Genomic DNA, 248,905 nt, shown 5'->3' on the forward strand with positions numbered 1-248,905 from the left:
TTATTTTTTGCTCTAAGGCCAAGCTTATTAGTGCACCAACCGGCTATTTGGTAGGTAACCCGTGCCACTGGACCCCAAAACTCCCCTTATGATCTGTGCCCTAGCTGAATGCCTAATTCATCTTAACTCTTTCAGAGCTGATGTCGACTTTTGTCAAAATTCAGGGGTAGAAGACGGTGATCACTGGTAAACTGCAAAAAACTCACCCTTATGTTTTAGTTCGACTCTCGTTGCTAGAAGGAAAGTTACATAGCTTTGTTAATTTTACCTCGATTCCCTACACATGCACGAGTAGCGAAGAGCAAACAACTTCTAAAACGGCACCCACATCTGGCGAGAGAGACCAGATGCAAATTTCTGCAAAGCAAAATACTCCATGGACGTTTTACGTGATTTCGTTGAATAGAACTCTGACTTGTCGGACTCAGAGTTTGATGCAAGTGATCAGGAGATGGATATTGAAAACGAAAGTGAGGTACCAGCATCATCAGATGATCGTGGGGCTGAACGCTTTCATATAGCTGATGCACCTACAGCAGCGTTCGCCTGGGAGGGCCACCACATATTACGTTACACTGCAAACACCACCACAACCCACCCGCTGTGTGAAGACAGCCATGGAGCAGGCCCACTGTGCATTCCTGCTGTCCATTGAGGTGCCCTCTTGCAGCCACTGTCACCAGACATGTAACAGACTTTTTATGTTGATTTATGTGTGAAATTTGGAAAAAATATTCAGCCCTCAAAGAGCTAATGGTGGCACTGGCCATCGGAGTGGTGGCTCCGAGGCGAGGGATCTGCACTGGCAATCGGAAGGTTGCCGGTTCGAATCCCGTAAATGCCAATAGGGACTCTGCTCTGTTGGGCCCTTCAGCAAGGTCCTTAACCTGCAATTGCTGAGCGCTTTGAGTAGTGAGAAAAGCGCTATATAAATGCAAAGAATTATTATTATTATTATTAATAACATCGATAATAATGATTTACAAGGACCTGGGCACTGAGTATATACTGTATATCCTCCCTACTGTTTTAATTCCTATTAAAGAGCGAGATGACACATATGCACACACATGGGTCTCGTGCCGACCTCACAGTGCAGAAGAGGCAGTTCATCGAAATGAATTCAACAGAGTGGATCTGCCGTCCACAATGCCTACGACGCCATTCACCACGGCCATCTGGGGCCGGCGAGTCCATGAAACCGGAGGCACGACGCGATTCCCTCTTGTTACCTTGCCGACCATTTTCTTACCTGTCATTTGTAAAAGTTGATTTTCAGGGTCACCATGCAGTCCATTAATCCTGACCATCAGAGCATGTCATTAGAACATAAGAAAGACTTCGATGAGAACAAGTCACTAATCCCAACAAGCTCGCCAGTCCTTTCCACTGATTCCTCCAAAGTAATGTCAAGTTGAAGTCCCTCAAGTCCTGCTTGTCCAGCTTATTCCATGTGTCTGTGGTTCTCTTCCTCATGTTTGTGTGAAATTTCCCCTTCACAAGTTTCCAGCTGTGTCCTTGATGAACTCATTTTAACTCTTTGAGGGCTGAATATTTCTTCCAAAAAACAGTTTCTGAAAAGCAATGGTTTCACACAGAAATCAACATAAAACGTCTGTTGCTGCATGCTGAGGCTGCCAGTTTGACAAGAATGTGCGGCAGGTTTGCTGCCAAGCTGTCTTCACGTGGCTGAGGCATTGCTATCTAGTTTCTACCTCTTTAGATAGATAGATAGATAAATACTTTATTAATCCCAAGGGGAAATCCACATACTCCAGTAGCAGCATACTGATAATAACAATATTAAATTAAATAACAATGTAGGTATACAGACAGACAGTAACTTTGTATAATGTTAACGTTTACCCCCCCCACCCCCGGTGGAATTGAAGAGTCGCATAGTGTGGTGGAGGAACGATCTCCTCAGTCTGTCAGTGGAGCAGGACGGTGACAGCAGTCTGTCGCTGAAGCTGCTCCTCTGTCTGGACATGATCCTGTTCAGTGGATTCTCAATAATTGACAGGAGTCTGCTCAGCGCCCGTCTCTCTGCCACAGATGTCAGACTGTCCAGCTCTGTGCCTACAATAGAGCCTGCCTTCCTCACCAGTTTGTCCAGGCGTGAGGCGTCCTTCTTCTTTATGCTGCCTCCCCAGCACACCACCGTGTAGAAGAGGGCGCTCGCCACGACCATCTGATAGAACATCTGCAGCATCTTATTACAGATGTTGAAGGACGCCAGTCTTCTAAGGAAGTATAGTCTCTTATTAAACTAAACTTCATCTGAAAGTGAATATTTAATTTACTAGATTTTCTCAAACCCCGTCATAAGTTAAATGCTTCATATTATGTGTTCCCCGACCCAGTTGTTAATCGCTACTCGCTTCTTAACAACAACAACATTTTATTTCTATAGCACATTTTCATACAAATAATGGAGCTCAAAGTGCTTTAGATGACTAAGAATGAGAAAAAAAGACAAAATAAGAATTAAAATAAGAGAACACTAATTAACATATAATACAAGTAAGGTCTGATAGTCAGGGTGGACATTAAAAACAAAAACTCCAGACGGCTGGAGAGAAAATAAAATCTGCAGGGGGTCCGAGGCCACGAGGATTAAAATGACTTCCTCCGCACTAAGAGGAGCCGCAGGCAGCGCTCGCCGCACAGAACACATTCACTTCATGATACAGTAATCCCTCCTCCATCGCGGGGGTTGCATTCCAGAGCCACCCGCAAAATAAGAAAATCTGCGAAGTAGAAACCAGATGTTTATATGGTTATTTTTATATTGTCATGCTGGGGTCACAGATTTGCGCAGAAACACAGGAGGTTGTAGAGAGACAGGAACGTTATTCAAACACTGCAAACAAACATTTGTCTCTTTTTCAAAAGTTTAAACTGTGCTCCAAGACAAGACAGAGATGACAGTTCAGTCTCACATTTAAAAGAATGCAAACATATCTTCCTCTTCAAAGGAGTGCGTGTCAGGAGCAGATCATGTCACAGAGATAGAGAAAAGCAAACAAATCAATAGGGCTGTTTGCACCGCGGCACAAAGCTGTTGAAGGCGGCAGCTCACACCCCCTCCGTCAGGAGCAGAGAGAGAGAGAGAGAGAGAGAGACAAATCAATACGTGCCCTTCGAGCTTTTAAGTATGTGAAGCACCGTGCAGCATGTCTCTTCAGGAAGCAGCTGCACAGAAGGTAACCAACGTCAATTTAATCTTTCAGCATTTTTAGACGAGCGTCCGTATAGTCTAGGTGTGCGAACAGCCCCCCTGCTCAATCCCCCTACGTCAGGATCAGAAAAAGTCAGCGCAAGAGAGACAGAGAAAGAGAGAAAAGTAAGTTGGGTAGCTTCTCAGCCATCTGCCAATAGCGTCAATAGTGCCAATCAACTGGGCAACCCAACTGAGGAAGCATGCACCAGAAATTAAAAGACCCATTGTCCGCAGAAACCCGCGAACCAGCAAAAAATCCGCGATATATATTTAAATATGCTTACATATAAAATCCGCGATAGAGTGAAGCCGCGAAAGGTGAAGCGCGATATAGCAAGGGATCACTGTATTCCTGCTTTCTGAACATTTAGAATGCGAAGATAAATACTTTATCATTTTCAGGATGAAATGCATTAAAGCAGGTATTACACATGCACAGTAGTGCTGTTAATTGAATTTCCCCTTGGGATTAATAAAGTATCTCTATCTATCTATCTATCTATCTATCTCTCTGCTCCCTCGCAGTAAGCGGTCCCCAGGTGTATGTTCAGTGTAGAGAACTTTATGGCAGATGTGACGAGGCTTCAGAAGACAGGATGTATAAATGGGTATCGCACAGGTTTAACTGAAATATTGTGTAAATGTTGGTTTTGTGATCTGGTGGTCAGAGACACAAACACAGAATTCAATGGATATTCTTCTCAGTAGGCTTTCTTTATCTGACGTACCAAACCCCCAGTTCCTATCCTTCCTTTTTCTTTCTCCACATAACCAATCACCACACAATAAACGTCTTTGTGAAATTAAAACTAGTTATAAACTTAGACCACAGACTGTTCAGAACTTTAAAAAATCTTCGTTATACATGTTTAATTATGCCATCCATTCAGGATTGTATCCGTCCCAGCAAGCATTGTGTGCGAGGCAGGAGGAAATCCTGAACGCCAGCACTTCCCAGGTTTGACTTTGCATGTTTCTCTGGTGGGTTTACTCGGCGTGCTTCAGTTTCCTTTCTCAGTCACGTAGGATGTGGGGTTTTGTTCTGCTCTATTGACTCTACTAGTGTGTGTGTTGCTCGTATTCATCCTGCGATGCGCTGGCACCTCATTCAGGATTTGGTAGGTGGTACGTGTCACAGAAACATCCACACGAATGCCAGGGCCCAAGTCTTCCCAGCAGAACTTTGGCCGGAGCATCACACAGCCTCTTCCAGCTTGCCTTCTTCCCATAATGCATCCTGCTGCCATCACTCCCTCAGGTAAATGACACACATGCTTCTGGCCGTCCACCTTCTTCTTTAATTGCTCCATGTTCACATGCACCCTGTAGCTGGTGGTCAGTAGGGGGCTCCACGATAGCAGGCTGTGGTCCACTGCGTGTTTTGATGCCTTTCTCTCATCGCCATACTTCACCATTTTGTGGGATCAGACCAGATGGGCATCAATGAATCTTGGGCGCCCAAGACCCTGTCACCAGTCCACCAGTTGTTCTTCATTGGCCCACTGCACAAGACCTGCCATTTTGGAGATGCTCTGGCCCAGTCGTCCGGCCATCACAGTTTGGTGCTTGTCAAAGACGCTCCGATCCTTAGGCCTGGCCAGCACATCACCTTCAAGAACTGTCAGTCCACTTGCTGCCCAGTATATGCCACCCCATGACAGGCGCCACTGTCATGAGATGATTGGCGTTAGTCACGTCATCTGGAAGTGGTTTGAATGTTGGTGCATGAAAATACTGAATGAACAGCCGACCCGCCGCCACCGTAACACAGCGGTGCCACCGCAGTCCCCAACTCATCCAGGTCTTGTTTTTGGAGTCCTTCTCCTTCTCCTCCATTTTTTCTGTTTCTTTTCACTCTTTCTAATGTTGGCCCCCCGTCTCTGTGCTCTTAATCGGACCTCCCTGACTGAACTCTCTGATCTTTGGCAGGTTAATTGAGAATAAAATTACAGTGAAAGGCGCCAAGCTGCTTGCCGAAGCTCTGAATGAGAACAGCTGCCTCAAGGAGGTCTGGTAAGATGAATTCTTTTCTTTTAAAAATGCCGCAGAGCAGGGAGGTGTAAAGAGAATGAAAACGGACAATTAAACGACACTGAAGGGGGCTTTCAATCCTGCCGATTGCACTAAACTCACACTTAGTGAGATTTCGTTTCATGATGTTTTCTGTACGTTGTTTTTGAGGCAGATACAGTAAGAGCCATCTTAGACGATAAACGCAGTGGGGAGCGAAGGCGTCCTGTGAATGGTGCATCTTGGTGAATAACAGACCACCCAAAGGAGGACGCATCCTGAAGGGCCTCGTTATCCTCACCCGTCCTGCTGACCCATCGACACACTAAACGTCAAGCTTACTTTTCATGATTACACCCAAAAACGACAGATACGTCGTGGTCAGCGGACGGAGGAAGCCTGAGAATTGTTGTGAGGCGAATAAAATACAAACGACAAGACAAGCAAAGACTAAACCCGCACGGCAAATCTCAAAGGGTCGAGTGGGGTTGGATTTAGGGGCTTCAGCGGGACACGACGGTCTCCGAACAGCACGGAGGTCAAAACCGCAGCACAGACCTAATTCTGCTGAGATTCTGGACGCTGCCTGGCACTAAGCACACCTCTGACCCGATTGTGCCACGTGCTGCCACTTTATACCAGAAAGTCTGTGATGGACCCACGACAAGTGAGTGGTCACAGCAGTCGGAACATAAGAAATGTGACCAACTAGAGGAGACCCTTCAGTCCACTTGTCACTCGCCTGTCACATCTCTCATCCAGAGACTTCTTAGAGGGCATCAGGGTTTCTGCCTCAGCTCCAGGTCTCAACACGGTGACCTCCGGCACAAAACAAAATGGCAGCTAAACAAGACGATACATGATTACAAAATCAAAAAGAAGCCAAAATATCTTCTCGTTGGCAGTGAAATGACGATTGAAATCTTTTAAGCGAGGATTAGGAAACCATCAATGAAAAAAAACACATTCATTGTTAGGGCAGTTGACAGGATAGTCACTGATCTGACAATTCAAAGCGGGCAAGGGAAGTAACAAACACCACCCACAGTCGTCCATTCGTGCATCCCAGTCCACCCTGGTAACTCAAAAGCCACAGGGAAGGCCAATGCCAGCTTACAGTGTCATGGTGTGTGGCGTCGCACCTTCAACAGCAGCAGCGTGGCAGCATTGAGGAGTTTAACATCACCAACTCAAACATAAGCGAGAGGAGCCATGAAACCTCCGTCTGTCCCCCAGTAACCAGAACAGTGGTCTTCAATAGTTACAGTTTAGTAACCTCCTTGGCATCAAAACTGAGTGTCACCCGTACTTGTATAGAAGTCCAAGTCCGAGTCACACCCTGGGTGACGTGAAATGACCCGCTTTACAATACAATGCAATACAATTTATTTTTGTATAGTAGCCCAAAATCACATAAGAAGTGCCACAATGGGCTCTAACAGACCCTGCCTGCCTCTAGACAGCCCCCCAGCCTCGACTCTCTAAGAAGACGAAGAAAAACTCACAAATAAAACCTTGTAGGGAAAAAATGGAAGAAACCTCCGGAAAGGCAGTTCAGAGAGAGACCCCTTAACAGGTAGGGTGGGTGTCAAAAGAAGGGGGGCAACACAATACAATACAATACACAGAACAGAACAGAACACATCCTCAATACAGTATAAAGATAAAAATTTTAGATGTATGGAGCAGAATTTAACAGTAGATGATATCCCATAATAAGATTCAGATTTGTGTAGAGTCCTGGAGACCTCAGCCATCAAGCTGCCTCCCCCTATTGGCCATTCCACAGCTGAGACAGTGCTGGGCCAGCCAATCCGATGAAAGGACCCCTCTACCCCATGAGTCCTGCGATCCTCCATCAGAGATGACTTTTCCTTAGGCAGGCAGAACAACTTGGCAGGTGGGCCGTGGCACCAAGTGGGACATTTGAGTACCGAGAAGACAAACAGAATAGGTGAGGGTTAGTAACAAATTAGAACGATCATGTTACTTGTGTTTTAGTGCTAATGACTGACAACAGAGATATGCAGTCTGCTCAGTTAATCAGCAGCTCTAGTCAGGGTGTGCTAAACTGAAGTTGTGAGATTTAAAAGCTGAGACTGAAGGGGCATCTCTTATAGTAGCAGACAGACCACTCCACAGTTTAGGGGTCCTGTGACTATAAGCTCGACCTCCCATTGTTATTTTATTAATCCTTGGAATCATAAGCAGACCAGCATCTTGAGATCTTAATGTGCGCTCTGGTTTGTAAGTCATAAGTTCAGGCCAGTAAGCCGGACCTCGGCCATTTAATGCTTTATATGTTAAAAGAAGGATTTTGAAATCTGCCCTAAACTTAACCGGGAGCCAGTGTAAGGACTTGAGGACTGGGGTTATGTGTTCGTATTTTCTTGTTCTTGTAATAATTCTTGCAGCAGCATTTTGGATTAACTGGAGGCTGTATAAAGAACAGTTTGAACATCCAGTGAACACCGCATTGCAGTAGTCAATCCTACTAGAGATAAATGCAGGAATTCATTTCTCAGATTTGAAATTTCTCTTTATAGCATCAAACACGAATAACTCAGGACAGCCATCTGCTTGCAGTTAGTCAGGCTGGAGACGAAACAAAAAGAGGACAATAGAGTAGGGACTCATCAATATTCATGAGTGGGGCGGAGCTTCCAATCACAGGCGAACAAAAAGCCGTAAAGGGAGCTGAACTGGGACTCGGACAGAGTGACAGTGGTGACGATGTGAAAGTAAACCTGATGCCCGATACGGCGCCAAACTGCCGTGATATGCCCAGTGAAGTTTCAGTGGGGTGTGACGGTAACTGCGTGACAAAATCAGTGCGATGGAGGAGTACAATGACAAACGAGACATGGCAAGTGTCAGTCCTCATGTTGGGGGAAATGTGGAAGTCAGTAAGCCCACAATAACACAAGGGGTGGCACAGACAGAAGAAAAATATAAGAAAAGAAACACACATCTGCTGGCTCAGTTTTCACATCGGCCTAAACGTGCCTCAGTACAGCGGTGGGCACTCGACAGACCTTGTCTGCTTTGTTCATCCTGGTGTTTCTCTTCTGTGTAAGAACCTTTTCTTCTTCCTGGCGTAGCGCTGAGGAGTTTGGACACAGTGATTCACCCCCAGGAGTCGCAACATAAAAACATCCAATTAAAAAAGGCCCATAAACCAAAGAACAATCCCTTGAAACAAGAACGACGAGTCCATAAATCTGGAAGAAGAGCAGAAACCCAGGAGCTGAGCGATCCCAAAGCGACCCTCTGATGGACTCCGTAATAGCACTGGAGGCGCCACCCCCCTCGGCTCAACCTGCCATGTCATGCATTTAAAATCAAGTCCCCCTAATTCAGGGTGTTCACAATAAATGTAAGGATGTACTTCCTAAGGTAGAACAACACACTAAACAAGAGGAGTCGTGTCGAATGTCTCTCTGTTGTAATAAAAACATCTCGGGTCGAGACGCGATCTTCTCAGAAGACACTTTAACGTCCCGCGAGACAAAAGGACAGCGGCTGTGCAGGCTTTTAAATGACAAGCAGGACCCGCATCTCCTCAGCGTGCGTCCAGTTGTCCAGACCACCTTCACAATGCCAGCGGCCGAGACGTGAAGTGGGGGGGAGGGGGAGTTTGAAATTGCCAATTGAAACGTTTAATCAGTTCTCGATTATAATAGAAAGTTGTCATTTGTCACCCTAGAGGGTCGATCCAAAGTAACATCAGAATTGTTAGAAACCACGTTGGACCTTCTGAGAGGGGCTGGGACCACCAGTGAAGAATCAAATGTCACAAAGACCCTTCATGCCAACGCCGTTTCACCAAAAGGTGTGAGTTTGACCCCCTGGGCTCAGCTGATGTGATGATTTCTGCTGGAGACCCCCGCTGGTTTACTTTTCATCTTACGGGGGTTCATTTCCTGCACAAAATCAGGAGGAACCCCAAAAAGCTGGACATGAAGACGAGCCCAACGGCGGGGCCTTGAAAGCATCATAAGTAGCAGTAGGTGTTGTGCCGTGTCAGTCAGCCGTCCGCTAAAGGTGTCACATGACGTGACGTGACGTGACGTGTCCAAAGCTGGCGTAACAAATTCTTAAGAACACAATAAACAAAACACAAAGCCACACTTACAAAAGACAACACAAAACCAAAGTACAAGTGGAGACCAGCTGAGCCGAGGAGGAGCGGAGCGGCTGGCTGGCTGGCTCTTTTATTTAAATGCCATCAAACTCGTGGCCTTCACCGTTTGCCGTTTTTCTGCTTATCGCACTTCCGCTCCGTTTGGTTTCTGGACTTTTCGACAGGGTGGCCCTGGGCTGCTGACTTGGATGGAGAAAATGTCAAATACTGTCATGTGCTCCGTTTGGGACGGGCCATTATGGCCATACGTCTGTCACCAAGTGTCCAGGTCACTGCAGTCGAGGCGCTGCGGTTGTCACCGGTACGCGTACCTCAACTGCGTTTGACGCTCGGGGTCAGCACCTCCGTCTTTGCAGCAGTTGAAGGGCCACACAGGAGACCCGCTTGTCATCGAGGTGTCAGGGCGTCGCGGCCATTGACTGATGGGGACCCCCAGAGTCGTCGGTGCCTCGCTGTGACTGATTGATACTTGGCTCACGTAGTGTAGTGGGACTGAAGGAAAAGGTGAGCAGCAGCTCATCGACTGAAGACAAGTTAGAGGGAGCCACGACTGGCAGTGGCCTCAGCTCGGTGGGCAGTCGATGCGTTCAGATGTGAATTCCGCTTTTCATTCTCTTGAGCGGCAGGTGAAGCCGCGCAGACCCCTTAACTTCAGTGGTGTCTTCTGTTCTCTTTCAGTTTGAAAGGAAATCTTCTGTCCAGTGAAGACGAGAAGGCGTTTGAAACCCAGAAAAGACTGCTCTTCAACTGATGTCACCAGCAGGTTTAGTGACCAGCAGACGCTGCTGGCACAGCTCGGGTACACAGCCCACCACAAACTCGCCAAGAGCGTCAGGGCTGTGCAAGGAGACAAAATGAGACGACAGCAACGGCCGGCTGGGCCAAGAAGCGAATCTTGTGGTGCGAGTGACGGACCTACAGGCTCGCAGGACGCTTTCTGTGTTTGTCGACGAGTGAACTTCAACGTGTGAGACCACCAAAGGAGGTCCGGCAGGCGGGCACGGCAGAGCCTCTGAACGTGGAGGGCTGGGAAAAGCAACTTTCATTTTGCGTGGCGCAAATCCAATCAGAGGGCACAGAAGGGAATATTGGTGGCACTTGACGCTGAGGGCCAGTCGTGCTGATCGACTCTTGTCATCGTCGTCATTCGTGAGTGTTGGTATTCACCGTTTACGTGTCACAGAGCGGGTCGTTACTTCATCTTGGGGCACTGCGCCTTGGTTCAGACACTTTGATTACCACGACAAAGCTGCTGTCTGCACTGGCCTGCCACACTTGTGCTGTGCCACTCTACTGGGTGACAAGAGGGGGGGACAGCGGCCCTCACTCGATGGCGCCATTCTCGACATTTCCGTACTAACAAACAGCATGTGTCGTTCCCACGGTGACACGACAAGAGGGGCAGACAGAGGAAGGACCCCCATCTTTATAGCTCTTAGTGGCACTGATTACTTGTTCCTGTTCTCATTAATCAGAGCAGATCAGCAGGATCTTCAAAGAGTTCACGAGTCGCTTTGTCCTCCGTTTGTGTTCCCCAGTTTAAATTCTTTATTACATTGAAGTGTCCATTGGTCTGTTGTCTCAGTTATGTGGCATTTGCTAAACGATTTTCAACAGCACTGCTAGTCCTTGGGATGCACCGTCTGTTGGAATGAAAAGTGTAACTTGTTTAATTACAGCATGTTACAAAATACATTCCAACAGATGGCGCACCGCAAGTGTTAACGCTGGACAGACGTCACCTAGAGGGTCTCGGACCTCCTATCAGCGTATTGCTTATTTATTTCTGATAAGTCGGAGGGATGACGACGCTTCGGTTTCCATGTAAAAATGGCCACTCTGCACTATTCAATGATGGGTGACACTTCTGTGTCTGTCATGTCACAGGTGAAAGGGGGCGCTCGATTAATGTCACGGTCCCTTTTTGCCTGGCGCCGATTGCAGGATGCTGATTTATCAGAGATTGGCTTGAACTATAAAATCAGAGCTTTTAGTGACACGTGCGTTCATCAGGCCCGTGTGAGGGCGGCCTTCACGGGTTGATTGACGTCGTTATCGGCCATTCGAAAGGCTGCTTTTATCTTGTGGACTTTTCTGTTGTGTCAATCAAAGACATTTGAAAGGGAGTCTGAGGCAGTGCCAGCCAGTGTGCCCGTGTCAGTGCCATCTTTGAGTTTGTTCAGGGTGATTTATTGGTCACGATTTCTGTTTGTTGTGCTACAAAGCGTCACAAGGTGACTTTCACAACAGCAGCTGATCGAGATGCGCCCTTGTCAGGCAATGAAGGGCAGAAAGAGTTGTCTATGCCAACGTCGCTTCCTTGGCACCGACTGCACATGATACGTGGGTTATTTGTATGTTCGCTCTTTACTGATTTACTTGCACTTTGCATTTGATTTCTGTACATGAAGAATTTCTAGGGCCGGTCCTGTGTGGTGAGATGGCAGTGCCAGAGCCGGGGCTGGCGCAGTTTTCTGCCTGCTGCTGAGTTGTGCCCTTTGGCAAATGGAATGAGCGCCTGCTGTGATGGAGAAAGACGGCAGACGTGCGTACGCCGCGTCACGGGAGGCGCTTTACGTGTTCTCGTCTGCGTGTTTGTTTTATGCTGAAGCCTTCATTTCGGGTTTTCTGATGTGCAGAATTGAAACCTGCGCCCGTTTGCTGCTTTGAGGGTTTTGTTTTAATGGTCTTCTCTGTTGCTGAATGTCATTTTGGATGTTTGTTGTAGCAGCAATTGCTGGATAGACGGGAAATGCGCTATAAAACAGGCTTTTATTGTGCCACCTCTCTGCGGTGCCAGATAAGACAGATGGCCAGAGGTTCAAGTGGCCTTATTGTCACCTGCACGGAGGACACGCCGCCACTCCTCGGCCACATCATTTAGGAGTAGAGCTGCTTTACCGTGAAATGCCCGTCTTCCTTACCCCCGTTTAGAAACCCAGGGGCAGCACTCATACTGGAAAACGGGCGCCACGGACCTGCTGAGACTTTTATTGCTTTCTTGTTGTGTTTTTTTTTTTGTGATAAGGTCCCGTCATTTTGTGTTTTTGGTCTTTGCTGTCCCTTAGCTTTGTGACGTCTCTCTGTAATGGCAGCCCAGGCTGATGTCGTACTGCAGAGCACCTGACGTGAACAGAAAGCTCAACTTGTGTCGAGTCAGAGGACGGTAAAGCACAAGGATAGGGGGCTACAAGGAGCGGGCACACGTCAGACTTCACAAGACGTCTGGCCTCCAGCTCCTGATTTAACGTCACCATAAATATCTTACAAATGCGTTTGCTTGGCTGTGGTTTTTTTGTTCTCCACTTTATTTATCTTACACAGCGCCCTTCATAACTGGCACACAACGGAAAGCCCAAACAGAAGAGCACAGGACAACCAAATGGAGTGATGCCCGTCGCTCAGACTTGGAGTGACGGTGACCCATCAGGAGGAGCAGAGCTGGGGGTCTCCCACATGGCACACAAGGAGCAGCAATGACTGACGGTCCTGGTGTGGATCAGCCATCATGGCACCTTGGCAGCGCACCTCAAGAGTGACACCACAAGGATGATGAACTGAAAGGGTAGGGGACACGAGCAAATCGGCTCACAGACTCGCAAGACCCCCAGCTAAGACCCCTCTAACTTTATTTTTTGGTGTAAGTTGACATTCTGGGGTCAAACTGACAAGGCCTAGAAAAGTATAAAAAAAAAATATATATATATTTCAATTGAGAAAAAAAAATAAAATGGTGTTTTTGTTCAGAGACGCACTTTGTACCAATTTGTGGATATAAAATTAACAAAAAGTGACAAACGTATAATGAGGTGGGGGGGGGGGGGGGGGTGACTTCCCAGCATGCTCAGGGGTCCAGAGCGGTCTGCTGCCTTCGTTTCAGAGTTCACTCCTGGTGCCCCCCTGTGGCTGAAGGTTGTTTTCACCACAACAAATAAAATCGTATTAACATAACAATCGGTGTGCGAATTACGAGAACTCGGCCCTTGACTCACCTGATGACCTCCACTTCCATCATCCGAGAACGTGTGGGCACGTCCATGTCCTGCTGGAGGCCCAAGTTTCATACATCACTGCCATCTGTGCCCAGATCCTCTACAATAACACGGGGGGGGGGGGGATGGGGTCCAGCTCTGGTCCTGTTGGGCCCCCACATCTGTTGCAGTTTCGTCCCCCAATGCAAATTGCATGCCGGTTAAGTGGACTGGTGCCGTGACATGTGTGCCCTGTGATGGACTGGCACCTGCTCTCGATAAAGTGGGTTAGAAGATGACGTGACATTTCGAGAAGAATATAAATGTGTATAAACAACAAGTTGATACCAAAGTGGATGGAATGGCAGACAAAGCGTTTGAGGGGTCCTTATCGAGACATGAAGAGGGTCCAGTCAAATTCTTACACACACGTGCCAATCAACATGCACCGGGTCACTGCTCTCTGATTAGGGGTGGACACTTCTGCAAGTCGCTGTATAATGGGGTCGTTCTCGTCACGTGTGTCATCAACATGCACCACGCCGGACCTCAACACTTCTGTCTTATAACAGAGAGACATGAAAGGCGCTCTATAAAGGACACACGGATTTCTGGGGTCCCGTGTACAGACTCCTGTGAAGTTCTTGCTAACCAACGTGCACCGCATCTCCACGCCCGGCGCCACCATCAGTTTCTGTACCTTAGACGGCCGCCACTCCTCGATACGAATGTAAGCGTCACACCGCAAGGAAAAGAAAAAGCTGAGCTGATTAAAGCAGGAGACCCACTGAAGACCACTGGACTGTCGACTTCGTCCTCCCGCTTTGACCGCCTTCTTCTCCTTCAGGTCTTCCTCCCCGGTGGACTGCACTACTGAGCGGCTCCTTATCGTCAGTCACTCTTGTGCCTTTTAATGTCACTATGATGAGTTACTGCAGAACTGGTGGGTACAAAGAATTCCTGCGCCAACAGCGAGGGGAGTCAGACTGTTGTTTTATTGCAAACACTTAGTGTATTAAAACAACACCCTGAATGGCGTTGGGAACACACAGAGCCATCGTCACTGTCGCCGTCAGCCTGCTCATAGCCTTCATCGAACAGAACGGACTTCACGGCCAGCGCTAAATGTCACTGGGAGACGGACCACCCAGACCCCCAACTGGCCCCACTCGTGACTGGGAATGGAAGCCAAGAGTGTCACGATGTGTCACAGGCCACAGCTTTGAGGTGTGCAGCCGAGGGGGAAAACCGACAAAGAGCCCCAGCTGGGATTTCTAACTCGAGACAATCGACTATGGAAGGGCAGCCTGCTGGTCCTCATCTTTTCATCCTGGGGACAAACTAAAGTTCAGCCTTTCACATCTGTCTTATGTAGCGCCCTTCACATACCCATCTACCTACGGTGCCCACCACATTCCATCATCCTCACAAAAACAAAGAGATAGAAAGTGAAGCTGCTGCCCCAAGTGTGCACCCCGGCTTCTTACCTCCATTGGCCTTTCGTGGACGGCGTCGCCGGATTGCCTGTGCAGACAGGAAGTGATGTCACGTGATGTCCTTCCACCAAAGTGGCTCCGCCCAGGTGGCCTTCAGTAATCGACGACTTTGCTTTCAGGGGCCTCCTGGTGTATTAAGGGGTCCCAGAACTTTAGAAACTCCAGCTGTGCATTTTGAAAGTTGCTTTTTTTTTCCATTCCCGGTCAAGGGGGGCTTAAACGAATCCCAGAAGGCAGCAACAGACCCCCCCAACCCCCCCTAATCAGGACAGCACTCCATCACAGTGTGTATAAGCTGGAACAGTCGTCATTAGACCATGAAAATGGAGTTTTGGCCAAACTTCCTTCACACCCCCAACCCAAGGACCCCCTCACCCCCCAAGGAGAAGCTTTGTGATGAAATCAAACTGAAATGAAGGGGAAGTGCATGTAGGACTGCAGCCAGGAGGCAGAGGGGACGTGGAGATGAAGCAGAAGCCTGGACCCCCTTCAAGGAGGATCTGGACGGCTCAACAAGTGGCCTCGATGGACTGGATGCTCTCGTCTAATGTGCCCATGAATAGCGCCTCTCACAACGTGGACTGCACTAATGTGCCACCCTTGGGTAGGTGAGGTCAGCAGCACACTCGAGGTGCCCGTTCCCAAGGTCCCCACCTTCACACAAACTGTCCAGTCCGACACGTCTTGTGTCACATGTGGCGTCATTCAGACAGGCCAGCACATCTTGTGACAGTTTGAGATCACCTGAGCGTTGCAATGGGCCAAACAAATGACCTTTGTGACTTTGAACATGGCACAACGGTCGGCCCTGGCATCTCCCAGATGGCTTTTTATGCCCAACTACTTCAAGAATTCACCAAGAATGGTGTGAAAAGCACAAAATGGCCATCGGTAAGCGAGAGCCATATGAGCAGACAGTGTGGCCACAACCAAGCAGGACAGATTTGATGTCACCCTTTACTGACGTCTGCCTCGCAAGGCCATCAACAGAAGGGCACATTGGGTTCAGACATTGTCCACGATGAAGAACGCACATCTCGAGTGGGCACAGAGACAACAAACCCGGACCACTGAGAACTGGTTGTTCAGACAAATCCATAGGAAGGATCAGAATTTGGTGCAAGTCACCCGAGTCCATTCAGCTGTTTTGCTTGGTGCCAGAGGTGGCACAGCACCCATCAGAGCCCCGCTACCCACTGAAGAACGTCTGAATTGTAAGGTGTGCCTGAACGTCTCTGCTGACCACAGCTCCTCCATTCATAGTTGGTTTATCCACACACTTCCACCACGATGACATGCCAGGTCTCATGGCACATTTTGTCAATGAATGGTACCAAGAACATGAGCCCGCAGTGCCCACAGTGCCCAGATCTCAACTCTGTTGATAAGATGGAAAGGGCAGCAAACAGTCAAGTCATCCAGTTTGGAGCAGCGGCACAAAGACGTCCTTCCAGTGCCAGGTACGACATTCCTGAGCGGCACACCCAGCGTCTTGTAGAATCCATGAAGAGACAAATTCAAGCCAAGGGAGGAACACAACACACTACGAGAGCGGTGGTCCCAAGAAAATGGCACCTCGAGTGTATTTTAAAGCCCCCTGTTAGGCTGGGTGAGTGCGTTGGCACTTTGATTGGTTGGGAAAGAGAAAACAAAATTCAAACACCCTAAAAGATGGAAACCTCACCAGATGAACGCGGACACATTTTCTTGATGGCAGGACGTCAGAACGTCCCACCAGCCTCCTCGGTATCCAGTGTGGTCTTTCCTGATGGACACGCAGACCTGAGGCCCTCACATTCTTAATGGCAGGGTCCCCAAATGGCCCTTGAGGGGTCTACGAGTCACCCAGAAACACAGATCAAGTGCCACCGCTCGACTTTCAACAGCCGCCACTCCACTCGTAGTCAACCTGCATACAGAAGGCCAGTTTTCATTTTTTTTAGGGTTTTATTTTATTATAAAGCTTTCATTTTATTTCCCAAGAAAAAATACAAATGATTCAAAATTATTTACACACCTCTTTGTGGTGAATTTCAAACCAAGCAATCAGTGAAGCACAGACAGCAGACCAAGAGACGACGAACTGACAAGTGGGCTTTCAGCGTCCACAGAAACACAAACAAGGCCACCGAGACCCAAAGAGCAAGCGCAACAAGATGGCAGCTGGCGTCCCTACACGGAGCCGTCCCACACACGGCCCCCTTTTTAACGTCACCTCACAGCCAACAGCGGAACCCGATGGGCACTCACAGGCGGGCGAGCCAACAGGCTGCTCTTTTCAACTTCTGCTAAGGGGCAGGGTGGCCGGACGGCGGGCAGCATCTTTTGTTTTGCTGCCAGGTTGGCGTTCATTTTATGTGATCTGTGAACTGAGTAAGCTGACAGTCCTCAAGACTGGGGAAAAATGGAAAAAAGAAAAAGACGCAAACATGAGAAGGAGCTGCGCTCGGGTCAAAGGTAAAGGCGCTTAGGCGGCCGTGTACCCCGATGTGATGACGCCCCTTCGTGTTCATGTGTGGGTTTATTTAGGGTCTTCAAGATCTTCCAGGCCAGCGGTTCTCAATGTCGGTGCTGGCATCCCAGTGGCTGCAGGTTTTTGGTTTGACGCTCGGCCAGTCACCTCCCTCGAGCTGAGCTCATTGGCTAATTAGCTGGCCTTTCTTTTCTTTTCATATTCCGATTTAAAATGAGCTGCGGTATGAGATTTACATTTACACGAAACGTAGAAAGAGCTTAGAAAACACTCGCTGCTGCTTGGCATTTCTGTCATTTATGTGTTATATAAAATAGAGCATTACAGTAACTGCAAACCGTTACTAGCCCCCCTGCTCTGCCCAGGTGGTGCCACCACTGCTCTACTTGGCAGCTGTTCTCCGGCCCCAGCAAAAGACACCCAAGACACTGGGATTCTTGGAGTCCAAGTACGACGATTTTACTAGACGGCCTAAAATGGCCTAAAATGACCAGGAAGGCCTCCATGACTGGGATTGTGTCCGACTTTGTTAGTTATAACCGACTGCCGGACCCCCCCAACAGCCATAGTGTAATGATAATATTAACAGGCAGACATTGTTGGGGTTCCGAATTGCTTTGTTGTCCGAGTGCCTCTGCACATGCGCCCACATTACGTAATCAGCCACAATTAAACACATTCATGTTAGGCGGGGTGCCCAGCTGGGAAATTTGAACCCCTGCAGATTTTGTTTTTTCCTCCTGCATCTCAGTGCACTCCCTGGCCATTAAACCACAACATCAGACTTGAAAACAGCCCATAAACACCGGACGCCACTTCATCCGTGGTAGGAAGGTGCGTACTGATTGGACTGTTTTTGGTATCTTTGTTATTCATTTACGTTCTTATCTTTTCAGTTGTTTTTTTATTGCAACATTTTCTTTGCCACTTGGAGACGACACTCTTTGTACAAAGACGTTCTACAGAAATACGAGGGGGAGTCACGCTAAAGTTAGGAGATGGGATTGATCAGAAACCTTCACAAAACTGGTCACGTCATTCACTTCTCAATGCCCTTGCACCACCTGCCTGGCAGTGCCAGCAGAATAAAAGGTTTTGTCTTGTCCTAGCTGCCACTTGGGCACCGCTGTCTTCACATCATCTTCTGACTTGAATCGAATGACCGCCCAGATGATTTTTTTTATTAGCGGCCCAAAAAGGTGGAAATCAGACGGTGCCAAATCTGGCGAAGGAGGAGGATGTGGTAATAACTTCAACTTCAGTTTCTCCAGACAAGCCTTAGCAGTGTGTCATTGTCTTGCAGCCCACAAAATGAGACAGAAGTCCCCGCCGCTTGGCTTCCAGCGTGTCTAGTGACTGGAGTGCCCCTCAGCATGAAGAGTTCGACAATAACTCGGGTGCACAAGTGGCGGCGAGGACGAGACAAAACCTTTTATTCTGCTGGCACTTCCAGGCAGGGGGCGCAAGGGCATTGAGAAGTGAATGACATGACCAGTTTTGTGAAGGTTCATTCCTTCAACACCATCCAGCCTCTGCTCCTTAGGGACAAGCTGACAGAGATGGGATTAGATTCATACCTGGTGGCGTGGATCGTGCACTATCTTACAGACAGACCTCAGTATGTGCGTCTCGGGAACTGCAGGTCTGACATTGTGGTCAGCAGCACAGGAGCGCCACAGGGGACTGTACTTTCTCTGGTCCTGTTCAGCCAACATACATCAGACTTCCAATACAACTCAGAGTCCTGCCACGTGCAAAAGTTTGCTGACGACACTGCTATTGTGGGCTGTATCAGGAGTGGGCAGGAGGAGGAGTATAGGGACCTAATCAAGGACTTTGTTAAATGGTGCGACTCAAACCACCTACACCTGAACACCAGCAAAACCAAGGAGCTGGTGGTGGATTTTAGGAGGACCAGGCCCCTCATGGACCCCGTGCTCATCAGAGGTGACTGAGTGCAGAGGGTGCAGACCTATAAATACCTGGGAGTGCAGCTGGATGATAAACTGGACTGGACTGCCAATACTGATGCTCTGTGCAAGAAAGGACAGAGCCGGTTATACTTCCTTAGAAGACTGGCGTCCTTCAACATCTGCAATAAGATGCTGCAGATGTTCTATCAGACAGTTGTGGCGAGCGCCCTCTTCCACGCGGTGGTGTGCTGGGGAGGCAGCATAAAGAAGAAGGACACCTCACGCCTGGACAAACTGGTGAGGAAGGCAGGCTCTATTGTAGGCACGGAGCTGGACAGTTTGACATCCGTGGCAGAGCGATGGGCGCTGAGCAGACTCCTATCAATTATGGAGAATCCACTGCATCCACTAAATAGTATCATCTCCAGACAGAGGAGCAGCTTCAGCGACAGACTGCTGTCACCGTCCTGCTCCACTGACAGACTGAGGAGATCGTTCCTCCACCACACTATGCGACTCTTCAATTCCACCCGGGGGGGTAAACGTTAACATTATACAAAGTTATTGTCTGTCTGTATACCTGCATTATTATTACTCTTTAATTTAATATCGTTTTTTTTGTATCAGTAAGCTGCTGCTGGAGAATGGGAATTTCCCCTTGGGATTAATAAAGTATCTATCTATCTATCTATCTATCTATCTATCTATTATATAGTGCCTTTCATTTCTATCTATCTATCTATTATATAGTGCCTTTCTATCTATCTATCTATCTATCTATTATATAGTGCCTTTCATTTCTATCTATCTATCTATCTATTATATAGTGCCTTTCATTTCTATCTATCTATCTATTATATAGTGCCTTTCATTTCTATCTATCTATCTATTATATAGTGCCTTTCATTTCTATCTATCTATCTATCTATCTATCTATCTATCTATCTATCTATCTATCTATTTTCTGATCAATCCCATTTTCTAACTTTAGCGCGACTCCCCCTCATATAAATGTTGTAAGGTTTGTAAATCTAATTAACTGTTACAGCAGCACAAAGTCTGCACAACACAAAAATATACTGAACAGAAACAAAAAAAAGTCAAATTCACCTTTTCTGCTGCTTTGAATCCTAATAGTGACAGCGAGTGACAAGTGGAGCAGACCTGGCACTGAATGCCAACATGGTGCTGCTACTCCAGCGGGGGGCCCATTTATGTGCTCGTTAGCGAAAAGTAGTTGGAATAACCAGAAGACCTAGAAAAGGAGTGGAAATTCATGATGATGACGACAATCTTAAAAACACTATCCTTATGTGACAAACAAAAATGCTTGTTATTCTACATAAAAATACAAAGTAAGCAAATCCAGTTTTGTAATTTCTAGGGCGACAGCAAAACATACAAGCTGGCAAGTAACAACAAGTAAGCTTGCTGAACGAGTGGCGGAGTTTGTTAAAATTAGAAGCCGGTCGAGTTGAAAACTTGCAGCCACAGGAATGAGCTTGAGAACCAATACACCAAAGTGCGTGGAGACAAACTAGCAGGCACTTCTGCACACAAAGCATCATGGGAATCTGGAAGAAGCTACTGATGTGTGGAGATCATGGCTGCATATCACAGTAAATGGTGCCCTCTTAATGTTTTAATCACCGCTGATTTGTATGAAATCAGGACCATATTGCCTTTTTGTGGGTGTTTTCATTGGCGGGGGACATGTCAGCAGAAGATGATAAAGAGATTCAGCTTCGGTTTACTCGCCCGTAGAGCTGCTTCATTCAGCTAGGATGAATTTAACATTCTGGCCTTCCCAGCCACAGAACAAGGGAGGATGAACAAGATGCATTACACTGACTGAGCTGCAGGGCTTGACCATCACACAAAAACAGTCAAAGGACCACCAGAGGTGGGAGGTCAACATTACTGTTATTACATGACCATCAGAACTGCTGCCAGCACGGCTCTCGTGGTAGGAATTTCATTTGCTGTTTAACGAGTCAATGTGAAAATTTGTTAAAAAAACAAAAACACAATATAAGAAACAAAAAGAAGTTCATAAGCAGCAGCAGCAACAGCAGCATGATCAAACAACAATGGCGGAGGCTCGACGACTATGTACACTTTTCCCTGTTATTTTTTTGGTTAGAGTCTGGGATCAGCACTGCTTCATGTCCCAAACAGATATTGCTACAACCCAACAAGGACCTTGAAGGCTCTCAAAATAAATGAGGAAAGTCCGCAGCCTTCACCGTTGCAGACAACATGAACAACTCGAGTGCCCGTTGTTGCGTTTTGAACTCCGTCAAAGCGTTGAAAAGGCCAGGAGCCCAGACGGTATGAAGAACGACTCGCCGACGCAACTCCGCTGGCACGATTCACATCCTACAGTCGAGGAGTTTGGCTCATGTAGCTCATTGAAGATATGTGCACCATCACATTCAGCACTGAAGTGCACCCATGGCCGACATCTGTTCACTAGCGTTGGCGCCTCTTGTGTGAGTATGCCCTTTATTAATGCAGTAAAGGCACTGAGGACGGTTCAACGGCAAATGAAGAATCGGCTGAAAGGTTTTGAGGTGTAGCTTTCATTTGTGGAAGTCTGGTTTACAAAATGCAAATCATTCTGAGGAGATGGTCGCTGGTAGTAAAGTATTTGCTGGAGTGCATCATGCATGTACGATACACATACAGAGATGCAAGTGCAAGTTTGTGTGCAGAGAGAATCAAAATGGCAGTTCAAAAAAAAAAATTCATAACTTTGAACAAAAGTGAATAAACAACAAAGGAAACGTGGCAACGCAAAATTACACAAATGGAGGGAAATGCGTTTTGAAATTTTCTTTTGTAATTTTATACTAGAGAAGCAGCCATCCTCACACAGGTAACCGCGCTCTGAGCCCGTACCCTGTGAGGAGAGCAGCACAACGACAAACTGAAGTTTGGTCACCAGACTGCAAAATGTACTTCATTAGAATTGACAGGTCTGCTGGCAAAACTAGACGGAGTTCTACCGACGTGTGGAGGTCTGACATCAGCCTCTCTTAGGTGTTTGGCAGCAACATCACTTTGATTTATCCACCGTTGAGTTGCTACGGATCTATCTGTGCCACCCACCCCCCACCCTCGCCCGAATTTGGAAGACACAAACTTTCTGGAGATTTTTATCACTGTGGCTCAGGTTTGGAATGATTCTCTTTTTCACCATCTTTAAAGACAATGATGTCAAGAGGTTTCAATCAAAAATGCATTGTCTGGTTGGAAGTACAGGAAAAATAAATAAATGATTGATTTCAGAATCTGATGTGCATGAATAACTTATGAATCATATGCGTGCATTTGGAAAGTTCCGTGTATATAATGGATGTGTCGGCTGAACGCACTCTCACGCACACACTTGCACGCAGATACCTAAATGCATATATAGATTTAATCCCTGAAAGCTGATTCAACAAATTTTGGCACATAAAAGAGATGTGGCAATTTATTTGAAGAGCAAAGAGATTGTTTCCCTTCCAAAATAAGTGGAGTTTCAATGCGGTGTGTCTAAGAAAAGCAATTCAGTCACTCAGTGTGGGGAAAGACAGCAAAAAAAGTTTCTGTGATGGCATTGGCTTCATCTCCTGCAGTCTTGAGTGGTGTGGGCAGATCACTTTCTTGATACAGGAAAGACCAAAACCTACAATAGAAAATATAACAAAGAAAACCGTTATTATGCTAAGAGAACAGTACAAAGCATAGTTAGAGCACACATATGCATATGGCTCATAATAAATAACAGCAGGTCACTCCAGTGCCAAAGACCACAGGGGTGTAAACTTCCATCTACCCAATGAGATTGTGTCCTGCGTCTTAGCCCTGAATGCAATTGTTCCTCATCATCATCGTATGGTGATAACAATAATGAGATCAATGAGAAAAGGGGAGTTGAGCTGCTCTGAAAATTAAGGAGACACAAAGACAACGACCTGCTTGTTTACCAGCAACTTCAATCTACTGGATAATGAGACAACAAAGACTGGAGGAGGCAACAAAAAAAACCTGGAGACTCCTCAAAACTAGAGAGGTACTTAAAAAAATCAATCGTAATGGTTGTGTGAAGAGTACAAATCACAATTTGTAAAAATTAGTTATGGGGTTTCTACTGATTCAACATTCTAATCCTCCGTGAAATACTCAAAAGCAAACTAACAAAGCAAAAAAAAACAAAAAAAACATCAAACTGTAATAATTGCTCTTTTGGCCTGCTGATCACAAAATCCCACTTTAAATTGTTCTGTCATGTCCTGTTTTATTGCAGTTGCCTATTCATTGATTTCCTCTCATTTATAGTATAACTGGAACATGTGTGTTAATCTAAAAGCCGTGGCACTGCAGCTCGGATATGGTGGATTCAGAAAGTCCTGAGACCTTCACTTTCTGTACACTTTTAATGTCAGCAGGCCTGCTCATGAACTGGGAGGCTCCCTGGATTTTATGTTCCTATTTTAAGTGAATGAGAACCACTGATATAGGGTAAGTAAAACCAAACTGTGGGGTGGGCCGGTGGGGGGCGCAAAGTAACAAAAAGGGGGGGCGCAAAGATGTGAAAAAAACAAAACAAGAATAGAAAATATGAAAAATCCATCTATTGAAACCAAAACAAATGAACTTAAACTACATTCTGATACTAGAAAAATAAATCTAGAGTTAGATAAATGTCGATAAAAGTTAAGTAGGTATAATAAAATATGCATCTATGATATTTCATTAATTAAAAAAGAACAAAATGGTATTAGTGGGCTCCTTTCAAAAAAACCTTAGGGGGGGTGCGATTAAAACTGTTATGAAAACTTGGGGTGCAAATACTTAAAGGTTGAGAAACACTGCCCTATATAATCACATTTAAGTTCTCCCATGGATAAGTCAGGGCTTCATTTTACTGTATAATTTCCGGTATTTTATAATGTCAGTCATATAAATCGAATGCGGAAAAGTCACGCTATTGGTGCAAGAGATTCTGATATGCTAACGCCCACCTGAGAGAATCACCACGGAGCACACGGCCTTTTGTTTTCTATGTATTGTGCCTACGTGACCACACGGTAATACCTGAACTATTCCGAAGCAACATCTGCACTGTTTTGCGTTTTTTGTATCTCACACCCTCATACACCTTTACCATAACAGCATCCCTTATCTACAATAGAGCATTCGATCAGAAGAAAATATGAAACTGGTTTTAAGTTAAAAGTCATTGAAGTGGCGAAAGAAATTGGGAACTGTGCTGCTGCAACAAAATCTGATGCATCTGTGTAATCAGAATATAAGTTTAATGTCACTGTGCTCTGTACAAAAAGTATTTTATAAATACACTCACATGTACAGGTCAGGCCAAAGTTAGCACACAGGGGCTCTCAGCATTTAGAACTGCTAGGCAAGCATTTGAAGAGAGAAGGTACAACTACGAAAATGGGCATTGGACTATTTCTGTACATTAGAGATGAAATGGAATCCTCTCCTTGCTTTGTTTGGAACCTAAGTAAGGGCCTACACGTGGAAAAAACTTGGAGAAGCAGCCAAATACTTTGAAGCCGACGGACGGATGGGTGACATCATCATCCGTCTTGAAAATCCTTCCATCACAGCGACGAAAAATGGCAGACTGTATACATCAAGATCCCACCTTGGTAATTGTCTTTCTATGGCTTCCTTCATCAGTAATGCTGCGTAAATCATCATTAAAGAAAGCCAAGTTATTTTCTCTTATGTGATTTCTTACCGCCAAATCACTATGGGAGGGGTATCACCTTTTAATATTATATCTATATAGTTTCAGGTTACTTAAAATGCCACAATTAAAAAGAACTTATTTCAACTAGGGAACTATCGCCTCCTACAGGAAATAGTCTGAGAAACTGATGACAGATTGGAGGAGGCAAGAAGATGTAAAGAAAAAAAAAATGTAAGGGTCGCATTTTTAAACATCACATTGTGACATGCACATCCCTCTCAGAGCAGGTTGGGTATTTTAGTCTTAAGTTGTGCAGTAGTTTCATATATGGACTGTCTGTATAAAATATTATAAGAATGACATTTTAGAGAACCAATCAAGTCTTGAATTGACTTCCAAGACCAATCAGATGCTATATGAGCGAAGGTAAAAGGGTATTCGTGAAGTCATCAAATAAAATTAGCACATACACAGCCCGGCCTCATCCTCTGATTAATCTGCACGTTTTAGAGATCAGGAATAGTTCTTGAATTACCAGAGCAAACGAATCATCAAGAAATGGATGTGAATTATTGTGGAGTAAACAGATTGTAGCTCATTTACAAAGAGACTGATAAGGTGTGCAGTGTGACTAAAATAGTGCGTCCAAAGGCATTTAGCACAGAACAAGAAGTGCCGTTTCATAGTGATGATGATATAGACAGACAGTGTGTCCCAACTACATAGTTTAGCAATGAATAAATAACTGCCTTTGGATCTATTTGAAGATAAGTGAATGCCTAAAATGTTTTGTTTGCACTTACTCACACATATACAGTACACCTGCATTTTTATAAACACTACACATGCGTGCCATTCAGGGGACTGAAGGGTGATGACGGACAGTGAGCTCTGAAAGGCATTGCATGTCACAAACCAGTAATTCAGTACTACATAGAGTCATCTTTCTGACAAACTTGCATCAGCCACCAATAATTCTAATTCACTGCACTTTGAGCTACATCAATTGTATAAAAACGTGCTATATAAATAAATGTTGTTGTTGTAATATAGGGTTGCACATTATATGTACATTTTATTGACATTTGTAACACAAATCATTAAATTCTTCACAATAAGATCTGCAAAGCAAAGGACACAAAGTCAGTGAAACATAACAGCATTGTGGTGCGTCTCTGCAGATTCCTCCCATTCTGCTCAAGTATTCGTGCTGGGACCAGCGATGGCTGAAACTCCAACAAAGGCCACAACTAGGAGAATGAAACGCAGGCAGGAAAATGTAATGTGCCACTTTGCCTCCCTCCATTAAGAAAAGTTGGACATGTAAATCATTTTCTGATATAATGTATGTATTTGCAATTTTATTTTTCCAAAACTATTGGATCTGTCAATGATTTGTATTTTTATTTTAATGGAGAACTGAACATATGAAAGGCTTTTGTCCAGTTTCTGGCTATTTATGAGTTTTTCGTTGGCTCTGGTAATTCTAGTGCTAAACTATTTTTTTTTTTAGAAAAACTACAATGTAACATGGCTGTACTAACCATTTTCTGAAAAGTACCATCTTCTTCCAAAATAAAATATACATAACACTTAGAGTAAAATTACATTTTCATGCAATAAACCAGCAGACATTAAAACACTAAAATATGGCTTAGACCTTAGGGTGTTATTTTTAAATGGAGAAATTTGCCATTTTTGCCCATCAATCTATACTCAATAACTCAGGCTGACAAAGTGAGAACACATTTTCAGAAAGATCTGCAAATTAATTAAAAATCTAAAACTGAAATCTCTCATTTATTAAGTATTCAGGCTCTTTGCTGTGTGCTCAGGTGCATCCGATTTGCTTTAATTCTCCTTTAGAATTTTCCAGAACTTGATTGGAGTCTACCTGTAGCCAAATGAATTGATTGGACATCATTTAGAAAGGCACACCTGGACCTGTGTATAGAACAGGGGTGTCGAACTCCAGGCCTGGAGGGCCGCAGTGGCTGCAGGTTTTAATTCTAACCATCTTCTTCATTAGTGACCAGTTTTTGCTGCTAATTAACTTCTTTTGATTTAGTTTTAATTAACTTGACTCAGGTCCCTTAGTTGTCTCTTTTTTAATTAGCAGCCAAACAATAATGAGACACAAAACGAGCTGCCACATGTCCAGCTCACCTGTACCCGTCACACAATATCTGAAAATAAAGAAAAGTGAAGGTCTCGGTAAGGTTGATCTCTCAGGTCACCAAAACATTTTGATGAACAGAAATTCAACAGTTTTGGAAATGTCGGCTGTGGCAGAATAAGAGCAGCAACAGGCCGCAAAATTAAATAATGGGCTTAATTAACAGCAAGAATCAGCTTCTCATTAATAGATTGGTTGGAGTTTGAAATTCCAGTTTAGCTGCTCATCTGTTGGCTTGTTTAATGTCTCATTTCTGTTTGGCTGCCATTTCATGAAGAAACAAATCAATTCAGAGGACTGAATCCTTAAAAACAGGGCTATTAAAATGAAGGGAAAAGGAGTTAATTAGCAGTGAAAACTGCTCACTGATTAGGAAAAGGGTGAGAATGAAAACCTGCAGCCACTGCGGCCCTCCAGGTCTGGAGTTTGACACCCCTGGTATAGAAGGTCTCACAATTCACACTGCATGTCAGGAAGAAAATCAAAACATGAAGAAACTCTCTGTAGACGTCTGTGATCAAACTGTGGAAGGACAACCATATAAGCAGCACTCCAGCAATCAGGTGTTTATGATGAAGTGGACAGACAGAAGCATGAGGAAAAATATTCTCTGTCCGAAGAGATAAAAATGAAAGTCTTTGAGCAGAACTCCAAACACAATGTCTGTCGAAGACCAAGTGTGGCTCATCAGCTGCCTAATACCATCATCCCCTACAGTGAAGCATGGTGGTGGAGGCATCATGCCATGGTAGTGCTTCTCAGTGGCAGGGAGACAAGTCAAAATTAAGGGAACGACAAATGCAGCCAAATACAGAGAGATCACTGAAGAAAACCTGCTCCAGACTGCACATCACCTCAGACGGGGTTGTTGGTTCACCTTTCACCAAAGCATAAAGCCAAGACAACAATGGAGTGGCTTCAGGGCAAGTCTCTGTTCTTGAGTTGTGAAGCCAAAGCCCGGACTTAAGTGCCACAGAATATGTGAGGAGAGACTTGAAGATGGCACTTTACAGACACTCCCCATCCAATCTAACAAAGCCTGAGAGGATCTGCTAGGAAGAACGGGAAAAGCTGATCACATTCATGTGTGTAGAGTTTGTAGAGACTTACTGAAGAAGACCTGACGCTGGAATTGCTGCTAAAGAGGCTACTGCATAGTACTGAATTAAGAGTCTGAATACTTCAAATTCATTCAAACTCAAAAAATGAAAAATCTAGGAGACCTTTCTGAAAACATGGTCTTTCTTTGTCATTATGAGTTATTTAGTGTTAACTGATGGGCAAAAACGGCAAATTTGTCTGTTTAAAATGAAATCTACACCCCAATAAAGTATGCAGAAAGCAAAGGTGACCAGGTTACATTCTGAATCCACCGTACATTATGAGAGTGTCCTGGATTTTCTTGCTTTCAGGATTCAGCTTTTGAGCCTGGTCATTGCCTGTGTGGACTTTTCTCCTACATCTCTAAAAACGTGTGTAAAGAATTATTATAAAACAAATAAACCAATCACGTACATTCAATCACACTATTTTGCTATAAGGCCTCTTGAAATTTTAATAAATATTGAACTGCTGAGAAAAGGGAACTCCTACATTAAATCTCACATTATTTTCACTGCTTTTCTTAGGTAGGGGTTAAACTTTGCTTTTTTTCCTTGGTATTTAAATTTTTTTTTGTTATCTTTAAATAAAAAATGACACTATTTTCACTGACAGTAAGCCAAACGGGTGCTGTTAAATACAATGCTTGTTTTCTTTTTAAGCAGCCTCCTCTTAGAACATTTCTGAAAGGTTGAAATGGAACATGGCTAGTATAGGGATTTGCTCAATGCTCCTTTCTGTAATCATCTACATGAGCACCTAGTTTATTCTTTGAGAGTGACGCTCACTCAACAATTGAAGACATTTTTGAACACAGCAGTCCAGTGGAAAAACACTCCCCGTGTACTGTGATGCCATTTGGTTGATTCTGCACTTCTCTCTTCAGCACACAAAAATCGGCTACTCTTTTTTATTTGCTGTATAGGGCCACCGCAGGAGTCATGTCAAGTATGTGTAGTTATGTGTAATTGACACCTAGAAAGATGAGGTGAAATACTGTATGTGCAACTAGGGTGAATGGTAAAAAGACAAAATTAACATTCATATTATTTAATCACAACCTTCAATTGTTGATTTTCAGCATTCCAAAAGGATGAATTAGAACTATCATTCCAATCATGACGATCTCTCACACTCGTCCATTAACATGCATTCTTTGTGTATTTTACTTATTAGACAAAAGTCTTCATGTTGGAAGAAAGCGTTAGACAGGTCAGTAGCGAATCCTTGTACCACAGACGCACAATACTGCAGCAGTAATTACAAAAATAAATTCCATGTTATCTGTAAGTAGCCGTCTTGCGTGTCATAATGGACTAAACACTCAAATTTTCACCTGCACACCGAGTTAAAAATGACTTTACCTGTGCAAAAAGCATTTAAGAGCTTTAGTCTGACGGATGTTCTGGGCAGGACCTATTCACTTCAAACCATTCATCTATACAGCTGTTGGAAGAAAAAAAGAAAAATACATAAATGATTTAACTGTAAATAAAATACATATTTGTGAGGCTCTGATTAAGACAAACACAGACTGAAAAGGCTGTCATGTATTTGATTTCTAGCCACACATATGGTAACCCTATCTCAGTTTAATGCTACTCAAGTCCAGTAACTTCACTGCAGGTTTGAGGTTGCTTATCTGCCATCATTGAGCAAAATATTTACATTTCATTCCTAGTGCTACCTCTTTTTCATCCTAATACCAGAACACCAAAAAAGAGAAAATTGACTGGGCTGGGATAAACGAAGGCAGAGGTGCACCTCAGTGTTCTAATCACCCTGACAATACGAGGACATTTTTAAACAAATTACTAACTTCAAGTTCTGTCCAATATGGCACAAAGATATCAGAAAAAAATAATAAAATACTGAGGAAACTCCAAGTTGTGTGACAGAAGCATCATGGCCTCAGAGCAGCACGGGTACCTGTGACAAACATTTCCTCCGGTGCAGAAAGCCTTCTCAGAAGGGCTGCTTGAGGCAGGGATGCACAGGCACTTCTTTTTGCAAGTTTCCCCAATCTGGGGGAATGTGTTTGTTGTGTTTTCCACCTCTCAAGTGGATTTAAATCACTGAACGCCTCATTTATCATCATCTATCTATCTATCTATCTAGCTCTTGATTTCCTTTCTAATGGCAGTGTGCAGAGACTCGCCTTCTCTGAATTCCTGTTTTTAATAAAAAGACGTTTTTTTCTTTTTTGTTCCTTCCCTTCTGTCATCATCTGCTGCAACTTCTGCAGCCATAGGAGCGTACGGAGCAGGGGAAGGAGGCAGGGATCTGTGGGAGTTTATTATACAGTATAGGACATCACTACTGAAGACAGCACTTCTGACCAATGATCACAAGGGAGAGGGCGATCTTTAATTCAAAAAGACAATCCCTTGAGGTTTTCATTTCCTGCCAATTATGTGAGCTGATTATTCTGTTTTTTTTTAGTATATATCTAACATTACTTTATCAAAAAAGCATGCACTTTGCATGTTTTCAACAAATGATTGGATAACTGACATGTAGAACATGTGACATGAGTAACAGATTTTTTTTCCCCCCATGTACTTGGCTGTTGTACATCATTGGCAACTCGTGGATTCTATTATATAGTAATTTTTTTTTTATTTCATCATTCTGGATCAAATCAAGAGATTAAAAATTGTTTTCAGCCATTACTACAAACTAACTACTTGAGGTAACATAAAAATATTTCCAAGTGGCGTATTCCTTTAAGTGAAGAAACAAATCATCTTGGCTGAGAATGTTCAAAAGTGGACATCTTCACTAGGGCCCAACTCAGAAGACACTGACTGATTGTCTGATTGCTTACAAATTGCTGGATAAAGAAAAGTAGATAGATAGATAGATAGATAGATGGATAGGATAGATAGGATAGTTAGGATAGATAGATAGGAACTGTATTTATCCCGAGGGAAATTCTTTTGTCATATACATGCTCAGTGCAACAAGAGGAATAAAGATAAGGTAGTAAAGAGTTAAAAAGATCAGTAGTAATAGTGCAAACAGAATAACAAAATAACTCTAAACAAAGTAACAAATAACTATAACTAATAGTTTGTATTATAACTATATAACTAATTTGTGCAAAGCAACAAACAACTATAACTAAAACTATAACAGATATAATAAAACAACAGATTATTAGTGCAAGTGGTTATGAAAAGTGACTTAGTGTTTGTGCCATGAATAAATGAGATAGCAGCATGTGATGATGGGATGAAACAAACATTCAGTAACATACAGATGAGTAAATAAAAAACCGAATGAGACCTAATGACAAAAATTCTGAAAAAGATCACCTACAGAATGAGGAAGAGTTATACAGTCTTATTGCACAGGTAGAAAGGATTTCCTGTGGCGTTCGGTTCTGCATTTAAGTAAGGTTTGTAAGGAGAAAAAAAAACACTCTGCATGTGGAGGTCTGCATTCCGGTTGTAGCGGGGCCACATAGTTAGTGTTGTAAATGTCAGTTCTGAGTGCGTCTCGTTTCATTGTCCCGTTTGCTGTTTGTTTGTGTATCAGTTAATGCCGTCCCCATAAAGGGGGATGGATGATGGAAGGAGACCACAGCCGCAAACCTGGAAAACACCTGTTCACGATTAATCAATTACTGCCGTCACAGGACTATTTAAACCAGCAGGAGGAGAAGGAAAAGAGAGGAGAGAAGGAGATTTTTCACATTCACGACCACGAGCCATCTGTACCTGTTATATTCCACATCGCACATTTCCATCCAGTTTGTTTTTCTATCTGCTGGACTTGCTTCAAGGACCTCATCACGAGAGACCCCGGGGTCGGAGTTAATCATCCACCACGCACCGAGGATTCACGGTGAGGCTGATCCATTTTGTCCGGGGAAAATCAAATGACTCATTTTTCGCTAATTCAGTCAACCGCATTCAGGACAGTTTCTTTATTACCGGACTCACGTTCACATTCAGTTCCATATATCATTCAATTTTTGTTATTCGTGTTGTGTGTTTATATGTTACAGGGGCAAGGGAGGGTTTTTGTTGTATTTATATTTGGTGGTGTCTTGTTGTTGCTGGGGTGGAGGGATATTTATATTTATATCTGTTTTCTATTTTTTGCATGTCTTGTTTCATTTAATACATTTAATCCGTTTAATTTTTCATCCTGCTTTTGTGTATTTATCTTTTCACCGTCGATTGTGGGGAAAAGTTTAATTGGTTAGAAGTACGGCTTGATAGTTTAGATTCAGTCTCAGTAAATCATCCAGGCCACAGGTCTTGGAGGTGTAGCTGCCGGCTGGGTAAAGGGGTCGGCCGTTACACGGTGGAAACTCAACCTGCAGGACCCATCTCTTTAATTATGTGGCCTGTAGATAAGTCTCGGGGGACACTGCTACTTGAAAAGTAAATACTGTAAACTGGCATCAATATTACAACCAATGCTGGTTCAACTGTAAAAAGTGCACACAGTTAGAAAAGGAGAAAAAGACTGCAAGCATGCATCTGTGATGTGGTTTTATTTTTCGTAAACTGAGTTGACAAATGGGTTTTTGCAGCCATTGTGGTTTATATGCATGTTTTAAAAATCCACATTGGCTAGAGGTCCGCAATTCACATGCCCTTTAAAGTGAAAAACAGGGATGTGGGTGATAGAACATTTGAGGACAATGGGAGAAAGCAGACAGAAGAAGAATTGCAAAATCAGTCTTGTGAAGGCCTCTAAGTTTGTAGCATCCACCCGGTTCTATATTTAACTGTCAGAAGACACCCCACTGCATTAAAAATGTAATGCCTGGAACTATTCATATATTAAATAAAGTTCATGTGAATTTGTTACTCGTGTCAAACAAGACTGCACGCTTACTGAATAACTACACCAACATAAGGGTACATATACAGGACATTTGTGACAGGCAAACTACAAATGCTGCTGGCACAAGACCTCTCACCAAATATTCTGTATTTAAAAAGGTCACGTCTTGAAAGCAGTAGTCGGCTTGAAGACCAAAGACCAGGAAGAAGCTCCATTGCACTGGAGGTGGCCTAGGATGCATATACTTTTCTGATAATGCTCTTTATATTTACTTGTGGTGGCGCAGTGGGTATTGCTGCTACCTCGCAGTTAGGAGACCTGGGTTTGCTTCCCGGGTCCTCCCTGTGTGGAGTTTGCATGTTCTCCCCGTGTCTGCATGGGTTTCCTCTCACAGTCCAAAGACATGCAGGTTAGGTGCATTGGTGATTCTAAATTGTCCCTGGTGTTTGCTTGGTGTGTGGGTGTGTGTGCGCGCCCTGCGGTGGGTTGGCGCCCTGCCTGGGGTTTGTTTCCTGCCTTGCGCCCTGTGTTTGACTGGGATTGGCTGCAGCAGACCCCCATGACCCTGTAGTTAGCATATAGTGGGTTGGATAATGGATGGATAGATGGATTTTCTTTCATAAGTTTTGGGGGAGTACAGATCTACAGTCACTCAAGGAGACTTGGAAAAGAACAGGGACTGTGACTGAAGAGAAAGCTTAAATTAATCTTTTTGTAATTTGTGCTTGTGTTAGCATTTAGCTCCGGTTTCCTCCCACAGTCCAAAGACATGCAGGTCAGGTGGATTGGCGATTCTAAATTGGCCCTAGTGTGTGCTTGGTGTATGGGTGTGTTTGTGTGTGTCCTGCGGTGGGTTGGCACCCTGCCCGGGATTGGTTCCTGCCTTGTGCCGTGTTGGCTGGGATTGGCTCCAGCAGACCCCCGTGACCCTGTGTTCGGATTCAGCGAGTTGGATAATGGATGGATGGATGGGTTAGCATTTAAGCTATTTAAACATGGATTACTGCTTAGATACGTTGTTCTATCAGAATTTCAGAATGTTTTTTCCTGTGGATTATTAAGACCCTTTGTTATTTTTTGTTTAGATACGTGTTTATCAAAGTCAGTTTTTATTTTTGTTTCATCTGTGTTTACCATGCTGCCATTTTGTGAGGTCATCGTCATTACATGATGATCCGTCGTTAGTGGCTTGGCTTTGGCAGGTGAGTGACGAGTGAGAATAAAAGCTGGCATCAAAGAAACTCTCTTTACAAGAGACTGTGGACAGTAGCAAGTGTCTGGTGCATTACTTTATGATCTTCTGGTATTGAAAATGTTAGAAATTCCTCTTAAACTTCATTTCTGGCTAACGTTTGGTGTCTGTTAACTTATTTGGAGTTCCAGGTTTCGACTCCTGTTAGCGCATTTAGGCTTAGAACTTATTTGTATGTCCATTTCCAGTTCTAAACCTGCTCAGTTTTCTATTGGCAGAACACATTTTAACAAGTGACAAACTGAATCTTTGTCCCAGTGCTACTATGGTGATGTACCGTGTTAGCCACTATGGATGTAGTGAGAAGTCAAGCAAAATGACACTTTTTGTTGGCTAACTAAAAAGATTACAATATGCAAACTTTCGAAGCAACTCAGGCCCCTTCTTCAGGCAAGATGGAGGCAGAACCTCTGTGTTTTTCCCAGTTGATTCTGGGGTATGTTTACATCTCGCCTGAAGAAGGGGCCTGAGTTATCTTGAAAGCTTGCATACTATAATCTTTTTAGTTAGCCAATAAAAGGTGTCATTTTGCTTAACTTCTCACTAATTTGTCACATACAGTTAGGTTCATAAATATTTGGACAGAGACAACTTTTTTCTAATTTTGGTTCTGTACATTACCACAATGAATTTTAAATGAAACAACTCAGATGCAGTTGAAGTGCAGACTTTCAGCTTTAATTCAGTGGGGTGAACAAAACGATTACATAAAAATGTGAGGCAACTAAAGCATTTTGTGAACACAATCCCTTCATTTCAGGGGCTCAAAAGTAATTGGACAGTTGACTCAAAGGCTATTTCATGGGCAGGTGTGGTCAAGTCCGTCGTTATGTCATTATCAATTAAGCAGATAAAAGGCCTGGAGTTGATTTGAGGTGTGGTGCTTGCATGTGGAAGATTTTGCTGTGAACAGACAACATGCAGTCAAAGGAGCTCTCCATGCAGGTGACAGAAGCCATCCTTAAACTGCGAAAACAGAAAAAACCCATCCGAGAAATTGCTACAATATTATGAGAGGCAAAATCTACAGTTTGGTCCATCCTGAGAAAGAAAGCAAGCAGTGGTGAACTCAGCAATGGAAAAAGACCTGGACGTCCACAGAAGACAACAGTGGTGGATGATCGCAGAATCATTTCCATGGTGAAGAGAAACCCCTTCACAACAGCCAACCAAGTGAACAACACTCTCCAGGGGGTAGGCGGGCATATCGATATCCAAGTCTACCATAAAGAGAAGACTGCATGACAGTAAATCCAGAGGGTGCACTGCAAGGTGCAAGCCACTCATAAGCCTCAAGAATAGAAAGGCTAGATTGGACTTTGCTAAAGAACATCTAAAAAAGCCAGCACAGTTCTGGAAAAACATTCTTTGGACAGATGAAACCAAGATCAACCTCTACTAGAATGATGGCAAGAAAAAATTATGGGGAAGGCGTGGAACAGCTCATTATCCAAAGCATAGCACATCATCTGTAAAACACAGAGGGAGGGAGGCAGTGTGATGGCTGCCAGTGGCACTGGGACACTCGTGTTTATTGATGATGTGACACAGGACAGAAGCAGCTGAATGAATTCTGAGGTGTTCAGAGACATACTGTCTGCTCAAATCCAGCTAAATACAGCAGTCAAATTGATTCATGATACAGATGGACAATGACCCAAAACATACAGCCAAAGCAACTCAGGAGTTTATTAAAGCAAAGAAGTGGACAATTCTTGAATGGCCAAGTCAGTCACCTGATCTTAACCCAACTGAGCAGGCATTTCACTTGTTGAAGACTAAACTTTGCACAGAAAGGCCCACAAACAAACAGCAACTGAAAGTTGCTGCAGTAAAGGCCTGGCAGAGCATTCAAAAGGAGGAAACCCAACATCTGGTGATGTCCAGGAGTTCAAGACTTCAGGCTGTCATTGCCAGCAAAGGGTTTTCAACCAAGTATTAGAAATGAACATTTGATGATTGATTACATCTTGCCTGAAGAAGGGGCCTGAGTTGCCTCGAAAGCTTGCATATTGTAATCTTTTTAGTTAGCCAATAAAAGGTGTCATTTTGCTTGGCTTTTCTCTACATTCACAATGGCTAACACGGTACAACACCCTAGTACTATGGACCTAACTGTAAATCTAATACGACTCTTTACAGTTTACTAAATTCTTGTGTGTGTAATGTAAACATCTGATGGAGCGATTTAGCCAGATTCCTCCTCTGAGAGGACTTGACGGTGAAACCCTAGTGCCTCAGGAGCAGAGCTATTAATATAAGAGGTTGAAAAACCAAGGTCGGATATCAAAAACTGAACTGAGAGTCCCCATTTAGCTGGGCCTTAATAGCTAATTTGAAGAAGTTGTACTCTGTGACCGCTGATCAGCGTCAGTAGCACAGAGAAGGAGAAGGTGCGTCTCTCTCAGCCTTTTTGCTGGTTTGTCTTTCTCTGCTGTAGAGTACCAGAGACCTGTGTGTTGCGGAGAGCACTGACTGAGGTTTTCTAAGGGTCTTTATCGGTTATGTTTCCATGACCTCTGCACTAGTGAGGTGTGTGTTTTGCTGTCCGTTTATGTACTCACTGGGGACTCTTTAACCCTATTTGTTTCTAGTCTTGCTCTTGGCAGGAAATGAGCCACAGCTCATCTCCCACAGCCTTCCTCCCTCAATATGTGAAGCTCAGAGGTCTCAATGATGCCCAGGCACTGAAGATATTAACACAGTTACTTGTAATATATAAAACTGTGCATTAAATATTAAGCTGCAAATCACCACTCTCTGACAATATCATTAAAGTGGATTGTGAAAGACCCCTCCACTTTGACATTTCATTATATTGTAGCCTTAAACTAAAACACACACATCAAGCAACAACGCTAACTACAGGGGGAATCACTGGGCTCGGTGCCAGGTTAAGGTCCTTGCTAGAGTCATCCACAATAGGACCCGTGATCACTTGCTCACCTCCAATGACTGGACCAGTCTGGTTTTACACCTAAGAAGTGTACCACTGACCGCATTCTGGCCCTGAGCGTTCTCATGAACTGCAAACAAGAGTATTGGCAGAGTTTCTTTGCAGCCTTTGTCGATTTTTGTAAAGTGTTCAACTCAGTTGATTGAGCTGCCCTGTGGGACAACCTGAGACTTCATGCGATCCCCCTCAAAGTCACTGGATATCATGGCTGGCCTGTATCTCGGTACTGCAAGCGCTGTGCAGAATGGAGGCAGAACCTCTGCGTTTTTCCCAGTTGATTCTGGGGTTCATCAGGGGTGTGTTCTGCTCCTACTCTGTTCAAAGCTTGCATGGACTGGGTGTTGGGCAACAGTGGCTGTGGGGCATCTCACTGATCTTGACTTTGCTGATGATGCTGTGATCTTCACAGAGTCAATGAAGGCTCTGATCAGGGCTCTTGAGAGACTGAGCGAGGAGTCCGAGTGTCTGGGCTTGCAAGCGCTTCCTGTTTTTCTATATGGTTGCAAGACATGGACCCCTGAAATGAAGACTGGACTCCTTCAGCTCTGTGTCTCTTTGGAGAATCATTGGGTATCGCTGGTTTGACTTTGTGTTGCTCACGGAGTCCTGAATGAGGCACATTACCTACATTGTGAGGGAGTGTCAGTTATGGCACTATGGCCATGTGGTTCACAGGATTCTCATTGTTGAGGACCCCAGTGGCAGGACCAGGCCAAGGGGACGACCATGTAACACCTGGCTGCGGCAGATAGAGGGTCATTTCCGGAGGATGGGACTGGACCTCGTGTCTGCCTGGGGGGCTGCCAACCAGAATCCCAAGCTCTTTCGTCGTGTGGTGGGTGCAGCAACGTGCTGTACAAGTGCATGCTCCCCAAACTGACTTGACCTGATCAAGCAACACTCAAAACCCAGAATGACGAAGCAAAAAAAAAAAAAACAGTATTTAAGATTTTTTGCAAATTTATTAAAAATAAAAAAATTGAAAACCAAGTATTCAAACCCAGCTGTTTTACTCTCTAAACTATACACAGTGGATTCAGAAAGCACTTGGCATAGCAAAATGTGAGAAAAGTGAAGAGGCCTTAATACTTTCTGAATCCACTGTGTATATATTTTACAGAGTAAAACAGTGTGTTTTTTTTTTGTTCTTTTATTAAATAACACAAGTTAATTATTTATACTTTGTTTTAATGGTGGAGTGGTGGCGCTAAGGCTAGGGATCTGCACTGGCAATTGGAAGGTTGCCAGTTCGAATCCCATAAATGCCAATAGGGACTCTGCTCTGTTGGGCCCTTAACCTACAATTGCTGAGCGCTTTGGAGTAGTGAGAAAAGCGCTATATAAATGCAAAGAATTATTATTATTATTATACTGAACAATTATATACCAATATTTGAAAGTGTATTTTCAGACATCCTGCTCTCCAGTCTTAGCTGTTGTTTGCTAAGAACAGAATGCCACCAAAGTCGCACATATTTCTAACAAAGGCAGTAGCCAGTGTAAAGAGCCCCTCAAAAATACAAAACAAGGAGAAGGCAAAGCTGAAATTAATAGTACAAGATTCTGCTGTAGTAACAGGGAGGTTAAATAAATAAATAAATAAAACGCCAAGGTCAGCAGGCCAGGCATTTCAGCAGCATTATGGGCCAATGTGGAAAACAGCAAAATATTACATTGAGTGCCTGGAATGAGAGGGGAAGCAGAAGTTGTCAAAAATGCAAAACTAGCCTTGGGTGGAAATGAAAGACAGCTATTTTAAGAAGTTCACTTTGTTTGTTTCATTGTTACTAGCATTTTCCGTTATAGATGTGACTGCTGCAGTTTCACTGGCAATGTGCTCAAAACAGTGGTTAAAAATGTACAAGGTGAAGTATCTGGTTGTGTTTTTCTTAGGCGTTAAAACTCTGGGGAGAATGTTGTCCAGTTCTGTTTTATGACAGCCATCTGGTGGGATCTTTATTATTCTATCACTGAAGGGTATGGCATCAAGCCAGAAATAGGGTGTCAAGTGCGCACACATTGTAAGATATTGTACCATAAGGACAAGACAAGCATACATTCTGAATGACTCTGAATGATTAATAAGAAGTGTACCTGAGAAAAAGAAAATCACAACAATAACAAACAAGGAAAGCACTGAGATTTAGCTATTATATAATGATCTGCTCTTACCCCTTATGGTAAATGCATAGACATGGCAGACGTGCGATTGTGTCCCCTTGTACAAGCTCTTCCAGACATATTGCACATTCACCAGCATCTTTAGTCAGCACGTCCTCTAAGGGCCAAGAAAAAAAAAACCAAAGTTGTTAGTATGCTTTGGACTGAGAGGAGAAAAACCCACAACACCGTGGACCAGTGAAGACTGAACGTCAGGAAACCAGGCAGAGCGTTCAGGAAGGATATCTAAAACAGCTCAATGTTACCGCACTTCTAATGGAGCCCCATAATCACACCTGCTGTAATTGTAACAGTACTGGAGGTGTTATCACTGAAACCTGAAAAACGTACTGCTTCAGGTGAAATAATCCTTCATGAACCCACCCATTCCTTTTTATAGATTTAGAAGGTCATTACTGACCTGCGAGTCCAGTGACATTCTTACTTGCACATGCTAGTCACACACTCTCCAATGTCATAGATACTGCACTGCATAAAAGAGAGATGGATGTGAGAGCACGACACACAGATCGACATGCTTGTTAAGCTACATTAACGTCATAAGCAAACAAAGCCACATTTCTCCATCAATGTCATTATAACAAACCATTTATTTTACAGAATTGTTTATAACATGTTGGAGGCTTTCACTTTACGTATCTTCATATCAAACAATAAAAAGCAAATGTCAAGTTGAATGCTCGACTCTCCTGTTTTCTGCTTTCTGGCTGAATTGACATGTCAAGCATTCCGACACTCTGCTTGACGTGACTGTGGCCTGTCATCATACTAATAACACGGGCCTGCTGGGCATGCTGAACTAAAACATGGTTTTCATTGAATGGGTTTGAAATCTGTTTTGCTGGATCATTTTTAATGTTTTACTTTCAAGTAAAATATCAAAACACACCACACATGAAACACATTATTAATGTGGAAGCAAAGCACAGCTGTTATGATAATCTGGACACAAGGAAGGACTGATCTTTAAAATCCCTGCTAGTTTTAGAAATAATCAAAGGAACAACACAAGAATGAGTTCATTATACCCAAATATGTTTAGAATTGAAAACCAAAGTGAACCATGATAATGACTAGGAAGAATATCATTTTAGTCAAAAGTAAAGACACCCACACAAAGCTGTGTCTTTTAATGTTTTTGAGCAGTTCAGCATCAACATCATCAATTACCGAAAGAATTGAAAATGTCCTGTTTATATGCCACATCCTCTTAAATCATTACAATGCCATCAGAGAGAAATTACAGATTCTAATCAAACACACAGCAAGTGGTCAGAGGTGAAGAAAGAGTGATGGCCAAGTGGTCTTTCTGTGAACACAACAGAAGCATGGGTAGCATTCTGAACAGGATTAACTAGGTCTGACAATGTTGTTACATATATGCTGGACTAATACAAATAAAAACATATATTAATATTCAGGCTACTATAGGAATAGTAGATTAGGCATGGGTGCCTGTACAATACGTTTGTATTCTTTTTCTGAGGTCACCATGATAGATTGGCCATCAAGCTTCGTGAAGAGGATTACTTGGTGTTCTGTTTTTTGTGTTGTGTTTAAACCATTTTTTGACACCCACTGCACTGAACTAGAAGTGGGTCTCTCTCTTCGAAATGCCTTTCCCAAGATTTCTTCCATTTTTTTTTTGTCTTTGGTGGGCTGGCGCCCTGCCCGGGGTTTGTTCCCTGCCTTGCGTCCTGTGTTAGCTGGGATTGGCTCCAGCAGACCCCCGTGACCCTGTAGTTAGGATATAGCGGGTTGGATAATTAATGGATGGATGGATGGATTTTTTTGTGAGTTTTTTCACGTCTTCTTAGAGAGTTAAGACAGAGGGGCTGTTACAGCCGATTAAGTCTTTCCCTGTGTGATCTTTGGGCTATACAAGAAATAAATTGTTTCGGCTAAATAAAGAAACCCCTACCAACATAACTAAAAGAAAATGTATCAGATTGTGTTTTTTTTATTTTGAAACATTATTTATTATATATCTGTGGTACTTTTATCACAAAGTCTATGTGGTTAAGGGGATACTTTTTATTATGTAGTTTTTTCTTTTAAATGGGGTTATCATAGGCACTGTTTAATTATCGGGACATCTGGATACCAAACTTTGTTTCTACACATGGATGTTGGAATGACGATAAAAAGATCCTTGAAACAAAACCTATAAATTATCTTGATGTAGCATTACAATTAGTTTACTATCCACTGTCATGTTATACATCAAAAGAGAAAGTAAAACAGACTAAAGAAGAACTCCTCAACTTCTTCAAGAAAGTAGCCGAATGTCGCAGAAGAATTTAAGAGACTCATCAGACCAGACAACATTTTTCCAATCTTCTATTGTCAAATTCTGGTGAGCCTGTGTGAATTGTGGCCTCAGTTGCCTGTTCTTAGCTGGCAGGACTGGCACCCGGTGTGGTGTCTTGCTGCTGTAGCCCACCTGCTTCAAGGTCTGAAGTTTTGTGTGTTCATAGATGCTCTTCTGCATACCTGGGTTGTGCATATATATATATATATATATATATATATATATATATATATATATATATATACACACACACACACACACACGTGGGCGCTGCTGCCTCGCAATAAGAAGACCTGGGTTCACTTCCCGGGTCCTCCCTGCGTGGAGTTTGCATGTTCTCCTTGTGTCTGCGTGGGTTTCCACCAGGTGCTCTGGTTTCTTCCCACAGTCCAAAGACATGCAGGTTGGGTGCAGTGGTGATCCTAAATTGTCCCCAGTGTGTGCTTGGTGTGTGGGTGTGTGTGTGTGTGTGTGCCCTGCAGTGGGCTGGCGCCCTGCCCAGGATATATTCCTGCCTTGCGCCCTGTGCTGGCTGGGATTGGCTCCAGCAGAACCCCCGTGACCCTGTAGTTAGGATATAGCGGGTTGGAAACTGACTGACTATACACACACACATATATACACATACACACAGAATCTATGTCCAATGCACATACACATATGTACAGATGGCATGTATGTATACACAAACAGACGTAAATATTCATTTTTTATATAAGGAAAAAACCGCTTCCACTAACAGAGCAGTCTTATGGCCCTGAAGGCCAACAAAATCCAAACATACCGAAAAATTAATTTATTGGAATTGAGAGAGAGAAACAAAAGAAATTTTATGTCCAGAGCACAAGCCTTAATTACTACTAGCCACAATCCAGGCGATCACCCTTCCCTTTTCAGATGGAGCGACAAGTCCCATTTTCCAATCAGTTGTGATGACATCCATTTCCCAAATGGAATAAAGATTGCTTGCAATGCCAGGAGGACAGCCTTACCACCAGCCTAGAGAAGTTCTCCCTGGATACCGCGGATCCCTGCAGCCTTCCCTACCCTCAGCTGGTTCACCACCTGTGCAATCCCAGTGAGACTGGGTGGTTCACAGCTAATTGGAGGATCAGCCTCAAGAACCATGAGCACTCTGATTTTATGCCTAAGAAGTCTACCATCGACCACATCCTGGCACTAAGAGTTCTCATGGAGCGCAAACGCGAATATTGTCAGAGTTTTTCTGCAGACTTTGTCTATTTTTGTAAAGTGTTCGACTCAGTTGGTCAAACTGCCCTGTGGGGACCATCCTGAGACTTTGCAGAATCCCCTCGAAGTTGCTGAGTATCATGGACGGCCTGTACACTGGTTTTGTGAGTGCTGTGCAGAGTCTAGGCAGAACCTCTGTGTTTTCCCAGTTGATTCTGGGGTTCGTCAGGGGAGAGACTGAGTGAGGAGTCGGAGTGTCTGGGCTTGCGAGGGCCATGATAAAAACCAACATCCAGGTCTTTAATGACCTCTTGGGCACGGCCATCAGCAGTGTGTCTGTCTGCAGAGAGAGTGTCGACCTCATCGAGAGATTTACTTACCTTGGCAGTGACATCCATGTCTGTGGTGACTCTTCCTATGAAGTCAGTAGATGGATTGGGAGAGCACGGGGGGTCATGAGACCATTGGAAAAGGGTAGGTGCGCTCCCGATATTTCTGCAAAAGCACCAAGGTCCAAGTCTTTAGAGTCCTGGTGCTTCTTGTTTTGCTATATGGCTGCGACACATTGACGCTATCCAGTGACCTGATAGTGACCCAGTCACCTGCATGGTGTGAGGGGGCGTCAATTATGGCACTAAAGCCATGTGGCGTGATTCCCCAAGGGTGATCTGGCTCACAGGATCCTCATTGTTGAGGACCCGAGAGGTTCTGGACCAGGCCAAGGGGACACCCACGTAACACATGGCTGCAGCAGATAGATGGGTGGGACTGGACTGCATGTCTGCCTCGGGGGGTTGCCAACCAGGATCCTAAGCTGTTTCGTCATATGGTTGGTGTGGCAACGCGCTGTACCAATGCATGCTCCCCAGCCTGACCTGACCTGAATAATGGAAGCTACACTCTAAAGTAATACAACATATGTCAATTTTTCCCATATTTCTTATATTCAAGTGAAAACAATGCCCAGAAATCAATGTGGTCATTCTATACTTTAGTCTCATATTCATCTTTACATCTAGAATACAAATTTTATGAACATATAACAAAAATAACCCATATTACCTCATCCTCCCAGTATTTTGCTTTTCACCATATGTGTTCTCTTTTATAGATGCAATTCTAATGTTAACCAACAGATGGCACTCCTACCTCAGGTTTAATCTCTACATCCACACATGCTTCATATAATAAAGTTCTTAATATGTTAAAATATATGATGGCTAAAACTAATAAAGGCTGGTTGTTATTTTTAGATAATACATTAAATAAACGGAATGTAAAAGATCATAACTGTTATACGGTGATATGAGAAATTGGAACACATACAATTAATATAATTAGACTAAGGCAAGTCGATTTTATCACTATTTCAGGACCATGTAAGACAAGCCTGGGATCACACTTTAGATAACAGAGGACAAATGAGATACACAGTTTGGAATTTCAGTCCTGAGGTTAGCACCCACTGCAGCTCAAAGAAACGTGACTTTATTTTACATGCACTTATTTAAGTATTACAAATCATGTTTGTAAAATATGAGCACTGGCAATGGAATCGTCTTTCCTATCGTCACACAGGGAGTTGGTAACGAGACTGAAATGGCAGCCTTAGGTTTTCAAGGACAGTGTGATTCATGCACTGCTTGCCTCAGACCTGTGGCTTACATGTCGCACTGCTAATCAAGTCTCATCTGTGTTTGACACATCACTTGCCTGTAGACGCTGGAGCTTTCAGACACCGAACGCCTTGGTCCCTGGAGACATAATCATCTATAAACTACTGACCCATTTTAAGCAGTTTTATTGCTAATGATTTACAACGTCTTGATTGAATCTACCTTTTCATGCTGATGAACTGTCCCCAAGCACTTTGACACAAGACCCCATCCCAGGAGTACCAGTAGATAACCACAGTGTGACATTTGTAAAGAAGAATGTTGATCTAATCACAAATCAGCTTCATGCCACACCTAAGGCCTGCTCTAGCAAAGGTGTAATGGATTCCATTTCAGAATAAGATCTGACAATTTGGTTTACACAGTTCTAAAAAGAATCCTATTGCTCAGGCCATTTTAATTGTCAGGCCTGATTCCTCCACTATGGGCTTTTATAGTTTTCAGCTTCAGTGTTTCCAGTCCTGTAGCACAGTTCATTTTCCCCATCCCTGGCACCTTTCTCTCTAGTGTGGAGCTGTCCTTCACCTTCACTCTACTAAATGGACGATGTTTTCAGTAACTGATGATTCATTTACAAAATGATATACAGTACCTGCCAGCTTGAATGGAAGCTCCATGTTGACATTTTGACCCAAGAAATGCACATGGCTGCTAGAGATTAAGGGTTAATGCTGGGCAGATATGGCACCGAGGCTGCACGATCTCAACTGTTACCCTGACACCAAATCTAGCAGCACTTGAGGTGAAGTTTCTTGTAACTTCGGACCTTTTTCACTTCTTTTGTGGTGTCACTTGATGACTAAAGCTTAAGTAATACTTCTGGCACCTGAACTGAAATGTAATGTCACTGTATCTCCTTGCCTTTGCGCTTTGTAATTAGATATCAGATTTAAACCATTTACACGTATACTGCAGTACAAGATACATACCATATATACAGTTTGATCTCTAGAGAGCACAGTAAGATCATAATCACCAGTTTAATACATATTTTGTGGGTGTAGCTGCGTTTTTCCAAAGTTACCAAAGTTCAGCAGCTCTAACTCAAAAAATGGAATTCAACAAAAGCCTGACGTGTAAAAATGATTCCACAGACAAAATATCTTCGTTTTTAAAAGTTTAGTTAAAATTCAAAGTAAAACAGTTCACAAAAAAAGAAAATTAAAATAGCAAGAAAAAAGGAAAATTCTTATTAAGAAAAGTTCTGTTCAAAGCTTAAATCTTGTTACATCTCAAATCGTTACTATTTGCTTAACATTTCTGAACCATTTCAAAATGGTCAGAAAACTATATGCTTATCCCATTTCTAAGTTGAAAATGGGTCTTTCAAGTCCCTGCTTACTGGGACCTGTTCTAAACACAACTGAATCTATTATCACACTGTTTCTCAGTTATAGTAAGAAGGTTCTATTTCTTACTAACCCATTGTCTATGACTATGGAAGAAATCCATATTACTAACCGAGAATGGTAAACCGATTGGCATGGACGCAGGTACACGGCGATGGGACCATGAGACGTACTGCGCAGGCGCGTACAGCTCAACTAACGGAAATAGCAAATAAAACAACCGCCATATTGTGAGTGGCACTACTGCGGAGTGAAGTTAGGAATAATGTGCTGCTTGGGATTGTACAAATCCGCTGAACACTTTACACCAAATTCAAACACAATACAGCTCAATGATACACACACGAGCCCACCTGGATAAGATCAATGAACGCAGGCGCCTACAACGCGCGTCTGAAACTGCAGAAGCAAAGCAGGCACAGTTAAGACACTACGGGGTCTGCAAAGGTCCACAAAGATAGTACGGAATACATAAGAGCACACCGATCAAAAAAAAATCAATCGTGTAAAAGCACATAGTACACACAAATCATGTACTGTCAGCGCATAGAAAGCGTATAAAGACAATACGGAGAATAGAGACCCAAAGGCATTGGAGAGAAAAAAAGGCAGATAAGAGATTATGAAAACAGTGGAATTCGAAAGGCTCAAACAAACGATGGCGCGATACACATGCAGACAAAGGTACAGAATATGGAAGCAGTAAAATTCAAAAGTATTGTAGCGTCCCACCCAAGTTGAGGGCTTTTTGGTTTTAAGTGACTGTTAGGTCTGATTGAGGGAAGGCGGAGTACAGCACGGAGGACTGATAGCGGGGGGCGTTGGAGAGGGTGCTAGAAAGTTGTGTTTGGGGTTTGGAAGTCAGCGATTGTTCAGGTAAAACTTTTGTGACACTTTATCATGTCAGTCACTACAGTATCAAAGAAAAGATAGAAACGATTGCATTACCGCAAACAAAAGGTGATTAATCATCAGAACCAGGTGTAATTGAAAAAATACCAGGCCAAATTGAGGTCTGAAAAAAAGAGTAGACAACAAAGTCTTTTCTCATTCGCATCATTCAATGAACAAAACGTGGATTTACACAATAATGGACCATATGCTATGAGAATCTGTGGTCCCACAACAGTTAAAGGAACGACAAGTTAAATTTCAAAGAGTACACAATTCGGTCGGGTGTATATTGATGATCTCGGAGAAGCGATGCAAATTTTAACAGGCAAAAAGAAAGGTGATGTATATATTCCGCGAGTAACATTACACACCAAAGGAGATCGTGATATGCCATTCGTAGTAAAATGTTTACAGTTTACCGTGAGAATAGCTTTTGCTCTGACAATCAATAAATCACATGGACAAACAGAAAAACTCGGATTATTTATTACAGAAACAGAAACAATATTCACTCATGGGCAGTTATACGTTGCGTTGTCACAATGTGTCTCCAAAAAACATTGTTTTTAATAAAGCTTTAAAGTAAAAGTGAAAATAATGAAATTGAAACAATTCCAAAAAAAACATGTAAAAATTAATCGTGTAAAAGCACATAGTACACACAAATCATGTGCTCTCAGCGCATAGAAAGCGTATAAGGACAATACGGAGAATAGAGACCCAAAGCCATTGGAGAGAAAAAAAGGCAGATAAGAGATCATGAAAACAGTGGAATTCCAAAGGCTCAAACAAACGATGGCACGATACACATGCAGACAAAGGTATGGAATATGAAAGCAGTAAAATTCGAAAGTATTGTAGCGTCCCACCCAGGTTGAGGGATTTTTGGTTTTAAGTGACTGTTAGGTCCGATTGGGGGAAGGCGGAGTACAGCATGGAGGACTGATAGCGGGGTATTGATTTCATGCAGTAAGGGGGGGGGGCGTTGGAGAGGGTGCTAGAAAGTTGTGTTTGGGGTTAGGAAGTCAGTGATTGTTCAGGTAAAACTTTTGTGACACTTTATCATGTCAGTCACTACAGTATCAAAGAAAAGACAGAAACGATTGCATTACTGCAAACAAAAGGTGATTAAAACAGAAACAATATTCACTCACGGGCACTTATACGTTGCGTTGTCACAATGTGTCTCCAAAAAATATTGTTTTTAATGAAGCTTTAAAGTAAAAGTCAAAATAATGAAATTGAAACAATTCCAAAAAAAAACGTAAAATTGTATATCCAATTAACCAAACACGGGGGTTGGCGAGTGAAGCCCCCTAGTTATATTCTATTCAAATTAAGCAAACATTAATATGAGTTTAACTCGAACCTTTAACTTTCTAAAATTGGCTCTTACAGTGGGTTTAACCAGGTCAGCTGGTGTCCCTCAAGCTGTTTTCCTCCACTCTCTGTGACTCCATCACCACCTCCACCTATGCCTTCTTCTGTCTCCCTCTGGGCTTCACTCCCTTCATCTCTTCACCCAGTCATCCACAACCTGTACTACACATGCCCATTACACCAAAAACACCTTAGTCTGCTTCTGCTATCACCTGCACACCAAAACCTTTTCATAACTCAACATTCAACTTACTCTGCTGTTTTATAGGGTACCATAATTTGTCATCATAACTACCTTACCTCCAAACATCTTTGCCTGAGACACATCCTCTTTAATAAAACCCCTGTGTGCGTCCAGTGTCCGTGTGTGTGTCTGTCTTCTGGTGAAGTGCGCATGCGCAGGGCACTGCTTCAAAGGCCGCCTGACGCGTCACACAAGACAGAGAGGGCGGGACCTATAAAATATCGTTTGGCAGATCCAATCGGATTTCGGTAAATGAGGTAAGACGTAAAACATAAGGCACGAAAAATACAATCGAGTACTGAGACGCGGAGACCAGCTTCCCCAAAGAGATGGGATTAGTGTTTGGTGTTGTGCAAGTGTTCACTCTGAGGATGTCAGATTTGCGATTAAGAAGCTTGGCCCGGTAAAGTGTCAGTTGTTGAAGGGGTTTTCCTAAATATATGAATTTTCATGATATTACAATAGGATGACTTTTAAAAGTAGATTTATTTTCGCGCACATAAAATCCGTTGCTGGGGAGACGTAACACATACAATAATCAGCTGCACGCCAGCACAGATTAAAATACTTGCTAGGGAACTGCACAGTACTTGCTGAAGAGACGACACAGGCACAATTATCAGCTGCACGCCACACTTTATGCACTACTGTTCTAGATAGATACGAAAGGCACGATAGATAGATAGATAGATAGATAGATAGATAGATAGATAGATAGATAGATAGATAGATAGATAGATAGATAGATAGATAGATAGATAGATAGATAGATAGATAGATAGATAGATAGATAGATAGATAGATAGATAGATAGATAGATAGATAGATAGATAGATAGATAGATAGATAGATAGATAGATAGATAGATAGATAGATAGATAGATAGATAGATAGATAGATAGATAGGATAGAAATTCACATTGTTATTGTAATGGGCTTAATGTCTAGTTAAAGTATATTTGTTATTAACAGACATGTTTAAAGAACAAAATCATCCATTATTATAAAACTCACATGTTCTAAAAAAAATAGGAGGTGATGCTCAAAAAAATCTGTTAAAGTTATAAAAATCTCAAAAAAGACAAAAGACACACTGAAGAACCACGGCTGCTGATGTGCTCAACCCTGGGACTTCTGAATTGCAGCCCTCCATAACCTTCCAACCTCCAAACCTCTGCAGGCCTCTGACACCACGGGCAGAAGACCGTGGCCAGGCCACCAAGAGCACATGAGCTATCTGCTGCCTTCACCTGTCGACTTTAAGCTTGGGTCTCCTAACAGACACTGACTGTGGATTTGGATGCTGAATGTTTTTTCATTATAAGCTAAGTATACAATTAACATTATTTGACTCATAATTAATGTGTTGCTGTGGTAGCTTTGAGGTGGCACCGAAAGTGGACCAAACTTCCATAGTCATAGTCCCAGCATTAAACTCCTATGATCGGATTTCTTTTTCATTTTTCTCAGCTTTCCCTGAAGCTACAAAAATCACCTTGGTGTTATTTTGGGGGTTTTAACTCACCCATGTAATCTAATCCTGCACTCAGAATTGTATTTGAAGCTTTGTTTAAGAAGCTGATACAGTTTTTACTGTCTTTCCCAAACTCATTTTGTTTAGGAATTGCCGTCTTTTGTGTTGTCCATTTCCATGGGGATTTTCAAATGATACACTGGGGCTGTGCTGCTTGTGACATCATCAGCGGATCCGATTAAAGTTTACCCCAAAAACAGTCAACGGTATCTGAAATTGAACGAGCCCTGTCCAATTACTTATTGTGAAAGTCTGACTTCTTTTTATTATTTGAATCTGTTCCAGCCCTGCTATTGCATGGCTTGTAAAGCTTGACAGTTGGCTAAATAAGATGACAAATGAAGAGTCAAGCGCTGAAGCAAAATGAACAAACTTTACTTGAATGTCTTGCACCATATGCTGCTGCTTTGCAGTAAGGAGACTGTGGACGATTGTGGGTTCGCTTCCCGGTTCCTCCCTGTGTGGATAGCGCTTTGAGTACTGAGAAAAGCGCTATATAAATGTAATGAATTATTATTATTATTATTATTATATTAAAATCACCAATATTGTGAAACTGTGAAAACATACATAAAATCAAATGAGCCTGAATTAATACTACTAAAGAACTACAATCAATGTAGATGAATTAAAATGAATAAAGAGGAATCAGTCACATATCTACTTCTTTAACTAGCTGCATCATGTACAACAGGGGTCTACAACTCCAGTCCTGGGGCCTCATGTATAAACGGTGCGTACGCACAAAAATGTTGCTTAAGAACGTTTCCAGGTTCAAATCGCGATGTAGAAAACCTAAACTTGCCATAAAGCCACGCACATTTCCATGGTAGCTCATACCCTGTCATACGCAAGTTCTCTGCTCGGTTTTGCAGACTGGCAGCACCCAGTGTCAAAGCAGTGCTACTGTTCCTGTGTGGTTATCCGCATCCCTGATGCGGCTTTATAAATACACTGAAATTAACTGCATATTGTTTATTAGTTTAATGCATCTGATTGTAATTAACCTGTAACAATATAATGGTCCACAGAATGGTCAAACTATTCCAAATACCATAACTGCTTTAGCGTTGTTACTCTCACTGCACCTCGGATCCCACAGCGGATCATCTTTTTCCATATTACTCTCACTGCACCACTCAGAGTATTTATATCACTGTATTTGAGTGTGAATCACAGCTGTACTGTAGCTGATCGGAAAGAGAATTATCGGTATACAGCATCAAGCACACGCTGCCTCAGCCATGCTGTCTATTGAACTACTCTCATACGACAAACGCTTCAGAGCCTTTCCTGTACAGACCTCGCGGTTCACAAACAGTTTCATCCCAAAAACTCTAAACGCACTCAGTCAGTCCATCAAGTGCTCCTTGTAGAACTGTTTGTATGTATAAGTACAATCACCTCACTGTAAACTTGCACTTCAGTTATAATATTACACAACCTGAGCCACTTTATAAAGCCCATATTTACATATGATGACAATATCATTTTTAAGATGAAATGCAGCAAAAATATGTTTATTATATTATACAGACTAGCAAAATATCCGCGCTTCGCAGCGGAGAAGTAGTGTGTTAAAGAGGTTATGTAAACATATATATACATAAACATATATACTTATATATACATATCTACATATACACATATCTACATATATACATATATATATATATACATATACACATCCGCATATATATACATATATCAACATATATATACACATACATATACACACATACATACATACATACACACACACACACACATATATATATATATATATATATATATACACACACATACAGACACATATATATACATTTACATATTTACATATCTACATACATACACATATATCTATCTATCTATCTATCTACATAGATAGATAGATAGATAGATAGATAGATAGATATCTATCTATCTATCTCTATCTTCTCTATCTATTTATATATATATATATATATATATATATATATATATATATATATATACATATATATCTCTATTTATCTATCTATATATATATACATCCCCGTGCTTTGCAGCGGCGAAGTACTGCTTTTAAATTTTTATTAAGAAGAAAACCTTTTTAAATTGAGTGAAAATATACCAATAAAAATTAGTTAAGGATCTGTTTTTTTGTGAAGCTGACTTCACACAGCCTCTCCGCTGTTTTATAAACGAACGTCATATAAGGTGTTCCTTTTTAGTTGCTTTGCCAACGGAAGCAGCCTTTTTATTTAATCCTGTTTTTACGATTGTTCTGTTTGTATATGACATTGTCAGTTCAGCACTCCGGTTGTAATATGAGCAAGCCGTGCAAGCTTACTGTTGAGAATGCAACGTATAGTTGTACAGGAGAAAAGCAATCTTGCCTCAAATCAATGGCAACCTTTTGTAGGTCTATGAACTTAATTTAAACTTTAGGTTTACACGGTTCTTTGTTTCCGAAGTACCTGCACTCATGAATATGTCTGTATGCGTCAGTCGCTTCATATGTTCACGTGAGCCGCTCTCTTGTGTGATGTTGCGATGTCCACGGCTTTATTTAATGTTAGCTAAGACCCGGCACTTAAACGTTTCTTGCTACAGCAATTTTAACTTCGTTACAAAGTGAACCAAAGTCTCGTTTATACCTCGTGTCTTCTCATTAAACTTGTAAGTCGCGAATATGGTATTGCAAACGGCAGCGGGAGCATTTCTATAAACTTAATTTAAACTTACGGTTTACACCGTGCTTTGTTTCCGCAGTAGCTGCACTTATGAATATGCTTGTATGCGTCACTCGCTCGCTTCTTATTGTTTCGCTGCCTTCTCAATTGTGTAATGAATGTTTTCTTCAGCGCTCTTTGGGGCTCTTCCTTGTTTTGTACGTACTGCGTTCATAGTCAGTTCACGTGATTACGTGGGGATGTGTTTTTTTGTGAAGCTGACTTCACACAGCCTCTCCGCTGTTTTATAAACGAACGTCATATAAGGTCTTCCTTTTTCGTTGCTTTGCCAACGGAAGCAGCCTTTTTATTTAATCCTGTTTTTACGATTGTTCTGTTTGTATATCACATTGTCAGTTCAGCACTGCGGTTGTAATATGAGGAAGCCGTGCAAGCTTACTGTTGAGAATGCAACGTAATTTGAACAACATATAAGAAGCGTATAAATTATTAAACAGTAAAACATGAACATTTAAGAAGTAAAGTTACATTAAGTACTACTGCAGTGCCTTCGGGTATACCTCATTTTTTGTTTGCCCATTACATGCTTAAATGTATACATTTTTTGGTGCACCTACCCGAGAACACGCGACATATAACCGAGCGTGGGAGAAGCATGGATTTTAAACACGCGTTGAGTTCATCTGCTGGTCTCCCTCGTGGAATAACTGGTAATGTTTGACTCAAATCTACAGCGAGTAAAACGACATTACGTCCTATTTTTTTTTTTACGATCTCTGAGATCTTGCTTTTTTCGGTTCAAGGCTTCATAAGCTCTTTTATGTTGTATGGTGTACTTATCCCAAACCATCATCTTTGAATGTTGCAAGACTTTCGCCTTGTATGTAGATCGGGGTAATTACATTCATTGCATTCCTATTCTTAAGAATCGCCTTAGTCAATGGGTGGGCCTCTCTGGCAGTGTCTTAAATTGGTTTGAATCCTACCTGGCAGGGAGAAAATTCTTTGTTAGTTGTGGTAATTATAACTCAAAGACACATGATATTCTATATGGTGTTCCACAAGGCTCTATCCTGGGTCCGCTGCTCTTCTCAATCTACATGCTTCCATTAGGTCAGATTATCTCGGGACATAACGTGAGCTACCACAGCTATGCTGATGACACACAGCTGTATTTATCAATAGCACCTGATGACCCCAAATCTCTTGATTCCCTAACACAATGTCTAACCTGTATCTCAGAATGGATGAATAGTAACTTTCTCAAATTAAATAAAGAAAAAAACGAAATCTTAGTGATTGGCAATAATGGATACAATGAGGCTATTAGAAATAAACTGGATGCATTAGGATTAAAAGTCAAATCGGAGGTAAAAAGCTTAGGGGTAACCGTTGATTGTAATCTGAATTTTAAATCGCATATTAATAAGATCACTAGGACAGCATTTTTTCACCTAAGGAACATAGCAAAAGTTAGACCTCTTATATCATCGAAAGATGCAGAGAAATTAGTTCATGCGTTTGTCTTTAGTCGGCTAGATTACTGTAATGCACTCCTCTCAGGACTACCCAAAAAAGACATCAATCGTTTGCAATTAGTGCAGAATGCAGCTGCTAGAATCCTTACCAGGAAAAGAAAATCCAAACACATTTCTCCAGTTTTGATGTCACTACACTGGTTACCTGTGTCATTCAGAATTGACTTTAAAATTCTGCTTATGGTTTATAAAGCTTTAAATAATCTCGCCCCGTCTTATATATCGGAATGTCTGACACCTTATATTCCAAATCGCAACCTCAGATCCTCAACTGAGTGTCTCCTTAGAATTCCAAGAGTAAAACTTAAAAGAAGTGGTGAGGCGGCCTTCTGCTGTTATGCACCTAAAATCTGGAATAGCCTGCCAGTAGGAATTCGCCAGGCTAATACAGTGGAGCACTTTAAAAAACTACTGAAAACACATTACTTTAACATGGCCTTCTCATAACTTCACTGTAATTTAATCCTGACACTCTGTATATCCAATTCATTATAATAACTATTCATTCAAAATTTGTACTAACCCCTACTCTCTCTTCTGTTTCCTTTTCCGGTGTCCTATTGGTGGTGGCTTGTGCCACCACTATCTACCCAAAGCACCATGATGTTCCAACAATGATGGATGGATTAAAAGCCAGAAGTCTGTATGACCATCAGCATCAAGTGACTCCGTGAAAAACCCAAACTACAAAGAGGACTAGTTCATTTATGTTAGGTAGAATGCCCAAAGGGGACTGGGCGGTCTCGTGGCCTGGAACCCCTACAGATTTTATTTTTTTTCTCCAGCCTTCTGGAGTTTTTTTTTTGTTTTGTTTTTTCTGTCCACCCTGGCCATCGGACCTTACTCCTTTTTATGTTAACTAAGGTTGTCTTATTTTAATTTCTTATTTGTCTTTTATTCTTCTTTTCTTCATTATGTAAAGCACTTTGAGCTACTTTTTGTATGAAAATGTGCTATATAAATAAATGTTGTTGTTGTTGTTGTTGTAGTCTGAATCACAATCTGATTGTATGGGTGGTTACCTGGCACTGTAGGGTTGCCACCCGTCCTTTAAAATACGGAATCGTGCCGCGTTTGAGAATGAAATTGCGCGTCCCATTTTGAATCAATACTGGACGGGATTTATCCCGTATTTTTTTTATCATTTTTTTTTTAAAGCAGCGTCTCATGCAAATCATCCCACACGCATTTTATGAAGATGCCTCCTTTCCTACTTTTGATTGGGTAATACTTGATGTCATCGTTAGTTTGATTGGTCTTTTTAACTGTCCAGTGAGGAGGGCGTGTCTTTTAAGTAGAGTCTGCAAAGTGTTGGCACTGAGATGTGGTGTCAGCGCCATAGTTGAAGCCCCTAACGTTGCGGTCAGCAAGTCGGCTAACATCCGCCATGTGCCGTCTTTCAGTTGCGAGAAGCAGATCATAGAATGGTTGAAACTGTTGCCCCTAACGTTGCGCCACGGCGTGTGGTTCGTTTATACCTCGTGCCTTCTCATTAAACTTTTATGTCGCGAATATGTTATTGCAATCCGCAGCGGGAGCGTTTCTATAAACTTAATTTAAACTTACGTTTTACACCGTGCTTTGTTTCCCTTATGAACATGCTTGTATGCTTAACTCGCTCCGTTCTCAATTGTTTAATTAATTTTTTGCTCTTCGCTGTTTGCGGCTCTTCCTCCATTTCCCCCTACTTCGTTCTTTTATCTCGCGAATATGTTATTGCAATCCTTAATGGGAGCGTTTCAATAAACTGATTGAAAATAGTTTTGCATTTACCTTTTTAGTAAAAGGCGAGCTTTTAAGCCTGAGAAATCACCCTGTAAATGCACACGTTTAATTGCACATGTGTTAATATGTATGGTTACACAGTATTAAAAGACAGTGAACAACGTCAGTTACCTTTGTTCCCGCGTTTGATAAAAGGTGAGCTTTTAAGCCTGAGAAATCACCCCGTAAATGCACACGTTTAATTGCACATGTGTTAATATGTATGCTTACACAGTATTAAAAGACAGTCAAAAATTAACGTCATTTACCTTCGTTCCCGCGTGTGACTCGTGCTGTAAATGTCTTCCTTGTTTTTAGTTCACGTGATTACGTAGGAGGCGTGATGACGCGATACGTGACTCCGCCTCCTCCATTACAGTGTATGGACAAAAAATATGTTCCAGTTATGACCATTACGCTTTGAATTTCGAAATGAAACCTGCCTAACTTTTGTAAGTAAGCTGTAAGGAATGAGCCTGCCAAATTTCAGCCTTCCACCTACACGGGAAGTTGGAGAATTAGTGATGAGTGAGTCAGTCAGTCAGTGAGTGAGTGAGTCAGTGAGGGCTTTGCCTTTTATTAGTATAGATAAAACTACATGGTGCCACAGCGCTAGCGACCCGCTGGCACTCCATGCATAGATTGTTCCTGCCTCACACTGTATTCTTGCTGGTGGTGACGCGACACTGGAAGGATAGATGGATAGATTAATTAAACACGTACTATGAAGATATTTCAATATTCCTTACAAGTTTTGAAGAATCTGCGTTCTAAGCTTACAGATGGCTTAACATCTATTACAGAGCTGATTGTGTGGCGATTGGATATTTTGAGAAAGAAAAGTAAGGACAGGAATTGGAGGTTAGTATGTCTGAAAGAGACAGTACTGCTACAATAAAGTATTTCATCGAAGGTCGCGCATGGCGCAGCAAGCATCTTGCATGAGACATGAACAATCACTGCGCCACCGTGTTCCCATGTTTAATAACATGCTTTAACTCCTATCATCGTGAAAATTATATCACGTATACATCTCAGTATTTTAATTATTCAGAGAGCTGTAATATCATGAATGTAATGGATTCTGTGTCCCGTCAGAGGAAGAGAAAGCCTGGAAGCACGTAATGATTCACACACAGAGCACATAAAAGATCAAATACAAAACAAAGCATTTAACGTGCTACTTTAGTTACGGTGGAATTGAGAAACAAGTAAATTAAACGATTTTAAGATGAAGTGTATAATGTTCTACTTTAATGACAAAATAAACTATGTGTTTAAAGTGGAAATTTAGAGATTAAAGTTGACATTTAGTGCTTTTTCCCCACCGTGTGCCTTATTTTTTCTCTGTACCCTAATAAGCTTTCATATGACACTCAGTCGGTGGGCTACGACTCTCCTTTTCAACACAACTTTGATATCTGACAACTTTTTTATTTCGGGCACTGTGCGACTTTGTGAACATGAGCTTTCGAGTTTCTCCGACACTCTATGTCACTTGATCAACTTCCTTTTGTTGTTTATACCACTGTTTAAACCGACAAATAGTACGTTTTTCTTTGCCTCCACTTGGTATTTGCTGAAATTTTCCCTCTTGCTTTTGCCATTGTCTTTTCACAGAAGGCTGATCTTAAGGACTATTTATATTCATTTGCATATTCAAAGAGGCATAATTCTGGGAGGGGTTGGGGCGGGACAGAAGGCGCGTGCACGTGTTTTACTTTTCACACTGGCCGGGATTTATGGAGCGTAAGAACGTGGAAGTTGGCGTACGCACAGATTTATGCATCTGGATTTTTTTGTGCGTAAGCACATTTCCACTTTTGCGCTTACATCATGTTATAGTGCGAATTCTACGCACGGCGTTATGCATGAGGCCCTGGAGAGCAGTTACTGCGTCTGCAGGTTTTCATTCTAACCTTTTCTTAATTAGTGACCAGATTTTGCTGCTAATTATCTCTTTGCCTTCATTTTAATTGATGCACAACTTAAGACTCAGGCCCCTTAATTATTTCTTTTTTCCTTAATTAGCAACCAAACAATATTAAGACACAAAATGTACCAACACATAAACAACAACCTGCGTCCATCACACAATAACTGAAAATAAACAAAGGTGAAGGCCTCAGTAGTGTTGATCTGCTCAGGTCCACAAAACATTTTGATAGCGCTCTTAAAAAAGAAAATCAACAGTTTTGGAAATGTCTGCCATGGCAGAATGAGCACCATGGAATTAAATAATGGGTTTAATTAGCAACGAGAATTGGCTTCAAATTAAGAAACTGAATGAAGTAAAGTTGGTTGGAGTTTGAGGCCCCAACTTAGTCAACTATTGGCTCACTTCAAATTAAATTTATGTTTAGGTGACGTTTAAGTAAAAAAGAATCAATTCAGCGGTCAGAGTCTCAAGAAAAGTCAATTAAAATAAAGAGAAATAGTTAATTAGCAACAAAAACTGGTCACTAATTAAGAAAAAAGTTAGAATAAAAACTTGCAGCCACAGTATCTCTCCAGGACTGGAGTTGGAGACCCCTGATGTAGAACCACCTAACTTGTGTTAAAGTAGCACAGCCAAATCAAAACTCAAGATAAGAACAAATATGCAAAGGCATAAATATACACATTATAAGAAGATTCAAACATTAATGAAAACAATGCCGTCATACTACTTACAAGCAATGCCTACTGAAGGTTCGGTAAAGACAATTTGAAAGAAAACTACATGATGTTAGCAAAGGCTGATGCTTTTAAATGCTCAGTGTGAGAGGATGGAATGAGATTGTACTGCTGGAGACAGGATGGAAGTGCATTGTGACAGCAGAGGCTACAAAGCCATGACAGAATCTTAGTGCTGCCTTTTGACTCCGACTTTCAGTTTACAACACGACTATGACGTCTCTCTTTTTTTGACTTTCTGTTTAGACCCTTTCTGGGCTCTTTGACTCTTTACTTTGTCTCAAGTTCCACTGTGTTTTTTGCAGTCAGTAGATAAAACTGGTCCATGTGTGGCGCCAACACTTACCACTGGACACAATTTTCCTCACTCTCCCCTTTATTATTAGTGGCAATGTCTCCTTCAGTATATTTCAGATGACTGACATCTACTGCATCCTGCATTTCTTTGTGACCCTGAACACATTTCTCTTTCCTTCCTCCTTCTCACTTGCAAAGTCTTATTTCTGAGCTTCTTGTGCCCTCCCAACCGCCCTGCGAGTATTGTGTTCGTAAGAATTAATTCTGAACGCTTGGAAATCACGTCAGTTTATTTGTATTGGTCTGGTGTCTCCTGACTCACCGGTACAAGAAAATACCTCCACATCAGATATATCATTTAAATCGCCCCGATCTCTACTTATGCAAAAAATGGAGCTGTTTGGGGTTCCCTCGTATTTGTGGCTATTTAGACCCAAAAAAGTTTTTTTTGTCCAATTTTGGACCTTATTTTGTGTACAAAATTCTATCATTCTGATAAAGGGTAAACGAATAGGTGTCTTCAGCAAAAATCAAAATAAGGATTAGAAGTTGTGCAAGCTTCATCAACCGGCCACAAGGGTTTACCCCTTAATAGAATACAAGGGGTCAAAGGTATTCCTTTTAAAAAAACTTCAGAAATAAATAGGTATTCCAAATATAGGCATGCAGAGTATTGGTTTATGCTATTTTGAGGTGGCTCCTCATGCACATGAGCATATTTTTTGATATTGAAGTCATTACTGGTGGTCTTAGCCCTCTAAGAGTCACTCCTAGAAGGTTAAAAATGACAAAACTCAAGCATAAGCAATGTGTGGTATATTTTTAGAATATTTCAAGGTCAGTAATTACGAATAGGACGTTTACGAGGGATGTGGCCCTCTATGGACCTCCATCAGAGGGAGACAAATGATTAATTTTTATTACAAATCAAGAACAGTTAGACTTTAAGCATTTAAATTGAAGCATACATTTTAATATTTGAAATATCTGATGCAGCTATTCTTGTTTACAAAGTAACTTCTACTTCATGAAGTTAATCAGTATATTTCTTATGAACACCATGAATTAGGTCAGCTTATTTTATTTCAGACATTTTCGATTTGCTTCCTTATAAATTGCCCTTTTCACCTCCTCGTTTGTTTATTACCATTCCTTATTGCATGTCCTCCTCTCCTCAGAGGCCTTTACCTCAGTATTCTAACTCCATGTTCTCCTTGTGTCCTGGTGGTCTCATTGTCCAACTGCAGTCTTCTTCTGTTGTTATAAACCAGACGTTCTTCATTGCTCCCCACTCGCACCTGAATTCTGAAACTCCATATGCTTTTGTATCAAGTTTATTTCTCACGCTCTCCTCATTTACTTTCCAGACCTTCAGGGTCAGTACATGCTTCCTCTTACATTTCTGTATAACTCTAACTAAAAGATCTTCTACATCTACGTGATGCTGTTAAAACACAGCCTTCTCCAGAGGTTCAGCACAGTAAGAAAAAGGGGACATTTAAAACTGAAGCCTTGAAAGTTCTCCCTTACTATAGTCTCAACATAACTTTCATTCTTGCCTTGATGGCCCTAAAATAAATTTTATATTAATGGATACATTTTCTATGCAAAAAACAAAAAAACCTCAAACCTGAAAATGAGTACTTATTAAAAGCTCAGGTCCACCATTTCCATTTGGGAACAATGACACCGAGCATAAACATCTATTTTGTCAGGCTCATGGGAATGTAAAAGGATTGATTGTTCAATGATGTTCATATAGTAGCTGCAAAACACAGACACATAAAGCTGTCTGCTATAGGACTGTAATGTCTAAAGGAATGACTCAACCCTGTGATTTATGTTCAATTTCAATTACACTCTTATCTTCCTTGTTATCTTGTGTTGCACTGTGTGGCTTTTTATTTTGCCATCTTACACACAATGTGACATGGCTGGTTGATAACAGTGCTACACAAAATAAAAGGTGAGTGAATGGATGAACAGAGTGCAGCATTACAAGAAAGAGCACACACTCGCAGAGTCCATTATTGTTAACACAACAGACTTCACACTTTCATCCTGTCTCCCCGGTTCCACAATGGGGATACGCAACATTATTACAGTAGAAGCACAGAGATGGCAGCATCACGTCACGTCACTAGAGATGATTAAAAAAAGGAAAAGGAATAGGGCAGCTAAAGAGGCCCTCAGCAGCTCTGGTTAAACTGCATTACTTCGGCTCTACTGTCGTGTAAACACTGGCTTTAGATTATTTTCTTATCCAGTAAACCCAAACACAGTTTGAAGCCAGCAGCTTTGCTGTTTATAAGTCCACGATTCCAGCATCTGAAAAGCATGACACCCAAGATGTCACAGGGAAGGCAGTGTTTTGAGACCTGCCACAACAAATCTGAAATATGGGTATAAACTTCAAAAAATCACTAAATAAAAGCCAGCGCTGCCCTATATCCACTGGATTAGCCCTATCCCATACTCAAAGGGCAAGCTTTGGGCATGCACAGGTCCAAAAATGGGGCTAATGCTATTTAAAATTTATGTTTCAAAAATGTCCAGAAAGGAAGAGAGGGAAATTGTCCTGCAACAACACAGGAAAAGTTCCTTTATACTTGATTACTTGATTTATTACAACAAACAAGACAAGCCATAAGTAAGAGCAAAAACAGTTCTGTGAAAAGACAAACCTAAAAGCAAATAAAGCCAAAATCTGGAATACAAGATAAGAAGTACAAAAATCACAAAAACACGAATCAAAGGCAGCTTCTCCATTTATACTGCTGGGAGCTGAGTAACTGGGTGGCCCTGCCCCTTTAGGCTCAACATAAAGGGGAAAGGGTAGCAAAAAAACAATAATAGAGATAATAGTATAATAATAGAAAACATCAAAATAATAAATACTACAATATTAAACAGAAAAAAAACACAGAAAGAACCAAATCAAAACTTAACAACACAAAATAATATTCTAGAGACAACAATAAGGTTAAATAAAGAAAGAATCTAATTGAACCAAAGATAAAAAAAATCTACCTGAAACCGAACAGCTTGGGCACGGACATCAGGAGGAGCACCAGTTCTTTAAATCTTCAGTTTGTTAAGGGTTCTGTAGTTAATATTAATCTCTATCTCCATATCCACTGCATATCACAAGCCAACAGTACCCAGTCTGTAATGCAAAAACTCTCAAACAACTGGGCCACAAACTTTAATCTTGGTCTCAATCAAGAGCTTATGCTGTGATACACATACAGGTGCATCTCAATAAATTAAATTAGAGTATCATCGAAAAGTTAATTTATTTCAGAAATTCAATTCAAAAAGTGAGACTCCTATATTATATAGATTCATTACACACAGAGTGATATATTTCAAGCGTTTATTTCTTTTCATTTTGCTGATTATGGCTTATAGCGAATGAAAACCCAAAATTCAATATCTCAGAAAAATTAGAATATTGTGAAAAAGTTCAATATTGTAGCCTCCTGGTGTCCCACTCCACTCAGCTAATTAACCCAAAACACCTGCAAAGGGGCCTGAGCCTTGAAATGGTCTCTCAGTAGTCTGGTCCAGTAGGCCACACAATCATGGGGAAGACTGCTGACCTGACAGTTGTCCAGAAGACAGTCATTGAGACCCTCCACAAGATTGGTAAAGAAGCTGGCTGTTCACAGAGTGCTGTATCCAATAATATTAATAGAAAGTTGAGTGGAAGGAAAAAATGTGGCAGAAAAAGGTATAACCGCAGCATTGAGAGGATTGTGAAGCACAGCCTATTCAAGAAATTGGGGGAGATTCCCAAAGATTGGACAGTGGCTGGAGTCAGTGCTTCAACAGCCACCACACACAGACAGACCTATGCAGGACGTGGGCTACAACTGTCGCATTCCTTGTGTCAAGCCATTCTTGAACCAGAGACAATATCAGAAGCGTCTTACCTGGGCTAAGGAGAAAACGGAGTGGACTGTTCACAGCTCAGTGGTCCAAAGTCCTCTTTTCAGATGAAAGTCAATTTTGCATTTCACGTGGAAATCAAGAGTCTGGAGGAAGAGTGGAGAGGCACAGAATCCAAGTTGCTTGAGGTGCAGTGTGAAGTTTCTATATATAGTCAGTGATGATTTGGGGAGCCATGTCATCTGCTGGTGTTGGTCCACTGTGTTTTATCAAGTTCAAAGTCAGCGCAGCCAGACATCTACCAGGACATTTTAGAGCACTTCATGCTTCCCTCTGCTGACAAGCTGCCAAAAAGTTCCAATACCTAGTTTAATGACCTTGGTATGTACCACTGTGCTCGATTGGCAGCAAATTCGCCTGACCTAAACCCCATAGAGAATCTATGGGGTATTGTCAGGAGGAAGATGAGAGACACCAGACCCAACAATGCAGATGAGCTGAAGGCCGCGATCAAAGCATCCTGGGCTTGCATAACACCTCCGCAGTGCCACAGGCTGATCGGCTCCATGCATTGATGCAGTAATTCATGTAAAAGGAGCCCAAACCAAGCATTGACTGCGGACATGGACAGACTTTTCAGTAGGCCAACATTTCTGAATTAAAAATCATTTTTTTATTGGTCTAATGTAATATTCTAATTTTCTCTGATACTGAATTTTGAGTTTTCATTACTTGTAGGCCATAATCAACAAAATGAAAAGAAACAAATGCTTGAAGTATATCACTCTGTCTAATGAATCTATATGAGTTTCACTTTTTGAATTGAATTACTGAAATAAATTCACTTTTCAATGATATTCTAATTTATTGAGATGCACCTGTAAGTTTCCTCATGAATTGGACGTGTAGCCAATGGAATTGGGATTTGCATTCTCAGGGCAGACGGTGACCCAGCCATGACTAATAGGTAAAGCACAGTGGCATGGGCATGCGGAACCACTGCCTTGAAAAGAACTGCGGTGAGGTCTGCTGACAGTGATTATACTGGCCGACTGATCATTTTAATTGTAATCGCCAGTTATACACTCTGAGCACAACCTAAAGTCTTACACGATGAAAGGACTGGAGGTGGGGTCTTCCTTCACCACTATATTGAGATCTGGCCCCTTTGCACAGTGAGCAGCAGCACGGCCTGCACGACACTGTGGATTAATAAACAAGGTACCATTGAGCAAGAGGTACGTATTTCAGGAAAAGAGCTGCAGCATCCTCGGTGGAGTGACCTGGAGTGCTGTGTTTCATGAGAGGTACTTGAACCACTCTTCTTCAAGGACCACAGACCAAGTGCTATTATTAGTAATGGTAATAAAACTGAAAAAATGACTGCCATTAAGGAAAATATTTTTAAAATATACATAGTAGTACGTTTCTCAGTTGGCAGAACTGCAAGACACTTCAAAAATAAACAAGAACAGAAAATAAAAGCAAACTTAAGTAGGACCCAAGCAACTTAAAACAAAACATAAAAAAATGATTAGCATTACAACATGCCCACGAGACGCAGGATGTACAACAGAGCTGTATGAAGAAATCTGATCACCTGGCTCCGAAATACAGAGGCCTTGTGGAAACAATGAATATAATAAACTGGCAAAAGTTCAAGTTAATGCTGCCTGTCAGTTTATTTTACATTAGACAACTGCTTTTTTTCCCTCTCATGCTTCTTTCAATGGCAAGTACTTGGATTGAGAGCTATGGCCACTAAAGTGCCAATGCCATTCTTCAAAGTCTAGGATGTCAGTTGCTCTCAACAAAAGGATTTTTCCAAACAGGTTCTTGGTATGAAGTGTTTGCCCCTTCCTACTAGCCTCTATTGTTGCATATTTACGCAGTGAACGGCCTCAGCCCTTTAAACAAAATGCAATATTAGAGGAAGGAAACCTGAGTGAACACACAATACAGTTTTTAAATCAGGATTTTCTTTACTCAAGGAAAAAAGTTATCCAACATCTCTACTGCCCATGTGAAAAATTAATTGTCCCCAAGGTTTCAATAATTGGTTGCAAACATTTAATAGCAATAAATTGCAACTACACACTTGTTGTCTCTGTTGGGGAACTGAAGCCCACTCTTCTTTGCTTTACCTCAAGTTCATTGGTAGGTTTCCATGTGTGAACTGTTCGCTTCAGCATCTCTACTGGGTTCAGGGCAGGGCTTTGACGGGCCACTACAAAGAACCTGTGCCATTCAGTTCTAAACTTGCTTTCGCGTTTTGGCTCTTTGTCCTACTTCATAAACCAATGATGCTTTAGCTTCTCCTCAAGATTATTTTGGTCAAATTCACACTTCATGCTTCCTTCAATAATGACAAGTCTTCAAAGCAACACCACCCCATCTCACTAGCTCCTCCACATTTTATTGGAGGTCTCATGTTCTTACTGTCCAACACAAGACATAATGGAATCGGCGTTGTACAAAGAGTTCTACTTTTGACTTGTCTGTCATTAGTCCAAAAGACTTGGGGATCATCCTAATGTTTCTCTTGAATAGCAGAGGTCTCCCCTTTACCACTCTCCTATGAATCCCATTTTTCCTCAGTCACTTTCTTCTCTTGGAGTTATGAATGCTAACTTGAGTGGAGTCTGGAGAGGCCTGAAGTTCTTTGGATATTTTTCTGGAATCCTCTGTGACTTCTGGAATAAGTTGTCACTGTGCCCTTGGGGTCATTTTGGCAGGATAACCTTTCCAGGGGAGATTCTAAAATGTTTTAAAAGTTCTTCATTTAATGATAATGGTGTACTGCAGTTCCAGATCCTTAGAAATGACTTTGACAAATTTTCCTGACTGGGAATGTTCAACAACTTCTTTCAACATCTCTTCAGGGATTTCTTTTGACCTAACATTGTCTTCTTCTAGAAGCCTTGTGGTGATGACTTCACTCTCATGGAGAGGGTCAAGAAGCAGTGAGCTTCAGATTCAACAGAGCTAGCCTAATTACCAGTAAACTTTGATTTGGAGTGAGAAACTAAGGTTATGTCCACGCTACATTTAAAAACACTCATTAGATTGTCTTCTCCTTTTGTGAAAACTACCCCAGAAATTTTAACCCCTGAAAATTAAGACTTTTGAAAGCGCTCTCCAGAGTCGTTTAGTTACTGAAAATGCCAGCTCATCATTGTTGCAATGAGAAGAACAGAAAATGCAGACTTGAATCACACTCTGATTTGTTTGTGCTCATTATGTCTCATTTCCTACTTGGTCATCTATCATTGATAAAAGTCATATTCCCACATAGTGGACAATGTAGAGTTACATTCTATGGCTTACTGACCTCATGTATCTGAACTGCTTTTTGTACAGTCTGAATGCTGCATACATGCACAAAAGGCAAATCATTTATTGGTTGCTGCAGTTTTGTGATAAATCCTGTGTTGTCACCAGCCCTTCAAGGACTTTTCTGCAGATGTGCACATGGCCTGTGTAGATGAACGTCTACTTCATTTGTATTTTCGGTTGTTTTAAGTGTGGACGGAGATACTTTTGCAAATGCTGTGAAAATGGATGGAAATTGTTTTATTTAAATATGCCATTTTAAATGAAAACATTGTAGTGGGGATGTAGACTAAGGCAGCAATTACCTTTTCACATGGGCAATATAGATGTTGGATAATTAATTAATAATATTTAAGTAGCCATTGAGAAATGATATTATACATTCACTCAGCTTCCCATTATCTAATATTGTCCTTATATATAATTTGATAGTATCCGTATGTATGGTGTTCGTGTCAATACCTCGACTCAATACAAGTTAGAAGCATGAGTAATGACGGCTGGGTATTAACAACGGTCATTGTTTAAATTTTAGCTGATCTAAAATGAGTGACGATCGCAACGCAGCCACATCAGCAGCGGCCGCGGAAAGGATGCGTAGGAAACAAAGTCACATGACTGACGAGGAACGTAGACTTGCTAATGTGACCAGGCGTACACAATGTGCACAACAAAAAGATGAGCAGCGTGTGACTACAAATGCTACTAATGCTGAAAGAAATCGTGCACATTGGACACAAAGGACAGATGAAGAATGTGCGCTACAGAATGCTACTAACACTGAAAGAAAATGTGTCACCTGTGCACAAGCGACTGAAGAAGCTCGAGCAGCCGCAAATGCAGCACGGGTTGAAAGACATCGAGCCGCCCATGCCTTGCGGCGTGAAAATGCTCAGCGGCTCGGCATTGTCATGTGCAATCACACAGATATTATTGAGGACGAAGTTCCGGAGATCCACTCTGGCGCATTTGAAAACCTGTGCAAACATTGCAACTCATTCAACTTCACCTGTGAGAACAAGCACGGTGGAGAATACAATTGCTGCCACAAAGGTCGAGTTCGAATTAACCCTTTACAGATACCCTGACAGGCTTAAGAACCTGTTGACATATTTAGACCCAAACTCCAAGCACTTCTTGGAAAATATCAGAAAGAACAACAGTGCATTAGCCTGTGCATCCATGGCCGCACAAATAGCCCTGCCTCTAGGCCATGGTCCATAATGTTACAGAATACATGGCCAAATATACCATCAATCTGGACCCTTGCACCCCGGAGAGAGTGAAACACCAAAATTTACTCAAATCTATATATTAGACCCAGACGAAGCAGCTGATCAAAGAATGTCAAAATTGACAAACAGCGGTTGCGAATATCAACTCACGAGAGAGTTGAGTGCTTTCATGAGTCAAAATAACCCGTATGCTCAAGCATACAAAATGATGTTTGAAGTTGAACAGTAAGAGCAGCAAAGGGCGTTAGCCGAAGGACGTCAACCGAAGCAAATCAGCATGGCATTAATAAACGATTGCAAGGACGATCAAAGAAGATACAATGCTCCCCGCTATAACGAGGTAGCAACTGTCTTTCAAAGTGGAGATGGTGCACCACCTTTCGAAAGGGATTTCAGAGTGCAGTCCAGATCAACACATTATAACAAAATCATTTCAGAGACTTAAAAAAACAAATAATTCTTTGCAGAGAAAGTATTGATTTCACAAACGTAGAATTTGTAGCCCAATTCGATCGGGCTCCCAGTCGCTAGTATTCTGTCTAAAGATGTGAAGGCATTCCTTGCGACAAAATGCACCAAAATCAAGGGGATCAGGAGGGGGCACATACTTCTTCACAGCAACATAACTAATCCCAGTTATTTTCTCGCTGCAGCCTCTAGAATTGTTTCTGTCTCTGAAAGTGTCTTCCCTAATGCATCCCCGATGAGGCATGTTTACTGCTCTTCCATTTATGAATTATTGCCCTAATAATTTTTCAATTTTTTTTTTTTTTTTTTTATAAGCTAATTTTATGCTTACTGCTTGGTACACAGGCTGAGGCTTACGCAGAGTCATATAGGGAAAAGAGAAATGAGGGGAAAAAAACGTTTTCTCCATTTAATTATTTTGAAAAGCAGCAATAACTTTTACATAAAAGTGTGATTTACAGCGTGACAGTTATTTTACATCACCGTAATGCTTTTTCTCTGGAGACCGCTTACAGAATTAAAGGTAAAGCTTTCTTTTTAAGTCTTGTGATGTACACGTCTCAGGTATGAACAAACATCTGGCTTATTTTAGCTTTCATTTGGATGTGCCATTAATGCCCTGTATGTTGCCATGGGGAATTTACACGTCAGATTGCTGCTGGGTTCAAATTATCATACTGGCACCAAAATACCAACCCACAAGAAGGCTTGCAGTGGCCATTGACGTGAGTAGGTAAACTAATCCCTGCCATTTCCTGCTATTTTGTAATCTTGATGGCCCACTGCCTGATGTATGAAGGTCAAAACACATTTGTTTCAGTTCATCTGCTACATCATTGCCATTCCTCATTGTAATGCACAACAAATGGATTTGCCAGGTCAGTCGGCTTCTTTTAAGACCCTTGTAAAACCAGAATCTACGAAGGACAAAATGTAACGTCAGTGGTGTTGATTTTATTCATAACAGTTTTAAGGTGTGGCACTTACTTGGCATACCCCATTTTCAAAGAGACTTGCTTGTTACCCTCTGGAGAACTGCATTGCTCAGGGTTCTCATCGCTCCTCCTGCTGCAGGCCGATCCCAATCCATGACCTTGCAATTTGCCTTCCTCACAAACAGTTGAGAAATGATTTCTTTTTGAGTACACACTATAACTCCATTCCTGTGCAATGTTTTTTATATCTACTCTTCAGCACACCACACTTCATGCTCTTTGGCGTTTCATTCATGGAAACTCCTGTCATGTTTTACCAAACGAATAACACATGGACTGAATGATCTCCTCTAGTTACAATTCTAATGTTTGCATGGTTTTAGTTCTGAGCTTTCTAAACACACAACGGGCAACAACATTTAAACCAAAAGTTTTTAATTACAAAACAAACTAAATAATGGCACCCAGCTGTCCTTAATCATTCTTGACGCATCTGGCAGTCGCAAAACAAATTTTACAATGATCCAATGTTCAAACAGGCCACTATCCCCGAGGAGTTTCAAAGCACACAGCACAACAATAAAACGCTGTAATGCAGCGGCGCAGCTAAACTTGCTGCATTTGAAAGCTGAATCCAAAGGACACTCGGTTACCAGGAGTATCTGGCCTACAGCAGGATCATTGACAGTCACAAGACTGCAGCAATTACAGATGCGATTTATGTCATCCAGTGTTCGACCTTCCTGAGTGCAAGAAATGCTGTGCAGGCATATGGGGATATGGGGGGGGGGGGGCTAGGGGGGGCAGTGCTGGACTAGATTACGCTCGTCTTTGCAAAATAATACAGTGAAACAAAAGGATCCATACTTGAGTACAGTATGATGTACACTGGCACAGTCAATCCCTGTGACGGGAAAGAATAGCAAACACAATGCATACCAAATGAGGTGGAAACAGCAGTAAAAATAAAATACTGACTTGTGTGGCAGCACATTAATTGCAGATTACCAAAAAAATAGACAGTTTGGTAAAATTAAAACTAGAAAGGATATCTCAGCACATTCAACCACAAGTTGAACTGGAGCAGCTATGGACGGGACACTGCATGTAGTTACTGAGACAACTTGCTTGTCATTACTGTAAGGCAAAAATGCTCTCCGGTGTCTGCAGTTTAATAATAAATAGCCATACTACCTCTGTGTCTGAGACATCTCTGTATCACTTCAGGAATAAATCCAAACTCAAGTCATCTCTTGTCAATGCCAGCTCCATTCTTTTATACGAGAACAGTAGAAAAACTCTGATGAGAACAAGCCATTCAGTACAACAAAGCTCACCGATCCTATGCACTTAACGTTGACTTTTGAAAGTCCCTGAAGTCCTACTGTCTACTACACTATTTGGTCACTTATTCCATGTGTCTGTGGATATCTGTGTAAAAGAAAAATGTCCTAATGTTTGAATTAAATCCACCCTTCACAAATTTCCAAACAATGTCCCAAGTGTTCTTGATGAACTCATTTTAAAGTCGCCATCTTAATCCACTGGACTGATTCCCTTCAAAAGTTTAAACACTTCCATCAGGTCTCCTCCTTAACTCCAGTTGCTTAAACTGAAAAGGCTCCAGTCCTTTAACCTTTCCTCAAAACGTAGCCCTGGAATCGGCCTAGTTGTTCTCTGGACTTTTTCTTGCACTGCTATGTGCTTTCTTTCTGTAGCCCACAGAGCAAAACAAAACACAGTAGTCCATGTAAAGCCTCACTAGTGTGTTATACAGCTTAAGCATAACCTCCTCGGACTTGTACTCCACACATCAAGGCGCTATATAACCTACCTTCTTAATGGCTTCTGAACACTGCCTGGAAGTTGATAGTGAAGCGTTCACTGTGACTTCTAAATCCTTCAAACCTTCCACTGTATACTCAAAATAACATTTTTACTTTCCAAATGTAATATCTTATATGTACTTCTATTAAATTTCATCTACCACATCCCACTTGGACTACTGTAACTCTGTGTTGGGTTCCCACCCAAAAGACCATCCAGAAGTTACAGTACATCCAGAATGCCATGGTACTGTATGTGTACTTATTAATACAGAAAAGTATTCCAATATAACTCCATGCTTTGTTCTTTACATTTATTGTCTGTTAAGTAGCATATCTAACATACCATCATGAGAAAATGTTAGTGCACTCCATGAAATGAGTTATTCTTTTTTAACAAATGTGGCATATCAGGAGTTGCTCTTCATTTAAATAGTACTTATAGAGAAAGGTGATGCAAAACAACAAACATCGGGCCACCTTTACATTTTGGAGTCCATTGTAATTCAAACAAACACAAATATGCAAATTACACATGTGGAAAAGGTAAGAGCAGCCCTACATTTATCACTACTTTAAACCAGAATCGGGTGCAAATGATAAGAGCATTACTAAAGAGGATCTTGCATGAACCTGTCTTATTTAAACTTCAGGACTTCTTCTGGAGGCAAACATCACACCACCTGTAAAGAAAAGTTGAAGTTAAAAGAAGACGGGTCCTACAACAAGATAATGACCCAAAACACACACCTCCAAATCTACAATGGAATACCTGAAGAGGCATAAGCGGATGATTTTGCCATGGTCCCCGACCTAAACATTATTGAAAATGTGTAAAGAGATCTCAGAAGACGGCCCATGGATCTTGCAGAATTAGAAGCCTTTTGCAAAGATGAATGGACAAAAAGACACCCAGGTAAGAACTGAAAGACTCTTAGCCGACTTCAAAAAACAGTTACAAGCTGTGACACTCGCCAAACGCAGTCTTACTAAGGACTAACCTTGTTGGGGGCCTAATCTTTTGCTTCAGGCCCTTTTCATTTTTTTTTTTTTAGTATTTCTATACCTGTGAATAATGGAAGTAAAAATATAACCTTGCTTAAAATATTAAAGAAATGCGTCATCTTTAACTTGATGCCTTTTGGCAATCGATCAATCTTCTGCATACTTAACTATTCACAGTAACAAGACATTTTATGCAAGGATGCCAGATATTTTACATACCAATGTATTTAGATAATAAAATGTAACATTCTCAGATCCACTGAATCCAGTTGTCAATCCTGGCAGTACCGTGGACAAGACAGCAAACAACCCTGGTCAAGGTGCCAGGGTACACTCATGCACAGACACAGGGCACATGAGACTGGCCAGTTAAATTAACACATATGTCTTTAGGGTGTAGGAGAAAAAGAAAAGCACAACCCCATCTTTTTTCATATAGTGCCTTTGTGTATAATGAGAAATACAGTTGTGCTTGAAAGTTTGTGAACCCTTTAGAATTTTCTATATTTCTGCATAAATATGACCTAAAACATCATCAGATTTTCACTCAAGTCCCAAAAGTAGATAAAGAGAAACCAGTTAAACAAATGAGACAAAAATATTATACTTGTTCTTTATTTCGCCTTATACAATTTCTTGTATTAGGAATTTGTTAGTTTTCGCATACCCCTTGGGGTCGGAGCGCAGGGTCAGCCATTGTACAGCGCCCCTGGAGCAATTACAGGTTAAGGGTCTTGCTCAAGGGCCCAGCAGAGTAGGATCTTTGACTTTGTCATTTATTTATTAAGGAAAATGATCGAATATTACATATTTGTGAGTGGTAAAAGTATGTGAACCTTTGCTTTCAGTATGTGGTGTGAGCCCCCTTTGCAGCAATAACTGCAACTAAACGTTTCCGGTGACTGTTGATCAGTCCTGCACACCGGCCCATTCCTCCATACAGAACTGCTTCAAGTCTGAGATGTTGGTGGGTTTCCTCACATTAACTGCTGGCTTCAGGTCCTTCCACTACATTTCAATTGGATTAAGGTCAGGACTTTGACTTGGCCATTCCGAAACATTAACTTTATTCTTCTTTAACCATTCTTTGGTAGAACGACTTGTGTGCTTAGGGTCATTGTCTTGCTGCATGACCCACCTTCTCTTGAGATTCAGTTCATGGACAGATGTCCTGACATTTTCCTTTAGAATTCTCTGATATAATTCAGAATTCATTGCTCCATCAATGAAGGCAAGCCGTCCTGGCCCAGATGCAGCAAAACAGGCCCAAACCATGATACCACCACCACCATGTTTCACAGATGAGATAAGGTTCTTATGCTGGAATGCAGTGTTTTCCTTTCTCCAAACATAACGCTTTTCATTTAAACCAAAAAGTTCTATTTTGGTCTCATCCGTCCACAAAACATTCTTACAATAGCCTTCTGGTTTGTCCACGTGATCTTTAGCAAACTGCAGACGAGCAGCAATGTTTTTTTTGGAGAGCAGTGGCTTTCTCCTTGCAACCCCATTGTTCTTCAGTGTTCTCCTGATGGTGGACTCATGAACATGAACATTAGCCAATGTGAGAGAGGCCTTCAGTTGCTTAGAAGTTACCCTGGGGTCCTTTGTGACCTCGCCGACTATTACATGCCTTGCTCTTGGAGTGATCTTTGTTGGTCGACCACTCCTGGGGAGGGTAACAATGGTTACCCATTTGTACACAATCTGTCTGACTGTGGATTGGTGGAGTCCAAACTCTTTAGAGATGGTTTTGTAACCTTTTCCAGCCTGATGAGCATCAAAAACTCTTTTTGTGAGGTCCTCAGAAATCTCCTTTGTTCGTGCCATGATACACTTCCACAAACGTGTTGTGAAGAGCAGACTTTGATAGATCCCTGTTCTTGAAATAACACAGGGTGCCCATTCACACCAGATTGTCATCCAATTCATTGAAAACACCGGACTCGAATTTCACCTTCAAACTAACTGCTAATCCTAAAGGTTCACATACTTTTGCCACTCACAAATATGTAATATTCGATAATTTTCCTCAATAAATAAATGACCAAGTATAATATTTTTGTCTCATTTGTTTAACTGGTTTCTCTTTATCTACTTTTAGGACTTGAGTGAAAATCTGATGATGTTTTAGGTCATATTTATGCAGAAATATAGAAAATTCTAAAGGGTTCACAAACTTTCAAGTATAACTGTATACCAAATCAGTTTACAACTAACTGTAAAGTAATTTTCTTGACATGCATTACAAGCAGGCAAAGGTGCTCTCTGATGGCTGAAAAACCACTCAGCAATGGGGATTGAACCAGAAAGTCCCATTTGCGTCATATGTGAGGAGACACGTGCTCAGTTTTGTTCACTTTTCAAACACCTTCAAGCAATCTCAAACAAGCCCCACCAGTCTGACTGCCTGACTATCCAACTCTTTATTCAGTCTTGAGACTTTAGGCCATGGATTTGGGAAAACAAGAAGGACTGCATGCATTTGTTTTTCTCTTAATGTCATTTTGATTATTTAGCAGACCCTCAAAAAAAACTTGCAATTGTCTTGTCTACAAGCTATTGCTGATAAAGCCAGTTTTCATTTTTGTTCAGTTACTATCTCTGTTTATCTGACACTTAAAACACAAAGTGCCTTTCAAATCACAACAGCACATCTGTTTTCATATTTTTACACATGGAAGGATAGGTGCATTCTGCTGCTATCGCCAATCAAGAATGATGGTGGTTGGTTATGGTGCAGGCATGCTATGCTGAGTCAGCATACGGAGCTCGGAATTCTGCTCGGCCTCAACGTATTTGTACTTTGTAAATGTAAACACAGACAGCCATCAATCCATGAGGTGCAACTCTAGCACACCTGGGACAGGCAGTAACACAAAGGTTTTAAAACACAATAGCAAGTGTCCATTAAAACGGGCAAAGAAAACCAAGTACTGGAATGGCCTAAGCCAAGGCTCAGACTTAAACACAATCAAATGTGTTTGAAAACCAAGAAATATGATCAAGTTTGAACAGTTGTACAAGAAGGTATGGGCTAAGACATCTCCAAACCGCTGTGAGAAACTATCTGGCTGTGGCATAAACAGCTGTGCCCAAGGGGGCAATTATGGAAAGTTACATGCAGAATGTGTCAGTCTGCACGTTCACCCTGTGTCCATATGGGGTTTTCTCTGCAGAAGTCATTGACATCCCCAGCAGCTTCAGGAGTGAGGCACGAACCAACCCAGGATGGGCAGGTGAACCACTGCAGGGTCCACAAAAGCACACTCTCACAGGGCCAATTTAGTAAGGCTAATTAGTCCAACAATGAGTTCAGGATTCAAACACAAAACATCAGACTCAAGAAGCAGGAGTGCTAAAAACTGTACCAGTTGTGGCACAATAAATAAAAGGTGAATTTTGGAATGCCCAGCTTGGGAGTTAAATAAAACGTAATTGAGTTAACTGCTTTTAATTGGATGTCAAATATGATAGCAAGACACGTAAACCACTACTGAAATGCACAATACTTATAAAATGACTGTGACAAAGTGCTTGAAATACAACAGTGATGCCGCTAGCTAGTGCAGAGCAAGCTGGCGCTCCACATGGCTGCATGTTTCAAACTATGAAAAAAATGAAAAAAACATTAATTTTAAAAGGCTGAGAACCATAAATGAAATTACTGTGCGGATCAAAGTATTGAAGAGCAGCTTGAAACCTGCACTGTAATCATGACTTCAGTGCTCCTCCCTGTATAATACTGCAGCTCTGCTCTTTGTTTATAAGCCAAACGTTAATCAGACTCAAAGGAATATGAACTCATTTAATAAAGGAGTCTGACAAGGAATGGAAAAAGAACATGAATAACAACAACACACGGTATATAAAGAAAAGAGCTCGCCTGCTGTAAGAATTCTATTTCAACAGTTCAATTTTAAAAGGATGGACAGACTTGGCTGGAATGGGATATCAAGGTTTCAATCCCTACAGACCAATGTACAGTGCATCCGGAAAGTATTCACAGCGCTTCATCACTTTTTCCACATTTTGTTATGTTACAGCCTTATTCCAAAATGGATTAAATTCTTTTTTTTCCTCAGAATTCTACACACAACACCCCATAATGACAACGTGAAAAAAGTTTACTTGAGATTTTTGCAAATGTATTAAAAATAAAAAAACTGAGAAATCCCATGTCCATAAGTATTCACAGCCTTTGCTCAATACTTTGTCGATGCACCTTTGGCAGCAATTCCAGCCTCAAGTCTTTTTGAATATGATGCCACAAGCTTGGCACACCTATCCTTGGCCAGTTTCACCCATTCCTCTTTGCAGCACCTCTCAAGCTCCATCAGGTTGGATAGGAAGCGTCGGTGTACAGCCATTTTAAGATCTCTCCAGAGATGTTCAATCGGATTCAAGTCTGGGCTCTGGCTGGGCCACTCAAGGACATTCAAAGAGTTGTCCTGAAGCCACTCCTTTGATATCTTGGCTGTGTGCTTAGGGTCATTGTCCTGCTGAAAGATGAACCGTCGCCCCAGTCTGAGGTCAAGAGCGCTCTGGATCAGGTTTTCATCCAGGATGTCTCTGTACATTGCTGCAGTCATCTTTCCCTTTATCCTGACTAGTCTCCCAGTTCCCCACAGCATGATGCTGCCACCACCATGCTTCACTGTTGGGATGGTATTGGCCTGGTGATGAGAGGTGCCTGGTTTCCTCCAAACGTGACGCCTGGCATTTACACCACAGAGTTCAATCTGTGTCTCATCAGACCAGAGAATTTTCTTTCTCATGGTCTGAGAGTCCTTCAGGTGCCTTTTGGCAAACTCCACGCGGGCTGCCATGTGCCTTTTACTAAGGAGTGGCTTCCGTCTGGTCACTCTACCATACAGGCCTGATTAGTGGATTGCTGCAGAGATGGTTGTCCTTCTGGAAGGTTCTCCTCTCTCCACAGAGGACCTCTGAAGCTCTGACAGAGTGACCATCGGGTTCTTGGTCACCTTCCTGACTAAGGCCCTTCTCCCCCGATCGCTCAGTTTAGATGGCCGGCCAGCTCTAGGAGTCCTGGTGGTTTTCGAACTTCTTCCACTTACGGATGATGGAGGCCACTGTGCTCATTTGGGACCTTCTAAGCAGCAGAAATTTTTCTGTAACCTTCCCCGGATTTGTGCCTCGAGACAATCCTGTCTCAGAGGTCTACAGACAATTCTTTTGACTTCATGCTTGGTTTGTGCTCTGACATGAACTGTCAACTGTGGGACCTTCTATAGACAGGTGTGTGCCTTTCCAAATCATGTCCAATCAACTGAATTTACCACAGGTGGACTCCAGTTAAGCTGCAGAAACATCTCAAGGATGATGAGGGGAAACAGAAGGCACCTCAGCTCAATTTTGAGTTTCATGGCAAAGGCTGTGAATACTTATGTACATGTGCTTTCTCAATTTTTTTATTTTTAATAAATTTGCAAAAACCTCAAGTAAACTTTTTTCACGTTGTCATTATGGGGTGTTGTGTGTAGAATTCTGAGGAAAAAAAAGAATTTAATCCATTTTGGAATAAGGCTGTAACATAACAAAATGTGGAAAAAGTGATGCGCTGTGAATACTTTCTGGATGCACTGTATGTCATATTTGTACACAGACAAATCAAAATCCTACAGTTGATCTTATAAGGAGAGAAATGCTAATCAAGTATGTCTGACATCCATTTTCTATGCCAATTTTGCTTTACATGGACTGCTAAAAAGTCAGGAGTGATTGATTTGCCATGGGTGGCACAAGTTTATTTCAGTGTGCACTTTGATCTTTATCGTCCCTGTTACTATTCGTTTCCTAGAGTAAAGCTGCCTTGATGCGTCTCCTCCTCTCCCTGTCTACTGCTGTCACTGGACAGCAACAGTTTTAAATGAAAAAGGAATTTTGAGAAGTCATAAATCAAAATAGCAAACTAAAAGCTGAAACCATGCAGACGTGAAATAAGTAAACAAAGCTGCTGATATCAATCAAAGATCAAATTTGGGATGCGGCATGGGATATTGTAGACAAAAAAGGAGACATGTGCCCAGAGGCAAATCGAACAGTCATTAAATGAAGTCAAAGAACAGAAGAAGTATTCATAACTGGAACAAACTTTTTTAAGAGGAATCTGAAATCTCAAGATGATCAGGGAAATGAACAAGCCAACTTTTATACAATCGTGTTGATGATGTGACACAGTAACTAGGTGGCAACTGCACAGAATATGTCCACCAGGAGAACATAATTCGTTTTCAACATCATTAACACTGAAATAAAAAAAAAGACGTAACCACTGGATTCCTTGGTCTTCGAGACTCTGAAAACAACTTTCAAAAAAATGTAAAAGACCAAGGAACAGTGGGGAAAAATTAAAGTTGCCAGCCAAATCAAGACACCCTCGTACAGTATGTGTCCTCCTACAGTCTGTGAACAAACTTTCAATCCCTAAGCCCTGATTTTTTTTCTCTGTGATAGGCCTTCTCCAAAGTTCCCATTGTTTGTCCTTACCATATGCCCATTCGATTTTCCATCCATCCATCCATTGTCTCCCGCTTATCCGAGGTCGGGTCGCGGGGGCAGCAGCTTGAGCAGAGATGCCCAGACTTCCCTCTCCCCGGCCACTTCTTCTAGCTCTTCCGGGAGAATCCCAAGGCGTTCCCAGGCCAGTCGAGAGACATAGTCCCTCCAGCGTGTCCTGGGTCTTCCCCGGGGCCTCCTCCCGGTTGGACGTGCCCGGAACACCTCACCAGGGAGGCGTCCAGGAGGCATCCTGATCAGATGCCCGAGCCACCTCATCTGACTCCTCTTGATGCGGAGGAGCAGCGGCTCTACTCTGAGCCCCTCCCGGATGACTGAGCTTCTCACCCTATCTTTAAGGGAAAGCCCAGACACCCTGCGGAGGAAACTCATTTCAGCCGCTTGTATTCGCGATCTCGTTCTTTCGGTCACTACCCATAGTTCATGACCATAGGTGAGGGTAGGAACATAGATTGACTGGTAAATTGAGAGCTTCGCCTTGCGGCTCAGCTCCTTTTTCACCACGACAGACCGATGCAGCGCCCGCATTACTGCGGATGCCGCACCGATCCGCCTGTCGATCTCACGCTCCATTCTTCCCTCACTCGTGAACAAGATCCCGAGATACTTGAACTCCTCCACTTGAAGCAGGATCTCGCTACCAACCCTGAGAGGGCACTCCACCCTTTTCCGGCTGAGGACCATGGTCTCGGATTTGGAGGTGCTGATTCTCATTCCAGCCGCTTCACACTCGGCTGCGAACCGATCCAGAGAGAGCTGAAGATCACGGCCTGATGAAGCAAACAGGACAACATCATCTGCAAAAAGCAGTGACCCAATCCTGAGCCCACCAAACCGGACCCCCTCAACGCCCTGGCTGCGCCTAGAAATTCTGTCCATAAAAGTTATGAACAGAATCGGTGACAAAGGGCAGCCCTGGCGGAGTCCAACTCTCACTGGAAACGGGTTCGACTTACTGCCGGCAATGCGGACCAAGCTCTGGCACCGATCGTACAGGGACCGAACAGCCCTTATCAGGGGGGCCGGTACCCCATACTCTCGGAGTACCCCCCACAGGATTCCCCGAGGGACACGGTCGAATGCCTTTTCCAAGTCCACAAAACACATGTAGACTGGTTGGGCAAACTCCCATGCACCCTCCAGGACCTTGCTAAGGGTATAGAGCTGGTCCACTGTTCCGCGACCAGGACGAAAACCACACTGTTCCTCCTGAATCCGAGGCTCGACTATCCGACGGACCCTCCTCTCCAGGACCCCTGAATAAACTTTTCCAGGGAGGCTGAGGAGTGTGATCCCTCTGTAGTTGGAACACACCCTCCGGTCCCCCTTCTTAAAGAGGGGGACCACCACCCCAGTCTGCCAATCCAGAGGCACTGTCCCTGATGTCCATGCGATGTTGCAGAGGCGTGTCAACCAAGACAGTCCTACAACATCCAGAGCCTTGAGGAACTCCGGGCGTATCTCATCCACCCCCGGGGCCCTGCCACCAAGGAGTTTTTTGACCACCTCGGTGACCTCAGTCCCAGAGATGGGGGAGCCCACCTCTGAGTCCCCAGGCTCTGCTTCCTCATTGGAAGGCATGTTAATGGGATTGAGGAGGTCTTCGAAGTACTCCCCCCACCGACCCACAACGTCCCGAGTCGAGGTCAGCAGCGCACCATCCCCACCATATACAGTGTTGACACTGCACTGCTTCCCCTTCCTGAGACGCCGGATGGTGGACCAGAATCTCCTTGAAGCCGTCCGAAAGTCGTTCTCCATGGCCTCCCCAAACTCCTCCCACGCCCGAGTTTTTGCCTCAGCAACCACCAAAGCCGCATTCCGCTTGGCCTGCCGGTACCTATCAGCTGCCTCCAGGGTCCCACAGGACAAAAGGGTCCTGTAGGACTCCTTCTTCAGCTTGACGGCATCCTTCACCACTGGTGTCCACCAACGGGTTCGGGGATTGCCGCCACGACAGGCACCGACCACCTTACGGCCACAGCTCCGGTCAGCCGCCTCAACAATAGAGGCACGGAACATGGCCCATTCGGACTCGATGTCCCCCACCTCCCTCGGGACATGGTCGAAGTTCTGCCGGAGGTGGGAGTTGAAGCTACTTCTGACAGGGGGCTCTGCCAGACGTTCCCAGCAGACCCTCACAACACGTTTGGGCCTACCACGCCTGACTGGCATCCTCCCCCACCATCGAAGCCAACTCACCACCAGGTGGTGATCAGTTGACAGCTCCGCCCCTCTCTTCACCCGAGTGTCCAAAGACATGTGGCCGCAAGTCAGACGACACGACACAAAGTCGATCATCGAACTCAGGCCTAGGGTGTCCTGGTGCCAAGTGCACATATGAACACCCCTATGCTTGAACATGGTGTTCGTTATGGACAATCCGTGACGAGCACAGAAGTCCAATAACAAAACACCGCTCGGGTTTAGATCGGGGGGGGCCATTCCTCCCAATCACGCCCTTCCAGGTCTCACTGTCATTGCCCACGTGAGCATCTGAAGTCTCCCAGCAGAATGAGGGAGTCCCCAGAAGGTATGCCCTCTAGCACCCCCTCAGGGACTCCAAAAAGGGTGGGTACTCCGAACTGCTGTTCGGTGCATACGCACAAACAACAGTTAGGACCCGTCCCCCCACCCGAAGGCGAAGGGAGGCTACCCTCTCGTCCACCGGGGTAAACCCCAATGTACAGGCTCCAAGTCGGGGGGCAATAAGTATACCCACACCCGCTCGGCGCCTCTCACCGGGGGCAACTCCAGAGTGGTACAGAGTCCAAACCCCTCTCAAGGAGATTGGTTCCAGAGTCCAAGCTGTGCGTCGAGGTGAGTCCGACTATATCTAGCCGGAACCTCTCAACTTCGCGCACTAGCTCAGGCTCCTTCCCCTTCAGAGAGGTGACATTCCACGTCCCCAAGAGCCAGCTTCTGTAGCCGAGGATCGGACCGCCAAGGTCCCCGCCTTCGGCCACCACCCAACTCACACTGCACCCGACCTCCTTGGCCCCTCCCATAGGTGGTGATGATGAATGAAAACTTTGGATGCCGTTTTCCCTTGCCCGGACGCGGGTCACCGGGGCCCCACTCTGGAGCCAGGCCTGGAGGTGGGGCTCGATGGCGAACGCCTGGTGGCCGGGCCTGCACCCATGGGGCTCGGCCGGGCACAGCCCGAAGAGGCAACGTGGGTCCCCCTTCCCATTCGATTTTCATATAGCTTTTTTTACATCTTCTCAGTGATCCTTACCACCGGCACTTCTCCTAACCTCCTCATTCCTCAATCTGTTATGAAGTGAGACCCCATCAGTAGTCTCCTTTTAGTTCTTTTAAACTTTTCTTCCTTTTATTGCCTGCATGTCTTCATCATTCATTAACATTGATTTTATTACAGTAAAACAGATCTTTACATTTAATTGGCATGACGTTCATTTATCACACACCATCATTTGTTCCAGGGGTAGGCAACGTCGGTCCTGGAGTGCCACAGTATGTGCAGGTTTTTGTTCCAACCCAGTTCCTTAACGAGAACTCAATTATTGCTGATGAAGCACATATTGCTTAAGTGACATTTTTAATGCTTCATTTTAGTGGTCTCGCTTGTTAAGGTTCTCCAACCTTAATTGCTTATTTCAATCTTAAACTGCTGCATTCAGTGTTTTAATTGCTCCTTATTAGCAATAAGATGTAAAACAGGAGTAGGCAATGTCGGTCCTGGTGAGCCGCAGTGGCTACAGGTTTTCATTTCAACCCAATTGCTTAATTAGAAACCAATCATTGCCAATCTCAGACCTTATTTAATTTTATGGCTTGTTAGTCTGTGCAATGTAAGGCTTTTATATCGTAGATTTTTTTCCTTTCCAAGGATATCATCCAAATGATTTGAAGCCTAAAACAGATCATTTTCAGTCTGTCACATTTTTCTATTAAGTGTTTTATTAAATCAAACCGTGCATGATGAAACACACACAGATGTAATTGGAAAAAAGCTAGCTGGAGAACTGCTGGCTGCTTTGTCTTTTACATCTTATTGCTAATAAGGAGCAATTAAAACACTGAATGCAGCAGTTTAAGATTGAAATAAGCAATTAAGGATGGAGAACCTTAACAAGCGAGACCACTAAAATGAAGCATTAAAATGTCACTTAAGCAATATGTGCTTCATCAGCAATAATTGAGTTCTCGTTAAGGAACTGGGTTGGAACAAAAACCTGCACATACTGTGGCACTCCAGGACCGACGTTGCCTACCCCTGATTTGTTCCATGATGTCTTATTGTCACACCTATTACACATCACTGTGCACCATCCTGACTTCTGTCCTGAAGATGCTCCTTCCACCTCACACAGATACATCCTTACATATCCTAACTGAAATGATCATTTTTAGGTGCGTTCGCCTGTAATGGATGAGGCACCTATTGCAATAGTCCATGTCTGTCTGTACTTCCATCCATCCACATGAAACAACTCTGCCCTGTGGACCAATTTTGTTTAAACGTGGCACACTTATTCTTCAAGGAAATTTGTCAAGGCAATTTAATTTTCTTTGAGACATCTTTAACAGAACGCACTGTACACAGTTATAAAATTTCAAAATCTCCAATTGAAAATCATTGGGGAATTTGCAAGCTTGTCTATCTTAAAACAGAAGCTACCCATGCGACAAGAACTACAAATTAGTTTATTATTTCAATTTTACTTTGAAAGTGGTTAACCCATCTTGAATACTTTGTATATTCTCCTGTTTTTCTCTCCTGATAGTCGTGGACTGCAGGTGTAGGTAGAAAGTCACTGTCACTGGCAGCTTTCACACATCTGCGAGATGGCAACCTTCCCTCCGCAAGTCGAGATGGATACGCGTGGGAAAACTTCTACATTAGCAAGTTGTTTCTGGTTTATGAAGTCTTCCCAGCAGCTTGAGCATAAACAGATGGGAATCCGTGAACCAGCATCTCACTCCTCTGGATGTTTTAAGCCATAACAGGTAAATTAAATTATTTTATGAACTGTAACAGCATAAAATGTAAGCACAGAAAACAAAAGGTTACGTCGGTATGAATGAAGTATTTGGTGGCATGTAAGCCACAGTGCACAGAGCAAATAAACATTTACGTAGTATTTACCTTACACTAAGCCAAACCTCACAGCTCCATTTTCTGTAGTTTACAAGGGGGCTCTGCCCCCTTCTCGCGTCGCTCGCCTACCCCCGGTGTTGGGTAACCCGAAATACATTGATGAATGTATGAGGTATATTGGAGTGTAAAGGTGTAGATGACGAACAAAGGAAGTATATTCATTAATCCTAATGAATGTTCACTAATAGTGGACTCATTACAGAATGTGCTGTCAGCTAATTGGCGGAATTGTTTAGTGGCCGTCTTTCGTTCCTTGCTTTGCCGTTTATCTATTGACTCTGCTGTTTGAGAGGCTCGTTGTAGGCGCCTATGTTCATTAATTGTATTCAGGTGGGCTCGCTTCTGTATGTCCGTTAGTTGAGATGTTTCATTTTGGAGCCAGGACTCCTTAGGTTGCGTTGTTTGAGAAGCGCGTTGTAGGCGCCTGCGTTCATTTGTTCTATCCAGGTGGGCTCGTTTTTGTAGCCCCGTTAGTCGAGCTCTTTCTTTTTGGAGCCGTGTCTGCTTTGCTTGCGGCATTTCAGATGCGCGCTGTAGGCGCCTGCGTTCATTGATTTTTATCCAGGCGGGCTCGTTTTTGTATCTCCGTCAGTTGTGGTCTTTCGTTTTGAACCCGTGCCTGCTTTGCTTCCGCAGTTTCAGACACGCATTGTAGGTGTCTATGTACATTGTATTTGTCCATGCGGGCTCGTTTTTGTAGCTCCGTTAGTCGAGCTGTTTGGTTTTGGAGCTGAGACAGTTTTGCTTCCGCGGTTTCAGACGCGCGTTGTAGGCGCCTACGTCTATTGTTTTTACCCATGCGGGCTCGCTTTTGTAGCTCCATTAGTTGAGCTGGATCGTTTTGGAGCCGTGACCGTGACTCCATTAGTTATCCGTTGTCTACCGTTAGTAATATGGATAATTGCACTTACTGTTAATACGGAGCGTTTTCTGTGGTTGTACTGTTAATAATGCATCACTGTAATGTGATTTACATATGTTATATGGTTTGGACGTGTGAGGATGCCGTACGTTTAATACGGAGAGTTCGTTTATTCTTATTACCCGGACCATGCTGTGTAGTGTGGACGTTTAGTTCAGAAGCACGTTGTAGGCGCCTGCGCCTTTCATACTTTCTCGCGCCTTCCATACTATCTTTGTGGACCTTTGCGAACCCCGTAGTGTCTTCCGTTTGACTCTGTGGTGCAGTGCAGAATCCTCTTTTCTGTGTGGCTGTGTCGTTAGTCATTAGCTATGGGCGCGTTGTTGCTTCATGTCCTATTTACGTTAGTTGAGCTCTTTCGTTTCTGAGCCGTAACTCCTTCGTTCGCGGTGAATCAGACTTCGCTTGCGGTTCATGAGACGCGCGCTGTAGGCACCTGCGCACTATGTCTCCTAGGTCCATCGCCGTGTACCTGCGTCTGTGCCTTCCGGTTTACCGAGACCTGCATCTGTGCCTTCCGGTTTACCATTCTCGGTTAGTAATATGGATCATGACTGGCTACTTCATTGACACTGTAATTTACTAGGGTGACCAGACGTCCCGTTGACAGTGACAGTCCCGATTTCAGGCGATGCATCCCAATGAATAGCTAACGAATATCAAAATAATATAATAATATCTAATAAAACATTCCTCTGCTGACAAGCATCCTCACAATACATTTAGAATAAATTTACAAAACTCCAAGGGGTACAAAACTCCATAACATCTCACCAATGTAATACATGAATAATAATACAGTCAAAACTGGAAAACCTAATTAAGACCTTATGTTAAATATGAGAAGCATCATAAGGACATCTAAAAAGCAGACAAAAACAGACCACAGCTCCATTTATTTATTTGCACTTCAGGCACTGTGTGGGCTCCTAGGTGTTCATTTATGAAAGGGTTTGTTTTTTTTTTTTGTTTTTTTTTTAACGCCTTGATCCCTCTCTGATGCCAATGAGATAAAGCAGCCATTAAACAAACAAGGATGGGCTTTTTGCGTAGGCATACATGCTAAACAAGTGTCCCGGGTTGGGACTTTGAAAATCTGGTCACCCTATAATTTACCACCAAACTGCAACGGTCACTCTCTGTAATAAAGTTTCACTTCTATTATTCCCCAACATTTGTCATAACTGAAAAGCTTTGCAAGCCATTTCATGAAAATTACAATGCCCAGACATGCACAAGCACAGATGGAATTACAAAAGGGTTTTACTTATGTTATCTTATGTTACGTTAACTGGCACTGGCAAATTGTCACTGTGTGTGAATATGGGGCGTGTGTGTGTGTGTGTGTGTGTGTGTGTGTGTGTGTGTGTGTGTGTGTGTGCGTGCGAGAGTGCTCTCTGTGACAAACCAGAGTACTGCCCAGTGACCTTTGCCCAGCCCCAGTGGGATGGCCTCTGACCTCCACATCCCAGAAATGGACTGCAAAAACTTAGAACTGACTTACTGAACTCGGTCCACTACAGGGCCGGCACAGTCCTTGAACACAATTGAATGTTACACCATTGTAGCAGTGCTACTGTGGCTTGAAAACTGTAACTCCCAGCAGTACCTGCAGTGGCTCTGATTGGTCTTCTTCTGAATTTGCAGGGGCTGTTGGGTTCAAGGAGGCCAGCGTGGTGTTTAAAAGGAGGCTAGTGAGACCAAGGTGGGGGAAAAAAAAGTATTTTGTGGTTCGTGTCAGAAGTTCTCATCTGATTCCTGTCGATGTCAATTTATTTATATAGCACATTTAAAATAACATAGGAATGCTGTGGCCAAAGTGCTTTACAATAAAAGAAGAAATAAACATTCAATTAACATAAATAACAAATAGAAATAAAATAAATTAAACATAAATAAAATAAATAATAAATAGAAGTAATGTTACATAATCACAATGAGGAAACCATCAGTATTACTGAAGGTCACGGAAAGCAAGTGAATAGAAATGAGTCTTTAATCTCATTTTGAATTGTAGATGACTCCTTTATGTAATGAGATAAAGAGTTCCACAGGCGAGGAGGAGCAGCAGCTGCCAAAGCCCAGTCTGTCCCTCTTAGTTTTACACTTGGTACGATGGACAATAAGAGACAACTGCTGACCAGAAGATCTAAGCACTCTAGATGGCTGGTGTAAAACACACAATTCAGAATAATAGGCAGGCGCAAGCCCATGTAAAGATTTAAAAACTAGCAACAAGATTTTAAAATCAATTCGAAAACTGACAGGCCGCCAGTGTAAAGAAGCTAATATTGGAGAAACAGAATCAGACTTTCTTGCCTCAACCAGAAAGCGAGTGGCAGCATTCTGGACCAACTGTAACCTGTGTATCAGTTTTTTGCTTATACCAGAATACAGCGAGTTGCAGTAATCAAGGCGAGAAAAGATAAAAGCAGGAGTAGCTTTCTCAAGATCCCTAGGAGATAAAACAAAGCTTGATCTTACCTAAAAGATGAAGCTGGAAAAAGCAACTCTTGACTACAGAATTAATCTGTTTCTCAAAAGAGAGGTTACTGTCAAAAATAACACCAAGATTGCGGACTTGAAATTTACAAAAGACAGAGAAAGAGCCAAAAGTCCAAGACCAATTTGGGTTTTAGCTGATGGACCCACTATAAGCACCTCTGTTTTATTTTGTGTGGCACCCGGACAGGGCTCATGCCCAGCCGGGACGCCCAGGAAGACAGGAGGAGGGTCATTCCTCCTGCAGACCGCTAGGGGGCGTCCGCCCTGGTTGTATTGTGGGCTTGGAAGCCCAACCCTGTAGGGGCCCGTGGTCAACGCCAGGGGGCGTCCCCTTGCATGAAGGACCCTGGACCCTAGTACTTCCGCCACACCAGGAAGTGCTGGAGGGAAGAAGAGAGGGAACACCCAGAGTGCTTCCGGGAGGACAGCCGGCATTTCCGCCACACTTGGGCATGTCCGCGGGGATTGCCGGTGCACACCTGGAACACATCTGGGTACAGATAAAAGGGGCCGCCTTCCTTCATTCGAGGCTGGAGTTGGGTGGAAGCAGGACAAGGTGCAAGAAAGAGAGAAGGAGGCGGTCCGAAGAGGCAGAGTGGTTGGCCTGGACTTTGGGGAAGATTGGGGTTTGTGGCACTAGGACTTTGTAAATAGTAGTATAAATAAACGTGTGTTGGGTGACATGAGCGTGTCTGCCTGACTGTGTCCGAGCCAGTCTCCACATTTGATTCAGATTAAGAAAATTATTAGCCATCCAGGATCTTAGTTCAGAAAGACAGTTGTGCAGTTGACTCATTGCAGAGTTGCAGACGGGAATATAAACCTGTGTATCATCAGCATAGCAGTGAAAAGAAATGTTACATTTCCTAAAAATAGCTCCAATAGGGTGAAGGTATACAGAGAATTAAACAGGACCCAAAATGGATCTCTGAGGAACACCACATTTAAGACGAAAAAGAGGACTTTAAAGTCAATGAAAAGTGTCTACCAAATAAATATGACCAGAACCAGTTAAGAGTGGACCCTTTAAGCCCAACAAGATGTTCAAGCCACAACAGCAATGTCTCATGGTCAATAGTGTCAAAGGCAGCGGACAGGTCAAGGAGGACAAGGACTGCAACGCCACCCGAGTCAGTAATAATAGAGATGTCATTGAATACTTTCAGGAGGGCCGTCTCAACACCGTGATTACGCCTAAAGCCAGATTGGTAGATCTCAAATTATTGGAGTTAAGGTGATCAACCAATTGATTATAAATAATTCTTTCTAATATTTTAGCCAGAAATGGCAATTGGGAAATCGGGCGAAAATTGGCTAAAACTCCAGGATCTAATTCTGCCTTTTTTTAGATAGGGACGCACCGCAGCATGTTTAAAAAATGAGGGCACAACCCCCTCACTAATAGAACCATTGATAATGGCAAGTAAAGGTGGACACAAAACATCAAAGGCTTCCACTAAGAGGTGGTACAATATCAAGAGGACTGACAGCTGGTTTAAGGGTGTCAATAGTATTTTTTAACTGTGAAAGTGAGACAAGATCAAAAGATTCCAAGACAATGCCATGATTAACAGTAGGAAGTTCATAGCCAGTTGGAACAATACCACAGTGGATTGTATCAATTTTACTGACAAAGAATGAAAGAAACTGCTCACCTGAAAGAACAGTGCTATTTAATCCCGTCACAAAATGAGGGTGAATGGCCGCATTAATTGAATTAAATAAGACCCTAGGATTCTTAGAATGACGGGATACTAAATCAGTGAAGAAATCATGTTTAGCTTTCTTAACTGCAACCTGGAAGTTGAATAGAGAAGTCCTAAAAATCTGTTTAGAAACAATCAGTCCGACAGGTGTGACGTAGCGGTCGTGTAGTTTCATTTAGCCAGGGAGCAGGTCTTCCCTTATTACAGAGTATCTTGAGCGGAGCAATGGAGTCTAAAACCGTTTTACAAGAATTAAATTCTAAAACAGAATCATCGATGCCATCATATTGAACATGTACATCAAGACTAGAGAATATGGTTTTAAAATCGGATAGAAGAATTTAAAAAGCGAGAACAGCGTGGAGCACAACTAGTAGTAGGAACATCAACAGTAATATTCAAATCCATCATTATAGAAAAGTGATCAGTAAAAGAAAAATCACATAAATCAATATTATTAACTGAAATATCACGTGTAAGAATGAGATCAAGGGTGTGACCGAGAGAGTGAGTTGGTGTATTAATATGCTGGATAAAATCAAATAAGTCCAATAGTGATAAAAAGTCATTAACCAAAGGTTTCAATTGACAACAAATGTGAATGTTAAAATCACCAACAATAAATACTTTGTCATGGGAGAGGGTGATATCAGCCAGAAAATCAGAATTCAGAAATGAAGATATCATTAATTACAGGAGGTCTATAAACCACAGCAAACAACAAAGAAGGGGAGCTGCACACTTCGAACAGTTGCAGTTTGAAGCTACTAAACGGACCCCTTGTAAGGCTCCGACACAAGAACATGTGCTTTCTCATTTTTGTCCGGGATCATTTCTTGGTTGGGGTCTGGATTATCTGCTATCTGCCTGTTATGTGAGGACTGTATGTGGATTTATGGCCATCTTGTGAAGAAAGGAGCGCTTCTGAACCCGTCCACCCGTCTTCACTAATTCAGGAACTACCGGTAGGACTATCTTTACATTCCCCTTCAACGTGCGGATCTCTGGACTATTTACCTTCATCTTTACATTACAACTGCTGCCGTTTTTTCTTGGACTTTACTGTGTGTGGTTTTTGTTTGTGATTTGTTGTATTTAATGTATAATCTCCAGGGGAACTGGGGTGAGATTGTTGTTTTCATGTATTATTGTTAATAAATTCTTTATTAGTGGTTGTATTTCTGGTGGCTTTTTGTCTCTGTTTGTGAGTGCGTGAGGGTCGGGCCAAGGCTGGGTGAGTCCCTAGAATCTCCACTAAAAAAAATAAATAAATCACCGTCTCTTCGACAGTGTGAATCTCAGCGACACAGGACCGCTACACCCTGAGTACATTTTCCAGCTTGTTTTATTTGATCAGTCTGAAGCTTTCTGACTTTGAGACAAGGATGTTTTTATCAGAGATTTAAACACAGATTTTCTATTATTCGTTTATTTTTACTACTCTTTCATGTCTTAATAAATAAGGCTTTGCATTAAACTCCTATAATTTGTCATGCCATCTTGGGTGACTGACGTAATAAAATAAATAAAGGGCACCTTCCACAGAGTTAGATGGGTGAGAAGGGACACATCCAACAGTGAGAAGCACGGGCAGGAGGAGTAACACTCTGTTGGTAAGTGACAGTAAGGCAAATGACACTTGGCTCCATTTTCTTGGGGTCACCTGTCTGGTCTGCCCCAGTCTATGTGAACGAGTCCTAATCTCTAAGCACTGGAGTGGCAGGTTGTGTAGGTATACTGCTGGCAAGAAAAAGAACCAGGAAAAGGACAAAGAGAGCACATAGTCCGGAAAACAGGCACAAGTCAGTAACCAAAAAGAGAAACAGCAAAGCCAAAACAAGAATAATATTTATTATAAGTCAAAGGAGTACAAGGTCGTAAACAGACATTCAAGTAACAAAGCAAAATATAGAAAGATCTTTGAGTTAGAAATTTGGGTGATCTTCTGAACCAGAAGGTTTAAATACTAACAGGGATATCAGAACAGTGCGGCTTCCGGGAAATGTCCTCTACCAACGCACGATTGTGTGTAGATGACAACAGTCCAAAATGCCACCATAGCAAAACAAAAGAACACATTTGCAATTCTAATTAATTAATTATAGAACCAAACAAAGATATGAGAAAAATTTCTTGGAAGGAGCAAGTTTTAGTTCTCATTATGACAGACGTGGAAGTAAGTCAACTAATAACAGATCTAGTGAGCTCCAGTTACCACACAATAGAGCAATACCCCTGGTACCCTCACTAAGAACATCTACCACAGCGTCAGAAAGGAAAAGGCCAAGAGCCAAACCCCACCCTACTGGCACATGAAATATTTGGGCCTCTATATGCAGTACTCATTGTTGTTACTGATCACACACATATATGCCAGTTCTACTAGTTTTTCTGGAATTTTCCTCTTCTTCAGATAGCAAAACATTACATCATTTGAAGCTATTATAGGCCTTGCGCAGATCTATAAATGTATCACACAGCTTTTCAGTTCCCTTTAAGCTCTTTCCTGAAGTCGATGCACAATATATTGCACCATGTCTTTACATTTAGTAAACCCATATTGTTGACCATCTGCACTCACAAGTTCTCTTTATGTATCATTTAGTATTCCATTATTCTATGACTTTCTGAATATGTTCCATTAACCACACAATCTAGAACATCTAAAAACAGTTTCCTGTTTCTCTAGTCATCTTTTCACTTCATTTCCCTCAAATCTCATAGCAATTTAATCAATTCCAGCAGTCAGTCCTTCTTCTCGTCAAAGCATGTATATTGAGGGTCCTATTGCTTAACTTGTCTTCATTTTACAAAGATTAAAAATACACATCACATTATTAAAAATACACATGGGCATTAGGTATCTGCATCACTGGTCCTTCTACCTTCCAAATGATTTCAGCTTGTCCCCTATTCTCTTTAGTTGCCAGAAGTACGTCCTCCACCTCCACTGTTAACACCCCATCTTTAACTACACAGATCTTGTTTCTGTTGTTTTCTGGTGTTAGTTATGCAATACAAATACCTCTTTAGAACATTAGAACAATCTAGACAAGAACAGGCCATTCAGCCCAACAAAGCTTGCCAGTTCTATCCACCTAATTCTTCCAAAATAATATCAAGTCAAGCTTTGAAGGTCCCTAAAGTCCTCTTGTCCACCATACTACTTGGTCACTTATCATCCCATGTGCCTGTGGTTTTCTGTGTGAAGACAAACCTAATGTTTGTTTTAAATTTACCCTTAACAGGTTTCCAACTGGGACCCTGTGTTCTTGATGAACTAATTTTACAGTCACAGTCTCGATCCACTGGACTAATTCCCTTGATAATTTTAAACATTTCAATCATGTCTCCTCTTAACATCCTTTTGCTTAAAATGAAAAGGCTCAGCTTTGTTCATCTTTCCTTATAACTTATCCTCTGTAGCCCTGGAATCAAACTAGTCACTCTTTTCCCTTCTCTTCTCCCTTTTCATGTTTCCAGCTTTCCAAATTCTCCACTGGCTTTGCTCTCGCTGGTCTCTTTGCCTTACTTCTGAAGATAGGACAGGGAATAATCATGTTTGTTACCCTTGCTAATGTCCCCCAGGCCACTAGAGGACACTGGTGGGTTATTAATCATGCAGTAATAGTGGAGGGGACAAACTCTCTGGTATGGGGATTCTACAGGAAAGTCTGGTGCTGCTAGAGGGAGTTCCTCAGGTATACCAACAGATCCTTGAGTGCTGGCTGGGTAACCTGGAAAACGCTTGCAAAAGCTAACCCAGAAGGGCTACTGGGTGCAGGCTTAAAAAAACACCAGCATTCAGTATACTGGCAACTAATGTCAATGGCTTGATGGGCAAAGAGATAAAGACAAAAGGCTAAGCAAGGGGTAAACAAGAAGGCCAGGAGGTTTAAGAGTTGAATATAACAAAACCTGTGCGTTTCTTTCCTACTCATGTTCAGACAACTGAATTGACCACGGGTGAACTCCAAACATCTCAATGCTGAGCAAAACAATAGGATGCACCCGAGTAAAATTTCAAGCATCACACCAAAAGGTCTGAAGACTTGCATTAACGGGATATTTCAATTTTTAATTCTAATAAAATCCTGTTTTTGCTTTGTCATCCTGGGGGTATTCAGTGTTGCTTGATGAGGTAAAACATTAAAAGAATCTTTGCATAAAGATGCAGCATATTAAAATGTGATAAAGGTCTTCCTGAACAGTCTGAATACTTTCTGAATTCACTATATCTATTCTTCAAAGGCCTCTTTACAGGTATAGATGAATGGCCAAAAATCTCCAACTCCACAAAACATGCAGGCAGGAATGTCAAACTCACACAAACCCAAAATATTCAAACAAGGGTAAAGGGTTGTTTCATATTCCACCTTCTTCATTGAACAGAACTGTGTTAAATGATTTTGATTCACTGGCCAGAACCTTCTCAGCATTTTACCTTAATGATAATGAACACCAGGCACACACCATTAAACAGCAAACAAGCCTGAAAAAAAAGCCCACCCCTGTAATGTATTAAAATCTCTTCACTCTGCTCACTTCAGTTTCACTTAAAACACTGAATTATTTCTAGCAGCACAGGAAGTAGTGTGCTTGGGTTAAATAAAGCTAATTTTACCAGACACATACACCTTTGCATTAGCTAGATGTTACCACCATACCATCAGAAAAGCTAAGACCGGCTCTTAAAAGGCCCTTTGACATGAAGAGTCATTAAGGTATTTATTCTAGGTGAATGATAAATATTTGCTTGTATATTATTATAGCACATGTAGTATAGCTGTACAATAATCAATTCTGGTATCTCAGGTCTTGGGAAGATAATAATAAAGCCTTAATAGCATTGAGATAATGAATTTTAAATATATTTAGCTGTTAATATGAAAAAGTGACCCATCTGACGGTGCTATGGAAGTACTGTGCAAAGTTGCCTAAAACACATACGGTCTGATGCATACGGAATGTCTGTATCTGATATTTGTTAATCGGTGATCGAGCTTTTCAGTCTGTTGAACCAAGAATACAGTTTTCCTCCTGCTTTGCATGCAGAGATTTCTATCAGACTTTTTAAAAAGCAGTTAAGAACTCATCTCTTTAGGCAAGCATTTAATTTGGTGGAGTAATTTAAGTTGAGTTGTTATGTCTATTGGTGGCTTACTGTTGGTTTGTTTTTAGTGGTGCAGTCAGTTTTTAAATAGTTTTATTATGATATTATGTTTATGTAAAATGTCAATACTTTGTACAATGCTCTGTGACTGATATCTGAGATAGATAGATAAGCACTATGTAACAGATAGATGGATAGATGAAAGGCACTATATAACAGATAGATAGATAGATAGATAGATAGATAGATAGATAGATAGATAGATAGATAGATAGATAGATAGATAGATAGATAGATAGATAGATAGATAGATAGATAGATAGACAGTACTGTGCAAAAGTCTTAAGACACTTGTGAAAAAAATGCTGTAAAGTGGGAATGCTATTTAATGAAAATTTTTCATGGCATAATTTAATCAATAAACTTCCTAGAAAGTGCAGTAAACAGCAGGAATTCTCATAAGATCCACTTGTGCAGATTCGTAAGGTCTTCATATGGTTGGCTCTTCCAAACCTCTTGTAGAACTTGCCCCAGGTCTGCTGCAGACTTTGTCTGTTTTACTGGTAATCCCAAACTGGCTTGATGATGTTGAGATCAGCTCTCGGTGGGATCACACCATCGGTTGCAGGATTCCCTGCTCCTCATTTTGTGACTTTTGGCCATGTGTTTGTGCTCATTGTTATACTTAAAAATGAAGTTGGGACTGATCAGACAGCACCCTGATTTTTATTACATGATGATTAAGAGAATGCCTCAGCAGTGGGGTGGTCATCGGTTTTCATCAAATCACCAACTCACTTTGTGGAAATGCAGCCCAAAACCTGCGGGGATCCTCCAACATGCTTCACTGTTGCCTGCAGACATTCATCCATCTATCATTCTCTAGCCCTTTGATGGACAAACTTCTTTCTGTTATAGCCACAACTTTCCAGATTTTGACGTAACAGTTTAGTGCGCCTGCTGCCATTTTTCTGATCCCCAGTTCTTGTATTTTCTTGTATAGTTGAGTCATTTGGCTTGATTTCCACCTACATGGAGTAATTGTTCGGTTGAAGCACTTCTGATAAGACTTCTCCAGACTGTACATGGGTGTACCACAAGATCCCAGTTTCCCTTTCCATTTCTGCATTGACAGTGGTGCTGGGCACATGTTGGTTTTGAAGGGATGTAACCTTGATGTATTTCTCATTTGCTGCACTCAGTTTCCATGACCAGCCATAGTGTTTCTGGTCCTCAACCTTGCCCGTTTGTACTTCAAGAGAAAAGCTTGGATGACACATCTAAAAAACACCCGTCTGCTTGGGTGAGATGTTGATGATGCAAGATGGGCACCTTGTGTCATAGATAGATAGATAGATAGATAGATAGATAGATAGATAGATAGATAGATAGATAGATAGATAGATAGATAGATAGATAGATAGATAGATAGATAGATAGATAGATAGATAGATAGATAGATAGATAGATAGATAGATAGAGTAATAAAAAATGCAGATAAAAAAACAGATAATAACTTGAATAATGTTCAACGTTTACCCCCTCTGGTGGAATTGAAGAGTCGCATAGTTTGGGGGAGGAATGATCTTCTCAGTCTGTCAGTGGAGCAGGACAGTGACAGCAGTCTGTCACTGAAACTGCTCCTCTGTCTGGAGATGACACTGTTTAATGGATGTAGTGGATTCTCCATAATTGATAGGAGCCTGCTGAGTGCCCGTTGCTCTGCTACGGATGTCAGACCGTCCAGCTCTATGCCAACAATAGAGCCTGCCTTCCTCACCAGTTTGTCCAGGCGTGAGGCATCCTTCTTCTTAATGCTGCCTCCCCAGCACACCACTGCGTAGAAGAGGGCACTCGCCACAACCATCTGATAGAACATCTGCAGCATCTTACTGCAGATGTTGAAGGATGCCAGTCTTCTAAGGAAGTACAGGCGGCTCTGTCCTTTCTTACACAGAGAATCAGTATTGGCAGTCCAGTCTAATTTATCGTCCAGCTGCACTCCTAGGTATTTATAGGTCTGCACCCTCTGCACACAGTCACCTCTGATGATCACGGGGTCCATGAGGGGCCTGGGTCTCCTAAAATCCACCACCAGTTCCTTGGTTTTGCTGGTGTTCAGGTGTAGGTGGTTTAAGTCGCACCATTTAACAAAGTCCTTGATGAGGTTTCTATACTCCTCCTCCTGCCCACTCCTGATGCAGCCCACGATAGCAGTGTCGTCAGCAAACTTTTGCACGTGGCAGATATCTTGTCGATATGCTCACTTTTGCTGTGGTGTAAGTTATGCAGGTTAAACTGCCACATCTACCCAAACCTCACTTATTTAGTATGGTGGTCTCTTGTCTAGTTTTATTCCCTCTATACAGCTGCTTCTGTTTCAGTTCATCAACTTGGTTCAACCTACACATGAACACCTTCATCAAGCATTGTGGTTGGTTTTTAAATTGCATTGGATCCTATGCAAGCCTCTTTCTTTAAGGAAATTCATACATCTTACTGTATTGATTCACTTTTAGCAAAAGTAATATTTGGAACTCAAATAAAAAAAGCTCTTTTCTGTTGACACACTTCTCCAAAAAATATCAAATGATCATCTATGACAATTTTTGTAAAACTACCTAAGACATTTGCTCAGTGTACTGTATTTTTGTTTTGTAACAGTTACATATTTATTTATGTAGTTATGAATTTGTACTTTATTGATGCTGCATGGTTCTGCACTAGAGAGACAAGTAACAAATGCTTTTCATTGTACCGCAAGGAATAATGGCATAATCTGTAATTTCACCTGTTATATAACGCCTTTGTGTTTGCACATTGCTTAGAGCCTGGTAGACATGCAATACAGTAATAAATATACTGAACTGAACATTTTCTGATTTATTACCTTAATAATGTCTTTAAAATGAGTTGTGTTATCTCTAATGTGTTAGATCTCATATTTTCCAGTCTAGCATGTCTACATGCACTACTATTGGAAAAGTGACACACTGATTTATCACTTAAAGCAAACAGGCAGCGAGGCTAAATAGAGTCTGGGGTTGTGAAAATGCAGCGTCCCAGAAGGAGCCATGGTATGTTTCTTGTATTGTATGCTGATTGTAGCAGACAGACTTGTATACTTCGGCAAAAGCTCAAAATGGGCTCGCACAAATCATCTACTTGACTCTTAAAGTAAGTTCTTTGCCTTTCTAGCATATTGGTGAAATGAATTTTGCAATGAAATCCTTTTTTTTTTTTTTTTGAGTATCATTACTAAAACAAAATTATAATAAAACTTTCTATAGAAGAATGTCGTGGGACATCATGTGGGATATGAGAGCACAAGTACCTCACCTTGGGCAGAATTGTGACTGAGGAAATTTAATGTAAGCAAATGTAAAGTATTGAAATGTTAGATTTGAATACACAAAAGGTCTATTTTCGAGTTTCAGACCCTGTAATGAGAAAGACCAATGTTATTTTTGACAATCTTAGCGAATATGATGGACAAGCTGGCTGGACTGAATGGCTTGTTCTTGTCACAATTTGTTCTTAAATAATACAAAAGGAAATGCAAGTGATAAACTAGTAAGAATAAAATCTCACCATTGTATGTTATTCTTGGCTTTGTCAAGCACATTACGAGGTGTAAGTCCACTTCATCAGAAGAGACGAACTTGGAACAGACTGGGCACTTGAATCCTGCAGGGGAAGAAAAAAAAAAATATAAGCAGCTCAAATGGGTGGCACTTGTACTTGTGACTCCACCACCAGACCACCAGAAGCAGTGCAGCCAACCTATGCAATGTAAAACTGCACAGAGTTTTGGCTAAATCAGTGCCTCATGCCCTGCAGAAGATCAAAAAATGACTTACAAAAAAACCCAAAAGCACACAGAGTGACAGTCCCCGATTAACCCTTATCTAACTAACTCAGATTAAGTATTGTGGCTGCTCTGCTTCTAGAATGCACAGAGGTTAATGTCCAGTTGTTGCTGCCTGGGTTCAGATGATGGCATGGCCTCCATCTCTGAGGAATTTTCATGTGCTTCAAATACAATTTACAAGAAACTTTACATTTTCACCCACGGTCAAAGGATACACATATTGAGTTTGACTGCAAATTCTTAATTAGTTTGGTGACAGTGAATGTAACCCTGAGATTGAATTTCACTCCATGTTGAATGGTTGGTGTCCCTGTTTTCAGACGTCGAGTGCAGATGGATTAGCTCTGGCAGATATCGCCAAGCATTTTCATACGCTATGTGCACCTTAAGTGTATAAGGTGGGTGTAAGAGCAAATCACGGCCTTTGATTATGATGAACAAAATAACTGCATAAGTGACATACATAAGAAAACTATAAGCCTTTATTCTAACAGTTATTTCAATGATTAATACAGTTTTTTTTTAATTTAAAAGTATCAAAATTGTTTGGTCAATCATAATTATGATCAATCACCACAACAGCACAACTAAAGGCGCAGCTGAAAACGGTAGCTAACCAACAAGCACTAAGAAAGGTTATTTATCACCTCACCTAAAAAACTGCACCGTTGGTCAGATGCACTTTTTTAAGAGTTTATATACAGTAGTCTCTTTTAAGATGAAAGAAAAAAAAAAATCACAGATGTGTAAATTTCTAATTCTTGTAACATTTAATAAATCAACATTCAAAAACAGATTATACTGTTTACTAGGGATGCACCGATACCACTTTTTTGGAAAACGAGTACGAGTACGAGTACTGAAATGCAAGTACTCGCCGATACAGAGTACTTGCCGATACCGAGTACTTAATAAAAACATGATTTAAATTTACAGGTAACAGCTTTAGTCATATAATTTAACAAAAAAAAACAAGAAACTCTCGTCTATCCACTGGGAGGTTAGGCTAATTAGCGACACGGGGCTAACACTGCTTGTCCAAATATCCGTGGTGAAACTAAACGCAGAGGAGGCTTGCAGTAGGCTGTGGATATGTTTTTTCACGGAGTCGTGTAGTTTAGGCAGCTCTGTGTCAGTCATGTAGCGGCGGCTTGGGATATCATATCTGGGCTCCAGAACATGGAGGAGACGCAGGAATCCCACATTTTCTACCTCCGAGAGTGGCTGGTCACTCAATGCAATGTACTCGATAATTGCCTGTGTTATTTTCACAGCACATGGATTGTCTCTGGACATTTTCTCTCGTCTTGCAAGAGTTTGCTGCAGCGTGGGTTGTGTTGGTTTAGAAGCGTGGGTAAACTCTTTGTACTCGTTGTCGTGTTGGGATTTTAGGTGCTTGATTAAATTACTTGTGTTAAATGCGCTACCTTTTGAGCCTCCTCTGGACAATTTCGCTGAGCACAATTTGCAGTCTGCCTTTGTTTTGTCGTCTTCATTCACTTTGAAATAGTTCCACAGGGCTGACATGTCTCACCTTGCCTTCTCCCCGCTCTGAGCTGCAGCCGGGGCCTGGGGGCGGGCACTCGGCGCCTGTGATTAACCCCTTACACGCCGCTCAAACATAGACATTTCTCAGACCGTGGTATCGGTCCCCGGTATCGGGGGACTTTTAACGAGTACGAGTACTTTAGAAAATGTGGTATCGAGGCCGATACCAGATACCCGTTTCGGTATCGGTGCATCCCTACTGTTTACGGTATGGTATTTAAATAAACTGAATTATGGCATTGTGAATTAACGTATTGGAAAAAACAGAAAAATGACCTTTTACCCAAAATAATCATCTTTCACACTTCATAGCTTTTCTATTAAGACCCTTTATTGCAGTGACCAAGAAAAAAGTCCTTAAACCCAAAGGTGGCTGGTTCAAGTCCTGCCAATGTGAGCTCACCGTGCAACAGAAATATATAGTAGACCCCCGTGAAGTTGCGGTTCAGGGTTCGCGGACTCAGTCATTCACGGATTTTTTCTTAGAACTATTAATTGTTACCGGAAAGCGCAAATTATCCTCCGCAATTTTTTATGCCTTTTTTTCGTGGCAATACTGTGCTGTAGAGAGAACAGGAAACAACTGCTGAGGGAAACGCGGTTTGGGATGGTGAAAATAGCCAATCCGAGAGCGTTATTTGTTTCTCCTTGCTGATGATTGACTGCTGCTTTGTGACGCGTCTCCAGCTGAGTGTCCTCATGTTTTCCATTTTGTTATTGTTTTGTTATTTTTAAACACACACGATGTGATCGAATTGCTCTGTACCTTCTAAGGCTTCTGGAACTGAGCCTAAGCACCAGAAGAAGTTTAAAACACTCCAGGAGAAGGTTGAACTACTGGATTTGCTCCGGGAACTAAAAAGTTATGCTGCAGTAGCGTGCCACTATGGCATTAATGAAAGCACCACACGCTACATAAAGAAGAACAAAGCAGTGATCTGGAGTAACATATCTGTACGTTTCTGTGATAGTGCCAAAAAGGTAATGACCGTAAGGAATAAAAATATCGTCAGGATGGAATCTGCTTTGGCACTGTGGATCACCGACTGCTGGAAGAACATCCCCTTGGATGGTAACATCATCCGTGAGAAAGCACGGAAATTGTACCAGCAGTTTGCTACAGGAGACAATGTAGCAACTTCCTATCACAATGTTCCTGAAACCTATAAAGAAAAGCCAGCACAAAACCCCACTAAAAGAAGACCCGTCCAAAGATACAGTATGACTCCTCCTGAAGCGCCTGAAGAAGAGGTGCCACCCGAGGAGTTGTAAATCATCTGCATCGTACTGCACAGCTACTTCATCATCAATTTCATTCATCATGGGTGAGTACCCGCACATTTTACTATATTTTAATTAAATGAAATTATTATGTATGTATTTACTCTACTTATAACAAAAAAAACGACAGCACATACCAAAGAAAACGCACTTGCATGAATTATAGTACGTATAGTGGTAACGTCGATATTTTACGTTCTAGCACCGCGGGAGACATAGCAGTGCAGTAGTAGGCAGGTTTACCTTTACACTGTTTTTAGGTAATGTATTAAGGTAATTTTTTAGGTAATGTATTAAGCTGAGTTTGCAATGAAATTAAAGTGCTTTGGGGGCATAATGTATTTAGGTTTGAAACTATAAAAATAGGCATTTAAAAGGCATTTTTTAACCACATCCAAAAGTTGTGGTTTTTCACAATTCGCGGGTGCTCTAGGAACGTAACCCCCATGAATTTTGGGGGTGTACTGTACATTAAACATACCACACAATAATATGACTAAAGAAAAGTACACTGAGACTGTGGAAGATTGTGGGTTCGCTTCCTGGTTAGCTCGCTCTTTGAGTAGATAGATAGATAGATAGATAGATAGATAGATAGATAGATAGATAGATAGATAGATAGATAGATAGATAGATAGATAGATAGATAGATAGATAGGCACTATATAATAGATAGATAGATAGATAGATAGATAGATAGATAGATAGATAGATAGATAGATAGATAGATAGATAGATAGATAGATAGATAGGAAAGATAGATAAGATAGATAAGATAGATACTTTATTAATCCCAAGGGGAAATTCACATACTCCAGCAGCACCTTACTGATACAAAAAACAACATTAAAGATTGATAATAATGCAGGTATAACAGACAATATCTTTGTATAATGTTAACGTTTACCCCCCCAGGTGGAATTGAAGAGTCGCATAGTTTGGGGGAGGAACGATCTCCTCAGTCTGTCAGTGGAGCAGGACACTGACAGCAGTCTGTCGCTGAAGCTGCTCCTCTGTCTGGAGATGACACTGTTTAGTGGATGCAGTGGACTCTCCATGATTGACAGGAGTCTGCTCAGCGCCCATCGCTCTGCCACAGATGTTAAACTGTCCAGCTCCATGCCAACAATAGAGCCTGCCTTCCTCACCAGTTTGTCCAGGCGTGAGGCATCTTTCTTCTTAATACTGCCTCCCCAGCACACTGATGAATAATGAATTATTATTATTATTACATGTCCAAAAGTATGCGGACTCCCCTTCAAATGACTGAGTTCAGGTGTTTCAGCTGCACACATTGTTAACAAGTGCCAAAAATCAGCAGAGCGCCTTGTACTGTATTCTCCACTGACAAACACTGAAGAGCTCAGCGACTTTAAAAGCAGAACCGTCACAGGAGACCACTAGTGCAATATGTCAGCATGTAAAACTTCTGTTCTGCTAGATCTACCCCAGTCAACATTAAGTGTTGCTGCTCAACAGCAGCCCAGCTACACAAACTCACAGGGCAGGGCCACCAAGATTTAAAGTGCATTGAAATCATCTAAGGTCTGTGGCATCACTCACAACAGACCCCTACAACTACGGTAGAGTGGAGGCTCTGTGGCTATGGACCTGCTCTGCTATCTGGAAGGTTACCGGTTCAAATCTTGATACACTGCCAGAAGCGATCATACTCCGTTTGACCCTTAACCTGAAAATTGCTCCAGGGGTGTTGAGCAACGGCTGACCCTGTGCTCTGACCCCCAAAGTTCATGTGAATAGATAATTTCCCCTTGGGAATTAATAAAGAATTAATAAAGTATATCAAGTCTGGGAGACTGAACAGACTAGTAACCACTAGGCCCCCTTCTGGAACATTCCAGCATAATAGAATTTTAAGTATCCTTTGATGAACGTCCTTAGCTATGATATACAGAGTACAAGCCATTAAAATGCCAATGCCAATTGCTCCGCTTCATACAAATAACACAGAGAGGAAAGAAAGGATTTAACTTCGGCTTAAAATACAAAAACCTGAGAATCTGTGCCAACTCAAAGTGCATCCTGAGACAGTACAAAGAAGGGCAGTGCAGTTATATTAATACATTCAACAGCCAGCCCTATTCATTTGGGAGAGGTTTTTTTCTGAATAATATATTCATTGCTTTTAGATTACTTTACGCTTCAGAAAATTTAAATGACCTAAAAACTTTTTTTGCATGCAGCCTGTTTTAAGCAGACTCGAGTGATGCAAAGAGGCCACGCAGTGCAGACGTGACTCAGACTTCACCATTTTACCTCATGCATTGCATAGGTGTTGAAAGTCTTCGTTCCTTAACGCTGGGTTTCTGCAGTGAACGGTTCTGGTGCTCCTCAAATGAGGTGAATGGCATTTTTTTAGTTTAGATCACGGGTGTCAAACTCCAGTCCTGGAGGGCCGCAGCGGCTGCAGGTTTTCATTCTAACCATCTTCTTCATTAGTGACCAGTTTTTGCTGCTAATTAACTTCTTTTGCCTTAGTTTTAATTAACATGAATCAGGCCCCTTAGTTGTCTCTTTTTCTTTAATTAGCAGCCAAACAATAATGAGACATAAAACAAGCTGCCACATGCCCAGCTGTGCCAATCACACAATTTCTGAAAATAAAGGTGAAGGTCTCGGTAAGGTCGAACTCTCAGGTCACCAAAACATTTTAACGATGTTCTTAGAAAAAACAGAAAAATCAACAGTTTTGGAAATGTCTGCTGTGTCAGAATGAGAGCAGCAACAAGCCATGGAATTAAATAACGAGTTTAATTAACAGCAAGAATCCGCTCCTCATTAAGAGATTGGTTGGAGTGAAATTGGTTGGAGTTTGAAATCTCAGTTTAGCTGGTCATCTGTTGGCTCGTTTCACATCTCATTTCTGTTTGGCTGCCATTTAACGAAGAAATGAATAAATTCAGAAGACTGAGTCCTTAAAAACAGGGCTATTAAAATGAAGGGAAAAGAAGTTAATTAGCAGTGAAAACTGGTCACTGATTAGGAAAAGGGTCAGAATGAAAACCTGCAGCCACTGTGGCCCTCCAGGCCTGGAGTTTGACACACCACCAATCTACCTGGTAACCCTTACCCTATGTGGCAGCATTTCTAACCCTCCTGCCCCAACCATGGGCACTGGCATCTCCCAGTATGACACATAACACATTCTTCAAGGCATTGATGGGTCAAACACAAAGGCCGCAAAATTCAAATATCAAGGCACTGACAACGTGCTTCTTCTGGGAAAAAGCAGATATTAACAGAATGAAAAACTGCACTCATGTGTCTTTAATATAAAAAAAGTAATTTTTTTAAATCATTGCTTATAAAATCAAGGTGCTTAACTTGATTTTATATGACAATATAATTCAAGTCAAATTCTTTTGTTTTGCCAAAACATGGGACCAGTTTACCTTTCAATTGCATGTATGGCGCAACACACTAGCAGTTTGTGAAGCCCAAGGACCATAGGGGCACCACAAGGAACAGTTCGGTCTCCTTTTATGTCCTCTCTGTACACCTTGGGCTAGAACTTGGACGAGGGGGTGACATGGAGTATGTTAGTCAGGGTGAGAACTTTGAGAACTGTCTACAACTCAACATCAGTAAATCCAAGGAACTGCCCTTTGACTTTAGTTGTACCAAAGAGCCTTGCCACCCAGATACTATTCAGGGAGTGGATATGGAGGTGGTGCACTATTACAAATACTTGAGGGTCCGACATAAATGACAGGTCGGACTGGTCTGGTAACACAGTAGATCAATATAAGAAACAGCAGAGAAGACTCTTTTGTTAAGAGACAGAATTCCTTTAATGTGTGTAGTGACACCCTTGACACCTTCTGTAAGATGTAATATGACTTCAGGAGTGGCCCAGTGAATCAACAAGCTGATCAAGAAGGCTACCTTAGTTATGGTATGTTCACTGGACCTGCTGGAGGTAGTGATGGAAGAGAGAATGAGGGTAAAACCATAATGAACAATACACTACATCTTCTCGGTGACACACTGGTATGGAGGACTTTCAGCCAACGAATTACTCAGCATAATTGTGTCAAGAAACATGGCTGGGGCTCCTTCATACCAACGGCAACACACCCTTATAATACCTTAATGGGTCTTAAAGTTTTCTTTTTTGCAATTCTTGTGTACGTTTCAGGGGGATTGTTGTCGGTCGTACAATAGGTCGAGGGCAAAAGTTTTGAGAATGACACAAGTGTTGGTTTTCACAAAGTTTGCTGCTTCAGTGTTTTTAGATCTTTTTTGTCAGATGTTTCTATGGTATACTGAAGTAGAATTACAAGTATTTCATAAGTTTCAAAGGCTTTTATTGGCAATTACAATAAGTTTATGCAAAGAGTTAACATTTGCAGTGTTGGCCCTTCTTTCTTTTTCAAGACCTCTGCTATTCACCCTGGCATGCTGTCAATCAACTTATGGACCAAATCCTGAGTGATGGCAGCCCATTCTTGCATAATCAATGCTTAGAATTTGTGGGGTTTTGTTTGTCCATCCGCCTCTTGAACATCCTCCCAGAGCAACTTCTCCCAACTTCTTCCAGCATGATGGAGCACCAGGCCATAAGGCAAAAGTGACAACTAACTGGCTCGGGGAACAAAACATTGAAATTTAGGGTCCAAAATGACAGTGTACAAGAGAAAATTGCAGAGGTATTAAAAAAAAAGGTCCAACACTGCAAGTATTGACTCTTTGCATAAACTTAATGTAATTGTCAATAAAAGCCTTTGAAACTTATGAACTGCTTGTAATTAGGGTTCAGTATACCATAGAAACATCTGACAAAAAGATCAGAAAACACTGAAGCAGCAAACTTTGTGAAAACCAACACTTGTGCCATTCACAAAAAGTTTGGCCACAACTGTATTATAATATGTCTTGAGCTTCTGTAAAAGCTATGTTTCCTTCTAATATGAAGACTGGTTAGAGAAAAAAGCTGCAACCACCATGGCTTTCCTGAGCTTGCGCTGAAGCTAATACTTAAATATTTAGTAGTTAATATTTACATATCAGGGTAGGCATTACAATCTAAATGCAGTGGTCTTACAGAAGTCCCAAGCATAACTAAATCTACCGTGGGTGGGCAGGCTCATTAACTGTGGACTGACCTGGGTGTGTGCGTAAAGGACACTCCATTGGTCTTAGACTGAAGTGTCACTTCTTTATTCTGGCTCCCAAGTAGCTGTTCATATTGCACTGCTGTTTGTCATTTTCTCCAAAGTGAAGGCTTGACAATCATTCTGACCGGTTACTGAGCCTCCTCTCTTCTGTCTTTCTTCTCAATTCCTTTACCAAGTCAGACATTTTTGTCTTTTTTTGTAATTTTTGTGTGTGTTTGATGGCTGCTGTTGCTTGTATAATATTTCTTGAGTTTCTATGGGACACATTAAGTATCATCTATTTCTCTATCTGTGACAAAATGCACACGCACGCTTGAATTCAGTCTGTTATGCCACTGCAGCATTGCTGATAATCAACCATAAAAATGCAATAAAAGCAAGCAAATGTGTATCCACATTCAAACAATGAATTCAGGGTAGCGGTGTCTTGATCTGGCCACAAGCCATGACACTTGCACAAGCTTTAGCCAGCTTGAAGGCCTCTCTGGCAGAACTACAAATGACAACATGTTGGAGTTCCCTCAAGCAGTCTGACTTGTTTCTGCTTTTCATAAACACTGCATGTGTAGAACTCCTGCAGCATTGTTCTCTCCTGAGTGTTCTAGCCTTCTCTTTACTATTTTACACGTCTGCTTTGTTTATCTCACTCTGTAAATGTAATCAAGTGACAAAAAAATTCTGCACTTTACAAGCAGTGGAATAATACTATGAGCTTAAATCTATAAAAAGCAAAAAATTAAGGTTAACACCTAGTAATTCCAACAAAATTGATACTGACAAAATGTACTTTTTTTCATTTTGATGTTTTGTGCTTTTTAACAAGGACATTACAACAATTTATTCACACGATACAATTAAAAATTCTTAATGATATACAGGAAAATAAACAACAAATATATTTTGTCATACATGTGCACATGGGAGACAAGGGCTTGTTAAACTGTAATTGTCAGCCTGAGCAGGGGTTGGCGCTGCCTTCTAATGCTTCCACTCTGGGTAACCCTGCAGGCCAGACGAAAGAATTCTCCCATGATGACGTCACTTCCAGTTCTGGTTCCCTTGGACCCTCCCCATTGCTGCCTTCTGTTCAATGTGAAAGTGTACAGCAGACAGTATTAAAAGAAAATTAAGATGGGTCAACGTGTTAAAAGACGTAACTTTGTAGCGGTGCTACTGGGGCCTGAAACTTCAACTCCCAGCAGTCCCTGCAGTGGCTGTTATTGGTCATCTTCTGAGGGAACAGGGGCTGTTGGGGGTACAAGGAGGCCAGCGCAACATTTAAAAGTGGGCCACTGATACCAAAAAGAGAAAAATCTTTTGTGTTTCATGTCTGGAGTTGCCAGTCTGTCTGCCTTCCATTTTGATACCTGTTGATTCTTGTTTTGTCCTGGATCATCTCTTGTTTTTGGCTATGTTCTGTCTGGTGTCTTCCTGCTCATGAGGAATATCCAAGGATTTGTTGTCATCCTGTGAAAAAAGGAGCGCTCCTGATCCCATTATTCATCCATCTTCATTTGATCAGGAAATACTGGTAGGTCTATCTTTACATTCCCATTCAATGTGATGATCTCTGGACTATCTACCTCCATCTTTGCATTTCATCCATTGCCGTTTTCCATGGACTTTATAGTGAGTGTAGATTGTTATGGTTTGTTTTCGTGTTTATTATTGCACATTGCCATAAAGGGACTGGGGTGGGATTATTTAGTGTATAATTCTTATTCATTTGTTAGTGTTTAATACATTCTTTAATTGTTTAATCACCTGTTGTTTTTTGTCTCTGCTTGTGAGTGTGTGTGGGTCGGTCCACGGCTGGGAGCGTCCCTGGAATCTCCACCAAAAAAATAAATAAATCTCTTTGACGGTGTGAATTGTAGCGGCACCGGACCGCTGCAACTTGTCTCAATAAGTGGAGAATCAAAAATATTGTTAATTGGTGGGGATGACACAGAAAAGGTCCTCTTACTTTTTACCTGGCAGGCCTAAATGGTAGCTTTACTCAATCAGCAGGCAACTTACACCCACGTTAAAGATGACGTCTTACCTTTTTATCTCACACACGATACTACCTGTTTTTTTCAGTTTCAAATACAGGAAAATTGAAAACTTTCTTAGTACGCATGACACAGAGAAAATAATTCATGCATTTATTGCTAGTAGAACTGTGTCCTGTAATGAGTTTTTAAACAGGCTTCTCAAGTCATTTTATTAGCTGCTTAAAGTTAATAAAAATGCCACTCATTACTAGAATTAGGAAGTATGATTGTGTAATTCCAGTTCTTAATCTACATCCTTACACTGGCATCACAGTGGTTCTCAACCTGTGGGGCGCACCCCGAATTATGCATATGTGGTGTAATTTCACTATTCGTAGGGAAATTTTAAACTTGTAGTGGTGTATGGGCAGCAAAAAATATAGGAATAAATTTTATTAGGGTTTCAAAAAAAATTTAGGGGGGCACGATTAAAACTGTTATGAAAACTTGAGTTGCAAATACTTAAAGCTTTTAAAACCCTCCTATAAAACCAGGATCATTCACTGGCACCCCAAGTCACCCTCAAACACATTTATTTTTTTCAGTTACATTAGATCCGTTGTGGCAACCCTTAACGAGAGCAGCCGAAATAAGAAGAAGATTATAATTATGTAGAATATACAAATATCAGGCATCTATACAATAAAGGTACATGCAGGGGGATGATATCACTGGGTTTCTATTGCTCCTTCAACAGCTTTAGCCAATCAGCTTTCAAGCTAGCCTCTGACATCATTCATGAGGGGTTAGTGCACAACTTTAAAAGTGGACTAAAAAAAACAATTATTATAACAGTTTACAAAATGAAAGGGTATTTTTTTAATCATTCAAGCACAGAGAATTTTCCGGGTGTTTGTGTTTCTAAATTTTTTCATGTACTGCCTACTTTCTGATGTCAGGCCCTGATTGGCTATGGGTGAATGATGTTTCCAGGAGTCACAGCTTCAATATTGTTACAGGAACACCAGAAAATGATGCAAAAGATTCACTCATGTGGAAAGCATGAAAGGGGAAGAAGCTCGATTCATCTTAACAAGGCATGCAAGTCTTGGGAGGGAATTCATAATAAAATTAAATAATTCACTTCACGTCCAACGCATCCATTTCAGAGCACACAAGAAGATAATTAAATAGTCACTCCGTGTTTGCCACTTTGATTATAAAAAAATCAAAGCACAACTTATAGCAAAATGGGCCATCAGTACTTGCAACTGCATATACCTGCCCTCTCTCTCTCTGAATACCACACATAAACACCCAGCTGTGCCATATCTGTGTTGTTTGTGGATCAGTCAATGGAGATACTGTATACGATAAGCCTGACTGAGACAGTCTATCACCTGACTGTAGCATGTGCAGCTGACACGGGTTCCCGTTTCACATATTTAATAACCTTATCTATTAATTTATCAAGAGCAAATCCAATAAAATGCTGATAATGCATGTTTTTCATGATGGCTTTATTGTGCTTAGCCCATACCCATGGAGCTTGGAGGAAAGCACTTGTAATAAATGACAGAGTTTGTTCCTATTATGATCACGTTTGCTTTCAAGACCTTGATTTTCCTGTGCCAGGTGTCAGACTACAGCAGTAAGACTCATTGAAAATGCCATGCTTCTGAAATAGTGGTGCCTCACATTGGACTCTTTTGCTATATCAACTATTTCATTGCATATCAGACAGATTAGCATTATAAAGACAGAATTATCAGCCCATTTGTCACTGAAATGTCGATTCTCAGTATCACTTGTATTCTTAAGACATGTTGACACAGCGGCTGTTGCTTCACCACCTGAGGCCACAGGTCCGCCATGCCCTTGACCCTCTGCAGTTCGCATACCAGGAGAAGGTGGGAGCAGAGGATGCCATCATCTACATGTTACACCGATCACTCTCCCACTTGGTCAGAGGTAGTGGTGCAGTAAGAATTATGCTTCTAGACTTCTCTAGCGCCTTCAACACCATCCAGCCTCTGCTCCTTACGGACAAGCTGACAGAGATGGGAGTAGATTCATACCTGGTGGCATGGATCGTGGACTATCTTACAGACAGACCTCAATATGTGCGTCTTGGGAACTGCAGGTCTGACATTGTGGTCAGCAACACAGGAGCGCCACTGGGACTGTACTTTCTCTGGTCCTGTTCCTCCTATATACATCGGACTTCCAATACAGCTCGGAGTCCTGACACGTGCAAAAGTTCACTGACGACACTGCTATCGTGGGCTGCATCAGGAGTGGGCAGGAGGAGTATAGGAACCTAATCAAGGACTTTGTTAAATGGTGTGACTCAAACCACCTACACATGAACACCAGCAAAACCAAGGAGCTGGTGGTGGATTTTAGGAGGACCAGGCCCCTCATGGACCCCGTGATCATCAGAGGTGACTGAGTGCAGAGGGTGCAGACCTATAAATACCTGGGAGTGCAGCTGGATGATAAATTGGACTGGACTGCCAATACTGATGCTCTGTGCAAGAGAGGACAGAGACGACTATACTTCCTTAGAAGGCTGGCGTCCTTCAACATCTGCAATAAGATGCTGCAGGTGTTCTATTAGACGGTTGTGGTGAGCGCCCTCTTCTATGCGGTGGTGTGCTGGGGAGGCAGCATAAAGAAGAGGGACGCCTCACGCCTGGACAAACTGGTGAGGAAGGCAGGCTCTATTGTAGGCACGGAGCTGGACAGTTTGACATACGTGGCAGAGCGACAGGCGCTGAGCAGACTCCTGTCAATCATGGAGAATCCACTGCATCCACTAAACAGGATCATCTCCAGACAGAGGAGCAGCTTCAGCGACAGACTGCTGTCACCGTCCTGCTCCACTAACAGACTAAGGAGATCGTTCCTCCACTACACTATGAGACTCTTCAATTCCACCCGGGGGGGGTAAACGTTAACATTATACAAAGTTATTGTCTGTTATACCTGCATTGTTATCACTCTTTAATTTAATATTGTTCTTTATCAGTATGCTGCTGCTGGAGTATGTGAATTTTCCCTTGGGATTAATAAAGTATTTATCTATCTATCTATCTGAGACATTTTTGCTAAATAACTTGTTTGACAGAAAACATGCAATGTGAATGATGGCTAATCAGGTGCAATCAGCGAACATTGCTAAGTTCGCTTCGCCATGAGGTCCATGAAATCATAGAAATGTTTGCGATATTTGCCAAACTTGGCGAACTGCATTAAAGTCAATGGGGAAGGACTACATGAACTAGATTTGACAGGATTATAATGGTGCAGTCGACTTTAAAGTGTCTCTAAGGACTAGGGAAACATCTGCCAACTATACTGGACTGATTATTGTGGCCAAAAAGGTGACCTAGGCTATGTGGCAGCAGTTCCAACCACCGTGCCTCAGTGAGTTCAAAGAAGAAAGAATGCAGCCAGAAGTGTGCAATGATAAACTTCATCAAAACAAAGCAGAAATGCCGAAATCGTAGTCAAAAGTCAGAAAATATGTAGGTCTTTTAAAAGGCAGAAAATTCAAAGTGGCGTGTCATGATTGAAACCGCTGGCTCGTTCTACTTTTCTGAAGTCGTGCTGATGGCTCTCTAAACTGTCTGTGCTGATGCTTTGCACTTTTTATCCTATCAAAAAGATAGAAACGTCTATCTATGTAGTAATAAATCTTTCTTTGTAATTATTTCATAGAGTCTCCTCTCTTTGGGGAGTCACGTCAGGCTCCTTCAAGGTTTGTTTTCACTCTCAATCTTGACGGTTTCATATCCGGGAGATGTCGCACTGGCCTCGCAAAGCATTATGGGGTGCAATTCCTAAGCCAGCTGAATTATCAGTATATAATTTGATGAACAAGAGTGAATGCAAATGCAGCAAATTTGCTGCAAATAATATTTTGGTGAAATTCGCTGATCAACAGTACTAATCAGTAAAAGTAATATGTTTGGATGCAACCACTGTGGACCTTTGTGAGAAAAAAGATACATAAATAATTGAGCTTACCCATTTGGAATGAAAAGAATACCAGAAGTAATTCAGTGGAACATGTCCTTGATGATTGCTGATCTTTGACAGATTAGTATTGCCTTAACGTGTGTGTATATGAGGGCGTGAATGGATGAGAGTGTCTTGGAGTGACAGAGTGGGTCTGTTAAAGTGTGGGGGCTCCATTTCCTTTTTGTTTGTTTGTTTGTTTGTTTGTTTATTTCAGGGTATTCAGCCTCTGGTTATATCTATTACTTGATCTTTAATATAAAGCTAAAGATAAATAAAAATAAAAGTGGGAGAACAGGCCCTAAAACTGTGCTCGCTTGTGTTATGGGATTTCCCATTGGTCTCAACATTTAAATCCATGCTGAAGACCATCTCCTGACTCTCAGATTATTGCCAATTTCTATTCAGTTTCTCTTCTCAGTATCTTGCTGTGGCCAGGGTCAGTGCAAGCCATTTTGCCGCTACAGACAAAATACATTTGTCTTGCCATTTTGAATTTCTGATCTAAAACCAAATAGGTAATAACACAAAAGTCAATATGTTACTGTGGCAATATGGCACTTCCACTCTCAAAGCTCATTAAATGCACTGTAGGTTCACACTCGCTGGCCATCTTGAGCCAGTTTGATATACACATATTGATGATGCAAATCTACTGCACTGTCTCTCTCAAGTCAACAGGTACAAACTGAACATCTACACAGAAAGAAACTGCACACATCAGACTAGCAGCTTACTAAAACAACTAACTAAAATGCATTATTGCATATTATTTGATTTATTAAGCATAGCTTTCAGAAGTATACATGCCAAACTTTCATGGATGGAAAGGTCTTAATTGCTACTTCTCTTTCAACATTCAGTGCCAGTTAATGTTCTGTGCACTATGGATATTATTTCCAGTCCATTAAGCCAGTTCTGCGTCATTATAATGCCGGGATTATTCAAAATTGCTCACTTTGTAAAGTTAGCTGCTGGTCAGGCTCTGTCGTGGACAAGATGTTGTCGTTACTGCTGTGCTCTGGAGCAAAACCCTCTATACTACTGCTGCTTGTAAACACTGCAAAGTTTCCAGTGGAATCAGTGACTTGATGACTGGACGGTGGCAGATTATCATCCTTAGTATTAGAGTCTGAGAGTGTAGACTTTAAGAACTAGCCTTTATGCTTTTGGAGTGTCCATTCTTTCAACAATTACCTCTTTTTGTATTCAGAATCGTTAATTTTACCTGCATGTCCTTTTCCCTTTCACAGTCTTTCACCCCATTGATCAGAAATGGTACCAGAGCCAGAGATTTAGGGGCGGGTTCCTTAAACAGGGACTGACAAATTCCTAATCCATTGGACAGGATTTGAAAGAGTCTGACAGAATGTTGTGTTCTGCTATCAACTTGGGTTGCCTAATAGTCTAAATAAATAAAGCGATACATTTGGAAGGGGTCCATGCTGCAGAAAGAAGGATCGGCTTCCCATAGGAATCTGTAAATAGAACATGTGGCAGCCTTTCTTAATGTCCCACTCTGGGAAATTGTCTAGCCTATACAGATTGTCTACCTATACAGATGAGTCAGCCCTGGCTGTGACAATTTGTGCCACAGACATCATAATTAGGATTTGTTGTGCTAATTTTATTTGCCTGTTTTGGGGTTTTTATACATGAACTTTTCATTTCCAAAAAGTCAGTTTTACAAATGGCACAAAAAAATGTGACATTCAGTTATATAGATAGAACTTTATTTATCCTCAGGGGGAAATTTGTCTTTTTACAGAAGCTCATTAAATAAATTAATAAACAAGTATACCGTGTGTATATACATACAGTGTATCTCTCTCTCTCTCTCTCTCTATTATATGTACAGTACTGTGCAAACATTTTAGGCAGGTGTGAAAAAATGATGTAAACAAAGAATGCTTTTAGAAATGGAAGTGTTAATCATTTATTTTCATCAATCAACAAAATGCAGTGAATGAACAAAAGAGAAATCTAAATCAAATCAATATTTGGTGTGACCACCCTTTGCCTTCAAAACAGCATCAATTCTTCTAGGTACACTTGCACACAGTTTTTGAAGGAACTCGGCTGGTAGGTTGTTCCAAACATCTTGGAGAACTAACCCCAGATCTTCTGTGGATGTAGGCTTCCTCACATCCTTCTGTCTCTTCATGTAATCCCAGACACACTCGATGATGTTGAGATCAGGGCTCTGTGGGGGCCATACCATCACTTCCAGGACTTCTTTTTCTTCTTTACACTGAAGATAGTTCGTAATGACTTTGGCTGTATGTTTGGGGTCGTTGTCCTGCTGCAGAATAAATTTGGGGCCAATCATACGCCTCCCTGATGGTATTGCATGATGGATAAGTATCTGCCTGTATTTCTCAGCATTGAGAACACCATTAATCCTGAACAAATCTCCAACTCCATTTGCAGAAATGCAGCCCCAAACGTTCAAGGAACCTCCACCATGCCTCACTGTTGCCTGCAGACACTCATTATTGGACCGCTCTCCAGCCCTTTCATGAACAAACTGCCTTCTGCTACAGCCAAATATTTCAAATTTTGACTCATCAGTCCAGAGCACCTGCTGCCATTTTTCTGAACCCGCGTTCCTATGTTTTCGTGCATACTTGAGTTGCTTGGCCTTGTTTCCACGTCGGAGGTATGGCTTTTTGGCTGCAACTCTTCCATGAAGGCCACTTCTGGCCAGACTTCTCTGGACAGTAGATGGGTGTACCTGGGTCCCACTGGTTTCTGCCAGTTCTGAGCTGATGGCACCGCTGGACATCTTTCGATTTCGAAGGGTAATAAGCTTGATGTGTCTTTTATCTGCTGCACTAAGTTTCCTTGGCCGACTACTGCGTCTACGATCCTCAATGTTGCCCGTTTCTTTGTGCTTCTTCAAAAGAGCTTGAGCAGCACATCTTGAAACCCCAGTCTGCTTTGAGATCTTTGTCTGGGAGAGACCTTGCCGATGCAGTAGAACTACCTTGTGTCTTGTTGCTGTGCTCAATCTCGCCATGACATGAAACTGTCTTCCACAACCTCACCTTGGTAGCAGAGTTTGGCTGTTCCTCACCCAGTTTGAAGCTGTTTCTGTTTCAGTTAATGACTGTGTTTCAACCTACGTGTGACATTGATGATCATTAGCACCTGTTTGGTAGAATTGGTTGATCAGACACCTGACTAGAATCCTACAAAATCCCTGACTTTGTGCAAGTGGACCTCTAAGAATTGATGCTGGTTTGAAGGCAAAAGGTAGGAACACCAAATATTGATTTGATTTAGATTTTTCTTTTGTTCGCTCACTTTGCATTTTGTAAATTGATAACAATAAACAATCATTATTTATATTTCTGAAAGCATTTACTGTATATATAAAAAATCCAACGCCTGTCTGTCTGTCTGCTTTTCACGAGAGAACTACTTAATGGATTTAGATCTTTTTTTTTCTATAATTTGCTTGAACATTCCGGTTGATTTTGTGACTTCTCTCATTGCGCTAAGAATCATTGTTTGCTTGTGGTACCGATTTATTTGCGTGAATCTGAGAGAGATGCAGCAGGCCAGGGGAGGGGGGTGTGGCCCTCCTCACTCACGCTCCAGCCTCAGGGCATGTACCTTAACTCCGCTCAGATAGCGAACAAGAGAACAATTTCACAGATTTAGATCTTTTTTTTTTTTCTATAATTTGCTTTAACATTTTGGTTGATTTTGCGACTTCTCTCACTGTGCGAAGAATCATAGTTTGCTTGCAGGAGCGATATATTTGCTAATCTGTGACAGAGGCTGCAGGCCAAGGGGAGGGGGAAGCGTAACTTCAGGAGTGGGCAGCCTGGCAGGGCCCTCCTCACTGTCCTTTTTCACTAAAACGCGGGCAGAGGCATGGCTAGTGTGTGTATATATACTGTATATATAAAAATAAAGAGAGAGAGAGAGAGAGAGAGAGATACATACATACATATACATACATATACACACACACCAACACACATACATTGTGGTCTCAACACACATCAGAATTACTAAAAAGAAAGAAAATAAAACTTCTGACTGGGCTGTCACAGACCCAGGGGGCCGCCATATACACATATTGACTTTTGGTATAAAGGAGCCCCCAGTCGCGTTTCTTGACACACTTTTGCTGAATAATTTGTTGGCTGAAAGTCCTCAGTCTTGGTGTCATCAGTCATCACAAAGAAATGATGTATTGATTACAATGGCACTTGGTTTTGTGTTCATTCTCTGTTTCTCTATCACCTTGAGGGGTCCCAGAATGTGTCCCATAACTGAGACTCCCCTTTTAATTAGCCTGTTGATTCAGTGGGCCTCTCTTGAAGTGATGTCACCTGCCCAGCACACCACACTGACCATCACAGAGCTGTAGAGGATGTGAAGGATGTGACTTCCCACATTAAAGGAGCACAGTCTCCTGAGGGGAAAAAAGTCTGCTCTGCCCTTTCTCATACAATTGCTTTGTGTGATGAGACCAGTCCAACCCATCACCAATGTTTACCCCCAAGTACTTGCAGGACTGCACTACATGAACATCCACTCCTTGAATGGTGACCATTGGTGTGGCGAAAGTCAATATGCAGTTCCTTGGTTGTACTTGCATTAAAAAGCAAACAATTCTCTGTGAACCAAGAAACAAAGTTTTCTTCCTGACTCCACTCCTCTGTCTCGTCCCTTTATTGATCCACTCCATAAGCGTATCACAAGTGCACTGTTGTTTTTACAATTGTATTTTAGTTACATGACACTATATTGAGCTTGGTCACATGGTTACGTTCATCTCGCTTCTGTCATCACAAGATGCAACATCATAAATCGGTGAAAATCTTGTATCAGTTTTTCCCTCAGTGGACACTACGTCTGTGCAGTTTCAGTGGTTGTTCATTTCTTATTCAAGTGTAGGCCCTAGCGGTGGGATTGATATTTCGGTTATGACTTTTTGTCTCCTGGCATTGGTCACTCGGTTCAGAATGTCTTTCTGGTTTTGACCCCACGTTACTCATTTTGACCAGGTCTTTTGGATTTCTTTTCATTTCCTAGTCACTTTGCTCACATGATACTCGTCCTATTCCAACTGATGCTTTGCCAACTCCCCACTCCTGCTTGTGAATTGAGATATTAGAGTGATTATAAAGCAGATTCTAATTGCAACACCAGGCCTTGTCGTTTTGCTTCAGTTTTTACAGTTCTGAACTTTAGCATGCACATGTGAAATTGTAAAATGCTACAGAAGGGAAGGGCAGCCACTTGGCCTAGTTAATTAAAACGGTAAAACTGCCTATTATAAAGGACAATCGAGGAAATCCACAGGTTGCTTTTCAGCAGGAAGGCTGGCAACTGTTTTTGTTTAATTCTTTTTTGTTTTCCTCTCCTCCATTACCATTTAGCTAACTTTTATGTTAAAGAGTTTTTATACTGCCATAATTTTGTTTGTGTTTAACCATGGGGTTTCAAATCTGCTTTACTGTTCGTTAACTTGACATGTGTTTACGCATTCAAATATTACAAGATTTAGTGCTTCACTCTTATCTGTTATAGTTTTAGTTAAGTGTATGCACTCCATGAAGAGCACCATAGGAGAATAAATGGAAGTGAACATGCAATTTGAATATCAGAATAAAAGAATTGCCTTTGAAGTGACGAGTAAACAGTGAGTGTTTTGTAGAGCTGAAGGAGGAGGACTTCAGTGTAATAAAATCTGCACGGATGACGTTGTGTTGCCTGCCTGTTGCCTGGGTTCTTTTCATTAGGAAATCAAGTATTCAGTTGCAGATTGGTTGACACAGGTCTAAATCTGCTTCAGAAACCGCTTTGAAGAGGACAAATACATCAAAAGGATTCTAACATTGACGTGTCGTCTGTGAAGGTATTATTAGGATTGTGAATTTCACTTAAACCTTCAATAAAGGTGACTTACAGTATCAAGATACAGTACATTATGGCTGTTTACAGATTTCCTTTCTGTTTTTTACACAGTCACAGCTAAAGAGCGTTGCTCATAGTCAATAAGGCAGAGGCAGGAGCTGAACTGGCAAACGTGTTTCGATAATAATAATATAATAATAATAATAAGCATACTGACCAAGGTGCTTAAAGGAATTGTGTACACACTGTATGGACATCCCCATGTGGACTCGTTAATTTGTTACACAACCTCTGGTGCTGGAGCAGGAGCTGGAAGACGGTCAGGTGAATTGTTGATCATCTGCTATATTGCCGCTTTCATGACCACATGAAGGACATCAATAGCTACAAGTCCTAGTCAAACATGCAATATTTCCATTGGTTATACTGACAGTGCCACTATGGTGGTTTTGTTGAAACATGCACATACCATGGAGAGGGGCAATAGGGTATTACAAGCTTGCAATCCCACTGATTAGCTCATTAGTAAGTGTTTTGAAAATATGAGAGTAATTGATGCCTCATCAAGGGATTGTTCCAGACTTGCACCCTATGCTTGCTGGGATAAGCACCGGCTCCCCTGTGACCTGGCATAGGATAAAGTGGGTTTACAAAATGGATGGACACTTTTTACATAATCACCTAAGGATGTACTGTGCATGTCATGTTTGCATACCTTTTCTAGTTGATGGGAAGCCATGGCAAACGGCACAGGGTTTTCAGGTTAAAAGCAGGAGTAAGATGTATGCTCTCTTTACACCTCCTACATCTTTTTCTTATCAGTTCTATGCTGATGATACACATCTGTACTTGCCATTTCCTCCAGAGGACCACACGGTATCAGCTAAAATCGCTGAATGTCTCACTGATATCGCAACCAGGATGAAGGAGCACCATCTCCAACACAGCCTGGCAAAGATGGACCTTTTTTTTTTTTTTTGTTCTTTGTTTCGCCTTATACAATTTCTTGTATTAGGAATTTGGTAGTTTTCGCATACCCCTTGGGGTCAGAGCGCAGGGTCAGCCATTGTACAGCGCCCCTGGAGCAATTACAGGTTAAGGGCCTTGCTCAAGGGCCCACCAGAGCAGGATCTCTTTTGGCAGTGACGGGGATTTGAACCGCCAACCTTCGGGATACCAGCGCAGATCCTTAGCCTCAGAGCCACCACTCCGCCCCGACCTTCTTGTTATCCCAGTTTGTAACAGCCGACCCCTTACCCAGCTGGCAGCTACACCTCCAAGACCTGTGGCCTGGATAATTTACTGAGGTTGAATCTAAATATCAAGCCGTACCTCTAACAAATGAAACTTTTCCCCACAATCGACGGTGTAAATATAAGCACAACAGAAAAGCAGATATGTAAAATTAAACTGATTAATTGTATTAAATGAAATAACAAGAAATATGCAAAGTAAATAAATAGAAAAAATACAGTATATATAAATATCCCTCCACCTCAGCAACAACATGACACCACCATATATAAATACAACAAACCCTCCCTTGCCCCTGTAACATATAACAAACAACGAACAACAACAATGAATGATATACGGAATGAATGATCGTTAATTAGAGTCCGGTTATAAAACGGTCCTGAAGACGGATGACTGAACTAGAGATAAGCGAGTTGTTTGATTTTCCCGGCAATTGGAGCAACCTCACCGTGATTCCTCGGCGCGTGGTGGATAATGATCCGACCCCGGGGTCTATGCAGATGAGTGATGGAAGACAGTCTGGCGGAATGAAAAACAAACTATTGTAAATGCGTGATGTGAAAAAACAGCAGGTAAGTTGATTTGTGGTTGTGAAAAAATGGTCTCCTTCTTTCTCCTGGCTATTCCCTCCTGATTGCTTAAGTAGTCCTGTGACGGATGTAATTGATTGATAGTGAACAGGTGTTTTCCAGGTTTGGGGCTGCGGTCTCCTTCCAACATCATGGACGGCATTCACTGACACACACATAAACAGCAAACGGGACGATGAAACAAGACTCACTCAGTACTGACATTTGACAACACTATAACTATATAGCCCTGCTACAAGTTTGTCTCTCTAATCAATACCCAATCTCGATTTAGCTTGCCTCACTATGTTTAACACCTGCCAAATCAGTACACAACCTTGGGATGGTGATCGATGACCAGCTGTTCTTCACTGACCTTGTTGCCACATTCAACAACAGTCTCTTGCAGATTCACTATACACAATATCCACAAAATCAGGCTGTATCTAATGGGAGTATTCAAAATAACTCCTGGTCCAGGCTTTGGTCTCGTCACGGCTGGAGTACTGCAGCTCTCTGGTGGCAGGACTACCAGCATGTGTCACCAAGCCACTGCAGGTGTTTCAAACTGTAGTGGTATGTCTGGTGTTCAACCAGTTTGAGATGGGCACATGTCACTCATCTTTTCAGATCAAGAGACACTGGCTCCGTGTAGGAGAACATATTAAGTTTAAATCCTTGATGCATGCCTATAGAAACAATGTGTTAGCACCTACTGTATGTATACAGAGACACTTGTTTAGGTCCCCTGCTCCTTCTCACCCACTAAGATCGGCTGATACATGGCATCTGATGATGCCACAAATCTCAATGCAGACTCTATTCATGTGTAGCTCCTGGCCGGTGAAACAAGTTGCTCACTTCTGTTTGAAATTCCAACTCTCTTGAGTGTTTAAGAAGGCTCTCTTGTTTGGTGACTTTCTGTCTAACAGATAATAGATCAGTTCTTGTAACCTAGAAAGTGTTACTCACTTACATATTGTTTGCAGGTCTTCATTTGTGGTATTCAATTTTGTTACCTTTTCCTGTCATACTTGTTCCTAAACAGTTCCTCAGACTGAAGCCGACTTGATTATGTTGACCTCTTTTGTAAGTTGCTGTGGATGAAAGCATCTGCTAAGCACATTTAAATGTAAACATATTTGGCTCATCTGGAAATGCAAGACCTTTTTGGGCCTTACAGCGGTACACCTTATTTTGGAGCAGAAGGTCGGAGATACTCTTTGTGTGAGCAAGTTGGCCTCCTCTGTCTGCAGGGCCCTAAGCAACCACTTATGCCAGAAAATGGCCCTTTGGAAGTGACACGTACTGTGGTAGAGTTACCAATACTCTAGTTGGCCCAGCTGAATAAATTATTAATCTATGCCCTCAAATTGTGTTTCAGGCTTGTTCCTGCATCCGGAGTTTTGATGGAACCTCTGCAAGATCATAATAAAACTACTATATGTCAAGCAGCAGAAAAGTAAAGAGTGCAGCAGTCTTCTTTGTAACTCTGGTGTTAAATATTAAAATGAAGCCAGTGTTTTACTTGGACGTTGGCAAATCTGTCCAGAAAGAATAAAGTTATGGAAACAGCATTTAATAGTGGATGTCCCTGACTCATTAAGATCAGAGGAAGAGTCTTTGATGCATCCCAAGGCCATCCATGAACTGTTGCTCAGTAACACGTGCACACGAAGAAAGAATGAAGTGCTTTCACAACTACAGAAACCTATTTAATAGCAAAATGGCAACGATCCACTGAGGTAATTCCTGGAGTAGGAAAAAATAGCACACTGAAATTTTTTGAAACAATAGTGATTGAGATTTCCTGCCTTGACAGCATTATTTTATAGCCAGGGGCACTACTAGGAATTCTAGGTGAGGGGTCACATTCTGTTGATAAACCTCACAAACTGCCAACAAAACAACATAATTATAATAAACAGACCTTTTTCAGAAATGATAAAAAGTCAGGATGGGTTTAAATTCGATTGGTAGTGACCACTAATTCTTCTTACGCAGACACTGTAGAAAATATTCAGGCGCAGAAATTGACGTTTTTAATACAGAAAAAAAAAATTGGCAAGTTATTATGTTTAACGTACTGTTGTTATCAGTCTTTTGTGAGTTTAAAGAAAGCCGCTGCAGTATCAGTGCCACCAATTACAAGAAACAACACAGTATACTTAAAACAAGCTGAACAAAATGCAACTCATTTATCAAGAACCAACAAAACAAACAATACATATGAGGTATACAGCTTCCAATAATGAGCCCTATGACGGTACTCCAAATATATTAAAAGTAGGATAACCCTGACCAAGCAGATTAAAAAACACAATATTTAAATTAATGTAAAGTGTTATGTGTATTAAGTAAAAATGTTAGGTATAAATACACAATGGGAGGTCTGAAAATCAAAAAGTACACCTAATGAGAAGGACTTAGGAGTTATAGTGGACATGACACTATTATCTTCCAGGCAGTGTTCAGAAGGTTAACAGAATGTCAGTACCCTGATGTGTAGAGTACAAGTCCAAGGAAGTGATGCTGAAGTTTTATAAAACACACCGGTGAGGCCTCAACTGGGAGTTCTGTGTGCAGTTTTGGTCTCCAGGCCACAAAAAGGACAAAGCAGCGCTAGAAAAAGTCCAGAGAAGAGCGACAAGGCTGATTCCAGGGCTACAGGGGATGAGTTATGAGGAAAGAATAAAAGAGCCGAGCCTTTAGATAGATAGATAGATAGATAGATACAGGAGATGAAGAGGAGACCTGACTGAAGTGTTTAAAATTATGAAGGGAATTAGTCCAGTGGATTGAGACGGTTATCAAAACTTGTTAAGAGTAAATTTTGCACTAACATTAAGAAGTTTTTCTTCACACAGTCAATCACAGGCACATGGGATGATAAGCAACCAAGAAGTATGGTAGACAGTAGGACTTTAGGGACATTCATAACTAGACTGGATGCTATTTTGGAGGAATTAAGTGGACAGGACTAGAAATATTCGTTGAGCGGTATGGCCTGTTCTCATCTAGATTGTTCTAATGTACAAACGTACAATAAAGGTGCAGATAAACAAAGAACATACTGATATTTAGATCACAACAAAATATTCTTAAAAATTAGTTTACAACCTCTTATATTGCCCCCTGTGAAGAATACTGCAAATGACTACTGGCTAATTTTTGAACTCTCTTAAGTAAGAACATTGTAAGAACAGTCAACTCAGTGCCACGTGTTTGAGACTGTGAATTCAAATGAAATGATCCAGTTAATCAGAGTCCGGTTTTGAGTTTGTACTCTAATTATACGTGGAGAAAGCAGTTACTCATAATATGCAACTGAACTTGTGGAGGAAAAAAATCACAAAGAACAGGAGAAATTTATGCCGTTTCACACAACTGAGCAAGACCAGTTTTAAAAGTATTATCGAATTCAAAGTGGTTTAATGTTAATTCTCTGAGATCTTTTAGTTAAGGACGACATATGTTTCAAGGTAAGATAATTCCTCTAGTCACTCAGATTGGAAGGCAGTGCAAAGAGCATCTTAAAAATGACAAATCGGCAGGCGACACTCCATCTACTGTGTCAATGGAACCTTCTACAACAGCATGAAGCACCAGACCTAACACACTGCTTGCATATTAAAAGCAGTTTTTCTTGGATGAGTATGGTGGTCACCTGTTGTTGATATTTGCTCCAGGCTTAGTGTGCAACTCGAGGATAATTCTGCCTTATAATTGAAATCCTACCTTAATCAAGATTTTTTTGCTTAGTATGGAGGATTAAAACACAGCTGGGCAAAATACGCCAGTCCAGAGTTTCTCATCATCAATGCCCTGAACTAAATGAATTAAGACTTTCTACTCACTCCTTACATCCAGTGGGTACTGAAACACACTTGGGCTTTGCATTCCTTCTAACATCTTAAGAACATGAACCCCAATATCATGTGTGCCCCATACAGAGTGGTTTAAAAAGTGTCCAGCGACTCCTCTAACAGACACAGTTCTCTCAGATGCACTGAAGCACCTCAAGGCACATCTTCAAATATGCGTCACCATTTAAGTAGAGATCATTAAGTTTTTGTGTTTCACAAGCAGGCTGTATAAAATGAAGTGGCAGTACACAAACCGAAATAATTTAAAAAGCAAACCTCAGGAAGAGCTCCAAGCTGGCAAAATAGGAGTGTGTGTGTACACCAAAATAAAACTTGCAAAATCAACTGTATGCATGCTATTTTTAAAATACACACAAAAAACAAAAAAAGGCAGAATTACGAGAGGATTTTAATTTGAAGACAGAGTCAGTGAAGGATTACAAAAGAAAGCAGAGACCACAGTGGCCCTCCAGGGGCTCAGCTCAGCACCAACATTTCTGTTGTAATAAGTAAATGAGTTGGCTTTAATTTTTTTAATGGTAACAAGGAAAAGATGAACGCTCATTTAAAGTGCAAGATCTCACTTTATAGGCAGCTTACCTCATGTAGTTTGTAGTGATGGCCACAAAAAAAATCTCATGTTTTCATGGAGAACTGATATAACATTTCTGATAAGAATGGGAGTCAATTGTGACCAACAGTGGTCAATAGCAAACATCAAAAACATCAATGAAAAAAATCTCACACAACTTGTGCCTATAATCCATATGTCACGTCACTCGGTTGGATATTCACAACATGCAAAATTCATGAAATATCGCTAAATAAATAAGTCCAGAAAACAAAGGCAAAAACAAACAAAGGCGCCACAAACCCGAAGCCCCCTCGCACAGGATTGCACTTTTGACCTTAAGACAGGACTACTGACCAATGAATGAGGGTGAGAGTAATTGGGTTCAAATCTCAGGTGTAGTCACTTCATTTTCAGTTTTTCCTCCAGATTCTCCAGTTTCCTCCTGCGTCCCATAGAGGTGTCAGTTGCCTTAACTGGCAACTCAAAGTTGGGACGACACCAGTAAATCTGTGTGTGTGTGAACTGGTGTGTTCTGTGATGAACTATGCCACATTCCGGATTCCCTTCCATCTTGCATCCAATGCTGCTGAGAAGGGCTCTCCCTCCAAAATACTGTACAGGTTCCCGGGAGTTTGAATATGGATGAATAAATGAATTATTTCTAACACTTATTTTGTGCATATACATGGCCTTCAGAAAGTATTTGGACCCAATCACTTTTTCCACATTATGTTTTGCTTCAGCCTCGAGCTAAAAATCACAAATTCATTCTTTCCTCTAATGAAGCTACGTTAAATACCTCAGAATGGCAAAGCAAAAAAACAGGATTTTAGAATTTTTTCCAAAATGTACTAAAAAAAAAACAACAACAACTGAAATATCACAAATATTCTGACCCTTTCTTCAGAACCTTATTGATGCTCCTTTGTCAGCCATTCCTGCCTTGGCACACTGGGATTTGAGGATTTTCTGCCCTTCTTCTCTGCAGATCCTCTTAAGCTCTGCCAGACTGGATGGAGACGATTTGTGGACAGCTGTTTTTAGATCTCTCTGGAGGTGTTCAATTGTGTTCAAGATCCTGGCTCGGACCGGTCCACTCAAGGACATTCACGGATTTGTCCAAGAGCCAACCCTGTGTTGTCTTTGCTTTGCCCTTCTTGAAGGTGAACTTTAGGTTCACTCTGAGCAGGTTTTCATTATGGATATCTCTGTACTTTGCTCCATTCAGATTTTCCTCAACCCTGACTAACACCCCATTCCTTTATGCTGCCATCACCATGCTTTACTTCCAGACATGACATTAATCTTGGTTTAATTGTACCAGAGAATCTTGTTTCTTAGACTCATAGACGGACAGTCCATTAGTTGGCTTTTTGCAAACTCAAAGCTGCCTTTCATATGTTGCATGGCCCCATAAAGCCCAGATCAGTGAAGTGTTGCAGTGGTGGTTGACCTCAAACTTTCTCCCATTTCCACACAGCCAGAGTGACCATCAAGTTCTTGGTCACCTTTCTTACCAAGGCCCCTCTCCTTTGATTGCTCAGTTTAGCCAGGTACCGAGCTCTAAGAAGAGTCGTGGTTGTTACAAACTGCATCCATTTAAGAATTACATGGGCAACTGTACTCTTGGGATATTTCAATGCTGTAGGAATTTTTTGTAGCCTTCCTAGATCTGTGCCTTGACACAATCCTGTCTATAGGTGGTTCCTTTGACCACATGGCTTAGTTTTTGCTCACCTGGTGAACATTCTATAGGCAGGCATAGTGTGCCTTTCCTAATTACGTATAATCACCTGAACTGACCACAGATGGACTCCAAGTAAGGTGTAGAAATATCTAAGCGATGGACAACAGAATGGGAAACATCTGAGCCAAAGCAAAGGGTCTGAATACTTAAGTCAATGTGATACTTCAGTTTTGAATTTTGAATAAATTTGAAAAGGATCCTAAAATCCTGTTCTCACTTTATCATTCTGGGGTACTGAGTATAGCTTGATGAGGAGAAATACTGATGTAAATAATTTTAGCAGAAGACTGCAACATAATAAAAGGTGAAAAAGTTAAGGGGTCTGAATACTTTCTGAAGGCGCTATAAATTATGTAGATTTTCTCAGGTCATGTGGTCCTACGTCAGATATTTACTTGGAGCTTACTAGTTAATATTAAAGCATGTTCAGTGACGTTCAGAAGCAGGGAATTTTGTATTACATTCAGTTTACGCTCTGATCTCATGAGCTTTGTTTATTTTTATTTTGATTTAAACTCCATTTAGAAATATACCTTAGAAGAACAGTAAATCAGTAAACTACAGTACCAACGATGTTTTTAACCAAACCATTAACTAGATGGAGTATAATATAAAGTTGTCAAGGATGCCCTTTTGTTAAATGATAGCTTGAGTTAACAATTTAGGAAGAAAACTGTCTTAAAAATATCAATGTGTGTATCTTACATTCAAAACACTACCAGGCTGATGTTGGTATAAGGCAGGTTATGATATCCCGAAATTGGGTTAATCTGTAGCAATTTTACTAAAGACACTAAAGTGTATACCTACAATATATGTGGCAAGTACATTTTAATATAATCTAAGAGAAAAGAGAAAGTAAAAAGGTTAGAAATAATTACAAAATAAGTGTCTTAACCTTAGAAAAAGCCACTGGAGCCCTTAAGGATTCATTCTTCATCCCGTCTATGGAGTTTAGAGGAGTGAGCAAGGAGGCTAATATGAAGATGAATTACACTGCGTGAAGTGGAGCAATGGCCACCCTTGAGGAATAACATGCTTCTGAGGCCATATTTCAAACACCATCTCAGTATTACCAGGCGGACATAAAGATAGTAAATTTTCAAGGAAAGTCAGACTGCAAAACTTCCATGCACACCAAAACTAAACTTTAGCCAGACAGATCTAGTTTCCGCTTGCAGCTGACAGCGTTATGTGAATGCCACTCGGATTCTTCTAACGCAAATGCTAAAGACACTCAATGAGAAAGGAGGGGAAAAGTAAAAATAAACTACAAAGAAACAAAATGAATGATTAAACTGTAAAAAAAAAAAAAAAAAAGATGAATAACCACGATAGCCTCTGAAGTTAAACTTCACATAAATTGTGTAATCACTCAACCCTGCTTGGGGGGCAGATATCACTTTCTGAGTCAAAGTAAAGTTATCTAAGTCAGATTACAGCTTTAGCACTGTAGCAGACTGGTTAAACGAGCTCAACCAGAATGGCGGACACCAAAATGGCAACATGAACATCACAAATCATCATCATAATCATTTTGCTACAGAAAATTCAAGCTAGTCAGGTGCTGAGATTGATCAGATAACAGACGTCCAGTTCAAACCAGGCCAGCCTACCTTTATATGGCCTTCCCCATTTTGTACAGTTAATAATCCTCTATGCTAAGTCAGTTTTCATAATGCAAGCACATAACTACCATTAATTTAAATGGAAAGCACAAAGCATTCTCTGACCCCAAAAAATGACTTCCTGTGTTTGGTCAAATAACATCATACAGTGGAACCTCGGGTCACGACAGTAATTCATTCCAAAACTCTGGTCACAACCTGATTTGGTCGTGACCCAAAGTAACTTCCATCATAGGACCGTATGTAAATACAATTAATCCGTTCCAGACCGTGCGGACTGTATGTAAATATACTTTTTTAAAGATTTTTAAGCACAAAAATAGTTAATTAAACCATAGAATGCACAGTGTAATAGTAAACTAAATGTAAAAACATTGAATAACACTGAGAAAACCTTGAACAACAGAGAAAACTAACATTGCAGGAGTTCACACTAGACCCTTACAAACCGCTCGCCGTAAACACTTTTTTTTTTTTTTTTTTTAATGAGTTTTAAGTACAGGGAAAAAAATGAACATTTGAAAAATCCTTAATTTATACAAAAACTAACCATAAACAACCAAGAAAACTAACCTTACATGAGTCGAGTTCTGGCATGAAGGAAGTGAGCAGGAAGCTGGGTGGAGTGGAGATTACAGTCTTGAGGTAGAGTCCCTCTGTGCAATGAATGTCTGACCGAGAACAATGTACTGTACAGGTAGAGACTGAACACGTGCGGAAATCATCTGCGCATACAAAACGGAAGGGAAACTGGCTTGTTCGTCACTCGAGTGTGTGGTCATGAACAGATGCAAAAGTTTGGCGAACTTTTTGGTCGTAACCGATTTGTACGTGTTCAGAGACGTTCGTGACCCGAGGTTCCACTGTACTGTAGTAGAGGGAAATTGTCAGAATTAGTTTGATGGCAATATTAGTCATCAAAACAAACCCAATTAAGATATTTTCCTGCATTAATAAGGCTATTCACCTACGCCTTATCACTTTAACTTTCACATTCGAGGCAACCTCCTTGGGTTTTGCCAGCTCTTTCACAATCTTTGTTTGAAGCCATGATGCTCAGGATAATGTGAACAGATTCCCGAGGAACACATGTGACAAGCAGACTGAACCGCAGCAGACAAAAGCAGCCATCAGCTGTGAGGGTGACTGACACTTGATTGGGAACCATCAACGTTAAGCCCCATCACAAACATATTCAGCCAAGCTCTGTGCCACAAGGCTGCAGCGAAGGGCACAGCATTACAGCTGCATTGTTGACAGCATCTTGACCAGCTGCATCACCATGTGGTATGGCAACACTACTGCTATGGACTGCAAACGCCTGCAGAGAGTGGTAAAGACTGCTGAGAAGATCACTGGGACCCCACTGCCCTCTCTGCAGAGAATCTACAACTGCAGAGTTCGCAGGAGTACTGCCACGATCCTCAGGGACCCCACCCACCCACCCCTAACACGAACTGTTCACACTTCTATCCTCAGGCAGGAGGTATAGACATATGAGATGCAGGACTTACAGGCCAAAGAACTCTTTCTTTCCCAAGGCCATTAGACTCCTAAATAACTGACAGGGGTTTATAACCATGGTTCATCTCATTCTATCTATCTCATACAACTGTATTCGACTGGTCCATCACACACCTACCTGCACATTACACTTTATATTTCTATTCTGTTTTTATACTTTATGCTGCCTCTGTTACTTATTATCTATCTGCTACTTATTATTTATGTTTATCTTTATATGTTGGTTTTGTCATTTGGTGTGGACAGCAAAGAAAGAATTTCATTGTACAGGGAAACGTGTCCGCACTACTATGTTTTTGTTTATGAACTCAGAAATTAGTGCAGATGAAAAGCAGAAATGAAGACTAAGGCCAGGTTTATACTTCACACATCTTCTCCAGCGGACGCTCCTGCTAAGCAAGCGTTTTACTGTTTATACTTGAGCGCATACTTTACGTAAATCTGGAGGAATCAATAAGGTGGCAGTGCGAGATTTTATCACGGTGAGAACAGGATTCGGCTTCGCTGTATTGTGATTTGCCTGGAGCACCCATTAAATTCCGAGGACATCTTACTGCAATATCTCTGAAAAGGATGTTTAATGATTAAATCCATCAATCCAGGGATGTGCCCATTCCAGCTAGCATTGGACACGAGGCAGAAACAATCCCTAGACAGGGCATCAGCTCATCGCAAGGTGAATATAAGCACTCATATACACTAGCGTCACTTTAGTGTCTCCAAATCTGCATATCTTTTGAACGAAACCGGAGCTTACTGTGGAAACCCAGGAGAAAAACAATGTCAACTCCAGGCAGGGAATACCAGCGACGTGACTCCTTGCGAGACAGCAGCTCTACCGCTCCACCACCGTGTCACCCTCCTGTGTGTAATTATTAACAGTATTCATTATTTAAACGAAATTAACGATTTATCTGTAAAATGTAACATACATACTTTAATGCGTTTCATCATGAAAGTGATAAAGTATAAATCTAAGGATTCTAAATGTGCAGAGAGTTGGAATATCATAAATGTAATGTGTTCTGTGTGGCGATTGCTGCTGTCAGGTCAGGCGGAAGCCCCAGAAAAAAAAGACGGCACAAAAGATGGTATGTGAGACTTTTAAAATGTCATTACGATGGGGAATATGCGACGCTTGACTATAAAAGCACCACAAATGCATCTGTATGTCAGCATTTTGCTTCACCACATCGAACCATACATTAAACATCGATGCGCGCACATCGATCCCGTAGCATCCGCACAGACTCGGCTTTCTGTCACATGTAGATAGTAAACAGAGACTGACGTCATATTCCAACTTTTATCACACTGTGCCCTCCGACTTTTTGCTGGTACTGCAACTTGTGCACGCGTTGCATTAATTTCTGAGGACCTGCTCAGAGGACGCGTCAAATGAATGCTGGGAATGCGTGGCAGCCATGATAAGTGCGCATACGCGTTCTGAGTGTGAAGTATAAACGAGCCCTATCTCTGCGTTTTTAACAACTGAAAACTGAGACTTTTGAAAAAGCTCTCCTGAGCTGTGTACTTCTGAAAAGACTGGATCGGCATTGCAATGTGAAAGGGTGAAAATGTAGACTTTTGCAAATACAGACTCTAATCACGATCTGATTTCTTTGTGTTTAACATGTAGCCCTTCACTGATTGGATCCTGCTCAATTACAATGTCGCATTCCTTGCTCCTACTCTGTTCAATGCTTGTATGGACTGGGTGTTGGGCAAGGTCGTGGGATCCAGCAGCTGAGGGGCATCTGTTTGTGAAGAAAAGTTCACGGATCTTGACTTTCCTGACGATGCGGTGATCTTCTTGGAGTCAATTGAGGCTCTGATAGGGGAGCTCGAGAGACTGAGCGAGGTGTCTGAGTGACTAGGCCTCTGAGTGTCCTGGATAAAAACCAAGATCCAGGCCTTTAATGACCTCTTGGGCACAGCCATCAGCAGTGTGTCTGTCTGCGGAGAGAGTGTCAACCTCGTCGAGAGGTTTACTTACCTTGGCAGTGACATTCATGTCTCTGGTGACTCTTCTTATGAAGTAAGTAGACGGATTGGGAGAGCATGGGGGGGTCATGAGGTCACTGGAAAGGGGTGTGTGGCGCTCCCAATATCTATGCAAAAGGACGAAGGTCCAAGTCTTTAGAGTCCTGGTGCTTCCTGTCTTGATATATAGTTGCGAGACATGGATGCTATCCAGTGACCTGAGACAAAGACTGGACTCCTTTGGTACTGTGTCTCTCCGGAAAATCTTTGGGTACCGTTGGTTTGACTTTGTGTCGAATGAGTGGTTGCTCATGGAGTCCCGAATGAGGCACATTACCTGCATTGTGAGGGAGCGTCAGTTACGGCACTACGGCCATGTGGCGCGTTTCCCCGAGGGTGATCTGGCTCGTAAGATCCTCATTGTTAGAGACCTGAGTGGCTGGACCAGACAAAGGGGTCACCCACGTAACATCTGGCTGCGGCAGATAGTGGATCATTTCCGGAGAAAGGGACTGCACCGTGTGTCTGTCTGGGGGGTTGAAAACCAGAATCCGAGTTGTTTCATTGTGTAGTGGGTGCGGCAACGCACTGTACCAGTGCATGCTCCCCAACTTGAGTTGACTTGATTTCTTGATTGATCAAGTTTCACAGAAGAAATCCATATTCCAACCTAAGCAGAAACAAAGGAGTTGCTTTCCACCGTGCTTATTGTGTTATTTATCAATGCATCTAAATTGCATTTTGCACAGTATTAACATGCACACATATGAAAAGGGTATATAATTTACCTATGGTTTTGAGATTACGGCGTAATCATTCCATCAAGGAGTTTAGATTAGGTTATTTGTCAATTCTAAACTAAAGCAGTATAAGACAGTGGGCATGGAAAGGCCTGATACTTGCACAGACTTGGATGTTGTAAATATGGGGTCTGGCACTGTGTGGTTTTAAATAGGAAAGGGTTTAGAAAGAGAATGAATAGAGATGGGCAGCACAGTGGCCCCGTGGTAGAGCTGCCACCTCACAACAAGGAGACCAGGGTTCACATCTTGGGTCCTCCATGCATGGAGTTTGCGTTACTGTAAGAGTTTCCTCCCAAAATCCAAAGACATGTAGGTTAGGTGGACTGGCAATGCTAATTGGCAACAGAGTGTGTGTGCGAGTGTGTTCACATACTGGTGGACTGGTGCCCTGTCAGGGGACTGTCCCTGCCTTGTGTTCTGTGATTGCTGGGACAGGCTCCAGCCCCCAATGACCCTTCTCAGAATTAAACAGACTCAGAAAATCATACAATATGGTACAGTATGACTAGAGATGCTGGCAGGTGTTTTCCAAATACTGTATGCAGATAAACAAAAATGATCACATGCTCCCCATTACGTATCCAGGCAATTTTAGACTGGTGGGTTGCGACAGACTGGTGCCCAGGCCCTAGCTGATTGCTGCATTACACATGACACTTCTAACAAGCTTTCTCTCTCCCACTACTGATAAAAAAAAGAAGTGGGGACAGAGAATGGACTGGAAGGTACACTACCATTTTCGTTGGAGGACTAAAATTAGCTCAAAAATAAAAAATAAAGAGACTCACGCTGACTTAGTTTAGAGACAAATCCAGCTATCTGCTTTCTACATATTTGTGTTTTGTTTAGCAGTAGTTTAGATTCAGGAGAATACAAGCACAATTTTGAAAGTAGATAATGTTTCACAGGCTAATAAAAAAGGGAAATGTACAAAGTCATCCCTGATCATAACAGGAGATAACAGAGGTTAACGCATGGCTCACTTGTCACCAGAGCACATGTGATACGAATGTTAACTTGTAATGAACAGATTCCACACAGAAGACAGCTAATCAGTAGCTTGCTGTAGCACCAATATCACTCTGTCAAGGCTGCCTTCAGTGAAGGGCAATAAGTCTGCAGTTATTACAACATATGCAAAGCTGTAAAAGGACTGCTTGCCTTTATGCTCTTAGTGTATGTATAGTTAGAATGCTTTTGAACACTAGAGAAATAAATACGACCGTATCTATACTTCTGCTTTGCTTCCCTTGTTTTCCATTACCAAGTAGAGTGTGATGTTCATCAGGTGATCTCACATGTCTTGAAACAAATCCCATGTGATACTGACACTGCTCCAGGAACCATGACTCAGGAGCAGGGTTGCAGTTCAAGAACTCTCACATTTTTTAATTCAGGATTTGGTTGACAGTTGGGATTCTTATTTCAGTTCAGAAATAGGAAACAAAACAACTTGAGTAATGCTGGAATGAAAAAGCATTTATTGACAGAGAAGAATTAAAACTACAAACAAGTTAAAAATTAAAAACAAAAAACGTACACTAATAGCTATGCAACATTAACATAAAAGATATGCATAAGGCTTCCTCACAAATGACAATACATAAGAAGTGTGCAAACTTTCAGAATTCAAGATTGAATCTGAAGTGCATGAAGTGTTGCACAACTAATCACTAGGATTTGTGTTCCTTTACAAGGACCACCCAGAAGCTCAGGACATTTAGAGAATTGTCAAGGAACTTACAAAATGAAAATGTGCAATCTACTGTACTGGGAGTGTGGGCTCCTAGTGGCCAAGGCTTCATAACATAAAGGGCTAACAGCGTATTTGCACTGTCTTGTGCGTGTGCAGTGGATGTGCATGACCCAGAGTCAACTGGCCTTCTGCCTTGGATTGTCATCCTTATGCTTCTGGGACATTCTCTTGGCCTCACACAAACCTGAAATTGATAAAAACTGTTTTTGGTTTCAAAGTACATTCTTTGTTTATTTAACATCATGTTATTGTTGTTCAAATTTTACCTTTGCATATTATGATTTTTAATTCTGCTTTTGTCCCATGTTTCATTGAGTTAATATTGAGTTGTTTATATTCATGTTATATGTTTTATTCTTGTTTGTTTTCTGCCCTGTCCACTTTATATTGAGCCTAAGGGGCAGGGCCACCTGATGATGCATCTGAGGGCCTGTTCCAGATGTATAACGGGAGAAGCAGCAGTTCACATTGGCATTGTGATTTTTTATTTTGATTCCCGTTCTTCTTAAATTCTGGGCTTCACTGGCTTCGGCCCATGGCTCTGGTATTAAGGGACTTTGTAGTTTTGTGATTTTCCACATTTGTTCGCCCTTTGCTTTTTACGCAAAACCAATCTTTGCCTCTTTTCTCTGCCTTGTTGTTTAGCTCTATTTTTGAATACCTTCAATAAAGATATTTCATTATAAATTTAGCTTGATTTGTCCTGGACCAGAGGTCCTCCCGCAAGCTGAGATACTTTTCTACTTTAAAGCTTCAGCCACATTTTTGCCTAGGTTGAGGCATATTCGGGGGAGTGCAGATCTGTAAAAGTGGAGGTCTGTCTGTTAGTTTTGAAACTTTCTTCTCTCCATTTTATTCTATTTGTGCATGGCAGGAATCACAACAAAAATGGGTTCGAGAATGTTATGTAATCAGACTACATTGGTGGTTCAGTGAACAGCAAGCATCAAGACAGAGCTTTTAAAACCTAAATATAATCTGTAATATCTACAAATCACACTGTCAGAAACCCACCTCATTACAATCACAAATAATATGATTACAAAAGTAAAATCATCTGGATAAGCTTAGGACACTTCCAGACATTACTTTACAAGCATCCATCCATCCTCTTCCGCTTATCCGAGATCGGGTCGCGGGGGCAGCAGCTTGAGCAGAGATGCCCAGACTTCCCTCTCCCCGGCCACTTCTTCTAGCTCTTCCAGGAGAATCCCGAGGCGTTCCCAGGCCAGCCGAGAGACATAGTCCCTCCAGCGTGTCCTGGGTCTTCCCCTGGGCCTCCTCCCGGTTAGACGTGCCCAGAACACCTCACCAGGGAGGCGTCCAGGAGGCATCCTGATCAGATGCCCGAGCCACCTCATCTGAGTCCTCTCGATGCGGAGGAGCAGCGGCTCTACTCTGAGTCCCTCCCGGATGACTGAGCTTCTCACCCTATCTTTAAGGGAGAGCCCAGACACCCTGCAGAGGAAACTCATTTCAGCCGCTTGTATTCGCGATCTCATTCTTTCAGTCACTACCCATAGCTCATGACCATAGGTGAGGGTAGGAACATAGATTGACCGGTAAATTGAGAGCTTTGCCTTATGGCTCAGCTCCTTTTTCACCACGACAGACCGATGCAGAGCCTGCATCACTGCGGACGCCGCACCGATCCGCCTGTCGATCTCACGCTCCAATCTTCCCTCACTCGTGAACAAGACCCCGAGATACTTGAACTCCTCCACTTGAGGCAGGATCTCGCTCCCAACCCTGAGAGGGCACTCCACCCTTTTCCGGCTGAGGACCATGGTCTCAGATTTGGAGGTGCTGATTCCCATCCCAGCCGCTTCACACTCAGCTGCGAACCGATCCAGAGAGAGCTGAAGATCACGGCCTGATGAAGCAAACAGGACAACATCATCTGCAAAAAGCAGTGACCCAATCCTGAGTCCACCAAACCGGACCCCCTCAACACCCTGGCTGCGCCTAGAAATTCTGTCCATAAAAGTTATGAACAGAATTGGTGACAAAGGGCAGCCCTGGTGGAGTCCAACTCTCACTGGAAACGGGTTCGACTTACTGCCAGCAATGCGGACCAAGCTCTGACACCGGTTGTACAGGGACCGAACAGCCCTTATCAGGGGGTCTGGTACCCCATACTCCCGGAGCACCCCCCACAGGATTCCCCGAGGGACACGGTCGATATACATACAGTACATACATATACATATATATACACACATATATACATACACATATATATACATATACACATATACATATTCATATTACTAAACGAGAATGGTAAACTGGATATGGACACAGGGACCTGCCCGTGGACGCAGGAGACATAGTGCGCAGGCGCCACACAAAGCCCTCCCCGCCCCAGAGCAAAACGGGTGAGACTACGAACCGTCTGACATGCCGCAAACAAGATAAAGCGAGGTCAGAAATAAAAGACAGAGTAGAAAACAAAGTAAAACGTCATAAAGAGGTTAAAGAACGGGGACAAACACATGGAGAGCAGGTTACAGATGAAGAAAACTGGAATGCAACAGCTTCAAAAAAACCTACGCACGAAACACATGTACAGCGAGGGACAGAATATAAAGGCGGAAACAACGACAGTTAAACGTCCATACCACACAGCGGAGGCAGACCCGGAAGGTGCAGGTGCCTACATCGCACGTCGGAAGGCGCGGTAAAGTACAAAAGGCAAAGGCTCCTACACAGCATGGTGAAACCCGACATAATACGGAAGGCTCAGGCATTGCCGCCAGAATTGTGAGTGGCAATAATGCGTAGTGAAGGCGCAGGCGTCACCGCCATATTGTGCGTGGCACTACTGCTGAGTGAAGTTAGGAATAATGTGCTGCTTGGTATGCCACACAAACCCCCCCATAGACTACGGAGTCCATAGAGACTACGAACGACATAACCACACAAACAACAGGAGTCAGCGCACAACCCCAGAGTAAAACGGGACAGAATATGGAGTCGAGAAAGGTTCACAAATCAAACCCGACATAATACGCCACCCCAGAATAAAACGGGACAGACTACAGAGTCGAGAAAGGGTCACAAATCAATTGGAGTACGGAAAGCGCCAGATAGTATGCAAACACACTACACAGCATGATCCACGCACCTCTAATAACCCGCAAGCAAAAACACGATATAGTACAGAAACCCCACAAATACGGACTCCACAACATATTTGAATCACATTACAGTGATACAATATTAACAGTGCAACCACACAAAACACAGGCACAACACCTGATGGGTAATAAGAATAAACGGACACTCCGTATTAAAGGTTCGTCATCCTCACACGTGAAAACTATACAGCATAAGTGAATCATCGCATTACAGTCATACATTATTAACAATTCAACCACAGAATTACGTATTAACAGTAAGTGCAATCCATTATCCATATTACTAACGCTAAACAAGGAAGAACTAATGGAGTTACGCTCATGCCTCCAAAACAATAGACCAGATACCACTGTTAACGCGACAGGCTATATTATGTCCAAAGAATATTGATGTTGATCACATAAATAACCAAGTCATTGCATTACTTCCTGGAGAAAGCCGCCTCTTTCTAAGTACTGACAAAGTTGATTCTGAAGATGAGACTGAACATCTTAATTTCCCTTTACAATATCTGAACACTATTAACCCAGCTGGATTACCACAACACAATCTTAACCTTAAAATCGGAACAATTGTCATGCTATTAAGAAACCTTAATACTAAACAAGGTTTATGCAACGGTACACGTTTAGTCATCAACACCATGACAGACAATGTTATTGAAGCAAAAATACTTACAGGATCACATCCTAACAATACTGTTGTAATTCCTAGAATTGACCTTGCAAGTTCTGCCCTTGAATTACCATTTACACTTGGGTGACGCCAATTTCCCATTAAACCTGCATTTGCCATGACAATCAACAAATCCCAAGGACAGACCATGGACAAAGTTGGCATATACCTATCTGAGCGCGTATTTGGACATGGACAACTTTATGTAGCCTTCTCATGAGTTCGCCGTTCATCTGACATTAAAGTTAAAGTTATAAATACTCCAATACCAAGGAAAACTCATTCAAGGACAACAAACCATCTTTACTACAAATATTGTATATAAAGAGATATTCCAATAAATCTTTGTGATTTACCATACAATGCGTTCTTTACTTCCTGTATGCATCATCTACACCTTTACACTCTAATGTATCTCATGCATACATCAAACAATTTCACGTTACCCAACACCAGGGGTTGGCGAGCGAAGCGAGCAGGGGACGGAGCCCCCTAGTATATACATATACATATATCCCCTGAACAATCATATATTAAATGCACAACTACAAATAAAGAGTTCTGTTTCTTGTGAAAACGTTAAAGGGGGATTTATAACAGAGAAGATCAGAAGTATTATTAAGGATTCCAATGTATTTGTTGGATACGACGTACTACATCAATCCATCATTTATTTCAGAATGAAGAACTCCTACTTTTTGCTTTGTGGTTTGACTTTCTCTTTTGCTGTTTTCAACTTTACCTCAAAATGACATGGTAGCAAATCAGAAAATCTAAATATCTCACTATCAAAACATTCTTGAGATGTTGTTAAAAGTATAAAATTTAAAAAATGAGTGCCATACTATAAAACACACTTAAAAAGGGGGGGGGTTTGGAGATGACGCCTGGCACTTGTGGGTACAAGGCAATACAGTACAGTATGTCCTTAGATGGCCAAGGGGTCCAGGCCTTGAGTCAAAGGCCTTATGACAGACAGGGCAGGAGGTTCTGTTTGGGAGCGTGATATCAATTAGAGGAAAGGATTCTCTCTTCTTGATATCTTGCTGTGCCACTTCAGCATTGCCAATTACCGGCCCATGAAAACTAACATCACAGATATGAGGAGCCTTGAATTAGAATGCTGCCTGGGGTCTGGAAAGCACAGGTACTTTTATGTTAAATGCAAAAGAGAATTATGCAGATAATTGATTGATTTTAGGACTTTATAATTGTAGCAAGTTCCTTGTGGTCCAAAATTTTAAAATGTGGGTGGGCGTAGACAAAAAAAACACTACAGAAATACAATAATGCATTTTTTTTGTCACTGCCAAAACACACTGCAGTAAATTGTAGTGGTTGCTACAACTACTGGATATTGAAATTCACATGTTTTCTAGTTGGTATTTTCGTGACCCATTAGGATCCCCCATGGTGATTCAATCGCAATCGGTGTGGGTTGTGGGGTCAAGGTTTTTCCATATTAGCATTTTCCACTTGGTGATTTGAGTGTGAACATTGGAGCAGCAAGCCACTTCCATTGTAAGCAACAGCCACTTATGACCAACCAAGCAGCAGCAGCACACGACCCACTTTTGGGTCCCACTGGTTGAGTGTTACAAGATACTGTATGAATGGCTTCTTAGAGAAAGGAACGCTCTACACTCTGTTCTCCAATAGGAAATTCATTTCAGGCACAGCCAACATCATTATAGTATTAGAAACACATCAACTGATGACGTTAAGGCTAAACTAGCTAATGAGGAAATCAAACAAGTTAAGGTGGGTCTGTAAAGGCACTCGGGCATTAATACTGAAGGATAAAATATGTCATTTACATTTTAAGATTTACAGAATGTGGTAAGCCATCTCTATTGCCATTCTAATAGAGGCACAGAAGCACTATTTTTTGTGGCACTCATCATCCACATGGAAAGATCACCAATGTTGTACCATCTTTACTAGGCATCTGTATACTTTGCTTATTGTTATTTACGGTGGTGTGAAAAACTATTTGCCCCCTTCCTGATTTCTTATTCTTTTGCATTTTTGTCACACAAAATGTTTCTGATCATCAAACACATTTAACCATTAGTCAAATATAACACAAGTAAACACAAAATGCAGTTTTTAAATGATGGTTTTTATTATTTAGGGAGAAAAAAAATCCAAACCTACATGGCCCTGTGTGAAAAAGTAATTGCCCCCTTGTTAAAAAATAACCTAACTGTGGTGTATCACACCTGAGTTCAATTTCCGTAGCCACCCCCAGGCCTGATTACTGCCACACCTGTTTCAATCAAGAAATCACTTAAATAGGAGCTGCCTGACACAGAGAAGTAGACCAAAAGCACCTCAAAAGCTAGACATCATGCCAAGATCCAAAGAAATTCAGGAACAAATGAGAACAGAAGTAATTGAGATCTATCAGTCTGGTAAAGGTTATAAAGCCATTTCTAAAGCTTTGGGACTCCAGCGAACCACAGTGAGAGCCATTATCCACAAATGGCAAAAACATGGAACAGTGGTGAACCTTCCCAGGAGTGGCCGGCCGACCAAAATTACCCCAAGAGCACAGAGACGACTCATCCGAGAGGTCACAAAAGACCCCAGGACAACGTCTAAAGAACTGCAGGCCTCACTTGCCTCAATTAAGGTCAGTGTTCACGACTCCACCATAAGAAAGAGACTGGGCAAAAACGGCCTGCATGGCAGATTTCCAAGACGCAAACCACTGTTAAGCAAAAAGAACATTAGGGCTCATCTCAATTTTGCTAAGAAACATCTCAATGATTGCCAAGACTTTTGGGAAAATACCTTGTGGACTGATGAGACAAAAGTTGAACTTTTTGGAAGGCAAATGTCCCGTTACATCTGGCGTAAAAGGAACACAGCATTTCAGAAAAAGAACATCATACCAACAGTAAAATATGGTGGTGGTAGTGTGATGGTCTGGGGTTGTTTTGCTGCTTCAGGACCTGGAAGGCTTGCTGTGATAGATGGAACCATGAATTCTACTGTCTACCAAAAAATCCTGAAGGAGAATGTCCGGCCATCTGTTCGTCAACTCAAGCTGAAGCGATCTTGGGTGCTGCAACAGGACAATGACCCAAAACACACCAGCAAATAATAATAATAATAATAATAAATTTTATTTATATTGCACCCACCTCTGAATGGCTGAAGAAAAACAAAATGAAGACTTTGGAGTGGCCTAGTCAAAGTCCTGACCTGAATCCAATTGAGATGCTATGGCATGACCTTAAAAAGGCGGTTCATGCTAGAAAACCCTCAAATAAAGCTGAATTACAACAATTTTGCAAAGATGAGTGGGCCAAAATTCCTCCAGAGCGCTGTAAAAGACTCATTGCAAGTTATCGCAAATGCTTGATTGCAGTTATTGCTGCTAAGGGTGGCCCAACCAGTTATTAGGTTCAGGGGGCAATTACTTTTTCACACAGGGCCATGTAGGTTTGGATTTTTTTTTTCTCCCTAAATAATAAAAACCACCATTTACAAACTGCATTTTGTGTTTACTTGTGTTATATTTGACTAATGGTTAAATGTGTTTGATGATCAGATACATTTTGTGTGACAAACATGCAAAAGAATAAGAAATCAGGAAGGGGGCAAATAGTTTTTCACACCACTGTATACTATTATTTTAAATAAAGTATAAATTTACAAATGACCATTCCAATACTTGGTCACTCGTGCTTCTACTAAATAATAAACTTGTGTGAGTTCTATGTTAATTAATGTCTTATTTTAATTTCTTACTTTGTCTTTTATTTTTCTTTTCTTCATTATGTAAAGCACTTTGAGCTACACTTTTTATATGAAAATGTCCTATATAAATAAATGTTGTTGTTGTTGTTGAGTTAAGGGCAGAACATGATTTTCAAAGCAGTGGGTCAACTAAGCCTGAGGATTCTATAGGAATCTATGTTATAATTTGGGTTCACTTTAATAAACAGGCTTAAGGTGGCTCAACAGCTTTCATACACGGAAGGTTTCAAGTGATGTGAAAATGGCATCTATTGATGCCCTGTTAACAGTTGTTGAAGATCTGTGACTATAGTTTTTTGTTGTTATAAAGCAACAGGGATCCCAAAAGAGATAAAAACCTCAATGATCACCGAACAAGATTTTAGTTCTGCAAATACAGTCCACTCTTCCTCAGCCTTAGTAAGAACAGCACACCACTCAAGTTACCCACTAAATGTCAACTCATACTGTATCAACAGTAAAGTAAAAATTAACAAAACAAAAATAACTATAAAAAGAAAATAAATATTAGCAATTACAGTCAATTACTCAACAAAAGAAAAGCACCTGAAATAAGTTCTGCATGTAACTATTAATATTAGTTAAAACACCATAATTTATTAATGCATCTAACTATTAATATTAGTTAAAACACCATAATTTATTAAAGCTATCTAAATAAAGCACTTGCAAAGGAGCTGATTTAGTGTATAACAGGAATATTAAATATGACGCTGATGTTAACCTTTTATTTCAGTATCTAAATACACAGAAGAAAAAGTGAAATATTATTCCACTGTGCAACTATCTTGGCCCGGGATAATCTGGAGTTCTGCTCCGTCTCCACTATCGGCAGCACTCAGCCCTTTGTGCAACACACAAACTGTTGAACACTGTGCGGTCCTTGGTATGTACCCCATGGCCGTGATCTTCTGCCCACACATAAACTGCAGTTTCCTTTCTAACACCACGCTATCTTTATATCACGCAGAGGGGAGCTGCACCTGTCATTAATTGGATCAAACTCCTTTTGCCTCCTGGTGTAGAACATTCATTCTTTATAATAACAACTAGCTGTGTTAAGTTTCATAAGACAATGGACGTCAGTTGTAGTGTCGTCAGTTAGTTATACAGTACTTCTCACACACCCGATTAACCAAGTGCTTTCTGTATACAGTATTTGCAGGTTTTTTTTGTTTTGTTCTTTACCAAATGCTAATATTATTGGCAGGCATTAACTGGTGTGAAATGATTCAAACAATACAGAAGAAAAGGTTTTGGGGCAGCCACCCGTATATTTGAAGTTGGCTGCCAAAAGCGAAGGGTTGTTCAAAATAAAGGTCTTAACAGACCTGACCAGACCTGATTGGTTTAGATTCTACCTCTCAGGCCGCACTCAGTTCATACAGCTTAAAACTTTCACATCCTAACCCACTGCTGTTACTTCTGGTATGCCCCAGGGCTCTGTCCTGGGGCCTCTTCTTTTTATTATTTACCTTCTTCCCCTTGGCAATATTTTTTGCAAATATAACATTAATTTTCACTGTTATGCTGATGACACCCAGCTCTACCTTGCTAGTAAACCCACCTCCTCTTATCCACCACCCTCGCTAATTGACTGCATTGCTGAAATTAAATCCTGGTTTTCTTCAAATTTTCTTAAATTAAACAGTGACAAAACTGAGATTCTCCTCATTGGTTCAAAATCATCATTATCCAAAACCAATAATCTTTCTCTTATTATTGATAACTCTGTTGTTTCCCCGTCATCTCAGGTCAAGAGTCTGGGTGTCATCCTCAACAGTACTCTCTCTTTCCAATGTCACATTAATAACATCACCCAGTCTGCTTACTTCCACCTACGTAATATTAATCGCATTCGCCCCTCCCTCACTCCTCATACCACTGCCATTCTTGTTCATAGTCTTCTTACTTCTCGGCTGGACTACTGCAATTCACTCCTCTTTGGTCTCCCTAATAAATCTCTTCATAAGCTTCAGTTAGTCCAGAATTCTGCAGCATGTATCATCACTCGAACCTCATCTATTCACCATATTACTCCGGTCTTACAGCAGCTTCATTGGCTCCCGATCAAGTTTCAAACTGATTTTAAGATTCTGCTATTAAAATTTAAGGCCATTCATAACCTCGCCCCTCCATATCTGTCTGAGCTTCTTCATGTTGCCATTCCATCCCGTAACCTTAGATCCTCTTCCTCCACCCTTCTGACCGTCCCTCCCGCCCGCCCGTCTAACCACCATGGGGAGCAGAGATTTCTGCCGTTCTGCTCCCAACCTCTGGGATTCATTACCTGCGGAGCTCCGAAACATCAAATCATATTCATTTTTCAAATGCAAACTTAAAACGCATCTGTTTAAAATGGCTTTTTCTTTTTCATTCTGATTACAGTGGTTTTGTTTGTTTTTAATTTTTATATTTTCTGATGTTTTAAGTTGTTTATAATTGTGTCTTTTATTTATTTATTTATTGTTTGTTCGGTGTCCTTGAGTTCTCTGAAAGGCGCCTTGTATAAATAAAATGCATTATTATTATTATTTTTATTATTATTATTAGTCTAAAACAGAACTGGCAGGCAGACAAAACATGGCGGTTTTAAAGCTGGGGTGGGGAACTGACACTGTCTGGGCAGGAAGAGGAAGTGATGTCATCTGGGCAGGGACCGAAAGTGAGGTTATTGGGCCCGGAACTGGAAGTGACATCATCGGGCCCAGGTGGAATTTCCCCGTGTTCAGTCTGGAGAGGAAAAAGAGAAAGGATCGGTGTACTCTGCCGTCCCCGGGTCCGGCATGGAATTATCCTTTTTGAGCCCTTTAGCTGCCTCCCATGCGCACATGTGTAACATGTTTTATTGAACATAAAACCCTGAGGCTGTGCGTTCAGATCCTGTTATTGACACTGTGTGACCCCAAGCAAGTCACGTCACCTGCCTGTGCTTCAATTGGAGAAGTAAAAGAAACCACTCGTAACTCAAGTGTTTCAAGTTTCCTTGGATAAAGGTGTCAGTCAAATAATGAGCAATACTATTATTATTAGGTCACTAGAGTTGCTTACTCTTGAATATGCTATACACCGTTGCCAGTTATTTTCTAATCCACGTAGTCCTGAACAGGGTCGCCTATCCCAGCTAGCATAGGGTGCAAGGCGGGATCAAACCCTGGGCAGGGAGTCGGTCCATCAGAGGGCGAGCAAACACTAGGGCCAATTTAGGATCGCCAATTCACCTAACCTGCATGTTTTTGGACTGTGGGAGGAAATCAGAGCACCTGGAGGACACAGGAAGAACATGCAGGGAGGACCTGGGATGCAAACCCTGGTCTCCTTACTGCAAGACAGCACCACTACCACTGTGGTGCTTATACACAATTGTCCAGGAGGAAAACACTTCTGCATTAGATCAATTCCTGCTTTTCCTGGTGACCTGGCTTTTGTTGATGGCCATCGCAAAACTATTTTACAGAATAGAGTATTCGTTTGAACTGAAATGGACAATCGGCTATGTTGTCTCTAAGCTGCACAGCGCTTTTTTTTTCCCCCCCAGGATGCCTTGCAGTACTTTTGAAATGTTGTGTGACTGTTATCGTGGTTTTCACCCTTTGGTAACGCACTCATAATTCAAGGAACTCCACGAGTAAACCCCTGCTTCCCTGCTTGTTGTTTGTTTGTTGTAGGGAATCCATTCCTGGACAAGTTTATCCATTCCCGGGAATTCGGGAATCCTGGGCTCCCGGGGATGACACAGTGCACGGGCATCTCACATGTGAATGGTTTTAGAATGACCGACACTTATTTTTAATAAAACTACTGCAATATGTTGACACCAATAAAAGACTAACCTTATCTACAAAAAGTTCATGCTGTCATATAAGTACATGTATCTAGTTAGTTGCGGTAATAAGAGCATAAAAAGCACAACGTGTCCAGTGTGCGGTCGTCCAGGCATGAGCGCACCTTTGTGCAGAAGTACGCCAGCCGCTGAGAAAGCACGCTCTGCCTCCACTGAAGTAGGTGGCACAGTCATCAGATACTGATAGACTTGTTCGAAACAACACCCGCTCTTGCCGTTGCTCGGAAACACCGCCATTTCAGCTTTTACTGATGCATCCAGTTTCTTGTCATCATTCTGTGATGGCAAGATTCTTGGCACAGATAATGTGGATGCAACAGACTGACGCATTGCAATTTCAAGTTGCTGTTCAAAGCTGTCAACAGCACAGACGTCAATGAACTCTGCTCCGTCCCAGCATTCGTGAGCTGCAGAGTGCAGACACCTCCCAGTCCACTGTGCTCAGTCTTAGTGGGAGTTGGGAGACTGACTGCTGCTGGTCTGTTGTTGAATGAATTAATGAGCAACACACTACACCGTGGGCCAAAAAACAGTGGCACTTAATTATTTTCAACTATAACTCTGTTATTTCTTGATCGATTTTTACACGATTTTTTTATATATGCAAGCTTGGCCTTTCCCGTTCACCCAGGAATTCCAGCAGTTTCATTCCCGGGAATGCAGGAATGAAAAATGTCCAGGAATCCCGGGCTCCCAATTACCAGGATTCCCTAGTTTGTTGGTGCTTGGTGGAGCTCAATACACTAACCCCCAGTTGGTGTGTGAGAGCTTCACAGTGCTCAATACATTATGGCAGGATGAGGTGATGGAAGGGATAACCAAGATGAGAGGCGGTACACAATCCAAAAGTGCTGGTACTCGACAGCAAAAAAATCAGTGCTGGCTAACCAGCTGAGCTTCAAGAGAGGCCCCCTGAAGCTAATTAAAAGGGCAAGTTCAGTTATAAGATGCACTCTAGACGCCCTGGAAGGTATAGTGACAGACAGAATTAAAACTGAGTGCCATTATGAACAATGTTGCATATCCTCTCCGTGACACACGAACACTGAGGACTTTCAGCCAACGAATCATTCATCAGAAGTGTGTCAAGGACTTCTTTATACCAATAGCAATATGTCTGCATAATGCCTCACTGTGACTGGGAGTTCCGAGTGAAAAATTTAAATTTTCTTTGTTAATTCTCTTGCTTTATTGTCATTCTGTTGCGTGTTCAGACCAAAGTGTGTGTATATATTTATTTACCTTCCTACTTATGTGTTGATTTTTTAAAGAGCTTCTGTAAAAAAACAAATTTCCCATTGTGGACAAATAATGGCCTGTCTATCTATCTTCACCAAACTTTCTCATTCTCCACTTCAAAATGTGACCTTCTCCTGTCCAGAACACTGTCCTGTCTGCAGTCGTTTGCCCACCCTATTGGTTAGGGTGTAATTTGTGTGGCCCATCAACCACCTCTGCTGTGTCCTTCATTTGCATAAAGCACTCTCTCAGCACAGCATCAATCATGTAGGTTAGCATCAAATTGTAAATACCATCAAAACACACTGTCGGCAAATTTTCCAAATTCTATAAACACCACCAAATTTCAATCAAAGCCTTCAAGGTATTTTTGAGACTTTTGGGTATTTAGTTTTTCCTATGGGGGATTGGGGGTGTTGCACCTAAACAGTCATAGATCAAAATGTCCTTTTTCAGTCGATACCTACAGACCTACATACACAATAATGCCAACTTTCAGCCTTTTAATTGAACAGGAAATAGTGTGTTTGTTGATTTGTAAACGAGCGAGTGAACCAAGTTTGCATTATAAATACACACACACACACACCCCCATCAGCCACATTAAAACAGCTGACATGTGAAGTGAGTAAAATTGATTACCTTGTTACAATGCCACATGTTAATGGGTGACATATAGTTGGCAGCAAATGAACAGTCAGTTCTTGAAGGTGACATGTTGGAAGCAGGAGAAATGGCGTACAGACATGAGTGACTTTGGAAAGGGACAAATTATAATTGGCTAGCCAACTGGGTCAGGCATATCCAAAACGGCAGGTCTTGTATAGTGGTCAGCACCTACCAAAAATAGTCCAAGGAAGGACAACCAGTCAACCAGTGACAGGGTCAGGGGTGCCCAAGGCTACCCCGTCTCACAGAAGAACTAGTCAATGCTGGCCATGAGAGAAAGGCGTCAGATCACAAAGTGCATTGCAGCTTGCAGAATAACTGCACACTGGTCAGAGTGCCCATGCTGACCCCTGTCCACCACCTACAACAGGCACATAGAGAAAGCATCAGAACTGGACCATGGAGCAATGGAAGAGGTTGGCCTGTTCTGATGAGTGTGTGTCATTTACATGCAGAAGAGATGGCAACAGCTAACAAGCACTACAGGAAGAAGGCAAGCTGCTGGAGGCACTGCGACACTCCAGGCAATGTTCTGTTGGGAAACCCTGGCTCCTGCTATTCGCTTTAATGTAACTTTGACTCACACCACCTACCTAAAGATTATTGCAGACCACAAACAACTCTTCATGACAATGGTATTCCCCAATAGCCGTGGCCTCTTTCAGCAAGACAGTAAGCCCTTCAACACTGCAAACATTGTTCAGGAATGGTTTGAGAATCATGACAAAGAGTTCAAGGTGTTTACTTTCCAATAACAACAACTGGAAAGTTCACCCAGGTATCGTTCAACGAGGTCTTTTTATTGTACTTTTCAGTTTCTGCATTTGATACTAGAAGAAACAGCAAAGTCATAAAGGAGATTTCCTCCACCGTCACGGCCTACTTTACTTTTCGTAACCATGCAAAATGAAGACCTGGCATAAAAATAAAACAATCCTTTTATTACATCAATCCAGTGCTTTTAGTAAAGTGGAACTTGAGCTGTAGATCTGAGAAACTGAATATGTTCCTGCTTTACATGCATCTCTGAACAGGTAAAACAACAAAACACAACTGAAATAGAGAACCCCTGCTGGTAGACAATGAGAGTGATAAGGCATTAAAAGCTCACAATTCCACATTCCAGATTTTACCATTATCAAAGAAGCAAAAAACACATTTTCCCTGTGCTCAATGAATAGTTATTTTAAATGTACTGCTTTAGAGGCTGAATAACACTCGATCAGTGGTTAAGGTGTCTACGTCTGAACTGACACTCTTCTGTACCAACAATTCAACATGTGACCTGTACTTCAGATATGCCTCATAATGCAAAAATATGAAAAACCCAAAATAGACACCTGATTTATCAGATGCTTTGGAGAGCAGTGTCAGCAAATTAGTATCAGTTTAAAAAATAAATAAATAAAATGTAACAAAATGTGCACATCACACCTTTCTGACTATTTACATGAATAAACAATTTCATTTTTAATACACATCACAAGCTGTGAGAGTTATCAACTGTCACTTCACTTTTCCACCCTCTGATGACCTTCCTGAATCGCCGGCTGGTAAGAGGGAATGAGGCTAACTGGAGTAGCTGGACAGAGAGATGAATATTTATTGAGGAAATTATAATAAACATCTGTATGGAAAGTCAGGAAAAACCTGAAGTTCCGTGGACACAGTCAAAAGGAGAACAACAAGAAGTCATTTACCAAAGACACAAAATGCAAATGCAAAACCACTGTTGATATTAAAAGGTGAACTAGCAGAAGCTAATAATCAAAAGGTATACTGTCAGTAAAAAAACAGAAATTAAACCACCAAAAAAGCCAAAACATGAACGACAAGAGTTAAAAATTTCAGACATACTTGTCACAAAACCTAAACGCAAAGCTGCCAACAATGTTAAAAAGGTCAACAGGCACAAGTCAATTATCCAAAAGACACCAATCAAAAAAAATAATCATCATCAAGAGCACACACTGAAGAAGCTAAATGTTTGAATCCATAATCCTGAAAACTGCACCAAATTAGGCACAGGGTTTATAAAGCATAGCAACAGCTACACGGAGTTTCCAGTCTTCTGAGAGTAATGGCCCTAGTAACAGAGCAGCACGTCTCGAAAACATGGCCATAACATGTTAAGGCTTACAAAATGGCAATAGGGCCAACCTGAAAAATTACAAAATAAAATTCTATTTACTAATAATTAAATTAACAATACAAAATATTAGGCATGGGACAATGCGATGTGAACTGTATTGTGGGGTAAGTGTAATTCAGCATTCACAATAAAACATTCCCACTATTTTTATTAAACCTTCTTAAAAAGAAATGTACTGTATATTTGGTGATACTTATTATTATATGTTCATAAATCAAAACTTTGCAAAACAAATTTAGATTGATGAACAAATACACAAGTTTTAACATTCTGTCCATTTTGTAAGTGTTTTCTGTAGTATTAAAATAATCCTAAACATAGTAATGAACACCGAGATGGAAAGACAGAGGCACATACCAAATGACAGTTACACCCAAGAACAGGCGTGTCGTGTTTATTTACCAATAAAAGAGCGAACTTTGAGAAGTTGCACCTTCCCACTGTTATGGGAAAGGGAAAGACTTCACAAAACAGCAGGCACCAACTGGCAACTAGGACTAGGCATGGCTAATTTGCACTGTTCCTCATGTTGTGTTACTCTTCTGGCATTCCCGATTGTCTTCCACTGTCGTGTGCAGTCTCTCTCTGCAATCCACTTAAGGCCACTTATCTTCTGGGAGTGTTTTTATTTATCCTATGCTCTGGGGGTCTCTACCTGCATACCTGACCCTTACCTGGGCTTGTAAGGATGTTTTCAGGGTTTATGGGAAGCAGCTCAGCTTGTGTGAATCATGAATTCAGCTCAGCCTACCTTCATGGTAACCTGATGACTACTACATCATTAACATAAAATGTTTACACTGCAGTAACTGAATGCGTGCTGCATGTTGATTAGCACATGCAAGTAAGAATTACACCAAACTCTATACATGTGACAATAATGAGCCTATTAAAGTATAATATTAAAGTTACTGCAATGCAAAACCATCCAAATGAAAAAAAAAAAGTTTTCTGTGTTGACATCAAATGTTACTTCAACAATGGCTGTCCTATTAACCTGCTTTAATGGCTTACTGACCCATTAGCTTTGGGTTCTGACCAATGTACAAAGAACATACATTTCCTTTTAAGAAAAATATAAACATCAAAACTCTTCATGAAGCAAATACCTCTCTGCTGTGACGATATCCCCATCATGCATTGGGTACAGAGGCCGCTAGAGAATCTGGACCAGAAAAGCAAGCACTGTCACTGTGAACTTGGCGTCTTTCTTTCTCTATCATACTAGTCGACTGCTCTTGAGTGCAACATTTGGTCCAGTGCTGTTTAATACCTCCTTACTGTATTCTACCATGATGTCTGAATCAGGATCAGAGAAAGGTGTTATTAAGGTCTCAAGCACTCATTCTCACATCTTTGGCTTGTCTCTCAGTAGCGTTAGAGTATATCATGAGAAGTTTCCCAATATCATAAGTATATGCATTGGCTGTCTCAATTGAGTTAATTTTGAACACAAGTTTATGGATTCAGTTATTCAATCATGAAACAATGTAGCAATTCACCACACTCGTCTGAGGACGCAGCTTACTGAAGTGTGTGTGTGTGTGTGTGTGTGTGTGTGTGTGTGTGTGTATATATATGTTAAAAACGTAACCTGCAACCCCAGCGCACTTTCACGTATGGTAACGTGTATGTTTTGCGCGGACCAATTTCACCTTCAAATCATCATGCAGCAGGTGGATAACAGGTCTGCCAAAGCACAGTTGGTTTGGCATGTTACACCTTAGTTCTACTTTTTCAGTGAAATTTTTAAAAATTCCTGCCTTCAACAAAAGATTTTCTCATTTGCCTTTGTTTTTCATTTCAGTCACGTGATAATGTCATACAATACACAATACATCGCCACATTTCGTATCGGCAGTATTCTCCATCCCAAAACTTGATACAACAAAATTGTGCCTACAAAACACTCAAGTATTAATATTCTGGAAGTTTAAAGGTTCCAAGAAATCAAAACACAAAATTATTTGAAGCAAAAAAAAAAAAAAAAACAACACGATCCCAAATAATTCAAACACAACATGAAATAGAAGCTTCTACTTCCCCAAGGTTTATGGCTTGAAGATGGTCCTTTTTGACCGTTTAATGAGAGAAAGATAACTTTTAAAGAAAAAGTCTGCTTCTTTTTGTTTTCTCCTCTCGGTGGTTGAAGGTATGAAGGTGCAACTTACAAAGCTACAGCTTATCATGGACAGATTTCAGCATGTCATACAATGAAAATCTGGAGGAAGTGCAAGAAGATCTAAAGATCCGAAAAGACAGCTCTGCAGTTTTAACAAAGACATTAACATTTTAGAGCTGGTATTAGCAGACGGTTGATAAACCCAAATATAACACAATACCTAGTCCTTCTGTACCAAGGACGATATACATTAAGGTAGCATCTCTGTGGGCTGATGATTGAGCTCAGCCCACAACAAGGTATGCCAGCCCTGAAATGCGCGGCAACCCAAGAGCTACATCAATGGCAATCTATTACATCCATGGTTCCATCTCATCACTTCACAAAGCCAGGTATCCAACAAGACTACTTCTTGAGAAACAAGCGAGATAATTGCTTGTTGTTTTTTAACATTATTAAAAAGATGCAACAGAAGCATATTGCGTACACTGCGGGTCTGAAATACACTTGTAATTTCAGGCCTCTTTCCATGAAGCTAAGATGTGGCTCATCATTTATTGGAAGAATGCATGCGCGCACACACACACACATACATGCATACACACATGGTCTCTTGGTGACTGAGTGGTTTCTTTGGTACTAAAGTATTAAACTATTAAGCTTTTGTTCAAACAGCTTCAAAGACAATGTCAGTGTTCCATTCCAAAAGATATTTGCACCAGTAACTAAAAAACACACACACGTGCCATTGCCCGGGTTCTGTCTAATACTTACAACCCACTAAATAAGCTAAAAACAGTCACTGCTGTTAAATGAAAGAGACTCTTTAGGCACTATGGCACCATGTCATGTCTGGAATACACAAAAAAATCTTCTGTTACTTCAAATTAAAAAAATATTTACAAATATTTACACCAAAATACTATGTGCATTCTGAAAATATCTTGTTGTCTTTTCATACTTAACTCTGGCAGCCATTCTAAGCTTTATAAATAGAGTGTGCTGCTAATTTTGGCTTGGCTTCCATGTTATCAGTGAGTTCCCTGTAGCTAACAAGATGTTAAGTGCAACACAGGGAGAAAAGCATTTAATAATTTAACGAAAGCCCTCTGGCCAGACAACTTTTAAATAAAATTACTTAAAAAACACATTCATCTAAATCTAGTTTGCAATGGAACGCAAACCACTGCTTTGGCATCACTGACAAATGAAGACCAGAACTTTCAAAACGTTCTCTCATTTCCTTCTTTCCTGTTAAGGCAACACTGATTCATGTCCCCTTTGAGCATTTCTGACCTCCATATTGTAAGAACAGTCTGAAATTTAAAAAAAAAAAAAAAAAAAAATCTTTGCATTTATATAGCGCTTTTCTCACTACTCAAAGCGCTCAGCAATTGCAGGTTAAGGGCCTTGCTGAAGTGCCCAACAGAGCAGAGTTCTTTTTGGCATTTACGGGATTCGAACTGGTAACCTTCCGATTGCCAGTGCATTTCCCTAGCCTCAGAGCCACCACTCCATCCAGAGAGCATCTACTGCACAAAAACATTTCGCTAACTCAATGAGTGATCTCAGTGCTGCGAAAAGGAATACTTGGTTCAAAAAAAAAGATACTTTTCATATGTTACTTACCTCATGTAGTTTGTAGTGATGGCTGAGAAAAATTTTGGATGTCATGCTTTCATGCAGAATTCAAACAAAGATCTTGATAGAAAAGTGTAGGTGACCAATGCTGGACAACAGCAAACTTTATCAAAAAAGTCTATTAAAACATCTCACACTAATAATGCTGCATAACCCAAGTGCCAAGTCAACCAGTCGATGCTCACAATGTCCCAAACACATGAATTTTTAGTATACTGAAGATAAGTCTACCCCCTCTTTCTTTGGTCAAAAGTCAATCCCACATGCCTCGTTTCCTCTTTATGATGTGTGCTGGATTTATCCAGAAGTATCTATTTAATATTTTGGCAACAAAATGCCTGTGTTTTGCACGTTCTGATCACATGACTGGTTAATGGACATGTGGATTAGGTGATTTGAGTAATCTCAGTTTTCTTTCTTTTCCCTTTATCCATGGACATTTTCACAGCAATTGCCATTGTACAGCATTGGTCACCACTGCCTCTTATTGTATCAAACTTTTGCCATCTTCATTTTGCATGAAAACATTACATTATTTTTTTTTTCTTGTCCATCACTACAAACTACATTACATGGAGTAAATAACATTTAAAAATATATCATTTTTGGGTATTCCTTTAATGGGCATAAACTGAAGTTAACAGAAAATGAAACTGCTACTTGTATGATAGGTTAGACAAACAAATCAAGTATCAGTCAATAAATGGAGCACACAATATCTTGTCTGAAGAATTTATTGCTTTACAGTTCATGCCAAAATACAGCTGAAAATCTGATATTGTGTTTAAAAGCTGAAATAAAATCTGTCTTTATATCATTATTTTGGAGAAAATCTCTTATGGAAATGAAGCAGATACACTAATTGACTTAACACATGAATTGTTTGGTAAAGTGATATGTGTGACGGTGGGGAAGGCGTTATCAGGAAGGTGTATCACGTCCTAGTGAGCTGAATGACTTCCAGCCTGTCACTCTGACGTCACGTGATGAAGACCATGGAGCAGCTGCTGCTTCACCACCTGAGGCCACAGGTCCACCACGCCCTCGACCCTCTGCAGTTCGCATACCAGGAGAAGTTGGGAGTGGAGGATGCCATCATCTATATGTTACACCGATCCCTCTCCCACTTGGACAGAGGCAGTGGTGCTGTAAGAATTATGTTTCTAGACTTCTCTAGCGCCTTCAACACAATCCAACCTCTGCTCCTTAGGGACAACCTGACAGAGATGGGAGTAAATTCCAACCTGGTGGCATGGATCATGGACTATCTTACAGATAGACTTCAGTATGTGCATCTCGGGAACTGCAGGTCCGACATTCTGGTCAGCAGCACAGGAGCACCACAGGCGACTGTACTTTCTCCGGTCCTGTTCAGCCTATATACATCGGACTTCCAATACAACTTGGAGTCCTGCCACATGCAAAAGTTCGCTGACAACACTGCTATCGTGGGCCGCATCAGGAGTGGGCAGGAAGAGGAGTATAGGAACCTAATCAAGGACTTTGTTAAATGGTGCGACTCAAACCACCTACAACTGAACACCAGCAAAACCAAAGAGCTGGTGGTGGATTTTAGGAGGACCAGGCCCCTCATGGACCCCCGTGATCGTCAGAGGTGACTGTGTGCAGACCTATAAATACCTGGGAGTGCAGCTGGATGATAAACTGGACTGGACTGCCAATACTGATGCTTTGTGCAAGAGAGGACAGAGCCGACTATACTTCCTTAGAAGGCTGGCATCCTTCAACATCTGCAATAAGATGCTGCAGATGTTCTATCAGATGGTTGTGGTGAGCGCCCTCTTCTACGCGGTGGTGTGCTGGGAGAAGAAGGACGCCTCACACCTGGACAAACTGGTGAGGAAGGCAGGCTCTATTGTAGGTATGGAGCTGGACAGTTTGACATCTGTGGCAGAGTGGCGGGCGCTGAGCAGACTCCTGTCAATCATGGAGAATCCACTGCATCCACTGAACAGGATCATCTCCAGACAGAGGAGCAGCTTCAGCAACAGACTGCTGTCACCGTTCTGCTCCACTGACAGACTGAGGAGATCGTTCCTCCATCACACTACGAGACTCTTCAATTCCACTTGGGGGGGTTAAAAAAAGCGACAGTGCAGGACGTCAACTCTCTGCCTTTCTAAAGCAGAAGAACAGAAGAGAGCTACACTCCTACAATCTTCTGAGAGAATGGACTGCCCTCCACAGCGCTTCGTACAGCTGGGCTGAGCAGGTGCCATTCCAGGAGGTTATGAAAGGCTTAAAGTACATATGGACAGCGAGTTCACATTCAGCGTTTTTCCCTTCACTCCCTAACATGTGCACTCCAATGTATACAGGCAGGTTAATTAAGCTATTTCCTATTTCTCTAATACTCAGCATCAGCATCTCCTTGTAGGTTTGTTCCAGTAACCCTACAGGCTCATATTATTATCAGTACATGGAGATTTTCTTTTTAATCCACACTCGACACCACACTTTTTTCTCTCACAGCACATTACATTTACTTGCAAATGGGTTACTCCTTTATTCCCATTAATTCTCTTCTGTGCTAAATGATATAATTATGAAGCCCCTGTAATCTTCATCCACACCTCAATTGTGATGGAACTGACAGTAATAGACCAACCTTTTCAATATGTCTTTTAAGTTTTTTAACCCACTCCTACTCACAGATATATCCATTTATCTATCCATTTTTTTAAACTGCTTACCCAGTTCAAGTGTGTAGGAAGCTGGTGCCAATCTTCTCACAGTGAGAAGGCATTCTTAGGCTTTGCCCGTAGAACCGCTGAGAAAGTTATGTTTAACAGAAACATCTAGAAAAGAAGAGGCTAAACTCTTAGGTAGACCCCAATTAGTTTATTTTATCTAAACGATAGACAGACGCACAGATAATGAAAGGCACTCTATAATAGACAGATATATAGTGCAATTCATTATCTATCTGTCTGTCTGGCTATCTAACAGATAGGCAAATAGATAATGAAAGGCACTATATAACAGACAGTCAGACAATGAATGGCATTTTATAACATCCTGTGTTTGCCCCCAGGGAGAAATGAAATTTTACAGAAAAAGAAAAAAAGAAAAAAAAACTAATAATGAAAACAAACAAAACTGCCCAGACACACAAGAACGTCTGACTTGGATAATCGAGAGGTGCTGTAGTCAAAAACAGGGTTGTGGAGTACAATAAGATGTAGACAGACCTGCTCAGATTGTACCACAGTTTTATATTTAAAGAATAGTATCCTAATGATACAAAAAGTGTACAGCTGGACCCTGGTCACACACTAGCACCACAAGTGCTCAACTGCTCAGCCCTGGGCCCTTTGAAGTGCCACAACCTTCCAAACTCCAAAGTTCTGCACAGTCCTACAACATCAGGAGAAAACAACAGCCACAGCATCGGCTGCTGCATTCGTTTGCCGACTTTATCTCGGGTCTCCCATTAGAGACTGTGGATTTGCATGCTGGAAGATTCTTTACAACAAGAACAAACTTATTGTTTGCATTGTGACTGATCTGTGCCTACTTCGTCACTGTTGTCATCTTGATGTGGCACTGTAAGCAGAACGACCTTTCACAGTGTAATTCCCAGCAATGAAACTGGCCCATCAGTGGAGTTAGCGCTCCCTGCTAGACACAACAAGTGAAAATCTCTCACAGTGAAGAACAGCTTGGACATAAAGTGCACTACAGCTTATAATAAATAACAAAAAGCAAGTGGATTCTTCTGTGCATACACAAAACTAGATTCCTGAGCTGCAGCACACTTGTGATCTTGGGTATTTCAACACTCCTATACGTATTTCAGCTCATGAAGAATATCAACACTGCTTCTTCATTTTAACCATACATATGCTTGTCACCAGACATTAGAGAGATTTCCTGGTTTCCTTAAAGTGCACAGGGTTGAACAGATAATTAAAAAAAAAAAAAAAAAGAAGGGATCACAACACATTCATCGTACCACTGCAGCTGCCTTCAGTGCTTCATCTCGTTTCATTTTCTTTCTGACAGCATAATTTATGGCTGCAGATTTTAGCAGGAACCAAGACGTGTTTATGGGCATTTTGCTTTAGTCGCTAAAGCGCTGGACTATAAAGCACAAGGTCACAATTTCAATCTCAGCTACCAATCCTCTGAGTAGCCCTGGGGAAGTCACTTTCGCCATCAGTGCTCACACTAAATAAATGCTGAAACAACTGCACTGTGCACTTATCATCCACACATCCCTTTGGATTAAAGCAGTACTTATTGAACTCCTCCATAAAACAGGCTGCCAGTCAGCCTGAAAAGCTCCTGGAATTGTAACATCAGACTCAACATGATAGTTGGTTGGAGGGATTCACACTACACAACTTTTCCAACAACTTAGACTTCATTTACCAATCTGATTGAGCTAGAGACAGTTGTTGTGCGCCTGTGACTGCCAGTCGGATAGGTCCACACCACTAGCAACTCAGACTGACCAGTGTGCGACTCGCCCTCACATTATAAAATGTGGTAGGTAGTGGGCTAGTGAGTTTTAGAGTTGATGACCAATAAGCTCTCAGTTGTACTCTATGTACAATACATACAATGCATGGAAAGAAGGAGAATGGATGGATTAGGACCTTGAAAGTAGAAGAGAGGTTCTTTTGTCTGATATCTTACATTTCTTGTATCACTACGGGATGGAAAAAGGAAGAAGATGAGTAGCTGCAGCTGGACTTGCCACCCCTGGAAACCATTTGTACAGCTACTGGGCAGTGAGTCTCCACTACTTTTTGGAAATTTACAACTCTGCTGAGAAGTTGTGAGGCATTTGTATAATCTGTCATCCCCTGCAGTTCCTAGCAGTACAATCCAACATCCTCAAGGTGATGAGATCAGGCAATTGCAGCGGTCAAGTTTGACATGCCCTCCATTTAGGAATTGTGTAGTGCGCGGGCAACTGGAGGGTTGACGAGTGATGGATACACACATTGGACTTATGGGTTCAACATCAAGAGCAGCTGACTGAAATGCATGACAGAAAAATCCTTATTGTGTGCGCATCCATCAATCCCAAAATACATTTTCAGTTACATGCTACATCTACACTATTACATTTTCATTTAAAAATGCAGAAATGAGTCCCTGTTTTTGGCCTTTTATTCATTTATCACCTGAAAACGGAGACTTCAGAAATACATGGCCGTGAAGTTTGCTTTCAGAAAATGCTGCATTGCAGAGAGGATGGGTGAAAACAAAGAGTTTTGAAAACACCGTAATCATGCACTGATGATTTGTGAATCCTGCTCATTACAAGGTCTCTTTCATCGACTGGTCAGAGTAGACATTGGGGCGGGGTTGTTGCCTTCTATTGCACGTGTGGTGCTGCTTACCTGTGCGCATCTTAACTTCTTTTCATACAGTTTGAATGCTGCACACATGCACAAAAGGCAAACAATTTATCAGTCGCTTTGTGATAAACCCCATCCATGGCCAGCATCATTACGATCCCTTCAAAGATTTTTCTGCTGATTTGTGCAGTGTAGGCAAACGTCTAACGTCATATGAGTTTTGGTTTCATTTCATCGTGGATGGAGATTGTTTTCATTTAAAAACATTGATAACTGTGATAAGACACAATGGCAGCCTAAACGGTTCAAAAATATTTGATAACAATTAAAGTAAGCAGAAAAACAAACAAAAAAAAAACACATCTGAATCATAATCAGTGACCCTAAAAACCCCCTAAATGAGTGCCAAATCTCAGAAAATGAAGTAAAGCACATTAAAAAAAAATGACTGCAATAGTATAAAAGTCAGAACAGTGTACTTTCTAGTTATGCAAGATTGCAGACATCTGCTCGTCGGTGCATGCTGTGGTTTTTATTTTGATTTACTGGATAAAAAATTGCGCTCTGAATTTTTGATTATGAGTTTGTGAAGACTGCTTTGTGTTTTGCTACAGCACTGGACTGATTTTTGGGTTTCACTTTAAATTTACCCCATCTTCCTGGTCCCTTCTATTTTAAAATTTGCCACCTTTGCCAAGGAATTAGCGAACTCCAGTCTTCTCGCATTTTGCAACACTAAGAGCGGTGCCAACGTTCATTTGGATTGACACTTGTTTTTCAGTTATCATAGACTAACATCCTGACAAAGACAGATTTCACTTCAAAAAGTGGTCATGTTGTGCTAAGGGGATGCCCCAAAGCTTGCAAATCCATTGCAAACTCAAAGTCGTAATATGGTTCTCTTTATAACATTGTCCTATATAGTGCCAATTGCATGTGTTGAGAAAATATAATCACTAAAATGAAAGCTGAGCCTTTCCCTGCAATTCCTAGGTAAATCTACACTTACAGATGCACTGAGAGAATATGACCTCCTACAGGCTGAAGACAAATCACTGTCTGCTGGAATGAAAAGTCCGGATTGTAAGGTGATGACATCTCATCCAGTAAAGTACCTAGACTTTTACCGAGTTGTGCATTCTGGTGGCATGGAGGCAGACATAAGGGCATTATTTTCAGTACCCTATGCACACAGGGGACTGAAGTAACTATTGTGGTTGTCTCAGGGCTTAATGACAGTTTTTCCTTGGGTTCAGACATTAAAAACCACATTTCATGGTAAGGACTCCAAAGCTCCGGGTGTGTTTTATTGTACCACTTCACTGTTTCTGTTTTCCATTTCATTTCACTATCTACTGCACATGTTTTGCCTAAGTACACCTAAGAAAATAGGTCAGATAGCGAGATTACTGCCATTATGATCTGTCCGATACTATGGGATGGTGAAATGTTTGTGGCTGCCCTACTTGTTGTTTATTTATTTATGGATTGCTTCAAACCATTTTTACAAATGTACTGTTCGTAAATTATGTGCCGCCACTCCTCTGCCTGCAGATGTGCTATGCAACTCTGAAGACTCTAGGACGCGTACAAGTCCTGACTGGGCAGTGGACATACAGTATACTAGAAATCAACAGGCTATTCTTTGCCTAGCAGTTTGAGCTCAGACTGAAAAGAACCCTGCACAGATATTTCTGTCACTTTTCCTCTTTAATGTGGCGGCTTACTTACAGATTTAAAAGTAAAGGATATATGATAAATGAACTTCACCTGTGAGATTTGACATAACTTCTTTTAAAGTTGGTATTTTTCGATATTTGGAGGCACATAAATGGGCAAGGTCAGTGCTGAAGGCCATAACGCACGGCTCACAGATGTCCGTTTGTATTTCACAAATTTGAATCTCACACACATGTATTTCCAAGCAGTATATAGCATAGAGCTATGGAACATTCCAGAAATGAATGCAGTGCATACAGTATGTAGAGCAGAAGCATCAAATTGAACAACCTGCATAAAGAATACAGATTAGAAGGCTGATGCAGATGTGTATGTTTATGACTGTATTACTGTAATCATTATCTTACTAAACTTCGGCATGTAAGCAAGTATGCCATTTCCTCAATCACCACTGCTTGACAAACCTTACATACTGTATTTGTGGCATTTATTTATACTTGAAAGTTTTTAAACATGGCCAAGCATATTTACTTGGTGCAGAGCAAACTAATGAACAAAAGCTAAAAGTTCTTAACACAAAAAAACAAGGAAAACAGATTCCCAAAGAAGATAAGAGTGTTTGTTCAAAATAGTGTATAACAGTGTTTCTCAACCTTTAAGTATTTGCGACCCTAAATTTTATGTTTTAATCGCGCCCCCCTAATGTTGTTTTGAAAGGAGCCCACTAATACCAATTTGTTCTTTTTTAATTAATGATATATCATAGATGCATATTTTATTATACCTACTTAACTTTTATCGACATTTATCTAACTCTGTATTTTTCTAGTATCAGAATGTAGTTTAAGTTGTTTTGGTTTCAATAGATGTATTTTTCATATTTGCGATTCTTGTTTTCACATGTTTGCGCCCCCCTAGGGGGGCCCACCCCACAGTTTGAGAACCACTGGTGTATAAGGAAAAACGGTCTCCTTAGATAGGTTAATTAATTCATTGAGGTGTAAACATACACAACACAGACTTAAGCATACAAGTTGCATGCATACATGGAAGCCTGTAAGTATACAAGTTAAATATCCCTTTTCTCATCCTTCTTTTGTGCTATGTGCACTTGTCCAATACTACAGCTTTCTTTCTTCTTTTCTTTCTTTCTTATAAAATCTTTGCTGAGATTTTATAATCAGCAACTGTTTCAAGCTTTTGTTGGATGCTCTTACTCAATTTTATGTGTTATGACGTGGAGTTTCCACAATGGCAAAATGGGTGTGAGGCTTCCAAAAATAAGCAAGAGAGCAGGCCCAGAATCCCAAATGGTCTGCCCAAGCAGAGGGTCATCTGAACTCAGCCAGGCCCCCAATACTACCTGCTGGTTTCAGATGGAGCAGGCCCAACTTTAGGAGGGATTGACTGTAAAACATGGAATGTATTAAAAAGGGCAAATAGATGCTTTTTATAAATAAAAGATTAATTATTGAAAACAGCAAATAAGACAAAAATGCTAAACATAGCACAAAGGGGCAATAAGACTTGACCTTGGAAAGGCAATGCACAGCAAAAAAAGTCCAAACAAACAAATCCCTTAAATCTGATCCAAGAATAATAGAAATCTAGAAGTAAAATTTATTTATAAATTATGTTTCACAAACATGACATCACAAACCACTGTACAACAATAAAACACGTAAAAGTGCAAACCAAATATAACAAAGCATGAATAAAATAAACAGAAACCATAAAAAAAGAATAAGAACAAAAATAATAAACCAAACTTAAACAAAAAACCAACCCAATAAATAACAATACTCAAGAGCCTGCAGAACACAAATGATCTCCTTCTGCTGAACCTTCTCAGCTTACTAGTATAGCAGAATGAGGGTCTGGCGCTGTGATGTCAGGTTGGCCCCGCCTCCTGGAGCTCCACCCACAAATAACAAAGAACAGCAGAATATTTAAAGAGATGGAAAATAATTATAGAATTACAAATCAAACCAACAGAGCTAACAAAAAAACAAAATATAGTAAACTCAAAATTAACAAAAACAGCAATCACTTACTTTGTTATCTATGCAAAGAGACTACCATGGATCAACGTTACCCTTCTCTATAATGGCTGCCGATTGCAATAACTTTGAAATCCCTGGCCATTGTTCACTAAATATCACTCAAAAAAAAATGAAAACTATTAATCCATATTTTATTTTCTAATATCAGATTTACTGTTTTTATGGCTCCTTACAGAAACCAAATTCAATGAAAAGAAGAACCCAAACACAAAGAAGTGGGACCTTAACTATAACAAATATCAATGTGAATATTTGTTAAGTCAAACACAAGAAGTCCAGCTACCCAAGAGGTTCATTTATAGGGCTTATGTAACCCACTGTGACCATCCAGGACAGACTTTATCAGTTCAGTGGCCTGTAACATGCTCTCAAAATCAAAGTTGTACAGTGTGCTGCCAACTTAAAAGGTTGCCGACTGCTGGATATACACGTCAGACTTGTGCGTTCAACATCAGGAGTGGCTGACTGAAATGAAAAATGAAAAAAATGCACATTGGACTATGTATTTATCCATCAATCCCAAAATTAATTTTCAGTTATAAGCTTCATCCACACAACTACCTCGGCTTTCCCCTTGCATACAGAAAACATTTACATGGTTAGGAGAGAATCCAAAGTGGTAGTAATATGACTGAAATGTCTTGCAATATGGCTTGCTAATCGTTTTTAGGTGTTTTACTTTAAGTATCAAAATTTGTTAACCATTCTGATCACATCTTTTAATATTTAGAGAGTCTGAGGACTCATCTGGAAGAATCTGCACTGTTTTCACAATATATCGAGTTCAAAAGACTGAGAACCAAATATAACAAGTTTAGGTACAAAGGAAGGTTAAACCTCTGCCTAATCAAATTTTAGTTCTATGAAGAACAAATGAGATGTTACACAATCATCAACAGTACTTGATAACTTGTTCCATGCCCCCAGGGTTCTTTTTGTTAAGAAAGCATTTATACTTTATGGGTTTAACTTTATCCATTATTAGCTTTTAAGCTTGTCCTTATGTTACAACTGAAGGAGCAACTTTAGTCAATAACTGGCATCTACCTTACTTCCCTCAAGGGCCTTCACAATTTGAAACATTTTCATTTAACTACTTAATGTCAATTTGCTTAAGATTATGAAACTTGGCTTCTCCTGGCCATGGGCTACAAGCTCATCTCTTAATTTATTATAGCCCTGCTTTGTTTTATAATACACATACAAACATAATATACATTCATCACAAGTGTCTTCAGCAGCTTAACCCTAACTCTCCCAGCCTGGACACTTTCAAACACCATATCCTATTAGCCTTTGGAATTGCTTTTGTTTAACTGCCCTGACAGCTCCCTCTCCACTAAATCTGTCAAGTGTTTCATATTTTAGGCCTTCTCAATTAATTGTGTAATTAATGCAAATTAGTTAACATGTATTTATAGTACATTAAAAATTCATCTAGTATGTCTGCCCAGTCCCCTCCTTTAACCGTCACCTTATCGTGGTGGAGGGGTTTGCGTGTCCCAATGATCCTAGGAGCTCTGTTGTCCGGGGCTTTATGCCCCTGGTAGGGCCACCCAAGGCAAACTGGTCCTAGGTGAGGGATGAGACAAAGAGCGGTTAAACAAACCTCCTATGAAGAAAAACCATTTTGGACAGCGTTTTCCCTTGCCCAGACGCGGGTCACCGGGGCCCCACTCTGGAGCCAGGCCTGGAGGTGGGGCTCGATGGTGAGCGCCTGGTGGCCGGGCCTGCACCCATGGGGCTCGGCCGGGCACAGCCCGAAGAGGCAACGTGGATCCCCCTTCCCATGGGCTCACCACCTATGGGAGGGGCCAAGGAGGTCGGGTGCAGTGTGAGTTGGGTGGTGGCCGAAGGCGGGGACCTTGGCGGTCCGATCCTCGGCTACAGAAACTGGCTCTTGGGACGTGGAATGTCACCTCTCTGAAGGGGAAGGAGCCTGAGCTAGTGCGCGAAGTTGAGAGGTTCCGGCTAGATATAGTCGGACTCACCTCGACGCACAGCTTGGACTCTGGAACCAATCTCCTTGAGAGGGGCTGGACTCTCTACCACTCTGGAGTTGCCCTCGGTGAGAGGCGCCGAGCAGGTGTGGGTATACTTATTGCCCCCCAACTTGGAGCCTGTACATTGGGGTTTACCCCGGTGGACGAGAGGGTAGCCTCCCTTCGCCTTCGGGTGGGGGGACGGGTCCTAACTGTTGTTTGTGCGTATGCACCGAACAGCAGTTCGGAGTACCCACCCTTTTTGGAGTCCCTGGAGGGGGTGCTAGAGGGCATACCTTCTGGGGACTCCCTCGTTCTGCTGGGAGACTTCAATGCTCACGTGGGCAATGACAGTGAGACCTGGAAGGGCGTGATTGGGAGGAATGGCCCCCCTGATCTGAACCCGAGCGGTGTTTTGTTATTGGACTTCTGTGCTCGTCAAGCATAGGGGTGTTCATATGTGCACTTGGCACCAGGACACCCTAGGCCTCAGTTCGATGATCGACTTTGTGGTCGTGTCGTCGGACTTGCGGCCACATGTCTTGGACACTCGGGTGAAGAGAGGGGCGGAGCTGTCAACTGATCACCACCTGGTGGTGAGTTGGCTTCGATGGTGGGGGAGGATGCCGGTCAGGCGTGGTAGGCCCAAACGTGTTGTGAGGGTCTGCTGGGAACGTCTGGCAGAGCCCCCTGTCAGAAGTAGCTTCAACTCCCACCTCCGGCAGAACTTCGACCACATCCCGAGGGAGGTGGGGGACATTGAGTCCGAATGGGCCATGTTCCGTGCCTCTATTGTTGAGGCAGCTGACCGGAGCTGTGGCCGTAAGGTGGTCGGTGCCTGTCGTGGCGGCAATCCCCGAACCCGCTGGTGGACACCGGCGGTGAAGGATGCCGTCAAGCTGAAGAAGGAGTCCTACAGGACCCTTTTGTCCTGTGGGACCCCGGAGGCAGCTGATAGGTACCGGCAGGCCAAGCGGAATGCGGCTTTGGTGGTTGCTGAGGCAAAAACTCGGGCGTGGGAGGAGTTTGGGGAGGCCATGGAGAATGACTTTCGGACGGCTTCGAGGAGATTCTGGTCCACCATCCGGCGTCTCAGGAAGGGGAAGCAGTGCAGTGTCAACACTGTATATGGTGGGGATGGTGCGCTGCTGACCTCGACTCGGGACGTTGTGGGTCGGTGGGGGGAATACTTCGAAGACCTCCTCAATCCCATTAACATGCCTTCCAATGAGGAAGCAGAGCCTGGGGACTCAGAGGTGGGCTCCCCCATCTCTGGGACTGAGGTCACCGAGGTGGTCAAAAAACTCCTTGGTGGCAGGGCCCCGGGGGTGGATGAGATACGCCCGGAGTTCCTCAAGGCTCTGGATGTTGTAGGACTGTCTTGGCTGACACGCCTCTGCAACATCGCATGGACATCAGGGACAGTGCCTCTGGATTGGCAGACCGGGGTGGTGGTCCCCCTCTTTAAGAAGGGGGATCAGAGGGTGTGTTCCAACTACAGAGGGATCACACTCCTCAGCCTCCCTGGAAAAGTTTATTCAGGGGTCCTGGAGAGGAGGGTCCGTCGGATAGTCGAGCCTCGGATTCAGGAGGAACAGTGTGGTTTTCGTCCTGGTCGCGGAACAGTGGACCAGCTCTATACCCTTAGCAGGGTCCTGGAGGGTGCATGGGAGTTTGCCCAACCAGTCTACATGTGTTTTGTGGACTTAGAAAAGGCATTCGACCGTGTCCCTCGGGGAATCCTGTGGGGGGTACTCCGAGAGTATGGGGTACCGGCCCCCCTGATAAGGGCTGTTCAGTCCCTGTACGATCAGTGCCAGAGCTTGGTCCGCATTGCCGGCAGTAAGTCGAACCCGTTTCCAGTGAGAGCTGGACTCCGCCAGGGCTGCCCTTTGTCACCGATTCTGTTCATAACTTTTATGGACAGAATTTCTAGGCGCAGCCAGGGTGTTGAGGGGGTCCGGTTTGGTGGGCTCAGGATTGGGTCACTGCTTTTTGCAGATGATGTTGTCCTGTTTGCTTCATCAGGCCGTGATCTTCAGCTCTCTCTGGATCGGTTCGCAGCCGAGTGTGAAGCGGCTGGGATGAGAATCAGCACCTCCAAATCCGAGACCATGATCCTCAGCCGGAAAAGGGTGGAGTGCCCTCTCAGGGTTGGTAGCGAGATCCTGCCCCAAGTGGAGGAGTTCAAGTATCTCGGGGTCTTGTTCACGAGTGAGGGAAGAATGGAGCGTGAGATCGACAGGCGGATCGGTGCGGCATCCGCAGTAATGCGGGCAATGCATCGGTCTGTCGTGGTGAAAAAGGAGCTGAGCCGCAAGGCGAAGCTCTCAATTTACCAGTCGATCTATGTTCCTACCCTCACCTATGGTCATGAGCTATGGGTAGTGACCGAAAGAACGAGATCGTGAATACAAGCGGCTGAAATGAGTTTCCTCCGCAGGGTGTCTGGGCTTTCCCTTAAAGATAGGGTGAGAAGCTCAGTCATCCGGGAGGGGCTCAGAGTAGAGCTGCTGTTCCTCCGCATCGAGAGGAGTCAGATGAGGTGGCTCGGGCATCTGATCAGGATGCCTCCTGGACTCCTCCCTGGTGAGGTGTTCCGGGCACGTCCAACCGGGAGGAGGCCCCGGGGAAGACCCAGGACACGCTGGAGGGACTATGTCTCTCGACTGGCCTGGGAACGCCTTGGGATTCTCCCGGAAGAGTTAGAAGAAGTGGCCGGGGAGAGGGAAGTCTGGGCATCTCTGCTCAAGCTGCTGCCCCCGCGACCCGACCTCGGATAAGCGGGAGACAATGGATGGATGGATGGATGGATGGATGTCTGCCCAGTTCTAACATTCTCCCAGGGTTAGGTATAATAATTTTGTTGACTCTAACGTGTCTGCCATCCTTACCCAGTTCAGTCTACTGATTTAACCAGCAGCACTTTGAGCTACATTATTTGTATGAAAATGTGCTATAAAAATAAATGTTGTTGTTGTTAACCAGCTCACTGGTTATATTTTTGATGTTAAATGGAATTGCACCATAACTAATCATAAGCCAGTTCTGCAGCATCAGCATGCTGTGCTCTGAATCCACACCAGCTGTAGTCTGATCACCAGACTTGCATTAAGTACATGACCAAAAGCTTTCTGAAAAATCGGAACAAATCTTCATATACATCATTATAATGTTTTTCATTCTCTACCAAACTCACGTACAGTATGTTACTGAAATGGAACCCTGACATCTAAACAAAAGATGAGCAGTCTTCAATAACTGTCTTGTTGAGATGAATGAATAACCTGCAGTTTCCACAGTTAGTTGGCAGTGGCACATCATCTAGCCTCTAGACTTCAATTTTCCCATTCTGAAACAAATCCCCCCAAAAAAAACTATTTCAGTGTTGTTTCTACTTATCTATCTATATATATAAAATCCCTGTGTGCGTCCAGGTGTCCGTGTGTGGGTGTCTTCTGGTGAAGTGCGCATGCGCGGGGCACGGTGCGATGCGCGATATTACTGTCAGAGAAAGTTACAGGCGTTTTACGGAAATACAAACCAGTATTACTGCGAGAGGAAATTAAAGGTACACAATACAGTGACGCATATTTCAGCCACATACAAGCCAGTATTACTGTCAGAGGAGATTAAAGGCATATTACCGACGCGCACGCCTGTATTACCGCCAGAGAAAATTAAAGGTATATTACATACGTACAAGCCAGCGGACGTACAAGACGGTATCCTTCAATAAGGGCGCGCACAAAAAGGCGAGCCTCAAAAGGGCGACCTCAATTGGGCGCAGCGAATAAAGGTGCGCGTAAATAAAGATCTGCACCTTTGTTGCTCTTCACATATTCCAGAGCCATTTGAACTAAATTATCTACGAACGCCTTTATTTGCCGCGCTCAATTGAGGTCGCCCTTTTGAAGCTCGCCTTTTTGTGCGCGCCCTTATTGAACAGAGCCGTACAAGACAGTATTACTGTCACAGAAAATTAAAGACACACAATACACGAAGAACGGTCAGTTCAGCAAGTAAACATCAACAAAAGAAAGGCTGAAAGAAAGAAAAATACGACCAACAAAAAGAATGAGGTCAAAGACCCTTGCCATTTAATATAGACTGTTCCTATAATGTTTAGGCACTACTGTTCTAGCGCCCGTTATTGTAACGGGCTAAATGACTAGTATATATATAATTCACTAAGTCCATGGCAAGCAAGACGCATGCAAGACAGAGCCCCGGCCGCCAACTCACAGAGCCCCGCCCGCCAACTCTAACCCTCCTCCTGAGTCCACCCTCGCTCTCGAGGCACGCAGCACCTCACCAAACACCGCCTCAGTCGCTTTCGTCTCTGCTACAGTCCATATGCACCTCTGAGCCACGTTGACTTTTCATTGTTCTTTTCGGTTCCGGCTGCTTTTCTATATATAATCCACCAAGTCGCCTGACCATGGGATACACACGCACGAACGACAGAGCCCTGCCCGCCAACTCTAACCCTCCTCCCGCGTCATGGGGTACGCACGACAGAGCCTCGCCCGCCAGCTCTAGCACTTACTGTCGCCGGTTGCATTAACAAGCAACCTTTGTGGCGTCACATGCATGTACTTACACTGACGACAAATATGACAGCTCTTCCTCACGAACAAGATTTCGCAAGACGGAGAAAACGGAACACCTGCAACATTACCTTCACATTGTTTTCCTTTTATTTCTGATCCCGTTCAACAACTAACTATGTGGCGACATTGACTTCTCAACTATGACTCCTACCGACGAAGTAACTTTCACCAGCGTTGACTCCATCGTCGCAGATGATCCCGCACATCAACTTTCATTCCCCAAAGAATTTCTTAGCAGTCTTACTCCCACTCGAATGCCTCTGCATAAACTAAGACTTAAAATTGGTTCAGTCGTCATGCTTCTCAGAAACCTCATGCCAGCAAGAAGTCTCTGTGATGGCACTAGACTGACTGTTACTAGCATTCACCGCAATGTACCAGAGTGTAAAACAATCGCAGCTCCTACCTCACAAACTGTTCACATTCCCCGGATTTCCCTGACCCCATCAGATTCAAATTTGCCTTTTACTTTTACACGCAGACAATTTCCTGTTAGATTGGCCTTTGCAATGACAATTAATAAAGCACAGGGACAAACTTTCAAAAAGATATGCCTGTATCTGCCAAAACCAGTTTTCAGTCACGGACAATTGTATGTTGCTCTCTCCAGTGTTCCATCTTTTCATTCACTCACAGTCGTATCCTCAAACCCACCCCATTTGGACAACTGTGTCTTTCAGGAAGTGTTCACCCATAAATAAATAATTATGGTGGGTTGGCTAGTATTACTTTATTGTCTATTTACAGAATGGTTGAAAAAGTATTTTTTTCTCCCTCTCCGTTATCTTTTTTATTTTTTTACTTTGTCATAACAAATGGCTTCAGATCTTTAGACAAACTACAAAATTACATAAAGGACCCCGAGGAAACACAGAACACCATTTCTAAACTGCTACTTGATACATTTAAGTGATTAAGTTATCCGTCACCTGTATCGTCTGTGTGAAAAGGTAACTGCCCCCTTAGTTACTCACTCAAACAGTTATCAGAGAATTTTGGTAACCACGAGACAGCCGACTTAGCATAGCCAGTCATGCTGAATCTAAATCTTCCCATAATATTACCATCACCATAAGAGTGAAGTCATCACCTTAAGGTTTCTAAAAGAACATTCATCCTCAATCAGAGTAAATTACAAAGAAAACAAATTAGGGAAAAAAAAAAGTTAAAACTTAGAAAAGGCTACCATCATAAGAACCATCATCTCCAAGTGGAGAACATCTGGAACAATGGGGAATCTTCCCAGGAAAGGCCAGCCTGGCAAAATGAGCCCAATGACATAGCGATGGCTCATTCAAAAAGACAAAAAGAAAGGGTCCCAGAACATTCAAAGAACTGCAGACCTATTTAGCCTCAGCTTACGTCCGCTTCATGACTTCACAACAAAAATTGTCCAAGATAAAATGGGACTAATCACGGACAAGTTAAGGTTAGGGTTCTGCACACTGCACTACAGGGTCCTGTCTGCCCTCCACTGAAGAGATCTTTGTAAAGCATTGTATCTGCAAAGCTAACAGCATTGTGAATTACCGCTCCTAAACTTCCCACAGTCTCTTTGTCCCACATCCATCTGGCAGAAGATAGATAGTATAGAATCCAAACCACTTCTGGAAGGTCCTGTAACACCTCATACCCCTTGGCTGTCTGGGCTCTGAATGCTGTGCTAACCCCCTACCCTCAAATCTGCCCCTAGTACAAATTTTTATACAGTACAATCGTTATACTTGTCACTGCTGTTTTTTATTGTTAATTTTACTGTTGTTATTTATTTATTTATCATCATCTATTCACTTACCTATTATTTATTTTTTATCTATTACAGTACCGTATAGTTCTTTACCGGTCTTACACTTGTCCCGTGTTTATATATAATTTTGCTACCCACTGCGCTACTGTGCTGCCCCATACATAATCAGCTGCTCAGAAATGCCAGAAAATTTGAACAGAAAATTTCTCTCTATGCGGATGATATGGTATTGTTTATATCTGATCCACAAAATACTGTGCCTGCATCCCTAACACTACTAACAGAATTTCAAAAGATTTCTGGTCTCAGAAATAATTTGAACAAAAGTGTGCTTTTTCCAGTGAATTCTCAAATCACACAATATTAGATTGGACACCTTCCCTTTTATCATCGCAGATCAGTTTAAATACCGAGGGGTCAACATCACAAGTAAACATAAAACTCTTTATCAACAAAATTTTGCTGTCTGCATGGAAAAAATTAAGCAAGACTTACATAGATGGTCAACCCTCCATCTCACTTTAGCTGGAAGAATTAACATCGTTAAGATGAATATCCTTCCTAAGCTTCTCTTTATTTCAAAACCTTCCAATATACATCAATAAATCATTTTTTTAGGCAATTAGATTCAACCATAACCTCATTTATTTGGAATTCAAAACATCCACATATTCAAAGGGCCACCCTACAAAGGCCTAAGACAGAAGGTGGCATGGCTCTAACTTTCAATTTTATTACTGGGCGGCGAATATACAAGCTATAAAAACCTTGACATGGACACAAACAGATGAACACACACAGGCCTGGTCTGCAATAGAAATAAAACCCTGCAGCACACCTTTATATTCCTTGCTTTGTACCCCAATAAGTACAAGTCCTTGCCAGTATACTAACAACCCAATAGTGGTTCACTCACTCAGAATATGGAACCAAAGTAAGAAGTATTTTAAGAGAACCACCTTTTACCACCCTCTCAAATGTACACAGTTTTTAATGTCTGGAAAACATACAGGATTATCGTATATACTCGCATATACAGTAAGTCGGGTCTTGAAACCCAAAAAAAAAAAAAAAAAAAATAGCAATCATAAAAATCAGAGCGGTGGGTTGGCACCCTGCCCAGGTTTGTTCCCTGCCTTGTGCCCTGTGTTGGCTGGGATTGGCTCCAGCAGACCCTCGTGACCCTACATTCGGATTCAGCGGGTTGGAAAATGGATGGATGGATAAAAATCAGACCCCGACTTCTACACCTGTTCAAAAATATTTTTTTCTGTTTTTTTTTACATCTTCTTGCCCCCTCCAATCTCGCACCAGTTTCTCAAACACATTGAATTTTGTTACAGCAGCGCAGTTACCAATTTCTTTCACCACTTCAACGACTTTTAATTTAAAACCAGCTTCATATTTTCTTCTGATCGAACACTCCATCGTAGATAAGAGATGCTCTTACAATAAAGGTGTATGAGGGTGTGAGATACAAAAAACACAAATCAGTGCAAACGCCGTTTCAGAATAGTTTGGATATTAAATACCGTGTGGTCAAGTGGGCACAATACATAGAAAAAAAGGCAGCATGCTCCATGGTTACTCTCTCAGGTGGGCATTAACATATTGTAATCTCTTAGGCCAATAGCGCGAGTTTTCTGCATTCAACTTATACAACCGTCGTTATAAAATACCGGAAATTATACGGTGAAATCAAGCCCCAACTTATCCGTGGGAGAACTTAAACATGAGTATATGCGGTAAATCATCTAGAGATCTCTATATAAAGTCTTTGCATCCTAAAAACAATTACACTCTAAATCTAACTTTCCAGCAACACATTTCTTTCACAACCTTCAAATTAGAAACTTTGACGAACAAAACCTACCGAATTTTCCTGACCTCCCACCTATCTCTCTATTCCAGAAGAAATATTGGTCAGTCTTGAGGACTCAGAGAGCATTTCCATAATATATAAAAACATTTTACAGTCCCTTCCTTTTAAAGATACCAGAGTACAGTGGGAAAAGGATCTCTCACTCAACATTTCAGAAAAGGAGTGGAAGGCAGCAATGCACAGAATTCACTCGAGCTCCATATGCGCAAAGCATACACAAGATCCAACCTGCGAACGTTGCAATCAAGTTCCAGCCTCACTGGGCCTCCTGTTTTGGACCTGCAAAAAATTAACATCATTCTGGGTCAAAATCTTTAAATACCTTTCAGACAGCTTTGGTATCACAATCCCTCCTAATCCACTAACAGTTGTGTTTGGTGGGCTTACAGAGGGGCTTAAAGTGGAGAAGGACAAACAAACTGTAATGGCAAAATGCAAACAGACATAGAAATCAGCCTTCTGGCTATTGATGAAAATGTGACTCTGCGTTTCAACCAACCAAGTTCTTGCCTGCCACTGCAGATGCCGATTTTAAAAACTGGATCCCCAATAATGATACTGCTTAATGTTAAACTGTCTAATCTGCATAACCAAACCAGACAGCATGTGTGAAGAAGGTCAGACTAAAGTTTACAGATAAGCAGGACATGCATTTTAATTTCAAGCGACTGCACTATCCTGTGTGAATTACATTTGCTTTGTCTATAAGTAAGGCTCAGGAGCAGTCATCTCAAGGAGCAGGCAATAACTTAGGAAAAATCCATGCACTTCACAAAGAAAAATATGCTGTTTGTGCCAGAATGGGCCCACCAAGAGATGAATTTATTTTTAATTAAATTTTAACACCTGACAGCAAAATCAAAAAGCACTGCAATATCCACCAGATTTCAACATGAAATTAACAGTAAGAAGTAAATATGAAACTATATTGCAAATTGTTGGAAAAAAAAGAATAAATAACAAATAAACCAGATAATGTAGTTCAATTTTTTGTAATTCTTGAGTTTCTAGAAACTGCTATCACAAGCCCAAGTAAAGACATTTAAACACTTAAATGGTGAAAAGTTACAGCAAATGGAGCTATACGAGTGAGAGAAGGAAGAAATTTAGCTTAATACAGAAGATCAAAAAATATAAGAAAAAACACAAATAAACCTCGTAAACACAAGAAAGAATTACAAATAAGAAAAAAAGTCAGACTCTGCCATGGATAAGAGAGCAGTCACAGAGGGTCAGCTGCAGGTACTCTGATGATCCTGTGCTGGTCTGCTCTTAGTCCAGTAACAAGACTGACTTTCTGATTTAGCGTTGCTGCAGTGCGTCTCAGAGCGGTGGGCTAGCAGCACATCAAGCATAAGACTAAGTGTTGGAGAACAGGAACAAAGTGACATACTAACACAGACCACATTGTACTTAGTATAGTGGATAATGTTACAACATTAATTCTGCACTCTCTCAGAAAGACTGTCATGGATATGAAAAAGCATAAATATGTCAATAAAAAATATGGAAGCCATATTTTATATTTATACTTCAAATGAAATAAGAAGATACTGAATCAAATATATTTAACTCAATTCTACAGAAAAAGACAAGCGATGTATGAAAATATATAGTGTGCAATATAAGAAATATGAAAAAACAGATCAATAAATCTTGTGTCTCTAATTAACAAATCACTTGGCCAATGGGTTGGCAAGTGTGCCTCGTAAGATGTTGGCCTTTTGTCTAATGCTGTATTCCTTTAGAGCAGCGGTTCTCAAACTTCTTTAGAATTTCTTGCGTGGCGGTCCCTTTAAAAATTGGTCGATGGCTCGCGGACCCTTTTATTAAAAATTTAAAAATCAATATTATTTCAAGAAAATTGGGGGCGCCAAATACTTTCCACAAGGGTGCCACATACCCACTGCGCGGCAGTGCATAGGTACAGGCTGCTGTGAATAAAACATTTTTTGACAAACAATTATTTATTCAGAAAATATTACGTACACCTTAGTTATTAAATTTGAGTTAAAATTTTAATGGGATGGATGCATCTGCTTTGCCTTAACCATTTGCGTTGAGTGGGCAATTTCACCCCTTAAAAACAAAAAAAATGTAAAATATGTTGTTTGTTGATTATCTGTATCCACCTTTAGCGTTCTTATTTGCTTCTAACATATATGAAAACTGTTCACGAGTGTTTTGATTCTACAAAAGAATTGACAATTTTTGATTACGATAAAAATAATAAGGGCTGGTTTGTGCTGAGCGATAACGGTGGGAAAACAATGCGGTGGCAGCGAATAACGGAACAATGGATTAAGGGTCGGGTCTAGGTGGTGGGGGTAACGACGGAGCTCAGTCACTTACTTCCCCTCAGATGGTAAAGGTTAATAATTATAAAAATATATAGTATAAATATGAAATCATTTCTCACGGTCCCACCGAAACCGCTTCCCGCGGACCCCAGTTTGAGAACCACTGCTTTAGAGTGTCATGGAGTAATCTTTGTGGTTGTCCTCTAATTCTGATGTGAAATCACTCATAATATGCATTATATAGAGCTTGTGCTCTGCTGTGAAGTTAGTGCCATGATGACACATTCTTTATGAATATTGTCCCGTCTCTGACAAGGTATTTTATATGCTTTGGTGACTGTTGGATTAATTTGGTTATTAGGAAAAGCTGTGCGCATAATGATTGACAAGGATCAACTCTTCTTCTGTTATCTAAGTAATTGGGAAAGGAGTTACAGCAAGACCTGATTAAGACCCCCACAGGGCCAGGGTGCCATACACATAAATTTACACTCTGTGAACATCACATATAGAAATACAATGAGCCAGGGGGTGGTCTCCCAAGGAGATTTAAGTCAGCAGTCACTTGTACATTACATCGAGGGGTGGTGATTTAATGTACGAGTAACCGCACAAGTGAGTTGTATGGAAGAGCCCAAGCTGAACTATGGAGGTATTATACTTCTCCCTTGTGAAGCGACTGCCAGAACATAATGAGAAAATGGTAAATTGGCACAATGCTATTTGCAACTTATGTACTTCTTCTTTCAGCTGCTCCAAAGCATTAAAATCTTTAAGAATAAATAATAAATACTCTTATGCATGCATTAATCTGACACACATGACTTCCTTATTGTAAGGAAATCTGAAAGGTGTCGATTCCTGTCTTGTGCCCACTGTTGGCAGATTAGCTTTGTCCTGCCACAATAATGTACAGTACTAGAAAAAATAAGCTTTACAAAACTGGAGACACTCTTTTGAGTACACGGAGAACATAAATCACTTAAAGATCACATTCATTATCAATTGTGCACAGTACAATAAACATAAGAAATCTGACAAATGAGAGATCATTCAGTCCATCAAGCTAATAGCCAATTAGCCAATGTCTCATCCAGATACTTCTGAAAGGTTGTCAAGGTTTCTGCTTCAATTAAATGGCTTGGTAGGTTTATTTCAGATTCCCATAACTCTTTAACAAAATGCTTGCTGGCTGGTGACTTAAATACACTTTCAGTTAATTTCCACTGATGTCCTTGAGGACAGAATTCGCCATTTAGTCAAAGAATTCTACAGGATCTACTTTATCGAGGTCTGTGAGAATTTTGAAGATCTGAGTTAGGTCTCCACTCAGCTTCATTTGTTTGAGACTACACAGCTTTATCTCTCTGTACCTGTCAGAACAGAGCACCTGGGATACACCTGATTGTTCTGCTCTGCACGAATTCAAGTGCTGCTTTCTCTTTTTTGTAGTGTGGTGATCAGAACAGTACAAGATACTCTAGATGTCGTCTGACTTGTATTGTAAAAACTGTTGAATATAAATGCAGGGCCCTCATGCTCAGACTATAAAATGCACAAGTAAAATTTGCTTCTGCCTTCTTAATCACACTTCATGTTGCTTAATCAATGAGTGTCGTGTCAAACCCCAAAATCCCCAACATGTAGCACTATGTGCTTTTCTACACTAAACTACATTATCTTAGCCTTTGTCCAGTTCTGAAGATGTTCATGGTCTTTCTTTACTGCCTTCTCAGTATCTGTTATGCTTTCAATTTCAGCATCATCTGCAAATTTCACAAGTTTTCAAACTGCACCAGAATCGGTCATTAATACAGACTAGAAAAAGTATGGGCCCACGAACGGACCCCTGAGGGACTCCACTGACGCCCCTATTCACTTCTTATCTGTACTGTGTGTGCCAACTAACCCAACTTCAGATCCAGTTTTGTCGGTTACCTCTGATGCTGATGAAAATTAATCTTTGGTGTGGAACGGAATCAAAGGCTTTTTGAAAGGCAAAGCAAATCCTGTCATATGCTTTGCTTTTGTCAAATATTACAGTAGCCCGCTCAAATAAATCTAATAATCCATGCTGGCTTTTTTTTTTAATATACTATTTTCATTCTAGTGGTTTTCTAGTTTATATCTTATAAAACAGACATTCCCATTTGCAAGTCTCTTACAGTCTTGTGACAGCAGTACAGTACATACTGACAATGAACAAAAGCATCAAGAAAAATGGATATAAATAAAACATATACATTATACACAAATCAAACACACAACAGTTTTAACCTTACACACTTATCAATATTATTACAGTGTTAGTAAGTGGCTGATTAATAGCCTCATGAGCTTATGTTTTCCAGTGCTCAAAGTCCTGAAAAGTGACGGCACAGGGCAGCCAAGGTCTTTAATAATTAAAAGAGCCATATGCCAGTAATATTCTGTGCTAACCACCCTCTGTAGTGCTTTACAGTTCTGTTCTGAGCGGGTGCCATAACTTATATAACTTGTACATCCAGAGAGACTGCACCTTATGAAAGGTGGGGACATCCAGGCTTTCCTCAGGCCTCCAAGTCAGCCACCTTCAAGAAGACTCACCAAATGTGTAGTAAACATGGTAGCCTCCAGTGATGTTGACGGCCCACTCCATGGCTTCAATACTGGCAGAAGTATGGTCTGCCTCCCCCTTGTTGAAAGTTACAAGCATCTTCTAGGTGTTAAAAGTCATTAAGGGAGAGACTGCCGTCCTGGCACCATTGTGTCAGAAAGAGAGAACTTTTACCTGCAAGTGTCAGTCAACAGTAAATTCCATGCTTAAATTGGAGCTGTGTCTGGCCACAAAGAGTTGGCAGAATATGTAAAACTGTAAACTGTACAACCTTTATTTTGTTTAGTTTTACAAAAGTTCTGTAAAATAATGGCCCATAGATTTATTTATTCCTGCAGCATATTAGTGCTTGTCTGCAGAAATGGGTTTGATTTTGTATTTAGCCGTTACATCTTAAAGCAGATTAACATTATAGAGTATATTTACCAGCAGATGGGAGGGAGCCCAGCATTATCAAGGAAAGAAAATCCCTGCAATTTAAATCCATGTAACCAGTTATAAGCAGCATAAAAAAAAAACACATTCAAAAAAGGAAGGGGGTGGCAGTAGTGATGCTCGAGAAATTCTACTATAAAGCATCAGTCAAATCACATACAGTTTTATCATCTTATAGAACACTATTTACAGGAGATGATATCTATTGTTTTGTCCAATTTAGCATGTAGTTTGCAGGTGAGAAAATGCAGCACACAAAGCATCAGTCTGCATTTGAAAAACTGAGAAAAGAACAACAAAACTATGATGGTGGGGGGGGGGGGGCCTTTTGTGTACATTTTCATACAGTCGCACAGAGGGGGTGTGATCCATCTCTTCTCTGGTCTTTTTTTAAAGCCGAGGCCTGGACTCTGTTGTCTGCATCAGTAGAGCTGCTCATCTAGCACAGCACAGTGAAATCAGGATCTAATAAAAAGTAAAAACCTTCAAGAAACTTCTTAGTGTTAAAGTGTATATTGTACATTAAATGTCTTTCTAGTGCGGTTACACATTATGAGCTTTGTTTCAGCGGCACGTCATTTTATATTAATTTCTTTCCATACTACATTTATGATTAGCGTATAATGTGCTGGACTATTAAATGCAAGTGGACTTTATAATAATAATAATAAGCTGAAATTCTGCTGCATTTAACGCTATTGGTACTGAACATTTGTGTTGTTTTTACCCTCGTAAAGTGGTGGCATACTCCCGAGTCTTTAAAAAGGGGTTTGTATTTTGTGTTCTGCCTGTATAAAATCATATATTTAGTTTTCAAGATATGTTCAGGGCGGCACGGTGGTGCAGTGGGTAGCGCTGCTGCCTCACAGTTGGGAGACCTGGGTTCGCTTCCCGGGTCCTCCCTGCGTGGAGTTTGCATGTTCTCCCCGTGTCTGCGTGAGTTTCCTCCCACAGTCCAAAGACATGCAGGCGATTCTAAATTGTCCCTTGTTTGTGTACGTGCCCTGTGGTGAGCTGACGCCCTGCCCAGGGTTTGTTTCCTGCCTTGTGTTGGCTGGGATTGGCTTCCGCAGACCCCCGTGACCCTGTAGTTAGGATATAGCGGGTTGGATAATGGATGGCTGGAAGATATGTTCAACAGAATTCCTGTTAAAAACCACCACTATATATGCAGAAGGAAATCTGCATGTGATGATTTTCCTGGTAGGTGTAGTTGGTAAGTATACTTTATGTTATATTATATATATATATATATATATATATATATATATATATATATTATATATTATATATATATATGTACAGAGAGAGAAAATGACAAAACATCCAACGTCTTTGCCAAGCTGTAATGTGGTCCAGCATCTACAAATGGGCTACAATGTCCAATGAACAAAGGCAACAAGATGGACAAGGAAAGAGGGACATAAGGGCTAGCACGTCCAGTGAACAGGAATGATTATCAACACAGACATTCAGTTGTGCCTGTTTTACTAAATGGAAATTCTGCAGTGCTATCTGCTAATTGTGTTAACACCATTTTTTTCACACCATTTAAAATGTACTTTGAGGTTTCTTTGTGTTTCACATAGTCAAGCCACATACACAAAACAACTGTCTGCCGTTAAGCACAGCTTGTATAATTTGACCTTCATTCAATTCTATTCAATATAACGTGGTTTACGCACTGTTTAGGAGGAATTCGATTGCTCTCAAATATGCTGTGTCCACATACTTTGCACAAGAAACTATGCAAAGGATGCAAATGCTTTTCCAATAAACAGTAACTGATGGCACTTAAAATTCAATTAATATTGGTTTCTAGTTTAAGGCAGAAATGAGTTGGAACAAAGAATGAAAAATCAAGAACAGAGTTTGTGTTTCAAAAGAGGATCTTCCTTTTCTTCACTCACAAGGTCTCTAAAAGGCGCTCTCATTTTGAGGATGTGCTAACTTCTGTATTGTTGAATATGTTAAGCCAGTGCCAGAAAGAAAACGCAGTCTTGTATCTCACTATGCACGGACAGAGAGAAAAAAATTACATATAATATAAGAACAGTGCTCCTGCCTTGCGCCCTGTGTTGCCTGGAATTGGCTCCAACAGACCCCCGTGACCCTGTAGTTAGGATATAGCGGGTTGGATAATGGATGGATAAGAACAGTGCAAACTCATTGAAAAAAAATGGCACATGCACAATTCAACCATTAGTTTGAAGTAAAATGCACAAACTGCAAGGAGGAAGAGCTGTCAGAAATCTTCGAGCCTATTTTGTAAGAAAGGTCTGCTGGGTAGTGTTCTGGATTGTCACTACTGATGAATATCAAAATTTTGTCCAATCTTGTAAAACAGTTTTGCAGAAAGCCACCTCTGTTGCTTCATTCGACTTTAACACAAGGAGACAAAAAAAAAAAAAAAAAAAAACACCACCGACTGGGAATAGCAAAACTCTACATAAGAATCCCTTTTAATTCAAAAGATGATTGCATGGTACCCCAATTTACCCTGCTGTTTTATTCTCTTCATTAGAACATATACATAATATATCAAATATGCCTTTACAACAATTAAACATATACTGGGTGTATACATTCATACATACATATACCATCACACATACACACAGAGTTTGTTATGTTCCAGTGTTTGTTGTTAAGATTAAAAATTCATGTTAAATCCATCACTGACTGTGACCTTCAGTAAACGAGCAAAACTTGCTACTAAGGCTCAGTTCATGTGGGTGGAGAAATTAGCAGCCATAATGTTTTGTGTATTATCATGAACACACACAATCACTCTGCATGCAGGTCCTCAAGTTCACAAAAGCAGTTAGCTTCTCCACAAGGCTGACAGCTACATCTCCGCCTGGAATATTTTGTGTCTGTAGCAAGGTTATTATAGTTTTGCTTTTCTATATTAGTTTTTATTTCTATATTTTTTCTGACCTTACTTGGAAATTCAGTTTAGTTTTAGTTTTCCTTCATCATGTATTTTTAGTTTAGTTTTTATTCCTATATATATTAGTTTCAGTTTTAGTTTTAGTAACTATGGCATGGAACGCCTACGGAGTTAGTTTTGTATCACAATCAGAACTGTACGCTTAACAGATTTGGATACGAGTTTAATGTTAGTGGAAGCTTACTACACTGCCTGGTTTACTATCTGGTTTTGTTTTTGTCTGATTAAAAACAAGCATTATCAAAACTAGACACTGAATATGATCAATTTTACACAATTTTATAATTTTAAAAATATTTTCTCATGAAAATCACAGGGGCTTAGGAAGAACAGGGCTCTTAGACTTGAATGAGTGTGCAGACCCCACCTAGCTGTATTGAGGGAAACAAAGAACAACAAGTATGTAGTGTCAAGGTTAGGGGCAGTGAGTCTTGAAGAGACCTCCATAAAGGACAGTAAACCCATAATGAGCAGAGCAAGAGCAGGTAATTGGAGTACAGACAGGCATAAAACAACAGAGACAGCGTCTGAGATTAAGAACAACATATACATTATCTAAACCTGTTTATCCAGAGTATGATTGCAGGAAATCTGGAGCCTACCGCAGCAGGTTTGGATGCAAGGCAGGAAAAATCCCTGGTATGCAATATGTATGATAAGGCTGATGTTAAGAACAAAAAGAATATGATATTTCATCTATCTATGTTGAGAGAGAGAAAAACATTGAAAAAAGGGAGGCAAATATTTTAAAATATAATTATGCTAATGGATTACTTTCACAATATCAGGTATTTTGAGTTGTGAATATGAACTAAAAAAGAAAAATTAATAAATATGGAATAAATACAAAAACCCATTAGTATGTTTAGTTTTTCATAACTTGTCAGACTCTCTACCTTTGTTTGCATCACTTCATTGTTAAACGATGTTTTTAAAGCAAAAATGATTGGTCAGCAACAATATGCTGATCTTGTATGATGACCTAGTCAGTCTCTCGATCAGTGCCGTTTTATTTTCAAAAACCGGGAGTTCTCTCCCCTCGACTTTCTTGTATACTCAGATATGGGGATGGATATTTGAGATGTAAACTGCAAGACAATGATTATATTTTTATATTATGTACATTAAGGAACCATCAACAACAACTCAAATTAATAATATATTGAACAATTATTATAAAAGTAAAGTTGAATAAAATCGGATTCTGCAGCTGTATAAATAAAAATAAAAAAAATCGAGTATGTGTTCAGGTAAAGTACCACTTCCAGGTGATGGACTTGGTCCAAAAGTTAATACAGATCTATAATTGTGGTGTAACAACCACATGCCGAATTTCATCCATCTATCTAGTTGCGTTTTTGAGTTATCGTGTTTACACACACACACGCACGCACGCACACACACACATACAACTCCAAAAAACAGTATTGTTGGACACTGGTTAGTCTATAATGTCAAGATTCATCAAAATATCGAGGTCGAATTTTTTCATGATTACTATACTTTCTCTATACTTCGTATATGAGAAAGCAAAAACGATTTCTCCTGTGCAAAGTGGCAGGTGAATTGCTGTCAACAAAAATCAGACACCTGAGAAATAAACTGAAATGTTACTCACTTGTGATTTTTCTGTTCATATGGTAAACGTTTTGTTGACGAGCACATTCTGATTTCAGCCGTTTGAATTACATCTTGATATATAACAAGCACAAAGAAAGGCGGCACGCAAATCACTTTCTATTTCTCACGCACTTATTTCTTTACGCACCCGCACTCAGCTTGCTCTGTCACCGCAAATGCTGTGTGAACAGCCGCCCTCCGTCACCAGCCGCCATTCACTCGATAAAAATATGCGGGCAGCTCATGGTGGATGACTTTCTGTTTAAGAGAAAACTTACAGGGGTTAAATTAAAGACTAATGGCAAGAATATTCATTCAAAAATGAAAACTAAAAATATTTTAGTAAATTATTATTTTATTTCAGTTAGTCTTTCCAGCTACTTTTACAGTTTCGTTTAGTTTTAGTTTTTCATTTCGGTTTTGTTAATTATTTTATTTCAGTTTACGAAAATATTTTTTTAATAATAGTTTCAGTTTTGATTTTAGTTTTCATTAACTATAATAACCTTGGTCTGTAGTATTGTCTACTTCACCTGTTAGTCTGTGTCTTTGTTGTCACTCATTAATTTTGATATAACTTTCAATTGCCAGTAAAGTTCAAAAGTCAGATGTGAGAGTGGAGAGTGAATTTATTAGCTGTGGCTAGGTGACAGACACATGCTCTTGTGTCATCTTGCTAACATACCCTTCTATACGGCTGGTGACAATGTCTCTAGACTGACTGTTACCTTGGCTCAAGATAACCGAGTGCCTACTCTTTTCTGTCAGCAGAGTTATCAGGTTGTTGGTACTCATTATCAGAGAGATTTCCTCTAATCACCACTGACCCAATATGGTAGGTTGTTGCAGTCCGTCCTTGCAAGTCGCATACTTGTTTTCTATGTGGTAATACACTGTAGATGTACTGGGCTGCACTAAAAAGCAGCACTACAACACTGTTTACAGCAAACACCATCAGCATTTCCCTTAAAATAGAATGATGCCCCTTTTTTAATGAAGGCTTCTGTTCTGTTTCCAGATGTAAAATAATCTGACATATACCTTAAATACAATACAATTTATTTTTGTATAACCCAAAATCACACAAGAAGTGCCGATATGGGCTTTAACATGCCTGGTCTCTTGACAGCCCCCCAGCCTTGACTCTCTAAGAAGACAAGGGAAAAACTCCCAAAAAAAACCCTAGTAGGGGAAAAAATGGAAGAAACCTTGGAAAAGGCAGCTCTCGTGTTTCTAACTAAATGAACAACACATCTAAAAGTAAGTTTATAGGCTCAGTCTGCATTAAGCATTGCAAACCACTGCTGCAATTACATTTCCCAACTCATATTTTAATTAATGTTTTTAAAAAATGGTCAATTGTTAACATAGTTGGGGCACTTGCAGGATACATAACACATTCACCATCACATAAGAAGTATGAGAACAGAAGTGAACTTTAAAACCTTCATATACTATATAGATGCTGCATCAAAATCAAAATACTTATTTCTTCATACTGCTTTTAGCTCAGTTTCTGAACAGCTCCTCACAACAATCAATCGAATCAATAACTTTGATACCCATTTTGAATAATACTTTCATTTTATGTCACTTAGAAATTTGCTGTACTATAAGATCTAGTAAATGCTAGAGTTAACAGTTTGCTAGTGATCAGCAATCTTCCTCAATAATACTACATTTAGTGAAAATGCACTTGTAACAGCTACCCTTGGAGTAATGCTGTGAAGATCACACTGGGTAATGTTGTCTGATAACCAACAAATCTGCTTGATGGATGGTAGGCCTGTACATAGGCATACTTAGTTGGAAGATGGATGCCAGCAAAAGTCAGGAAAAAAAAAAAACTTGTTTTACTTCAGGGGTTTCAAACTCTAATTAGGTTTCTTATTTTACTATTACTGGACTCATCTCTGTGGACTGAAGTTGGTTTAATACCCTCTTTGTTGCCATTCTCAATAATATGTTGATTGATTTTAGCATTGAGACCCTTGTGATAGTTTAGATTCTCCTTCCTTGTTTCTCTTAGAAGTCTTTTTACAAATTTGCCAATCTGAGAAGTAGGCACACGACAATACATTCTGAAAGGGCAACTAGTTTACCTACAGGCACAGTCTGAGCAAAGGTAGTTTCTATGTTAACTAATGTTGTCTTATTTTAATTTCTTACTTTGTCTTTTATTTTTCTTTTCTTCATTATGTAAAGCACTTTGAGCTACTTTTTTGTATGAAAATGTGCTATACAAATAAATGTTATTGTTGTTGTTCCTGAAAACCCATCCATCAATTCCCTACAGTCCTTACGGTATAAACATTCAGGGCACAACCAAAGACGCAAATGAAGAAACACCATGTTTGCAGTTCCACTTAGACAGAAATGGTGACCCACTTTAGTTAATCGCTTAGACATGCAGTTCAAACTTGGCTGCTGTTCAGCTTCATTTCATATCAGAATTGTTAGTCACATTTATGACTTCAGGTATATTGGCTACTAAAATGTGTATCCCCGGTGGCTCTCTGCTATCAAAGGCAACAAGATCTTACTTAACAGGCGCTCTTTTCACCTCCATTTTACTGGGTGCGACAGCACACCGTTTAGCTCAAAAGTGCATTCTACTGTTCACCTTTTCACAAATGTAACTGCCAATTATTTCAGCCTCACGTTAATCAAACTGTATTCTCATAACTGTGAATGATGGAAACCACATGCACCTGATGGCAATGCACTTTTCACTTTTATCACTAGCCCAGAAATATCTTCAAATGCCAAGGTATAATCTGGTTTTACACAATGTTTTTCCCTCCCAAAGAGTTAGTTTATTTTTATTATTACACAAAATACACACATTTATACATAAACAGAGATGTTTGGGGACTTTTCAGCCACTGATGGTTCATCCACCTTACCCACTGGCTTGCTGTCAGTTGGCCGATGTTGACAAGAGTGCCACTGCTTTTGTGGTTTAAATCAACACCCCTACAATGAATTCCACCTTCATGAGACATTGCCTTGGTTTAGAAATGCCACACAGAGTGATCTAGTTGTTGCTACCCATATTTAAGCCATATTTATTTGTAGTTTTATTTAGATATGAAATATATACACCTGACCAATTTGTAAGGCACAAGGTGGAAGGTTCAGTCCCCAACAGTAAGTAACCCATTGAATGAACCTGAATGAGTAACGTTACCACGTGGTATTCATTTCTATTCATTGATATTTTTAAAACTCCAAGACATATGTTATGAATGCTCAATAGATGAAAATAATGCACTTCTAAGTTATGTTAGTTAGTTTCCTGAATGGAAATGATGCTTCATCAATTTTGTTTTGCATAAGGAATATATAATATGACACAAGTGTGCAAAAAATAAATAATAAAAAAAAAACAATTAACAAAAGGAAAATGGATTCAAGTAACTCATTTACAGTGTAGTATGAACATTCTTGCCTGACAAGAATTGCTAAATTACAGAAAAGAAGTGTAATACAAAGATGGATCTTAAAAGAAATGTGAACTTGTAACTTTAGGCATAAATACCAAGGAGCTTCTAATAAAACCAAATCTGTCCCTTCAGGCCAACTTACTGGCAAAAGGGATTCTAGTAGCCTAAGCAGAAAATAGTGTTGTTAAAACAAAATGATTTTCTAGAAGTATTTCTAGACAAACTCTCCTAACATTGAAGAGCATGCACTGCAGATCAGTCAGAAGTAATCCCTACCTGTCTGCTTAAAGGATGAACAGTGTTATCAATATATGCAAACTCACTTTTAGTTGACAGATAATATGCAAACTCGGAGGGACAAAGAGACTCATACATGAGTTACTGAACTTCACAACTGTGTCTGAAATGTTTGTGTTACTTCTGTGTTGCTGGTAATGTTTGCACTGCTTTGCTTTTGATAGCCTACTCTTAAACGTGTTATGAAATAATACTTAATCTATTTGGCCAGAAGATCTGGAATACATAAATAATTGAAGTTTTACTAGAGACTGTTAAAAATTTGACATCATTCAGACAAGCTCAGAAATGTTTATTTTAAAAGATTGCTCTTCTAAAATGCAACACAGCGGATAAATTGAGCCAAAAAGGAGTGCACTTGAAGTGCAACCGTCATGTCATGTCCGAGGTCGACATTCCTAAAAACTTCACCTTAATACTGAGGGACTTTTCTTAATTTGGTGGTATAAACAGGTGACCATATAATATAAATACTGGTTAAGCAGGTCCACGTGCTATGCATACTTTGCATAAAAAGGTGTTTAGGTCATAATTTACCCCATTTGAATTATTAATACAGATAGCATTTTTCCATGCTTTTATTTAAAAAAATTTCCCTAGAGCCCTAAAATGAAAATGTTGTCCACATTGCAAAAAAGCAGCCTCACTAATGCTTTGTGAGGTGACACTGTACAAGAACGCAAGTATTTCCTTGGGGTGTCCCAAACATAAAGTTAATTTAAGATGTCATTATATGTTGTGGGCGGCACGGTGGCGCAGTGGGTAGCGCTGCAGCCTCGCAGTTGGGAGACGTGGGGACCTGGGTTCGCTTCCCGGGTCCTCCCTGCGTGGAGTTTGCATGTTCTCCCCGTGTCTGCGTGGGTTTCCTCCGGGCGCTCCGGTTTCCTCCCACAGTCCAAAGACATGCAGGTTAGGTGGATTGGCGATTCTAAATTGGCCCTAGTATGTGCTTGGTGTGTGGGTGTGTTTGTGTGTGTCCTGCGGTGGGTTGGCACCCTGCCCGGGATTGGTTCCTGCCTTGTGCCCTGTGTTGGCTGGGATTGGCTCCAGCAGACCCCCGTGACCCTGTGTTCGGATTCAGCGGGTTGGATAATGGATGGATGGCTGGATGGATTATATGTTGTTATTAATAACCGGCCTGTGATGAAAAATACAAGTGCATATTCTCAACATTAACTATGTGCCACACACTGCACACCTGAACCAGTCTAAAAATCTGATTTCGTGCATTTCTTATACAAATGGTCCGACCCATCTACATGACAGGGAGACCATTAGCAAACCATCTCTGGGAGCCATTAAAGACCTCACAAAGCTGACTGTAGAACACATAGCCACACTGATCTTTCTGTGTGTGTTCTTTCACAGGGCTTCAAAGACTCTCTTCCAAGAAAAATAGAAGCTGCTAAACTCTGTCTCCACTTGGGATAACACATTTCTTCAGGTCTTAATGACCATCTAACTATTGAAGTTCTCACTCCATCTTCTCTAATGGCAGCTTTTACACACATCATTTTACCTGCTCTTTCCTTTTCAGATGCACACCTGATGAAGACATTGCACCCAAAACGTTGCATCTTTTATATGTTACCAGCTCTTTCCTTTTCAGCTTAGAAACTACCTTTAATGCTTATTTAACTTAAATCACATACATACAGCATAACTGGCTTAGTGGGTCAGCTTTTACACAAACTTGTCCAAGAGAAAATGATTCACTAAAACATGGCCACTTAATTTTAAATTAAAATATGTAAAAAAGAAATTCCCAATTTGTCAGAAAAGAAGGGTATAAGCTATCATTTTTAAACGTAATTATACTGTAATTACACTGTAATTACACTTTATTATTCTATACTTTAAATGTTTTCTCTCAAGAGCACAAATAAATAAAATAAATACACAGAATAACTGATGCATATTTGTAGCTGTTGGTTACAAAATTAACAGCCTCACCAAATAGGAAGAGTTTCAACACATTACACAAGCAAGAAGCAAGTCACAATCTCTTATTATGCAAAGTAATTCCATAAACTTGACATGAGCTGGCATTGAATTTCACCCTTTGCTCATTATCAGTCCACCACTGGCTTTTATGAAGGTGGCTAAATGATTTTTATGGATAGTACAGCCTTTCTTATTTCCATCATTTTTTAGGTTGTCTTTTGATATTAAGGGTCATTCTTGTGCCAAATACTACTGACTATAAGTGGTATAAGCAGGTTCAATAATGGATTCACCAACAACAACATTGATTTATATAGCACATTTTCATACAAACAATGTAGCTGAAAGTGCTTTACATGATGAAGAAAGAGAAAAAAGACAAAATAATTAAGATTAGGGAACACTAATTAACATAGAATAAAAGTAAGGTCCGATGGCCAGGGGGAACAGAAAAAACAACAAAAAAAAAAAAACTCCAGATGGCTGGAGAAAAAAATAAAATCTGCAGGGGGTCCAAGGCCACGAGACCACCCAGCCCCCTCTAGGCATTCTACCCAACATAAATGACCTCAATCAGTCCTCATTGTATTCAGGGTTCTCATGGAAGAATTTGTAAAACTATTTTTAAAACAAACTAAAATGTTTTCTTTTCTATTGTAGTACTGCACAATTAATCACATTAAAACCAAAACTGCGATATGGTCACATGTAATTACTAAACTGCAAAAGGCTGTAATTTATTACCGGTAGTGTACACATTGTGCCCACATTCACTGAGCACATCCATCTACTGAAAATGGAGTTATGCACATGTGGAGCTCCTGGTAAGACTGGCCAAACAGAACCCTAACCCTAATCAATCCCATAATCCATTTGTTTTGGACTGGTAGCCTAGTGGAGTGTCTGATTTTGAAGATGACAGAATGAGATAATCGGTTGTTCATTCTGAAAATACGAACAACAGAAGAGGGGGAAATTGCTGACGTAGCTCCCCAAAAAATTCCACTTCTGTCATTTAGCAGTACTTGGGACTTGACCACAGCAACATCCGTCAGACAGAAGTACTGTGCAAAACATGCAAGGTTATAGTTGCTATGTCACATAACTAATTCATAACAGCATCTCAGACATCACATAAGCTCTATGATGAACACAATACAAAAAAGGCAAATGCAAGTAAAAACGCTGTAGTTGAACGTCCAGCTAAGCAAAACCAAGCAATTATTACCAGTGCATTTGTGAGTGTTACACCATTCAAGAAAACAAAGATGATACACAAGGAAATCACAGAAGCTGTCGCATATTACTTTGCAAAAGATGTGGTGTCCTTACATGCTGCCAGTAAAGTAGGATTTGGGAAACCAATCAACAAACTTGACAGGAAATTGCCTTTAAGCAATTATTTTTCATAAAGTTCAATCCCTGAGAGAGAGGCTGGGAGCATGCACTGGTTATAGCACGTTGCCGCACCCACCAGGACTGGACCCTGAACTGCACAGAAAACGCAAAGGTGAAGTTCAATCTGACATTGTGAAACTGTCTTACTATTCAACAACGACAGACCTGTGGTCAAGAAGGACGACCAAGCTTTACATCACCTTAACACAGCATGACACAAGCACCCTGTTTTAGTTCAATAATAATATCATTTACACTTTTGTTTTTGACAAAAACATTTGGACTGATAATTAAATACTGGCAAATATCATCTTAGTGTGATTGTTTAAGACATCTTTTGTTTTTACCTTAATGTTGCAATACAAAATGATAACTTTAATAAATTGTGCATTGCAGTTTAATTGCAATCACACTGTGTGTCAAAACAATCAATATATTTTTTGATCGAATTGTGCAGACCAGAAACCATCTTTCCAGGTACAGTATGTGTTGAGGCCATGCTGCTTTTGTACTCTGACGCCAACAGATTGTTGTGGTTGGCTTTTATTCAAAAGATCTATATTCGTCAAATTATCAAAAACAAAGAACTCTCTGCCCCTCACTTACACCATTTGTTAGTGATTTCATGTCACCTTTGAGTCTTTAATATAATCATAACTATCAAATCACAAGCTTTGTGTGCTGCGCTATCCACTACAGCACCCCCTATGTACCCCCTTCCCCTACCTAAGGCAGTGAAGTTCTAGTTGTAATGCAAATAACACCGAGGGAATAGTCTCAGAAACTGAAGACAATATGGAGGGAGATCCTAAATATAATAAGCCCTTCTCTGGACAAAATGAGTACTCTGTAAGTGAATGAACCCATCTGTCTGCCAGATACTAAGAAAAGAAGACTTTATGTACAAGGATGGAAGCCGAGGTAAGGTCTGTGGGGTAGTTATCTTCAAAATAGTTCAAAGCTCTTATGGATATGCAATCAAGATATGAGCTTTATATTTGAACTGTTCACAACAAAGCTGTTTACAAAGATGAAACTTAATATCAGCAAACTCCAAAGAAGGCAGAATTGTCCTCTTGTCCATCTCTATACCGTGTTGTTCATTCTGCCTGGTCATATAAAATGATGACACTGGCAGGGCAAATACAGCATTTCAGCTGTATCAATATTATTATTAATGGAGGAATTTCATATATTCTCTTAAACAGGAAAAGAAGAAAGGTTTGGTAATTCAGAAAGAAATACATTTGTTACAGTAAGAGAAATTCGGGTTAAAACAATGAAACACTTGACCTTGCTTCACAATCCTGGTCCATAGGCAACAATGGAAGACAATCTTGTTCCATTCCTTAAGTGTTGAAGTACATACAAATATGCCAAACCAAATAGGTACCTTCGTCTAGTTATGTGTGGAAGGTGCAAGCATATATAAAGTAAAGAACTGTGGTTAAAGCATCTAAAAAAATTAGGATTCAAGTGGTGCTAGACTTGTGGGAGGAATGGGTGATACAAATTAAGTCTGGTGATGACTATAATAAAGAATTAACCATAAATAGGCCGTAAGAAGGAATAAGCCACAACTTCCCGGTAACATTCACAAAATGAAGAACTGCAAAGCAAACCCTCTTAAATTTTTCTTTCCCACAGGTTATATGCTGCCGTCCCAACAAAAACAAGCAAATCCTTTTGACAATCACAATGCTCAAAAAATTAGACCCATGCAACACAAGCCTCTCACCATCTTGGAATAAAAAACATGAGAAGCATGAGAAGCTGGTCAGTACCACAGCCACGTACATCTACCGGAGCATGACTGCCCATTGCTTGCTTGTCATTTTCTAGTTGATTAATGAGGGAGAATGTTTCAGTGCTTTTATTGTAAGGTACAAAAATAAATATGGACTGGAACAATGAAAAAAACTGAACAAAGGATATTTCCTGGAGCATCTGAACAATGACAAACTGAAAGAAGACAGCAGCTTCCAAGATTACTTGACACTATATTGGTTGTAAATAAAATGTGAGTATATGGAGCCAGGCCTACACTTATGCTGTTTTACCATACAGTAGAAAATGTCTGAGGTGTTGGGGCCGTCTCAGACAAAATGATTATAATGTCTTAAGTGTGCATACACACTCACACACACACGTATACATATACTTTTCAGAATTTCTGTATATTTTTCCACTTGTGCTTATTACCATTTTCTTTGCCATGTTCTCTACATAGAACTTCCAGAGGCTGAAATAAAAAAAAAAATTCCCTTGACATTACTGTTGCACATCAAGAACCTAAAGTAAAGTATCCCTCTTAAACCCACTTAATCCAATGAAGGGTCCTACGTGGTCATGTCACATCTTTTGATTAGTCATAGGGGTGAGCTTCGAGTGCATGAGAGCTGACAACCAATGAATACTCATGCAGAATTACAATGCAAAGTATGGAGTAATAAGTAATAAAGAACACAGATGTTTTGGAGTGCGCGGCCAGAAGAGACGCTTGTATGTCTGATGTGTCATTTTTATGTTCCACAACAGAATGGGGGAGGGTGGTGGATTTGGCCAAGACTGCGGCTGAATGTTAACCTTTTCTACGGTGGCAGCTCTGTCAGGCAACAGAGAGAGGGGATCTCGACCACACTGGAAGGTTGGCACATGACTGATAAATGCAACATGCACATCAGCCTGACATTCTTATTAGTCTTGAAACTTTTTTCTTCCTTATTGCTGTGTAAAGAAAACACTACCCTTACTAAAATACAACAAACAGCACGTACAACTGTACATTTTAGGAATATGTTAATAGTAAACTACAGATTTGCTTACACAGATAAGAAAACCCCACATGAAATGAATAGGAGATATGAACAGGAAAAATGTCTGCTTTTATACTTTGGTGTAACAGACAGACATTAACTAAATTAGACATGTTTGTGAGTTTTATCTCCTGGGGTCAGTGTGAACCCAAACATTATCAATGTAAATTAATGAACACAAATGTTCACACTGTAATACACAACACCAATTTACATTCAGAAGATCAGGGTTATGTTTTACTTTTCCACAAAATATTTGCTTACAAACTGAAACTTCTGAAGCATTTTGTTAAAAAGGCAGTGGATGTACACAATGATCAGGCTGGTAAGAAAACTGCCAGCAAGCAGAGCTCAAAGGTCTCTTAACAGTTGATAATTAACTGGCACTGCTGCTGTTTTTTAAAATGGCATACAGTGCGGCTGCTGATAAGAATGAGAACAAGAGCAAGGACTGCTAAATCACACAAAGTGGTATGCCAGAAAAACTTGGAATAAGACAGCCAACTGCAGAGGCTGTAATGTTTAAAGAAAGAAAACTTACAACAAATTAAACACTTCAGCTGAAGAAAGAAATCAAGCATTACTTCCAACAAGCATTTCCTGGTTCAGAGGAACAGCACCACTGCTAAATTTCCTGGCATTAATCAGATTACCATTTCCTGCTTTTAAGTTTTTAGTCAATGTGACTTTTCATTTGTTGTCTCAATCTATACAGTCAGAAATACACTGAATGACTTTCTGGCCACTGTTTTTAGTACAAATGTTGGAAAATTTGGTTTTCATTGAGGTTTCATACAGTTAGGCCCATAAATATTTGGACAGAGACAACTTTTTCTAATTTTGGTTCTGTACATTGTCATAATGAATTTTAAATTAAACAACGCCGATGCAGTTGAAGTGCAGACTTTCAGCTTTAATTCAGTGGGGTGAACAAAACGATTGCATAAAAATGTGAGGCAACTAAAGCCTTTTTAACACAATCCCTTCAATTCAGGGGCTCAAAAGTAACTGGACAAATTAAATAACTGGAAATCAAATGTTCATTTCTAATACTTGATTGAAAACCCTTTGCTGGCGATGACAGCCTGAAGTCTTGAACTCCTGGACATCACCAGATGTTGGGTTTCCTCCTTTTGAATGCTCTGCCAGGCCTTTACTGCAGCGGCTTTCAGTTGCTGTTTGTTTGTGAAGTTTAGTCTTCAACAAGTGAAATGCCTGCTCAGTTGGGTTAAGATCAGGTGACTGACTTGGCCATTCAAGAATTTTCCACTTCTTTGCGTTAATAAACTCCTGGGTTGCTTTGGCTGTATGTTTTGGGTCATTGTCCATCTGTATCATGAATCAATTTGACTGCTGTATTTAGCTGGATTTGAGCAGACAGTATGTCTCTGAACACCTCAGAATTCATTCGGCTGCTTCTGTCCTGTGTCACATCATCAATAAACACGAGTGTCCCAGTGCCACTGGCAGCCATGCACACCCAAGCCATCACACTGCCTCCCTCCACCGTGTTTTACAGATGATGTGCTATGCTTTGGATAATGAGCTGTTCCACACCTTCTTCATCCTTTTTTCTTGCCATCATTCTGGTAGAGGTTGATCTTGGTTTCATCTGTCCAAAGAATGTTTTTCCAGAACTGTGCTGGCTTTTTTAGATGTTCTTTAGCAAAGTCCAATCTAGCCTTTCTGTTCTTTAGGCTTATGAGTAGTTTGCACCTTGCAGTGCACCCTCTGTATTTACTTTCATGCAGTCTTCTCTTTATGGTAGACTTGGATATTGATACGCCCACCTACCCCCTAGAGAGTGTTGTTCACTTGGTTGGCTGTTGTGAAGGGGTTTCTCTTCACCATGGAAATGATTCTGCGATCATCCACCACTGTTGTCTTCCGTGGACGTCCAGGTCTTTTTGCGTTGCTGAGTTCACCAGTGCTTGCTTTCTTTCTCAGGATGGACCAAACTGTAGATTTTGCCACTCGTAACATTGGAGCAATTTCTCATATGGGTTTTTTCTGTTTTCGCAGCTTAAGGATGGCTTCTTTCACCTGCATGGAGAGCTCCTTTGACCGCATGTTGTCTGTTCACAGCACAATCTTCCACATGCAAGCACCACACCTCAAATCAACTCCAGGCCTTTTATCTGCTTAATTGATAAGGACATAACGAAGGACTTGCCCACACCTGCCCATGAAACAGCCTTTGAGTCAATTGTCCAATTACTTTTGAGCCCCTGAAATGAAGGGATTGTGTTCAAAAAATGCTTTAGTTGCCTCACATTTTTATGCAATCGTTTTGTTCACCCCACTGAATTAAAGCTGAAAGTCTGCACTTCAACTGCATCTGAGTTGTTTCATTTAAAATTCATCGTGGTAATGTACAGAACCAAAATTAGAAAAAAGTTGTCTCTGTCCAAATATTTATGGACCTAACTGTATTTATTTAAAATTCTCTTAGGCATCTAAATCTCGAATAGTTAACTGTTCCACTTAAATGTGATAGACACTGATGAAAACGAGATGGATGCACAGAGTGACGGGTAGCTTATTTTGTGTCACTTGGACTGTATGACCAGACAAAAGGTAATCTATTAAACAAAAAAAAGAGAGAAAAACAGAACAAGAACTACTGTATTCTGGAATGTATTCAATCTTTATATTGTATAGCATTATTCATAGCATGTGGCATCACAAAGTAAAAATACAATTCCATTATGGTTGGAGGATGCAAACTTTGAGCATAACCACGTCGCCTAATCTCACACTCTATGTCTAACTGCATAATATGAGAAAGATTCACAATGTCCTCATGACAAAGGTATGAAGCATGGCCTGTCACAAACAACTTCAAATAAAAAAATAAAACCATTCCACATACAGCTTAGAACTAAGCAACTGCCAACAACTGGAAAACACTAAGTCTTTAATGTCAAAAGTAAAAAAAGACAAGAAATGCATTATAATGTTTTTTTGCCCACATCAATATAGTAGTAACACTGAACATCAGGACCATAGCCTTAACAAAACAAGCATAGCCTATTGGGTAAAAATTCTCATGCAAGCTGAAGCAAGGTGTCAATTCAACAAGCACAATTAACATCAGGTGCTGTGGAGAGACCCTCTGTTCTGGTAACCTCTGAACCAGAACTGTGAATGACAAAAGTCCTTTCCTTAAAAACAGGGAACAATCTGCCATAATATTATAAAGTATCTGTTGGGAGTAAAAATTGTGCCCAAACAATTCAAAGTACACTAAAGCTGTAGCCCGGACGTGAGAATTCTCTTTCTGTCACACAGTCTGCTTCTATGTGCAGCTACCTGAAAAGCAAAAAAGAAATGCACAAAAAAAATCATCTTGATTATTTATGTTGGACAGGAAGATTCCAGATTCAAGATTATTTATTGTCATTTCATCCATATACAGTAATACAGCATACAGTGAAACGAAACAACGTTCCTCCAGGTCCATGGCGTTACATAGAACACAGGACAACGAAGAATCCACGACACATAACATAAAGACACATAATATATAACAAGGAGCGTGCGAGTCAAATGTGCAGCCATGTGCAACATTGCAGAGGAGAACACAGATATCAGATATCAGTCCGGTCCATGAGTGTTCAGGAGTCTGACTGTTCCATATTCTGGTGGTGAGGGCCCGAATGCTTCAGTACCTTTTTCCCCAATGGCAGGAGTGTAAACAGTGAGTGTGAAGGGTGTGTTGGGTCATTCACAATGCTGGTGGCTTTGCAGATGCAGCTTGTGGTGTAAATGTCCATGATGGAAGGAAGATAGGAATTAGGGTCTTTTTACTTTGATCAGTCTTTACAACCCGTTAAGGAATTGGCTGCCAGGGACATAGTGGATGCAAAATTAAACATAATAAGGAAGAGACACCACAAACACCTTTACAATGTGGGGGCCTCCAAATGTGGGAATCCAAGAGCAGCTTCTTTATCTTTATGATAAACCTTCAAGCTTCAAAAACTTAGAAACTTCTGCACAGTGCATTACCCGTTTTCAGCTGTGTTTCATGCTGCCTTTAACTCATTTGCCTACTTTTACACAGACAGACATCTTTTCTGAAAACACAATTTATACTGTTCACCTCAGATGGCCATTTAAATAGGTTCCTCTTACTGTATATTATAAAGTTTGTTCCTTTTGGTCAGGCTTGTTTTATCCTGAATATTAATAAAATAACATATTGATGTAACTGCAAACATATGGTAAACAGTTATTATGCATACACTGAGCAGCAAAAATGTTGCAAAAACATGACGACGACACCACCTAAACACAGCAATAAGCTAAGGAGACTCATAAGTGCTGCACATTATTTACAAGCCTCTATCAGGTATTCTAAAGGGCCCAACAAATGCATATCTAGAGTTTAATCTATATGCTAAAAATATATATTTAGACAGGACCAGAAATAAAACATGAAAATTACTGTATGATTATGACAAATGCCTTTGGCTCTAATAAATTACCAGGTTAAAACTTTTAAGGAAAAGTACAGGAAAAGAGGGCGGCACAGTGACACAGTGGGTAGCGCTGCTGCCTCGCAGTAAGGAGACCTGTCTGGGTTCGCTTTTCAGGTCCACCCTGCGTGGAGTTTGCATGTTCTCCCCGTGTCTGCGTGGGTTTCCTCCCACAGTCCAATGACATGCAGGTTAGGTGCATTGGCGGTCCTAAATTGTCCCTCGTGTGTGCTTAGTGTGTGTGTGTGCACGCTCCCTGCGGTGGGCTGGTGCCAATGTGGAGTTCTTCCATAATATGTGTGTGGAAGCTTTATGATATCCAATATTTAATAACCTTAGATGTGTGCATTTAATTTTAATCTCTTAAATCAAATTTAAAAAAAAAAATACACACAGTTACACAACAACACAATTGATGAAGAGATCTTCTAAATTTACCACACAGATGACATTCTGAAATGAAACTACTACTTAGCTGGGCATCAAACACCCAATGTCCACTACAATTATTCATAAGCGCCACATTCTGGAGTTGTCAGGTAGTGAAATTGAAAGAGATGGAAAAACAATAAAGTGCATCATTCTGGAAACTCATAAACTTTGTTCATGTTTGCCCTTATAAGGTTTATATCCTTCCTTCATAATTCTATGCAACCCTCACTGTAGACAATGGCTCTCCAGTCCTCTAACTTGGAGGGTCACACACGTTGCATGCTTTTGTTCAACCTGCTTTCAAAGCCACAACGACCTCCTGCAACTTCCAAATTTATTGTTATAAATATTTGTATTGTTCTTGAATCAGCTGTTCTGCTTTGATGCAATTTATGTTTGGTGGATCAGTTCAATTCTCCTTAGTCCAGCAGTTTCTCTGTCCTCGGTCTTGTTTCAAAATATTGCTAAGCTTTATGACCACGTGAGATGCAAATTATGAGAAATCAGTGGTACTGCTGTTGGCTACTACCTCTAATGTTAAACCTCAAAACCAGCACTGAATATCACTAAGGAGAATTTTATATACAATTTTGTGGCTCAGGTAACTGCTTGAGCAGATGGCAACAAGTTTTGAATACGAGGGTCTCCAGGCCTATCCGGTCTTTATTTTAAAACACTAATTTGCAAACACATTAAATTCATATGCTAATGCAAGGCATAAAAGAAATATACAAGCCTCCAAAAAACAGGAGGTAATGTCTGCTAAAAGAAGAAATGACTGACACTTAAAATTGCATGTGCTTGGAACTCATATTTGCAATTCAAAGGCACACAACAAGATTTCCAAGTAACACATATAGAATTTAGAATTTTTTCATTATTGCTTTCAGTATTCACGCCTACAGTATTTGACCAGAAAATAGTAGGATGGGAGCTGATCTATAATATCAAGCAAAGAGTACATGGTGGAAGGACACTTCTAAAAATAAACACTGAAAGCACTGGAGCTGCAAATGAACTACAATGAAGGAAATCAGAGAGGTCCGCGACTAAGAGTAGTTGTCAAATGCTGCTGCACATTTGGGGCGAGGGCAAGCCTGTCAGCATAATTCAAGTTTTATCTTTCTCACAGATTTCAGTCTTCAATGGCCTTCCTGTCCGAGTTGAGATTTAAATATGTATGGTACCCGACATCTCTTTCTATATACTCTCATTTGCATAAACAGAATTATTTTAGGAAATTAAATGGAACCAAAAAAACTGTAAAGAGATCTGAGCTTGTTTAGCAACCTAAGACAGAAGGAATTCAAACTGCCCCATTTGGGTGGTAAATGATCTCATTTTAGGATTCTGGAATAAATCAAACCGCACTGAATTTATACCAGCATGTTGTGCTATGGAGGTGGGCTTTAGTTGTTTATTCAGATTTTGTTATCACAGCAGACGGCATCTAAAGTCAAAAGAATTACTAGCAAATATGGCCAAATATGAATGTTAACATATGAACTGTTCTATATATGGGATAAACCTGGTAGCAACATCTTCACAGTCGTATAAACTCTATGAGAACAACTATTCTCTGAATATAGTGGTGGCACTGAGGCTAGGGATCTGCACTGGCAATTGGAAGGTTGCCAGTTCGAATCCCGTAAATGCCAAAAGGGACTCTGCTCTGTTGGGCCCTTGAGCGAGGCCCTTAACATGCAATTGCTGAGCGCTTTGAGTAGTGAGTAAAGTGCTATATAAATGCAAAGAATTATTATTTATTATTTTCAAAAACTTTCTTAAAGAAGGTAGGCCAGAGACTTTAGTGTTAACATTGAACAGTTTAAATCTGTCTCCTTCTTTTTTTTTGCTGCACATGGAAAGTTGTCATCAGACTTGGGATTAACAGTACAGAGTAATGGGGATTGTGGAAGAGAAGTGAAAAAGAGAGTGCAGGCAGAGTGGAGAAGAGTGTCAGGAGTGATTTGTGACAGATGGGTATCAGCAAGAGTGAAAGGGAAGGTCTACAGGATGGTAGTGAGACCAGCTATGTTATGTGGGCTGGAGACGGAGGCACAGGAGACAGAGCTGGAGGTATCAGAGTTAAAGATACTAAGATTTGCATTGGGTGTGACGAGGATGGACAGGATGAGAAATGAGGACATTAGAGGGTCGGCTCAGGTGTGATGGTTAAGAGACAAAGTCAGAGAGGCGAGATTGCGTTGGTTTGGACATGTGCAGAGGAGAGATGCCGAGTATATTGGGAAAAGAATGCAAAGGATAGAGCTGCCAGGGAAGAGGAAAAGAGGAAGGCCTAAGAGAAGGTTTATGGATGTGGTGAGAGAGGACATGCAGGTGATGGGTGTAACAGAGCAAGATGACGAGGACAGGACAATATGGAAGAAGATGATCCGCTGTGACAACCCCTAACAGGAACATCCGAAAGAAGAAGAATGGAAAGTTGTCATCAGAAATTTGTTGTATGAAAATATAATGATTATAAACTCAATTAAAAAAAACTAAACTAAAAACCAATACATGCATGATATCTTCAAACTATTGATAAACCTTTGAAAACATTACATCATTGTAAAAGAGCACCCAGACCTCGATTTATAACTGCTATTTCAGCATGTTCTTGTGCAAACCATTAAGTAACAAAGCAAAATGTTTGACTTTAACTATTAAACATGAACCCAGAATTAGATGCAACTTGTAAATGACGCTCCAAGCATCAATATGCTTAAATTAAATGTTCTGGCAATATACACTACCAGTAACGGCGCACTGCACGAATCCACTTGACTTAAGTATTCCTAGTTTTCATCCTCTGTCTCTGTACATTTAGCATTCATTTGCTCAGAGGTCCTGAGCTGCTCTTCTTTTCTCCACCCTAGCGGTCCGCTTCTGCTCTTCTTCTGTCGGCACCTTTTCGCTTTAAAACTGATTAAGTCAGTGTTTGCATTGCAATTATTTAGTACGTTTTCCTTAATTTTTCACTTAAGCTGGCACTTAAGTCTTCAATCTACCTCAAGAATGGTTTAAGATATGAAGAGTTAGAGCACTGGTTCTCAAACTGTGGGGCGGGCCCCCCTAGGGGGGGCGCAAAGATGTGAAAAAAAGAAAACAAGAATCTAAAATATGAAAATACATCTATTGAAACCAAAACAAATTAACTTAAACTACATTCTGATACTAGAAAAATAAATATAGAGTTAGATAAATGTTGATAAAAGTTAAATAGGTACTGTATAATAAAATATGCATCTATGATATATCATTAAATAAAAAAAGAACAAATTGGTATTAGTGGGCTCCTTTCAAAAAAAAAAACATTAGGGGGGCGCGATTAAAACTTATGAAAACTCGGGTCGCAAATACTTAAAGGTTGAGAAACGCTGAGTTAGAGGAAGTGACGGCGAAGGTGGAAGGGATGACAATGGCACCCATACATATGCACTGCACAGCCGCCCGCTGCCGAGAGTTGATTCTACAATAAAATAAAAATAAAAATAAAAAGAGGAATAAAAATCATCACCCTGATAGTGGATAGTAGATGTCACGCAGTATATGTGTACTAAATTTCAGGTCAATAATTCAAACGGTTCGCGAGCTACAGGTGATTTAACATCCTGGACAGACAAACGGACAGCCATGGTAGTGAATTATATAAGAACATATTGGATTATCATTGTTTACTTCCATGAAATCAGAAATTTACAAATCACATACTGTATATGTAGCAGAAAAACTAATATAGTAAAAATAACAAATAAAATTAAACTATCATCTTCAGCACATGGCCTGTGAAATTGTGCACAAGGAGGAGTCAAACAATGCGACTTCCTAATGGGTAAGCTAGGAGACCCCAAAGGGTTATCACAGTGTGTCCCCTCTGGTGCAAGACACACCTTGGAGAAATCTGAAAATCATCCTTTTATATGCAAAACTATTACTTTCATTTGGTGGATTTTGGAAAAAAATATTTTACACGTGCATTTTTATAAAAATGAAGCATATTCTAAGGATCTACAGTTCTGTAAACTTTGAGAGCATTATTAAACAATTTATTAAAAAAGAAACCATGAACACATTTTTGTGTTTATGGTCAAAAATTAATACATCATTTTGTCATCTATAACCAGGTGCCAGGCCACCCACTACAGCAGCTATGAGAGTAGCTTTACATCCAGACAAGGGTCAGCACAGTTCTCACCCTACGTTTTCTTTCATATTAAGTCAAGTGTTTTGTAAAATCTTTAGCTGGAGTTCCCCTACATTTCTTTTACTCAAAAACACAGGTCAATAAGTCCCTCTTGTTTAATTGATCTGATAGTTTAAATTAAGTGGCCTTACATTCAGAAACATGTGCTAGTATGGTATTTACATTTAGAAGAAATTGGGAAACTTGTTGCCAAAGCTTTAAAATGCTGAACTTTCTTTTAAATTCATCTTTTTCGGTGGAGTTTGTCTCCCTTAACTGTATCTAAATACTGACCATTAGTGACAAGCAATCCAGAAACAGGTGCAAATGGGCAGAATTCATACAGACAGTGACCAGAGGGATTCAAACCCAGCAGTCCAAGCACTGTGCCACCTTGCCACCCAACAGTGAAATGAGTTTAGCCTCAAATTCCCTCATTTCTTTCAATTCCAGGAAGAAATCAGTAAGTGATTTTACATTTATTTGCTGCAGTGGACAGTAAGAGTTTAGAGACTTCAAATCTTGTCTTGATGTTGTTCTGGAGAACGTAAGTGAACAGGATGGATGAGCGTATGGGGCAAAATGGCCTGTTCTCACCACAATTGTTCTAATTTAGCCTAACCTAACTGTATCTCATCTGTTCTTAAACTCTGTGCATCAAAGGCTACCAACATTTTGCACGTAATGAACCTGTAAATCAACTTAAACAAACATACAGTATCATTCAGCACTGCCCTCACAAATACTGCAAAACAGCAACCAAGATTCATAACATTTGGAAAATAAAAAGCATAGCATTAAGAATTAGGACTGACTGGAGGAGATAACACTGCAGCAGCTGAAAGCAACAAAAAGAACAATGTGGCTTAACAAAAAAACTATCTTCAATAAACCCTTCAATCATCATAATTAAGGTTCATCTTGTCTTTTGGTGCCCTATTATCCTCAGCTAATAGGCACGTACAGCGTAGGATTGTGTATTAGACGGGTTGTACCAGCCCGTACAAGTCCTAATGGGCCAAGTGCTTTCCACCCACCCAAAAACTGTTTTATGCCACACATTCTAATGATAAAGCTAACCTGCTGTTATCATAATTTCTCATTTACCTTACAATCAGCCAGTGTCGATTAACAGAAATATAGTAGAATATGAATAAGGGAGAGATGTGATAAAGTTCTGTCTAAAGTGAACTGCTGTGTGAGCCATCTTCAAAATCTTTCATTTCAATATGATTTCTGGGAAGAAGAAATGAGAATGAAAGCTTTGAACCAAAAATATGCTTGAGGGGACAAAAATGTCTAGGACAAGAGCTTTGGTGACTGTGGATAACAGCAGTCCCATCACTGGAAAAGGTGTCAATTATATGGGATTCTCACTGTACATTGGGGGGGGGGGGGGGGGTTGTTGGTTGTCAGGATTAGCACTCCAGCCAGTGTGGTGCGGAGGTGTCACCCATTACAGGGCTGTACTTGGGTCCTAATTTGGGATCCTGAGGTGGGTGTGACAATGTGCTGTATCAGTGGATGCTCCCACTGCCCCTTTCTATACAAGGGTACTTTACAGCCTACATATATACAAACAAAACATACAATTGTAACAATTTCTCAGTTTTTTTGTTAAGATTTCAGAACAGAAAAACTTCTAATCAGCACAAAACATGATGAAAAAAAATCCAAGTAGTGAAAAAGGTCCCACAGTAGATAAAGGTTTCCAAAGCCATATATTTCTGTTCAGCTACATTAAAGGTACAGGATTTATACTGCAGCTTTTCTGTCACTGTTGTCTTTTATAGTGGCCAGTGTTTTAATATTGGTGTCAGGATCATAAATGGGTGTCATGTTCAGTTTCAACCCAAATCTCTAATCTCATGTGCTCCAATGTGCTGTTCTCGAAGACTGCTCCTTTATTCTTTGTAGCACACATTTAAATCCTTCATTTTCAGTCAACTCTGGAATGGATTAGATATTTTCATTAAAACCTGCATGTTTACTGTATTTACTGCAACAACACATAGCAACTTTGCTTTGAAAAGAAGATATTATGATACAACATGTTTAAATACAATGAGAGAAGAAGAAACACAATGAGGTGATGTCTGCAGTGCAAGATAGATGCAAGTATAATTGCTCGGTACAGGATGTCACCGTTTGATTATTGTATACCCCGTCATACGGCAGATCTTTACACAGCACCTAAAAACTAACTTCTAACCTGCTGACTATTGACACAGCTGTTTAACAAACACTTCTTCATACATAGAAAATTGTAATATTAGACTATGACAATACATTAAAGCTTAATTTTTGTCACAGTAATGCCACACCATGTTCTAAAAGTACAAGAATATTTACACACCACACACACACACATCTTTCTAACCTGCTTATTCTGGGCAGGTTTGGTGGGAAGCAGGAGCCTATACCCAGCAATCACAGGGTGCCAGAGTGCCAGTCCACTGAAGTTACCATAAATATACAGTAGTACTAGGGTGTTGTACCGTGTTAGCCATTATGAATGTAGAGAAAAGCCAAGCAAAATGACACCTTTTATTGGCTAACTAAAAAGATTACAATATGCAAGCTTTCGAGGCAACTCAGGCCCCTTCTTCAGGATGCCTGAAGAAGGGGCCTGAGTTGCCTCGAAAGCTTGCATATTGTAATCTTTTTCGTTAGCCAATAAAAGATGTCATTTTGCTTGGCTTTTCTCTATAAATATACAGTATATTAAATAAAAACATATACATTGTAAAGTTAAATCTTGTCCACAAACTTTCATCTGAGCATAATATATAAACATCATTGGTAGAAATGTGTAATTTATTCCTACTTTTCCCCAAACCTATGTTCTTACATTGCATTACAGTGCCAGTACACCACTACAAGAAAAAAAAAAAAAATCGAGAGCAACATGAAGGAAAAGTAAAAAGAGTTGTTATAAAGCCTAAAATGTGTAAAAATATCTCATGCACAATAAATAACAGCAATTCAGATCATGAAAAATATGGGAGTTTCTATGCAAATGTGGTGTGCCTCTAACAGGGCAGTGCCCATCACAACTACATGTAAATGTTAACAATCGCTTTCAGCTTTAACAGGTGATAAGCAAATCCTCATCATTAAAAACCTCATTTTGATACCTCAAATACCTGCTGTTGTACTTAAATGGAGAGTTCAGAGGCTACAGTGACAGGGATGGCATAGAAATGGTACAGAAGAATACATAAAATGATATAACCAATGAAGAAACTGCAGTTCATGCACAGCTGCCATTAAAGTTTTTATTCAAAGAAGCCCACTATGTAAATGTATTGATTTATGCAAAGAATAAAATGAGTGAAAAACATAAGGGACCAAAGACAATTTCAGGATCAGTGACTGCACAAGAAGCTGTAAACACATTGGTCTTTCTGTCATGATCTGAGCACTGTGAACGGCGATAAAACAATAATTAGCTGACCATAGCAAATCTAAATACTTGGTACTTTATCAATATCCAAGGTATGCCTAGTGGCTACACGTTTAAAAAAGCAATATATAAACAAAATAATTCATCAGGGATGTGCTTAATGTATTTTTATGGACCTTATCTATGAAGATGTCGCTCTGACTCCATGGGTGAGAAAGAAATGGGACTGAGGCCACAAAGGAACAATTTCTTAGTTAGAACCTTCTCACTTTAAAGCTGTGGTGATTCATGTAACTATTCTTCCAAATAAATTCAGCAAACTTGCATCTTAGCAATGCCAAGCATTATTATACAACACTGTATGATGATACTTGTATTATTTAAATGGGAGATTGTGCTCACCATGTATTCATTAGAACTAAAAGTGAAGCATATTGCTTTCTGCCTCTAAAAAGTTACTAAATGCCCAGAGCTTTACACCAACAATATTCATTTGTTTAAAATCCTTCAGATGTTTAAATTTTTTTCTTTTGGTTGGAAAATTTTTGCACTTATATTAAGTATGTGGAATTCATCAATTAAGAATGGAAAATACAATCAAGCACTAAAAATAAAGCCTCTAGCTCTAGATGTAACCACAGCTGCAACACTGTCCATTTGTCTATAAAAAGAACAGCATAGGAATGGTGTCTCCTTATTCACACTTTATTTACATTAATTGTATAGCTTCACCGTAATAATAAATGTACAGTCGACCCTCGATATACGACTGGCCTGACATGCGAACAACTTGGTTTACGACCAAAATTTTTGTTTTGAATTATGACCCGAATGTGGTCACGTGTATCCGCTTGTGCGATTGTAAACAAACAGCCGATAGCGTTCGTAAGCGTCAGTCGGAGCCCAGATACGTGTGTTTGTGGATGTAATTTCAGTCAATGCAGTGATTTATATAATTTATTTTGATAATTGCTATCAAAATGGCCCCAAAAAGCTAGAAAATAAGCTAAGGAAGGAAGAGAAGGTAACAAAGGTAAAGAAAGCGATCACAATCAAAACAAAGAAGGAAACTGTGCGGAAATATGAAAGTGGCGTTCGTGTGACCGATCTTGCTAATATGTACAGCATGTCGAAATCCACCATCTCGACAGTTTTAATCAGAAAAGATTTAACCACCTTCCATTTCATTCTCCTCCTCCTCCCTTCCTGCAAGCCAAAGATGTCAACTTAAATGGCGAGTACAATATGAAATTGTTGTTTCTGGTAGGCTAGGCACTTTTTATAACTTTTTGGTTAGTACATTAGAAAAATTATTGGTGTTTTTGATAAATTATGCACATTATACAACCCTTTTGTATTATGAAAAGGTTAAGTAAGTGTCGCTGTGGGAGGTTCGGAACGCATTATCGGTATTTCCATTATTTCTTATGGGAAAAACAGTCTCGACTTACAACCAAACTGAGTTACAACCAGCCCTCACGAACGAAATGAGTTCGTAAGTCAAGGGTCCACTGTATTCTCAAGTCTTTTTAGGACCCAATTAGAGATTTGTACTATTTGTAGTAATGACCCAGGTCTTTAATTCAATCACAGTGGTAATATAACTAAAATGCTATAACTGCAATTTTAATGGCTAGCAAGCATGTACCTAGGCCCTAGGTCAACTGAACAGACTCCATATATTCATAACATTACTGGTAGGAGAAAGATGGAGAAGTGCTGCATGCAAACAATTGAAATATATTTTGTAAAAGTTCCCTATTATTCCTCCCACTCTTTTCTTGCTGTTGTTCAAGATCAATCTTCCCCTAAAGTTTAGCATGTCATGAGGCACACATCCTAACCAGATAAACGGCAGCAGATCATCCTGCCTCTGGAGGTGCTCTCCAATTAAAATTAACTCCCATGCCACTCCGGCTTGGGGACAGCCGATTTCAGAGAAAGAACTGATGAAACTGTTCAAGGAGACACTTGCTCTGAAATGACAATACTACGCTGTGAACAACACGACACATTCAGCATTGTGGGTAAATGAAAACCATCAAGATTTCCACAAAGCTATCTTCCTGCTTTAACAGTGTGAGAAGTTTAGCAAAATGACACCTTTTATGAGCTAACTGGAAAGATTACAATATGCCAGCTTTCTTACCTGAAGAAGGGGCCGGAGTTGCCTCAAAAGCTTGCATATTGTAATCTTTCCAGTTAGCCCATAAAAGGTGTCATTTTGCTAAACTTCTCACTTTATCCATAATGGCTAACACAGTACAGCACCCTTGTGCTTTAACAGATCCCTGTTCCACACCCCCCCCCCCAAAGTGACAAATGCATGTTGCACATTTAGCAAGAAGAAACACAAAACCTCTTAACCTTAAGATGCTATTAGTTTTATCACATATTTCTGTGTAACAATTTCAAATTCCAATTACTCTTCTCAAAAATGAAACAAAAAATGTGCAAGTCCCCAGATGTTACATTTCTATAAGAAATGTTTTGAAGAGAAAAGCCTCCTCTAGATGTAGTCTGTTCAAAAAAAAAAAAATCAGATAGTAAACAGGAAACTACTAGAGATTATATGAGGCCCTCACTTACTAAAGGTGTTTGCAGCATCTCTGAGGTTTAATTTTTGCATCCACTATATTGCTGAGAGAAAAAATGTGTGTGGCAAAATAATTTTCCTCTATTTGATTTCTGCCACACATTAACACATTTTTTTGCTTTGTGCCCTCCCCCACCATGACCGATCACCTATGGGGGACGAGCAACAGCTTTAGATTCGCCAAAGATTTTGAGAGATCTCGACGTTTTAGGGTCCCCTGAAACCGAAAACATCAATATGTTGATGAAGGGTGTCTGTCTGTCTGTCTAAGTGTCTTCAGGACGGTCTACAGCTAAAACAGCTGGACAAAAAAATACTAAATTGAAACTTAAGGAGACTTAAGGTGCTGATTAGTATTTGAGCCAAATCGTGCAAGAGGCACTCGAGAGGAACCCTTGAATCAGTATGGGCGGTATTACCAAAATTCTATATCACGGTATTTTTCAAAATTATACCGGTTTCATGGTATTTGTCAGTATTTTTTTTTCCCCATGCATGAGTGGATGTTAACCACATTTTCCACAGCGGTTACTGCAGAAGACTGACTAAAAATAACCTATTCCACTGTCATGAGCATTGTACAAAAAAACATTTTAATGTGCGCACACGTATTAATGCAGGTTTGCATGGCCCCATAAAGTGATAGTTTTCAAGGGGGTGGCACTAATGAAGAGAAGGAATCACATTGCATGACAGTTGCAGTCAAAATATAGAACATTTTTATTAAACAAATTTTGCAAACAACTTAAGCTAAAATTTTGACAACATATTTTCAACCATCCAAAGAGGCATTTAGACTTCGTCAAATATCCACAGGTGCTTGTCAAAAGTTGTATTGCACTGAACATGTCTTAGAAAAGGCATAAATAGTCAATATTTTTTGTAAACCAACTACACTTTCTGTTAATGTTAACAATCTCTGTCCACTGACATGTTAAAGTGACTTTTTAAACAACTTTACCATCATTAAACTGCATAATATTTAAACTAAAAAATAATAACAATAAAATAAATAATAGTGCAACTTCTAGTAATAATACTATTACTCAAAACAGTTCAAGTCCAGGTATTCACCAAATAAAAATAAAATGAAATAAAACAAGTGCAACTTGGTGAGACATCTTTACCAACTGAACCATCATTAAGGCAAATTGCTTCAAGATAAGCTATATACATAAATAATAAAACTGCAACTTGCATTTATAATGCTATTTGTGGTATAGCCCTATGGAAGCGCATTAGGGCCACAGTGAAGAAAAAAAAAACTATATGTCGAGAATAAAGTCGACAGGTTGACTTTATTCTCGACATTTCCACTTTATTCTCGCCGTTTATGTCGAGATTAAAATCGACATTTTCACTTTATTCTTATAGTTCATTTTGTCGTTAAAGTAGAATATCGTAAACTAAACTTTATCCTAAAATCAATGTTTAATTTACTAGATTTTCTCAAACCCCATCATAAGTTAATGTAGCACATTAAATGCTTTGTGTTAAGTGTTCTCCGACTCAGTTGTTAATCGCTTTGCGCTTCTTAAACTGACTTCCTCCGCACTAAGAGGAGCCACAGGCAGCGATCGCCGCACAGAACCATTCACTTCATGATATTCCTGCTCTCTGAAAATTTAGAATGCTAAGATAAATACTTGATATCATTTTCAGGATGAAATGCATTAAAGCAGGTATTAAACATGCACAGTAGTGCTGCTCCCTCGCAGTAAGCGGTCCCCAGGTGTATGTTCAGTGTAGAGAATTTTATGGCAGATGTGACGAGGCTTCAAAAAACAGGATGTATAAATGGGTATCGCACAGGTTTAACTGAAATATTGTGTAAATGTTGGTTTTGTGATCTGGTGGTCAGAGACACGAACAAAGAATTCAATGGATATTCTTCTCAGTAGGCTTTCTTTATCTGACGTACCAAACCCGCAGTTCCTATCCTTCCTTTTTCTTTCTCCACATAACCAATCACCACACAATAAACGTCTTTGTGAAATTAAAACTAGTTATAAACTTAGACCACAGAGTGTTCAGAATTTTTTAAAAAATATTCGTTATACATGTTTGATTATGCCATCCATTCAGGATTGCACCCATCCCAGCAAGCATTGTGTGCGAAGTAGGAGTAAATCCTGAACAAGGCGCCAGCACATCGCAGGATGAATACGAGCAACACATACACTAGCAGGGTCAATATAGCAGAACAAAACCCCACATCCTACATGACTGAGAAAGGAAACTGAAGCACGCCGAGTAAACCCACCAGAAAAACATGCAAATTCAAAGCAGGGAACACCCGGGACCCCTTTGCAGCAAGGCAGCAGTGCAACCCCCACGCCACCATGCCCCCACATGATTAATACATGCTGTAAGAGCCATTTTCCTTGTTATATAAGATTCATGAATGTTTATTAGATGACAATGCATAAACTATGGAAGGTTCCTATAACCCCCGTGAATAGAATCATTTTGGTATGTTCTTGCCATTTCTAATAGTTTGGAGTAAACATTATTCTCCAGTGAGTTAGTGTCAGCCTTGCCTTGTATAAGGTGTAGAGGCATACGGTTTTTAACCGTGATCGCACGTCACTGTGCCTGGGCACCTGCCTATGTGCCAACCGGCTTACGACCCTTTAGAGTGCGTGATGTAAATATGCACTTAACAGCACTTAATTTATGTGTTGTGCTGTACGTAAAGCGTACAGGAAAAGAAATTAAGAACCTTTAAGTAGGAAAGAAGAAATTAAGAACCTTTAAGTATAAAAATACTAAAGTCTTTCAAGAAAAGCTAAGTTTATAGAAGATTCATTTTTCCCTTTTTTTTTTGCCTTTTACTCTACGTGTGTAACTATTTTTTCTTTTATTCTTGTTTGGATTATTCGCTTTTAACTTTCACTATAAAACCTTTAAAAATGAACTCTTGGACTCTGAGAATTCTTTTGACACGCGTCTTACCCGTGCCTGATGACACCTTATATTTTTGCAGCTACACATGCTTTAATGCATTTCATCATGACAATGATATCAAGTATTTATCTTAGCATTCTAAATGTTCAGGGAGCAGGAATATCATGAAATTAATGTTTTCTGTGTGCTGCCTGCACCCCGTCTTAGTTCAAGAGGAAGTCAGTTTAAGAAGCAGTAGTGATTAACAGCTGGGTCGGGGAACATTTAACACAAAGCATTTAATGTGTTACATAACTTATGACGGGGTATGAGAAAATCTAGTAAATTAAATATTCATTTTAAGATGAAGTTTAGTTTACGATGTTCAACTTTAATAACAAATTATGAGAATAAAGTCAACATGTTGACTTTAATCTCGACAAACGGCGAGAATAAAGTAGAAATGTCGAGAATAAAGTCAACATGTCGTCACACTACTACACAGTACCCAGGTACATTACACAGTATTGAAAAAAATAAAACAAGTACAACTTGGCTTGTAGTATTATCCAGTAGTATAGAAACAGTATTCACACATTTAAACATAATGGTCCACATCCGACCTTTTAAATCCAAAGTATCTCCAGACAACAGACGTGACTCCTTTATCGAGCAAAAGTTCTTCTGTGTCCTCATGTTCAACTTTATCGTCTGCTACAGCGTCAGTTTCTGAATGTTCTCTGTCCATTTTCATCGCGCAATACCTCCACTACCTCATGTACTCCGTTGCATACGTATTTAGCGGTGCAGCAGTGAAAAAGGTCCCCCTTAAACAGTTTCCGGCTGTACCACGTTCCGAACGTTGTTTAGGCAATTTAAACCAGTGTTGCGGTATAAGAAAAATCCATATCATAACAAAAACAAAAAGCAGTTTTCGGTATGAACTGGTATACCGCCCAGCACTACCTTGAATACCAGAATTCTGTAATTAATTATGAATTCTTCTCGTCAATTGCTATCGTAATGACCTATTTTATGAGCAGAAAGACCAGCATTAGAGTGGTAAATAATTACTGAAATGATATAGAATAATTCAGGTAGGTAACTTGGTTCCTAGGGCGCAAAGCCTACTGACACTCACGTCCGAATTTTTTTTTTCTTAAAAGTGACCAAATATCCATCCGTTTTTCTAATTCTACTTTTCCAATATAAGGAAGGTCAGAGATAGTCAAAGCTAGACTACAATTCACTAACCACCATTCAAGTGGCTAACAGCCATTTCACAGTAATGCTTTAGTTACATGCTTGTCTACCATAAGCTGCTGACGTTCATAGCAGTAGTGAAAGAGTGATCTGTAGCGCTGCATAAAAACTCTACGGCTCAAATATAGGCCGGGCCATGTGGGTTTGACAGATCCTTTCTTTTCTACTTTATTCTAAAACATGTAACTTCAGGTGTACTGTCGTCTTTACGGAGTACATACTATACCTACCGCTTAGACAAAACGAAGGGTCTCAGTATCTGCATGGAGTTTGTACACTCCCTCCATCTCTGCTGAAACTTCACAATACAACAAATGATTAAACTGACAAACAATTACAAACCAAAACACTGTATGACAAAGGGCTGGACAATTTTTTTGGATTAAATCATTTAATACATGTTATTTATTCCAAAATGAAAATTGTGCTTTTTTTTTTTTTTTTTTTTTTTTAAGTACCAGTTGGTACAGTCAAACATTCAAGCAAACAATGAATATGCCAACGGAGGAAAACAACAACAAAAAAAATTCACCCCAATTTCATCAGCTGGACATGTGTGTACAGTCAAATATATTAAACTAGCCGACGCCCGCCATAACATACACGGTGTAAGAATAGGAACGGAAAACAGTGAGAAAGGAATTCAGAAATCAAGAATAAATAAATACTTCTTGAAAGACGCAGTTGTGCATAGGTGTTTTGGTGGAGAAGACAGATAATGAGTCGAAAGATCGAACTGTAGAAAAAGCCACGTACAACTGACCGTGGCTGAAGACTGGTATCAGGTCTGTGCTCTGGTCTTTGGGTATCTGACAGTGCATGTAGAATTTCCGGCCAAGCAGGATTACATGTGAAAGTGACAAATAAATCAGGCTTTCCAAATTTACATACTATGGCCATGGCATCCTGATAGTTCTGTTGCATGTATCTTGGACTTCCTGGAAATATGGACGGTAATATGATCATTTTGCCTACATGTACTATGTTATTTTCATCGTTTTCTTGCAGTGCGTCTGATAGTCGTTTGTATTGTTCCACGTACAGATCTTGTTGATGTAATCTGAGATAGTTGAGACGCATGCCCTCTGTTTTAACATATGCATCTACGACGCATTGTTGGAATAGTTTGCCGCTGGAGTGCAAAATACTAAATGTATTCCTCATTGCTAATCTGTAGGCATAAAATTGGCATCGAGTAAGCCTTATTCGTTTGGCGGTTCTTTTATCAGGAACATGTTGTAAATCTTTGTGCCAGCCAATGTCTCCGTAAGGGAATAAAAGTGGGTAAAGCATAGGATCGCAATTCATACTGAGCGTGGAAATCTGTTTACAGGAGTTGCCTATGGGATAGATGCAAATGTCCCTTTCGGCAGGCGGTTCGCCATCTTCTCCAACGAAAATCGCTGCAACATCAGTGTTTCATGTCAGGACATTATATCGGGCCAGCATGGGGAAGGGTTTGGAAGAGGACAAATAGGAATCGAGAAATACCGTGTCGGCTGCGTGTGGGCGGGACCGGTTTTGAAGTGGAAGCAGGACGAACCAGAAGAGTAATATATACAGTACAAGAGATGCAAAGATGGAAACAAGCAGTGCTTCTATAATGAATGAGCTTGTTGCAAAGAAAGGCTGTAAATTTAATTCAGCTGTGTTCAATTGGTTTGGCTATAAAAGAAAGAATGTCAAACAAACTAGCGTAAAAGGCATAGTGTGCAAAAGGATGACAGCAGTTCTAAGTGGAAGCACATCTAGTTTATTTCAGCACTTAAAACAGAAATGCCCCTCGGAACTGAACGAAGGCAAAAAAGTACAGGACAAAGATAAAGCCTTTCTAGAACTGACAGCTTTGCCATACTCTTTGCCCTGATTCAGCTTGTACTGCACAAAGCGCTCTCCCTATTTATTATCCCGCTAGACAGCATAGTTACACTAGGAAGACGGCGTCCCTTGTCCGGAGGTCAGCAGAACAATCATGAATTCTTAACCTGCAGTGTTGAGACTAAGCTACAGTGGGAAGAAGAACGAGCAGACTGGCTGTACCAGGCGGGTGGAGGGCTATCAGGGCACACTTGGAGGAAATGACTCCTTTAACATGCAGATCACTCTGGAGAGCTGTAGTTCTAATGGAGGGAAGAAGCTGGCAGGTATGACCCACAAGGTAAACTTTATGGAGGGGAGAAACACCCACAAAACTGACTGTGGTAGGAGTAGAAGGCAAAAAGAAAACTGCACATTTTTTAGAAAGACTGCCCTTAAATGTTGGGGCCACAAGGGCTGCAAATGTAAAAACAAATTAGAAAAAAAAACCAAAACAAAATGTACAGAAATATCTGCACAGAAAGAAGTTCTTATTGTGTATCTTTCCTCATTGACAGTAAATATGTTTTTTGAATTTCTATGAAGGATAGAGTTGTATTTCCTGTTTGCAAAAATGTAGACAGTCTTCTCAGTTTTTATCTATTTTTCTTCCCTGAAGATTTATATTTTAAAATATTTAAATAAAGTGTAAATTGTCCAAAAAAAAAAAAGTAAAAAAACTTTTTTTTTTTTTTTTGCTGTATTGCCCAGCCCTAGTATGACATTCAACACTAACTTTTAGATACCCATCTCTGAATGGGCAAGAGAAAAGTAACCAATGCTTTACTTTTCATTTCAGGGAGACTTACAAATAAGCACTAGAGCTGTCAACACAATTAGATAGACAGATACTACTTTATTTGTCTCTAGGGGGAAATTAATCAATCTAAAATAATGGAGCAGCCAATGTTTGTTGTACACAGTTTCTGGAGCACAATCAAAAACTGCTTTACAGAGCAAACAGGATAAGTTTACATTGTGATATCCAAACAAACAAAAAACTTTCAAGCATCAAAGCTGCTGTAACCACCAAACATTTTCTCTACTCTACTTATTGTAACATTTAAACAGCATATGTGCTAGGTGAAACAACAACTTGGGTCTATAGTTTGATAGAAAATAATACTAGCTATAGACAGATACATAGATATAAGCGCATACAGTATATAGTTATCTTCAAAATCACTGCCAACCCTGGTAAGAGCGAGTAAAATGGGCCGAAGGGGAAAAAAAGAATCACCTTTTGGTGAATTACTGTAAACATGCACTGAAAAAAATAAGAGAAATAAAAACTTTATTTGAAATACATTTATCGCACCCCTGCATGTAATACCAGTAGTAGCACTGCTGCCTAGCAGTAAGGAGATCAATGGTTATTGTCCAGGGTCACCCCTGCAGGGAAGCACTTTGAGTAGTGAGAAAAGGGTCACGGGGGTCTGCTGGAGCCAATCCCAGCCAACACAGGGCACAAGGCAGGAACCAATCCCGGGCAGGGTGCCAACCCACCGCAGGACACACACAAACACACCAAGCACACACTAGGGCCAATTTAGAATCGCCAATCCACCTAACCTGCATGTCTTTGGACTGTTGGAGGAAACCGGAGCACCCGGAGGAAACCCACGCAGACACGGGGAGAACATGCAAACTCAACGCAGGGAGGACCCGGGAAGCGAACCCAGGTCCCCAGATCTCCCAACTGCGAGGCAGCAGCGCTACCCACTGCGCCACCGTGCCGCCCAAGTTTATTTATTTATTAAATATAACCTTTATTACACATTTTTACCAAGGTTGCTAATAACCGTGGACATACTGTACTGTGTATTATACGGTACTGTAGAGTGTGTGTGTCTATTTTATTTATTTACTTAGCATTATCTCTATCAATACCTTGATGCATAGGGATATAGATAGAGAAATCTATGTTTGCATGTATTCTACTTTAACTATATATTATTAAAAAGGTAAAGCTTGTTCCAGGACGGTGGCACAGTGGTAGCGCTGCTGCCTCGCAGTAAGGAGACCCGAGTTCGCTTCCTGGGTCCTCCCTGCGTGGAGTTTGCATGTTCTCCCCATGTCTGCGTGGGTTTCCTCCCACAGTCCAAAGACATGCAGGTTAGGTGCATTGGTGATCCTAAAATTGTCCCTAGTGTGCGCTTGGTGTGTGTGTGTGTGTGTTTGTGTGTGTCCTGCGGTGGGCTGGCACCCTGCCCGGGGTTTGTTTCCTGCCTTGCGCCCTGTATTGGCTGGGTTGGCTCCAGCAGATCCCTGTGACCCTGTAGTTAGGATATAGCAGGTTGGATAATGGATGGTAAAGCTTGTTCCATAATGAAAAACTGGCTTACTTTTTCTTTTTTGGAATAAGCTTTACCTTTCTTTCTTTCTTTCTTTCTCCCTTACACAATGTTGCTGTTTATTTGACAGACCCCTTTATTCAAGGCAACTTGCAACATCAGGATACACGGCAGCTGTTTCAAGGTATCCTTTACACTTGGAACACAGGCAGGTCAAAGTCACTTGGTAAGAGTCACAAAGAAGGGAACTGAACTGAACTGGGAACCATGTGAGTTAATGGCCAGTGACTACAGAAAACCATGACAACCCGACAAAATCCGTACCTTTTATCCTATTTAACCTTGGAAATGAAAATAAAAAATAACTGTATAGCTGTATTTACACACTATAACCCTCAAAATCAAGGGAAAACAACATTTTAAAAAATCCTGAATAATTATTAAACAGTGAAATACCTGCTTTGGATAAGTGATAAGCCCCCCCAACAGTGACCATTATCAACTTGCTCAAGTACAGCCAATCACCATTAAGGCCACACACCAGTCTCATTGGCCCCCAGCTGACATCAGCTGCCGTGGTCTTGACTGCTCCAGAACAAATCTGGCTGTTCCTCGAGGACCCCACTGCTAGTAGTGCATGGCAACACAGAGAATTCCCCCCTAATCTGAAAGTTGCTTTCAAACGGGCACCAGAATAAAACTGTGGAAAAGCAATAGTCAGGAGAAGAAGAGAAAAATATTTCTATGGCTTTAACTATCCCTCCAAATACCACTCAGAACTTTAAAAGTTAAAGACATATGGCATCGCCACCACCAACTTAACTACTATAGATCAGGCCATTCCTCCAAAATGGATGAGCAAGCCAGGAGGATATCAATTAAGGATGCCACCAAGAGGCCAAAGGCAACTCTGAAGAACTTGTAAGTGTTCATGGCCAAGATAGGTCAACCTGTGCCTGCGACAACCAAATCCCAGGCTTTACACAAAGCTGGCCTTACGGCAGGGTAACAAGAAGAAAGTCTCTTCTCACAGAGTCTCATTTGCTCTTGCAAAAAACACTTGGAAGGTTCTGACGCCATCTGGCAAAAAGGTTTTACAGTCGGATGAGACCAAGAGTGAACCTGCTGAACAGAAGTCCAAAAACAGAACACCACACCAAAATACACACCACAACTACTGTAAAGCATGGCGATGGCAACATTATCTTGAGTGGGGTCTTTCTATTCAGTGGGGACTGCAAGTTCAAGGTTTTATTATTTAGTCATGATTACGCAAGAAAACATTTGCCTTCTCAGTTGCATCTAATAACAGACAGAATGAAATAAAACGGACAAATAGAAACAAGAATGGTTAAGGTAAGGCAGTTACAGAATACATATTTACACCAAAAAAATAATAATAAAAAAAAAAAGGTTACAGGATATATATCAAAACCTTAATCATTATCTCCAATATTTCTTATTGAAAGGTCGTATGGCACTAGGAAGAAAGGAGTTTCTGGAGCGATTTGTGTGGGTTTTCAAAGCGACTATCCTTCCTGATTTACCGAAGTTACATCCAAATTTGAGAATAACTCTGGTCCTGTGCAGACAAGGCTGAAGAAGGTCAGACCTTCCAGCATAACAACAATGCTAATCAACCCTCCAATAAAACAAAGCACTGGCTTAAGGATAGATGGTGAACACCCCTGAGTGGCAAATTCAGAGCCCCGACTTAAATTCCATAACAAATCTGTGAATGAACATGATAAAGTTGTCCATCGCTGTTTACCACAAAATCTGAACAATTCTGCAAGGAAGAATGGGAAAACATTCCCCATCTCAGGTGTGCAGAGCTGGTACAGACAGACAGACAGACACTTTATTAATCCCAAGGGGAAATTCACATAATCCAGCAGCAGCATATTGATAAAAAACAATATTAAATTAAAGAGTGATAAAAATGCAGGTATGACAGACAATAACTTTGTATAATGTTAACGTTTACCCCCGAGTGGACCTGACATGCATATCCAAACAAACTGATGGCAGTCATTAAAGCAAAAGGTGGGTCTACAAAGTATTCAATCAGAGGACTGATCACTTTTATAACCCCATTATTAGATTTTCATACCTGTTGCCTTTTGTTTCTTTGTGTGGAACGCTTTAAGACAAAATGTTGGGAAATGATTTTAATGGGTTTAGAAGTCAAGTTGCAAGATAAAAGAAGTCACCATTTCAAAAGGATATGATGGATTTCTATAAACATTGTACAATGCCGGTCAGAACTCTGGAGACACACAGAAATTTTCCTGTTTTTGATAGAAACAGATGCATCTTTTAAAATCAAGATAACACTAAATGGATTTAAAAATACAGCCAGGACATTTCTAGTATTGCCAATTCCAATTACTGTTCAAAATAATCCATGTTAAATTATTATGCCCATATGACTGCAAAGCCCTATTTTCAGTAGCCACTCCTTCAGCGTCCTAATGGTAAATCCCCTTTAAGTTTTAAGTCACGTTTAAATGCTAAATGGTTAATTATTAGAGAAACCTTTGTAATTGCATAAGCACCCCTGAAACCAGTACATTTTGTTCACACAGGTTGCATGGTGCTGTCATTCCTAAAGTTCAATTCTAGACTCAAAAAAATGAGGCAAAATGAAACAGCTTTCTCAAAAAAGTCAGTCTTTTGTGTTTTGTTTTTGCAGAATGAAGGTTATTCCATGAGATAGACTGCCAGGCAAAAACAACATGCCACTTGGCTATATTACCAATCTCCATGTTTTCCAAGTTTTGTGAAAAGGAGTAATTTTGACATCTCATATCCCACCTGGAGTGAGTCCCTGGAATTGGTTGATGTGTCCTGCACAATTTTCAAGTCCTTCTGGTCATTTCTGATGGAGAGGTTTATTGGTTTACTCTTTATCATAAGGTGTAATTTCCTGCACAAAATATGGTCCTAAAAATAAGGATTCTTTTGGATCTAGAGGGCCAAAAAAGCTCAACATCTTTCGCAATTAAACATCAGGACGAGTCAAACGGTATATCATATATGGGGTTTTTTCCTCATACTGGTTGAATCAGGAGGCACACCACAACAGCAAAACTTGAGTGATTTCAAAGCACTCACAAGCAATTCTTATGAATACAAAACAAATTACAAATTAAGAGTTCCAAATTTCTGCAATAAGTCTGCTCCCAGTCAGTTATAGAAAGGAAACCTACAATGCCTTGATCTTCACTTTTTAATGTTGGACTGATAGAATTAAAACTTGACAGACAAAGCTGTATAGCAGTTTTTCCCTTGTAATGCTCTTGTTGGGATTAAAATAACTGGAAGCATTCTCTTTTGAATTATGCATAAACCTACATCTGTGCAAAGATCTCAAGGCAAACAAAAAGGAGAAGAGAAGTCTCAATTTGTCAATGGCGATGGGTGTGTTGGTATCAGTTAAGCAGCTCCTGGTCGATTTAAAAACATCAGACGTGTCATACTCCTAGTCTAAACATATGTTGCGCCTTCAAGCCCGACCATTACAAGTCTAGCCTCTTTTTTGATTTGGTCGGGGGTGCTCATCTGACGTAACGGTGTACGTGAACGTGTTGGCTTAGCAGACACCTGCCCAGATGGAGCTTTCTCGGGAGACGCTGCTACTCTCTGGACTGAGCGGACATGCTCTCCTCTTCTCCACCTCAAGATCGCGAAGATACCAACATCTGTCACTTGCGCTGAATCGTTCTTGCCTGATCTCTGGCAGCGTGTCGTTTCCTGGTCTCATGATCTTTTAGAGAAATTGACGTTCTTTGTTTGTCGTTTTCCACGGTCTAAAAAGAGTCGACAGAAGGGGCTATTTTGTAAACTGGTGCGAGTTTAAGCTAAATCGTCCTTCGCAACTTTAAAACCATTTCAATCGAAGTAAATCCGCCTGACTCTGTCAAACACACACTCGCAAACTAATAAACTTGAAAAGACAGAGCGTGCCCTTGCTCCTTGGCAGCTGTCGTCTGGGAGTTCATGTACAAAGCCCCAATCGCTCGTTAAACACACGCCTTTCCCTTTATCATCAGAGCTCGCGTGATGCACAAGAAAACGAAGCACGAGAGTGCAGTACGCACCCGGCCACAAGAGAACAACCGAGCCAACGAGTGACACGCACGGCGTTTGCTGCTTACCTCCAAAGAGATGAGGCGAGAGGTGAGCCGGTAAAGAGCCGATCAGCAGCCTATGCCCTGCCCCCGGCCGGTCTTCGGGAGTGCTGTTCCCGGAGTCCTGTGGGCTGTAGGTGCCACCGCTGTTTGGGATATTGAGGGCTGACTGGTTGAGTCCCTGCGCTCTACTGCCTGGCCCCGATCCCGCGCCTCCCATCGACCTGGTCCTTGGGCCGAGCGGTGGCGCGGGGGCGGCTGCGGTGGCGTTGCTCCCCGAGGCTCCCTGTGTAGACGGGCCATAATGTGAAAACCTCACCGCTCCCGGAGCAATCCTACTGGTGCTACCACCTCCCGTGGAGGTGCTGGATGGCAGGTCCGAGCCCGAATATGCCCTGGTCCGGCCGTTGCTGGAAGGGCTGCTCTGTTTCGCACCCATCAAGCTGGATGCGGGGTCCGTGCGTGCCTATCCACCGGATCGACTGGGCTTGAGCAGCCCCGAAGTGAAACTGCGACGAGCGGGACTCCCTTTATGGACTGCCTCGTATCCAGAGTTGCAAGATATCAGGCCAACATTCACTTTCAAAATCCCATAGTTAAAAACAAAATATCTTGACCGAGAACCCGAAGAGGGTGGAAAAAAACACGAGTGGAAGTGTCTTGAAGTGCCGAAGCGGAGTGGCTCCTGTGCCGCCGCTGGTTATACTCCAAATGCGGAAAACGCTCTCTCCTCACTTTCTGCTTTTGGCTTGATCTGCTTTGGCTCTTGACTTCTTGTTAACGTTTCCTCTGCCATACCTGGCTCGCTCGCACGCTCGCTCCTTCCCTCTCGCCTTTACGATGAAAGTGAAGAAGCGACTCTCGCTTCCTCTCCGTGCTCCCGCAGACCCAGAAGCGGCGTTAGAGGAAGGAGGTGTCGCGGGCCGGCGAGCGGGGCCGCGGATGCAGCGCTCAGACTGATAAAAAAAAAGTACTGGCCACAAGCTGCCCAAACGACTGCGAGGTGAAACGGGAAGCACGGGCTACCCGAGCCAACGGGTGTATAGACCAGATGAAATGCAAACGCGGCCTCCCTGGAGCTGTCAAGCCGCAAAACAGAACGAGTACAGCGGGCCGCTCGTGTGACACTGTGAGCGAGCAATACTCTCCGTCAGTCGGCTCCCGCCTCTTCTTGCGTCGAATGACGTCACGCAGGCAGGCAGGCACGCACACACGCACGCACTCGGCGAAAAACAACAACAAATAGGGGCACGCGCAGGGCGGGCGGCGCACCTGGGCAAAAGGTGCACGCGCTCTCGGGGAGACTGTGCAGGCCGACCGCCCTTCGGCGCTTGCGCTCCTCATCCGCCCAATCCCTAAAGTTCGCAGCTGGGACGTTTTTAACGGTGACACGTGTCAGTAAGGACAGTGACAAAGAATAAAGAGATGCAACGCTCGTGAGCGCGACCGACACCAGCATGGCACAGCACGCCTGTTATTGGGGCAACGAAAGTAGTAAGCGATGGGCAAATTGACATTTTATATAGTGATGTCGAACTGAACACTGAAGCAGACAGCGTTACAGGTTCATTACGGCTGCCGAGAAAACAGAGACGGGCCATGTGGTTTAAATATACCTAACCCAAGACAGGCACACAAAAAGCCAGTAAAGAATCGGGCAAAAGTGTCAAGAGCAGGCAAAAAGGTCGAGCGAAACTTGTTCAAGAGGGCAAATGAGCGCAATGCCTTTGTGTCAGCCTCACAGCATGGCAGAGCCCAAGTCCACTGCTGGCATCACATAGTGCCTGATTAGGTGCTACAGGCATACAAGCATAGAAGCTGGCAGACGGCATTACTCATTGAAACTGAGAAAGAGAAGAGAGAGACAGAGAAAGGAATGGCACGATGATGGACAGTTCTCGGGGCAAAAGGGCTAGCAGCCATTCAGAGAAAGCAGAAGCCATTTAGTCACCCAAAGCAGGGCAGATATCACTTATGTGGTAACAATATAAAGCCTTGGACCCCATCTAGTGGTCTGGTGGGGCTTCTCTTCAGAGTTCTGAGTGGCACCCAGTGGCAGCTGGTGAAATAAATTTGGATGGGGCTGCAGCTTTTGGGGAGTCGAACTGAAGCTGCACTTATCTATTATATAGTGCCTTTCACATATTTCTATCTACGAGGGGCATTTAATAATTTACCTGTCTCAGTAGGAAAAAAAAGAGTTTTGAAAAAAAATTTGTTTTATTTTTCAATATAGTCCCCTGATACCCTTCATCCACCTTTCCTGCAATGACTTTAACCCTTTTGAAAAAAAAAAATCTTCCGTTTGGCCTTTAAACCAGGATGTCACAGCTGCCTTGACCGTCTTCATCACTTGAAAACCGCTGTCCACAGAGAGATTTCTTTAAAAAATCAGAACAGGAAATAATCTGGGGGAGCCAAGCCAGGACTTGTAGGGTGGATGGTTCAGCTGCTGGAACCCACCTTCTTGGATGGCAGCCTGTGATTGACGTGACATGTGAACTGGCACATTGTAGTGAAGAAGTTTACTTGATTCGCACAAGAACTCTCCTGAGATCCTGTCTCTTGGAATGTTAGACTCGCACTGAGCTGCAACTGTGCATCTATCTATCTATCTATCTATCTATCTATCTATCTATCTATCTATCTATCTATCTATCTATCTATCTATCTATCTGTCTGTCTGTCTGTCTGTCTATTATATAGTGCCTTTTCTATCTATCTATATCTATCTATCTATTATATAGTGCCTTTTCTATCTATCTATCTATCTATCTATCTATCTATCTATCTATCTATCTATCTATCTATCTAAGTGCCTTGAGCATGGGAAAGGCGCTATATAAATAAAATGTATTAGTATTATTATTATTATCTATTATATAGTGCCTTTTCTATCTATCTATCTATCTATCTATCTATCTATCTATCTATCTATCTATCTATTATATAGTACCTTTTCTATCTGTTTATCTATCTATCTATCTATCTATTATATAGTGTATTTTCTATCTATCTATCTATCTATCTATCTATCTATCTATCTATCTATTATATAGTGCCTTTCATTCTATCTATCTATCTATCTATCTATCTATCTATCTATCTATCTATCTATCTATCTATCTATCTATCTATCATATAGTAACTTTCACATCTGTTTAGCATAATATTTCCTATCGTATCTTTCCATCCATCTGGTCATTCCACATGCTCTCATGGTCCTCATCATTGTGTCAACACACATCTTGGCATGTTCAGCACCAGACCCTTGGGACAAAACCAGGCTAAAATGTATTGTACCCTTTCCACTATGCTGCCCAATCTGATGCCAGCTTTCCCAGTTCTACTATGCTCCAAAACTTCAGTCCGTGGCATCCACAGCCCCCTTATTCTTCCCATAACTTGCCCTACAGATGTGGAAAGAATCAGGTGCACCTGCCACCCAAATGTTATACTACACCTGACTCGAAATTGCCCGGTCCTCTGCCACCTTGCCCAGTGCCCCATTCTACCAAAACCCACACCATAATGTCAGCTCCCCTACTTCTGTAATCTTCCAATAACATTGACTCTTGTCTGTCCTGTAACACATGCATAGCATAAGTCCAATCCAATTCTTATTCTGCCTCTGCTCATTGAGTGCCCAGTCCTTGGCCATTCCCACTGTATTCCATAAATCCACATTATACAATCATTAGACCTCTGAATTTTTCTCAAGTGTTGCTTCCCAGTTTATCATTTTGCACACCCACAGAGCCATTCACATCCTAATTCTATTCTACATTTGCTGCCAGTTTGCCCAGTCCTATGCAAGTTTGCCAGGTCTACCTCATCCAGGCACTAATTCATATTGTAAGATCCACAAGACACCCACATCTTAAAACATAACTTGGCCCACCAGCCTGTCTTGTACTACACCCACAGGACAAGTCCAACCTAAATCTTCTTCTGCCTTTATGATCAGGATACCCATATTTCCTTGAATATAAATGTTGCTCTTCTTTACTTCCAGCCTGAAATTTTCTCAGTTACTTTCTGATTAAATGGAGTCATCTCCCTAAGCCCGCCTCATACTGCTGTCTGCAGTGTTTCCCAACCTTTTTTTCTGTAATGGCACACTTTTTGTAACCACAATCATCCCAAGACACACCACTATTCTACTAAGCACAAACACTGATATGTCTCATCTATTACTCTGGACAGGATGTGTTGATTTTGGGTCACCTGTTCATTGTGCCTTCTGATGCCAATCCTGTAACCTTCATGTAGCTGTTCAGCAATACTGGGCCTGACAAAAAATTTTAGCTCTTGTCTAGATGACTGCGGCTTCTTTCATGCCACTTGCATTTTTCAGAAAGATGTTTTAGATCTCATGCCCCCGTCATTGTCCACAATGTTCCAATACCAATACTTTGAAAAAGGAAACAGGAAAAGGAAATAAAACGCTTTACTTACGTCATACCCAGTTAGCCAACTCTGTTTGTTATAACAAAAGTGAGAAAAAGTCTGTGTATAAACTCATCCTTGAAATCATAAGCCAGGCCAGTCTGGTCCAAGCTCCTTTATCTTCTTTTTTCTTCAAGTGAATGATTTATGAAGGATTTTCTTTAATTTCTGAAGTTCCACTTGAAGTTGCCATCTCTGTAAAGTTGCGCTCACTCATCTGTAGTCACATAACATTAAAGTCGGGTGTGAACTGTAAACCATGGATGTCAACATGACATACTGTACTGCATTGATGATTGTCCAATGACATTAGATTAAAAAAAACTAAAACAATACTAATTAGCTGACAATACATGTGGGAGTGTCTGTAGCACACAGAGCTGTGTCCCTGGAAAAATCTGAAAGCAACCAATTAAAGGGCAGCCTCAGGTCACCTGCTTGCCAAAAGATCAAGGACTTATATGGACGTCTTTCACTCCGGAAGTATAGATATTCACACAAGATTGATTTTTTTTTTTTAAATCCACACAGAAATTAAACAAATACAATTCGGAATCAATTTTTAAAGGATATTGACATGTGCTGACACCAGACATGTTGTGCAAATAGGCACATCCATCCATCCATCCATTTTCCAACCCGCTGAATCCAAACAGGGTCACGGGGGTCTGCTGGAGCCAATCCCAGCCAACACAGGGCACAAGGCAGGGAACCAATCCCGGGCAGGGTGCCAACCCACCGCAGGACACACACAAACACACCCACACACCAAGCACACACTAGGGCCAATTTAGAATCGCCAAACCACCTAACCTGCATGTCTTTGGATTGTGGGAGGAAACCGGAGCGCCCGGAGGAAATCCACGCAGACACGGGGAGAACATGCAAACTCCACGCAGGGAGGACCCGGGAATCGAACCCAGGTCCCCAGGTCTCCCAACTGCGAGGCAGCAGCGCTACCCACTGCGCCACCGTGCCGCCCAAATAGGCACATTGATTTCTTTATTATTTCACATAACCTAATTCATTTGAGTAGCTTTTAAAATGTTAGGGGTGGGGGTGTGATGCTCTAGCACCCCACATTACAAACCACCACTGGTGGAGCAAAGTCTTACTCTCCTTCACAACTGGGTATATTTATATTGTTTATACAGTGTGTATTTATTGTGGCACATGTGAACTTAGGGGACATCTTTTGATGTAAGCAAATCCACACCAGGAAGAGAGGGGGTGCTGTTACTAACCATCTCCTCCTTTTCACCTGCAACACTCAAAGGGGGAGCGCTGACCACGCCCCTTTACAGCCCTGCCCCTTCTTTAAACAAATCAGTGTCACTGTTAAGAAATAACCATAGTAACTTAAAAAAAAAGAAAAAAGAGGAATAGAAAATCAAGGACATAGTCAATAAATAAATGAAATAAAGAAAGAAAGAAAGAAGGGTCAGGAGCACAAGCAGGCAGTCCTGACTTATAAAGTCAGCAGAACTCTCAAGTGCAAAATGGTGGCTGTAAAATGTTTGTGTGTGTGTATGTTGTACAAGCTGTCATTAGTCTGGGCCTGCATCAGGTAGTGCTTATCTATCTATCTATCTATCTATCTATCTATCTATCTATCTATCTATCTATCTATCTATCTATCTATCTATCTATCTATCTATCTATCTATCTATCTATCTATCTATCTATCTATCTATCTATCTATCTATCTATCTATCTATTATATAGTACTTAGTGTTAGTGACTCAGGCGCCATCGTGAGTGGCAGCCATTCCAGCAGCTCCGTGTATGACTTTATTTTTCTACCTTTTTCTCTATTTCACTGTTCACTCCTACCACTTTCTTTTATGTGGACTCGTTGCCTGGACACTTTTTACTTTTTACTACGGACATGGATTTTTACACACCGAGACTCGTCTATTCAAGTGGTCAACTTCAAGCGCTGAGAACAAATGCCCGCGCTGGTGTCCTTCAACATCTGCAATAAGATGCTGTAGATGTTCTATCAGACGGTTGTGGCGAGCGCCCTCTTCTATGCAGTGGTGTGCTGGGGAGGCAGCATAAAGAGGAAGGACGCCTCACGCCTGGACAAACTGGTGAGGAAGGCAGGCTCTATTGTAGGCACGGAGCTGGACAGTTTGACATCCGTGGCAGAGAGACGGGCGCTGAGCAGACTCCTGTCAATCATGGAGGATCCACTGCATCCACTGAACAGGATCATCTCCAGACAGAAGAGCAGCTTCAGCGACAGACTGCTGTCACCGTCCTGCTCCACTGACAGACTGAGGAGATCGGTCCTCCCCCACACTATGTGACTCTTCAATTCCACCGGGGGGGGGTTAAATGTTAACATTATTCAAAGTTATTGTCTGTTATACCTGCATTGTTATCACTCTTTAATTTAATATTGTTTCTTTATCAGTATGCTATCTATCTATCTATCTATCTATCTATCTATCTATCTATCTATCTATCTATCTATCTATCTATCTATCTATCTATCTATCTATCTATCTATCTATCTATCTATCTATCTATCTATCTACAGTTAGGTCCATAAATATTTGGACAGAGACCACTTTTTTCTCATTTTGGTTCTGTACATTACCACAATGAATTTTAAATCAAACAACTCCGATGCAGTTGAAGTGCAGACTTTCAGCTTTAAGTCAGTGGGGTGAACAAAACGATTGCATAAAAATGTGAGGCAACTAAAGCATTTTTTGAACACAATCCCTTCTTCATTTCAGGGGCTCAAAAGTAATTGGACAATTGACTCAAAGGCTATTTCATGGGCAGGTGTGGGCAAGTCCGTCGTTATGTCCTTATCAGTTAAGCAGATAAAAGGCCTGGAGTTGATTTGAGGTGTGGTGCTTGCATGTGGAAGATTTTGCTGTGAACAGACAACATGCAGTCAAAGGAGCTCTCCATGCAGGTGAAAGAAGCCATCCTTAAGCTACGAAAACAGAAAAAACCCATCTGAGAAATTGCTCCAATATTACAAGTGGCAAAATCTACAGTTTGGTCCATCCTGAGAAAGAAAGCAAGCACTGGTGAACTCAGCAACGCAAAAACACCTGGACATCCATGGAAGACAACAGTTGTGGATGATCGCAGAATCATTTCCATGATGAAGAGAAATCCCTTCACAACAGCCAAGCAAGTGAACAACACTCTCCAGAGGGTAGGCGGGCGTATCGATATCCAAGTCTACCATAAAGAGAAGACTGCATGAAAGTAAATACAGAGGGTGCACTGCAAGGTGCAAGCCACTCATAAGCCTCAAGAATAGAAAGGCTAGATTGGACTTTGCTAAAGAACATCTAAAAAAGCCAGCGCAGTTCTGGAAAAACATTCTTTGGACAGATGAAACCAAGATCAACCTCTACTAGAATGATGGCAAGAAAAAAGGATGGAGAAGGCGTGGAACAGCTCATTATCCAAAGCATAGCACATCATCTGTAAAACACGGTAGAGGGAGGCAGTGTGATGGCTTGGGCGTGCATGGCTGCCAGTGGCACTGGGACACTAGTGTTTATTGATGATGTGACACAGGACAGAAGCAGCCGAATGAATTCTGAGGTGTTCAGAGACATACTGTCTGCTCAAATCCAGTTAAATACAGCAGTCCAATTGATTCATGATACAGATGGACAATGACCCAAAACATACAGCCAAAGCAACCCAGGAGTTTATTAAAACAAAGAAGTGGAAAATTCTTGAATGGCCAAGTCAGTCACCTGATCTTAACCCAACTGAGCAGGCATTTCACTTGTTGACAGAAAGGCCCACAAACAAACAGCAACTGAAAGCCGCTGCAGTAAAGGCCTGGCAGAGCATTCAAAAGGAGGAAACCCAACATCTGGTGATGTCCAGGAGTTCAAGACTTCAGGCTGTCATTGCCAGCAAAGGGTTTTCAACCAAGTATTAGAAATGAACATTTGATTTCCAGTTATTTAATTTGTCCAATTACTTTTGAGCCCCTGAAATGAAGGGATTGTGTTCAAAAAATGCTTTAGTTGCCTCACATTTTTATGTAATCGTTTTGTTCTCCCCACTGAATTAAAGCTGAAAGTCTGCACTTCAACTGCATCAGAGTTGTCTCACTTAAAATTCATTGTGGTAATGTACAGAACCAAAATGAGAAAAAAGTGGTCTCTGTCCAAATATTTATGGACCTAACTGTAAATCTAGCTAGGATTCATGGAGGATCAAACATAAAACATGTATGAAAACTACCAATCATAAATGAACCCCCTCTCACCCCCTCTTCAAGACGCACAGTGTCATCATTTGGTGGCATTGCTGATTTTATAGTATTGTCTCATTCTTGAGGTTGATGATTCTGTTTCTGTCATTTGTTGCTCGTAATTTTTGCTGGTTTACATGCTCTGTTTTGCTTTTGCAATGTCTTGGATGCCATTTTAGGTCCTTAATCGCCGCCATTTTGAGTTCCCATTGTTAGCCCCCCCCCCCCCCCCCCCCCCATTGTTTCTAGGGGTGTGGCTTTAGAGGTCATGACCTGTTTATAATGAACACAACAGGATAGAAGGATGGCTCAGGGTTCGCTTCCTCATCTGTCTTCTTGTGTGTTTCTTTTGGTTTTCACCTCTTGCTTGTTCTTTCAATCTCAATTTCTGTCTCATGTTTTCCTTTGGTTTGTGTTTTTGATTTTCCAGTTTTGTGTCTTTTTGTGTTTTTCTCTCCTGGTTCTCTAAAAAAGGTTGACTTGCCAGTCCACTGTCAGGTCACTCAGCAGAATAAAGGACACAGTCCCTAAGGAGAACCCACTCATAAAGCATATGGACAGACAGAGTCGGCTGGCTTTCTGTTTTCTTTAAAATTACCGAATTTCAATCAAATCTGACAAAACATTTTTGAAATTTTGAAGTGTTTTTCTCCTTTTTGGGGGAGTTTACCCCTAAATATCGATATATCGAAATGTCCTTTCTTAACAGATACCTACTGCCCTCGATGTCCCATCCTGTCAAAATTCAGCTTTTCAACTAAACGGCAAACAGTTTGTTAGTCAGTCAGTGAACTTTGCATTATATACATTTACATGATAATGCTTGTGTCTGTCTGTCTCATGATTACTTCCGAACAACTGGGGCTAGAACTTTGATCTTGGACTTAATCGAAAGCTTATGTGTGATACATGCTACTAAAGCAAAAAAAAATTGTGTCTGCCTGCAACCTCTGCCGAGTTATCAGGGTTTGTGTCTTTTGTACAGCAAACTGCATAGACTGTTTGAAAGGTGACATGGAAGCATGCACTGATACTGCGTTGGCACACCCACCACACCACCTGGATTGGGACCCGAGTGCAATGGGTGACACCTCAGCACCCCACTGGAATAATGTAAGTTTTTTTAATGTGACTGGAGCACCAATCCTATCACCAACCCCCAACATGGCAGAAAGAAAAAGAACTGCATCAACATCTGCTGAACAGAAAGCAAATTACAGACACTGATTTGGTGACAAGAAAAATAATCCACTGGACATCATACAGGCATGGCACCTGCTGGTACTCGTGAACTACAGGGGATGGGACATTAATCTTGGGAGGACCAGAGGTCCCTGTGTTTTCTAGTAGCTAATAATTCACGATTACCTACATCGTAATTCTGTTCTGCTGGTGATATTTTTTGGAAGAGAAAGTCACCAGGGTGGACTAACCCAGGATGTGAAAATTTCTGCAATAATGTTGCCCCCACTCCAATACTTCTGCTTTGAATTGTAGGGATTTGTCTCGGGGGTTTAAGAATGCTTCAATTTGTCAAAAGCATCAGTAGGAGATACTTTTGATGTCATTTCTTAGTCAAAGAGGAGACAGGAGAAACTTCAGAGCTAAAGATTTTAATGAACCACTGCTGGTAATTCACAAAGTGTTGGATCTGTTTAATATTTTCTGGTGTTTTTTGGGCAGGTGCTTTTGATCGATCCATCATGAGACCTTTGTGTGTAATTTCATAACCAAGAAATCACATTCTGTCTCTGTGAAATTCACAGTTCTGAAATCTCACAAAGAGACGGGTAGCTCTTAATGTGTTCTGTCAGTGGTGTGGCAGATGAGCTTTGGAGTCTGACCAGGAGATGAAAAACAAAACAAATAAAAGGATGTTAAAAAAATGAAACAAACACCCAAAACGAGAACCAGAAATTGAAGCCGAAAGAACAAAGAGGGTCAAAAGTGAAACAAAGACGTGAGACGAGAGTTAAAACCGTCGATTATTCTTTTTTCTTAAAGGATTTTGGTATCTGTAGATTGGATAAGGAAATGAGCTCAAAGCTGTCCTTTTATTCCGTTGTGTTGATAATCATAGGTCATGACCTCAGAGGCCACTCCCCTAGAAACATAGGACGTGGGCCTAACAACGGGAATCAAAATGGCGGCGTTTAAGGAGACAAAATGGAGCATGTTGCAAAGGAAAACAAACACACTGAAAATAAGCAACATTGAATCAAATCGTGACGTAATCATTTCAGAACTTCCTTTTCATGAGTCTCTTGTTTTTCCAAATTTTAATAAAAAAATAGTATAATGTAAAATAATGTAATGTAATATGTCATTTGCAAAAGATTAACACAATATTCATACTGGACGTCTTCATGTATGCCGATTAATAATTTACAGGCATTGAGAAGATCCAACTTGGTGAGAACAGAAAAAGGTCAGATGTGAGCGTCAGTAGGCTCTGTGCCTTAGGAACCAAGTGACCCGAAATCTTCTCTCACATTTCAGTAATTGTTTACCGCTCTGATGCTGATCTTTCTGATCATTAAAGAGATCATTATGAGAGCAATTGACAAGAAGAACTCATAATTTATTGCAGAATGCCGGTGTTTGAGGGTCCCTCTCGAGTGTCTCTTTCTCTTGCGTGATTTCAGCACCTCGTCCTCTCACAGCAGGCTTAAGGTTCGAGTTTGGGGTTTTACTGTCCAGGCATTTTAGCCCGAGCCTGTCCACAAGAGACTATGACACACAGACAGACACACACTCATCATCGAGATATCAATCTTTTCAGTATCAGAGGATGTGGTGAAGCGGGTCCACAGCTCATGTCAAGAAGGCCACTTTTTAAATAAGTAATTGCCACCTTTGCGGCTTAGAAAGGGGGCGTGATAGTGTGGCGGATTGGTTCCCTGGGAATTCGTGATGAGGGCGATCCTCGCTTAAGTGCACAGGTGAGGAGTCGTCCACATCCGTAAATGTTCCCGGGAACTGCTAATTGCCACATCTGATCCATGTCCCCGTAATAAATAGAAGCACGAGGCGGCTAGCAGGAAATGAAAAAAGAAAACGAAAAAATGAACGGAGGATGCAGGAGAAGAGGGCAGGAAGCAGGGAGAGGAAAGCTGAGAAGTAAGCCTGGGTGTTTGGCCGGCACCCGAGGAGCAGTCGATTGCGATTGAGCATTTTTATGAAGAGCGGGAGTGACCGGAAGAAGGATGGCTCACCACGGAAGGCCAAGAAGGCAGTCGGAGTCGGGACTTGGGATGTGAAAGCCCCAGCATGGGCGCCCTGGTCACTGGGGAGCCCAAGTTACGGTTTAGTGAAGCCTACCGGAGCCAGGGATCAGTGAGGCGGATGGACCAGCGGGAGATGGCAGAGAGAAGGTCAGCTGCAGGTAGGGTGGCTCCCCTGGTGCATAGCCTGGACGGGAGAAGCAGGGGAGTCACCAGTAGAAGAAAGGCACCGGGCTTTGTGTTTTTTAAAGGGACAGCTTCCAGCCATTGTTTTAATCTCCTTGTTTTTTTTTTCTAATGGATTTTAACCCCCACGAATTCACTTCTGTTTTATTGGATTATTTATTTAAAGATTAGATACACTGCGCTATTTATTTGAACACTTGTTTTGTTTTAATAAAAGCACTCTGCATTTTTGCACCATCCCCTTGCTTAGTTGTGCCTCACTGTCCAGCTCAGGAGTGTCGAACTCCAGGCCTGGAGGGCCGCAGTGGCTGCAGGTTTTCATTCTCACCCTTTTTCTAATCAGTGGTCAGTTTTCACTGCTAATTCCCTTTTTTCCCTTCATTTTAATAGCCCTGTCAGAAGGATTCAGTCCTCTGAATTGATTCGTTTCCTCATTAAATGACAGCCAAACAGAAATGACACCCACTGCATGCCCAATCTACCTGGAAAGGGGTCTCTCTTTGAACTGCCTTTCCCAAGGTTTCTTCCATTTTTCCCTACTAGGTTTTTTTGGGAGTTTTTCCTTGTCTTCTTAGAGAGTCAAGGCTGGGGGGCTGTCAAGAGGCAGGGCCTGTTAAAGCCCATTGCGGCACTTCTTGTGTGATTTTGGGCTCTACAAAAATAAACTGTATTGTATTGTATTGTAAATGAGACGTGAAACAAGCCAACAGATGACCAGGGGGGTATTTTCTGTACGTCGCTTAAATCATCCGAGATCAGATACCTCATCTTGGATAAGTTAATGCCGGTGACACTCATCCGGGATAGGTCGGTTTTTCAAACGCAGCCGTGTATCAGATTAGTCGAGCTGGATCTAATCATCCAAGATGAATGTGCGCGCCCGTGCTCTGAAAAGCCCATATATATTGAGTCTAGAAAACATGATCAGCAAGTCTTTGATAGGCTGTAACAAAATGATGAAAGAATGGGCGCATTTTTTTTCCACACAAGCGGAGCAAGACCTTTCATTCGAAAGACATGAAGAATGTCAAGATTTAATATGCACAAGGGGTAACACTGCAAAAGCAGCCCAAACTAGAAAAGACAGCTGGCAAAAAGTGGCCGACAAATTAAACGCTAAGTAGTGTGCATTGTACTTACTGAATGCAGCGTTTCATTTCCTATGTGTCAGATTAATTATTATTTAATATGTCATAATTCCAGATCAAACGTGAGCACAAGGAGAACATGGGAACAGGTTAAAGTGAACTACAAGAATATACTTAAATGTTGGTATATAACTATTTAAAGAATTGTTGACATAAAGAATCATATAATATAAAAAACATTAATTCTAAAGCTAATAAGAAGGCAGACAAGCAAAAAACAGGTGGAGGTCCATGCGGTCCAGACCTAACCCCTGCAGAAGAGTTGGCTCTCCAACAAAATGCCTATCGCCCTGTTTCTGAGGGCATTCCAGGGGGAAGCTCCTCCTCAGAACCAGTGGCAGGATGCAGTGGTCACTTCACTTCAGGTAAAGGATGGTCATTGCATATATTTGTCCTCCATGTGTGCTATAGGTATGTTCCATATAGCCCTCTTATTTTTGTTGGGTCAGTTGAAGGAAATGTCATATCCCTAGAACTTGTGTCTGACCAATGAGATATTAACGAAGGTCAAATATTTGATGAAGACACTGTGTCTGATTATTCATCAGGAGGAGAGGTACATTTTCCAAATAATGTTTGATCAAACTCCACTCTGATCAGTCCCATGTGCCCCAATCACATTTTGAAATCCTGGTAATGAGAATGTTAGGCTGATTGAGATTCTTTATGGAGCTGTGGGTGTTTTTACCTGTGTATTCCCTATACCTGCAATGGCATGAAACGCCTTTTTTATTGTCTGAACACACAGGTGTCCAGGAAACATAATGAAAACCCGAAGGAAATATTTCAGAGCCAAACAGACTTTATGAATTGAATGGCAACCTGCACTTTTAGTTAGATTTTCCGCATCGCCTACAGTATATAAAAAAGTGCCGCTTGCAAAAAACCTCAAAGCAATGCCTACTGTCTGTGTGGTTGTGACCTCGACTTCACCGAGTTTGACTTCGAATATACGGAGCTAATAAATCTTTGGGGTACAATATTCCCCCTCGGCTAAAGCGGTATCTTTCGAAAAGAATTTCCTCCGGGAGCAATAAAGGATCTTGCCGATCGCGCAAAACCCTCTCTATATGAAATTCTCTTCGTATAATTTGCGTACCGATATCAATTGGTCGCTCATTCATGAACGGCGAAGCCATGACTGAATGAATTCCACGCTCCGTCACTGATTACGTGTGTGAGCTAATCCTTGTTTACGTAGAACACACTGCTCCGAGCAGGTTTGAGGATTAGGATGTGTTGCTATGACAACACATCCAGCAAGAGTTTCGAAAAATCGACAGATCAGGATCAGGCCAAATCGTCAACAATTACATCCGGCTAAACGAGTAATCCACGTATGAAAAATACCCCCCAGCCAAACTGGGGCTTCAAACTCCAACCAGTTTCTTAATGAGAAGCCAATGCTTGCTGTTAATTAAACTCGTTATTTAATTATTCATTCTGCCACAGCAGACATTTCTAAAACTGACGATTTTATGTTTTTTTCTAAGAACAACGTCAAGATGTTTTGATGACCCGAGAGTTCAGCCTTACTGAGACCTCCACCTTTCTCTGTTTTCAGATATTGTGTGATGGGCACAGGTGAGCTGGTCATGTGGCGGCTCGTTTTGTGTCTCATTATTGTCTGGCCGCTAATTAAGGAAAAAGAAACAACTAAGGGGCCTGAGTCAAGCTAATTAAAGGAAGTAATTAGCAGCAAAAAGTGGTCACTAATCAAGAAGATGGTTAGAATGAAAACCTGTAGCCACTGCGGCCCTCCAGGACTGGAGTTCGACACCCATGGTCTAGCTCATCGGTGACATTACCGACGGTGTCAAGTTCAAGACCTCCCAGAAGCTGCATGGGAGTCTGGAGCGGAACCCGCATCGTCACAGGGGACCCTAAAATGTTGAGATCCTTTGAAAAACGGAGGTCTAAATTTTTGACGAATCTAAAGCTTTCACTTCTCACCCATAGACGATAGCTTATGGTTGGGGAAAGCGCAAAACAAAAAAAGAAAGAAATGGCACCGATCAGACTGTTAGAAGGAGCCATAAAGCTATTCTGTCAATTCTCCTGAATGGAATCTTCCATCGCTTCATGTTCTGTTTTCGTGACGGCATAAATGGGGCACCAGGTGGTAGTTCAATGGCACACCCATGTTCTCTGTGTGGGGAGATTTCATTGGCTAGTCTTTTACTAAACACCTCCTGACACTCTCCATAACCCCAGGTAACACGTGCAGGGGTTTTCCCAGAAGAATCTGCAAACACGTATCACAGGGTTGTGCCTTCACAGCCAAGGAAAACATGAAATGAGCTTTGGAGACAATGACTGGACCATGAAGAAGGTGAGAGGGCTGATTTGTAATGTCACTGGTCTCAACCCCCACTTTCACCTGTCCAGACTATCACACCCCACCTCCATTCTCACTCTCACTTGTCCAGACCACCAGAGCCCTACCCCCTACCTGCTTCCACCACCACCTCCGCCATCTCCACCTGGCCAGATCCCTGGACTCCACACCCCTGCACCCATCTAGACAGCTATGCTCCCAGCTTTCACTTATCTAGACCACCAGACACCCACCCTTTCCTGTCCACACTACTGGGCCCCAACCTCCAACTCTTCATCCAGCCACTCTTTCCTTATCATCATCACTTGTCCAGACCCCCAGACCCCATCTCCCACCTCCCTTTATCTAGACTATCTCATCCCACCTCCAGTCCAAATCTCACCTATCCAGACCAACACACACCCCCATCCTCACTTGCCCAGACTACCAGACTGAAATACCACGACTCCCACCTCTCCAGACCCCCCCCCCCAAATCTCATCTGTCCACACAGCTGTAAACCTGTTCCAGTCACCACCACAACCTCACCTGTCAAGACTACCAGCCCCCCAACCCATCCACAGATCCAGACTGACACGTCCCAATCCCCACTACCACCCTCACCTGTCTTGACCATCAGATGCCCACCTTCACCTGCCTAAACTACTAGGCCTGACCCTCACCTGTCCGGACAGCTGCACTTCCCCCACCCTCATTTCCATACTTGTCCAGACCATGAGACCCCCCCCCCCCCACCGTGTTCCACCTGTCATGACCAACACACCCCACCCTCACTTGCCTGAACTATCAGACCACCATATTCTGACTCCCACCTGTACAGACTCCCATCCACAAATGTATCTGTTCAGAAAGTTGCCCCCCTTCACCCCCACTTGTACAGACCACCGCCAGCTCTTGCCTGGCTAGATAACTGCACCCCCTACCCTCCATAATGCAGACTGGCACATCTGCATCCCTCTTGGAATCCCACCCTCACCCGTCTAGACAGCTGCACTCACCGCATTTACCCGACCAGACCACCAGACCCCTCCACTCTACTGGTACATGAGGCTGACTGACATCCAGTTTAGCAGATGGCATCACCATGGCGACACTGATGACCTCCTGACCGTGGAGTGGACCCTACAAAGTGATGTTTTATTGACATTGTCTTCTGTGTTTTCATTCGTCGGACTGGATGTCCAGTTGTCTGAAGGTCTCTGAATTAATGACCAGATGGAGCTTCTTGCAGGTTTGGTTTCTCTTCTACTCTGCTTGCTGAACTTCACATTTTCAATTTAAGGACCTAATTAATGACAATTGAACCCTGAGACCGAGTCAGCCCCTCTGAGGGTCTCGTGCAGGCTCATCTACAAGTCTGGATGGCGTTGTGCTGTGGTCAGTTGAAGGGGTCCATGTAGGAGAGAAGAACTGACCTGAGATCTGCAATCTGATGGGCTGCACAGTGCGGCCCCCTAGTGTCTAACAGCGGTAACTCAGTCCACCAGTCACGCCCTGTCGGAGCTCACATTGTACAAGACATTGTACAAGATGATAAAGAGGAGGAGACGTGGCCCACCACCCTGACCTGAACAAAGTGGGTACAGATAGCGGGATGGTGCTATGAAAATGGACTATATCTTCTTCTTCTTAAGATGCTCCCATTAGGGGTTGCCACAGCCGGATCATCTTTTTCCATATATGAAAATTATAATTCTTTGCATTTATATAGCGCTTTTTTCACTACTCAAAGTGCTTAGCAATTGCAGGTTAAGGGCCCAACAGAGCAGAGTCCCTTTTGGCATTTTACGGGATTCGAACCGCCAACCTTCCAATTGCCAGTGCAGATTCCTAGCCTCAGAGCCACCACTAACTAAACTAAACGGATAAATCCCCAGTGCTGCAGCTCTGACCAAGCCATGTGACATCTTGGTTGCTTACATTGTCCAGATATCTAAAAACATCTGTAGTGCTGGGTGGTATGGTGGCACAGTGGCTGGCGCTACACTCGAAGCTCAAGTCTGTGAGTCCAGTGTGTCTAATGTGGAGTTCATATGTTCTCTCTGTGTTTGTGTGGGGTTTCCCTCCCAAAGACACCTGTGATTGGTGAACTAGAAACACTAAATGAACTCCAGGCAAGCGTGTGGGTGAGTTCAGATGTGGGCGTGTGCCCTGTGGTGGACTGGCACCCTGTCTGAGATCAGCTCCTGCCTTGTACTCATTGCTGCAGGGATAGGCACAAGCCCAGCAATGCTCAAGTGCATAAAGTGGGCTACATTATGTTATGTTCCAAGTTTACTGTGGAAAGGCACTATATAAAATTAATTAACATAATAGTGTGCCCCCGAACAAGCCATGGCATTTTTAGAAATACATAAGGGCACCAGTGGACTGGATCAGGTGGGGTTGAGAAAGTCCCTGTCTTAGGATGGTGTTGCCACTGAAAGGCGCTATATAGAATGAGATCACTAGGCCCTCAGCAAGTCACATGCCTTGCCAGTGTTTATATGGCACAAATATATGAAACCAATCTCACTGTAAAGGCACAGCACCTTGAAGTGGTAGTGTTTATTAGTAGACTGTACTAGTGAAAGGCACTATATCAGCCTTCTTCATTGCGTCCTTCACAAAGTCATGTGACTTTACAGCGTTCATATTGCGCAAACATGTAAAACCAGTTTCATTGTGCACATATGGCACCTTGGAGCGGTTGTGTTCATAAGTGAAAGGCACTATATAACCCATGTGAATCGAATATATATATGTATATGTGAATTTCCCCTTGGGATTAATAAAGTATCTATCTATCTATCTATCTATCTATCTATCTATCTATCTATCTATCTATCTATCTATCTATCTATCTATCTATCACATTTCATATAGTGCCTTTCTATCTATCTATCTATCTATCTATCTATCTATCTATCTATCTATCTATCTATCTATCTATCTATCACATATTCATATAGTGCCTTTCTATCTATCTATCTATCTATCTATCTATCTATCTATCTATCTATCTATCTATCTATCTATCTATCTATCTATCACATTTCATATAGTGCCTTTCTATCTATATCACATTTCATATAGTGCCTTTCTATCTATCTATCTATCTATCTATCTATCTATCTATCTATCTATCTATCTATCTATCTATCTATCTATCTATCTATCTATCTATCTTCATTGCATCCCTCCATTTCCCAGAGCAAATCACGTGACTTCCCAGTGTTTGCTTGGCAGAAAAATGTAAAACAATTTTGTGGTACACTTATAGCGTCTTTCTCACCAGACAAAGGCACTATATATTGTATACGAGTACATAATCTTCATTGCATCCCTTAGTTTCTCTGCAGAAGTCACAAGACTTTCCGGGGTTCGTCTTGCACAAACTGTTAAAAGCAGTTTCATTGGGCACATGCGGCACCTCAGAACGGTGGTGTTTATAAATGCAAGGCACTATATAAATCCTCCTCATTGCATCCTAAAGTTTCCCTGAGCAAATCATGTGACTTCTACGTTTTTTTTTCTCTAATGGCAGAATAATGTAAAACAATTGTATTGTAAAGATATAGCGCCTTGGAATGGCAGTATTTACTAATGAATGGCACTATATGAATCCTCTTCATTGCATCCTTCCGTTACCCTAAGTAAGTCACGTGACTTCCCAATGGTCATATTGCACTAATACAAATTTTATTGTAAAAAACAAATTTTAGTGCATGAATATAGTGCCTTGAAATGGTGAAATTTACTAGTGAAAGGAGCTATATAAATCATTTTAATGGCGTCATTCAGTCTCCCTGACTGACTCACATGACGTCCCAATTCTGTATGTAAAACCAATTTCATTGCAAACATACAACTTTTGGAACAGTAGAATTTAATAGCGAAAGGCACTATATGGATCATCTTCATTGCGTCCCTCGTCTGTTCTGAACAAGTCATGTGACTTTCCGGCGTTCATCTTGCAGGAGTGTAACTCATCTGTGATTGACTGGCGCCCTCTGCAGGGCTTTGTCCTGCTTTGCACCTAAATTTGATTAGGCGGGCGTGTGGCACTTTGGGACTGTGGTGTTCACTATGGAAAGGCGCTATATAAATTATTATCGCTGCGTCCTTCTGCGTCTGTGAACAAGTAGTGTGACTTATCAATGTCCATGTTACAAAAATGAGTAAATCCAATTATTTAGGAGTGAAAGGCGTTATATGAATCACCATTACTGCAACCTTGGTTTCTGGCTTTGCCAGTCTTCATATGGCAGAATATTGTAAAATAATTTTATTGCACATGGACAGCACAATTGGAGTGGTAGGGTTTACTAGTGAATGGCGCTATACAAGTCGTCTTTATTGCATCCATCAGTCTTCCCGATGTTTCTGTTTGCACAAATCTGTTAAACCAATTACATGGTGCGCATATAGCACCTTTAAATGGTAGTGTTTGCCAGTGAGAGGCGCTATATGCGTCACCTTCACTGCATCCTTCAGTTTCATGGAGCAGGTCATGTGACTGTCCAGTTTCACTGTATGCATATAGTGCATTGGAATAGTAGTTTTACAAGCGAAAGGCACTATATACAGTAAATCATGCTTATTGCATCCCTTAGTTTCTCTTAACCCTGCCAGTGTTTAGATTGCTGAAGCAAGTAAAAACAGTTTTATCAGGCGGAGCACCTTGGAATGGCAGTGTCTGCTGGTGAATCATTTTTATTGTATCCCTCACGTGACTTCCCAGTTTTCATCATGCACAGATGTGTAAAACCAATTTCACTGTACGCATAAACTAAACATTCCAAGGCGCTATATAAGTGAAAGGCATGATATACATCACCTTCACTACATCCTTCAGTTTCCGAGAGCAGGTCATGTGACCGCCCAGTGTTTTCTTAGACACATATAGTGCCTTGCAACAGTAGTGTTTACAAGTGAAGGGCACTATATAAATCATGCTTCACATTGCAGCAGTAAGTGAAATCAGACCAGTTTCTTTCTAAAGGTACAGACTCTTTTTAATGGTAGTATTTGCTAGTGAAAGGCGCTATACAAATCATCTTCATTTTGCGTCCCCCAGTTTCCCTGAGCATGGCATATACTATATAGCAGAATAATGTGAAACAATTTAATTTTATATGCACAGCACCTTGGAGTGGTAGCATTTACTAGTGAAAGGCAAATGTGAAATGTGAATTTCCCCTTGGGATTAATAAAGTATCTATCTATCTATCTATCTATCTATCTATCTATCTATCTATCTATCTATCTATCTATCTATCTATCTATCTATCTATCTATCTATTATATAGTGCCTTTCATATCTATCTATCTATCTATCTATCTATCTATCTATCTATCTATCTATCTATCTATCTATAGTGCCTTATCTATCTATCTATTATATAGTGCCTTATCTATCTATCTATCTATCTATCTATCTATCTATCTATCTATCTATCTATCTATCTATCTATCTATTATATAGTGCCTTATCTATCTATCTATCTATCTATCTATCTATCTATCTATCTATCTATCTATCTATCTATCTATCTATCTATCTATCTGTCTATCTATCTATCTAAGGCGCTATATAAGTCTTCTTTGTGTCCTTCAGTCATGTAACTTCCCAGCGTTCACCTGGCAGCAATGGGACCCCTCGGTGTTTGATGGGCACCCTCTGCAGGGCTGTTTGCTGCTTTGTGCCCAGTGCCCACCAGCATCCTAAATTTGATTAGACAGACTTGACAATCGTAATGTGTTGCAGAACACCTTAGGATGGTGGTGGTCACTAAGGAAAGGCGCTATATAAATTACCACAGCATCCTTCTGTCATGTGACTTCCAGTGTTCATCTTGCGAAATAACGTAAAGCCAATTTTATTGCACACATACAGCACTTTGGGATGATGCTTTTCTGTGGAAAGGCGCTATATAAAACAGTAGACCCCCTGTGTGTCACGTGACTTGTAGCAGTAACGCACAACTGCCTGAAGGCGGCTTCATCCTGCTCAGGGTCAGGGGGGCTGAAATCAATCCGGGCACCTGACAGGAACCAACTCTGGATGGGGCGACAGTTCACTTTCGGGGTCCAGCCACAGTTTGGAGTGGTCAGCTCACCAAACTCACACCCATTCAAAGAAGTCAACATGAGATTACTGAGGTAGCTGTAAGGACACCCTGGGATGGCGCTCTCTTCTTCTATAATCCGCTACTGTGGCCGTTCGTTTGTCTGTCCAGGATTTTAAATCACGTGTAGCTCGCAAACCGTTTCACCTGTTGACTTGAGATTCGGTACACATATACTACGTGACGTCTACTATCCGCTTTCGGGGTGATGATTTTATTACTCTTGTTATTTTTATTTTATTTTATTATTGTGGAATCAACTCTCGGCAGCGCGCAGCAGGGCGGCCGTGCGCGCATGCGTACGGGCGCCGTTCTCATTTCCTACCACCTTCGCTAATCATTCTTGCGGCAGATTGAAGACTTAAGTGCCAGTTTAAGTGAAAAATTAAAGAAAACATACTAAGTTATCGCAACACAAAAACTAACTTAATCAGTTTTAACGGGAAAAGATGCTGACGAAAGAAGAGAAGCAGCGGGCCGCTAGGGTGGAGTAAAGAAGATCTGCACAGCAAGGAGCAAACGCATCAACCTCTGAGCAAACGAATGGCAAACGTACAGAGAAAGAGGATGAAGACCAGGAATGTCAAGTCAAGTGTTAACGTGCAGTGCGCTGTTACTGGTATAAAATAATGTGTGATTGACCGGCATGCCTCAGATCAGAGTTACACACACACACACTTTAGAGAGGGCCCATCCGCCAAGCCACACTGCCTGGGATGCTGACCCCACACTGACCGCTCCCTCCTGCCACTCATTGTCACCTTGTGAACCACATTGGCCAAATCAGGACACTCACCGTGCCAGCCTCCGCTGTCTCATGCTCTGAGGCCAGGTAGGCAAAGTCAGCGCCAAGACGGACAACGAGAAAGCTGGAGGCTCCACTGCGACTCATGTCCCAGAAGTGACCGACGCCTGGAGGAGCCCACCGGAGCCTGATGGACTTCACGGCGTAGAAACGGCATTAATGCGAGCCCCACGTGACGCTGCGTCAGCAGTCCCTGGCGTTCCCCAGTCCCCATGGCCACTCCACCCGTGATGCCCGTCTTTGATTGTGAGGACTTCAGAAAAACCACTGAGGCGGCAAAACACGCCAGGATATCCACAGGTGCGTGTGGACCAGTGAGTGCTCACCGGGGTAGGGACGGAGGGGTGGACCCTACCCTGGCAGCATCGGGTGCAAAGCAGGACCCCCCCCCCCCCCCCCTCCATGATGAGAAACAGAGCACCTGTGAGGGTATGCATGTGTCTCTTTCAGCCTTAAGCACGACTTTATGATTACTTTGGCTTTCATGGTGCAAGACGCTCCCCTGTGACCCTGCGTCGGATAAGCGGCATGTAAAAATGGATGGATGGACGGACGGACCCTGATGGGTTTTCTTTTTTTTTGCGTTTCCACATCGTGCCTGTGCCCCCGGACCAAATGAACTCATTTTTGGAGGCTTTGCAACAGATGGATGTCTTACCAGGTGGTCTTTGTTGCTCCACAGCCGAACGTTGAACTCGGTCAACGAAACTGGTGACAGAATTTGCTGGCGATGACTTTCAGAGTCGGTATGGTTCATTGGTTCCCTCCACAGCTCCGAGAAGAAACGCCCAGTCCGGCCAACTGACTCCGCCCCTTCCAGTGCCCCGCCTGTAAAGCAGCAGCTGGCAGCCAGGAGGCGGTCACTTGTGTACCGAACACGTCGCAGGACGGAGCTGCTGGCCAAGCTTAATCAAGTGCGATGACCTTCTTGCTTTTAAACAAGTATTGGCACGCATGGCGGACCATTTTTGTTACTTTTGCTTTTGTTTCACGCTGGAAGTAAACGGGGACGAGCGGATTGGCGCCTCGACGTTTTTCCGTCCTTTACTTGACCACACCGGTCATTTGATTCGGTTCCATTCAGGCCAATCAAAACGCTAACCACTCGGAGCAGCCGCTACGTGAAATGCAGCGTGTTTGCTTTTAGTCCACGGACACGAATTAAACAGAAATCCGCTTTGGTATCGATCATTCGTACTAGTGCAGGGGTGTCGAACTCCGGGGTTCTATTCAAAAAGGCGACCTTCAAAGGGGCGACCTCAATTGAGCGCCGAATAAAGGCGAGCTTCAAAAGGATGACCTTGGGAGCGAATTAAATTAATTGTCCTTGATTATGCTAATAGACCGCATCTCGAATATCTACGTGGCATTGCACATAATCTACAGCTTCAAGTGTAACTTGCTTTCACCTTTTTATACATTCAGTCATTGCCTTAATCTAATTTTCTGTAATTTTGAAAACAAGGAAATATAGAGAGCTTTAGAAATAGTTCGTTAGAAGTTCATGCATTAATTAATTAGATGTTTTAATATTCTTGCTTTCACCTTTTTATACGTTCAATCATTGCCTTTATCTAAAAAATTTTCTGTAATTTTGTTGCGTTTGCCTTTATTCGCTGCGCCCAATTGACGTCACCCTTTTGAAGGTCGCCTTTATGTGCGCGCCCTTATTAACGGATACCGAACTCCGGGCCTGGAGGGCCGCAATGGCTGCAGGTTTTCATTCTAACCATCTTCTTAATTAGTGTCCAGTTTTTGCTGCTAATTAACTTGACTCGGACCCCCTTAGTTCTTTCATTTTCCTTAATTAGCAGTCAAACAATAATGAGACACAAAACGAGGTGACCAGCTAACCACATTATCTGAACATAAAGAAAGGTGATGGCCTCGGTAAGGTTGATCTCTCAGGTATATAATCAGAAACAGAAAATCAACAGTTTGGGAAATGTCTACTGTAGCAGAATTAGGGCAGCAGCAAGCCGTGGAATTAAGTAACGGCAATTAACAGCAAGAATCGGCTTCTCATTAAGGAACTGGTTGGAGTGAAATTGACTGGCGTTTGAAACCCTAATTTCGCTGGTCGTCTGTTGGCTCATTTCATGTCTCGTTTGGCTGCCATTTAATGAAGAAAAGAATCAATTCAGAGGACTGGATCCTTAAAAACAGGGCTGTGAAAATGAAGGGAAAAGCAGTTAATTAGCAGTGAAAACTGATTAGGAAAAGGGTGAGAATGAAAACCTGCAGCCGCTGCGGCCCTCCAGGCCCGGAGTTCGACGCCCGTGTACTATGGTGTTGTACCGTGTTAGTCATTATGAATGAGGTGAGAAGTCAAGCAAAATGGCACCTTTGATTGGCCAACTAAAAAGATTACAATATGCAGGGTTTGGAGACAACTCAGGCCCCTCTTCAGGCGAGATGGAATCGATCATTTGAAACTGACATGACACTTCTGTACTGTATCAACTGGTTGATTTGTTTATGACACTATAAATGAAATGTGCCACACGGGTATGGATTCAATTGCCCTGAATCTTGGCACAAATTATCTTCCATGCCAGCAATAACAGCAATGAGTTGATATTAATTCAAGTGGCCCTCTAGGCTTGGTGTTTGCCACCCCAGGACTGAGGTGTGCCCATCATCACATTTCTACTTTCTGAAAGAGAAGAACTGCGGTGTTTGAAACATTTTGATCCAAACCACTCACTTTGATAGAATTGAGAATGCCGCCCTGAACAGCTCCTCCTTCCAGTGCCCTTTACACAGTTCATTTGCCAAAGGGGCATCATCCCCTGTGTCGAGTCTGCATGTGCTCCCTGCGTCTCAAGGGCTTTTCTGCAGATGTTCTCCCTCCCATCCGTGCGGTCGCTTGGTGACTTTAAAACGAGGTTGGCATTCTGTTTGCAGCTGGGTTCCTACTTTGCACCCAGAGGTGCCTGATGAGGGACTGGCACCCTGAGCCTACCCGGAATCAGATCCTGGATCCTAGACAGTGCGTACATTTAGTGGCATCATTCTGCCTCTGTAGTGGCAAACAATTATGCAGACAAGAAAAGCAAACTGCTTAAGGACTTTAATGGGAGTTTAGCCAAGGTGAAGCAGCCAACCCAGTCCTTCTGATGCCACACCACACATCCAGTCCAGCATTTAAGATCACATCGAGTGTGACATCGACCTAAGAAAGTGGGTGACATTACAAAAGGAGAAATGAGGAGGGGGGCCAATACTTAGTTTAAAATTCAGGGGGGATGCTGGCACGCAGATGACTCCGGTGACGCCGACAGTGGCAGCCTCTTCAGCAGCTCCGTGTATGACTTTATTTTCTACCTTTTATTTTTCTCTTTTATTATTTTTTATTGATCACTCCTATCACCTTCTTTTATGTGGATTCGTTCCCTGGACACTTTTACTATTACAACATGGAAATTGTGAATTTCCCCTTGGGATTAATAAAGTATCTATCTATCTATCTAGATGGAAACTGGATGAAGGTCAATTCTGCACAAACATTAGAAACGACGAAGTCCAGTGTGGTCAAAAGCAGCACCCTGGAGAACCTAAAGAGCAAACAAACAGCAGAATTAGGACGGACGGACCGGCCATTATGGCCCTTTTCACAGCCCAAAGTTCCTGACGTTTTAACCCCTCTGGACGTGATGGGCAGCCACCCTTACCTGATGCTCCCCTTGTAGCACCGCTGCCCTGACCACCTCTGCAACATGGCAAGCCCACCCACTCGTTTTACTTTACGTTCACAAGCCCACTTGATCCAACTTCAGGGGTGCGACACGCAGTTTTAATTCTGAGCACGCAGGCCGGTCAGCCCACACGAAATGCAAAGGCGAACGACTCGTCGAAACAAACGAGAGGCCATCGACAGAAGCCGGCGAGTCCGAGTGCACCGGAGAGAACGCAGAAACTCCACACCCCAGCAAACGGGAGCCGAGATCAGTTGGCTAAGCCAATGGGATTAGTTCAGGCTCAGCAGCCATGTTGGAAATCAGGTCACCCGTTGCCTAGCAACACAAGAGGGTGTGTGGTGGGAAGGGGTGTGGCTGAAGGAGACGCTGGCCTTCCAGAACATTCTACACGGAGGCCGTGGGGCTCCACCATTCTGTAATTTTCATTTATAAAGACTGCATGGAAGGCCAAAGAAATAAACGTAAATACACCTTGATATTAAATGGACTGTGAAGCTTACAGAACACCCAAGTAGCTTTAAAGAACCAACTCCAGCATAAAAACATTAAAAACGTGACAACCATTCACGCAAGCCCATTGGCGCCTGGTTTTTTTAGGCCCCTGATTGAGCCAACAAAACTCTTAAATCAAAGTCAGGGTCCGGAATCGGAGGAATTAATAAAGGCCACCGAGGGGTGCGCGCCAACGCCTGCGTCACACGACACTCCTGCAGCGGAGTCTCAGGTGGTAAAGGCACAGCAGCGGCTGAGGGTGAAAATGAAGAACAACGCTTTGCAGCCCCGGGGGGCTTCCTGTTGCTCTTGGGTGGGAGTAGCTTTGGGTTTCGGCTCCTGTCTTTATACTTTTTGATGATTTCCGGCACAGAAACATCCGGGGGATTGGGATTACTGTGACAAATGAGCAAGAACTGTGGCCAAACATACTCGTTTTATTTTACTGTGAGGGTAGAAAGCAGACTTCGGTTTATTTTGCAGGGTCAATCCGAGTTAATATAAGCGATGTGTGCTTAATAGAAATCGCTAATTAAAACACTTAACTAATGATAGAAGACATAAGGTGAACCCATCAAGTGTGTCGTGTTTGTGAGAAGCCTCCCTGTAGTGGAATCGCATCGTCGGCCTCGGCGAGTTCCACGCCTGCCACTTTCTCATCAGATTCGGACCTCGGCTCCTCACTCACAGGGTGATCACGGGTTGAGGATTCAATTCCATTTGGCACAGAGGTTGTCCACTTGTGTGACCCCAGCAGTTGGGTGTCTGACAACATCAAGCCTCGGGGACAGCAAATCTTCTGCTGGCCACTGCTTAGTCCAAATAAAATATCTCTACAGCTTTAGAAAAAGACTGAGCTGCCAACGAGTTGTGTCCCGGGCTGTTTGTCATCACCTGCTTCTGTGCTTAACCCGCTGGGGTACGAGGTGTCGTTTCTTTAAACTGACTGGACTTCTGGCTACTTTGCCCTTATTGACGTCTCACACTCCACCTCGGTGAGCACTTATTTGGTTGCACTTGTGATTTGCAAGTTGCCTTTGGTGAAAGCTTCAGCTGAATAAAGACACGTGAATATGTAAAGGTTCGAATTTTATAATGTGAGCGGAAATTTCTCAAAGACTGGTCACCGCATGCGCAAAAATGGCTAAGCAAGTGTCACTGAAAAAGAACCAGCAGGGAGCCCAACCGTATCACCCACTGAAGGGAAAGATCCTTCCTGTTAACACAAAGGTACCTACTGTCACACACGTGTGTATGGGAGGCAGCTGAAGGGCCTGCCAGGCGGTGGCAGAGCCCTACGGCCCTTTATCTCACTTTCCTGCAGATCGTTCACAGGAAATTCTGCCTGGCCCCGATGACGTCACTTCCGGGCCCTTTGATGACATCAGTTTTGGTTCTGGACCTTTCGATGATGTCACGTCTGGGTCTCGGCCTACGGAGGAGGACCCCGATGACGTCATTTCCTTTACTGGCCTTTAAATCCTTCATCAATATCATCAGTTCCATTTTGAACTCCACTCTGTGCACTTCAGTGCGATACTCATACCCTCTTGCAGCCAGGGAATAACATACGGGTGGGCTCTGGCAAACCTTTTTATGATGTCTTGGTCCAACATTTTTTTGACACTACCGTTTGGTCAAACATGCGCATAAACTAGTGATGGACGTCAGCATTCACTTTACTGGCTCAATTCTTCTGAACTACAACAGTACCTATGGAAGGAAGTCAAATGAAATATTCAGGCCGGTGACAGGACAAGAAACACTTTTGGTGGGGGAATTTCAAGTATAAAATTAAATCATTTATATACCTGTCATGGTGAATGCTAAATTAAAGGGGTACGCATATGCATGACAATTCCAATATGGTGTAAACTGTGTTATTAAAATCAGAAAATGAGTCAACCTCTCAGTTCTTAAAGACGTTTAGCCTCGCAGTGCCGAGTAAAAGTCCTGACTGCTAACAAGGCTCTGGTGTTGGGCTTGGCAGTGTAGCTTAACTACCTGAGAATCACGGGGTCTGAGCCTGCTTGAGAATCGACACGACGAGAACGGAAATGGATTCAGTGTGACCTGAATGGGGTCTGCATGAGCAATAACTGGTAGAATTTAGAATAATAATTTCATAAGGTTCAGGTTGGGATGGGACTGTGGCGCAGTGGGTAGCGCTGCTGCCTCACAGTTAGGAGACCCTTCTGGGTTCGCTTCCCGGGTCCTCCATGTGTGGAGTTTGCATGTTCTCCCCGTGTCTGCGTGGATTTCCTCCCACAGTCCAAAGGCATGCAGGTTAGGTTCACTGGCGGTCCTAAATTGTCCCAAGTGTGTGTGCCCTGTGGTGGGCTGGCGCCCTGCCCGGGGTTTGTTTCCTGGCTTGTGCCCTGTGTTGGCTGGGATTGGCTCCAGCAGACCCCCGTGACCCTGTAGTTAGGATATAGCGGGTTGGATAATGGATGGATAAGGTTCAGGTTTGTGTGACTGTAACTGAATTTGTTAAATGTACAAAGAGATATAAATATATTAGTTTATATATTTTATTTAAAACAGTTCCCATAAGGTTTATATGTGCTGGTGTGTTATTGGATTGTACTTGTATGATGAACACGGCAGTCATCGGTGGGCTAGTTTTGCTTGTTGGGAAGGATTCACTTCGAAGTAATCGACTGACGGTACTTGCATGTGTTTTAAACGGCTATCTACAAAATGAAAAACAGTCATTACGCCACACGCACGCCATAGCACTAGTGGTGCACTCCACTGAATCGATTCGCTTGTGCCCACCAAATGCTTCCTATAAATAATCTTGATCCATCAGGCTTAAAAGTCAATACAGAGGTAAAGAGCGTAGGGGTAATTATTGAATCTGACATAACTATTAAATCACATATTAATCAGATCACTAGGACAGATTTTTTTCACTTAAGAAATATAACTAAAATTAGACCCCTTATAACTTTGCAAGATGCTGAAAAATGAGTTTTTGTTTTTAGTCGACTAGATTACTGTAATGCACTCCTCTTAGGACCACCCAAAAAAGACATCAATCGATTACAAGTGCAGAATGGAGCTACCAGAATCTTAACTAGGAAAAGAAAATCTGAGCACATCACCCCAGTCTGAGCGTCACTACACTGGTTACCTGTGCCATTTAGAATTGACTTTAAAATGCTGCTTATGGTTTACAAAGCCTTAAATAAACTCATCCCGTCCTCTATCTCAGAAGGCCTGTCACCTTACACTCCAAATCGTAACCTTAGATCTTCAAACGAGGATCTGCTTAGAATTCCAAGGGCTAAACTTAAAAGAAGTGGTGAGGCGGGCGGCCTTCTGATGTTATGCACCTCAAATCTGGAATA

The 248,905-nt window shown here is 41.5% G+C and overlaps 2 protein-coding genes across 3 annotated transcripts in view; one reads left to right on the plus strand and one right to left on the minus strand.

The window, feature by feature from the left end:
• Window positions 1–13,205, plus strand: part of nod1 (nucleotide-binding oligomerization domain containing 1) — a 68,281-nt gene extending 55,076 nt beyond the window's left edge. Inside the window, exons 11-12 of the mRNA XM_028817876.2 lie at window positions 5,153–5,236; window positions 10,056–13,205. Coding sequence (XP_028673709.1) covers window positions 5,153–5,236; window positions 10,056–10,128 — 157 coding nt within the window. The 3' untranslated portion in view covers window positions 10,129–13,205. The remainder of the gene's footprint in view (window positions 1–5,152; window positions 5,237–10,055) is intronic.
• A 9,435-nt stretch (window positions 13,206–22,640) lies between these two features.
• LOC114663926 (E3 ubiquitin-protein ligase znrf2-like) lies at window positions 22,641–220,079 on the minus strand. 2 transcript variants are annotated; one of them, XM_028817878.2, is made up of 5 exons: window positions 218,881–220,079; window positions 97,131–97,226; window positions 39,398–39,503; window positions 29,579–29,660; window positions 22,641–22,903 (listed from the first exon to the last, which is right to left on the minus strand). In XM_028817878.2, exons 1-4 carry the CDS (start codon window positions 219,290–219,292, stop codon window positions 29,603–29,605), a joined length of 672 nt encoding a protein of 223 aa, XP_028673711.1. In that variant the 5' UTR covers window positions 219,293–220,079; the 3' UTR covers window positions 22,641–22,903; window positions 29,579–29,602. The 2 variants fall into 2 exon arrangements, with proteins under 2 accessions (XP_028673711.1, XP_051791643.1); XM_051935683.1 differs by having other exon boundaries at window positions 22,641–22,876; window positions 29,557–29,660; window positions 218,881–220,076.
• Window positions 220,080–248,905: the final 28,826 nt, after the last annotated feature.

Source organism: Erpetoichthys calabaricus, chromosome 13 (assembly GCF_900747795.2).
Source record: "Erpetoichthys calabaricus chromosome 13, fErpCal1.3, whole genome shotgun sequence".
NCBI classification, from domain to species: domain Eukaryota; kingdom Metazoa; phylum Chordata; class Cladistia; order Polypteriformes; family Polypteridae; genus Erpetoichthys; species Erpetoichthys calabaricus.

Coding starts and splice junctions, on each gene's coding strand:
- LOC114663926 (XM_028817878.2), bottom strand. CDS start 219,292: ATGGGTGCGAAACAGAGCAGCCCTTCCAGCAACGGCCGGACCAGGGCA. Junction 97,227..218,880: donor CTCGCCTCATCTCTTTGGAG/GTAAGCAGCAAA, acceptor CTTCCCCTGCAG/GATTCAAGTGCCCAGTCTGT. Junction 39,504..97,130: donor GCCAAGAATAACATACAATG/GTGAGATTTTAT, acceptor CTTGGCCCTTAG/AGGACGTGCTGACTAAAGAT.